General features: G+C 41.9%; 12 protein-coding genes and 2 long non-coding RNA genes across 33 annotated transcripts; 9 read left to right on the top strand and 5 right to left on the bottom strand.

Annotated features, from left to right (window-relative positions):
* Window positions 1-2486: 2486 nt before the first annotated feature.
* LOC121181295 (transcription elongation factor 1 homolog) lies at window positions 2487-4671 on the bottom strand. The gene is made up of 3 exons (XM_041037180.1): window positions 4539-4671; window positions 4364-4434; window positions 2487-3869 (listed from the first exon to the last, which is right to left on the bottom strand). The coding sequence occupies exons 1-3, from the start codon at window positions 4652-4654 to the stop codon at window positions 3805-3807; spliced, it is 252 nt and encodes an 83-aa protein (XP_040893114.1). The 5' UTR covers window positions 4655-4671; the 3' UTR covers window positions 2487-3804.
* On the top strand, window positions 4624-9609 carry pld6 (phospholipase D family, member 6). Its single transcript, XM_041037179.1, has 5 exons — window positions 4624-4758; window positions 5016-5191; window positions 5912-6083; window positions 6548-6777; window positions 8944-9609. Exons 2-5 carry the CDS (start codon window positions 5110-5112, stop codon window positions 9153-9155), a joined length of 696 nt encoding a protein of 231 aa, XP_040893113.1. The 5' UTR covers window positions 4624-4758; window positions 5016-5109; the 3' UTR covers window positions 9156-9609.
* Window positions 9610-11045: 1436 nt separating this feature from the next.
* rab3da (RAB3D, member RAS oncogene family, a) lies at window positions 11046-20187 on the top strand. Of its 3 annotated transcripts, none has more exons than XM_041037219.1 (6): window positions 11046-11197; window positions 14443-14676; window positions 17508-17626; window positions 18780-18904; window positions 19002-19200; window positions 19243-20187. In XM_041037219.1, exons 2-5 carry the CDS (start codon window positions 14443-14445, stop codon window positions 19187-19189), a joined length of 666 nt encoding a protein of 221 aa, XP_040893153.1. In that variant the 5' UTR covers window positions 11046-11197; the 3' UTR covers window positions 19190-19200; window positions 19243-20187. The 3 variants fall into 3 exon arrangements, with proteins under 3 accessions (XP_040893153.1, XP_040893154.1, XP_040893152.1); XM_041037220.1 differs by adding an exon at window positions 11448-11514 and having other exon boundaries at window positions 19002-20187; XM_041037218.1 differs by having other exon boundaries at window positions 19002-20187.
* A 307-nt stretch (window positions 20188-20494) lies between these two features.
* On the top strand, window positions 20495-25874 carry LOC121180740 (tetraspanin-1-like). The gene is made up of 8 exons (XM_041036366.1): window positions 20495-20575; window positions 22184-22278; window positions 23287-23502; window positions 23612-23686; window positions 23835-23942; window positions 24235-24378; window positions 24492-24584; window positions 24940-25874. The coding sequence occupies exons 2-8, from the start codon at window positions 22222-22224 to the stop codon at window positions 24994-24996; spliced, it is 750 nt and encodes a 249-aa protein (XP_040892300.1). The 5' UTR covers window positions 20495-20575; window positions 22184-22221; the 3' UTR covers window positions 24997-25874.
* A 2905-nt stretch (window positions 25875-28779) lies between these two features.
* dand5 (DAN domain family, member 5) lies at window positions 28780-30351 on the top strand. Its single transcript, XM_041036784.1, has 2 exons — window positions 28780-29598; window positions 29952-30351. Exons 1-2 carry the CDS (start codon window positions 29119-29121, stop codon window positions 30249-30251), a joined length of 780 nt encoding a protein of 259 aa, XP_040892718.1. The 5' UTR covers window positions 28780-29118; the 3' UTR covers window positions 30252-30351.
* Window positions 30352-52179: 21828 nt separating this feature from the next.
* Window positions 52180-59272, bottom strand: LOC121181045. 2 transcript variants are annotated; one of them, XR_005893985.1, is made up of 3 exons: window positions 59139-59272; window positions 55503-55747; window positions 52180-52896 (listed from the first exon to the last, which is right to left on the bottom strand). It is a non-coding gene; the product is annotated as an uncharacterized LOC121181045 (long non-coding RNA). The 2 variants fall into 2 exon arrangements; XR_005893986.1 differs by lacking the exon at window positions 52180-52896 and having other exon boundaries at window positions 54454-55747.
* Window positions 58601-168754, top strand: LOC121181044 (nuclear factor 1 X-type-like). Of its 10 annotated transcripts, XM_041036813.1 has the most exons (14): window positions 58601-59469; window positions 67022-67105; window positions 96520-97051; window positions 147157-147219; window positions 147528-147602; window positions 147753-147876; window positions 148395-148430; window positions 148860-148987; window positions 150309-150383; window positions 154657-154785; window positions 158108-158277; window positions 160010-160157; window positions 162479-162567; window positions 165749-168754. In XM_041036813.1, exons 1-14 carry the CDS (start codon window positions 59467-59469, stop codon window positions 165761-165763), a joined length of 1671 nt encoding a protein of 556 aa, XP_040892747.1. In that variant the 5' UTR covers window positions 58601-59466; the 3' UTR covers window positions 165764-168754. The 10 variants fall into 10 exon arrangements, with proteins under 10 accessions (XP_040892747.1, XP_040892751.1, XP_040892748.1 ...); XM_041036817.1 differs by lacking the exon at window positions 154657-154785; XM_041036814.1 differs by lacking the exon at window positions 148395-148430 and having other exon boundaries at window positions 59325-59469.
* A 2388-nt stretch (window positions 168755-171142) lies between these two features.
* Window positions 171143-173368, bottom strand: LOC121180141 (formin-like protein 3). Its single transcript, XM_041035307.1, has 4 exons — window positions 173231-173368; window positions 172329-172472; window positions 172097-172246; window positions 171143-172008 (listed from the first exon to the last, which is right to left on the bottom strand). Exons 1-4 carry the CDS (start codon window positions 173231-173233, stop codon window positions 171949-171951), a joined length of 357 nt encoding a protein of 118 aa, XP_040891241.1. The 5' UTR covers window positions 173234-173368; the 3' UTR covers window positions 171143-171948.
* A 110-nt stretch (window positions 173369-173478) lies between these two features.
* LOC121180142 lies at window positions 173479-174336 on the top strand. The gene is made up of 2 exons (XR_005893926.1): window positions 173479-173613; window positions 174076-174336. It is a non-coding gene; the product is annotated as an uncharacterized LOC121180142 (long non-coding RNA).
* A 17436-nt stretch (window positions 174337-191772) lies between these two features.
* Window positions 191773-196007, top strand: rnf11a (ring finger protein 11a). Of its 2 annotated transcripts, none has more exons than XM_041037072.1 (3): window positions 191773-192188; window positions 192954-193123; window positions 194146-196007. In XM_041037072.1, the coding sequence occupies exons 1-3, from the start codon at window positions 192090-192092 to the stop codon at window positions 194315-194317; spliced, it is 441 nt and encodes a 146-aa protein (XP_040893006.1). In that variant the 5' UTR covers window positions 191773-192089; the 3' UTR covers window positions 194318-196007. The 2 variants fall into 2 exon arrangements, with proteins under 2 accessions (XP_040893006.1, XP_040893005.1); XM_041037071.1 differs by having other exon boundaries at window positions 192951-193123.
* Window positions 196008-196509: 502 nt separating this feature from the next.
* Window positions 196510-198900, bottom strand: LOC121180031 (heme oxygenase-like). The gene is made up of 6 exons (XM_041035147.1): window positions 198784-198900; window positions 198584-198640; window positions 198007-198118; window positions 197658-197873; window positions 197257-197529; window positions 196510-197106 (listed from the first exon to the last, which is right to left on the bottom strand). Exons 2-6 carry the CDS (start codon window positions 198631-198633, stop codon window positions 196918-196920), a joined length of 840 nt encoding a protein of 279 aa, XP_040891081.1. The 5' UTR covers window positions 198634-198640; window positions 198784-198900; the 3' UTR covers window positions 196510-196917.
* On the top strand, window positions 197793-207511 carry LOC121180029. Of its 7 annotated transcripts, none has more exons than XM_041035142.1 (9): window positions 200856-200932; window positions 201372-201390; window positions 202562-202695; window positions 202991-203030; window positions 204753-204877; window positions 205132-205188; window positions 205276-205659; window positions 206629-206751; window positions 206907-207511. In XM_041035142.1, exons 3-9 carry the CDS (start codon window positions 202627-202629, stop codon window positions 206949-206951), a joined length of 843 nt encoding a protein of 280 aa, XP_040891076.1. In that variant the 5' UTR covers window positions 200856-200932; window positions 201372-201390; window positions 202562-202626; the 3' UTR covers window positions 206952-207511. The 7 variants fall into 7 exon arrangements, with proteins under 7 accessions (XP_040891077.1, XP_040891074.1, XP_040891076.1 ...); XM_041035146.1 differs by having other exon boundaries at window positions 200863-201315; window positions 201359-201390; window positions 204771-204877; XM_041035139.1 differs by having other exon boundaries at window positions 200863-201315; window positions 201359-201390.
* A 259-nt stretch (window positions 207512-207770) lies between these two features.
* On the top strand, window positions 207771-213868 carry LOC121180027. Its single transcript, XM_041035137.1, has 8 exons — window positions 207771-208137; window positions 209062-209396; window positions 209657-209767; window positions 210020-210142; window positions 210626-211001; window positions 211141-211200; window positions 211330-211661; window positions 211863-213868. The coding sequence occupies exons 2-8, from the start codon at window positions 209064-209066 to the stop codon at window positions 213441-213443; spliced, it is 2916 nt and encodes a 971-aa protein (XP_040891071.1). The 5' UTR covers window positions 207771-208137; window positions 209062-209063; the 3' UTR covers window positions 213444-213868.
* A 2921-nt stretch (window positions 213869-216789) lies between these two features.
* Window positions 216790-223505, bottom strand: lyl1 (LYL1 basic helix-loop-helix family member). The gene is made up of 4 exons (XM_041035138.1): window positions 222806-223505; window positions 220003-221564; window positions 218482-218579; window positions 216790-217830 (listed from the first exon to the last, which is right to left on the bottom strand). Exons 2-4 carry the CDS (start codon window positions 220752-220754, stop codon window positions 217310-217312), a joined length of 1371 nt encoding a protein of 456 aa, XP_040891072.1. The 5' UTR covers window positions 220755-221564; window positions 222806-223505; the 3' UTR covers window positions 216790-217309.
* Between the last annotated feature and the right edge of the window lie 9877 nt (window positions 223506-233382).

Raw genomic sequence — 233382 nt, 5'->3', positions numbered from 1 at the left:
TCAGACGTTAATTCCAAACCTTCTTGATTACATGGCCTTGTCAGTCAGTCGTGCGCACAAGTGAGCCTATAATCTTATCAGTTGATGAGTGTCTTTCACAGTCCTTCACACTCTGCACCCAACATTTTCCTCACACTGAGCAGAAATTTGGGGTTTGCAAAATTGGTGCAAATTGGTTTTTGTGGGTCCTGGTACGCAAAGGGCTACAATACCTTGGCAAGGTACATTGAAACCGTGCATAACCATCATCCCACTGCACTACAAACTACTCCTTGCACTCCTATTTTTGACTCCCAGACTCATGCTAAAAATGTGTAGCAGCAACAGGAGACAGTAACACATGAGGACACGTTAAGGCTTGCACCCGTGGCTGACATTTCAGCATTCGGCTCAGCTGACTGGCTGTCATGATGGAGACTCAGACACACACACATATACACACACACACACACACACACACACACACACACACACACACACACACACACACACACACACACATATACACACACATAAACTGCGTGAAGGTTCAAATGATCTGCATGCCAGTAGGGAAATAGGGGATTGATGTATTTTATGAAAACAAGCATACAGATAGATCCCATATGTATGAAAGCACACACATTTTAACTAGGTTCAGTGGGTCCATGTGCCAGTGGGGAAATAAGGGACTGATTGATTTTATGGGTAACTATTTTTAGTCAGAGTGATGGATGTTTATGTCTTTTATTGATCAAGTTGAGGTGCGGGTTTGAAGAATTCGTACACGTCAGGGCATGCTGATTAATCAGGTAGCAAAGGTGTTAGAATAAAACATCCTGAATTACATTTTTGGTACATTAGCGTTATTGCTAAGTCTTATAAATTAGAAAATCAACATTTCATTGCAAATTCAGCAATATATTAGCATCTGTTTGCAAATCTGCCCATGATAAATTACGCTCTTATCATTTATTATTCCATGATCTCCTACAACTGTGTAAGCAAATCTCTTATTTATTAGCATAGTGTATAATTATAATTTGTATGAATTTCACTCTGAGGCTGTGTAAACTTGTTGATTGGGCAAAGCCATTTCTTTGGTTTTGTGTGCATTTGTGTATGCATGTGTGTGTGCTTCTAAGCAACAAAATGACTATTGTGAGCACAGCTCCAGGTGCCTAGCAACCGAATCGCTCTGTTTCCTTGGCAACAGTTGCCTTGCACTCACTGTGTGGGTGATTGGCAGCCTTGACAACGGAGACGGAGTGACACTTGACCTCGCGTGCTGAATGGGAGAGGAGAAAGAAGGAGCAAGAAATAGAAGAGAGGGGGAGGGAGTGGGAGGGGACGTGCAGAGACAGAGGAGAGACTAAGTGATAATCATTCTCCATTGTAATCATCCTCCAGCATGTTTCATAAGGCGTCGTCAATACCTCTCCAGCTGGGGTCCATCATCAAACACAATACACAGTGCTTTGCGCGCATGCACGGACACACTCTTCCTGGGTGGAGAGCCCAGGCAGGCACTCCACATCTCATCTATTATCACTCAGCGCTGCCTGGTGCACAGCCTCGCTACACTGTGTCTTCTTTCATTTGTGATCTGCTACATCCTGTGCTCTGTGGGGATGAATGGATACTGGACTCCTAAGAATGTGTCACGGTCACAGATGCCACAGGAGAGTAGATCAGAAGCTGTGCCCAGAGACATTTTACTTTGAAACAGGCACTGCCAGTGTCTCTGACACCTTAGAATTTATGTGCTGTAATTATTAAAATGTATTTTTGCAGTTCTCTATAGATTTGCTACCTGAGGGTATCCCATTGTACAAGGATTTAATCAAAAAGCATGTTCATAGCCGACAATACCTCTGTATAGTGATAAATCAAAACTGGGACAGTGGAACAGTGCAAATAACAATAGCTATTATTGTTGATGTCATTAAGCTGGAGTCAAATAAAAGCCCACATTTGAAAATTGAGTCTGTTCTCTCACCTCATTCAACTTTTACTATTAAATCTATATTACACTCAACACAACTCATGAGCAGAATAATTTAAGCTTCTCGTTCCAGAACTGGAGACTTGTAAAAGTATCTGTAACTATGAATGTTCTACCTTTTTTCTTTATTAAATCTCATTTTCTTTGACAGGTCATCTAAATCCCCACTGTAATATCTTTACTCTAATGTTGCCCCCCCCCCCCCCCCCCTCCCATTTGTCACCACCTGGTGGTGCTCAGTGCTAAAAAGGATGTTAATGTCACATAAGATATAATCACTAGCTTTGGTTTCCCAGTCCCTCATTTAAAAAAAATAAAAATCTAGTACTATTACATTGAACTAAAGCAAATCAAGGACAGTCGACCACATCTTGTTCACAAAAAGAAAAGAATTCAAAAATACAAAGAGTGTGCGTCATCTTCTGCTCACTGCTGGAATTCTTTGTGTAACAAATTAAACATCTATTCTATAATACCAAAAAAACTGTACAGTACTGCTATCAAGTCTTATTGCTCCTTTATTTCCAAGATCACACTTTTCAAATTCATTACATTTAAACAAAAAAAACACCTTTCTTCTTCTTTTCTGCCATTGCATAGGAAAATAAACACTCAAAGTTACAGCTTGATTTCAGGATAAGATTACAGTATTTTGTACACATGCACTTAATAGCAAAGATAATTTGAACTCCTTGATTTTTTTTTTTTTTTTTTAAACCTGTAAGGTAAAGAGATACAATCACCTGAAAACACAGGGGATGAAGTACAATTCAAAACTTACGAAGTTAGCAGCTAAGCATAAATTTTACATATTTTCTTTCCTCTCTCCAGTGGAATGACCTAATGCTGTGACACAACTGTCTTCATGAGGATGAGGAGATCTGCGGATAGTTAAGACCGTGAACAGACCCCGTAACGTCAATGCTAACTGAGGGTGCTGAAAGGAAATACTTAGATCAAATATGCTGCATTCAAGTGAGATGCTAAAAAAAACAAACAAACAAAAAAAAACTAAGCGTGACATCACCCTGGTGTTGCTGTTTGCCTAAAATGTATTCAAATTAAAACTCCCACCTATACTTGTAAAGGCTGCAAGTGCAGCCTACCTGGAAATCTCCTCTTAAACTACATCCTGTTGCTAGTGTCAGAGATTGTATAAAAGAGAAAGTGTCTCGAACTTTCTGTCATGATCTATGTATTCACACACACCTCTTTCTCTTTCTCTAACAAAAAAAGATTTCACTTTTTATTGATTTTACATTAAAATGCCAAGACCACTCTCTTACGCTAAAGATTTCCTGTAGAAAATTTCCTTTGCTCAGTGAACAAAATCTACCAGTTTAAAACAAAATAAAAAAACAGGACACATTTTTTGCAATCTTTAACATCTATTATCATTTAAAGGCATGTCTTCACTGCATCTAAAGGGTCTATGTGACCCATCCTAAATAATCAATAACAAAAAACATTGTAAAACAGACAGCCCTGCTCAATGTGTGAGGATAAATCAGGGTGTATTGCAACTAATAAATGGTGTAATGTATCTAAGGAGCAAAGGCCACAGTTGTGGGCTGAAACTTTACTCACAAAGGGGAGAACTCAACAAGAACAGCTTGGAGCATGTTTGTGCTGAAGTCCTCATACTGTAAATGAGACTGCTGTTCACACAGCTGTATAATTTCATGTAACCGTACTGTGACCTGTGAATCCTAAAAGTTTCAGAAATATCCTCTGAGCAGCTTGATCCTAATGGACCCAGACCCACCAGCCACAGCCACATCCTCATCCGCACCCAGAGAGGTAACCAATTCCCATGAGGGCTACTGATTGGCTGCTTCACAGGCATCTATCCAATCGCTGTACACATCAACTGGCTCTGACAGATCTGAAGAGAAATGGATTAAGGATTTTAAAAAAAGATTCTGTTGATTAAGAATGAGAGTTTAGGTTACCGCAGGATGATATGAACTTTGAAAACCAATACAGAAGGAAAAAGTCACTGTTTCCCGGGAAAGCTGCTGATTATTACATGGACGGTGTAATCCCCAGTAGTAATCTCATTCTGATTCTGTATGTTATTTATCAGAAGTATGATGAAGTGATTACCATTTTTAGAGCCAAAGACCCACTCCCTTTTGAAGGTAGCTTCTGTTCCACTAGCCACTACATTACGTACTTCTTTAACATTTCTGAAAATACTAAAATTGATCAGACATTTGGTTTGATTTGAGGAGTTCACCAGTTTAAAAAATGATTATTTTGTTAGAATTACAGGGTAATATCTCTAACTTATTAGATTTTTTTTTCCTATTCTGTCACTGTTGTTCTATTGCTGTTTGAGAAAGACAGTGATGTAAATTCATGCATGAATGAGGATACAGGTAATGGGGGTCTGGAACTCCTCCAAGCAGACTGTGCACGATATTATCCCTGTATTTCTGCTTCTCTCCCTGTTGACAAAGAAAGCAAAAGGAAAAGTTGGTAACAATCAACTAAGAAACAAACATATGAAACTTAGCATTTATGCTGGGATAGGTATTAGCTGACTAATTACATTTTCACGTCACATGACTTCTCGTGGTTGCAGAACGGACAGGTGAACTGACTTTCCAGATCCCCTGTCATCTTCTTCTTGGGAGGAGGCTTTCTTTTGGACTTGCGGCGACCCATTGCACACAAACTGAGACACAAGTCTGTGTGAAAGAGACAAACAACCATGCAGCCTTATGAAGAAGAACATGAGCGATGGATCAATGCAACGAAAGAGAAAATATGTGAGAATACTTGACTAGAAAACAACTCCAAACTGCCTCAACATATTGTTGGTTAGTTAGCATGCTAACGTTAGCATGTTTGTTGTTGATCCCCAGTACAACATAAATCGCTTTACGGTGAAAACGGACTCCAGTAAGAAAACGTCTCTGATTATGCCTCGACCAACCTTAACTAGTACATATACTCGTAACTGTTATCTACTAAAAGTTTTTCTTGTTTACCTTTGGTTGTTGAAAATACACGTTGCTGTAATCAGGAAAACGGTTCCACAAGACCCGGCACCGGCAACTGTTTCCTTTAAATGATTGGAGAAGAGCGTGCGGTTCGCGACCAACCATTGGCTGCCTGACATGTCAGTTACGCTGATTGGCTGTGACGAAACAACCTCTGACACAGGCTATTCCCGCGTGGTGGCGACAGAAGCTAACACAGGTGAGGTGAGTTTTTTCCCCCAAAAAATACTTCACAGTTTGCTGTCTTAGACGTTTCTTCCACCCCGGGATTTAATAATTAATTTGTTACCTCGTCAAACATATCGGTAGGTTAGCTTATTAAAACAAGTATTTGTTTGGTAGTAGGTGCTCTTTCTTCAGTGTTTAGTGTTGATATTGTGAGGGTAACGTACAAATTTACAGCGTCCTAGAGCAAGAAACCATTAGCCCAACAATGTAAATGTAACTGAAATTTAGATTTAGTCATGTTAGAGTAGTTTGGTTAACTAATAAAATGAGTTATTCTGCTCAACAGTTAGAGCAATACCATGAATTCACTGAAAGAAGTAAATACCTCGTTAATTTGCAACTTTTTTGGATGTGCCTCTGGTGTGTTGAAGTCCTTTAGCTAATAAGGAAAGTCATGGTTAAATACACAATTTGTACATTTTGTTGGACAAACAGCATTTGTATAGATGGTCTATATTTGATACACACTTGGTGGCCATAAAACTGGGTACATACTGTTCTGCCATAAAGTCAACTTTTATGATGCCTATAATCTTCATAGAGGTGTTAAAAACTTATGTTTTAACATTGAGATTATATTCAGTGGTGGTGTTGTGCATGGACTGCACTTTTTAGAGTTCCTAATGTAAGAACATTTGCATTGTCCTACGTTTGGTTCTTCTGCTTTATTTTGTTGCATGGAACATATCAGTGATGTGGACAGTGAAGGTGGTCGGCCTCGGGGTGGTGGCTGTGTCTCTGAGTCTGGAGCTGCTTGTTTGGCTCCTCCGTCGCCTCAGGCCTGGAAAAACCCTCAATGAGGTCCTCTTCTTCCCCTCAGAAATGGCCTGTGTGGAGCACCTCTTCACTCCCTCTTCACCTTTGTGAGTGAAACATAACCGCTGTATTGAGTAAAAGGAGCCTATACAGTATTTACTCTTTATCACTGCACAGTTTGTTGTGATAATGGCCACTAATGTAAAAATTCCCAGCCCCTAGATACTTTCATTAAGTGGATTTAGTCAGTGTATTTACTGTTCTTAATCCCCACTGCTTCTCACTCAGCAGGACCAAAGTGTCACCTACTAAATAAATGAAATTAAACCTAAAACCCTTTTTTAAATTAAAGTATGGACAAGATCATTTGAACTACTTGCATTTGCAACGGACATCACAACATTTTTTTTTTCGAACTTATTTCCACCACGCAAGCAGTTTGCTCATTTTTTAGAGAAGCTTTGTGACCGATGTAATACATAAGAAGAAGGCAGCATGAAGGACATTAAGTATAGCTCATGATAAACCGTGCAGATAACACTTTTTTTTGTTTTGTTGTCTGCTCCTCCAGTTCCTGTTTCTGCTCATTGCCTCATGGTGTGGAGACCTCTTTCTCCTGTCTTCTCCGCCGCATCCTGTCTGCTACCTCCTCTCTGGACTTGTGTGTTTTTGCCTTTTCGAACATGGATCTGTGCAGGGCTATACTAGCACTGCATAGCCGGGGAATAACAATCCGAGTCCTCACCGACAAGGACTATTCCGCCATCACTGGTTCCCAGATAGGGGTCCTCCGGAAGGCCGGTAAGGGAAGTAGATCCATTATAATTTTTTTTCTTTAAATATTTTCCAATTACATATATGTCTTTATGCAATGTGACTCAAGTAGTCACTGGGACAAAGCATCCGTATGCCAAAAAATTTCACAAATACAGGCCCCAAGGAGTCATATTTAGCCGCTATAGAGATATTACTTGACATACGGGAAGGGTGACTCGTGTCTTACTCAACAAAAGGTGCTCACTCTGTGTTCTCGGACTACCAGTGTCACTGTCATTAAGTCCCACAGGGTTCCTTAGTGGTGAATAGAGCGATGATAGGAACTGTCTGGGTGAATGGAGGTTGCCACTACAAGCCCTCCTATGTGTCAGAGTAATCATGCTCTGAAAGCACTGAAAGATTTAGTGTCACATGTCTGACTCACACTGTCTCACTTTCTCTCTCAGCCCTCTGTGCATTTAACAAATTACTGTTAGTGTATATTGTTAAGTAAGAATTAAGTAAGTAAGAAATTGGCAACCAGACAACAAATGTCATTAGGCAAAGTGTTTCTTAGTTTGTGTGTGTTCTGGTACTTCTATCTTTGTGAGGACCAGTTTGAGTTATAGACCTTACGCAGTGAGGGCATTTTAGGAAAGTGAGGGCATTTTGGCCTGTCTTCACTTTCCGACACACCTTCCAAGGGCTGTTTGAGGGTTTAAGTTAGAGCTTTTTAGAGTCTTAAGTTAGAATCAGATTTAGGTTAGGGTTGGGGTTTGGCATTTAGTTGTTATAGGTAAGGTTAGGGTAACAGGCTGCGGAATGCATCATGTCAATGAATGTCCTCACAAAGAAGTACAAGGTTGTGTGTGTGTGTATGTTCAGTACAAGCCTCACTGACGCAAGGGGCAATCAAGTCCTCTTTTCATATCGTGTCTTTTGTATTTAGTCATTATTCTGCAGAAACATTTCATCACCAAATAACTGAGTGTGACTGGCACTAAAGCACAGTGCTTTGGCTTCATTTGCATTCACTGGTAGGAGGAATCTAGATTTTGTTTATGAAACATTTCCTTCAATTCACTTCACTTCACAGGCTGAGACAATGATCTTTAATGGTATTCTGGACTGTCCCTGTCCTGGGGTCAAAACTGAAAAAGACATTATCATTTTATTGCCATCTCTATTTAACTCTTTTCCATCGTTTCTGGCTCTATTCTCTTTGAGCTGTCTAATAAAATATATTTTAAAAAGCCAAAAAGGCATTTGCACAGAGCAATTACAGCTTTCTAGGGGTCATGTTCCTTGGAAAAGAAATATTCAGAAAATCTTCTCTTAAAAACACATTTCTGGTAATTGTTTTTCACTGTTTTTCTTAACCAGGCATGCACTTAACCTTTCAAGAGAGAACTTGCTTGTCCAGTCTCTGTCCTAGATTAGTCTGTGGTCCCAATTACAAAACTACCGGTCTATACAAACTGAAATCAGATTACAAAGTAGTCTGATTCAGTTTTTAAGATAGTTTCCTTTCTATACAATTGAACAGAAACAGTTTCTGTAAAAAAAAAAAAAAAAAATGGTATTCATATCATATATCAACATAAGTGCATAGAAATCATCAGAATAAATATACACCTTTGATAAATCAGGCAAATCAAATAAAGGACTACAATTTGTAAAATTGTTTGCTCAGAATGGACAAGACAAAGAAGTGTATTGAGAGTTTATGGAACATTCATGTGACCCTAAATGTCAAGCTCTGAGTGCTGTAAGCTTTTGATGCAGTGATGTTTCAGTGAGGTTGAGCAGTCTATTTAGAGAAAGTGCAGAAAATTTGTTCTACCAATATCACCCTTGTATTTTACACCTCCTCGGGTCACCAGTGCCAGTGCTGTCCATTTACAAATGCTGTTGCTCTAAATTTAAATAGCACCTAGGAGTTGAGTGCAGGACTATTCATTCATGATCCTTAAATAAACGTTTAACTCTGGTGTTTTCCCTCATGCATTGTAGTCCATTCAACACACAAATCACCCTACATAGTAGTTGACCTTTCATGTCTCATTGATATTGACTACCCACAATTTCACAGTAGCCAGTGGAAGGGATCAATATATATATATATGTTTACTGTATGAGGCATTGAAGAAGTTTAACTCATTCTTCACTCCCCTCCCTGTCTACCTTCTAACCCCCCCCCCCCCCCCCCAGGGATCTGTGTCCGGTGTGATGTGGGCTCTGTGTACATGCATCACAAGTTTGCAGTGGTGGACGAGCGGCTGCTCATCACCGGCTCCCTCAACTGGACGCTGACAGCAGTGCAGAGCAACATGGAAAACATCCTTATCACTGAGGAGCTAGAGCTGGTGCGACCCTTCATCAAGGAATTTAACAGGTTATGGGTGCACAATGATCCAGCTTGATGCCACCACTCAGTTGACCAAAAATCTGCTTTTGTTGTCACTAGAACCAACGACTAATTAGCCAGAACAGATTTTGAGTCAGACCTCATGAACCTTTGAAGTAGAATATATAAAAGTCTGTACAGTTAGCTTGGCCAGAAAGTGCCTCCAGGATTGATCTTTTCTTGTTATGGAGAGGCTCTGTTACATTAAGTTTTGGAAGACTCGTTAATGTTAAAGTGAAGATGTTACCGTACAAGACAATAGGAGTTTTAGGGCATGTTTTTTCAATATTTATAAGAAAACAGGTCTGATTTTGGAAGAGACTGACTTATCAGACCGAATCTGGTTTATGTGTTTAATTTCTGTATTTCTTTTATTTCACTGTGTACAGAAATGGCTGTTGCCATTGTTGCTGTAGTAGTCGTACTGCTTGGCACAGACTTAAGATGAGGATCATATCCACAACATAGAGTTGGGCAACTTTAAAAAAGAAATCCATTGTTTTTGTTTGGTGAGAAGAACATTTCTTCAGTTTTCATTTTTAAATCCAAGTTTATGTTTTTATATATTGTTGTTTTTTTTTTTTTGGAAGATTTCCACTGGTGACCACTGGTGATTTTTCCTCCTCAGAACTAAGGGTAATATGTAGGCTACTCAGGAGATTGAGTTTGTCTTTATCGAAATCAATCCACAGTTCACCTTATCTACAGTATAACTCAAAGATCCACTGGCTGTAGAAATCCAGTGTATTGTTTAGGGTGTTTTACTGCAGTCTGAGGGACTATGCTTTGTCAAGCACCAATAAAAACTCTTTCATGCTGCAGTTTTGGCAGGTCTGTTGCATCATAGGCCTACAGCTGCAGTTTTCTCCTGCTCCAACATGATTTACTCTGTTTCACAGGAAGGCCTCACAGCACAAATACATACCGCTATTCACATTGTTTAACAATACTGTTCTTTGCGGTTTTCAAACACAAGTAGAGTTGATCTGGTTGGGACATGAGTAATGTTCCTGGGTGCATGACTCGGCATTGCTCACAGTCAGGCCGATGCTTGTTGATAAAGGCCAGAGCTTGTTTGCCTGACTTATGGCTTGTAGTTTACATCTTGAAGTTAAGCGTACCAAATGGGAATTTTCGACTTTACGAATCAGCTGCTATGTTTTATCCACAGTATATAAGTGACCAATCTAACCGAGAGGTCATGAGTTTGGATATATAACTAGCGCGTTGTGCCTGTTCCATTCAGCACCACATTACAGCAGGGCCGGCTGAGGCTTACTACTGACACTGGGTCAAACAGCCAGCAAAATGTGTCAGGGCTGCCCCATATTACTTGTTTTGCATTGATTAGTGTGTAAATCAATTAGTCAAGCTAGAAAAAGTTTTTCAGCAACAGTTTTCACAAGTCATTCTTTAAAGTCTTTTCTGTTTTATATCACTTCAGGTTAAATATCTCTGTTTTTTTTTTTATTGTTAATAGGACAAAGCAAGCAATTTGAAAACATTACATTTACCCTGAGAAAAAATTGACAAATATTTTTCTATTTTCCATTATATTATTGATTAACCACCTAATCACATAAATGAAAATACATTCAGAAATTTAATGGATAATTAAAGTTATCACTTGTTGCAGCCCTGTTTATTACTATTAAACAAATATTCATTCTATAGTATGTACAGTACTGTAGTATACTACTGTAACAGCATTCTTGTATAACTAAAGAGAAATTGGATGAACAGCAACACAGAGTAAGACAACAATATTGTTCCATTTTTATACTTCCGCATGTGTTAAATATCGTCTTGACAGTCTTCGAGCGGTGGTGATTTTGTTTTGAAAGTCTGTACAGGAAGTGTACTATATATATGTTCTGGCTGACTTGACCGATTACACGGTGGAATATCCCAGTGACAGGCACATGAACGGTCTGGAGATCCGGGAGCGGAGCGCCTGAAGAGGAGCGCCCGACAGCAGCGCACACCCATCCCATCGGCTCTTAAGTAGAGGCGGTAGACCGCGGGAAGGACGTTCAGAGGAGCAAGACATCGACCAAGGTAAGAAACCTTCACACAACGTCCGGCAAAGGCACAGAGTATAAGTGTCACCAGGTTGTAGGTGAGTTACCGTATGGTGGGGCGGAGTAGGTAAATTAGGCTAACTGTTGATACAGTGTCAGCGTAGAGCTTAGAACATAAACTTTTATCTTTGTGTTTGTAGTATTATTAGACTAGTTTGCACATTTTTAATTATATTAATTCCGAGTGTCAACAAGTGTCATGAACCCATGTGTCCTCATTTGAACAGTGGCCTGGTATTGGGAAGTGCACGCTCCATTTCCACGAAGTTTAACTTCTCCTGTGCTTTAAACCAGGTACCCACATCTGTTGTTAAGTCTTATTATGTGCTATGAGGCGTTTGCTTTATGCTTAAGTCAATGCATTCAACGTTATGACCCTCTACATCTGTTTCTAGGTGTTTTCACGTTTGATTTGCGGGCGCATGCGTAGAAATTGGTGTTTTGCTGAGTGTGTATAGCAGCATGCCGGCCAGCTAGTCTTTATGGTCTTGGAAGTGGTAATGCTGAGCTGGTCTCCAGAGAGATCTCAGCAGTCAGGGAGTAGTAGGATGGAGGGGGGGGGGGGGGGGGGGGGGGGGGGGGGGGTGAATGAATGGATGGTTTAGTTTCCTTATGATGCAGAGAGATGGAGGAAGGAGAGAGTGTGGAGTGGTACAGGATGAGATATGGATGGATGACAGGAGGCATGCATAGATGGATGAATATGAGAGTGAGTAAAGGAAGATAAATGGGTGTGTGGGTGTGTTTGTGTGAGTGTTTAAGTGGAAGTGTCAGTGGGTGGATGAATGGTCAGACGCATGATGGATGAAATATACAGGGAGGGGAGGAGAATCTATTGCCCCTCGCCCACCGCTCAGTGTCCACTGATCCCATAAGTTTTATAACATGAGCCCATGTGAGAAATGGACAGACAGAGCAGCAGGTGACTGATAGAGGGAGAAACGGTGGAAGGAGCACGCCCTCACCGTGATTCATAGCACAGAGATGAGAGCTTAGAAGGTTAAGGCAGGAGGGAAGATTGGCCATTTTTAAAATAACGCTTCCATTTGCCAACATCAAAATTTGCTCGGCTAATAGCGTGGATTAATTTCGGACCTGTGAGTGTTAAATTGAATTCTCAAATAGTCGAGATTCCTCACCCTGAAATTCAGACACACAAGTACTGTCATCATATTTCTATCCCGGTCATTCAACCCAGTATCAACATTTTTTTCTCCCTTTTTTTTCCCCGAGTCATCACTCATTCTGTACTCAGTGTAACTTACAATACCGTTCACCAACACCAACTGCAGACCCCAAAATGACCATAAAGTTGAACCAACACCTCTCTAAAACAGTTTTAACACAAACTGAAAATTATAACCCTCATAAAGGGAGGATTTATGCTCACTGACCACTTTATTAGGAACACTGCACTAATGCTGACTCCTTCCTCCCTTTGCTTTCAAAACAGTCTCAGTCCTTTGTGGTATGGATTCTACAAGATGTTTTAAACTTCCCTTTGAGATTCTGGTCCATGTTGACATGATCCCATCGCATCATTTCTGCAGATTTGTCATCTGCACATTCATGCTGTCAGTCTCCTGTTCGACCACATTCCAAAGGGGTTTTCTTAGATTCAGATCTGGTGACTGGGGAGGTCACTGAAGTCCACTGAAACCAGTTTGTGACGACTTTTGCTCAATTTCATGGTGTATTACAGTGCTTGAAGAAGACATTATAAGATGGATAAATCGTAGCCATAAAGCTGATGCACATGGTCAGCAACAATACTCAGATAGACTGTGGCATTCACACCATGATTGATTGGTCTTAAGGGGCCCAAAGTGTTGCTGCTGATGCCAAATGGAGACCCTACCATCTGCCTGCCTCAGCAGAAATCCAGATTCATCAGACCAGGCTACATTTTTTTCTGTCTTCAGCTGTCCAGTTTTGGTGAGCCCGTGCCCACTGCAGCCTCAGATTTCTGTTCTCGGCTGACAGGAGTGGAACCCAACGTGGTCCTCTGCTATTGTACATCATCCTTCTCCAGGTTTGATGTGTTGTGCATTATGAGATGCTTTTCTGCTCACCGCAGTTGTAAAGAGTGGTTATCGGAGTTACCGAAGTCTTTCTGTCAGCCCCAACCTGTTTGGCCATTATTCTCTGACCTCTCTTTCATTAATCCTTCCACAGAACTGCTGCTCATAGGATGTTTTTTTTTTTCACACTCTTCTGTGAAAAAACTCTTGAGACTGTTGTGCGTAAAAATCCCAGAAGCTCAGCAGTTTCATAAATACGCAAACCAGCCTGTCTGGCACCAACAATCGTTCCACAGTCACGGTCAATGTCACCGAGATCACATTTCTTCCCTATTCTGATGTTTGATGTGAATATTAACTGAAGCTCCTGACCTGTGTCTGCAGGATTTTATATACTGTACTGCTGTCACATGATTGGCTGACTGGATAAATGTGTGAATAAACAGCTATACAGTTCTAATAAAGTTCAAAGTAAGTGCATATCAATGTGATTTCCCAGAAGGTTTTTAGAAGTAAATTTAAATGTTTAACTGTTGATAATCACTTTGTTTTAGTTAACAGGACTGCATTCCCTGCCTCCATTAACTTTGCCTTAATAAAGTTCAGTCACACTGTTGTTCTATTAAATTAAATTCACTGGCAAGTAGCGCAGTGCAGGGCTCACATTGTCTGACATCTGCACCAACGCTCCCCATCACAGCCACATATTTTTACTCTTTGCCTCCTGAGATGATTCAGTATTTAACAGTATAATGTCATCAGTGGCAAGGTAGGCCATGTAACATTTTGTTTTGATTGAACTGTTAAATCGTGCATGTGACAAAATGCAACCTAGCAGGTTGGCCCTGTGCAGCACACTATACCAGATATTCTGCCATTGTCATGAGGAAATCTTTTTTTTTTTTTTTTTTTTTAATTCAGAAACCAAAAAAGATTAAAGTTACACCACAGAATGTTTAACTTTTTTTTTTCTTTCAAGTTAAATTTAATAGTAAAACAGGAATTTAATCAAAAATCTTAATTTATGATTAATTTCAACAAACCCTTAAAAAATTAACTAATTGTTTCAACACTGGATTTTTGCACAGTTCTTTTTTGGTTACAGGCTTCTGTTAAAGATGTGCATTTTTATGAATGAGTTTCATCGTCTCTTCACAAAGTGTGAAAGCCCGCTCCTCTCCTCTTCTTCTTTATTTGATAGATGGCTCTAGCCAGAGATCCAGGTACAGGCCCGGAGCTGAAAGATGCAGCTGACCAAAACTTTGACTACATGTTCAAGCTGCTGATCATCGGCAACAGCAGCGTGGGAAAGACCTCCTTCCTGTTCCGCTATGCAGATGACTCCTTCACTTCAGCCTTTGTCAGCACTGTGGGCATTGATTTCAAAGTCAAAACCATCTACAGGAACGACAAGAGGGTCAAACTACAGATCTGGGTGAGATGGAAAATACATCAATGCAATGCAACATTTCTTTTTTATTATTTCATTTTATTTGGTTATTTTAACATTTTTTTAAATCAGTAAATGTGGAATATGAGGAACACATTTTGTTTCTTTTTTTTTTTTTTTTTTTTTTTTTTGTATCTTGGCAAATTTTTCTGACATGAACAAAAATGTCAGAACAGCCCTAAAGCAAAAGTCCTTTATTTTTCTTCATCTTCCTGCTTTGAAACTGTTTACCATTACACACACACACACACACACACACACACACACACACACACACACACACACACACACACACACCTTGTCTCGTTTCTCCTCTGCAGCAGGAAGAAAATGTGGCAGTCTGGCAGATAAGGAGCCAGAGCACACTGCGACTCTCGCTCGCTCAGGAAAAGATGTTTGATCAGTGCAGAAGTCGAGATATAAATGCTGGCACACCGTGTTACAGTTTGACCAGATTTAACTCTAATTAATCCGACTCACAAACGTTTAGAGCGCTAGAGTATAAAAACCTAATGTCTGTAGTTTGTTTTAACCATTCTGTGATATTTTTGATGTGCTGCTACTAGTGACAGTTTCTTTGTTTGTTAGCTGAAATCCCTAATTTGCAGACAGTCATGAAAAATTTGAAATAGTCATCTTGTTCAGCCCTTAGTTTATCCGTTCTTGATGCTAATTCTGCACCCTTAGCGTTTAGCTCAGGGCTAGTTCTCTTGGACCAGAGCCAAATATTTGCAAACAAGAGTGATGTAGGTCGTTGAAAGTGAATGACAACACCAATATATCTGCACCAAAGATATTGATAAAATCTTTACTGTGTATTTGACTGTGCTCATGTCCCTGAGCTGCAAGGCCTCAGACTTTCTCTGCTTTTCTAATGTTTGTAGAACTGAAAACAACATATAAACATATGGAAAAAAAAAAACTCACCACCTCTCCCACTGATTACAAGGGAGTTTTTGGGTGGTATATAATGGCCTTTAGCTCAACAGATGTCCAAAAAATATTGTTTAACAGTTAAAAAAAAAAAAAAATCTTATTTCAATGTAGATTTTTCACACATTTTTATATAACTGAGTTTAGGAAGGAACAAAATAACTCATTGATCAAATGGCTAAAACTGACCCACACTGATATTTGTATTATTTTTCAGTTTAGCAAGGATAAACAAAACAAACCAAAAACCCTGGTGCTGGCCATCTCTGGACTAAAAACGTGACTGAGAAGAACAAAAATCTGTCTACAGTAGTTAAGTTAGTTTCACAGCATTAAGAGTCTAGTTAGCCTACAGCAAAAGTGTCATATTAGAAAGAGCTGTGACATTCACATCTCTGAGGTCTGAAATGCTCCTAATAATTTCTGGTAGAAAGCTCAAGAGGCTATTTTCATTCCCTATTATAGATTTAAAAAAACAAAACAAAAAAAAACTATTCCTTTAATATACTGTAGAGAGCAAACAGGTCTGACAGATAGTACATCAGCAAAATTCAGTATAAAGTGCTGCATTTGCTTAAATGTCAGAGCTGTAATTTACTTGAGGTAATTAAAGGCATTTACCTGGGGTTGAGAGGTTCTAAAATACAGCTTCTACCAAAGGCAGAGTGAATGGTGCTTTTGAAAGCATTATTACACAACACAGGCTGTTTATCCTCACCCCATTCCCTAGATTGCCCTCTTACACGGTGCTGCCTGTCATGGATGTGGCATAAACTAATTTCTCACACTCTGGAGTTAATGACAGTTGATGTCTAACATCGTCCCCAGACGGCAGGGTTCATGAAAGATGCATGGGTTGGAGCTGCCAGAGCTGAATGTGCTTACTGCGCAGACTGACACCCAGGACAGATCTATTACTGAATGTTAGTGGAAGGCGAGGACTTACCCATAGTACTCCTGCTAGATGAAAGTAATACATCTTTCTTTTTTTTCTTCTTCTTTTTTTTTTTTTTTTTTTTGCTTAATGTATTCAGCATAGCATGGCTTCTCTGCTCAGCGTAACAATGATACAGTTGCACAATTTTACACAAGGAAGGTGCCAAGTCCTAGTAAAATGTTACTGGCTGCTGAGCAGCTCGAATGGGTTTCATGGGGCCGTTAAAACAAGCTCAACTCATTTTGTAACTCTCTGCATCAAAGTAGGGCATACGAAGGTTTGAGACAGTGGTAACTTCTCACTCTGCGACTCCCACAATATGGTTCCTTTGACATATACTGTAGTTAATTGACAAGCCCTAAATCTCCATCTTTAGTGTGCCTGAGCTTAATATTGTACATGACCGCTCCTGGTGTTATTTTTTACATCAGGGGACCCTGGAAGCCTGTTAAGATTAATCAGTCTTGTTTATAGATGTAATTTCAGTGTATCCACAACAACATTATCATTTAATGGTTGAACGGTTTTCCCATAATCAGAGAAGAGCATAAAGAAGAACAATAACACCTTCAGAAACTTATTTTTTGCCCCTCAAGGCATAGCCCAAAAAGCAGAGAGAGCACATCCTGGTGTATTTACAGGGTGTGGCAACATCAACACCTGACGGGAGGGATTAACTTATGTTAGGAGAGAGTTAATGATTCACCTCTCCTTCTCAGGAAAGCCAAGTTAACCATTTGTTTTCTTCTCTCAGTAGAGTTTTTGAATTTTCATATAAATAATTTGTTTGAGTTTGTCTTTAATATTAAATCGTATTTGTTGGAATTTAATTTCAGCTCCGTTGCCAGTAGTAATTTTTGTTTCCTTGTGACTAATGTGAATTCCCAGTAAAGGTAACTGATCTCAACAAGTCCCAGCATTTCTCAGATGAACCATGTGTTTACAGGACACAGCGGGGCAGGAACGCTACCGGACCATCACCACAGCTTACTACAGAGGAGCCATGGGATTCCTGCTCATGTATGATATCACAAGCCAGGAGTCGTTCTACGCTGTTCAGGACTGGTGGGTAGCACTATAGATATAATGGCATACTATTAAATCTGCCATGTATATCCACATGTGTGTGTTATCCAGGAAGTAAAAGCATTTGTAAACCGATGTGTTGTCCTATGAAACTGATAGTTTAGAGTTTTTATGTTTAGATATACTGTGACCTTTTGCTACGTTTTTAATACACAAAACGGAACTTGGGGAAATTGTTCTGTTGATGCAGTAACAGATTAAGGCAAAGAAAAACGGGGGAGCATATTCATAGACACAGTTTTCATATAAAAACACATCTAAGCATTTTCATAAAACCCACAAACCTAATTTCCCTACATGTTCATCATTAAACAGTGGTGGAAGAACTACTCATCTTAAAACACATTGCAAAAAGCGTTTCCAAAATTAAGGTATTATGTTATAAATTAAGGTAATTTCAGAGTGTTTTATTTTTCACTGCATGTGGATCAAATTATAGACAAACTTTATTTATCCCAGAGGGAAATTAGTTTGTCATGGCAGCACATAACATACAAAACAATACAATTATAAATAGACAAGTTAAGAACCTAAATAAAATTTGAATAAAATTCAGTGCACAGTTCTGGAGGCTACATGTGTCACTGTTTGTGTTTACATGTGTATATTGGAATATTATTACTGATGAGTAAGCAGCGTTTTAATGTCACAGCTGGTTGAGGTGTTAGTAAGTCTTAACTACTTCCTTACACTGTTGGAGAGTTTAATCTATAACAATGCATAATATTGTGTAAGTTGAAATGTTTTGTATGTAAAAATTTAATTTGCAAAGTGATGAGTAACTTAACCTTTCAGATAAATGTATAATAATAATAATAATAAATAAAAAGTTCAATATTTGCCCATGTAATACAGTTGAGTATAAAGTGGCATAAAATGAAAATACTCATGTAGAAGTATTTCAAAATTTGCTTAACTACAGCACTTGAGTAAATGTCCTTTGACTTTCCACCACTGTCTTTAAATGATGGTAAATTACTGATAATGCACCCTTCCAGTGTCAAGCATACATATATACAGGAATTTAAAAAAACAAAAACAAAACAAAAACAGTTTTTCCTCAGTGTTGTGAAGCGACAGATGAACCCTGTAGGACAGGTGGTTGTGAAAATGTTGTGTTGGTGTTTCCCAGGGCAACCCAGATCAAGACGTACTCGTGGGACAACGCTCAGGTAGTGCTGGTAGGCAATAAGCTGGACTTGGAAGAAGACAGGCAGGTTCCCACTGCGGATGCCCAGAGACTGGCTACAGAGCTCGGTCAGCACACACACACACACACACACACACATGCACTTCATCACATGCTCAGCAAGAACACAAAAGCCAAACATCGCTCTCTCAACTCCGTCTCCAGGCTTCCAGTTCTTCGAGGCCAGTGCCAAAGACAACATCAACGTGAAGCAGGTGTTTGACAAGCTGGTGGACGTCATCTGCGAGAAGATGAACGAGAGCGTCAACGGTGATGCCGGTCCGTCAGCCAATCACAAGGGAGATGGCCTGAAGGACACGCCCCGTAGCAGCCAGCGTGGCTGCGCATGCTGATAGACGAAAGTGGAAATTCATTGAGTGCGGGTTTCATAGTCACACACACGCACATGCACACACATACACAGATTAATTGAATTGCCAAAAATCTGTCATTGTGAATGTACTTTACCACGTTACTGCAATACTATCATGGATGCCTGCCTCCCTCCTTATTTTTTTTTTTTTCTTGGTATCTTTTCTCGATTTGGTGGTGTCTCCAGCTCTTCCTCACAATTTGAATGTGACTGTTACACTGAGATGCCAAAGAGCTGCAGTCGAGCAGCTGTGCCTTCTGCCTGATGCCTTTGCTTTATTATTTCTTGTTTAATGGGTGAGCAGCACCTGTTGCAGGTGAGGATGTGAACAATAGGCAAGAACCAAAATCAGCATGGCATGGCGGGGGCAGGGAATCACTGTGATTCAGTTATGTCATGCTACCCCCTTGTGGGTGTCTCATGAAAATGCATCACTGTGACTCCCTGCCCTTCGCTCTATGTCCTGTGAATTAGCCCCATGTATAATCCTGCTGAGGAAGAAGACCCCCTGTTTAATACAAAGTCAAATACACTTGAATGTTGCTGTGGTATTCCAGGTGTATCTAGACTTGTTATTACTATTTTAGAGGGATATTCTCATTTTCTTATAAGTTATTTTTTTCTGTCTTTTTTTTTTTTTGTACATTTAATGGTTAATGCTAGTCCAATATTTTATTTACCAGGTTTTTTGTGTCCCTCTAAAAGTTTAGATTAAAAGATGTGGATCAATACAAAATGTTTGTTGGTTTTCCTTTAGGTGAAGTAATTTCACGTTGTTTTTCTGGATTAAACAACACTTTAGAGTATCAGGAAAAGTCTGATAGTTTCCACTTGGTGTTGACATCAGTAATTGATCACTATAAAAATGGATTCAGTCGTGTCATAAATTTCATCACCAGTGTGATTTTCCACTTATTAGAAAATAAAACATTCATCAGGTTTGTGTTGATGCTCAACATTAAATTATTTAATTCCTTGGATTGTTCCCTTTTTGTGCTGTCTTTGAAATGGTGATGTGTTTTGGGCTTTATGTTAATGTAAGAAAACATTATTGAAGATTTATATTTTATTTTGACCTCGAGTTAGTTGTAAAGTTTCCAATCATAAAAGTTTCTATATTTGAAGGGACTTTGGACACCAGGAAATGTTGCATGATAGCAAAGTGAGTGACGTGTAGGTACTGCCTGTTTCCCTATCTGTGTGTGTGTGTGTGTGTGTGTGTGTGTGTGTGTGTGTGTGTGTGTGTGTCTATGTGAGAGAGTGAAACCTGTGAGAAGATAAAAGGGCATGTGAAAGCCTCGTTGAGCAGACACTCCTGATTGATCAGACCACAGCGGACGGACGGACGGACGTCACTTCAGTACAGGTAAGAAGCTTCATGGCTTTTCACACTTTTTAATTAAAATATCCAACTATTTACATAAACACCAAAAATCTTTTCTGTTCTAATCTAATCTAAACTAAACACACCCAAATGCAAATTATAGCAAATGAATAAATGACATGATCCAGCATCCAGGATGTTTTTGCCAGACAGGACTCCTCATCCATGTACAGTTTAAAACAAAGTCAAAGTCAGGAAAAGATGAATGATTTATGTGTGGTATTTTATAAATTGTGTTCCTGTGTTTATTTGTAATCAAAGATTTATCTTAAAAATTAAGATAATGGTTATCTGATTGTTATTTTGTAAGAGTGGTTGTCATAATTAACCACTCACTGGTATTACTGACAATATAGTATATATATATAGTGTCTTTCTCTCTCTCTCTCTCTCTCTCTCTCTCTCTCTCTCTCTCTCTCTCTCTCTCTCTCTCTCTCTCTCTCTCTCTCTCTCTCTCTCTCTCTCTCTGTGTGTGTGTGTGTGTGTGTGTGTGTGTGTGTGTGTGTGTGTGTGTGTGTGTGTGTGTGTGTGTGTGTGTGTGTGTAAACCAAAAAGCTGATGCTACTCAGAGTACAGAGTACAGATGATGTTGGATGTTAAGTGGCATTAACATTTGTTTGTCCTATTTTTCTGTGTCAAGGCTGTCATCAAACGTCTTCAGATAAACATGTGATTTTGCGGGTGATATAGGAACATTTTATTGCTTCTTGGAAAATTTGGCAACAGTTGCCAGTTGTCTATGACCGTCAAAGCTGCAATAAGGAAGAGAAAAACATCAATAGCTATAAAACTGAGCTCATTCCTCAGATACGGAGATTAGAGGGAAACAGAGTTGCGCCAGGCTGGGGACAAGGGTGTGTGTGTGTGTTTTATGGCTCCTCTGAGCTACTTGCAGTATTACAACCAGTAAGCTCATAAGATAACTTCCATTATACCTCTTCACCTACATTTTCCACACAGTGGGGCAAATTTATGAGCAAAGTGAACACATCAGTGTGGGAAAGACACTTCTATTCTCTGCTGACGCAGACATGGGCCATAATATTTAAGCTAAGGCTGATAAAGAGTACCACAGTATGATAAAACTTTGTATACACTTACACTATGAATAGTACAAAGGTTCAGAACTGGAGGAAGTGATTTTTTTTCCCCCTCTGTACCACAAGTAGTCTTATGTTTAAAAAGGAACCTGCAAACATACAGTAATTTGAATGCATCCTCTGTGATCTTATAAATAGCCTGCAGGCAAGCACATTTAAAATAAAGAGAGGATATGAGAGAGCAACTTCTTTCACACTTCAGGTGAAACCTTGAGTTTCATAGGTATGAGAAACATGCAAACTAGGAGATTAAGAGCCCCTCTCTCTCCCTGCTAGTTACTCTGGTTAATGTATAACCAAAGCAAATGCTATCTGACCCATGCTGGTGCTTGCTTGTGTTGTAAGTCAGCCACATACAATCGATTTTCCTATGAGAGATAAAATGCAATGTTGTCCATACAAATATCCAAAGAAATAAATGGGGAAGTGTGACAAATCATATACTTCATAAATTTGAAGCTGAACTAACACACTTTTTTCTTCTCTTTAGTTAACAGTGTGAAGAAGACGGAAAAAAAAAGAGCCAAGATGTGTTGCTCCGGGTTTCTCAAAATTATGATGTTTTTCTTCAATGGCGGCATCTTTGTAAGTTTAAAAAAAAAAAGAAAAGAAAAATTTCTTCTTCAGTTTTTAACTTCTGTTTCCACAAGAAAACAAACTGAGTGCAGGCTATGTCCTCGGGCTTTGTATAATATTCTTTAACAGCTAGATCTGGAAATAATAGCAGTGAAGGATACTTTCTAAATTCAGTGATTGCTTAAAGGAATAGTTTGACACTTTGTGAAAAGCTCTTGTATGTTTTTATGCTGAGAGCTTGATGAGAGGATTTATTACCACTCTCACACGTATACGTTAAAGATAAAAGTAGAGAAAGGAGATGCTTAGCTTAAGAAAGAGACTGGAAACAGAGGGAAACTGCCAGCCCAGTTCTGTCTGAGGGTAACAAAAACTCACCGTGACAACAAGACTCAGGACAGGAAGTCACTTCACCCAGCCCACGGACGTATCAAGATATATAAACCTTGACATGATGTCACGATTGTTTCACTAGCTTCTGTAATGTAATGCAATCTCTCATTCAGCATTTCTTTGTACATTTTGGACAAAGTTAAACAATTACTTTGTGAGCATGAAAAACAAAACATAACTTGGTTTCATCCCAATCCATAACACTGACAAACTCTCCTCTATACTTTCTTTCTCTGCTGTCTATGGTGTTCGACCCTCTCTGGAAGAAATAACTGTCATCATCTAAATATGGAGTTAACCATACTGTTGATGCTTTGTTCTAAGGCAAAGACAAAGGTTCTTCTTACAGATGTTGACCTTTTATTAAAAATTCTTAGGCTGAACTCATGCTCATCTGTGAATGACCTCACATTTTTCTTGTTCAAGCTCACGACAAGTATTTTTAGCAGAAGAATCTTAACTCATCTCTTTTGTTTCACTCAAACATCAGTGTCAGTAATGTCTCTCAGCCATTGAGAGACATTTCCTAATTGTTTAAAAAAATATGTAACTACATAAATTATATTGTATCTTCTTAATATTTTCCCATTATTTCTCTCCTTTCTTTACCCGTTCATCGTGCAGTTGGCAGGTGCAGCCATCCTTGGTGTGGGAATATGGGTGAAGGTGGACAGTGGTTCTCTGCTGGGTATGCTGGAGAATGTGGACAATGCATCGTCTGGGTTATCGCAGCTGGTCAACGTTAGCTACCTGCTCATAGCAGTGGGTGCAGTGCTGCTGATTATCGGCTTCCTGGGCTGCTGCGGAGCTGTCAGGGAGAGCAGGTGTATGCTGCTGACGGTGAGAGATGTTTGATAGGTCAAAGCTAAAGAGCATGGAATATAAACTGACAATATAAAGTGAAAAAAACAAAAACAAACAATTTTTAATCATTTTCCTTTCCCCTCAGTTCTTCATTATTGTGCTGATTATCTTCCTCGTCGAGGTTGCAGGAGCTGTGGTGCTGCTCGTCTTCCAGGGTTTGGTAAGAGGCTCTTGAAAGCTTCTTGGCAACAATTGCCAGTGATCAGGTTTAGAAACCTTTAAAAAAAAGCCAAGAGAATTCACTTAAAAAATAAATAAACAGAAAAATCTGAAATATGATGATGCTATTGTTTATTTGTCCTTCTCAGGCTGATGAGCTTCTCCAGAGTCTGGAGGACGAAGTCCGATCAAGCATTGAAAGAGACTATGGAGAAGATGAAGGCATGACCTCTCTCTGGAACGCCACCATGGATGAGGTACTGTATTTTTTTTACTTATTTCTTGAGTGAACTCTTTCATCCTTAAATAAACACATCTCTGTGGTCACAGAAAGTTATGTGATCCAACTTTTAAGATGAAAGTCCATAAGTGCACACCTCAGCCAACACTAACAATTCTTTGATTTCTTCAACATGTAGGTTCATTAGGATTTGCAGTCAAGTCACTCACTCTCTCTGTTTCATTGTTAGGCATCATGGTTGTGCTGATAAGACTACTGAGCTGTTTTTGTTAAGATTTGGGGGTTAACACTTTGTGGTTTCCTTCTAGTTTAAGTGCTGTGGATACAGGAACTACACGGACTTCGACAACTCCCCCTTTCAGAATCAGCAAGGAGGAAATGTTTATCCACCAACATGTTGCAATGCAACCATCAGCACGGGCACATGTGATCAAAACAAAGCAAATATTTCGGTATGAGACCAAGTTATTTTTGGTTCAACTTCATGCATGTCAGCGACAAAGCCTGTGATGAAGTGCAACAGTCCGCCCCCTACCCCTGCTGAAACCTATTGTTTCTCTTCCAGATGGTTGCTGGCTGCTTTGACAAGCTGCTGCAGCTGATAGAGGAGAACGCTGTGATCATTGCAGCTGTGGCTCTAGGAATTGCTGCTCTTGAGGTACAGAAAACAGGTTATTTACACTGGTCTAGAAGAGTTGTGTATTCTTTGGCCACAAATACTTTGAATGAAACAGCTTAAAACTTTCACTTGTTTTACGACATCTCTCATATTCCCTTCAAATCTAGGTCACTTTCCTTACCTTCATGTATAGCACACTACTACCATCAATTTGTTAATGTGTCAGAGTATCTGAAAAAAAGTCGACACAACTTCAGGTTTCATCAGACTCAAACTTGAGGTCTACTGAGGTTCTTCTCCTCATGATTTTGAAGTTATTTGTCCTTGAATCAGACTTTCACGGCTCTTTTACGCAGTTTTTAGATGAAATATTGACAAACTGTTGTCTTTACAGATTGCTGCCATGGTGGTTTCAATGGTTCTTTACAAGAGTGTTGGCAACAAGGCGTGATGCTTCCTGTTTGAGATAAGGTGACAACTGGTGGAGCACTTTTCCTTGTATATAATGGTTTTTTTTTTTTTTTTTGATTCAAAACTGACAGATAACCTAAGGTGTGCATGCAGAGCATTGAAACCAGCCCCTGTCAAGGCAGTCGGTTGACCTGCTGCGTTTCGTTTCAAAACTGAACACATTTATACTGTGATTTATTTATGTTTTTAAAAGGGCTGTTGTCAGCTGACAGCTGTGTGCTGAAACATATGGCTAATAATATGTAATGATGCACAGTGCAGAGGAGAATCTGCACAAGTTGTGTCAGTTGTTTCCGCCCCACACATTCACTGCAATAATATGATAAAGTTATTTTTGTATGTTTGATCAAATATAAATAATAAATATCAGAATCTTGACTTTTACAACTAATAATGAAATGATACAGGTTTTCTCTGTATGACAATAGGAAGTGGATTCTAGTCTGAGCAAAATAAGAAAAAATGACTAAAGCACCACATGTAAGAATTTAAACTGTCTGTGAGTAGATATACGACACCCCAATCCACCAGCGCTACTGGGTTTATCTGATCCCATGCAGAAGAAACAGTTAATTTACCATTATTACTGAAGATAAGGGCGCAACAATCAAAGGTTTTTACACCAGTGGAAAATTTATATCAGCTTCAACAATTAATGTCCTTTCACTGTCTCTGGCACTGATTATATTAGTGTTACATTAACTCCTGTACTTTACAGCTGTTTTATTAACTACAAATCAGAGTATCAACTACTAGTGTTGTTTGCAATAATCTATGGCATGCTTTGGAAAATACCCAACACTCAGTCAGTAAGAAGAAGTCCAAGTTCATTTGGAGTGGACTATGTTGGTGGTTCATCCTTAACATAGAGAGCAAGTTGTTACAGACATGGCAAGCATTGTGTTTTTTTTCTCAAGAGGTAGTGGAATCCAAAAACGGAGCTAAAATGAGAGTGAATTCTGGACCTATGTTCTTTAGGTGGCCAGAAACACGACGCCAGATGAAAGCTGATGATTGCTGAATGTGTCAACAGGAAATGGTTATGGGTGGTTTACAGCTTATGTCTGTTATGGCTGTTTAAAAGTGTCCAAAACATCACTTAATAGAGATTTAAAGGGGGTGAAAGAGGTGTGACTCTAGTTGAATGATTTTCAGAATCATGAGAATGGGCTGACTTTTAAAGTTTGGTTTACAGAACAGTCTTTCTGGGTTCTAGCTTCTCAGTTGTTGTTTATTTAAGGAACCGCAGGCATTTTATCTACTCTTGCTGGATATGCGTAGGCAAGTGATTTTATTACAAGGATAAAAACACATCTGTGGTTTTAAATGCCTCTCAGAGTTCATGAGTTTTTCATATCAACACTTTCAATCACAGACAGTTTCAGGGCTTTTTCTCATTTTTGCAGCTCATTTTACTTCCATCAAATCCTCCAACAGCCTCAGTGTATTGGGACACTTGGTGGATTGCCTCAAGGGTGTCAGTCGACAGCCCTCAATAATAAATACTATCAGTGAACAGCTATTTAATTGCTTAGGGGGTATGGAAAGGTGTAAGTGTTCCATATGGTTAAGCCTCGTGGTCTGAACAGCTTCACTTTGCTTTATCCAGTGTGAGTCAATGACATTTCAAAAGGTTAACAGCTGCTGAAACATTTCATGACAGTTTAGATTACACATGACTGATTATAGTGTGTGTGTGTGTGTGTGTGTGTGTGTGTGTGTGTGTGTGTGTGTGTGTGTGTGTGTGTGTGTGTGTGTGTGTGTGTGTGTGTGTGTGTGTGTGTGTGTGTGTGTGTGGCTTTAGTGGAGTTTAGTTAAGTTTAATGTGTGCTCAGCACTGACTGCTGTAGCAGCAGGTTCTACTGTCACATGTGGTTCCATCGCTACCTGACACATGGTGCTGACACTTCTTATTTAGTACAGTCGTCTATTGTTTGTTCTCCAATACAGTAGCATAATACATTGAAATCCGCCCTAATACAACATGTGTTTTGTATATTTACCATCATTTATGAATGAATGCATTTTTACTGTGCCATTCATACATCGTTGTATATTAATGACACAAAAAATACAAGTGTACAGTATTTTTCATTTTTATAAGAGAAAACAGCAGAACACAGCTGCTTCCCTGAGCTTTTTATGGGAACTATCCAGGATTGTATCCTACACAGTGGAGGAGACAATCCCACACTGGTTCAGCCTTTTGAAAGTATCACCTTCACAGGCTTCCTCCTTCAGAGGATCCAGCCCAAGAATCAGGACACAGTGCAGTGGTCCCCTGAGCAGTTACTCATCTACTATCATACATCCATTAATTTGGTTTTATTGACATTATTTCTCGTGGCTACGTCAGCAACAGAAGCAGGAAATTGTGCAAAATAAAGTAAATAATCCTGATAGGGAGAAGGTATTTGGCCTGTTTTAAGTCTGTCACAGAAGACATAACTGACTGAATTCCTAAATTGAGTTTCTCCTTTCTGCAGATGTGATTCATCCTAATTTTGAAGGCCTCGACAACTGCCACATTAAACTCTGTTTAACCCCAGTGAGAAGCAGTAGCAATATCATTAGTTTGATCTGTCACTGAGGCTTTGCAATGAATTATTTTAATGATGAGTCAATATTTCAATACAGTCTTTTGTTGAGAAGCATTAAACCCATTCTGTACAGTAAGTGTGTGAGAAACAAGGTGGTAATGCAACTGTTTTTATTCAACTATAGCTTGCCACTCTCATTGAAAAGAGGCTTTTCTACAGTGGAATAATGAGAGAGCAGGGGAGACAATCATTTGTAAACTGTGCCCTCTTGTGGAAAAAGCTTATTCTGCATCTTGAGAATTTGATTTCCCCACAATAATACTGAACACATCCTCACACCTTACCTACTAATACTGTAATTGCTCAGTAAAGTTGACACTGTACACCTCACAAACCAGTGCGTGAGTGTCCCAGGTTAGTGTAGGTGAGAAGGTCTTCAGATTAACACACTGTGTGTGTTAATCTGAAGTCCTGCATCTATCTGGACCATAATGCTAAGCGGCGGATGGGAAACAGACGTGGAAAGGAGGCAATAGAGGAAAAGTGCCTCTTAATACCCTTGTGTCTATGAGAAAGGCAAACACCCTTTCTATTACAACGCTGTCAGCAAGTCAGGCCATCAACAGCCAGCGTGTGATCAGGTCACGGGTGACAGAGCACACTGAAGTGTAATGGCATAATGATGGGACATCAAGGGAGAGGCTGAGAAGCTGCCTGTGGGAATAAATGGACACGAGACTGCTTGTTTATACAGAGGACATAAACTCATTATTGCTTTATAGCCAAAGGTTACAGACACACCTACTTAAAAAGAAGAGCTTTATTGTTGATAGGATTTCTAACTACAGCAGACTAAGTAAAACTGTGGACTGGAATCCAATGAGTGTTCGATGGTGCTTAAAACAAGTTTCAAATAATCCGCAAATCCTAGTATGCAAGATGCAAAATAATAATAACCAATAAAATAACATTTGCTTGTTGAGTATGGTTTTAATGAAATATAATGGAATGCTTTTGCTTTTGCTGTGAGATTTTGGACTGATGTGTTCGGTATCACAATCCAATACAGACAGCTAAACAACCGATTAGGGAATTAAAGGGAACTAAAAGTAATATAAATAAATGAAATTTACAGCAAAAATAAATGATAAAACCCATGGAATCAACCTTCAGATTGCATTATTTAGAAACTCAGAGATCAGAGAGACCCCTTCAGATTTTTTATGACCATGTTATGACCATGACCTGAAATCCTCTCTGGTCTGGCAACCATCCACGACCTGGAGTTTTAAGCTTGGTGTGATGTCTGGTCTGGTGTGGGAATTACAACACCTTCTTTGCATTGAAACACAGGTGAGAACTGGCAACTACCTATATATAAGACACCCTCCGTCACACTGGCAAATCACTGACAGCAAGGTTGCCATTTGGAACCTTGGACCATACCACCAGACAATTGCTGCTGTAACTTTTTTTGTATTTTTTTGTCAGTTTTTGAAATTAATTCGACAGTTTCTATTTCTCTGATCAACTTTAAGAAGCATCTATTTTTGCGTCAAAGCATGGCTTTCCTCAGCCTCATCTTTTTGTCAAGCTGGACAGCTGTAGCTTTTACATTTCCTCACAACCCTTTTGACAACACTTTGATAGGGTCAAGGGTTGAATTTGAATCCTCTGGCAGTGGACCAGATGAACCATTTCGAGGAATAGTCAAGGTTGTACAGCTGGACCCTCATTCCCTTGCCCAGTCAGGGTTCTTCAGAAGGGGATTGACCCCCAGAAGAGTCTCCTCCCTCAGCTCCAGATTGTCCTTTCCTGCTTTCTTGTCTCGAGGGCGTCCAGGTCCGGCCCCGGCCTCCAAGGCCCCTGTGAGTCCACTACACCTCCTGAACCCTAAAAGCCCTGCTGAAAGTGAACTAAAGAAGAGACAAGGCCTGCAGATGTGGCAGAGAGCCATAAATAAAGGAGACAAGATGACCATGTCCCTGCCGGTTAACCTGAAGGACACTAAACAGACTTGCTCTGCAGTACCGTTCACTCAGGTAAGAGGCAAAAATTTTTATATCATGTGTTATGTCTGGATTTAATTTCCTTTCTCTGCCAAATAGATTTCTGTGCACACATAAAAAAGTCCATGAACAAGCGCATTAAGATGACTGATTTTTTACACAGTAAAACAGAGAAATAGCCATGTTAGGAAGTGTTGATTTTTCAGTGGCAATTAGAGAGGTGTCTGTTCACTCATAAAGCTGATTATGGCTCTAGTGGTGGATTAGCTGTAATGGTGTGGATTTACAGAAACACATAGTGTGCTGTAAATTAGTGTTGTAAATTAACACTGACAATATTGATGTGATGTTTCGCCTAATCTTGCCCTTCTCTGTCATCGTCCCAGCATGTGACAGCAGATGGATGTGACATAGTGACAGTGCACAACAAGCTGTGTTTCGGTCAGTGCAGCTCCCTGTTTGTCCCATCTGAGGGGGAGTTTGCTGGGTTGGGTACTGGGACAGGGGCCCTTCACCGCCGGGCCCCCTGCTCACGCTGCGCCCCATCCAAAGTTCACACTGTGACCCTGCCCCTGCGCTGTGGAGCCGAGGTCCGGGAGAAGCGCATCATGGTGGTGGAAGAGTGCAAGTGTGAGACGGGCAGCGAGGAAAGGAGTGTCGAGGCTATGGCTCCCATGCAGCTGTAAGTGTTTTACAGTTGTTGTAACAAAACTACATGACGTGTTTGTTTTCTGAAAACCATGGTTATTCAGTTACAGTTGAAATAAGGGAAGTAGCTCTAGGCTAGTAAAGTTTTTTTTTTTTTTTTTTTTTTTTTTTGGACTGACACCTTTGTTCTCTGTTAAATCGCTGCCTAGACAGGGACATAGTTTTTAGTTCTAATCAATATGTTCATATGTAACTATGTGCATTTCTACTTTCTATATGAGTCTGAATGTTATTTTCAGAGTAAAATATTCTTGTGGCTTTTTCCACCAGCTATTGTTGACAAAATGACCTATGTTCTGGTCATGCATTTTTCTGTTCTGCAACAGATGAAGCTGTCCACACTGGACTTGTGCAAATGTTCAAAACTGTGTTTAGATTAATCTAAACTGAAATATGGTGTTGTAATATTGTCATTAAAATGTCCTATTTGTACACATTCCTTTTGCCCGGTATTGCTAATTAGTTTTCTGCCAACACTGTTAGATTTACAAGTGCAATTTAGTTTGCATGCAAAGCTCAAGTAAAAACATGAAGAGCATTTGTTGTTTTTTCCACCCACTCTCGTATTCAGGCGTTCAAGTGTCAGCTCCTATATTTTATTAAAAAGCTGTGTTCCTGCCGACTTTTAGCACATACCACTTACATCTGAAAGCACCAAACTAGAGAGCAAACGAGCTATTGAGCATGGGTACTTAGCAGTAAGCAAACATAATTGTTTCAGCATGGACCCCTGAATTATGTATAGGAACCACCTATTCTCATGCCCAATCTCTTTTCAGAGTAGTTGTGGGAATTTGAACATCATTCACTACAGATGCACTTGAGCGAGTGGGCATGTGTGATTATGTGTGCATGTACTTTTTTTTCGGTTAGGGCCCATAAAACCTATTATTCATTTATATCCTGGCACCTGGGCCTGGTAAAGTGAACTCATCCCACACATCCTTACATACGTTCCCAGAGGAGCATAAAGAAGGGGGCTCTTTACGTTGTCTTGGCATGCTGTCAAAATCACTGCTTAGATGGCCATTTGCATTCACTTGGGCTTTTGGAAAAAGTGAAAGCGTTCATTGCACTACGGGGGTGCATTGAGTCCCTTGGATTCCATTAGCATGTGATTAACATCTTGGTTTGATGGCTATATTTTCCTATATTGATGGGACAAATATTTGCCCAGGTCTTAACTATGAGGAATTACGGGCCACTTTTAATCTGGCACTTGTTTTTTGTTTTTTTTTCTCTCTCAATACGCCGAAGTTGGAGAGGGTGGGAGGCGCACAGACCCGTGCTAGCAGTGATCAAATTTGGCTTGTTCAACTGTCGTTCCACATTGCGAAGAAGGTTGTTTGTAAATTGGCAGCATCTGAGTAATTAAAAAAGTAAATCTGCACCTTGTTTAGTCACCCATTTCCGTCGTTATACAACGGTCCACTTGCTATCTATAAAAATCTGCCCACTGCTCCGTTGTGTGGTGACGATAGTGGAGAAGAGGGAGTCATGGTCTCACTATCTCACTGTCTATTCTTTCCAAACTCTGTACCACTCTTCTTCTTCCAGTCTTTTGTCTTTTTTCTGAAAAAAGAGAGATAAAAAAGAAAATGGGCATAGTGGAGGGAGAAGGGAGGAAGGGGAGGTGGAGGAGGGGGCGGTTGTTGATTGAACAAACAAGGTGCACAAGAGAGTGCACCACTTAGCAAGACAGATGTCAGCCCCCTTTGCATTGTGGGATCCGGCGGAGCACTCCTGCGTCATTAAGGATGGCCTGGTTCCCATGGCGAGGGGAAAGGAAAGAGCGAAAGGAGGAGGGCCCGCTGCCAAGTTCAGCGCCTCGGGGATCAGATCAGCGTCACGGGGTGCTAAGTGGCCTAGTTAGCGCTTTAAAACGCACAATGAGCTGCCTGCTCTTTCTCTGTGTGTGTAGGCCTTTTAACTGTCAGACATGGAAATGGTTGGGAGGTGTGCGTGATGGAGGGGGGACTCAAACGATATCAGTTCAATCAAGGTGTATCAAGGGGAAACTGAATTATACATGGAGAATTTGAGGCCTAGTTTTCGCCCTAAGTTTTACTTTGAAAAATGTTTTTCTAGACCAGTAGATACCGTTAATTAACCATGTGAGGTGCTTATTGTGGTTTTATGTGCCTTATGGTAACTGGCTGGAAAACAAATATTCCCCAGGGTTGGACCATTTTCATGCTTCTTACCCCTATTGTTTTTCTGTGCGTGTCTTGCTTTGGTTTGGTGGACCAAACACTGCTAGCTATCTAGCTAGCTGAACAGTGCTGAAAGGGGAAGGTCCACAGGATTTTCTTAAGCCACTTGGGGACCCTGCAGGAGCTAAACCATCACGGTTGATTGGACCAGGATTGGACTGCGAATCAGGTTCCTTGAGCTGGCATCAGCAAGTGAGAGTGAACGGTGGGCCATCATGCACTCTCTGGAAATAAATTGGGGTGGTGAAAGGGTACACCAGGAGGAATATTCTGAAATAATGTGATGACCTGTTAAGTCATAGGCCAGACAGAGTTTTCTCACCTAAATCCCACCAGTACAGGTTTACTGCTGTAGGTGTCAGGCTCTAGGTGTGAGGGTGTCTGGACCATGGCTAACATTTACCCCCCCACTGATAGGGTGGTACATGCTCCCTCTGTGGTGTTAGTCTGGACCAGCTGGTCAGAGCTGGCTCTGCTGGAGATGGTGCCCCGGGCTAAGCCTGCCAGCCTACTGCCACTATGCCTGGATGCCAGCCCGCCTGCCAGGCTGTCTGTTGGGTGCTGAGAAGGACAGAGAAAGGTGTAGCCTGCGGATCTGAACAACATCAAAGTTAGTTGCTGGATAAGATCCTACTGTGGTTTTAGTGTCTAGTACTCCTACCGCTGCTGCTAGCTGCTAAAAGTACCACAAGTAAAGTTTAGAATAAAATAGGTAAATGTGTGTTTCTATGTCAGCACCTGGATTTTGCTCAGTGTTTCAGAGCTGAGGTTCCAAGGCTAAAGGGCGTCGTACACCGTATAGATTGAAAAGCAGCAAACATTTACTTGAAATTTACTTGACTTGCATGTATACCTTTTTTTTTTTTTTAACCTTTGTGTGAGTTATATGTTTGTTGACTGGACATAATAGATCATAAAAAAAGCATAACAAACAGATGTAATTACTGTAGATCCATTTGTACACAGCAATTATCCAATATCCATTTGTGTCAGCCCCTTCTGCATGTCAGGTATATCAAGTGAGGGAGGATTTGTTTCATAACACAGTGAAAGAAATAACCACAGATTGAGCCTCAACTCATAGTCTGACTTGACAAGACTTGGCTTGTTGAGCAATAAAAGGAACACATGAGAGTAAGCACCATTAGTCGATTACAATTTTAGACTTCCTGGTTTCTAAGTGATGACATCCCTATCAGTTACCAGTTATCTGTGCTAGAAAGTGCTTTGCTTTAAAAAATAAAAAAAATCTGATCATGTTGTTATGACAAACTTTTTCTAGTATTACCCCCTTTGGAAGCCAAAAAAGTCAGATACCCGGCTCAGTGACCATTTGGATGCAGATTACAAATGTATACATGTTTGTGTGCTTGTGCGTTTGTTTGAGTAGAGTGTCGAGCTGTCAGAAAAGCCTCTGCTGGAGTGTGATGATGATAGCAATGTCGCTGTGGCAGGTGCGGTCCTGCATGCCATGCAGGTGATGTCTCTCATGCTCACTTAGCTAATGACTCCAATTAAAGTAATTAAGAGCTGGCACAGTGAAACCTGCTCTCCCTCCCACTGCCAACCCATCCATTCGCCTTCCTCTTCACCAGCACACATCAGCGCCCACCTCGCACCACTACATGCCATCATCCGTTGTGCTACTTCTGCTCCTCTACCTTCCCTTCATCCTTCTCTCATGGGCACCTCACCCCTCTTCTTTATGCCACAGCCACCCTGTGCCTCTGTGCCTGCTGAGGTCTTTAAAAGAAACATGAAGCCTAAAATCAGCTAAATGCTCCACTCCAGAACCACTTAAGAGACCCTCAGTCCAACTTATTGTCACAGAGACAGCTACAGAAGGAGAGAGCGAAGGCCAGGTCCGGCAGGAGAAAGAGGGGAGTTAGAGAGGGAGAGGGGATGCAAGCCAGGTCCTAACGAGGGAAGAGATAATTGTTTTGTTTTGTTAGGGGCCCTTCTTCAGCGTGGAGGGAGTTGAAATGACACGCCACACATGGTTTTTGGATGAAGTGGGCAAAGGGAGGGGTGGAGGGATGCAGACTTGATGCAAGTGTGGTGAAAGTGTAGAGGAGGGGGTTGCAGCACTGAAAAGGGCAGTCATACGTAGCACCGAAAAGGGCTCCAAAAACCTGCAGCCGCAACGCAACGCTGGAATCTTCTAGATGGTTTTATATGCTGACAGATTCATAAGCTCCGATGAAACTTTGATTATGCCCACGCACATTGTTGTCTACCACTCACATGACTTCTAGAAAATTTCAATGTCAAAATGCACATTAATCACAGAGTCGTTCAATATCACACTCCACAAATTCCAACAGTGGGAAAGACCACACTGGGCCAAGCTGGAGACACCGCTTTGGCTACCGGGCCTGGTCAGATTTATCAAAATTTATGAAACGGCAAACATATGAATCTCTGGTGTCTTGGTGTTCTTTCAACACTTGGAATCCCAGACTGACAGACGATGTGCCTGGATTTATAGCTGGCGTGGCAGAACAAACGCTTTTCCAGAATCTCCTCGTATTTTGTGTGAGAAAAAGACTTTGATGTGAACTCTGGGTTTTACCTTCCTTTGGTTTCCTCACATGTCCATCCCATCTGGCCCATTTCCATTTTATTTGTCTGTAACATTTGACCAGAAGCTAAAGTAAGAAATGTGGTTGAGGCACATTAAATACATGTAAAACTAGCTATCCTACTTTTCACACGATAAGCTGCAATAATTTTGTGTCCCCCCGCCACCCCCCCCCCCCCCCCCCCCCCACCCCTGCACAGTGACACTGTAAGACGAATCACTGGTGACATTCAAGACAGAATTTCATGGTGAGTTGAAAGCAGCATTCTTGTGAAAACCACCATCATCAAAATTACAGCTGAGCGCACTCTGGTAATCTGGCGACTAACAGCATCAAGCAAATTATCCTGGTGGACTGTCTCTTTGAGCCAGGCCGGCGAATCACCTCCAGAAGCCTGTCATCACTTCCATGAAGATAAATGGTATCATTACACAGTCTCCATCATGCATTAGCTGATCTGGAATCCACTTTTTGCTCAAAAGTGGAAATGGCTTTGCATTACACTCAGTCATCAGATAGTGCTGACAGAATGTGCGACAAACATTCGTTTTTGTTTCGCCCCTTGTTGGGATGCTGCAGTGGACAGTTCACAAAAAAAAAACAAAAAAAAAAACAGTTTGTTAATTTCCTCATCTTGAATCATGGTCATGAAACACTAATTTCTGTTCTGTCTGTTAATAGGATCAATACCAACACAGACACAATTTATCCAACTCATTCTGCCAGTGTGGTAGATATCTGTCCACAAACAGTCATCCTCACAGTGGGTAGAGGAGGAAGAGTAGCATGCCAGTGTGTGTGTGTGTGTGTGTGTGTGTGTGAGAGAGAGAGAGAGAGAGAGAAAGAGGAAGAGTGATTGAGAGAGAGACAGACATGCACATAGGAGGTGGGGGCAAAAAAAAAAAGGGAGGGGGGGCAGTGCGCCAGTGTTCAAGAGAGATAGGCCAAGTGAGAAAGCAAGGGAGTGTGTGTATGTTTGAGTTTGTGTGGAGGGGTACAGAGGAGGGGTGCAGGTGGCATGGAGCTGGCGCAGGCCTGGCCCACTGTCCCCTGGCAGTGCCAGGCTCCATCTGTCATCAGCAGGAACATCTGCAGCCCAAGGTGCCCTTGTCACCCAGCGTTAGAGTAACGAGTTTGGCGTTTCCATTAGTCCAGGGCCCTCGCCCGCCCGGCCGGCGCTAGCCAAAACCATGGCATTTTGGGTGTGAGCTTGTGTGTGTTTGCCTGTGAGTGAGTGTGTGTCTAGATATGAGACAGGCAGAGGGAGAATGAGGGAGCGAGCTGGGGGTAACTGGATTTGTTTGTTGGTTTGTGCGCTTGAGCATGTATGCGTGTGTGTTTGCAGGAGGGGTGAGCGCCAAGCCAAAACAACATGGCAGTGCAGAGCGTTGACCCAGCTGGGCTGAGCCGGCATGTCGAGTCATGTCCCCTCCTGATGTGAGCGTGCCCAGTGCGCTCACACCGCTGCCAGACCCAATCTCTGGTCCCCTCTCTTCCTCGCTCTCTCTCACTCTCTCTCCCTCTCTCATCTTCCTGTCTTCCATCTGTCCACCTCCCTCTTATCTGCCCTTTCTCCCTTACCTCTCCGTGCCCCTTAGTTTCCTCCCCTTGTACTCAGAGTCCTCTCACACCCTCAGTCTATACTAACATTCTGCCTCATTCTGACTGCTACTCACATTTTTATCTTCCCTGTCCCTAAAAAAACAGATGGTACTTCTTTCCCTGCTCCCTCTTTTCATCCCTCTCTCTGAGCTATCCCCCTCCCTCTCTCTTGTCCTGTGTTTCTTTCCACCCAGCCGGCGTATCACTGATCCTAACCGGCAGTCCACCTGTTTATTCTGTCTTTCTCTCTCCTCTCTAATTCAAAAACCTGAATAATTTTTCATTCACTCAAGGGCAGTAACATGCTTTTATTATTACTTATTGCAGTCATTACTTTTACATGACGTTTTGTTAAGACTAAACATGGCCTAAGCAGTTATCAAGTCCACTTGCAGGAAGGCGACTGCTGTTTGTGTTTGCACCACATGGTGGCTCTAACGAGCAGCAATCTGTCTTAACATTAATGAACCCGGCTTTGGCTGCAATTGTGTCAATTACCCACAGAATACTAATCAGACAAACATGAGCACATCAGAATGAGATAAGATTGATTACTTTTTCATTTTCTGTATTACATGTAGGCGTGCATCATAAATCAGTTTTGACGGCATCTATGAAGCCAGTGTTTTGCCTAAAGGTCTGAGGGAAATTAGACACCACTTAATAAAAGCCCCACATTCAGGCCTTGAGCTAGTTGGACTTTTCTGAGACTCTCTGACACCTGAACTTCATACGCTCCACACAAACCCACGCTCAGATGTAGGCTGTAACCGCTCTTCATGCAACATTCAAAAAGTCTTATTTAAAGCTGCAGCTTTGTTCTTTGACACTTCAAGTCCAGTCGCTTCCTGTGAGAGAGAGCAGAGGGTTTTAAGTTACAGTTAAGATTTATTTTTACTGTTTTTTTTTTTTCTTTTTAGTCTTGGCCTGTCCTACAAAGGTTTCTCATCCCCCTATCAACACTTGAAAAGTGAGTGGAGATAGAGTGAGAGAGGCAGCAAAGGAGAGCCATAGTGAGGTAAAGAAAAGGGAAGCGACAACTGCTAATCAATAAGATTTCTCCAACCTCGTTTTTTTTTTTTTTTCCTTCTCTCCCCCCCGAGGCCTGCGGCATTCAAGACGAGCCAAGATGAGCTTGGCATTGTCGAGCATGCCTTAAAAAGAAACACCTGCGAGGTGGAAGACTTAAAAAACCAGCAGAGAAAAAAAAAATCCTGCTTTTCGCAGCTCTTAAAAATGTTGGCAAATGTTCCATGGGTTTTCTGGGAACAAAACAGTAAAAAGAAAGAGCTCCCATGCAAGTGAAGACAAAAGGGGATGGTTTTCCATAGAGATGGAGGTGTCATTACACTTGAGACGGTTGCCAGATTTGGACTTATCTTACCCCCCCCCCCACTCCCCCCCTCCCACCCCACCCCCACACCCGTCCTTGTATCTATACCATCTTAGTTTATTATCAGTGCTCGAGCACTGTGGAAGACAAATAATGAATGGTAATATTTCACTGTTGTCAAAATATGTATGTGGCTTTAGAGGGACTTGGGAAAGGGGGAATGTGCAGGGAGACAAAGATGGAGAAAGCCGGGTAGGGATGGGAGAGGAGAGGAGAGAGAGGAAACTGGAAAGGGGGGTAACTAAAACAGATGGCACTCTTGGCATCCACCTCTCTCTTAAATCTGTTTCTGCTGTTTTTCTCATGTGCACGAGGCTTTAACCCTGTGGTAACCTGTGTCCCAGCCTGACCCCGAATCTAACTGCTGTATGTAACGAGCCTGTGGTGTGTGTGTGTTTGCGTGTACATGCGCATGTTCATCTCTGGTATGTCTCTGTCTACACACTTATTTAATCGGCACCCTATGGAAGTGAGCATAGGCACTGTCTGTGTTTAGAAGCCAAACTTCCAGTTGTACTGCAGCTATCCTGCACTTTACCTGACAGAAATGTTCTCACATTTGGACTGAGGGTGGTTTTTAATCACCTGACTCTTATCTGGAAGTCATAAATTAACTTGGCTTCACCAGAGGACCCAGAGATGCTCATATTTCTTTCCCTCAAATTTCTGAATTCTTTTTTATTTCTGCCCTTTTGCCCACATGTAGAATCGATGTTCAGTCACAGATATGAAAATAATTACTCGTAGAAGTACTGTTCTGCAGTGCCGTTTTGAGGTATTTACTTAGGTATTTGCATTTTACGCTGCTTCGCTGCTACTCCAATACATTTTTTTGAACAGCTGTAGTTTCTTTGCAGAGTTTTCATATGCCAAACCTATGAGTTCATCAAATACAATGAATTTCCAACAGGTCAGTCTGACCAATAGAATATAAATTCAGATTAGCTCTATCTATACAAGCTGAAACAAAGAATGCTGCACAAACAGTGATATATGTCGTTTATAATAATCCAGTGATTTACAGATATTCTGAGCCCTTTTTTCTGCCTAGTACATCACATTTTGAATATAGGAATTTTGCTTGTAAAGGAATATTTTTACTTTATTGTATTGCTACTTCTTATTTAAGTAAAGGATCTGAATACTTCCTCCACCACCAGTGGTGGGAAGTAACTAAGTACATTTCCGCAAGTACTGTACTTCAGTATAGTTTTGTACATCCACTTTATACTTCTACTACTCTACATTTCAGAGGGAAATACTGTCCTTTTTGCTCTACTACCTTTATTTCAGTCATGCATCCTGTACCATTTAGATTTTAAGTTCCATACAAAACTTGATGACTGCTGTAGAAAATATATAATGCATTTTAGATTCATATAGGTTACGATGGAAAGTAGCTGAATTGGCTCCACCATAACACTGATAGGGACTGTTTTACTCGTAATAGAGTATTATTATACTGTGGTTTTGCTACTTCTACTTGAGTGGACGATTCGTATACTTCTCCCACTACTGGGATTAATTGTCCTTCTGATATGGTGCACATTTCTGACTGTACTTGTTCAGTGAATTTGTTCCAAGCACCATATTGTAAGTGCTCTTCCATCAGTCCATTCACAGCTGCTACAGATCAGATAATCTTTTATTCTCTCAGCCGTGAGTCTAGAGATCCGCCTGCGAGCATTGGAAGTATTTTTGCTGGTGTAAGGAGAAATTTTCCAAACATATTTTAAGTAAAAAAAAAAATTTAGGCATAAAATAAATAAGAAAAGAAACAATAAGACACTGCAGCTTGTGACTGATAGGAGAAATATTCTAGCGTGGTTCCAACACCTGGGACATCTACTGTGAATTTAGGCCACATCCTTCTCTCAGTGAGTAGAAACATTCATGTGCTGACTCCCATATATGCTCCCATAGACAGGCTACAGATTTCACTGAATGCACATCACTTATATGTGGGGTGCCGCGGTGGTGTGAGCTCATTTGCATAATCTCCCATTTAAAGAGGGATGTGCTGGAAGCCGGTGGGGGGTTGATGGTAAGGGCTGGGGTGGGGAGGTGGGAGGGTGTACAAAGTGCCCATTGTGCAGTCCCAGGATAGGGAAAATGCCCTGTAGGGCTTGGTTTGTGTGTGTGTGTGTGTGTGTGTGTGTGTGTGTGTGTGTGTGTGTGTGTGTGTGTGTGTGTGTGTGTGTGTGTGTGTGTGTGTGTGTGTGTGTGTGTGTGCATGCATGTGAGAGAGTGTGTACGCGTTTGTGAATGTTTATCTATGTGTGTTTGTGTGTGTGGGAGCCACACCTGTCAAGAGAGCCTGAGGGAAGCAATGAGACCACTATAATGAGTGTGTACATGTCTTTATATGTGCGTGTGTGAGAGAGAGAAGGAGATATAGTCGAAGGGATTTCATTAAGACAGACAAGAGCATTAAAATCTGTGAGCCATATCAATCTTTTATGTCCTAATTGTTTCCCTTTATTAACTTGGCTTGTTATCCTGCCATTTTCTCTTTCTATTTCACTGTCAAACACACACACACTCATATACACATGGTCACACATACTCCCACTCACTTTCTCCCACACTCAGCAGTAACCACACTTAGCAGCAGCAGCATGATTTGATTACTTCTCCTCATCATGCCAAATCATAATCTACCCAAGACGCAGCAGGCCGATAGGATCAGACTGGAGAAATAATGGTAAAATCAGATTTTTGGGGGGCTTTCGAGGAAAAGAGCCCAGAAGTGCTGAAATAGCTGGTGGCTGCGTCTCTAATGGTAAAACGTAATGCTCAGCAATCTGCTTAATATCCCCGCCGCACTCATTAGATTAGTGAACATTAAGGAGATTGGAAGATTTGCACTCTATTGTTTTACTATGGCAACACAAGGGCACAGAGGCTATACTGCTAACAATGAGGAGCTAGATGTACAGGGAGGTTTGAAACAGACGAGGAGGTCACTGAATGCTATAGCTGGTTCCATTTCTGGTTTGGAGGCTGTGTGAGGAGTCAGATCACAGATGTATGAATGCAAAAATTCAGAAGCACGATCTCAAACCGCACAGAGATAAAGTTAAGAATTCAAAACCTATTCACCTACGGTTTAAACATTTCTGAACCCCCACAACATCACAAAGATCATTGTACAATTATATTCTTTCTTCATCAGTATGGGAAACAGTAGCAGCCTGAAGTTGTCCCCCTATTAGTGACTAATTCCTCGGCTGGTTTGGCTCAGGGCAAGACAGAAAGCAGTGTGTGACCACCACCAGTAAAAGCAGCACCGTGCTGGGATTCAGGAACGTTATCGGAGCTCAAAGTCCTAATTCCACACTGGGAATTCTGCCATCAGTAACATAATAAGTCCACTTTGGCTGTGAGGGAGAGAGAGAAAGGTTTTTTTGCTCTGGAGTCTTGGCTCCTTCGGCGGTAAAGTTCCTCAGGCGAGCGTAAACAGATCAACAGAAAAACAGCTATTTTATTTTGCGGGCTCCCAGCAGTTGTACGGGCTAATAAGAATAACTATTAAACTCGTGTTCTGGGGGCCTTGGGAGGGATTTTTTTGGGGGGAGAAGGCAAATTATATGACCTGAGCTTTGTAGGGTGTTTTACTGCACGTATCCACTGCAACTGCAGAACTTGTCAGAGACTTATTTCCAAAGCTTTTACAATCCTCTGTTTCCTCTTATTGGCCTGATTTATGCTCACATCTCACCCAGAAAACAAAAAAATTGTCTCATTTTTGGAAAGTTTGAAATTAAACCAACATTTTTGTTTATGGATAATTTGTCCTGTCTTACTCATGTTAAGCGGTGTTTTCTTATCTTTTAGGGGAGTGAGGCAAACTTTGGCAAAGCCCGAGATGATCCACATTCCTGGTAGCTTGGAAAAGGTCACACAAAGCTTTGCAAGAGCAGACAAGAGGGACAGTAAGCTCAATAGGACATAGGACAGATGGCACTAATTCTGAGGAAAACACAAGATTATATGAACATTTGCTAAAAATTTAATGAAGGTTCTTTGTTTTTATTTCCTTAATATTTCAAAAACTGATTTGGTAAATCCCCTGTAGGCTCTTTGGTGTTTATAAGGATCATGATTCTTTTCTCTGGTATAAGCAAAACAAACTCTTGCTGTAATACAGCATTTGGAGCTTTTGCTTTGAAATACATTATCAGAATTTTTGGGGGGGATTTAAGATATTCTGTTGATGTTTTTATTTTTTTAAAACCTAAATTATGAACATACTGTCTCATGAGAATCTTATATAAAGCAGAATTAACTGTAACCGGGAGTCAAACATTTCTCTTTGTGCACAGTTATGTGCAGGGACATCACCAGTGGCTACTACAACAAGCAGGTTTAGTGGTCTCCCTAGAGAGAGGGAAGGCTGTGGTTGTTAAGTGTTTTAAGTGAGACTGAAGATAAAGTCATTTTCATATCTTATTGCTCATTTATGATGTTTTAAGGGCTAGACTTTCTGATAAGTTTTTTGTTGGCGGAACATGTTGAGTCCATGTAATATGAGCACTTGTGCGTGGATTACACTATAAATAGCATGACAAAGTATTTGAATGGTGCAGGTCAGTGTGTATAGTCCTGTATCTGAAGGGTTATATGGTCGTGTTTGTAGTGTGTTCACACTGGAAAAAATGAATATTGATTGTGGATGGTGGTGAAACAGCCCCAGAAAGATCTTAAGTAGATCTCAAATAAATAAGTGTTAAACCTTAGGAAAAATATCTTGACATCTCTTATATTAACAGTATATTAAGATGATTAGTATGTCATCTCATGAGAATTAGTATGTGGCATGGATTTGGGATACACCTGTTTAAAGGGTCCAGAGAATCTACTAATGAAATGTAACTTCATAGTAACATATATAAACCACTAGAGGCCACTAGAGGCCCTGTCCATAGGATTGCATGGATGTAGTGTATGTATGAGGGTATGTGGAGCACAATTACTATTACACTGGGAGTTTTTTCTTGCCACTGTCACTTTAAGTGCTTGCTCTGGGGTCAGGCTCTGGGTCTCTGTAAAGCGCTTTGAGACAATTTTGTTTGTGGAAGGTGCTGTATAAATAAAACTGAATTGAATTGAATTATGCTGTCTTCACTCCTCTTGGTGAAGCTTTTCATTTTCTGAGGAGGTCTGCAATGACGATGTGGTGATTGTTTTTTTAGAGCTAACCGGATAAAACAGAAACAAAGAACTGACTACTATTGCACTATTTTTGTCACTTTCATTTTTATAAAAATAATAACATTATACAAGCAACGGTCAGTTGTTACACATTTTAGGAAAGGTTTATTTTTGATCAGCCTAAATTCAAATCTGTACTGTGTTCGGTGTGTGGAAAGATTTGGCCAAAATTAGGGATGTGCCGCACTTTTTCATGGCTCCCATTCATTTCACATTAGTGGAGGCTGAACTGGGCCGTAGTGTGCGGTGACTGTCGAAGCCAGACGCACAAAACTGTAGTTTCACTTTTAGCAAAATACAACTTTGAGGTCGATGATCCATTTGACAATCACAAAAAGAACAAGACTAATCCACGTCATATATTACTTGTACACAAAACACAAAAATACTCACAGGCTCAGATTATTATTAGCATAGTTACTGTGGCTCTGACCCTTTGTATTCCCCGCTGCTGAATTCATCACTGTCAGTTGCATATATTTCTGACTGAGAATTGCAGGTTACTTCGGCACTCACTGTTAATTGTTTTGGATGGGATTGCATGGACAGAAAAATGCACACACACACACACACACACACACACACACACACACACACACACACACAAGCACACACAAACATTAGCAGAATCATAGAGAGATGCCAGTGTGAAAACATTAACCATCAGTGAAAATCCAGAGCCAATTTTAAAGTTAGCTCTTGGATTTGAGACTCTCTGGGGTAAGTTTAACCAAAACAAACACAGAATGTACTTGCAGAAAATGCATGTATGCTGTTTACTCTTAGCCAGTTCTTTTGTTGTGGAGTTTATTAATGAATAATATGTCAAAGCCAAAAACATGTCATGCTGTATTTATATTTCATGTTCACATATATACAGTTTGAAAAGTGCTGAAACAGTAAGAGTACATGAAAACTTTCATGTCAATCATCCATAGAATAGAAGAGAACAGAAAAGAGTAGGATGAGAGAGTCCTTTGTAGTGTATGCATTTGTGTGTGTGTGTGTGTGTGTGTGTGTGTGTGTGTGTGTGTGTGTGTGTGTGTGTGTGTGTGTGTGTGTGTGTGTGTGTGTGTGTGTGTGTGTGTGTGTGTGTGTGTCAGCGGATACAGTTGTCTCTAAGCACGAGCTGACAGGCAAAGCTGAACTCTGCCGCTCGGGTTGCCGCTGTCCTGGGTTTCCTACCAGTGTCCAAGCATTTAGCTGAGATTGACACAAGATGTCCATCACACACACACACACACACACACATACACAATTGTATGCTTTATAAGGTGCCCACCGATGTCATGGCAACCCCATATCCTCAGCAAGAGGGAAGATGCTGTGTGCCAAAAAAATGCCATGGTAACTTTTTTTTTTTTTGAAAGCCACGTTGCCCAGAAACCTTTGAAGCTTATTAAGTGAAACCAGTAGGGAGACAAATGGACAGGGAGAGAGAGAGAGAGAGAGAGAGAGAGAGAGAGAGAGAGAGAGAGAGAGAGAGAGAGAGAGAGAGAGAGAGAGAGAGAGAGAGAGAGAGCAAGGAGGGAGAGAGGAACTGGGGAAAGAGAGAGGGATGGGAGTGCGTCCTGTTCCAGGGCCAAAGTGGGTCTTTGTTTTAGGAAAGGGAACATTGTGAACCTGCAGTGAGGAGGGGCAGCTAGCTCGCTAATAGTGCCTCCAATGAGTTTTGCTGTAGAGATAATGGTGGTGATACTATGATGATGCACCAAGTTCTGTTCATTAGAAAAGGTTAACTTCCATGTTTGAGCTCTTTTTTAAAAAAAAATCTACTTTAAAAGGTGGCATCAGTGTGCTAGCTGCCATTACATGTTGTTGGCAAGAAGTGGCTAATGGGCAATATTTGATGGAGTGTTGAGAGCTGTTTTTGTGTGTGTGTGCGTGCTTTCTAACTTTTGGCTTTTTAATGTGTGTATTTCTGATTGTGATTACATTTTTACTCATGATTATGTACCTGCATGCAAGGAGCGCCTGTGCGCATGCTTTGCGTATGTCCTTCTCTCTCTGTGCACGAGCGTGCAGGTGTGTTTACATGTGTGTGCGTGTGCTCGTGTGCCCTCGCTGTGTAATTAAATCAGTCCATTTCTCCTTGAGTTAGCTTGTGGCGCCAGCGGTGCTGCCCAGTGAGACAGTGTCAGGGTCTGCCAGTTTCATTAGCCCTGATGGATGACCTCATGACAAGCATTACACACACCTACACTTCAAAGAGAACACGCACCAACTTTGGATGAGTGGAAAAGTGAACGGGCATGTGTGTCTGTGTGTACATGCTGTCATGTGTGCCAACAGGGACAACAGCAGGAGTATTTCATTTCATGCCCCTGTGGCCCTCTGAAACACCTATGTGAGCCTTTGCTTGTGTGTATTTCAGTGGTGTAATTGTGTACACGTGAACAGCCTGCAATTACTTTTTCATGTTTTTAATCATATGTGTAAGTGTGTGTTCATGAGTACAAGAGTGCAAAGCACCATTGTGAGCAGGGTGTTGTCCCTCTTGTGCCATGTGTATGTGTGTGTGTGTGCGTGCTAGCATTGCTTTGCGCATGTCTGTGTGTACTGTGTACACTGTGCACCAGGGGCAGGGCTCGGCGCTTAGTTAGGATTTTTGGTGGCGATTTCCATATTGCCTGGGGTCATGTGGGCACGGTGCCCACTCCTGGTGCTCTGGGTGCCCGCTGAGGCGTGGGGAGATTAAAGCGGGCGCACGGTGCCACAAAGGGGCCTGTCTAGTGCTTTTTAATTCCCCTAAATTAGGGCACGGTGCCAAGGCAGCTCCCTGCTATGGCAAACACTCCATAACTGGCACCATAACTACTGCTCAGCAAGACACGGAGAGAGAGAGAGAGAGAGAGAGAGAGAGAGAGAGAGAGAGAGAGAGAGAGAGAGACGCTGAACACTGGAAGAAAACATTCACTCACTCTCTCTTTTTCACACACTTGGACACACATGCTTGCATACTTGTAATTAGCAGTCTGTAGCCTTTGCTAGTTTGCGGGGGACTGTCTTGGTAATTCGCTATCATTCACATCACTTTAGTCCTATTCACTGTGTTCAGTTGCAATGATGTCAGAATCACCAGTGGAATGTGTATGCTGGTGTGTGTTTGTGTGAATTTATTGTGTGTGTGTAGATCTGCATACCCTAAGGGCAGTGGCACGATACTAAAGAAACAGTAGGTGGACACTTGGTTGGTATTCGTGTGTGTCTTTGCATATTTGTGTGAGTGTGTGTGTGTGCATTCATGCCCTCAGGGTAGTGGCATGCTGCTAAAGGGCTAGTGTACGGACACTGGGGTGTGTGTGTATGTCAGGTCTCCGAGGTCCTTTTCTCTGTCTGCCTAATCCAAATCCACTCTCTGAGGTGCTGCGTTGGCATCAGTGCATCATCTCAGAGCACTGCCAGGGTCTGTTGGTTCGCCATAGGATCCCTGATACCTTTGTATCCCATCTCATACATTTCAGTGTGTGATCCAGCATTTTATTAATGTCATAAAAGAGGGTTTGTAGGTTTAAAAGGAAGCTGACACGGTGCTGCTTTAAAAGTGAATTTGTTTTCATAAATATTGAAGCAGGTACGTGGTCTCTTCTTTGTCTTTTTCGTACTTTGCTTTTAGGTCTAGACTCACTCAGGCTTTTGTCAAAACATGAAACCTCAAAGTATTGGAAGTATGATGCAATATATGGGCCGACAGACTATTTTGTGTGTCTGTTTGTGCGTGTGTGTCTGCATACAAACGCCTGTGTTAATCCGAGTCTCTCCCAGCATCTGGAGCCTTGACACAGTTTAAAGGGCTGGCTGTGTCCGCACAGAGCTGGGCCAGTGCTCACAAACACACACACACACACACACATGCACGCACACTCACGCAGCTATCTAGGGCACCAGAAGGCCCAGGCAACGCCAAGGCAGAGGCTGCCCACTTTGGCACCGCGAGGTGGGGCTGCGCTGGCGCTTTGGGGGAGAGAGAAATGGCAAGGGTGTGTGGTAGGTGCTGGGAGAGAGGAGGGGAGAGGAACGGGGGGAAAAGATGGGTGGGGGTGCGATGTATGTGTGTGTATATATATGAAGGACGGGATTGGGTGGCGGGGTGGGGGCACCTGGCATGTGATAATAACCCTGGGAAAATGCCCATTCCCTCTGAAGAGAAAGGTGCAGAGGGAGGGAGGGAGGTGGGGTGTAGTCTCTGTCTGTGAGAAAGACAGAATGAAATGCAGACAGGGAGAAGGGTGTGTGTGTGTGTGAGGGTTTGGATGTTGAAGGCGCTAACTCCATTCTTGGAGCGGTCCATCCTAGTGTCCTTATGCTAATGTCATTTCTGTCATAGCTTGGTGCACAGGTGCTACTTTTCATCCATGGCTTTATGTAGAAGTAGAAGAAGAAGTGATGCCTCCTATTTCTCCTTTCTCTCACTCTCTTGTTTCCCTTTCCCTAAAATGCCTCTCCACCTTTCCCCATAGCTCCAGTAATAATCCCTGAAACTTTAGGACACACTCGAACATAAGCACATTTGTACACAGGGCAGAGAAAGGATACTATCTCCATCTCTTGGTGCCGTCTGCACCTCCTAGAAACGCTCCCCACTCCCCCCATACTATCTCCTCTTCTCTACGTAGCACCACAGATGCCCATGTTGCCCTGCAACAGCTGTCTCACCATGTGCCCCACCAAGTGTTGCCACCCAATGGAGGGGAGAGGAAGTGAGGAGGAGGGAGGATTTGGGTGGTAAGGGAGGGAGGGAGGGTGCTGAATTTGGATGGGAAGGACAGGGTCATGAATATTCATTTTTTTCTTTCTTTTTTTCATCTTAAAATGGAGTTGCCGTGGTTTTACGTGGCCATCATGTTTCTTGCTTTGTCTTGATTATTAATGTATAATCATAATTCTTTATTGCATTCTCGCTCATTCGCTCAGTGTTTCTCTTTCTGTCTCCCTCTATCTATCTGTCTCTGTGAGTCTCCCTCCCTCATTTGGTTCTGGATTCGGTCGAGGTGATGGCCAGCGCCCATCTCCCCCCCCCCCCACCCCCCACCCCCACCCCCACCAGCCCCACCCGTTCACAGGAAGCCCCTGGAAGCAGAAAGGAGAAGGAGGGAATGTCAGTCAGAAGGCGGCCTCCGATTGGTGCAGCAGGGTAACGACACTCATGGTGACCAGTAACCAGAAGAGAGAAGCATAGTAACAGCGGGGCATGGAGAGAGGGTATTTTCAAATGCAAACACTGGTCCAACAAGTCAGGTGCGGGATCCAGACTCGATCCAGTGACAGAACAAAATGGAGGGCCGGGATGGTGTGCCGCCATTTTGGGGCAAAATATTTTGAGTATGCATGCCATGTCTCCTAATTAAGTAGAAATAAGCGGTTCAGAATGCAGTGCAAAGCCATGGCAGGAAAAATGACCTCCAGCATTTGTGTTTGCTAAAAATTTGCAGAAGCACTCAATTAATGAATTAATAATAAATTATATGTTTTGGCTTCTTAGAACACAATGTGATTTAAAGGTGCCAAAGTCACCAGGAAATGGCTTTAAATAGCCTGCAAATGACTAAAAATTCATTCAGACAGACATCTGTGCTTGCAGAGAAAGTCATACCTGTGACTTTCATTTTTTATTTTGAAACTGGTAAAGTAAAGCAATGAAGTATAATAGACGCCAGGACAGATAGATCCAAGTGTAGAGTACCATGCGAGAAACCAATGCCACATTATCTTCCCTTGCGGTCTTTACTGCATTATAATAAATGCAATTGAATACTTCAGAGGCCCAGTAAAACAAAACTAATGAAAAAAAAAAAGAATACAAAAAAGTACGAGAGGAGTTGTGAGTGAGTGTGGCACGGCACCCTACTTGTGTATTTGTTCATTTAATTTTGAAGGGATGAAAGCAGACAGGCATAAAGAGAGGCAGACGTAGAGAGATCACAGCATCGTGTACCGTATTGGTGGGTAGTATGCCACACAGTCTGCCTCCTAAAGCAATAAATCTGAAACAGCATAATAGATAAACGCAATTCAGAACACAAAATACCCTGCGAGGGAAAACTAATAAAAAACTGAGTGATTAAGTGGAATCAGAGCTCTTAGGCAGTATCTGGAGATGGGGGCTGTCGCCATACAAAGACCAGAGCGGGCCAACACAACAGATGAGAGAGCATAGGGACGGGGGGCCGAGAAAACGAGGGCTAAAAGCAGAGGGAACGAGAGACAGATGATGGAAGCGAGGAAAGGAGAGATGGAGGAGAGAGAGAGAAAGTGAGGGATGGATGGGGCAGCAGATCAGAGGGAGCCTCTAGTGTGTCTTGCTCTCCCTTTAAAGAAGAGCCAGGAAAACAGATTAGGAGTCCTCTTTTCTCCTGGGGGAGCACACACACACACACACACACACACACACACATGCTCACACAACCTCCATTCAACCGCCCTCCCCCTCCTCACACAAACATAAAACTAACTAACTTTTACACTGCACCCGCCGCTGACCTGCCCGGCCCAGAACAAATCCACTCAGCGCTGAAGCCGTCCCCCTCTCGCAGAATGGGTGGAGACATGGAGACACAATGACCGCCAGTGTGTGCTGCTGCAGTTTAGGTGACCTCACATCAGGTCACGTTTGCTAACTGTTTATGACACAAAGAGGAATGATGTGAGGGAGTATCTGTCTGCTACACACCACAGTGTGTGGGTCATTGTGTCCTTGAGAGCAGGTTGTGTTCCTATGGAGAACAATATTTTATTCTTCTTCTTATTATTATTATTATTACTATTATTATTATTATATGACAATAATATTATGGCTGCAAATAACAATTATGTTCACTGATGATTAATTTGACCATTATTTTTTCAATTAATCAATAATTTCTGTAGTCAAAGCCCAACACAATTTCTCTAAATCCAAAATGACATCAAATTACTTGTTTTTTCCCAACCCGCAGTCCAAGAACCACAGATATTCAGTTTACTGTCACATACATGACAAAAAAAAAAAAAACAGAAACACCTCCTCATGTTTCAGAATTTCAAAACCAATTAATACTCATTATTTCAGCTCTAGATAATATTAATAATAATATAATTGTTGTTGCGTGAGTAATCCACGTTTTTGCTGACAGAAAATATCTGATTCACAACTGAGCTTATGCTTTATCAGTTAAACTCTGTGTGTGTGGTGTGTGTTATCAAAGCTGAGCCCAGTGTCAGCCCCTGATAAACCACTGCAGACGCTAAAGCGCGAAGACACACGCGCACACGTTACACTCGCCACAGCAAAATACTTGGAAAGCTGAGCCCCCTCTTCAGAAAGACAAACGGCTCATCACGTACTTCACGTCTCCTGATCTCACTGGTTTGACTCTGGCTCATGACCTTTGTTGTAGACCTCTTACTGTCAAATGCACAGTTTGACAAAGAGGTGAAACCATGTAAGTGGGAGAAGTATTAAGATCCTCAACTTAAGTAAAAGTGGAAAAAAGACAATACAAAATAAGGTCTTGCATTCAAAATCTTACTTGTGTGACAGCAGAGATGTCCTGTTAGCAAAATGTACTGAACATGTCAAAAGTAAAATTACTCATCAAAGAGAAGAACAACCCATATCAGTATTGCATTGGTATATATTATATTACTGAATTATTATTACTGGTGTGTAAATCTTGCAGCTTGTGGGAGAGCAGCTAGTTTAAGCTACTGCAACAAAGCATCATATTTTATGAGCTCATCATAATGTAGTGGAGTACAAAATATAATATTTCCCTCTGAAATGTTGTGGAGTAGAAGTGTGAAGCAGCAGAAAAAGGAAATACTCACACATGATACAAGTACCTGAAAAATGTACTTATTATAAAATACCTGAGTAAAGGTGCTAAGTTACCTTACACATAATTTTCTCCAGCAGAAGAGGGGTGTGAGAAAATTAGTTATGAATAATCACTGTCAAACTAGAGGAAAGTGAAAAGATTTTAGGACACTGTCAGATCCCGTACTACTGAACAAATCCCCAAAAAGGCACATAATATTATCAATAGCTCCACACATGTCCCTTATTTGTACTTTAGATTCCTTTATAAGCCATCAGGAATCCGTTTTAGATCGCCTATGAATAGAAGGAAGTTTGGTTTTACTCCATAAGCCACAGGACTTGTGGAAAGTTGCAGTACAAAAGATGGTCAGTTTCCCTTGTGTATAAAATGACAAATGCACTTATACTTTTCATGCTTTTTGACACAATGGGACTTTTGCGGTGTTGTAGGTTTTCATAATATTGTCAGACTTCTCATATTATACATTTTTAGATTGTTTTCATCTGTGGGAATGGATTTTTTTTTTTTTTTAGTGTGTCGTCGCCTCAAAATGCCCCTTGGGGGACAAATTAACCGTTTTGAAGTAAAGTGAATTGAATAAATGATTTTAAAATATTAAGATAAACAATGTATTTGGCTAAAACCTAACTTTGTCTTAGTATTTTAATTTGCTTCGACTAAGAGTAGATGAATCTATATTTAGTAATCTCCCAAACATTTTTTTTGTGTTGTTGTTGCATAGTCTTCTCACTCATCAGGACGCGTATTTGTGTGTGTGTGTGTTTGTGTAATGGGAAGGAGGGGGGGGGGGGGGGGGGGGGGGGGGGGGGGGTCACCGTTCTAAAAGGTCAATGGTTAAGCTTATATTAAAAGCATATTGTTCAGAGCATCCCTGTGGCCCAGTGGTTTAAGGTACAAACCATAATCACAATGTTCCCTGTCTGAGCCCAGAGGCCCTTGTTTAATCCCCCCCCCCCCACACACACACACACACAAATTAAATTTTTGACAACTGTAGAATAGAAAAAAAATGCCCCTCCCCACAAAAAAAAAAAGAAAGAAGAAAACAAAAAAAACACTTAAAAAAGGCCTCAGCAGATTATTATTTCAGCATCACCTGAGGTAAATTTTAGAGACCTACATTATTGCACCCCTGTGGGAAAACTCTCCCAAAGGAAACTGCTGCTGCTTCGAAATCTGTAGGTTAAAAAGTCTCCATGACTCTGTAGAGGGAATGTGCTCGGCTGGCAGCAGCAATGTGAACATACTCCACCCTCCATCCCATTCTCCTGTGCCAGGGCCGGGCATTCCTCACCCCTCCAAAGGCCGGTTAGTACCCGCTCTTTTTCTCTCTCCTTCTTGCACGCAAACACACACAGACTTCCCTCTTTTTGTCCCTATGCAGCCACTTCAGACCAACTATTTCCTTCCTCCCTTACTTGCCACATACATTTCTTCATTTCCTCTTTGCAGCCATCCCATCCTTCATTCTTCCTTCACTTCCCTTCCTTCCTACCATCTTTTTCCCCTTTCAACAAACCCTCCATCTCCACTGCTCTCTCCCTCAGCTGCTCTCTCATTTGGGTTTATTTGCATGGCAGAGCGTAAAGGATGCAGGCAGAGCGAGCACGGCCAGCAGAGCCCTCCTGTGTCCATCCAGGCCAGGGCTGAGATTTGTAATGCTAGACAACACTCGGCAATGCAGGGATAAAACCTCGGCGGCCGCAGACAAAAAGAGCCTTGTTTTTTCCTTTCCTTTCCTTTCCACCGCTTATTGCACTTCTCGCATGGAGACGCAGAATTCTCCGGGTCATTTCTTTCTGCAGGGAGAGGAATGAAGATTGTAGAGAGGAAAAAAAATAGTTCCACTGAGTTTGATATATGGTCTTGGTATAGAGTATATTTTGTATAAGGCCAAGAGAGTATTTCATTCTCGTCTGACTTCACTGCAGCAGAAGGGCAGTGAGAGCAGGCTGGGAGTAGATGTCAGTATAGTGCTACAGCCAGGAGTCAGAGTGAAGAGCTTTAATAGGAAGAGAGGCAGCAGGACTGAGGCCTCTGAGTTTTATTTGTGTTGTCTGTTGTACTTTGTCGCTCTGCAGTCTAGTTTGTGAAATGAAGCTCAGCTACTTTTGCTTGCCTTTATATTTTTTTTTACATTTATTTCAGTGCTCCTTTATGGTTATTACATGTGACTTTTTCTCATTGTGTGTGCTCTTGTAGCTTGTGAGTATATTTGAAAACATGTAAACAGAGCAGGCCTATCTACATTTTGTAAATAACGCTGGAGTTGTAAGGGTGAGCTGCCATTTTCTTTTGCACTCTTTTCTTCTTCTGCTTTTCTCTTGTTGTGGGGGGAGTTACATTTAATGAGTGTCCTTTTAATAGTTTGACCAAGGTTATTTGGGGCCTAGCACGTCCGAGGATATGGATTCTTTTGTTTGTTATTTCGACCTTAGTTCACCCTGGGTTATATTGCTTTGTTTTATTGTCATTATCTGCTTTTGTAATAATAAATAAATGATCTCTTTAGACACAACTTAGAGCGTTGTGATTTAAGGAACTTTAAAGTTGTGCTACTACTCCTTATACGTGTGTAACACATCTGTATGATTGATTTTTAAATTGCTCACAGCCAGATTGTTCTCTGTAGCTATTTAAACTAATTTAAGCTATTTCCTTATATTGTTAAATACCTCAATATATATTTTCTTCTTTGATAAAAATGTGGACCTGTTGATTGAAGTTTAAATAACTGTGCACCTCATTTGCAGACTCTGTTCCTGGCTTGTACCTTTTTTCTTACATGCCACCAAACTTGTAAACACATGTTGGCACCAAGTCCATCTTTAATAAGTGAATATTTATCCGCAGTGGTTTACCTCATTGCCATTCAGTGACCAGCAATTTATAGCATGATCTCTTCTCTGATAATTAATTTCAACATGTCTGTCATGGTTTTCAGTTATATTCCAGCCCGTGATCTAAAACTTGTAATTTGGAGTAAAAAAAAAAAAAAAAAAAAAAAAATTCCCCTGATACATTTTGGGGTTTTACAGACAAGAATTTAGGACTCAGAAAACGTCCTGAACTTTGCCTGCCTGATCCCACAATGTGCCCTTCTCTTCTCACAGTGAGGTTGAGGGAACTTATTGCCCACATAATGCTGGGTCTTAAAACAGCGTGGTATCAGAGCCATTGTGGTCTGCAGTAATGGCTGGTTAAGGGGGCTGTGGTGAGACACACCGCTCAGGGCTTTCATTAACCCAAAGCTCAGCCTAATTGACGCTTTTAGGTTGCCTTACATGATTAGGGCCAGTGCGTGCCAGCAAATTTCCTACAGTTTGTTTTCTAACTTTTTGGAACATATCAACTGATTTTTTTTTTTTTTTTTTTAAGTTTAATGTTTTGTGTTTTCTTCCAAGGAACACTGAAAAGGAACAGAGCACATAAAGTTTTCTGCGGGTGGCTCCTTTTTTAAATTTTGTTTTAATAATAGAAGTCCAGGTTTTTATGACAAAATTCAACAAATGAATGGCCGTGATGGTTTTCATTTCATAAACACAATAGTTTTTTTTTCTGGTTGGGAGAATTGAGAGTCCACATTTTCATCAGCATTATTTTTAGAAAAACATGGGAATTGTTGCCTAATTTAAACGGGGTCAGCTGCTACAAGCATATGGTGCATCAGCATCAGGAGGAGGGAGTATGAATTATTATTTAAGCCACATTAATAGACAAATGCAAGTGGGTTCCTCTATGTAGCATCAATGTTTCAGTGCACAGATTTCTAATGAGCACATTTCAAAGAATTTGGCCGATTGTTGTCGCGACGGTGATCAGACTTCTGGAAGTTACTCTTGATTTATCAAACAACTTCACAGTTTTTATTCCATACTTTAATTATTAAGGCTTCTGTCACGCTTTTTTTGTGTGTATTAAACATTTTAATGCTCGCCAACATGAAGCCCGGGTGTAATTCTGTTATTATTATCTTTTTTTTTTTTTTAATTCTTCATGAAGATGGATTCAATCTATGAGTAAATTCTTGTGAAATTAGTGTTTATCTTTCAATTTTCATCACAGTTTCATTACAAAGGTGTTTAGCAGGTAAATGCACTCATAAGAGGAATGTCCTTTTTTTTAATGTAGTTTTTATATTTTAGAAAAGGCCTACGCTTGTAGGCCATTTTTTTGCACTGCACATTTGATCAGTGGCGAGTTGTTTGTCAAACAAACAACCTGGCTGCCTGATAAAACACCTGACTAACTGTTTAATTGTCATGCTAATGTTGTTTTTTTCCCCGATTGTAAACCGAACAACTTTAAAACCAAAGCTACAGTTTGTTTGTTTTGTTTTAAATTTCGTTCCAGGAACACATTTACTCGATTTTACTGACATTTTTTTCAGAGGCAGTTTTATTACCTGAGACCTGTAGAAAGTCTGTCTGGCCTCCTGCAGCTCTCGGGCTGTAGCTGGTCGTGCTGAGTGCACAGTGTGGTCTAACTGTACTAACTGTTATTTGTAAATTAATTAAGGGTTAAGAAAAAAAAAAATCTTGTCGTGGGATTATTTGGGGTTTAGAGCCAGTATTTTTGGGATTTTTCCAATCAACTGGTCATTCTCCAAACAGGCCGTCGGGCATGTGTGAGCTTCCCAGTCAGCAGCATCTGTAAAAAGACACCAGAATTAATATTCAAACAAAATGAAAAAGCAGATTTAAGAAGGTCATGGCATGAGCTGTGAAAATTATACAACCGCTTGAGGCAGATGTGTCATTCAGTCAATTCATCATCAAACCGTGTAGAATTATGAATTAGATTTTAGACTTTATTTTTTCGAGTTTATTATTATTTATTTATTTATTTATTTATTTATTATTATTATTATTATTATTATTATTATTATTATTATTATTATTATTATCTGTGCTCTTGATGATTATGTTGTTGTCTTGCTGTTGTTATTTTTTGTGTGAAGGTGCACTGATATTTATTTTCACTTTCATTTCTTTCAGCGTTACTTAGTAATTATTCCATCATTATTTTAACTGTCTTCTCAACTTGCCAATGCTGTTAACGTGCCACTGTAGACACTTGTAGTTTGTTCTGTGTCTCAACTTGTGACCTTTGTTCGTTAAAAAATGAGAAAAGCAAGAGTTTAAAAAAAAATGAGTAACTGTAAACTAATCACAATTAGAAGGATCTTTGCGATCAAGTCTCACAAATTAGACACTTAAGACTCATGGACATTTGTGTAGTCGCTTCTTTTTTTCTCCAATCAAATTAATGAAGATATAATTTTGAAAATAAGATCGAAATGTTGAAAAAAATCTCTCTTCAGTACAATTAAAAAAAAAAAAAGGCCTGTAGCTGTTAATGGGAAGGTAAAAGTCTGCAGGATCAAACTGCCTATAGTTAAACTACTGTACATCATCTGTATTTTTGCTTTAGTCCAATTAACAGAATCGGTTTTTAATTAAAGGGTCTTTGTTGACTTCCGTGTTAAACAAAGATAAAGCATGACATAAAAAATTTAATTTTATCTCACTGCAGTTGAATGAAGGGGGCCTCCCTCACAAGCTTTAAAACTCCCTCACACTGCCCTGTCCCATCAACACAAACACACTTTCTTGTTTAATTGAATCATCCAAATTAGGCTGAAGCAGAAAACTTAAATCACAAATTCAATTACAGATGAATTATTGATGTGGCCAAATGTGTGAGGAGGTCACCATTTAATTATTGATGAGCCGTCATGTTGGAGGAATGTCATTAGACGTCTGATTTTATTTATTTATTTATTTGTTTATTTATTTATTTAAATAAGACAGATAACGACACACGCACGACTGAAAACAAGCAGCTTTTTCACAGGCCGAAACAAACTCAGGGCTGATTTATCCGGACAATGAAGATCAGCAGTGACACGTTCATCTGCAGCAACAACGAGAATATTTCTGTTGCTGTCTTTATTGAAACCAACCGTTTGTGTTTGTTTAGCAAAGCCCGACATTTGAAACTTTGATTATGAAACAGGAAACATAAAGAGGTGGATTTTTCGTTATAGCCTGAAGGTGCAGTGCCAAGAGCTGCGCAAGCCTTTTCGATCGCTTTAGACTTCTCATTTCGACATGTTTTCTAAAAATTGTTGCTGTGTTATTCTTGGGTTCTGATAAAATCACTTTTTTTTAAAAAAATATATATGTTTAGACTGTTTTTTTGTTTGTGCCATACTCTCATATGGGGCAGCGTGGTGTCCCCTCAGGTCCTGTTGGCCACTGGTTAAACTCAACACTCTTCATTCCAGGGCAGGTTGTGCAGGTTCCCTAAATGACTCACTTTCTTAATTTGAAACACCACTGGCGTTCTGCACTTCCCTTTGGCCCGTTTCCTAAATAATCAGATCATGTCCACATGTGTTTTACTCCTGTCTTTCTGCTGTCTCGGGCGGATCTGTTGGTCCTGGCTGCTGCTGCTGCTGCTCTCCCCCCCCCCCCCCCCCCCCCCAAAAAAAACCAATGAGCACTTTCTTTAACAAACGTATTTTGTGTATATGTGTGTGTGTTTTGGAGTTATTTCCCCAAAGTCAAATCTTTTGTGGTTTCCAATATGTCGGTATAATGTAGTATCTCAGTCACATTTAATCCTGTTGCTTCACTGCGTCATTCTGTTGGGAGACACAGTGACTGTAAATCTGTGTTAGTGAAGTGTTTCATAGAGCCTTCTCGCAAAAGCCCTGCATTACCATTACAACATTACAACTGCCATTATTATGAACAGAATTATTAACAGAATACATTTAACCTCATATGTGTGTCACAACTCTACCACAAGGCCAAAATATGGCAAGTCCTGCCCTCATAAACCATCTGAAGCTGCTCATATAAACTAAAATGCCTTTGGATTCTATGACTGATTGAATCACAAGGTTTTTTAAAAAAAAAAAAATATATATATATATATATATTGTTACTGAAAGTGATCAACTATATTGAAGCAAACAGGTCACTTATTCTTAATGACTTTTCCCTTAAATGAACCTGTCGAACCTTTTTTTTTTTTTTTGTAACTTGATCTGTGATGCAGATTTCAACATTAAAAACTACGGAAAGCAAACTTCAGAGCAGTTCTAGCCGTGCCCAGCCGTGCCCACAGTGCCACACTCTCTCAAAACTCTTCAGTACATGCAGGCGGAAGGTAGGAGCCAGTGCAGCCCTAATCCCCGCCATCCGTGATTTAGCCCCTGGTCCTCCTAATGCTCCTAAAGCCCCAGCTGCTCTCCTGGCCGCTCCGCTCTCTCCGCGACAGACTGCACACCGCTCGCTTTATTAATAATTCACCTAATAATTCACCAGTTCGACGCTGCCGGCTGAAGCATCGCCCCCCACAACCTTCACTGTAAACAACTGCCCTAATTCCACGTCTATTATTTTGTGTATTTGTGTGTATGTGTGTGTGTGTGTGTAAACACACGCTGTTTGAGGTGAGCTATTTAGTGGCTGATATATTTGGGGAGGGAAGTGCAGGCTATCTGTCGTCGCTTGCCGGAGCGCACGGAGAGCTTCCATTTTACGCACCGAGGCATCCAGAGCCCCGCTGAAACCCGGACCGACGACGTGTCGCTGTGCAGGCATTCTGCTATCGGGGAGGCTGTAGCGATTTGAAGAAGCAAAACGCAAGCTGCTCTTTCATCTCGTCAGCTTTGAGGAGGAGGCGGCGGCGAGGGACCCGGGGTGTCCCCCCGTTTGTGTGTAACTCCGTGTGTGCGCGCGCGTGTGTTTGTGTGTGTTTGGAACAAGAGAGAGAGGAGAGAGAGAGAGAGATACGAGGGTAAAACAGATCGGACGCGCGGCGCAGGAGACAGCCGCTTTTGGACACGTTTTGGAGACAGAAGCTGGCCGACTGCAAAGGTTGCACACGGAAAAATAACATAAACAAAACTTACTTTGCATCACCCCTCCCGTCCATTCATTTTTATCGTGTCATTAATATTATTTCGGGGAGTTTTTTTTTAGCGTCTCCCAATCTGCTGGACAAGTTTGGCCGTTGAAGGACGCACCTCGGGACTTTGACGCAGACGTCTCTCTGACTTCTTGCCGCTGGACATGGGCGCATCTGAGGCCAAACTGCCGTAGACGGAGGGCTCTGAGCTGCTGTCCTCTTTTTCCTCCTATCTCTCGCAGAGTGGACCCACTTTTGAAAGAGCGTGTTTTTTTCTATCTGGGCCTAAGGCCGACTTGTTTAAAGGTCCTTTTTTTGCTTCCGGCAACAGCGAAGAGACCAAGTCTTCCTCCCTCAGCCCTCACTCCCTCTCTCACTTTTTTGGAAGCTGAACTTTTAAAGGAAAATGGGGCATTGAGAGGGTTGGCAGATCTCCCCACGCTATAATGGTACGTGCTGTGTAACTCAATAGTTCCCCTCTGTTGGGTCTATAGGGTAAAGTCTGAAAATAAACTAAGCACTGCATGTTGTTTAACCGCATCCCTGCAGTTATTTGCAGGTTTTTAATTTCTTTGTAAAAGATCACGAGTGTGTTGGATTCGCTGTGAGGTAGATTTTGGCTCTGGAGTGTGAGGCCATAGATGACGATACAACACACCTGTGTGTGTGTGTGTGTGTGTGTGTGTGTGTGTGTGTGTGTGTGTGTGTGTGTGTGTGTGTGTGTGTGTGTGTGTGTGAGAAAGAGAGAGAGGGGGGAGAGGGAGAATGTGTTTGTATTGTGTAAAAGTAAGCACCTTGCTTGCCTGCCAAATTAGATAATCATAAATAATGTAAACTTACTCTGATTAACCAAATTCTAAAAAAGAAAAACAAAAACATTTCACAGTTTGATTGTCCCATATCATGCTCCCCAACAATATATATTTAATGCAGCTTTATATTTGTTTAAGTCTAAAAATGCCTTGCTTTTATTTTTTAATGTGAACTGTGCTTTTCTTGCTCTCCCCTGCACGTAATGTCCTTAAACCCTCCTCAAAGACACACTAACGCCACAATAATTATGTTCCGGGTACAATGCGAACAAAAATCTGTCTCCTAATTTAAATCAATTTACCCTCTCTGATGGGTTGACAATGTGCAGGCTCAACTGTTTGCAGAGGCGTTTAAGTGGCCCTGTAGACACCGATTCACAGAGTGGAGGCTGATCTTCCTGCGCTGCTCTGATCAAACAGAATAAAACACACATGCGACCACAGACTGAGACCAGCACATAGAGATAGTATGTGGGCGTTATTCATTGTTGTCATGAATATGATGAATATGATGATGATGATGATGATGATGATGATATTCTGAAAGCATCTCATGAGTCCGTGTGGCGCAGGGTCTGCTGCTGCTGCTGCTGCACCGTGCACCCTCCACCTTGCACACTGTCTGTTCTGTCTTAGGCGGCTGCTGTTTCTTTTTTCTTTTCTTTTTTTTTTTTCCTTGTCAATGGGCACTTCATTTGCGTAGTTGATGACACTTTATAGCGACTACAAGGGGGTGGGGAGGTGAGGTGACACACAGACCGTCTTTGTGCCCCCCTGAACAAGTGCTGAGAGTTCTTATAGCGTACGCAGCATGAATGAGAGCGCCTCCGTAGCGTTTAATGCTGAGCTGCAAATCAGAGAGAAGAACCTGTGCTCGGAGGATGATGAACTAATGAGGTTTTTAATATTATAATTTACCATAAGCCTCTACTTAAAAACTCTTTATTACTGAAGTTTTGTTCTTTTTATTGCTTTTTGTCCCCCAGAGCATCAGATGATGATCTAGAAAATGACTCTTTCACTAAATGCTCCCTATTATCCTGCACTTCAAGGCTTTTTGAATTGTAGTGGCCTGAAATTAAAATCGTAATAAGCTAAAATTATAACCTACATTGTAATAGATCTTTTATTATCATCCCAAGAGATTACAGTAAAGGTACCATTATTTGGCGTGTACATCCTGTGTTTTGTAATTTGACACAGCTCACACAGTTGATTAGCTGAGCTTTTGGTTTGAGGGACAACTGTTAAAATATTTTCAGATGACACTGATGGACAGTTTTCTTGTAACAGAAACAGTAATACGGTACAGGCATGTATACTCAGAACATACAGTACACTCAGAAAATATTCAGAATTTCTGTTAACAAAACAATATTCTTATTGCACCAATAATAGAGCTCTTTCTGACCAAGCAGTTTCACTGTGTATAACAATGCTGTGATGCAAAAAGAAGCATTTCAACAACCCTCTGGCAAGTCTGAGATTCGCACTCCCAGAGACTCGCACCACATGTTGGACTCTGAAAATAACAGAAAATATTTCATATAGACTAAAACAGTACCTAGATGGGATTTTGACATGGCAATGTGTGGCACAGTGATGTGGCAATGGCATTGTCTTGCCAATAGAAACAACATGTGTTGCACAATAAAAAAAAAAAAGCAAGGCAATAAAGCAAAATATGTGCAATAGTTGATAAAAACTTACGTAACTGAAAAGGCTTGTCATTTGGGTATATTAGACCTGTTTAGTTATTGTAATGGTTGCACAAGATCCCCAAAGGTTATATATTTTCATGTGGTTTGCCAGAGGCCTTTCTCTAGTGTCATTCAAAAGGTTTTGTTCCAATTTCACAGTGGAGGGGAAGTTAAGTGTCACGATCGATAATCAAATGGGTTTTTTTTTTAAATATATATATAGCAATGTTATTCAGAGCATTAGTGACATGTTTTAATTTAGCCTGCCTGTCCTCTTTTATTGTCTTTTATTGTCAACAATTTGATTTCTGTCACACACACACACACACACGTGTCACATCAGCAGCACACATATTTTTCAAGTTTTATATAACTTTATTATGGGAACACCTGCCAAAAAAACTTTTGTTGGCTGCAGCAGATGCAACACCCAGTCGTACCAAATGCCAGTCCAAATGCCGAACTGCAGGTCACGTGTGGTTTATAATGTCAGCCATTCAATTACCTGCCTATATTTCTTAAGGTAAATGCAGTATTAGACAATGCTTCGTAATTGGCAGCAATATCACAATCCTCATTTTGTTTTGATTGTGGGCCTGTAATTTCACAGTTGGTTGCACTGTGGTTGTTGCAGAGCAAACCTGCCAACCACAGAACCTGTCAGTCACATAAAAGCCAAGGATGTTATTGGTGCCAAGCAGGGAGGTGGGTGTGAACCTTACCATATTATTAAATAAATTTTTAAGAGTATCATTTCAGATGAGTTGGAAGTGGGTGAGACACTTGAAATGAGCTCAACACGCTGCCTTATTGAGTCATTCTGAGTGTGTGTGTGTGTTTTGTAATGTAACTCTATGCTTCCTGGTCTTTGTGGTAAACTCTGCTGTATTAGAACTATAACCACAAGAAAATCTCCCCATGGATCAGTCCTTGTGTGACACAAAGGGCTGATTGTACCAGCCCAAACCTCATTGTTGAATGCACTTAGCCAGTGCGGCTGGGCCTTAACTGCGTGTGGTTTGGCCATTAAAGAAAAAAAAAAAAAAAAAGTTGGAGTAAGGATCCATGTAGGAAAAGGGGTGTCGGTGGCATTGGGTTACCTAGCGTACGGAGGCTTGCGTATGGTGCAAGCAGTGTGGCAGCAAAATGTTGCGGCCCGGGAAGTTCAGTGTTACAATTGGCATGGCATTATCTAAAGGCCACAGTCCATAGCCTAGCCTGTCGAGCAAGATCAGTAGTTGACAGGCGGGGTGCCAGGCCAAGTGAATCTTGGGGTGTGTCACAATGTGCGCTCTGTTCAAACTTGTTTCACCGTAACAGTTACAGTGAAAGGATGTTTTTTTTTTTTTTTTTTTAAACATGGAGTCAGTGCAGCTATTGTCAGGGCTGCTATAGTTTCACATGTATTACTCAGGCATCCAAAAGTTTCACCTCACCCAGCTGATTTGCATACACTGGAAGCACCTATGATTGGAACCACACACACACACACACACACACACACACACACACACACACACACACACACACACACACACACACACACACACGCACAGACACACACACACACACACAGTTCGTGTATGGTTGAATTTCGGGCAAAAGTCGAATGGGTTTTGCTTAAGTCATCTGAAATTATTTTATACTCCTGCCTCCTGCGGTCAGGCCTCCTTTACAGAAACCGTTCACACTGTGTGCTTCATGCCTTATCCAGAATCCCACCGTTTACTATTGTGTTAAACACAACTGCACAATTAAGCCAAATGCAATCTTCAGCACTGCATCTTGGCTGTACTTCTGACCCAACAAAACCTTCAGGACCCACAAGTGGAGTGAAATAATTAGCCCCACTCTGCTCAGCCATCCATCTATCCTTCTTTTTTTAATGCAGCCCCTCAGTTTCTCATCTTCTTTCTTATTCTCCCCGTTTTCCCTTCACCCCCTGAGATGGCTGTGTGAAAAATCATATTTTTCCAACATTTCTCCCCGAGGTAGCTTTGGCAGGGACTCACACGGCGGCCATTTCTGCCTTTCATACACCCCTCACACACCGTGGAACAGATCGCCGGTGCGGCCCGGCATCTTTGAAGTGGTTGCCATCTCACGCAGGTTGGCTGGACTCTCTCTCTCTCTCTCTCTCTCTCTCTCTCTCTCTCTCTCTCTCTCTCTCTCTCTCTCTCTCTCTCTCTCTCCCTCTCTCCCCATCCCCCCATTTTCATCCCGTGCCTTAAGCTTGGCAACGTTATTTTCAGCCACCAAATCATGATGATAAAAACAGGTTTAAGACACAATGGTGGTGATAATAATTATGGTTTTTAAAAGATAGACTGACAGCGGTGATGGTGGTTGCGGTTGATGATTGTGCAGCAGCCAGAATAAACGGTTTCTGGAAACAAGGAGAGCACTACACCAGGTGTGTGAGCAGTCAAAGTTTTTGTGTGTAGGTGGTGAATTAGTGTGCAAGCGTGTGCGCTTGTGTGCAACTGTTAATGTGAGATGCAGAGAGACAGAGAGATAGAGAGGAGGATCATTGATATGTTGCCATTCATGCTCTTTAAAATGGAGCCATCTGAGAACACATTCCACCATCAGGGCCTTTCATACACAAAGCTCTGTGGAGGTGTGTGTGTGTGTGTGTGTGTGTGCAAGTGTGCGAGCAGGTTTCGGAGATCTCACCTCCAAAGAATTTGGCCATATGGTCGTCAACACATATACCCAGAGAGAGAGAGAGAGAGAGAGAGAGACAGAGAGCGAGCCAAGGAAAGACTGTCTGAGATACTGAGGGAGAAAGTGAATGAGAAGTGTCTTCTTTTGTCAGTGGAGGAAACACAGTTTAAAACAGATCCTATACCCCTACCTTAGATCAGATGGCTCAGACAAAAAAAAAAAATCCTCCATCACATCCCCTATTCCACATATTTGTGGAGTGGGAAAATCTGTCTCAATTAACACATTTGCATTGGGCGATGATGGACTCCAAATAGGTCACTGACTCAATCTCCCGCCTCCGAATCTTCCCTCTAAAATGTTAATTAAGACGGGCTTTGAGATTTTTTCGCTCAGGGCTGGCCATATGGGCTGGGCATATGTTCTATATATATAGTACAATATATAATTCATACACTGCTGCAGGAGAGAGCGTTTGGGGGCCTGGAGTTTTTTTGGGGTTTACTACAAAGGGAGTCAGTATGTTCTGGCCTCCCCAGTGGCAGGTACAGAGCTTAGCCTATTCATTAGCTTCATGTTATTCGCTGTTGCACAATGGGATTGGGGTTCATCAACACCTGTTTCTGTGGCTGACAACATAAAGAGGACATTTAAATTCTTCTTTGTTGGCTGGTTAATATGAAATGAGAGCAAATCATCTATTGTTAGAGAGCAGTTGCTTTGTTTTTGTTTGGTTTTACATTGTTTAAAAGAGCTCCTCAGGTCAAGTTAGAGAGTGAGTAATATTGAGATTCTCTGTATATAAAGGGCTACATATGTACAAATGGTATTCTCAATAGTCAGTATGTTATCTCACACACGCTCAGTTGAACCAGTTGTCCCAGTGCCATCCACCCAGACACCCATTCACTAGCAGAATGAGGCAGTGGCAGCCAATGAAAACAGCTCTTTCCCACCCGCAGCTTTTTGGGTTCGGCTCAACCAATCAGAGGGGGCTTGCTTGTGCACCTGACCCTGTTTCTGGTTGGGCACAGCCAATCACAGAGGCTCCAGCACACCTGATGCATTGTGGTCTGTTTGCTGGTAGTCGGCAGGCTCACGCTGGTGCGGATCCCCACACAGGTGCCGTGGATCCTGGCCATTATTCTGACCGCTGGCCAATCAGATGCATCATCTCGTTATCAGACACATGTGGCCTGGCAGACTTTGAGTGTTTGCATTTTGTTTTGTGTGTGTGTGTGTGTGTGTGTGTGTGTGTGTGTGTGTGTGTGTGTGTGTGTGTGTGTGTGTGTGTGTGTGTGTCTATCAGAATGTAAATGTACATGTGCATCTGAGGAACTTGGCTACCCTGTTCCCATAATGCTTTGCTGTCTTATCAGCAGGCCTCTCTCACTCCGCTCCTGGCTTCATCCTCTTCTTCAGACACAACAATGGGCACTGTGTGCCCCCTTAAGGAGCCGAGGGCCTCAGCAATAAAAAGAGACTAAAAATTAAAAAAAACATGTTTATGGACTAATAAAGATGATTAGAAATCGCACAATTGCAGAAAAATGGAAGGTTTGCGAGTGCAGATTATCTGTAATAAAAAGCTGAGGGGAGAGACGGGGGAGAGAGGGAGAAAGAGAGTTAGCTGTACAGACCTCTCATTGCGAAGGATATGAATAGCCTTTGTTTTCACCACAACTCAGGGCTGTGTGGTCTGCCAACGTCTGGCTCTTATTATGGGGTTTGTGTCTGTGTGTCTGCGTAAGTGGCATGCACGTGTGCGTTGGTGTGTGCGTGTGCTTGTGTGTGTTGCTGTGTGTGTTTGTGTGCGAAGCAGAGAGCACATGGGCATGGAAAAAATGTATATACGTGCAGGTGATTATATTTTGAGGAGGGTGAGACTATATGTGTGTGCATTTAAACGTTTCCACACAACCAGATACACTGCTTTCTCTCTGCTCCTGTTCAGCTAAATAAATGTGGCATGGGGTCTTGGGCTGGCACAAGCGTGTGTGCACGCTTTTTTATCCGTTAAAGTTGTGAAATGAAATAGGATTTCACAGAACGGCACAGCGGCTGTGGGATTTGGGCTCCCTTCGGCTAAGTAGAGTGGGATAGGTTGATCCAATCAACGGCAGAACTGCAAGGAGAGCCCATTTCACAGCTACGGGCCCTGCCAGAACCCTGCCTGCCTGCCTGCTTGACTTAGAATACAAATGAAGCTCCCTGAATGCACACTTCCACACACATGCATGCATACACACTGGTACTTACAGACAGTTTGGCTGGAGATGTATAGTGCAAGAGTTGTTAGCAGGCACAGTGCTTTCTGTGGAGAAATGAAACAAGTAAGGGTTATAAGAATGTCTCACACAACATAGGTGCATTTTAGACTTGTCTCAAAGAGGAAGCAAGAAAAACTATGTTTGATCAGGGTGATTTCAGGTCATGGTTGTTCACAAATGTCTGTGGAGATTTTTAAAAATTCTTTTATTAAAGTCTATTATTATTCTTTAATTTTTACCGGCATTATTTTATAGGATTAGTGTAGTTGTGTAGTATTTAACATTTGTCAAAGAACAGCAAGTGTCACATATACCACTGTCTCTGGTAAACACTGAAAGTAATTCAAGGTTTAAAATGTTTTTAATTGTCAGTGTTCATTGCAAGTTTATTCTTCTGACTGGAACTGATTCAAACAGCCACTAAATTAGCAAATGCTAGAATTTCTGGTGACTTGAAGCCAAATGTGTTTGGAGTCACAAATGTTATGGCAAAATCACTGTGCTACTGAGTGAATGAAATTTTAACCAAATAACCATCTCTCTGTCTTTTAGGCTACTGACACCTACCTGGTAAACGACGATCCTGCTAGAGGCCCAGGGATGCCTGAATGTTTCCTCGTGTCTGATACATATAGGGTATATACAAACACACACACATACATACACATGCAAACTACAAGCTCTCTACATCTGTCTTTCTTATTGTAATGATGTCCCAAGATTTATTTCCTGGACACACAAACAAACCCGGTCCATTAAAAATAATCTCCTCTTTCCTCTGTAAAGATTTACCGCAGTTGAGAGGAGGAGGGGCATTCAGAATACAAAAGACTCAGCAGAGCATGCTGCAGAATCATTTTTACACGGTCACACTTCACCATGGGGATGTTAACCACTATATTATCATCATCCTTCAGATCTTTAAATTCGAGGTTCTGGGGTTAATGTGTCCAGGAAACGCATCCACATTTTTGAGTGCTGACACTCTGCCGTTAGCATGTTCTTATATCCATTTCCTGTAGAATCTCCCACATGTCATCATGAATGTCCTGAACTCATCTGTCGACCGTGTTGATGTGTGGCAGGGGTGCCCTGCAAAAACACTGTATTTCCTCAGAATGCCGACTTTTCTGTGACGTGTATTTTTACAAGGCAGTAATTATGCTTGTCAAAAGTTTGGCTTCGTTGAAGAGCTCGGACACATTTTCTTTCCACGGAGGACAAAGCTAGCAGACAGTTAAAACAAAATAAAATGCAACACGTTACCAAACAGAAGATTTCTTTTTTTTTTTTTTTTTTTTGCAGGACACTCTCTGTGTGTAACGTGTACTGCATGTGGTCATTTTTCATATCTTTGTAAATTCATTGTCTTTCAGATTGAGTTTATAGATGACTGCCAGTAAAATGGTTCCTTTGGCCTGCGCACTGTAAAATGACATGCTGTATTTACCACTTAAATTAAGGAACGATGACATCAGACTAGAAAAATAAATGTATACGTTTTCTTCCCGGTGAATTCAAACACAGTAGAAATGCAGTAATTCAAACCAGTCAGAGTAAAAACGTATGAGCAGCCATTGCACACAGTAAACACATAAAAAGCAGCAGGCGTAACACATTGCTCTGCACACACTCAGATTGCTAACAGATCCATAGAGTCTCTGGGATCCACACTGTGTATGATATGCTTGTTAGCCATAACGGCCAGTCAGCCATTTCTTTCTGACTGCATATGCCTGTATGCATTTGACTGGCGTGCTCCCTCCCAGAGCACACATAAACAGCTTACTCAAACAATATTTACACTGTACGGTGTAGTAAACGGCACAGTTACACACATTTTCCGTTCACATATCCAGCCTTTTGAAAGGCAGCCTCAACCACCTGTCTCACACATTTAGCATGCTAATGGCAGTATCAGTATGCTACATCACTTTCAATATTTAATGGCCTAGCCACAGGCGATGGTAAACAGCAAGTATATGGGTAGTGCAGTGTGTCAATGGAAGACCACAACATGCTAACTTTAGACACACCATATGGTTTTCTCATGTGCTTTTTAATGGCAAACATAGACTCAGAAACCACTAGAGCCCTGTGCGCTGGAGGGGCTTTCATAGGTGATGGTCAGACTGGACCGTTTGATCACGGGCAGAGAGAGAGAGAGGGAGAGAGAGAGAGAGAAAGAGAGAGAGTTTTGGAAAGAAAACCTGAGCGTCAGTGTTTTGTAACTCCTGTGGTTGCTATAGTTTGTTTGTTACAGCCAAGCGCCAGTGTTGAATACTGAGATGGACGTCTCAGGCCAGGCTGAAGCCAGAGACAAAGACAACCAGTGAAGACGAAAGGGACAGCATCTGTGATTAAGACAGCGGAAAGAGAGGAAGAACAGCGAAAGATTATAAGATAGAAAAGGAGGAAAAGGTCACCAAAAAAGAACCACCGAGAAAAAGAAAAAAGGGGTAGACAAAAAGAGAAAGAGGGAAAGCGAGGGAGCACACAAAGGCTTTGGGGTTTGGGCCTGTGCCGTGGTGGGGTGTGGTTTGGAAAGAGGAGAGATTTTGGGAAAGGAGCAGACTACACCTCAATATGCTTCACTTTCTTTCACTTTTATTTAGTGTGTTCCTTCTTTTTCTCAATCTAATTCTTTTTCTAGTTGCTTGTGCCAGCGTATCATTGACCACAAGACATTTGGGTTCCGTGTATGTATATGCATGTGTACGTGTATGTGTGTGTATATGCTGCACATTATATGCATGTGTGTCTGTGGTGTGAGTGTCTAAGTATCCTACATAGGCTGAGGTCTCGTAAAGCTGCGCAGCTTCATATCCCCCCCTGAAAAACTTGGCATTCGAGCACTGGGGTGACTTCAACCCCCCGAAACCGCACCCTTGCACACATACACACGTGCTCACACACGTTTTGTAAGACTCAAACACACACTCTCAGACATATGCACATACAGAGTTGTACACACACTTCCAAACCCTCTCACAAGGCTCTCGCACACTTTCTCACACACACATGCACAAGGCAGGGGCTTATGTATAATTGCAGGCACTCTGCCTGCATATATGAGTTTGATTAGGCTGAGGAGCAGGCAGCGGGCGAGGATAAAGCCAAGCCTGATTAGAAACAGAGTGTATTGCTTCCATACAATAGGAGTCACAATGAGACTGGTTTAGACCACTTTGCCCAAGTTCAGGTATCTTTTGTCTCCATGTACACATACAGTACACGAGAATATGACTTGGATTTGGTTAAAAAGGGGAGAAACAGGAATCCAAAAGGTATCACAGCTGAATAAATTACACTCTGTCACACAGTAAATTTACAACCCGCTGTAATGATTTTGGACTTGTTTAATTCCTTAAAGACATTCACAGAGGTCCCCAGAAATATTGAGAATATTTAAATGCTGCTTCTATAGTAAATATTTGTAAGGCTGGTTATAACTTTCAGATGAGGAGCTCCTTGTCCCAAAATGAACACCGCTGAGCGTCCCTCAGCCAAAGTGGAGCTGACAGAGTCGAGCTTCCAATCCGGCCGTGACACACTGTAAACTGAATTCAACACAAACTTTGGTGCATGTTCGAGCTGATGTTTCGGCTGCATCAAATATTTTGTCCACGGCACAACTTCTGAATTGCATTAACAGATGAGCCTCTTCCACTTAAGACACTTGAATTTACTGTACGCGTGTGGATAATTGTGTGTCACCATCCAGCTGATTTGCTGACAAAACACCACAGCAAAATCGGAGTTGTAAATATCAAATCCCTGTTTCTGTTTTTGGTCACGCTTCTGCATTTTTCTTCAGAGCAAGGGATGTGAAAGTTGAAAAAAGATCATTTTGAGGAAATCTGTCCCCTCAATCATTTATGTTTTTTATTTTTTCTGTATGCATTGGCAAAGCTTTTTAAAGGCTGATTTATAAAACAAAGTCAGAGACAGAAGATACTATATGCCTGATCTAGAAAGATTCATTAAACACCACAATGTAACGAGGACTCTTTGGAATATTAACGTGACACCATGAAAGATTAAAAAATGTTGTCAATGTCATAAAATAAGTCCCATAAAATCACAGTTAACTCACCACTGAGTTACTGTCAGCTGTGAGGGACAAACACTGACAATCTAATGTATTTCAGTTTCTCTAAACTGGAGCTGGTCTTCTTTTCTTGATTTCTAACCCACAAACAAAATTATTAGATAGATAGATAGATAGATAGATAGATAGATAGATAGATAGATAGATAGATAGAGAGAGAGAGAGAGAGAGAGAGAGAGAGAGAGAGAGAGAGAGAGAGAGAGAGAGAGAGAGAGCATAGAGCAATAATTTCCTCACGAAAAATATTAACCCCATATTTACACTGAACCAGAATAACTGATCCTACAAAACTGTAAGCGAAAATAGAAATGATAGGAATATAACAGATGTTCCATGGGAATTTAAAATATACTTTAAAAATACGATGGGGTGACTGAACTAACCACCGAGTATTACTACAAGCTACCACAGTACTGCAGGAATACTCTCTCCAGCGATTCCTTTTTGGGGTTTTAGCAAAGCACTGATTATTAAAGAAAAAAAAACTTTAAAACGTTAAAAATGATCATTTCAAATATGCAGTTTGGTTTGCGTCGATGTGAAAGAGAAGCGGGTAGGAAGAGAGAGAGAGAGGGAGAGTTAGAGAGAAAGAGGGAGGGAGGGAGGGAGGGAGGGAGAGCTGCAAAAACTTTCCCCTAAAGTTAGTGCGGAGCTTTCACTGTGAGTGAGGCGGGGTTACAGCCTGGACTGAGCCACAGCGGCTTTGCAATGCGGCACCGCAGCGAACCTCCATCCAACTTTATTATCAACAACTCCAATTTTCATCTCTAGACACAACCATGTACTCCCCTTACTGCTTGACACAGGTATGAAAAAAATCGCCGTTTTCGTGCTCCTCTTCGTTTGCCTTTTTTTTCCGGTGTAGTGCGCCTCCGGTTTGTTTCTACTGTATGTGGTTACAGTGTTGTGTTGTGTCTGTCGTGCTGCTGCTGCTTGTCATTTGTTGCGTTTTAAGGACCCTTTTTTCAGCTCTGCTCTCTTTCCCCCGATAGTGTTTAACCTCCCTCTCTCTCTCTCTCTCTCTCTCTCTCTCTCTCTGTCCCTCTCTTTCTCCCCCTCGCTCGCGCTCTCTCTCCCCCTTTCTTTTTAATGGCACTCCTCCAACGGGCTTTCTTGTGCGTCTCATTGCGCATGGTTTGGAGAGAAAATGGCGCTTCTCCCAAATCTATTTTATATAAAACGGAGGTTGGAGAAAGGGGAAGAAGGGCTCGGTTCCCTGACAGTTGGAGACTAATTAGAACCACCCCGAGGCAATAATCGGCAAATATAAATAACCACATACCGAGTTCTAAGACGGCTTCTTGAGTTGTAGGACCGTTTATGCTTTTCATGTGAAGGAGGGACTCTTGTGGCTGTTGCGGAGGTCTGCCGGTCTTCAGCCACGGTCCGTCCCGGGGGCCTTTAGGGTCACCGTGGACACATTCATAACTGTCCCTCGCTGACTTTATTCTCCTTCGGCAGTCTCTCAACAAAGTGTGTGGGTGTTTTTTTAAGACTTCCTAAAGGCGAAAGAGAGAAGGTGGGCGTGTGTCCGAGCTGCGTGTTTGCAGTTTCATTAATGACAAAATTCGGTTGACCTTTAAAGAGGCAACAGAGCTACTACATGTTATTTACATACTAATTACTTTAAAGAGCGCACAGGATGGAGCTTTTAAGGAGTTCACTCGGTTAATAGAAAAACTATATATCTCGCTTTATCCGGTGCGTAATTTCCAAGGCCTTTCTGGTGTAATGGTTCAGTTAGAGGTGAAGAAGTGTTAGTTTTTCTTTTCCTTGTCTTAAATCAATATAATAAATTATATTCCATACCTAAGATATGTATTTGAATATTCAGCTGGCGTTTTTTTGGTAATTAAAGGCAAATTCTTAGACTCAGTTTTGACCTTTCGGGCCGCAACCCCATACGCACCTCCGGCATGACAAGGAAAAAAGAAATATATTATTTTATCATCTCAATGACCGCGGTATAACCTTTATATATATTATGTTTCTGTTATTTAAAAAAATCTAGAAATATTTTTAGCTGGTTTATGCTCACACAAGGAAAATACTGAGCCAAGTTAACCTCTAGGCCGTTTTGACAGGAGTGAGCTACATACCCCAAGTCTGCTGTTTCTTTCCATCTTTTTTTCATCATACTCTTGAGTATATTTTCTTTCTGTCATGAACATGTATTGTTTCTATGTTGTTTCTATGCACGTAAATTTATCGGTAGATGAAACCAGATCACAGCTCACAACAGCAAAGGTCAAACTATAAGTGACCTTTTTTTTTAGTTTTTCTTTGCTGTTGCCTTTGATCATAATATATACACACACATTACACAAACCTATATCTAAGTTTGTGTAATGTTTTTCTTTTTATTATTTAATTAGAACGTACTTGACAGATTCAGATATTTTAGTGCAGCCACTGCAGAGTTAACAGTTGAGAGCTGCAGCTTCAGCTTTAGGCCGCGCCGCATGTCCGCTTCTCCCTCTGCCGCTCGGCTTCTCACATTAAACACCGGGGTAAAAGCCGTTTTTATGATTCACTGTTTTACCGCCAACCTCCACTTTAATGATCACTTTGAACATGACTTTTTAACATTAGTATTTGTTACTAAGCCGTGTGATATAATTTATTTTTCATCTGAGGTCGAGAGCTTCAGTTAGACTTAAGTCAGGAGTTATTCGGGGCAAGGAATGTAATTATCAGTTATCAGACGCTATGATTTTAACGCATTAATTTTCAGTGTGAAATAATTTTGCATTATAAACTCACAGCTGTTCAGCTTTAGTCCTGTAGGTTAAACGTTTGCAGTGAAGCAGAGGTCACGGCCTGCCGCCCTCCTTTCTGAGGTACACTGTTCAGCGTTGTAGTTTCACGGGATAATAACCTATTATACATTTCCCAAAATGTATTTGATTTCATAATAGGGTAAAACGCCATATGTGATGTAGCAGAGAAATTGTAATCATTCCTTTCCTTAAACAGAACGGTCTTCACTTGACGAGCTCCGTGGAAAAAAACATGCAGGGTTCCTTCTCGGCGTTATTTCAGGGCCTTCTGACCAGACCTCAGTATGTTTCCTCGGACTATGTTTAGTAGTCAGAAAGAAGAGTGATGAGTAAATTTCATCTCCTCTTTTATTTTCTCTATTATTTTATTTTATTTTTTTTATTATCACAGAATCAAAGCCAGAGGCCGAGGCTGCAAAATATGCTGCATCAGAATCTTACTTACCTTACTTACCTCACTCAAAATGTCTTTTGCATTTCTCTTCCTGCTTATTCTTTTTTTCTCGTGACCTCTCTGTCGTCTGCGAGTTTGACACAGCCATGGAGACACTTCCTAATCAATAGTCTATTTGATTTGCTCCGTAAAGTAAGTCCAACAGCCCTACTGCATATTTAGTACAGATAATTTTCCAAGCCTGGTGGTATGAGGCAGAGGTCCGCATCGAGTTTCCTCTTTCTTTCCATTAATTAAAATTAATTGGCAGCAGATCCTCTCGCACGAGCGCCGCATGGACGCGTGCTGCCCATATGCGCAATACATATTGATCTGCTTAGGCTGCTGATAGTGCGTCTCCCGGTCCCACTGACGGATATCAAGCATCAAACTGATGTGTTTGTATCCTCTCACATCTTCTTGAGAACGTGTGTTTTAGTGTTTAGAGGATATTAACATTGCACCGGTCATTTAAAAAAAAAAAAAAGAAGAAGAAAAAAAAAGAATTTGAAAAACGTCCCTGCGTCCTGCATGGACGTCAAGTGACACCTCTCTGTTTCACACCTGTAATTAAAGCTGGACTTGAACATCCGCCTTTAATTTGTTTTAATCGCTTGCTTTAACGATCTGTGGTTGGATGCTGGGAAAGGCGGGATTGTTTATTGTGTGTGTGTGTGTGTGTGTGTGTGTGTGTGTGTGTGTGTGTGTGTGTGTGTGTGTGTGTGTGTGTGTGTTTATTTAATACGTCCAGACCCATGCACACATGCATGAATTATACAGACGTGCATGGCGTCCATGTACCCATGCTTCTACTTGTCATCATGCGACTCCTTTAAAACTCTGTTCTTCGATCTTGGTCGTGTGAATAATTCACAAATCACAGAAAACACGCAAAACTGGTGTAAACAATCCGCAATGTATTATTAATGCTGATAAAAGCTTTGCTGGAATGGCCTGGTAGGTCACGGACCCGATCAGCCAAAAAGTGGTGCACATGCATTTGCCAAACAGCACCGGGAGGTTTTTTTTTTTTACGGGCTCCACGGCATTGTTTCACATCCCTGTGACGGAAATGCATTTGCATAAAGTTTTAATGTGCTTTGAAGGTCGTGGAGGCGTCGTTAATTAAAACTTTTATGTGCTGCGTTTTTGAAATCAATTATTTCAGACTCCAGTTAAATCCCTCTTATCCAAATGAGATGTGGGCTGCTAATATACAGCGCGTCTCACAAACACTGCCAACTTTTGAAGCTTTTGCTGCAAACTCGGAGATGTTTAACACCGTGCGGGAGATTGTTTAACCATTTTCCCGCACAGTTCACACGCAAAAACGTTTTGTTTGCTTTGCTTCGATTCTCGCTCATAAGCGCTTCATGCCCGCTTATTTGCAGTTCTAAAGTGTTTTTTTAGATTTGGAGATCAAATGAGTCCTTGAAATTCACTCAGCCATGCAGATTGGCAAAGCACTTGTAAGCATGCAGTGAAAGCTATACATACTGTAGCCATGCCATGCAGCCATAGAAATGGACAAAAAAAAAAAAAAAACATGGAGTTTTTGCAGTCAGTGTCTTTGGTGATGGAGATAAAGGCACTTATCATCTCAACGAAAACAGTGTTTGTGCATATGAAGAAGCACAAACCGTGGCAATGTGTGTGGAGCCCACACAATCAGTTTGCTTACAGTATATGTTCTTATATATCTTCTAGATTAAACACATTTTTCTTTAGGCCCAAATTTGTTTTATTTTGTCTTAGGCACCAGTATCAGTTCATTAAAAGTCAGACTTTCAAGACATTAAGTTAACACGGGGCTGTCATAGCTGTCTATGTGTGTGTGTGTGTGTGCGCATACAGTATATGTGTTTCTTAGTCCTTCCCCGTTTTGGGCCGATGGCTCTCCTGCGTCAGCCCTCGGTTCTGGTTTCACTGGGACCGGACGGTGAAGGCTGAGGTGCTGGTGTAAGCCGAGGTGGGCCTGCATGATCTGGTAACATACCAAGTCTTACTGGTGTCACTTTGTATCACACACACACACACACACACACACACACACACACACACACACACACACACACACACACTAATCCTGCTCACACTGAGTTTGTTGGTAGGCACAGCGCAGGCTGCGGAGAAAAGGTTTGCTGTAGTGGACAGGGTAGGCAGGGTAAAAGTGGCCTGCCAACTGTGCCAGGACGGCAGGCAGGCAGGCAGGCAGGCAGTGGGTTGCAGGCAGAACCCAGGGGTACATTGTGTTCCTTTTACTTATTCATCCTTTCTGCTGGAGGCAGACCAGGTCCACCTTACACTGTTTGGCCCAGAGTGAGAGCTGGTAGGCAGGGACGGAGAGATGGGACGGAGGAAAGAGTGCCGGGAAGTGGGAAATGGCACAGCATGTCCATGTCAGTTAAACAGTGTCTGAATAAATTTTGATTAGCTACATGGAAAGAAAAAACATGTACTCGATTTGTGTGAGAGATGTGTTGACTGGAAGTTTTTAAAATGCCTAAATAATCTTTTGTTCAAACATTTGAAATCACACATTGTGCTTCGTGTTTGTGAAGAATTAAATATGTGTACGTTATGGAAATATTAGTTTTTGTTTGCAGCGTTTTAAAGATTTAGTACGGAAGAGCCTGTAAGGCCCTGAGCAAAACCCTGAGGTAGCTTGTGAGCAGTCCTCCTGTGCATTTGTGTGTTTGTGTGAATGTGTGTGGATCTGTCTTGGAGGTGGGTTAAATCCAGCACTGCTCTGCTCATCCCTTATCTGTGCAGTCTTCCTGACCGCCCATAGAAAATGGATTTATCATGCTTAACTGAGGCAATTGGCACAACAGGGTAATAGGTGGCTGTTCCCTGGATGGATGGGCCTGTGTGTGTGTGCGTCCAATACGTGTGTGTCCAAGTGAATACATGTTGCCCCCCCCCCCCCCCCCCCCCCCCGTGTCCTCTTCTGCCTCCTAGTGTGGATTAGGTTTAGGCTGATCTGTGGCCAGTGGAATCAAGAAGCCCCTATAGCGGTCTCATGTTGGTCTGTGATATAGCTGTGTTTACCAAACCATATGGCGCACACATGAATATGTGCACACACACGGGCGCACACTCATCTGAAATCAGACTGAACACTCACGTATGTTGTGGACAGATAGACAGACGTGGCAGAGGAGCAGCACAGTCGAAATCACTTCAGTGTGCTGATACTGGGAACATCTCTCTCTGTTCGGCCTTTGCCAGCTTTTGTCATGAGAGTAGAAAGTACCCAGGAACGAAGTATACTCAATTATCCTGCAGAGCTCTTGTGGTTGCAGTGCTCACTACCCAATATAATTTTATTTTTCACATGCAGACATGCACATCCACATGCAACGCTGTTAGTTCTTCTCAGGTTTGGGAATCAAGGGTGCAACAGCTAGCAGTTTACCGTCATTTAAAGTGACTGTAGTTTCCCAGCAGGTGATGAAATGATCAGACTGTGGAAATGTGAGGAACCCAGAAGGAATCGAGAGATAAGAAGGTACCAGAGCCAATGTACTGCACTCTTCTCGCAGCTGCCTGGGACAAACTCCCCTTCACCTTCATACTGCTCCTCTTCCCCCACCCCCTCCGCCTACTCAATTAGCTCCCTTTAAAAGAGAAGTAACGGTTAGTGAGAGATCTGCATTGTTCGAGGATGAGCTTCAGTTGTTGTTGTTGTTGTTGTTGTTTGTCTCTCCCTCTCTCCCTTTCTCTCTGTCTTTCTCCAGCCCCCTCCTCCGTCGCCCGTTGGTGTGTTTTTCGTTCTTTTTGATTTTCTCAGAGGCTTTTTTGTGGGGGTAACCCCACTGAATGGGACAATGCAGCCTAGCGTGAAATTAAAGCTCTTAGTTAGTTTGGAGTTGCTCAAAAGAGGATTTTACACATGCATGCATTCATACACTCTCCCATACGCTATAGATATAGCTAATTAGAGGAAGTACACCCTATGTCGAGCATCAAGAGCCCAATTAAAAGAGTAGGTGAAACCTCGGTGCACAAGATCTAGGCCAAATCAGCTCTGTTGAATGCATTTCTCTGCCTTGTGTGTGAACAGTATGTCTGCCTTCTTAATCCAGGCGGGAGAATATGGACAAGACCGATATGAGAAACGCGCAAGTTTCATTAACATATGCATGTCACGTACTCGGTAAGTAAATCAAGAAAACAGTCGGATTGATCATCCTGACAGGCGAGCATCTGATTCAAAACAGATTGGACCGCTCTTGCTGACTCTTCCAAGTCTCATTTTGGAAGTAGTTTCCAATGAAATGTCTGTCATGCATGCACATTAGAGTTTTTGTTGTTCACGTCAAAGGCATTTATTTGTGCAATTTCACAGTACAACATTGGAGTCTGATGACTGTTTTGCTTTGTCAAATAAGTTTGCCTGCTCCTAGAACCATCAGCCATTTAAAAGCGTTAAAAAGTTAAGTATTGGCCATTTAGAATAAAAAAAAAAAAAAAAACAGCAGCATCAAAAACTAATCACAGAATGTAAAAGTCTTAACTTGTGTCAGTATGTTTACTGTACCTTTAAATTGCAGTTGATGGAAATACATAGGTCAGACTGTATAGCCGTGAAGCCCTGCTGTGTTGAATGACTACCTAAGGTCATTTATTTTTTGCCTGCTCTGTGTGTGTGTGTGTGTGTGTGTGTGTGTGTGGCAGAGACAGACCAATGTAGAGCAGCAGCAGCAGCAGCAGTCCACATCGCCCCAGGGAGCGATAGCTCAAATATCCACCAGACCTAACAAATATATCTGATACTTGACGCAAATGCAGTTACAATCTTCCAATCACCATTCACCAACAATTTTTACTCACAGTAGGATTAAGTAGCTTAGACTCACATGCTGACACACACACACACACACACACACACACACACACACACACACACACACACACACACACACACACAAGTCACAAGTCTTTGTTCAGCCCTATTTCCTCAGTGTATCTACTGGTCATAGAGGCCTACAGTCCCACCGAAGCAGCCAGTGAATCCAGTTAGTGAGTCAGACTTTGTGGAACAAAGTGTGCTGCTCTCTGATCCTCTCTCTCTCTCTCTCTCTCTCTCTCTCTCTCTCTCTCTCTCTCTCTCTCTCTCTCTCGCTCTCTCGCTCTTCCTCTCTCTCTCACTCACTCACTCTCCCATTGAGAGCGCTGGCGGCTCGCCAGGGGTGGAAAAATCTATAAGCCATTGCGTAATATACCATATCTTTACCTTGGTTGAACCCTGTGCAAGATCCACAGCTGTGTGAGCACACAAACAGAGAAATTAGTGTGTTCATGCCTCTGTGTGTGTGTGTGAGAGAGAGAAAGAGACAAACAGACAGAGGGGAGTGAGACACACAGAGTGGCTTCTTTGTGGCTAGTTTTCAGTGTGTACCCTCATATAAACAGTATCACACCATTTTGATCAAATGCTGCTGACAAAATATATTACTAAGTAGATCCAACATGGCGTTCTGATCGCTTGCTGGAGCGTTATGCCAAGGGGAAAGTAAGCTGAGGCCATATAAAATGTATCTGTTTTTGAGGCGGGTGATGTTAAAAATGGAAATCAAATTAACTTCATGTTTTGCTTTAATGACATATAAACTCCATGGCAACGCCACTGTACTTCCAAAGCCAGTGGCAAGTAATATTCTCTACTGGAGTTACTTGTTCTCCATGCATAACTTTAGAATTGAAATGAATGTAAAAGGCTGCAGGCTGAGCAGCTACCGGGCCTTTCGTGTTCAGCACTCTTGTTCTTATTCACAGACTCACAGGATTGGGTTTCGTTGTTTCGAGGTGTTTGGGGCTGTGTTAGTGCAAGTGCCGGCCTCTCTTGCCATGTCCGTCTGCACCTGAAGCTTCTTCGGGAGCTGTGAGTGTTTGAGCGCCCAAGGGAGGGAGTGTAATGTTTTTATTGGAGGCCTTTATAGCAGGCCTTAGTCACTGACTTTCAAACTTTTCTGTTGAGTGTTTTGATCCTGTAAGTTCAAGGGTGTCATGTCTGTTATGACTCTTATCTCACACACATTGACACACACACATACACACACACACACGTCGAGCAGCACTTTGCCCCACAAAAGTGCAGATAAAGACACTAATAAGCTGCTGCTCACAAAGTGTGTGGATCCCTCTGTGATAACTGAAATGAGATGACATGCCAAACACTGTCTAATCAGCTCTCATCTTCAGTAATATGATCCACTCAGCCCGTGATATTGGCCATCCGAATATCACATGCTTGGACTGATTCGTTTTTGATGGTGGTGATTATTATTAAATGGTCTGTAATGACTACTGATAATCCCCATATGCAGCTGAGAACCCTGGATTCGCTGGGAGGCAGTTGTTTGTTAATGCACCACTGCAACCTAAAACACATACAGATGTGTGTGTGGGACAAAACCACAAACCCAATTGAGATCCAGGCCATTGTTTTAGTTCATGCTCGTGCTTTAATTTTAACCGGCTTGCTTATGGAAATTCTTCAACAAACGTGTAACTTTTCAGCACAGAGCCGCCCATATTAAACTCATTTACTTTCCTCCCCCTTCAGCTACACAGTGTAAGGGGTCAAACTGTGTTAGTGTGGTGATGGTGGTTTGGGATGAGGGGGTGTGACAGCTGTATGAGGGAGGTAGCTTCAGTAGACCTCGGCAGGAGAGGAATACAGCATCATTTTTCACCTCATGTACTGCATATGTATTGGAGTGTGTGTATGCTGTGTGAACGTGTGTGAGGCTGACTGCTGATATGTTTGTGTTTATTGACTCAAAGAGACGGGCCGTGGCTGCGTACACAGTGTTGTACGGGTGGCAGGGGTCCAGGCTTGGGGAAAACGTGTGTGTTTAAAGTACACACAGGCCTAATTATGCTGATTTAAGCATTCTTGCGGTCCTCCCTCTGGCTTGTGGTGAGTTAACTGGCACAGGGGCGTCCAGCAGAGAGAGAGAGAGAGAGAGGGGGGGGGGGGGGGGAAGGAGAGAGAGCAAGGGTAAATATTAAGAGGAGAAGAATGAGACAGAAAGGAGAGGCTAATTAATAAAAAAAGAAGATTGCAAGACCGATGGAAAGAGAAAAGGTGGTAGTGAGCTGCAACATAGCGGGGTTGACTACACAGAAAAAAAAATGTTGTCCTAGACACTAGTGAAACAGAGGAAAAACATACACTGCCGTCAAACTTCCCGGCAGGTTTTTTCCCTCCTCACTTTGGGGTTAAGAGCGCGCCCGCTCTTCGTATTTATTTTTATATTCAGATGTTATGGATTGCTCCGGGAAAAGGCCGTCCCTTTTCCCAGCAAGAGGAATTAATACTGTTTGAATGTTCTCTCTGGGGTCTAAAAGGAGGAATTTTGCAACAGAGTTTGGGAGGTTTATGAGTGAAAACCTGACCACTGCTAAATAAACAAACTAGGGATGATTAAAAACTGACCCTTGTTTGTTGACTCTCTGCTTACTGGCCTGTATGTGTGTGTGCACCTGTCTCTTTTAATGCACATGCATGTACTATGCAGTCAGCGGTGTATCTGTGCAGACAGTGGGAAAAAAAAACATGTGAAAGAGCAAAATAATTTAAACTAAATTAGAGGTAGCTATGTAGGTTAGTCTGACAAAGGAGAGTACAACCTAGCAATACTGTGTGTGGCAGCAGTCATCTGACAGGTTTGAATATTTATCCACATGCACTGTTTGGTTCACGATACACATGCTTTAGCGTGCTTATGTGTGCGAGGGATTCTTGCACCTCTGCATTACAGCTTTGTTGCCTAAACAAAATCCAAAACATACATAAAACGCCTGCACAGATTCACTCTACGACAGAGCGGAGCACAGATTGATGACGTTGGCTTGTGTGTATTCAAGCCGCCTTTCACTCAGGTGATAAAATCCTGCTGGAGAGGCCGGCAGGGCTGTTCAGTGTCTCTGGGTTCATTTGCTTCACTGTATGAGACAGGATCAGCCAACACCAAAGCTCACATGTGCTCCCATCTGAAAGTATGCTCCCACTTTCCTTACACTTCATTTCTATCTTTTTTTTCTCTCCTTCTGTCTCTTCCTCAAAGCCTCCCTTTTTCTTTTGCTTTTAGCTTATCTTTCGCTGTTTTCTCTATCACCCTTCAGCTCACCGCACTCTCTCTCTCTCTCTCATTACATCTTTTACTTCCTCCATTTTACCTCATTCTTTCCAGCCCCCTCCGCTGCTCCTCTCTTTCGTTCCCTCAGGAAGAGCCACAGTCTTATCTGGGATATGTTGGATTTGGTGAGCTTAAAAGCCACTTTACTAACTCCCTGTGTGCCTCTCCTGAGAACTGCGCAGGCTATCTTAAACAGTTTCACCATTCGCCAGGCTTTGTCCCTCGGAATCCTGCTCATCAGGCAGCTTTTTACTCCCTATTGCCTCTTAATGCTAATCCTTTACCTGACTCTCCATCTTCTGGACTCCCCCCGCCCTTCCTTTCCCTTCCCTCCTTCTCTCTGCTTCTTTTCTGTTCCTCCACTGACTAAAATGCTTGATATACACATATTGGGTTTCTTTGGTGATGTGAAGGAATGCTAATGTATCATAACCATATTACAGTACTTAGAGGAGGCAAATGGTGCCAAGTGCTATCTGGAGAATCAAATCTCTACACAAGAGGCTTCTCTCCCCTTCAGATTGAAAAACAGTGTTCCCATTTTGATTTTCCTCTCTGGAAATATATAAAGCTGACAGCCCTTCTGAAATTTGCTGAAACAATGGCGTTGTTGTATTCAATAATGCAATTTCTCCAGGAATTGGAAAGCCAGCCTAAATAAAGATGAGGCCAAATCCTATTTTGCATCTGATTTTTTTATTGGGCTGCCTAAGAGAGCTTGAATATTTCCCACATTTCCCTATATGTAGTTCTCTGAAACAGGACTCGGAGGATACCGTGCGGTCTTCTTTGCTTGTGTGAATAAATGTTTGAATGTTTTGCATTTCGTGCTGTTACAATTTGGTTGTCACACCTTAAAGTAAAATATAAAGTGCATTCATTTTGAAGCGCATTAAACTACTGTAGTGAAATTTGGAAGACAAAGTATTTATTTCAATGCTTGAGTGTAACCAAATAACAAGTGTAAATCCAGAAGCAATCCTAACAGGATATGATCAGACCCAGGGCAGGCCTCTGGCGAGTGGTAGGCAAACTGGAGTGAAGGATTTGCTGGCTTTATTATCGGGGCCTGTGTGTGTGTGTGTGTGTGTGTGTGTGTGTGTGTGTGTGTGTGTGTGTGTGTGTGTGTGTGTGTGTGTGTGTGTGTGTGTGTGTGTGTGTGTGTGTTGTTGATGGAGCGGCTCGATCCATGTTGACTCACAGACAAACAGCAGTGATGGCTACACTGAGCATGGGTGTCAGGCTAGGCTGATGACTCCAACTCCCTAAACAGCACTGCAAAGGCAAACCCTCCTTTGCGTGTGCATGTGTGCACGTATATGAGCCAGTGTCTGTGCATTTGTGCGGATGTGTAGAGCTTTGCGTGTGCAGGCCATTCTGCATTTGCATGTGCGTGTGTGTCTACACTGTGTGTTTAAGTGTGTGTGTGTGTGTGTGTCTGTTTCAGTCCTGACAGCCAAGAAGCCTCAGCAGCATCTGACGTGGCAGCTCTTGCTGCTTTCAGTCCAGCTCTTTCCTTCTGGCTCACTTTTCTGTGATACTATCTTTTCATACAATCACATGTTTATAAATGGAGACTGGTATTTCATACCGGACCAGTTTCACTGAGAGTTGATAAACACTGCACTATTTGCTGCAAAATAACTTGGTGAATATTTATTTCAGTTTTAAAAAAAAGAAAATAAATATATATATATATAAATATTTATATATATATAAATATATTTACAACAGTAAATCTGAGCAGGATACCGAGAGAAGGAGTTAAAAAAAATTCAATCTGAGGCCAGCGAGGGCACATTTGGTTACACGTATGCAGTATTTCACTTACATGCTATTCCCTCTCTCAGCACAGTTGTGAGGGATTTCAAGGTAACTAAGGGCCCATGCCAAATACTACCTATAAACATACCAGATGCAAACTATTCAGTACTTCATCATATAGTATTGTAAATGTAGCCTATACTGTTATTTTGTTTAAATAATTTGAAAAAATATTTTATAGTTGCTGTTGTATCCAGCGTTGTGTGCAAATGAGAGTGGGGATGACTGCTTTTCACATATACTGTACATTTTCACATTCTGATCATATCTTAAATGAAAGATGTTTTCATAATTGGTATAAATCCAACACTAACCTAATTTGAAGCTTGGATTAGTGATAGAGGACTTTTCCTTGTTGTTGTATCCTCTCTTCTCCTCCCTTCCCTGTTTGTGAGGTGCCTTTTTATCGAGGTGGGTTTCCACCATTTTATGTCCCCTCTGAGGACATGTACTTATGGCTGTCTGCCTGTGGTGCTGTGGTGCTCCTGAGGTCTGTGCGAGGTGGTAGTTTAGGCTGGGGAAGTCAGCGAGCGTGGTCACAGAGGAGATAACTGCACACACACTCTCCCAGAGGCGCCCGTCTGCATCGTGTGTCTGTCTGTCTTCCCCTGGCTTTGTTTAAAGAATTCTTCTTTAAAAAAAGAAAGCACTGGTTTGAGAGGATAAAAGTTTCAAAATGATTTAGTTGTTGTGTGTGCGCACACGTGTCTTTGTGTGTTTATGTGTGTGTGCGTGTGGTTGTGAAGGCTCTTTGTTTCTCGCCTTGCATGTGTTTGTGTGTGTCCTCTGTTTCTTCCGGCCTGGCATGGTGTTTGCCCTACAGGGAATGCCACTCAAAATGGGCAGAGCGACCTTTAACCCTCACACTGCCAGCTCAGAGTCAGGCATAACTTGCTCCCGTATCAAAAGCCTGTTTCCCTTTAACCCAAGCTCTGTCAAGCATAGCAGAGATTAAGACCCGGCTCTCAGGAAGCCATTTGGAACAGACACCTTTTAACCCTACTGGGATCAGAATTACATAGGAAGCCACTTGAAGCAGCCACCCACTCTTAACCCCTAACACTACCAACTCAGCACAGACAAGGCAGAGTGCACAGGCAAATGCCCAGCTCATATCATGCCACAGGGAGCACCATTTAACCTTCGCAGCGCCAACCCAGCACAGGCAAAACTCCAGCTCACATGATAAGCAGAATTAAATCCGCAAGCTTCAGTGTTATAGGGAGCTCACTGATGCAGAAATAGGATAGTAATATAACAGGGCTGGTTTCCCATCTGCAAAGTAGCACGCCACAAACATTTGTAATGTTCTAATTGTAAATGACAAAGTATGATCACGAGACTAAGAGTTTTATTCTTTGCCTATTTTATATCCCTCAAATCACTTTTGAACTTTTGGATTTTTGTAGAAAGTCACAGACTCAGCACACTTGAATTAAATATTTAATAGAAAACTATAGAGATTGAATGACTTTTACAGAGATTTTAAAGAGGCAATGTGTAAGAGTTGGCCAACTGTCAAATTCATACTCAAAACAAAGAGGGAGCAGCACATGACAAGAAAGTTGGGGTATCCTTCCCCTACTGAAAGAAACAAGGAAATACCCTCTTTGCCCCCCACCCCCTTCCTCTGTGCCATAGTCAGCTGCTGCATCGGTGGGCTGGTGGACAGTCAAAAAATCCATAGTTTTTACCGGCCCACTCTGTGTGCCTGTCATTTGAAGTGTACACCCAGTCTGCCCAATCAGAGAGACAAGGACGACATAGTGTCGGCAGGAGTAAAGGATGAGAGAACAGCAACCAACAGCATCAATAGCTGAACTTGAGGGAAGAGTGGAGGGACATCGCTGAGAGAGGATGACAGCAACACAGGTTTATGGCCTAATCGCAGTTACTACTTCTTCATCCTCTCATGTAGGACTGAGGGCAGACTGGACGTTACAGTGACTCACTGTCTCCTCTTAAGGTACAAAGAGGTACTACAAGATGGGATGGGACGGATCCGGGCTAGTTGGTTAGCATGCTAACTTCAGTAGATCTCCGCAACACACTAAAGGGACGTCTTTGACGTAACGTCAAAACTGTTATTTCCTCACATTCTGTTGATAATTTTTTGATAATGTTTTAAACGTACTTAGAAGAATACTTACATAGTGCCCATTTACCCATGCCCATTGCCAACAAATGAAAACAACTTTACTTCCAGTGTGACAACCGATGAATTATGAATGGCACCAAAAGGTTTTGAAAAGGTTTCACAAAGCCACGCAGAGGCACCAGGCATCTCACAGTTAATAATTCTTCAGTCACCAAGATTGGAATCAGCAAGGTTTCACCCACTGATCATGAATATGGTGTTTGCTGCAGTGGTAACGGTACATATTTTACCATACGTTCCAAAATAAAATCTGCTCCTGTTAAAACATGTAAACATTAACTAACAGATGTTTAAACCAGTGCACTTCTAGTTCTTGTGTGAAGGGAGAGTGTTTGTGCGCTCCATTAGCGCCCTGTTCAACAATCGCGGAAGCAATCAATCACACAAAAGAAAGGAATAAATTCACCGGGAAGGTATGGTGAAACGTGCCAACTGGCCTCTTGCAAATTATACATTTAATACTAAATGCTGACAGATGATATAATGGTTTTACAAACTGCAGCAGACAAAGTATAATTTATAAAGTAGGATCTTTCCCTTTAAGGGATGTACCAGGGCATGGGTTGCGGCATGAGGGACTGTGTGTATGTGTGAGAGAGAGAGTGAAAGAGATAGAAAAAGAGGGAGAGAGGGTAAAGGGAGTTTCTGCACTTGCCTGTCTGGCACCGGCCGAGCAATGAGTGTACAAGTTTGAGTCTGGGTGAGTCAAGCTGTGTGAGAGAGAGGCAGCGAGAAAAGGAGGGGAGAGGGAGTTCCACAGTGAAAGGAGTGAGGGGGAGGTGAGTGAGAGATGCTAGAAGATGGATAGCAATTGAGATAGAAGGAGCACAGGCAATTGGTAGAAGTGAAGGGGTGAAGCAGCAAAAAGCAGAGGGAGGGATGGTTGAAGTGCAACAACAATACGGAGTACAGGAAAGGGAAAAAGTGTTTGAGAGGAGAGAAGGATTGCAGAGTAAGAGGTGAAAGAAATAAATGAAGGAATGGAGGAGAAGGTGATGGTGGGGGGCACAGAATGAATGTGTGAGTTGGGCTTGTGGTGAAGCATTTGCATAAAGGGTGAGGGCACTCTGCCCGGCTTTGGGGAGCGGTTGGCATCTCGCCTTGCCGACTGGCAGAACGAGGACCAGGGAGAAATAAAAGAATGAGGGGGGAGCGAAAGAGTGAGAGAGAAAGTCTCTCAATAGTGCATCTCTTGTGTGAGGAGTAGCAGGCCTTGGCTGCTGTTGGGAGCAGGGCATGGAGGGGAGGGGATATCGGGTTTCATTATCTGGTTGATTCCTGCTGTATTTGCTAACCATGAGGTTCAAAGCCCTCGCTGCAGCTGTAGGCAGGGCATCGTAGCCAGTGTGTGCCGCTGGCATGTGCCGACTGGAACACTGTAGGTGTGTGCAGCATGCGCTTCGGTTAAGAGTGAGACAGAAAAGTGTGAGACAGACGCTGTCCTTCTCTGTATAGTTGAATCAGAAAGCTGCACTCTGCCATCACCCCTCACACACACACACACACACACACACACACACACACACACACACACACACACACACACACTCCTCTAATAGCCCTCACACTCACTCCACGTATCACACTGCCTGCTTGACCTTATCAGGAATGGCCGCCCGGGTTGAGGGGAAATGCTGTACTCAGTTTTACTGCAACGTCCTGTTGGAAAATGCCACACTAACAGTGTGTGTGTGTGTGTTTGACTCGGTTTATGTCTGTGTGTGTGTGTTTGACTCGGTTTATGTCTGTGTGTGTGTGTACTTGCCATGGTGACGCTACAGAAACCGTTGTAATGTAAACACACATGTGCAGTAGTCTAAATGTATTCACTTAGCATATGCCTGCACGAAATCCTATACGGCCTCATCTAGCTGCAGCCGCATGTTGAAATGGTTTTATTAAATCATTGTTTGTAACATGCAGCGCCAGAATCTCCTAATTTAGTTTGAAATCTATAATTTTGACCAGTTTTATTTACACTGTGATAACATCATCCCTAAGAGGAACATTCTTTCTAATTGACAGCACTGTTATCAAGATTAACAGTCAGTTTTGCATTATGAAGAGTAAATGTATAATGTTTCACACAGCTCTCTTTGCAGTTCCCACAATACATTTTGCTGCATAAGTGTATAAGTTTTGAATTCAACCCACCAAATCAAAGCCAAAAAATCCCCAAATATATTTAACAAATGATCATCACAAAATGCATTTGCAGCAGTCCAAATTGAATTCAGTTCTCCAAACATTTCCGTAATATAAAATGGGAATATAACTCACTTGTGGGGTTACAGTTATGTTTATAATTAACTGTATAAGGTGAAATACATGCAGATGGACCAGAGTCATAGAAAAACCACACAAACCTCAAGAAAATCCTGGCTGAATAAATTTTGGACACTTAAAAAAAAAAAAATCATGAGGAGCCCTTGATCTTATCTTTGATGTGCTTACATTTGAGGCCGAAACAGTCTGCTCAGACAAATCCACTGCACAAACCTGAAAGCATATTTGAGTATAATATTACCCAGGTCTGCAGTCATGTCAGAAGCCCCGACTTTCTATCAGTCCTTGTGTCTCTGGAGCTGTTTAAAGCTCGCTCGCTCTGTCTCTCCCTCTTAGCCTCATGCCACAAATGGCTTCCAGACTTTCACACATAGTAATGCTTCAGTGTGTAAACAGGTGTAATTACAAACGATGCGCAGACACACTTTTAACATCAATCTGTGCCGATGGGAGAAAGAGAGCAGATAGAGGGAAAGTTAGTCCCTCTTCCAGGGAGCAGAATGGATGAAAAGGTTTTGAGCTGGATGGAAATGGAAGGACTGGCAGTGATGAGAAGTTAAGGAGGAAATTTTAAAGAGGAATAATGTGGGTCTGTGTGTGAATGCATGTGTGTGGGCTTGAATAAGTGAAGACGTGAATGAAAGAGGAAGAAAAAAAAAGAGAACACTTATTTTTTTCTATTTCATGAGTTTCCAAGGAAATTGTACTCTATGTCAACTTGTCTGTAATTATTTTATATCCCTGAGGCTTGTGAGGTTACTAACCCATCACCTCTTAATGGCAGGGTGTTACTCACCACTAGTCAGGCCTGTTCTCTGCGCACCTTACCTTTCTATTTTTCCTGTGCTTCGAATGGAAAGAAAACATGGAAACTTCGCTCAACCCGTAGAAACTTTTTTCTCCTCCACTTCCCTTTTTCTTTCGTAACAGAGTGGACAGAAATGGCATTATGACTGTGCTACATAGGAATTGTCCAAGGTCCCTGTTTTATGTAAAGTTTAGAGCAGTGTGGCAATCTTTGGAAAAATATTTGATTTATATACAGAGCACAAACAGCACAAGAAACTTTAACCCAAATTATTTCAGACCATCTCAAGTGGTCAGAGCACACACACACACACACACACACACACACACACACACACACACACACACACACACACACGCACATACAGAAGCTCAAAGGGAAAATTGTTCAGATCTCTCACAGTGTTTCCCTTACATCACCACAGTACTTGTCAATATGTGATTTTACACAGCAGATGTCAACGTTGAATTCCAGTCGTGACACGTCCTGACATGCGGTAACATTCATCAGCTTTCTGTTTGTGTGTGTGTGTCTGTTTGTGTGTGTGTTTCCTGCCCTCATCTCACAAGATCCCTCTTGATCAGACTTAACAAAAAAAAAAAAAATTGAAAATCAGACAAATATAATTTCTTAGGACACATCTGTCCCTCCACTGCACGCTTGTAGCAGTTTTTAAAATCAAATTAAGTTTGGCTTCTGTCTCTTAAATTAGATTTTAAGAATAAATGTTATTAAAATAAAACGTTTAAAGAACAAAAGGCTAATATGTGCGTGAGCTTTCTATTCTTCCATCAAATATATGGCAAAATGAAATTATTATTATTATTATTATTATTATACATTTGATTTATTTGTATAAATTGGATACATTTTTTATTTATAATTTAAAGAAATTTTAAAATTATTATTACTAAAATGTTTTGAATTTTCAAATGAAACTGCAAAAATGAAAAGTTTGCAAATTTATACCTGTGTCAGAATTATAATTAAACACTGAAATCTGTTTCAGAATGTATTTCAAATGTATAGATTTTCAGGATTTTACTGTTGATTAATTTAGTCAAGCAGTTGTTTATAGGTTTGGAAATGTGTTGAATTTTATGTAGTGAATTATTGTTTGCAGGAAATGACCATTTTTAAACCAACTAGTCACATCTTTAAGGATTTTTTTTATTATTTGGGTCATGTTGGTGGTAAATATACAATAACAAAATTTACTATAATATTAACATGAAATATGAACAAGGTACATTTATTAATACAATTTAAGGGAGACCTGTTTTAAAGCTGACTGATCTTTTTGATGGGGCTTAATTTTTTCTAAATGTGTTTAGAGTTTTTTTTCCCTCTTTTTACTTCTACTCTATTGCTTTTAAAATAACATTTGGTCTTTTGTTGGAACCAAAATTTAACAGTAAAAAAAAGAAAAGAAAACAAGTGACCTTCATGTTTTTAATATAAAGCCACATGCCTGAACTCCTCTTGCCTGCAGTCCAATGAGAACAAATTTAATGCCTGTTGATTCACAACTAAGGCGTCCTCACCATGCAGGATGTGGCATCAAATAAATGTATGACTTGATCTTTGTTCCCACATGTCCCATGCAGATGTCAGCCCTTTGGCACTTAAATGAATATGGAAGATTACTACCACAAATTCATCTCAGGTAAAGGCTTATTTATAGCTACACTGTGGGAAACAGGCCCAAGTTACCCTTTACACACAAATTAATTATGTGCTAATATAACCCACAGACAAGAACTGTTAGTCCTTTCTGAAATTTACATAAAGGTGTTAACAGTCCATTTAAAAATGTTCATGGGTTAAATAGGCCACAATCATAAATATGCATTAACTTTAGGAGGAAATCTCCATAAATGCTTTTGTTCAAATGTAGTGGATTTTGTTTGCTTTGTGAATGTTTGCCTTCATTGAACTCATTCTTTGCACCGCTTTTATTTATTACCTCCGCGTTTTCTTCACATCACCCTCCTTTTAATTCCACTTTGACTTTGAGGATTAATTTTGACCCTTCTTGTTTAACGTAGGCCGCTCCGGACAGACCGCAAAGCGAGTAGACGGGAGGGCAATTTGATTTGAACACACCTGGCATTCAGAGCTGTTTTTCTGTCGAGAAATTAAACATATTGTTTATTTTAACGAAAATACAAATACAAAGAGTTACTTACGGACAGACGGACGGAGGTTGTGAAAACAGTCCGTCAAGGTTAACAGCCAGAGAAAGGAGGCAGGTATTAGCCAAAACTAACTCTACATTGGTTTTGGGGAAATTATAATTTTCCGGTGAACACGGTGACTGAGGTAGGTGAATTTTTTATTTATTTTTTTTCTAGATGAGGATATTAATTTTACGTTGTTTTAGAGGTGTGGGCACGCAGGTCGGAGGCCGTTTCGAGCTGGAGGACAGGCAGCACAGAGGGCTTTTGCTGTGATCCTCTGTTACACGGATAACTCCTTTAGCCAAACCTTAATATAAATGATTTTATTGCTGTTTAAATAGCAGTTTAATAATAAGGATAGCTTATTTTCTAGGACAGGCTCTGCCCTGTGCTTAAAAAAACGTTTTTAGGCCAAATTTTACAGCTCTAAAGACACTATATTGTGTTTTGTAACAACAGGACGTTTGGGATATTCACTCAGTCAGCCTTGCACACATGACAAAATGGTATAATGGGTGAATTTGCACTAAGTCCTGTTTTTAGTCTCTGTTTTGTTGTTTAATACCACCAAAGTCTTGAATACAGCAGTTTTTTTATGGGTTTTCCTTTGTCCTGTGTTTTTGGCAGTTGCCTTTGTTCCAAGCTTGGCCTTGTTAATAAAACCTGAGGTGGTTTTCATTTCTCTCCTGCTCTCGGAGTTGTACCCTGTCAGGGCAGGAGGGGAGATTGTCTTGCCCAGGCTGGCGGACAAAGGTCGTCGTTTTCTGAAAGACTGAGCATGGCATGCAGAGATAAGATGAGCTCTCACTCAAATTATTGCAGAGCAGAGATACCTACAGAGTCCAGCGGCAGAGGCCCGAAAAACTGCCTCCCTCCGTTCTGCCCCGAAGAACTCTGGGCAAACAGGAGAAACCTTCTCTAATGAGCTGAAGGAAATGTGGGTTTAAAAATGTCAAAAAAGGACATTAAATCGGAGGGTGCCACACAGACTCGTTTCTTGTCCAAAATCGTAAAGGATCTTGCCTTAACTGCAAATTGTGCACAGACCTCAATGCCTGTGTTACGCTGTTGTATATAATTTTGTATTTGGTCCAGTTTATGATCATAATAGGCCTGGCAACAGATTTAACTGAGTTTAAAATTTATTTTATTTTTTTTTAATGGATTACATGTTTCATACAAATGGTATTTGCTTAATAATACGGATTAATTTGTTGTCTCATAATAAGGTTTCTTCCAGGTTTTCATCCTCTTTTTGTTATGTACAGAGTTAATAAGAATTATGTTACTGCATAAATGTTGCAGGGTTGGCACTACAAAAGCAAACATAGTTTGAATGGACAAAGGAGCGGTTTGGATTTCCCTGACACTACTCTTGGTTATTATCATTTTGCCTGTCAGTAATGGCATGATGATATTACAGGAAGTGACAATAGTACTTGGCATACATCACTCCTTTTCTTTGTCTGTGGCCCATTCATCAGAAAGTATAAATCCCTTCGGTCTTTTCAAATAAGTGACAAACACACCTCCATCGTTATTTTTCAAAAACAAACACACATGTTCTTTAATTCCATCTCCTCATGCTCCGTCTTCACTCATTCCCACATTTTTCACGTGTTCAATGTGGCTCTGTGAGGCGGGCGTATGTTAGCATGAACAATCGGCACCCGGCCCGGCTCGGCCTGGTCCAGATGGGGTCTAACCCCCCCCCCCCCACCCCCCCTCAGAGCAGTAGCAGTGACGAGCCAGTCAGCCAGCTAGCCAGCTAGCTACCCATCCGGGTAGCCAACCAGTCATTCACCCAGCCAGTCATGTAGCCTTTCAGCCAACCTAACAGCCAGCTCGCCAGCCAGTCAGTGGACCAGCCAGTCATCCAGGCTGCGGCTTCTCTGTCAGACACTGACAGAGGGAGCAGGCCAGGCTAAATCTGATGGTCCTGGGAGCCAACCAGAGGACTCTGGCCTTTGTAGAGCATTCACACAGACAGCCTGTCCCGTTGCACAGCATGGGGCTTCATCCCACAATCAAATGGCCGGGCCCTCAACTTTGCCACATGACAAGTTAGCTTTTTGTGGCTGCCCACTGCTGAGATTCCAGTTTTGACAATGTCTCTATAATTCCTGTGAGCCTCATGGACTAATTCATGTAAATTAGACAGCATAAATGAGCAAATGTGTTCTTTTTTTTGGTGATTTGGACGAATGACATTTAAATACGCTTCTAACGAGTACAGCGGGCCGTACGCATTTCATATTGAGCCATTACGGCGATATTATTTTTCTGACAAATGCATCAGATTATATTGAACTGATCCTTGGTGAGAGCCTTTGTCTCTCAAATATTTCTCCCATGGTGCACTGGGCACAGCTTGTCCCTCTGAGGTCATGTGGGTCAGCCAATGAGGACGAGACAACGTGCTTGCCAGGGCAGCTATACAGGCCTGTACTCCCTCACTTTCTGCTGCTGTTCAATCCCAATTATGTGTTATTGTGTCCTTCATAATGCAACGAGATGAAAATATGGGTAATTTACTGACTGCAGTTGCAAACTATAATTCTTTTCACTATTACAAAGACCAGCATATCTGAATGTGAAAGCATTAGACTAAGCTCTGTGAATTACAGGGAAGCGGAATAGTCTGTTTTAGACAGTTTTTATATCCGCTTGCCTTAGTAAACAGCTTAACACGTATAGGCTACTTACATGAAGCTGTCCACCACAGCATTTCCAGCCGTCATTGTCCACCGAATCCTGTCTCTCACTCACAAATGGGATTTCACTCTAATTTGGTAACAGAAACTTTTAATGTGTTTCTGTGTCTGTGCTGTTGGGGCTATTAAAGTGGAGGAAAAAAAAAAAAAAAAGAAAGAGACAGGGAAAGAAGGGGCCAGTTTGGATGTGAGAGTGCATTTTGAAACAGGAGAGCATGTTTTTGGATGGTATTTTTTTGTTGGGGGGTGGTGGTGGGGGTGACGGGCATTTTCTTCCCCCTCCTCTCTTTGTTTGTGTGGTAAATCCAGGAGCAGCTGCTGGTCTCAGGGTCTAGTGGGATTTTGGGCCTGTGTTTTCTCATGCCATCCCATGCCAAGGTGGTGTAACGCGAGCAGAGAGAGAGGGAGAGGGAGAGAAGAGGGGTGTTTCTGGAGGTGGGGAGGGGGGAGGGGGGTGGGGGGTGGGGGGCAGTTGGGAGTGTGAGCTGGTTTGTTGGGAGCGCTGTGACCACGCTGGTGACGAAGGCAATGAAGGGAGGGAGCGTAGGGGGGCTTTAGAAGGCGGGTGCTGTCTGGATTGGATGCATGTAAAATTAATATCCTCTGGACTTTGCCTTTGCACTAGATTGGAACTTGTCTATTTGGCTAATGACGTGCCTTCTGCCTGCACCACACACAATCCCCGTCTCTCCCCCTCCCTCCTCCTCCCTCTCTCTCTCTCTCTCTCTCTCTCCACTACCAGCCACCAACCATCCACCCCCCCCTCCCCCTCCCCCCCACCTCTTTGCTTCTCCCTCTGCCATCTCTCTCTTCCCTCCCTTTCAGCGCTGGGAGCGTGCGTATTGGCTGGGCTGTTTGAGACTCGGTGCCAAATAGGTGGGCCCTCTGCGTGTTGGCACAGACTCAGTCAATGGTTAGAGAAGGAAAGTGGAGAGGAAGAGAGAAAGAGAGAGACAGAGTTGGAGAGAAAGAGGGGGAAAAAAGAAGCTGCACTCGGGTTTGCCAGCGGTCGTGCACACTCTTCCAACATTGATTCGGTCCTCTTGTTTTTGTTTTTTTTTTTCTTCTTCTTCTCCTCTGTCTGCACCCCCCTTGTCCAGCTCTCTCTCTCCCTCTCCGTGAGTCTTATGCAGATCCTACAGAATTGAACCAATAGCACGCGCTGCTTTGCCAAGCTTTTTTTTTTTTTTTTGGCTTTTTTTTTTTTTTTTTTGGCTTTTTTTTTTTAACAGCAAGATATTTTTTTCTACATATTTTTTTGCAAACAAACAGAGAGGCTTGTTTAAGTTTTTGACAGTTTTATCTTTTTTTACTGCGACATTTGTTTTATTTTGTTCGTGCATGGCCAGCTCTTTTTTTTTTTTTAATCCTTTTAGCCAGAGAGATTGCTGAACTTCTCTACACTCTCCTTCTGTTGTGCTCTTGAACAGCACCTCTCCTGCAGCTCCTGCTACAGTACCTCCTGTGTTCCTGTGCTGGTATTACACTGCGCCCCCTTGGCCTGTCTCCTCTTTCTCAGCTTTTTTCCCCCCTGCTGCTTTTGTTGGACAGTTTCTCAGCTTCTCTTTTTGCTTAATTTTTTTCCTCAGTCTTTTGTTTTCTAATACACGCAGCATCACTTCAGCACCTTTTGACTCAGCAATCCACTTTCTAAACTGGTGGTGCATTTTAAGTTTCTTTGCAATCGGCGGGTGAATTTATGATGAGAGAGCAAAATGGTAACTACCATGTTATTCTTGTTTTATTCTCGTGTTTTGTGAGAATGGTGTTAGGAAGTCATTTTGAGTGCAAATGCGGTTATGTTATTTATGAACAAATGCTTTACGTGGTGTCTTTTTAATGTAGCTTTTAGCTTTCATTTTAACAATTGGAATTTGAAAATAAAATTATTTCATTGTAATTATTTTATATTATAGTCTATGTTGTCAGAGTGCATTTTGTTTTTATAAATGCTACAAGTTTTTACTTGTTTCTAAATGCAGATGTAAAATGTTTTTTTGAATTAATTTTTTTTTTCTTTCTGGAATTAATACTGTTACTCTGTTGGAGTTTTGTGAAGGGTAGAGGCAATATATTTTTATTCACCACTAACAAGTTTTTTTAAAAATATGTATTTATTTAGGCAGGCACATACATTTTTACACTAATATTGTTTGAAGAAAACCTTCACACTGGATACTTAATTTTTCCTCATATCTTTCCTTAGTCTTTCAGTACTGTGTTATTCAGTGTTTTGTGTCCTTCAGTGTGATGTGTCTGTTAGGTGGGGAGTGTAAAGCATCTTTCCCTCTCTCTCTTTCTCTCTCTCTCTCTCACTCTCTGTCTCTGTCTCTCTCTCTCTCTCTCTCTCTCTCTCTCTCTCTCTCTCTCTCTCTCTCTCGGCACCTCTCGCTCATTCTCTCCCTCCGCTCACACAGAGCAGGCGCCGCTCCTCCATGCTGCGCGCCGGTGCTAACTGCCTCTCTTCTCTCTTCCCTTCCTCACCCCCACTCCCTCTCTCCCCATCCTTCTCTCCCCCATTCTCCCCCTCTCTCTCCACTGCCTCCTCCTGCTTCCCCCCCTCCTCCCTCTCCTCCACCCTCCCCCCATCCTCCTCCCTCATCCAGGATGAATTCCACCCCTTCATCGAGGCCCTGCTGCCCCATGTCCGCGCCTTTGCCTACACCTGGTTCAACCTGCAGGCCCGCAAGCGCAAGTACTTCAAGAAGCATGAGAAGCGCATGTCCAAGGAGGAAGAACGCGCAGTGAAGGACGAGCTGCTGGGGGAGAAACCAGAGATCAAGCAGAAGTGGGCCTCGCGCCTGCTGGCCAAGCTCCGTAAGGACATCCGGCCTGAGTTCCGTGAGGACTTTGTGCTCACCATCACGGGGAAAAAGCCCCCCTGCTGCGTGCTGTCCAACCCCGACCAGAAGGGCAAGATCCGTCGCATCGACTGCCTGCGCCAGGCCGACAAGGTGTGGCGACTGGACCTGGTGATGGTCATCCTGTTCAAGGGCAGCCCCCTGGAGAGCACGGACGGGGAACGGCTGGTCAAGTCACCGCAGTGCACCAACCCTGGCTTGTGCGTCCAGCCGCACCACATCGGAGTGTCCGTCAAGGAGCTGGACCTCTACCTGGCCTACTTCGTCCACACGCCAGGTATGTGGCCAGCTGGATACTAGACACTAATAGGGAGCGATGCCAACACACTCCACACACACACTCCATATAGGTGCACATAGATGTACACACAGATTTGTATAATCATACACATGTACACACACACAGAAACACACCTAAACACTTGCTTGTGTGGCACATAATGGCTGAAAAAAAACAAACACAAACAAACCCACGTGTATTAAGTTTTAGAAACACACTAAAAAGGTGTTTAATATTTAGGAGAAAATTAAGATTATAACTAAGCTATCTGATAATGATATATATGAAATTGTGGATTCAGAAAAGCGTTAATTTAACAATATTAAGTTAAACAAATCAAGCAAACATTTACCTCTGAGAAACAAAACGAAAATCCCTTCTTGCTCTTGTTTTCTTGACAAACAGCAAATAGTTTTGCCGTTTTGTCTATTTCATATTTTTCCTTATTTTCTCATGTGACTTGGTGTTTGTTTACATGACAACACAGTATCAGCAGCAATAAATAAAAAGAATATGTCAGTGTCTGTCAGGGGCATTCGGCCAGCGTGCTCTGGCAAGTACATGTTCATTTTTTTGAGCGAGGCATTTGCGGCTTCATACGAGCTTGTATTTTGTGTTTTTTTTATAGGAAGGAATTTGCACGCCTGTGTGTGTGAGAGAGTGTTTTTATGAGATGATCACCACTGTCAAATTGTGTGTTTTTGTGTGATGAGTGAGAGTCACTGTTTATGAGATTGTACTCAGTATGTCGAAGTGTATATGTGCCACGATAAGGCCATTGTAGGCAGGGATCGTCATTTGGCCACTGCCCAGACTGTTTTGTGTGTGTGTGTGTGTGTGTGTGTATATGTGTGTGTGTGTGTATGAGAGAGAGAGAAGCAGAAGAGCCGCGAGTCTCCTGCTCTCAGGCCGCAGGCTGCTGCCGCCTTCACCGTCTGCCTGAACGCTAGCACCACGTTGGACCTGGCTGGCAAACACACACTCACGCACAAAACACCAGCGCTCATAGACAGCCAGTACTATTGCAGCCACCTTCACACCCATACACACATATACAAACACAGCTAAAAAAAGATACACACATTCTGTAAAAGAAAAAAAAAAAAAACAGAAAAACAACTCTGTCATCTTTGTAGCGCACTTTCACACGTAGAGCCAAACACGGTTTTAGTCACGACTGTGTACACACACCCACACAGCACACACACTCGGCCAAGGACTATCATAGATACAGTTTGATACAGCCAAACATTGTTGTATCTCAGCCACCATCATGGATACACACACTCACACCCGGCCAAACATCGCTCTAGCCTCCAGAGCGCATACTCTACACACACACACACTCACACATGGCCAAAACACTGGCTGTGTTGTAGTTTTTTTTTTTTCCCCACATTGCAAAAAAACACTGTCACAGCAACCACACACACACACACACACACACGAAAGACATTTCGCAGCCAAATCCTCCAAATACACACTACTTCACCATTTGCTGGCTACGTATACAAACACATGCTCATGACCTAATATTATCTCAGCTGGAATTTTCTGGAAATTTCAAACAGTGACTCAACCAGCTTCACACACACACACACACATGCACATATATATACACTATACCCCAGTCACTGCCCAAACACACATGCTCACTCTCTGTCTAGGCGGCACTCTTATGGTAGCCGCTAACATGAGTGTAGCCAAATGCTATCACAGCCACCCCTCAGACTCTCTCTCTCTCTCTCTCTGACACATACACACTCACAAAATCTCGGTCCAGGCCAAACACCTCACACGGCCTGAGCCAAACCCTGGCAGCAGCTCCAGCTTCTCTCTGTTGGTCTGTCTGTGACAGTGATAAACCGTAGGTAGCGGGCAGTCCTTTCGTTGACAGAGGAAATCTGTCTTACTGTTTTAGTGGTAATTTTTTCTGATAAATTTCTACTCAAATATAAATTAATTTATTATTATTTTTTCACTGACGTATTAGTAATTATTACAGAGACAGTGCCGCAGAAAAGAAAGTGTTTTTTCTTATTTTTTATAATGACTGATTGGAGATTCTGGTGAGTCGTGTTTTGTGATTTAATAACACTTAACATTTTACAGTGTTAAAAACATTTTTCTTGTAAATTGTACTCTTAGACGGTACAAAATTATAGTATTATGTTTGTTTAATCTTATCTAGCAGGTTATGTATTCAGGAAGAATTGTGTCTGTAAATTAAATATTACTCCTAGAAAGACATTGCCTTACCTCTGCATTTTTAGTTTTGTAATAAATTATTATGATAGCATTTGGTATTTTAATCTCTATAATTAAAGAAATTTTTACCAAAGTAGACCTATCACATTTTCAAAACATATTGAGAAGACGAAATGGTTTTCCTGTTAGGCTAGATTTAGGAACAAAACCCAGTCCTGCTTAAACACAATAAATATTTTGTGGTATTATACCTCATGTACTACAATAAGTGATTTAAAGGTTTTAAAAATAAAAATAGTGAGTGATGGTGGTTACAGAGCATTATGTTTGACAGTTGCTTTTATGCCATCAAGGGAAGACTGTATAGTAAAAAGTGAAAAAAAAATATTGTATTTTTCAGTCTTTACATTTACTCTGAATGACAAATTTTCTCTATCATTAGCTGTCCTGTTTTCAGTTTGTTGCTGTTCACTCGCCGCTACAGTACTTTGGTTTACAGCAGCAGAGTAAAACACATGGCTGCTTGGAGCTGCTTTGCCCAGTGCGCAGCCCATTCATAATGTGGACTTACTGTGTGCTCTCCCTTATCTTATCTGGCTAATACAGTGTGCCTCAGTACTTTTATCTGCCTCCAAAGAGCCCATGCTCAGTTTAAGTCCTGTTTGGAGAGACTCTTTGGGGTCTGCAGAAAGAGAGGGAATGACTAAGGGCAAACCACTGTCTGCAAACCTGTCAAAAGGTCGCCACTGTTACCATATTGGACTCTCATTTACGTTTAAGTTGTACATTCAAATTTGTGAGCAAACAGTCATGAAGTCCTGGCTTCATCTGATACAGTGATGTGCGGTTGTATTTTTTTGGGGCTGCTTTTTTTTTTTTTTTTTTGCCTCAGTCACACAATGAATGACAAGATGGGCTCATTGTTTGTTTTTGTTTGGTTTGCGTTTTGTCAGTCTTTAGCATCTGTCTTCCTCGCTCCTCTTTGATCCCGTGCACACTTTTGTTTTGTCTCCTTAAACATCGCCCTCATTGTTGCTCTCACAGAGGTAAAGCCTCCGCTGATCTCTTTTGTTTATATTGTAGGAGACACAGAGAGAGAGAGAGAGGGAGAGAGAGCACATTGGAAAGGAGAAGAGGCTGCGATAGTGATTGTTCTGTTTGGCAGCGCCCGAGCCCCGTTGGTGTGGGAAGAAGAGAAAGACGTCTTGTGTTTTGTTTATGACAGAGTGGCAAAAGCTGCCACGGGGAATCTCTGGGCTTGCCGTCAGGCTTTCTCAGGCTGTTCTGCAGCCAGCCAGCCTTTGAGATCCTCTCTGTTACGGAGCATAACACACCGCAGCCGTAACAGAACAAACCACGCTGCCACAATACTCAACCTTCTCCCCCTGTTTTTCATGCACCTCAGATAAAGAGCAGCAAAACAGACAGAGCAACACATCTTTGAACCTTGTAAGTGAAATACTGGCAGAGAATAGAGGAGAGGAGAAGAGTGGTTGTGGTGCAGTACACTGAGTAGTGCATTATTTTTAGTGTTTTATTAAGAGTGAATGGTTGGTATTATAATGGAGATAGTGATCTCTTGGCCCGGAAGTGCCAAAGGTCTGCCAGAGAACCACAAACTGGCAAAGTCCCTTTGACAACCCATGAATGGAGTGTGTTGGATAGGCTTATTTCACAGTACTAGTTTAGATCTAATTCTCACTTCTGTTTGTCTGACTACCGCAAATGTGAGTCCACTTGGGCTCCATCTGGGTAGGAATCATTTAGCTGCTTCTCATAGTGGTCAGCGGACTATTTGATTTATGATCTTTGTGCTGTTTTAGCTTAAACTCAGCACATTTCTGATTTATTCAAGGTTGGAAAAATAGAAGATTAAAAAAAAACACATTTGTCAGGTCCAAAGTTAGCTCAGTGCACTTAGTCATACTTTGGACCTCGTTCTTACTGCTTTTAATTTTTTTTCTTTTCTTTCTTTTGTACGCCGTAAGTGTGATCATGAAAAGATGTTTCAAATGTGTTTCCAATCAAAAGTGCAGTACAGGAAATTTACAGTCACTCCGAGGGAGGTGTGAAATGTGCTCGCCGTGCCATTTCTGCCATGACCGCTCCACACTCCACGCTCTGCGGTGCCAGATCCCGCCTCCCTCTCGCTATAGCAGTAGTCATGCCTTGGACGACGCTGTGAGAAAGCCCAGAGAAACCCTAGTGCTGTGGCCAGCCCCCCTCCCGGCCAACTCACTGACCACAGGAAGGATTCACAAATAAAAACCCCACTTGTGTTCATCACTGAGGAAAAGTCCCTGAGTATCATGGATTTATGGGGGGAAAAAAAGAGCAGAAATGTGAAAGAAAGATAGGGAGAAAGTAAGAATAGGAGAGGGAGCGTGCAACAGAGAAAAAGAGAAGCATCCCGATAGTCTTAGCTTGACATGATGAATGGCTCGAGACGTGTTAAAAGTTGACGGGGTACTCTGATGGATTCCACAGGTTCCCACTGCTCCGCGGCTCAGTATTTTTTTTTTTTTTCCTGTGAAAATAATCTGTTGTTAATTACTTCCTGGATCTCTTCTCCGGCTCCCATGACATCACAAGGGCTGGGTGGACCGTCCTTGTGTGTAAGTGTTATTGTTTGTGTCTGTGTGTGTGTGTGAGTGTGCGCACAGCTTAGGATGACCCTCAGCAGTGAAGTGAGCATTGAGTTTTGATTAAATGAAATCTCGACACCGAGGGAGTCGGGCAGGTCTGAGGCTTTTGTATTGTGTGTGGTGGGAACGGGGCCCACGACGGCTCAGAAAAGCTCTCCACATGCAGAGCGGCTTTGGCATCAGTAAATGTTCGCTGATGGCTCTCGTTTAGCTGGGTTCGCATCTTCTTCCGCGTGTCTCTGTCTTTCTGTCTGGCGTCAGGGGCACGTTGAGGTGGCTACATATCAAATCTGAAGGGTTAAGATAGAGGGAGAGCCCCGTCACATTAGAGAGACAGAGTGAGCGGGAGTCTTCTCACACTATTCTTGGCTTTGGAAAAAAGTCTGTGTATTTGGATAGCTAATGGTATTGGGCTAGCCAAAGCCCTGTTGTGTGCTCATTCGCTCCAAAAAATGCACACACACGTGCACACACACACACACAAACGCACACACACACACACACACAAAGACGCAAGGCTAACATTGGGGTGTCACAGACATACATAGATTGATCCAAAACCGCAGGGTCTGCATTTATCTCATGAGACCATGATGACACAAGCAGACTCCAGGGAAAATAAAAATAAAATAAAAAACATTAGAAAGGCAAGTCAAAGACAATGTTGTTATGTTTGGTCTCCCATTAAATTGACCAGTGAAAACTGGCATGCTCCGTGATACGGTGCCTTTGTCCTAGAAACAGCTCCCTGCTTTTGTGGTTTTTATATAGCGATCATAAGCCTCAGTTTCTTTGGCTGTGCCTGACTCGGGAGAAAGTAAAACCCCTGAACATTTCTGGTCTTCCCGCATTTGTTCCCTTTTGTGTGAAGAGTTTCAATGTCGGGAGATACGCGGTAAATAGATTATTCCAGTGAAATCGGGAGACCATCATTGTGGTGGAACAGACAAATGAGGCAGTTTGTGCTATTTGGCTTTTTTTTTGTATCAGTTTTCTTTGTCATTTTGAATGAAAGCTGTCAGGTTTTTTTTTTCTGTTTCTCTTGAGATGAAACTCTCCACTGTCAAGGAACACAGGTAGAAAAGCAGAGGAATTAATGTAGATACGTTTGAACTTTGCACTCTGCATTTTTTTTTTCCACAATGGAAGACAGAAATCTCACTGTCAAATCAACTATTACACATTTCCTTCATAACTAATGGTGGATACCTGTTTCCCTTTGTGGTTATCCACTTTAATACATCATTTATCATTTTGAATTACAGCTCACCTTGTTTGTGTGGTGATTCATATTTCCACAAAATGATGGTTAAATTAATCACTGTCGGATTTCCCAAGTTCCCAGATGCTTTTTTTTCCATGTATACGTAGGCCAAGCTATAATGTGCTAAAATTAATTTGCAGAATTATATCATGAGAATCAAAATACATTCATATTTTTTATTATAAAAAAAAATGTAAGAAGTGACAACAAATTTTTGTTTATGATATTCAGCTCTACTGAATGGTATTTCTGTAAATGCTTCGCAATTTTTCATTTTATCTGAAGGAAAAAAAAGGGTGTTTTCACACACTGCTGAACTCAGTATAATACCTACTGTTGAGATTTAATTACACATTAAAACACATTAACGATTGTCATATAAAAATGGGTGTAGGCTAAGCTAAGCACGCAGTGATAAAAACAGCATTCTTTACTTGAGCTGAGTGGGCTTTTTTACAATTTTTATTTGGAAAAAAAAAACCTTGAGAGAACAAGAAAAGGGGAGAAAGAAGGGGAGAGAAAAGAGAAGAAGAAAAGGAAAGAAAGAGGTTATTGAGAAAAGAGAGAGTCAGAAGCAGCGAGGGGGTGGTATTGTCTGTATTAATACTGTGTCTTCCCAGTGCCGGGTCTCTTTTCAGGCTTTTGTAGCGGCGCCAACCATGAAATGTGTCTGTCCCCAAAAACCATATACCCACTCAGGAGGGTTTCCCGACCTCAGAGAGACAGAGAGGAGGAGGAAGAGAAGGAGCAGGAGAAGGAGTGCAGTGGCCAATGCTCACTATCAGGCAGGCCAGCCAGAAAGGAGGCAGAGCCAGGGAACATGGCTTATTCACCGGGCTGCACTCACAGCGAGGCCCTGGCATCATCTGCTTAGTCTGGCTAACAACGCCATTCAGCACCACACAGCCATAGTCATGCTAGAATGAGAGTCACAATACTACTTTTTAAATCCAAAGCGGCATTTGTTTGTTTTTATTCAGTTGTTTCCCTCAGAGTTATTTTTCCTATAAGATGCGGCTTTGCTTTGAGTTTTTGTAGCTGATTAAAAAAGTTAGGTCAATTCTGATTTAGAAATAAATAAATAAAAATAACCTCCGTTTCATTTTATTTTGCACATGTGGGTTGAAGAATAAAGAAATTATTATGTGGGCGAGTTTAACCCAGCAAAGGAGTTTGATGTTCAGAAAGTGAGAGGAGTTGTGAGAGGAGTTGTGTCGGCGGCCGTTTTTGGCACGATGCTATCTCTCTGTATGGAAGACGCCAAATTTTCATACACAGTTCCTGCCAACCTCCTCCCTCTGATCCTTGCTTTCTTCTCCTTTCTTTTCTTCCTTTCACTTGTTCCCCTTTTCTTTTATTCCTCTTTAGGGTTCAAATGAATGCCCTCCCCTAGCCTCATTAGCACCCTGGACTCCTGTTTGCAGCTACAGAAAAATGTATAATAACTTGTAAGCACAAACATTTTAGCGCTCAATAGGACCATTATACTTGTTTTTCATAAAAGCGGGCCATCATGGGCTGTGAGCCTTGACTGTGAGGTTTTTCTTTCTTTTTTTTTTTTTTAATTCTCTGATGTTTCTTTCATTTAGTATGCAAAGATGTTTTGCCACCAGCCCTTCTGTTGATATGTCTGGCATTTTGCCTTTTTAATGCTATCTTTACATTTCATATTTGATCACTGAGTGTGTTTTAATTTTTTGAGATAAAATATTTTCAGTAGAAGCATTTTTCATTGGCTGTGAGGCCTGATTAGAAGTAAGTAGTTGTGAATTTATTGCTTTCACTTTATGAGATCTTCAGAACATTTCATTTGACCACTGATTAAATTTGGTCACTTAATTTTTTCTGGTTAAAATATTTCACACCATACATAGCAGATTATTATTATTAGTTTGTTTTTGTTTTTTTTTGCCAGATTGTGCAAATCCGTGTTTTTTCTGTTAAAAATGTCTTGGTGGTTTCACAGCAGGCCACTTGTCCTTTTTGAGAGACAACCTTCACGAGGGTCCCGTTTGGTGTTCGTTACACCATGAGAAGATGAGCAGTTTGGAGAATACAGAAAGTGGGGTGGGGGGGGGCGAATAAGCAAGCTAGCTGAGAAGCACAACAGAATGCAGAGAATCAAATTTGGCATGCGTCTGTGTAAGCGAGTAAGCTTCAAATCAGTTTGGACACAGATCTAGGACACTAGACGGAGAGAAGAAAGCAGGATGAAACGGGATAGGGAACGACATGGGATTGAGAGGGGGGATAGTGTGTATGTGTGTTTAGCGGATGGGGGGGGGGGGTGTAGTTAAGTAGAGGATGAGATGGAGGGGGTAGGTGGGTGAGGTTGAGGGGGTGATGAGGATGGCGGGGGGGGGGGGGGGGGGTGTTTGGTAGAGTGTCCCTCAATGACGACTTGAAAAACAGGCCGGTAAATAAATGGAGTGGCGGTAAACAAGGCTCGGCGCTTCATCAAAAGACTCCATTCATCTGTGAACAGGAGAGTCTCTCTTTTCTCTGAGGAGACAGAGAAAGGAACCCACTGACGCTGACGAGAGGACGGCGCTTGTTTAGATAACAGGATGAGTTTGGAGTGGAATGGTTTGGAAGGGGTGCAGAGCAGGTGGGAGGTGGACACAGTCTTAACGAGTGGGGTAAGGTGGGGGTAGAGATAGTATGGTTTTGTTTGTTCTTTATCACCGACGTGGATTCAGTGAAGGATTGTGTTTTTGGGGTTAGAATTGTGGGATAGGCCGATGACAGTATGTGCTTGTATGTCTAGTACAAAGCGGTGTAGGGGGTGGAGTGTTTTTGGCAAGGCTTATGTGCCTGTATGCGCAGGCGTGCATGTGCGTGAGAGTGCATATGTGCATATGTCTCTGTTTGCTCATTATACATGGTTATTTTTTCCAGACTGAGTGCTGTGCTCTATTTTGCATGATTTACAGTCCTATGAGCCAAGCAGCAGGTCTTTTTTTTTTACGCGACTAAGAGTTTGGAAGGAGCAGAGTCTTGGGGTCTCAGGGACACTGCGGTAAACTGGCCACAGCAAGGTGGCGCGCATTGCTCTCTGCTTCAGCTGTTCATAATTCAGCTCGTCAGCCTGTCGACCAAGGGAGCCAAGTGTAAACTAAGTGCTAAAAAGTCATTTTGCGCATTTCTGTCATGCAAACTTTTTAATTAAGAGGACATGAATTAATGAATACTGAGATCAGGGTTAAGTCACTTTCAACCACTTAGTGAATTATGACTGGCAGAGTGGCCATGTGCCACCTTTAAAAAGCTTTAATTCAGCTTATATTTAATTGCGCCACACTTTAGTGGGAATGTTAACAATTCCTACTCCTTTTTAACATGCCTCTAATAGTTTTAGAGCACATATTGTTTCTTGAAGTGGCCTTGCAGAGTGAGATATCAGAGGTGCATCTGTCACTTTAACTCGACTAATCTGACAGCTGAGCTTTATACTTTTCGGTTCTGGCTTCAGACAAGCAGAAGACATATAATACAATCATCTTTTCATTCATGTTGCCCAGAGTATCATTTAAAAGCCGTTTGTCTAGGTTATCAGAAGCATCCATCACGCACACGCTCTCAAGTCTTTTATAGGTTATCAATGATGGTATTTTAATGTTGTTCAATTAATATATCTCTGTCTAAACAGACCTTTTTTTTTTATTTGACTCCCTTAGAACCACAGGATTGATTTTTTTTTTTTAGGTTGCCATAGCACTCAGGAACCCCCCCCTTTCCTCCTCTCCAGCCTCTGTCTTGCCACCCCAAAGTCCCCCTCCTCAGCCCACCGCCTGTTCGCCTCACGTTTATTGGACCCAAATTCGGCTGGCACCATGGCAACCAAGGCTCCCAGGGAACCTTGCCTGGGTAGACTCCAAGGTGCCTCCAGGGTGGCACTGGCTGGTGTTGTCAGCGTCAACGGGCTGTCGCTGCGGCAGGTTGCTACGACAAGGCCAGCCTGGCTCTGGCGTGCCACAGCCGCGGTGGGAGTGCTAGCTTGCTAACCTCCGTTAACTAACTACCAGCTAACATGACCCGCTGTATCCGGTGACATTAGCCACCACTTCCACTGCTGCAGGCCTCGGCGAATGCAGAACGGGGGGAAGCAGGGGAAGCGTTTCACCAGTACGCATATTGATGTGGCATGGCTGGGTGCCCAGTGTTGCCTCCCACATGAGAGAGTGAGAGAGATGAGAGAATGAAAGGGAGAAAGACAGCATATAGATGTATTTTCAATGTATAATATATGAGCATATATGTTTTTTTGAACAATGCTTTCCTCGTGTGGTGTGTAAATATTCAGCCTCACATATTTGGCTCCGTGTGTCTTGCCGAATTCTGCATGATATTTAAATGCATGATTATGATGTGCACAGCACTGTGCATCTGTTGAGGCAATATGGTTTTATGACTGATGCTGAAAACCATCGGTGGACCAACAATGTGAACAAGAGATGAAATTCATTCACGAGGGGTTATTGTTTTACGGTATTTTTCAACAGATTGCTTTTTTTTTCCCTCCACAAAGTGTTTGTGTGCGAGTGCATGGCTTCCTGTGTGAAACTGAATGTATGGTCGGTGGCTTCGCCCTGTTTAATTGGAAACAAAACAAGCAGGTGACATAGACTCCTCATACTTAATGTGATGATTATGTTAGTGTGATCCAGATTGTATGCTAAATAGAAGGGACACTTGTGCGTGTTTGTATTTATTTGCACTTCCTCCGGATACTGTAGAAATCTTGTAGAAATCCTGCAACCCTTTGGGCGGGTTATCTCATTGCATGGATTGGCATCTGGTGCATCCATCCACCCTTAGTCACACAGACACACATACAGCACAAAGCTGAAACCTGGGTAGCCCCTGGGTAGACTGGTACAGTAGGTATCCATGTGGCGCTTATCCTTATCTCGGCTTTCTCCAGCTGGGCTTTCCTGCTGTGGCACAGCGAGCACAGAAGACTGGAGCTGCAGGGTCCTGCTGACTTAGAGCATCTTCACACTATGTCTTTTCAATTTCCCCTGGTCTGGCAATTGATAGTTTGCCAGAAATATCAGCACTTAGGAGAAAGCTGTACCTAGTGTCTATATTTAGGCAGAGCGGAGTGCTTTTGATACTCTTTAGCGCATATAATCTGTGGCCCAGCTCTTTTTGCATGAGACACCAGTAGAGAGTTGGCGTTATGGTAATAGGTAACTAGCAGACTGCTGTGGTTCAGCAAGCGCTATTTTCCAATGAGAACTAAATATAGGGAGTTATCAGATGCTAAAAGTGGTGCTTGAAATTGTGAGTGAAATTTTGAAAAAAGCATGTGACTCAGTTCTTCACATTATCAGCACAAAATGCAGTTTAGGCAGCACTCGTTCTCCAGCCGACAGAGACTCTGACTCTTTAGTGTAGCTTGACTAAAAGTCTGCGGCTCCTTGTACAGTACATTCCAGATCTTAACTGCACAGAGGGTGGGAAGGGCAACACATTGACTCTGCAGGGAAGGAATGGATATCTCATCACCCTGCTCTCTTAAACTGTGAGTCAGTATCCGTAACTGGTCACCGGCCAATCACTGCTACAGTATTTGCCTGAGCTTGGGTTCACATTGACCAGGAAGTTTGGAAGGGGATTTATGGGCAGTTTAGTCAGAAGTTGGTATTGTGAGTGTCCCATTGATAGTTTGGTCTCATCCATTTTTAACCACTCCTTTTCCTCTGTTTTTTTTTTCCCTCTTTGTGAGGACAAAGTCAGTATTTCTTCCTCACTCCTAAGTGAGTTCAGCCTGTGGCAGGGAAACAGTGGATTCGTCATGCGAGGTGTGTAAGGAGATATGGTGTGTGATCCATGACGGTGCTGGCGGCAGTGTGCATGCTCAGCGCTGCCAGCTAGTGTAAAGAGGCCAGAGGTAGAAAGTTGAACAGAGGGAGAAAAGTTTGGGACTACATCATTTGAGACTGCGTAAACAGGAGATGAAGTATTATTAAGTTGCTCCATCTTTGTTTGTTTCTCTTTTTTTTCTATAGTCTCTCTCTGTGTTCCTCCTGACCTGAAATTGGGGGTTAGATTGAGGATAGTGACGGACTAATGAGCCCCTTTTCCTGCAATTACCCTCCTTTCTCCTATTCTCTCTTGTCTCTCTCTGTTTCCCTCTCCCTCTCAAATTCTCTGTTTAGCTTTGTCTGTTCATTTTCTCTTTCAGCCTAATCATTCTGTTTCCTTCTCTCCCACTGTTTTCTCTTTTTTTTCCCCTGTCACCTTCTTAGAAAGTAGTGGTAAATCAAGGTGACACTTCATCTTTAAAAGCAACATGATGGTCAATTAAAGAAATCTGGTCCTAATTTGTGGTAGATTGCTATCTGAGATGTTGGATGGAAACGCTGCTTGTTAATAAAGAAAAAATGCAGAGTTGTGCTCCCTTTCTCTTTGTTCCCTCCTTTGTTTTCATCTGATTGAGGTTTTTATTTTGGCTTTCTCTTCACTTGGGTTTAAAATAGTTCTCTTTTTTCTCTGTTTTTTCCTCTTTTGAATCCTATCTGAATCTCAGTTTCTCAGAATCAAGAATACAGTTTTTTTTATTATATGTAATGAGGTTTGGAAAGAGTATTTTACTTTATACTGTACATGTATGAGTGTTGGTTATTGGCTTTTTGGCAGTGAATCCTGGTATACAGGCTAATTCTTTCTTTCCACTCACTTTGTGGTCTAAACTGCTTCTTGAACACAGGAGGACTTTTGTGTATGTGTATTAGAGTGTTTAACTGGAGGTGTGCATGAAAAAGAACATGATTTCTTTTCCATTCATGGTGTCTGGCTGCTGTTTATGTTTAGTTTGGTTGCTAGCCTGCTGTGTCTTCCTCCCCACTGTGTGCTGGACATGAAATGGAGCAGAATTGTCAGGGGTTTGGTTGCCCTTGATGCTTTTTATTTCTTTGGCTCGATGTATCCGTAAGACTGAACACCCCCCACCTCTCACTGTTACAGCCTCCTCAGGACAACAGGAGGATATAGATATCTCTTCAAGTGCAAGGAGCGTAAAGCTTATTGAATACTATTTTAGCAACACGATTTCTGTGTTTAAGATCATAGTAAAGTGTGAGGTTTTTCCCCATCAAAACCAAAAGACTTATGTTAATCAGCATTTCACTGTCAAGGCTTGCTCCCAGCTTTCAGCTTCTTTGGCACTATGGGTTTGAGTAACAGCAGGGTGGCTCAGTGATTCAGGTTAAAGCTCTGGTGGTCGGCAAGTACCCAACCTGCTTAAGTGGCCTTGAACAAGACACTGAATCCCTACCAGCCCCAGAGGTGCTATTCCATAACCAACGCTGACCTCTGACCTCTGACCTCCCCCGATCATGGCAACTAGAGTAAAGAATTTTTACAGGGGATCAATGAGGTATCACATTATTAGTAACCCCTAGCATAGCTCCATGCTCTCTGGATGGTAAATGCCTTGCACAGGCGCTAATGGGATGCTACCTCCTAGCCTAGCGCCAACTGCTTCACGTCCTACCTTTTAGTCTTGTGCCAAGTAAAAGTCACTCTGGATGCTAAATCCTTGCCTAGTGCACAGTGCTAACAAGTCCCAATCTGGGCTGATCCCTATTAGTACAGTGGGTCATGATCAGGCTAAAAATCATCATACCGCTGCCCTCCATGTGGCCTGTGTTATTGCAGGGTCAGCGTAGTGACAGCCTGAGAGAAAGTAGGATGAGGCAGAAGATGAATGAGTTGCTGAGTTCTGACTGTATGTGACACATGTGTGGCTGTTGCTGATTAAAAGTTGTTGTTGTAATTGCGGAGCTTAAAATGCCAGGTGGCGGATGTGTCCTGCTAATCCCCTATCTAATTTCGAGGTCCAGGGGTGAAGCTCTTAATCCGAAACACACACACACACACATGCTCACTCATAGTCTTGAAAACACACATACACATATGCACTTACACCCCCCAAACACACATAATGCCTGTACACATGTTCTCAGTCCTTTCTGTTAATCGTACACTCACAAAGTTCCCAGCAAACTGTTCACCTTATTTGGAAGTGCTTCAAACGATGTATTGAACATCATACAGTACGTAAAGGTATGGCAACACATGCTTTACAAACTCCTACATGACCATATGTAACTTCACAAGTCAGCCTGACCTCACCCCACAGATGCACTTTTATCTGTTTGTTTTTCTTGGTGGACTAAGCGCCTGTGTGTGGCCTTATGGCTATGTTGTTATGTAGGGTGGCTTTAATTGATGATGTGTGCTGTCCTCCCGTCTTGTACCTCTACACACGCAAACATGTCCCACGTATATAAGTCCATGTCATTCCTTCTCTCTCTTTTACTTTGTCTTTCTCTTTCTCTCTCCTGTGTTTATTTTTATGACTTCAGCGGTTTACAGGGGTTGTTGCTGCACACTCAGGCCATATACAGGTACACTTGAGATAGAGGAAAGTGTCACAGTGACAGGGAGATAAGAGGGCTGACTGGTTGCTCCACCCTTTACCTCAGTTCACCCCTGCTCTGCTCGACTCTACTGTATGTGGGTCAACCACACACTGCACACAGCAGATAGCTACAGTATAACATGGGGAGGCCTCGTTTGGGAGGGGGAAGGGGGTGTTACTGTCTGCAATTGTTATCTTTCTTTTCTACTCCTCTTGGATTTTAGCACGTTCTCTCTCAAGTGTCCTCTCGGCACAAAAAAAAAAAATCCCACTGTCTTTCACTGAGTTTTTAAATGACTGTTATTTCAGTTTAACTTTATAATAGCTTTCGTGTTTTACTTAGGGTATTGTCAGGGTATAACTTAGTCCTTTACTGGCTGAAGTTATGTACATTTACGGCCTAAAAAGAGTCTTTTCACCATGCAGTGGCAGGTTTGCCTGGGCCTCCAAAACCTGTTGATATCTTTGTGTTTCTTACTTTATACTTCATCAGCTCTTCTCCGCTGGTCTCCCTCTTTCTCTTTTCTTTGTATTTCTCTCAGCCTTCTGCCTCTCAGTGGCAGGTGTGGCGGCCATGTGTTTTAAGTATGTGTAGTAGTTTACAGCCCAAGCTAAGTGGGGGAGGAAAGAGGTAGGCAAGCAGCGAGGGAGGAAGGGAGGAGGAACCGCCTTGCCCCGGGCGCAGGGTCATCTCAGGTGAAATGTCTCTCTGGGCATGTGGGCATGGCCTCGAAGCAAAGAGGGAGGGATCAGAGGAGGAGTCTGTTGACACACAACAAGATAGACAGAAAGTTTGTTATAGGAGGAGATATCAAGAAGCCAGTCAATAACCAATACTCGTCCATTCTTTATCAAATGTAGTACAGATTAAACACTTTAATTCTTTAGCTGAAGATTGCAGGGGCAGTCATGAAAGTCTTGAGAAAGAGAGAAAGAAGGAAAAGGGGCTGGGAGACAGGGGAATTGCTCCTTCTGGCCTCTGGCTGCACAGTGGATGCAGAAGGAGCTCCTAATAAAGGAAAAATATGCATCTGAGTGATACATTGAGTGACCGGGACAGTGTGAAATGTTGTGAATTCTCAGTGACAGCAGCGAGATGTGTGTTCAAACATGGAGCACCGAGAGCGGTGCCTCGTCAGGGGACCTCTGTCAGGGAAAAAGGGGAGCGTTGAGGAGAAAATTTTAGAGAAGAGGAAGGAGGGAAAATAAACCAAAAGTAGAGGTGGGGGGGTTGGTGGTGGATGACAGATCATTTCCCAAGTTCAGATATGAAAAGAGGGCGGAGTGAAAGATAGAGAGGGAGGGAGGGAGGGAGGGAAAGAGAGAAACAGAGAGAGGGAAGTGGGGAGGTGGCAAAGAGAGAAAGAAAGAAAGAGTCTGCAGAGAGGAGGAACGTAAGAGAAAGAGAGCGAGAGCTTCTCTGCAGGGCGGGTTTCCTGAGGTCACAGTACTGAATATCACAGAGGAATGTGGAATGCTGAATTGCTGCCAAGGCAAACACACCGGCCGCACCACCGCCGCCCCCAATGGCTGTCAAGGGCTGCTTTATATACACACAAAGACACACAAGCATGCAGTTGCAGTCATATATGTGCATGAGCATATAATACAGTGCAGTCACACAGGGCGCCTAGTGCACACTGAGTGGATACACTGCACAGCCCACAGATAGACGCGCTGGTAGAAACATCTGTGCTGTCAGCACCTGCAGAAGATGTAATTTTTTGTAACTGTAGCTGACGGCGCAGAACTATGGTGATTAGAGACAAAGTTTAGGTATCATTTAACTGCCGTTCTCTGATTACTCGACTGGGATATTCTCGTTCTCAAATGAGTGTTACTCAGAAATGTTTTCATTAGTTTGTGTGTGTGTGCGCGCGCGTGTGTGTAGAAGGAACATTAAAATGGACCGTGACAGCATAGCTGAAATGCAGGGAGCTGTAAGTTATTACAGCTGTGACACTCACACACTCACGCACGCACACACACACAGTGAAAATACACACATGTATAGACATGCACATGTACATTTACGCACACAGTGAATGACTCATTTACTGCAGGTTGGACAAACATGTTAAAACACACTCAAACATACACTGATCCAGTGACTCATACGCCATGCACACACATGCTAAATCGGCGTTTGATGTTCTGTCAAGGACTTAGGTTATATCCGCCGTCGGCTAAAAATAAATGCAGCAAAGATGTAGAGGAGAGATCACATTTGAAGAATTCACTTCGAACAAATGATGAAAAGAGAGACAGATACAGCGCTCATCCAAGGGCCAAGAAACTCTTCCATTTGTCCTCAATTTTCATACCAAAGTCAAATGAGAATCATTCGGAACATTTGCAATTGATTGAGTCAAGGAGACGCTGCGACGCAGACGCTCAGACTCAGACAGGTTGGAGGATGGAGGACGTGCTGTGCCACAGAAGAAGACGCACAGAGAGCAGAGAGAGGAATGTCTGTGTGGCTGTTGTAGTGTGTGTGCATGTATGTGTCCTAATGATTTACTTGTGTGTGCCTCCTCACAGGTCCCTATAAAAGTTAACAAGACAAATTGCTACATCTCTATCCATGGTTGTTTTTCTAGCTGTTTTAAATTTAGAGCGTGTATCCCACCCTTTTCCTTGTGTATGTGTGTGGCTATGTTTGACCGTGTCATTTGCTCCTCCTCCGCCACCCTCCCTCTGTCTCGGAGCATGCCAGGGTCAGAGGTCATAACAACTGAGCCACTCCGTCGTTCTTTGATGTGGTTCACCACACAGATGCGTGCACACGCGCACACACGCATGCACGCGCACACGCCAAGGTCAAGTCAAGACAAACAGCACTCACACTTAGGGCCTTGTGCCTCCGTTTGCTCTCTCTCAAGGCGCTGACAGCCAAGGAGAGAAAACAAGGCCAGGGTTTTGCAGTGCTGGTCTTGGTACTTTGATGTGCTCTCGTGTTTGCCACATGCACATGAGCCCCTATTTTGACAACAGCCCCTTAGGCACAGGAAGAGGTACATCTGTGCTACATGGATGCACACCATGTGTACATGAAGATCTGTGGTATTTTGCATGTAAAGAAAGACAAAACATCATTTAGTGTGAGTAATAATCAGAGAGATCTTTATGAACAGCCCCTACCGCCTTGGCTTTCAGGAAGATCAGTTAATGTAGCCGTAACGTTTTTTGGCTTTGAAGCATAGTAAGCTCTAATATCTGAACATAACATTTCTAAATTTTTTTCCCTAAACTAAAAATCTCAAAACAGTAAATGTGTATAAACAGTTTGATTTGTGGAACAAGGCTGTCGCTTGTTCTGCCAGTACAATACAGGTGCATTTTTTACACAAAACTGGGAAGACTAGTGCAGCAAAAGGGGGACCTGTCACTCGAGGTCTGCAACAAGACTACAGTAAAAATGTTATCACACGTTCATCATTGTAAAAGTCTAAAATGATGAAGATCCCATTTGTAAATTGGCAACATTTTGCCCTTTGGGGAGCGTTCCCAACCGGAATTTATGGTTAGCGTTTGAGGCCATCAGTCATTTTCTAAAAGTAGGCAGGTTCTGTGTGGATTTGTGTGCTTTTGTTCACACCACAGGAGTTTAAATGAGCTCATTTAATTTGCGCAAGTGTTTGTATGCACACATATGTATTTGTTTATGCGGTTGCTCACACATGTACAGCCAGCAGGCATGTGTGTGTTTTTCATTCTGTCCACACCCTGTCATCTCCCTCCTTCTCTCCCTCTGTCCCTCTGTTCTTTCCCTCCCTCCGCTCTTAGCTGTGCAGTTGGGAGAGTCAGGCCCGGAGTCAAAAGTGCAAGTGTGCCGCTTGGCTGATGAGTCACAGAAAGGCAGCTTTCCCCCCACTGTTTGTAAATATGTGGTTACCCTAATTGAACGCAGCTCCAGTTCCCAACAACTTTCATTTCTCCTTTTTTGTGTGTGTGTGTGTTTGTGTGTGTGTGTGTGAGCATGGCCACAGCTGGAGCAGCAGGAGACACATGGCACTGATATACACTGCTTTACAAAAAAATCGCACATACACACAATTACACATAACAAAGGCACAGAGGTCCACTGGCACACGCACACACCTAGGATTCAATTGTGAAAGAAGGATGTAGTCTTATCTTCCTTCCTCTCTAATTCTCTGTCTTTCTCATACACACACAAACACACACACACACAGCGACTTTAACATCTCTCCATAATTACAGGCTGTGAGATCCCAGTCTAGAGGCTGTGGTTTGGCTGGCCCTCCTCTCCCTCCATTAAGACACTAAGCAGCGTGTGTCACTCAGCACTTGGACGGCTCCTCCCCAGAGGTGGCAGCAGGGGGCCAATAAATGTACACTCTCACTTTCACATACACACACACACACACACACACACGTTCCTTTCTCTGTCAGTCACACACATATACTAACACATGTAGAGGTGTTAGTAAGGGGCCAGTAAATGTTTTCTCTGAGGGCCCTGTCTTCTGGGTGGCACTGGCATCGCAACTGCCAACAACCACAACTCATCTCTGTCCATTTCATCTCATCTTTGATACATTTTATTCACATAAACTTCACTTGCATTCAGACGGCGTCAACTAAAATAAATGAATCTAATGTAAATTTATCCAAACTAACCTTGGTTTAACTTAAATAGTCTGCCAACCGCCCTAAGTTATGGATTCCATATCATCCTAATCCCATTTCCTTATCATAAATAGAAATTCATGTTGTTTTTTCATCTTCTGCCTGGCTCAAAAGTTGAAACAAACTTCTAAAACTTTTGTAGATGTCTAAATGTGACCTTTTTTTAAGTTGAATTTAGCTGACATATAGTACTAAGTGCAGTCATGTGCTATTTTGACCTTCTGACCCAAAACATACCCTTAACTAATCTGTGTTATCACTGCAGACCCAGAAGTACCCTTTGCTAAATTCATCTCAGATTTTTCTTTTCTTACCATCTAAACACACACCTAGTAATTTCACATTTAGGTCTTTAAATAGTTTTAATAGAACTAATTAGATTATGTCCGCCTTCACAAGCCCAGAAGCACCTTGTACAGAATTAGACTGTATTTTAACCTATTTTTACTCCTCTACCTGTTTTTTTTTCTCCTACATTCCTCTCTTGACTTTACTTAATGATCCATGAGCCTTTCAGTAAACAAACATGAGAAAAATTTCCCCAGATTTAAGCTCATCCCTTCATCCCGTGCAAATCTAGAGGGTGGTCTGTGGTCACAAATCCTATATAATTTCTCTCACATCACCTTGATCTTTAAACTTTAGCTTTGGTGGCAGCCGAGTGCTTATGGAAATATATAGTTTACCTTTCCTGAGTGAATTGCACCTTAGTTGTGCTTTTCCTTTTCCACACGTTGTTAAGTTAGATACATTTAAGCTTAAGCTAATGTTTTGACATCCTCACCCCTCATGTCTCCAGTACGTTAGCTTCAAGGGCTTAGATTGTCACCTGCACCTCCATCTGTACCCATCATTAAACTCAAATTCCTTTGTACCTAATTCGAATTTGATTTGATTTACCTAAGTTGACTCTTGCCTCAACCAAACATTTTCGGGTCATGGCACATTCAGCTCTAGCAGTGGTCTGATCTCCCTCTGACCCTGCACACCCTGCCTTACCAATGTGTTTGTGGCAGAGCCATATTAGCATTAGGCACTCTGGCCTGGCCTGGTGTTGGTAATGGCCGATTAATCGACCGGTGACAGTATCAGAGCTCCCCTCAGTCCCAAAGCAGCTTAGCCTCTCTGGGGGAAAACAGCCAGAACACCCTGTGATTGTGTGCGCGTTACACATGTGTGGATGTGTTTGTGTAACACTGTACTGTTATAGTAAATTTCCCCATCACAGAGCACAAGAAAGAAATATTTGTACTCACGGTATGTCACTCATAATTCCATTACATTTATAAGGAAAGCACTGTGCTTTAGTCTGCAATATGATTAGTGGCATATGATCGAAAAGCAGTATGGACAAAAGAGTTAGTGACTGGGGGAAACAGATGCAGCTGTGCAGAGACGCTCAAATAAGCATGCACGCACGCACACACTGCGGCCGTGACAGTAAACACAGTTTAAATCCACTCAGGGATTACAAATCCACTTATAGTGGGTCAACTTGACTATGTCAGCTGCAGATCCCACACTGATCCTGCTGCCCTTCCACACTGCTTCATTTTGCGTATTTGAAAGAACTAATGGGAACACGATGAATTCCCCAGTGGTTAGCTGCAATACATGAAAGCATGTGTACATGAGAGTTACATGCACGTACAGCGTTGACTGTAGTTCATTATGGCCGTCCTGCTTTCTGTTGGTGTCGCAGATGTTGAGTCCTTGCCGTCTGCTGAGCTTCAGAGCTGTTTAAAGAGTTTCAGTTTAATATCCTGAGGGTTAGATTGAACATAAATGGCAGTAAAAGACGACCAAATGAAAGGGTAGCAGCTGAGAGTAAAGAGCAGAGCTTTTGTGTCTGCCGGCTTTTGTGTAAGTGTGGACGAGTGAAGGAGTGCAGCGTCTGAATGAGTAATGACACATATGATATTGACTTTAATCACATCTGTTTATGTGATTTCATCTCCCTCCATTCCCATTGGACCTCCCCTAGTTCTTGGACGGGGCTGCGGCCTGGTCTGCCAAAAATAATCGCTTGTTTGCTGCTATTTACTTAAATCTGTCAAAGAGGCACTGTTGGAGCCCATGCTGTTATGGTTCTCTCTTTTGCTCCGTGTGTGTGTTTGTGCGTCTGCAAAGCACACAAGGACGTGCCAGTGTGTGTAATGTTCTATACCGTTCCCTCAGTTGTGTGTGAGAGTCGTATCCAGGCATCCCCAGCCAATGGATACACTCTCCCTCTTCCTCTCTTTCTCACTCTCTCTCTCTCTCTCACACACACACACGCACACACAGACACACACAACCGAAGCCAGCCAGCTAGAGTATGAGACGCCTCAATATCTCTCAGTGAGTAGAAACCTGGCAGAGGCATTGGGTTCATCTCAACGTCTCTCTGTGTGAGACCAGAGGCCTGTGAAAAAAATACACCCTCCGAATATAACACGCACACACACATATATATACACAGCGTCTCGGAGAAGTGAAGAAGTGTCAGACAGGGGTGTCGGGGGGGATTTGTGTGGTTTGGATGTTTGCCTTTGTCAGATGAGCGATGTCATTTTTCCTCCTACTTTATGAAAGACGAGGGAGGGGGAGAGTGAATGGTCAAAGAGCATGCAAGGTGAAAGGATGCCAGGCAGATGTCAACTCACACCTTCCCTCCCTTTTTCCTCATCTCGTGTGCTTTCTTCTGTCTCTGTCTCTGTCCCTCTTCATCATTTCTCCTAACCTCTACCTCTCTCTCATCTTTTCTCTTTCACTTTGGGGTCTGGAGGCATCACAGACTGCTCCCAGCTGGAACAGGGTCTGAAAGCATCCAGGGATATATCAGTTATTATTAAACCTGCTCTCCGATTGCCAAATACCTCATCACTCATGCGCACACACACACACACACACACACACACACACACTCACACACACATACACACACACACACACACACACACAAATGCGCACGTACACACACCACCTGGCAGAGTGAAGCAACCACTTTTCTCACAGAAGATAGACATTAAAAACGAAGAAGAACAAAAAATACCCTCCTGATTAGAAGTTGAGGGGATTGTCGTAAATCTTCCCCTGTGTGATGGCAAAATGGTAAACACATGTCAAAGCTGTCTTCTCAGAGTGCAGAGCTTGCAGAGCGTCTTTTTGGAAGTCTTCTGCGTTACAGTAATGATTCCACCACACCCAGCGGCCCGCAATCCTTATCCAAACTAGACATTTAGAATCAATCACAAGCTCATTAAATGCCAATACTGACTGTTCTTTGATGAAGACATTACTAGATGGAGTGTGACACAAACTTTTTATACTGGTTTAGTCAAAAATAGCATCTAAATTTCTGAAAGTGCATAATGAGCTCTTGATTTATAAAAATCTGCCAATCCGTTTTTCATTTTCTTTTTATGCTGTTGAGATAACTGACAAGCTGAATAAAACACTCTACAGATGTTCATATATGAAACAATAACTCAAATGCAATGTTTTGAAATATTTTAATTCAGTCCAGATCTGTCTGTCGTAAACCTTTTGGTGCAATAGTCATTGCATTGCTTCCACCTCATCCCTCCACCATTCACGGTCGTGTCTGCATACACTCAGTGAAGTTGGAGATAGCTCGGCTTGTTTTCCTCCCCTCAGGAGAAGCCATTCGCTACCATCCTTTCTTGAGCTGGATGGAAAAACAGCTTCCACAGAAGAAGATAATATATCTATCATGACGGACGTGATGCCAAAATGTCTGTTGTATTTTCTCAGTGCACCATTATGTGGTGGTGTTCTCCTGTCTGATTTTTCTCTACTAATTAGGCTGTCTTTGTTGGTCAGGTTAATGATTCATTTTAATGTAAGTTCTACGCCATAAAGTTTTGTATTTTAACCAAGATCAGAAAAAAATGTAAAGTAAATGTTTAAAATCTTATTTTGTGACCTCAAAGCTTCCCTCACGTATGGGGCAATCTTAACTACACACATTGAAAAGTAAATCCATTTATACCAAGATGAGATTAACTTTTTGAAAAAAGTCAGGTTTGAACTTATAAGAACTAAGCCATAAATCGCTCAAATGAATGTTGCCTAATCCTAAAACTGTGTAGGATTGACGTCGTTCCATTCATTGTGGTGGCTCACTTGAGTGACGAGCCAACAGGTGACTTCAGATTTGTTGTCATAGTAGCATTACAGTAAGGCAGTGGCATTTTAACAGCCTTACATTAATCCGGGATTTTTCTGTTCTTGGTGTTGAACCCACAATGCCTCCACACATTACTTCTCAGATGGTTTGGTGTTATGGAAATCTGCTCTGCAGAAACTGCTAGTTTTTTTTTCCATTTTTGCGTTAGTGAGGATAAAAAAAAACTCTACTTTTCTGCCCCCCCCCCTTTTTTTTTTTTACTGTGCTCATGGTTATATATTCAAATTATTAATGGTCGCTGGATTGGAGAAAACTAGGTCCTCCCAAGATAGTGATTTCAAATGAAAGTTCAAGTTCATGTTCTGAGATTGAACTTGAACTTGATCTTGACCCTGAACGAGTGTTTGGATGGGTCAGAGCCAGTTGGCAATTACCTCACCCCCTGTTGCTTGTTGCTCTCTCTCTCTCTTTCTGTCTCCCTGCCCCCACCCACCTCCCTCTTTCTCCCATTCCCTGCCTCGCTGTTGGGATTAAGGTGCGGTGGCGGCATCAAAGGCCTGTCACCACTGAAGTTAATGGAGCATCACACATGTGTTCTCACACACTCACAGACATGAGAGACAGGTCCTGCAACTTGAGATGGGGGCATTTGGAGATTTGGGATGGGGGTATTAACAGCATAGAAATGCAATAGAGGATGTTACACAAAGGGTTACAGGGCAGGGTAAGGAAAACATGTGTGAAAGTGAAATGTTACAGTGCGGTTTTGAATGAGTCCATGTGTGTGAGTGACAAAGCCGGAGCAAAGCGAGGTCATGTTTAGAGGTCAAATCCTTTAAGAGTACATGGTGGAAGTTTGTATTCATAAGCAGCAATGATGAGAGGCACTTGTTCAACATAAAGCCTAATGTCATGCTTGCTTACACTTCAAACAGAAAGCTCGCAGACTCACTGGAGAGAAATGTACGCTGTTATCAGACACACACATGCTGCAGGCAGCCATACATTTTATACATAACCACACACAATGAAGTGCACCTTCCTGATATATGCACTTGCACACACACATAGCGACGGAGCTGGGCTAACAGGGTACAGTTCCTGTTGCTTCCCCGATCAAACAATGGCAGCTCTATTACAGGCCTGACAAGCCAGACTGTGCCAAGGGAGAGAGAGAGAGAGAGGGAGACGAAAAGAGAGAGGGAGAAGAAATGGGAGCAGACAGAGAGATAGAAGGGGCAGCAGGCTAAAGAAAAGCAGTCAACAAAACAGGCTTGGCAGAAAAAAAAGAGGCAAAGGAGGAGAAAGAGAGAGATCCTCTTACATACAGGACAAACTGTAGAGTCCTCCAGGGTTTTGTCTCTATAGAAGTTGCAACACAGAAACTGTATTTCATTACCTGCCACCTGCAAGGAAGACTGAAGATGTGCGTGTAATTGCATGCCTGCATTTGCATGTGTTGTGTGCATAAATATGAGTACACATGGGTTTGGGCTTGTCTATGCACAAGTCCACGTGTGTGTGTCTGTGTGTGTGTGTATTTCTGTCAGTTCTCCAGAGTTTGTGTGTGTGTGTGCTCCTCTCCAGAGTGTCGTACATCAGGAAGTGGCCAGCCAGTGTTTTGTCCCCCTCTGTTTGACACTAGCGTGTACAGAGCCCCTGTAAGGACACAACCTCTGCTTGGAACAAGCCACCCCTGTGTTTCCCCTCCTCCTTCTCCTCCTCCTTCTCCTTCTGCATATCCTGCCTGCCCCGTCTCTCCAGGAAACGCTCCTCCTCCCTTCCTTCCTCCCTCCCTCCCTTCTCACCCCCCTTCACTGCTGTCTGGGCCTTTATCACTCCTCTGCCTCCTTCCTCTTTCTATCTATCTGCTAGGATGAAAGACTCAGTGAGGGACTACTTGTCAGAGACCATTCCCTATGTGTATAATTTTCTGTGTGTGTGTGTCTGTGTCTGTGTGTGTGCACCTATCTGTCTTTGTGTGTTCGTGTGTCTTTGTCTGTGCAAGTGTGTCTTTGTATATGTGATTAAAATTCTGTTGACTCTTGCGAGCTAGCTGTGTGAGGGCTTCTATTGAGTCAGAGCAGGTGGGCTCCTGCTACTACAGTCCTCCTAATCACTCCTTCCTCAGGGTGACTGACTGGGTCAGGCAGAGGGCAGCTGACACACAGACACCCCACTGTTAATGCCAGATAAAGTTGGGAGACGTCAGCGGCTTATGAGACACCTTGTGTGCTTGTTGTAATATATCAAAAGGCTTCATTTAGTGAACTTGTTCGGTGGTGTTGCTGTTGCCATAAAGCCCTCTTTCCTATTAAAATTCTTATTACAACTTAATATATTCTAATTAATATATACTTACTGTATATACTGATAGACCAGTGGCAACAAAGTTGCCAGTAGAAAGTGAGGCATAGTTTTGCGAAGCATGAAGCCCATTAAGGTTGGAAGACACACATTCTGAGTGACACTGACGTAATTGGTGTTGCAGCTACAATTAAGAAATGCTTAACCTTTAGTGCCCAGAGCAGCAATCAAACATGTACAGAATGTAAAAGATAGTTAGAACTTGCCAGCTTTGACAAAGCAGTTTTTAAATTGCTGTGCTAAAGCAAGAATCACAGCCTTTTTATTCAAGCACAACAGATACACTACACATAAAACTGTCTCAAACACACAGCTCTTGATGTCACTCTGTCATCTTGTACATAAATGAGTCAGTTAGTTTGTCAGTTAGCCAACGTGTCTGGTTTTCAGTTTTCAGACTTTATCAAAACTCAGTACCAACCTTGTGGTAGCCACAGGTCTTGATAAACTCTTAAAATTTCCACGCTGGGAATTCTGTGAACAGTATGACTGCTGTCCTGGCCAAGGGTCAGATAAGCTTCTGTCATGTAGTGATAGCCAGACAGTCAGACAGCTCATTAACCTTGCTAGTCGGCAGACTGACTACATCAGATAGCTAGTCACTCACTCAGGAGGGTTTTTTTTTTTTTTTTTTTTTGAATCTGTGGATTTCTCAGATATCATGATAGTATTTTAGCTCTCTGTGTTTTATTTATGCACTGTCACAGCCGGATAGAGATGGTTTATGTCTCATTAGCTGCCCCCAAAGAAGGTGGAGTGATATTCTGTTTGTTTGTATGTATCTAAGGAGCCAGGTTTTTATAGGGTTTCTTGATTTCTTCATGTACACAAGAAATTGGCTTCATTTATCGTGTTGAAGAACTCAACTAAAATCTCTGCTGGAGAAACTGACACAGCTAATTTACTGAACCTAAAAATGCCTAACTGGGATTCAGATGGCTTTTTACATGTGCTTGACAGAGACTTTAGTTTGGGAAAGCTTCACCATGACAGCAATGTGAAAGGATGAAAGGAGAGATAGTTACTCATAATGGTGTGTCCTTGTATCCAAATTAATACATTTTAAGTCTGAATACAACTGAAACTGACACTAAAATAAATAAAACTTACCTAAGTTAGCTTCCATAAATAAATTCATGAAACACATCTGTGCTATAAGGAAAAGCAGTTTGCTCTCTTACCACTGAACTTTGTTGTCTGCTTGCGCTGTATGTCCAAATTCTTTGAGGGGGGAAAAAAAAAAGTTGGCAGTAATCGGTAAAATGTGATTTTTGACTGGAAAAAGTGTAGCAACCAGGTGAATGAAAACTTGTTTTTTGATTTTGTGCCTTAACCTGACTTTTCTCAGTAACCTTGCGTGCGTGTAAATGCAGTGAATGGCAGATGCAGAGAGCAGGGAGATGAGTTCACCAGACATGACATCAAGGGATCCAACACAGCTGCAGACAGAAAGACCAAGACGTGCTGAGGGCCCACAGGCTCACGAAGGAGAGGGGGAGAATGAGTTCGAGAGACAGAGAGAGAGAGAAGCTGCTTTTACTTTTGTCCTTGATCAGTCAGAGGTCTGAACAAGTGTGTGGGAGCTCTGACCTGAGGGCTGCTGTATCAAGTGTGTGGTTGTTTGAAAGAGGGGGAGCTCTTATGTGGTTTTTGGGGGAATGTACTTTTTTTCTGTTGTCTCTCAACCCCTGAGTGACTGTAAGTCATTATTCAAGTGTACAAATGCATATTTTGTCTCATATCTGCTTAAGTGCTGAAGCTTTGCTTAAAATTCTAACAGTGTAGAAAATAAAATATGCTCAGTTCTTTTGATACAGGGGCCATATGCTTAGATAATGGAATTTTAAAACATTGGTCAAGTGGAGGCTTAAGTCAGATGTATGCGTATCTATGTCTGAAGTATCCAGCTATATATTTTCAACCTGGACTGTTGCCCAGTGCTGCCCATGGTTCCTTTGCTGGCTTGCATCCAGTCTAAACTACAGATACACCAATCAGACTGGTTGGAGCATTAACAGTGAAAGGAGATCACCTCTAATCTCTGATTAAAAAAAAAAAAAAGTTACATAAAGTATTGTGAGCTGTGGAGTATTATTTCAGATACCTTGGCTAGCAACCAAGACGTTCTTAAATCTGGCAGGGATTGCAGTGGTTTTTTTGTGCGTGTCCCCCCGGTGTAGAAAGTACAGAGGGTTCATTGTGTCTTTTTCTGTCTGGGTGAGGAGGGGGAGCACAAACCAGAGAGCGTGTACCTTCCCCAAAAAGCCCTGCCTAAGTATGTTGTAAAGCAAAGATGAAAGTCAGTGTGTTAAATAGAAATCCACCTCCTGTTTCTTCCCTCCTTCCCCTCCCTCTCTCCCTACTTTCCTCCATCCTTCTCCTCCTCCTTTTCTCCAGCATTGGTATTTTTTTTTTTCCTGTTCCCTTTCTCCCCGTCAGGCTTAATGCCTGCTTACAGCTCCATTTAGGCTGCATGCGTGGAAATTGGGTAGGGGATCTTGTGGGTTTTGTGTCCTTGGAGATAACCAGTGTGTGGGAGGTGACAAAGGTAGAGTAAGCCGTTTGAGTGTGTGTATAAGTATGTGCAGGGGTGTGTGTGTCTGTGTGCGTGTTAGGGAGAGAGTCTGCTTTAAGTGCAGGAATAGATCTCTGACAAACGGGAGTGCGGAGGGGTATGCATCTGTCAGTGTTGTTTGAAAAGCCAGAGGAGAGTTAATCTGAGCGAGTCACTCCACCTTGTGTTTGATCAGCTCGGCGTCTCGATTCGGCCTGCATCACGCTGCTGTGTGCTGCTTTGAGAAGTCAGTCAGCGCACTCTCTCTCACTGAGCATACGAGCTCTTTTGCCTTTCAGTTGTATACACTCAGCAATGTCCGCAAGTGAAATACAATCAAAGTTGCATACAGTAAAAAGTCTCGAATTTTATTGATGTAACACACATTCATGTTGCTCAGACTGAGATGCTTAATAACAAGTAAATAAAAACAATGTGTGGTTGGTAACTACACAGAGAATTTTACCATTTAATGAGTGTACTTTGTTTAGACATTGTGATGTGTTTTACACATCGAGGATTACAAAAGAGTTTTGTCTTTCCTATTTAACAAAATGAGCCAAACTCAAATACATGAGTGTTTAATTCTTCACCTGAAGCAGCTGCATAAAACTTGTTCTAAATAAAACACGGTCTAAAATTAGCAAAAGCATTATTTAAATCAGGAAGTGTCCAATCAAAGAATAAGCTAGAAGGGCACACAGAGACCGCACACCTCCGCCAAGTTTGGTGGAAATCAGTTCTGTACTTTTTGCATAATCCTTCCGACGAGTAAACAAACAAACCAGAAACCAGACGCGGGTGAAAACATAACCTCCTTGGTGTGGAAGTAATTAACAAGACAAAGAATCTGATGCTAACTTTCGGTAATTGATCATCTTTGATTCCTGGTGCTGTGGACACACTTTGATCTGGACCCAAAAAGTACTGAAGTTCAATATCCAGCTCTAAGTAAATCGCATATTCCCGAATTGCTTGTGTTACCACTGTTACCATTACTCGCAATGCCTTCATAGTATTGTCTTGTAGCTTACGCTGTGATCCCCAGCCCTAATAAGGAAGAAAACCAAATCCATTACACCTTATACAGAATCTCTTCCTTTCCTCCCTCCCTCCCTCTCTTCATTTCTCTCCATCCTGAAGTGTAAATCTATTGAAGCTCTCCTTTTTCTATCCCAGTGATGATCAGCTTGGCTCCAGCCGTGGTTATCAGCATCACCACTGCTGTCGTCATGGTCCCCTCTATCCGCACTAGTTCTGTCAGTAATCCTCTCTAAACAATCCCTCATAGCCCTGATTCACCATTAGCTTGTCAATAAGCCCAAATAATCACTATCATCTATTAAGGGGCCAAAGCAGGCAGATCTGCTGCTGTTAACCCAACTCAAGAGCTAATAATAAGGCCTTACGCCTTACGCCCCAGGCTGAGCTGTATGATTTCTGGCTGAGCATTGACCACCAGCCAGCCTGATCTAAAACAGTCTGACACAGGCTTATTGATCACGCACATTGATTAGAGCGAGTACGGGAATGAGTGCGAACGCTGTGTGCATGAACCCGATGTCAGAGTGAACTCCAGCGCAGTGTGTCAGAAACCTTTTATTTCACATTAACCATACCTCCTTCCTCTTCCTTGTCTCCTTTCCTTGCTGCCGTCTCCCATGAGAGAGACAATCAGTGAGGGCGTCAGTAGTTTCGCCACAAAGCCCCCGAGTGGATTACATCACCACCTCTGTTAACAGCGCTGTCTGTCACAAGCCATCAGCATGTTGTTGACTTCATACAGTCCTCCACTCAGCTTTATTGTAATATTGGAACCAGTTGTAACCAGTCATTGAAAACCACAGGCGTGACCTGTTATATCAAGACCTCCTTCTCATTGAGATACACTGGATTTAGATTATTTGCAGTGGTTTTGGAAAATCACTTAATTCTTTTTCTTTCTCTCATTTGTTCTTTATTTATTTCTTTAAAAAAAACAAAAAAAAAAAACGAGAAGTTATTCTGGAGGTAAGCACAGTCCCATGCAGCAGACATCTGCAGGATTGTGTAACAGGATGTGGAATTTAGTAACGTATCTATATAAACCATGGGACACACATACTGTATTCTTATTCCTTCAATCTGCCAGAGTTCCTCCTTTTGGCTGGGAAAGAAAGGGTGAGCAGGTTTGATCTATACACAGAAGAAAGCTTGAGTATTGATATCACAAATTAGGTGTAATCATAAATGTTTGCATATAGTTCGAAGAAGGAGTGGAAAGAAATAAGCCTGAATGCGTTTGAGATAGGGAGAGGTTAACATGTGAGACAAAAATAAACAGAGAAATTGAGTGAGAGGAAAAGAGGAGTAGACAAAGCTGAGTAGTGATTGAGGGGGAAAGAGAGGAATTAAAAGAGAGCGAGAGAATGATGGAGAGGGGGGAGGAGGATAATTGCAGGAAAGGGGGATTATTAGTTCGTCACTATCCCCAGTCTAGAGACTCTCAGACCAAGGCCGTGGATAAGTGAAATCATATGGCTGTCTCATCACAGAACGCAGAGAGAGAGTGTTGATGAGTGCAGACGGTTTCAGTGTAGCAGTAAACATTCATTCAACAGCGCTCATTAAAACAGCCAACTCATTTATGCTATGGCCCATATGGCTTTGTGAGTGTGTGCGAGTGTGTGTGTGCGTCTTTACTTCCCCCTGATGCATGTTCTTTATTTGCAGATTTTCCACACTTTTGTCCTGCACTTTTTAAAAAATAAATTAAAATCAAGTGCAATCAAGTGGTTAGTCGCACCATTCAGTAACATGTCCATGCAGTAAGTGCTATCAGGGTTCAATAATAACAGTTGCTCAGTGGCACAGTGCCAGAAGAAAGAAAGCCACATTGGTACAGTAAAGTTGTGCCAAGCGTGAGCTTTAAGATGTAATAAAAAGAAAGTATCACTGTTTTACGCTTTACACTTTCTACACTTTTCACCCCCAACACCTGATGCGTGTCTTCCCGCTGTGGTGAACTTTGAAATGTGCAAAAATACAAACCAGTCATGTAGAAAAATGGAAGTAGTACCAGTGAAAGAGATTAAAAGATGTCGGTATAAATTTGTTTTCTGTTCCCTTTCAGCCTAGGAGTTATAGTCAGAATTGAACCTGTAAGAAAAAACACGTACTCCTCAAACACAATACGATTTATTAGAGTAGCTGGTCTTTTTGGCTGATGGTGGGTGACAGTATACTACTGTAAATGTATCTGGCTTTGTGATAAGATACTGTATTAAGCAGAGATGCAGTATAAAAACTAACAACATGCCAAAAAAAAAAAAAAATTAAGTGAGCATGATGCAGGAGTAGGTCTATCTTAACTTTGAAGATTCACTTCCATCTGGTAGAGGAGGCACATGCGATCAAGATTAATTTAAGTAATGAAGCAAAACAGAAATTATCCTGCAGAAGAATAAATAGATCAGCCTTGTCTTGGAAAGGTTTCATCTTTGTCTTGACAAATGAATGAAATATATAGAAAATGTTAGCTAAGGTCTGTTCAGTCTCTAACCACCAGCTGTGGGCTCTTGTGAAGTCTTTTCTTTATTGCCGTCTGTAGTCGTCTCCTCTTTATTCACTGTGAAGGTCCTAGGCTATAAATCGCCAGGAGAGCTGCACAACCAAAGATAACACTAATGCACTTGTGAGCTCAAACCAGTCACTTAGCTGGGATATTTACAGTTTTCTAGAGAAAGCCTCGCCTGATGGAGACACTTCAAAAACAGAAAGAGCTGAATGGAGAAGAGTAATGATGTGTTTGTTAGAGATAGCATGAGCAGCCCCAGCCTTTGAGGTGATGCTGAATGCTAAATCTGTAGGGCTGTTATGTGGTTTTCTTTAACTCTTATTCAACCCGGCAGGTTGACTGATTATGTGTTTTCATTTAAGGCAGTGGCCAGGAGGAGTATGTACAAGTGGAGGGAGCATTTAGCACACCTGAGAGCTGTGCAGTACAACCACTGCCTTGTGCTGGTGATTGATGTGTGGGGCAGTGTGGCAATTGAGAGCCATGGTTAAAGCATAAAGCTGGTGACAGTCTGTATTTTTCTTACTGTCAGTGAATGCCATTAAAAGATCAAAACCAACAAGACAGTAGAAAACAGAAAACATCTAGAAAACAGTATTTTACAGGACAATCAAAGTTTGTGTTGTTTTTTTTTTTAAACTTCTGCATCGGAAAAGAGGCAAAATAGGGAAGTACACATCAAGGCATCATTTATTACAAAGTCTTTTCAGTAAATTTAGTGTAATCCTCATCTTAATTGGTGGATAAAGAACGTGATTAAGTATTATTTCCCAAATTAACTGCTGGTAAAAACTTTATACCAGCCCACCCTGTGTAAAACCACAGTAAAACTCTTCAAGCAGACAGAAAAAACAAAAAAAAAAAAACAGCTGGACCTGGCAACAATCTGGTAACTTTTCCACATTAATTTTCAGTCACAAGACTTTCAAGGCCTCTGGTCATCTCACACCTCCCCACAGCCATCTCTCTGTCTGTCTTTCTTTATGTCTGTCTGTCTAGCTCTCCCTGTCTCTCTCTTTGGTATGTCCTCAGCCAACCCTGGACAGCTTTATGCGAGGGTTTGGTGGTTTTGGGAGCTGCTTTGCTCAACATCAATCCAGGCTGGACAAGTGAAATGCCTTAAAATGTCTGAAATCCCCCCCAAAGCTGATAGTACAGGGATAGTACAGGCTTATGTGTTCCAGTGGGATCTAGAGGGAGTTAGATGGAGAGCGGCAGAGAGAGGGGAGTTGTTCCACTGTAGAATTCAATGGAAATTAACACATAAAAATCAATGTGTTTTAGTATGTAGCTTGTATCATCGACACGTATAATAAAAGAGAGTCGAGTCATACTGTTGTGGATGAAAGCAGGAGAGACAAGAAGGAGAACAAAGGGCAGGAAAGAGTAATATAGAGTTAGAGAGGGAGAGAGAGGGTGGTGGTGAGGTATCAAGAAATGAAAAGCACATTTTCATTATTTCATTCCGTCACACTGACGCACTATTCTTTCTCTCTCTCCTTCCCTCCATCTATCTCCACGCTCTAACTCCCCTGTATGTTTATTTTCTTCCCTTCCAACTTCCCTCACTCGTCCATCCATCTCTCATTCCTCTCCTCCCTCCCTTTCTGTGTCAATTAGCTCATGTAAACTTTGCTTTCCCTCATTGTTTTTCCAGGGGAAAGTGCCTCTGCTTTTGATTAAGCCAAGGGCCCCGCTTTAATACCACGACCCCCCCACCCCCCAGCACGCACACAGTACCAACATCATACATCATATCTCGCTTTGCTGTTGAGCAGCAGAGTGTTTTGGCTTAGAAGCTACCTTAGATGTGCAGTGACATGTTTGTGTCCATACTGTGTATAAATATATATATATACGCTCTGAGAGATGAAGGAATACCCAGTTATCAGTGTACAAGTATGCATCTACATACAAACACACACAGAGACGCACACCGGTGCTAGTTTTGGGAGGTGGACGGCAGCAGCACCTGTCTGCCAGCTGTTTGTTGTCCCTTGGGGGGTTTCAGCTGTCTGACTGACAGGTGAGGAGGCCCGGGGCTGAGAGCCACAACACAGCTGGCCTAGCCCAGATGCCGAGGAGGGACAAAAATCCACTGTGTGTGTGTGTGTGTTTTGTGGTTGCCTCATTACGCCCCCCCATCTACACTTTTTTGAGTTTTGAATAAGTAGAGGCTGTTGGGGTGGGCTCGAATAAGGATTGTGGACAGGTGAAACTGACAGATGAAAGCACGGCCCTCATTTCCTCTGTGCTTTGTTTCTGTGCGTGTTCTCCTTTTCGCTTTTTGTCGTTTTTTATTCTGAATATCTCACAAGTCACTGCACTTTGTCATCCATCGTCTTCCTCTTACTCAGACTCCACTCTTTATAATTTCATCTCTACTCCGTATGCCACTCCTTTCTTCTTCCCATTTTTCTCTCTTCTCCTTCTTCTTCCTCTCTATCCCTCTCCCATAATCCCTCCCTCCTTCCTCTCACTCCTGCTCTCCTTCCTTCCCTTGTTGCCTCTCTTTCTCCGGTTCCCTCCATCTCCCCTTTTCCACATAAAGCTGTTTTTCATAGAAGCCCATGCAGCCTGGAATAGCATTCCCCCGGGCGCTGCAGGGTGAAACACTAGACTTTTCTGAGCCCCAGCCAAACAGATGCTGGCTCTTGGAGTCCCACCAGAAACAAGCCATCATGCTTCTCTCTCTCCCTCTCTCTCTCCTACTTTCTCTGTGTCTTGTTTCTCTCTCTCTCTCTCTCTCTCTCTCTCTCTCTCACTTTCATGCTTTTTGTCTCTTCTCTTCCTTTTCTGTCCCTGGTTCCCCGTCTTTCTTCCTGGTCTCTCATTCTCCTGACACTTTCTCACACTCTCTTCTCTGTCTGAGTCTCTCCCCTCCTCTCTGTCAAGGGCAACATCTTAGTGTCCTAATCTCTTTGCGGAGTGTCGTCCAAACAGCCCGGTGTCTGGCCTCGAAAGTCTGTTCAGCCTCTGCTTCGTCAAACTTCCTCCATCAACATCCCTTTGTCAGGTGCCTGTTGCTTTGTGCCTCCACTTTTGAGCAGGAGCCCTGTGCTTGGAAACAAGTGAAGCAGTGGAAAAATGGGGGGGGGGGGTCCTTTCTCCTTTTTCTTCTCTCCTTTATCCACCCTGAAGTCTATACTCCTACATTTTCCTTCCTGCCTCTTTGCTGTCTTTCCTTACAATTCTCAACCCACCTCATCCCTACTTTTTTTTTTTTTTGGCAGAACTTGCTAGCTTGCCCCCCCTCTTTCACCCTCCCCATATAGCTCCTTCCTCCACTTCTTTCTTACTCTGCCTTTCTTGCTTGCTTGCTTGCTCAGTCTTTAAATTTGCTTGAACCCAGGGACCCTGTCTGTTACGTAAATGGGTTAAACACAGACACACATGTGCTCACATACAGTACGTACACACTCATGCCTGCACATACAAACCCTCTTTTCACCACACATACACACACACACACACACATATATATACATTCACACACGCACAGAGTGCTATAGGGCCAAACTTGGCTTTGCAGCTTTTGGCAGGCGTTCAACTCTCTCCCGCTCTCCACTATCGCTCACTAGCTGATGCAGTGTTTACATGAGCTGCCAGTCACAACTAAATCAAAAGCTTTTCCCTCTGAGCTAAGAACAGTTGGGGGCCGAGGAGGTATGCTGTGAGTGGGTATGTTAATACTGATTTGACTATAGCCATTTTGGGGGCTGAATGTAGCCATTTGTGTAAGTGCTACCGCTCTGCATCTGCTCGACCTGAGTTAAGCTAGGTCTTTAAAACAGGTCGCCTTCAGAGTGGAGCAGCATGATGACTCTTGTCACTTTTTGAAAATACTCTGGGCAGATTGCAGGCACTTGATTTTTACGTAATCAAAATATTCAGCGGTGCAGTGGGAATTTGTCGGTGGCCTCAGCAACTTAAAAAAAAAATACTCATGTCCTGTTGATTTGAGTAGCTCATTATTGATTATTGAATTATTTCATATCTTGATCATTATACGTCTGGTTATGACAAAACAGCCATTCATACTCAGAATGAACCCTGTGAACCCAAGGGTACGTAAGCCTGTTATAAGGTTATGTAACATATTATGGTGGCTGCACCAGGCATTACATCACTGGTTAGATTACGGGGGATCAGGTCTGCTCACACACAACCTCTGCCCCATACACACACACACACACACACACACACACACACACACACACACACACACACATCGCTTCCTATTTTATAGCTCTCTATAGTGTGGTTAAAAGCTCATATGCCCGTTTAATAAGTCTTCTCATTTGGTGAAGAGAATAATAAACAATGGCATTAGTGCTGTGTTTATGTTTATGTTCTGATGTCCTGTATCAGAAACCAAAATAAGTATAAGGCTTTACCTGTATGTTTCGGCCAGGTATGAATGTGGGATTACGCTAAATTTAATTGGTTTGGGTCACAGACTGAAGCTAAGCAACGCACTATTAATATGGATTATCTATACAGCGCAGTCAAATACCATGATCCAGTTGCCATGTGGTCAATCAGATATTGTGTGTGTGTGTATGTGTGTCCATGTATGTAGCTTAGCTGGGGCCGAGTACAGGGATGATGTGTGGGGTGATTGTAGTAAGGAGGTGAATTAGATTTAGAATTAGAATTAGTGAGGAGACGTTAAGCGGGATGGGCTTACAAGCTAAGCTCTGCGAGGTGGTGGGGGGATGTGATCCTTACATAAACGCACAAGCACATACACACAGCGAGATCAATCAATAGATGAATGCCCATTGGTCTGACTGAGGTGAAGCTAGACGACAAGAGAGAAAGAAATGGGTAAAGAGAGCAAACAAACAAGGACAGAGGCCCATACACACACATATACAAATGTTCAGTGTGTGGTGTTTTAGTGTCTTGTGCTCTGTGGGTACACACATGCTTTGTCTCAGATCCAAACTCTAAAAAGACTGTAGGTCTCTGTTGTCTGGTAGAAGCCTTGGAGTCGCCTTCTGTCCTCTGCCCAGGCTGAGTGCTCTTTTCTGGAGACAGTGAAGATGGCAAAAGGTTATGAGAAGAAAATACGTGTGTGTGTGTGTGTGTCTGTCTGTGTGTCTGTGTGTACATATACATAGACCAGTCATAAATACAAATCTCAGGTGTGTCTCATCTCCTTCTCTCTTACTTACTCTCTCTCTCTCTCTCTCTCTCTCTCTCTCTCTCTCTCTCTCTCTCTCTCTCTCTCTCTCTCTCTCTCAAACACACACACACAGAAACGCATACTCACTCACACACATTGACCCTATGTGGCAGCAATGGAGCTCCCCAGTGAGTTCCTATACCGCCAGACAGATGGTGGTCTGCTTTACCGTACATCTACATCCTGATTGATTTATCTGCTTGTCTGTGTTGGTGCCATCACTTGTTTGTTCGGACTCCAAGCTGTTCGTAGCTATCCTAGCTGTGAGGGTTACCGCCGTCACCATTTGTTGGATTAGCTTGTTGACATTGTTTGTGCATTGTTTTTTTTTATTCTGTGTCTTTACCGTAATTATTTGGTAAACCAATAAGTCAATTAGTAATCCTCTCTTTCATTTTATTACTTCTGATAAACATTAGCATGTGCTGCTATTTTTGTGCGTTGAACATTTCGGTACATGTGTGTAAGAGTTTCACCCACCCATCACCCATCTCTTTGAGTGATGTTGTTATTAAATATTTTATAGTTTTACCCTGTTTTTAATGGCATTTGCGGGGAACACCTGTGTTTGGGTGATGCAGTTAGGAGGAATTTCCTGGTTGAATGTTGTGCTGCGAATGCCTCAGCCAGCTGTTCATTCACAGACCTGTTTCATTCATTTTTTTTTTTACACCAATGCACACATGGAAATTCACCCATTTCATCTGTGCTTCTAGCCCTCAGCTGCATGAAAGATCACTTCCCAAAGACACACAAGTACGTCCTCGCAGGGTCACCCACTGGCAATACTGACTGCTGGGTTGACTTCAGGCTGTCCGTCGCGCCTGGCTCCAGCTCCCTCACATGACCTCACCCTTCGTCCTGCAGCACTCTCTCTATCTGCCCCTCACCAGGCCGCACAATGGACAAAGAGTGCCTCAAGAGCGTGTGTGTGCATGTGTATGTGCTTATGGGAAAGTGTGTGAACATTACCAAGCTACATGCCACTCTTTCATCTCTTACATATATTGTGTTTTTGTGTGGTTGAGCCAGACTTGATGAGATGGCCGCTCAGCCCCCTGAGACCTGACACTCAAGGTCACAAGTTCAGTCTTGTCTCCTCTACCATTTCCCTGCCAACCGCTCTCCTCTCCTCTCCTCTCCTCTTCTCTCCTCTTCTCACCTACATTCATCCTACGTAGTCTTTAATCCTAAGACACTTGAACACACTCAGACATATTAGCATACACACTGATACATTTGCACACAAACACCAACACAAATGCTTATTGACATAGCACAAATGAGCGAACATCAGCCCTTGTCAACCTTGTCAAACTTTTTTTCATTTGCTCATACGATCTGACTTCATGGCTATGATTGGCCAATGCATGTCCACACCCCTGTGTACACACAAGTACGCACACACACATACACACACACACACTCACCCACACACACATAAGGACGTTCAAGCACACTGTTTGCTCTACTTCCTGCGTTGAGCTGTCTGGCTGGCATCATCTTCAGCCACAGTGCCAAAGGGTCAAAGGTGACCACCGCTTGGCAGCACTAGCTCCGTGTCCTTCCGCTCTTCCGTGGGTATGTGTCTGTGTGTGTGTGCGTGTGTGTGTTTGTGTTGTCAACGTGACAGCATGACCTCTTTGATCAAGTTTGCTCTCCTGGAGTTTTCTTCCGTGTATATATACAATATAATATACACAGCTTTTATTTCCTGCCCTCTCCTCTGCTACTTGCCAACAGCTCCTTTCCTCTTCTCCTGCTAGCATCCCTGCTCCTCCTTTTCTTTTGAGTCCCTCCCACCCACCTCCCACAGCCCTCTTACTTTCTGCCTCCCACCCTCCCTCTGTCCTCTTGGCACGGATTGATAGGATTGAGTCACTTGGATTGTCCATATTTCCCAGTGAGACACATATTGTGTCAGTGTCCAGCCCACTGAGGACTGCACCGTATGTGTACAACCCAGCAGAGTGCAACGCTGTCCAATACCTACTGTATATACCTGCCTGTGTCCCTGTGGAACTCAATTACCCTAAAAGCCACAGACATAAACATTATGTTTATATGTTTGCACTTTATTGAAATTACACAGTTCCAAGTTGTTTTAATATATGACATAATTCATATTATATTGAAAAGTTTTCCAAGCTGAAAATAATTTTGATTATGACTTTTGTGCATTCCCAACAGAGCAATCATTATTTTCGAATGCATTCAAATGGATGGATTCTCTCTGTACTTCCATCATTGCATTTCTCTGGAGCGAAGAACTTAAGAGTTCCTCTGTAATTGGGTCTCTTGCTTTCCAGTGCAGCACATTCACCCAACTGACTTACTGACGTATTGTTATGTTCATAAAGTGGCACATTTGTTCTGAATTTTCATTGAAGTGTTCCTCGGGAGAAAAAGACTTGGCTGCAGGAAGAATGTTTGTTATCACTGTTATCTCAGTGGTGCTTTTGAAGGAGTTGGCAACCTTGCTCAGTATCACTTTGTGGGTGTGTGCGCATGTGTGTGTGTTTCTGAGTTGAGGATGTTTTTTCACTCTTATCGACGTGTCCTTGGCTGTGCAAGTGCGCTAGCCTTCTATTAGTGTAATTCACTTTCTTATGTATCTAGTAAAGAAATTCAAAAAACTCAGGAGATAAAAGTGAGCAAAAGAGTACCAGTGTAAGAGGCCAGTAAAAAAAAAAATAACACTCCAAACAAGTATTATGTTAAATAGGGAAGGATGTGAGCAGAAAGCAAAAGGTTTAAGTTGTTTAAAATTGAAATTAATGATGTGTTGGAACCAGACAGATGAATACAGATAAAGAGAAAACACAGGAAAAGAGAGGAATAGAGAGAATGACAGTTCCAGCGCTAGAACATGGGAGAGGCTTACCTTAAAGCACCCCTCTGCTGGCCAGACAGGAAGTGTATGTAACAGCCTCAGCACAAAGACCCACAGTGTGTATCTGGGCCAGCAGGAAGAGGGACCGAGGGAGGAGAAATCCAAGTCTCAACACAGGCCTTCCCTCGCTCCCCAGCTCTATACTCGACTCTGTACCGTACTTTGCAACACTCTGCAACATTTCCAACTTTCTTTTTTGCAAAGCTACACTCAGCCGCTCCATGCTATGCTACGGGATCACTTTACTCAAGCAATTTTCTGTCTTTAATCTTCTTCCTGCTGTACTCTCAATTACTGTCATGCATTCCTCTGAAGTTTATTTAACAGATTGTGCTAGATACTGCAAATCTGAACCTGAAACAATGCTGCAAAGTGTCACACTGTTGTACAGTTTTGTCATGGCTTATTCTCATGCTCTACTCTCCCCCATACATTGTCCCAGATTCCCCTTGTATTTCTTTTCTCTCTGCTTTCTTTTTGCAAAGTTCTCTCATTCTTTTATTGCTGTTTCCTTATGCCGCAAACACGCATTCTGTCACAGTGCTATGTATTTTTTTTTTCATTTTCCGACCGTGCTCTGTTCTCTTGCAAATCCACATTCCCTCGGCTCACATATCTTTGTGTCTCTGCACTTTCTGGTAGGTTTGCCCCTCTCTAACTGCTTCTTTGTCTAACAGCTCTCAGCTCCTGATGTTGTGGAGTGTAAGGCATTTTGATTTGAAACACTTTCTTTGAACACGATGGTGTGTACACTATGTGTTGGATCTTGCTATCTAAGGGCAAAATGCAGAAGGGATAAGCTCCTACTCACATCTCAATAATATTCACGGCTCCATATTTCACTTTGATTTTATTCACATCACATCTCTCTCCCTTTTCATCTCTTGTCTCCCTTTCTCTCTGCTCCTGGCCTGCTTCTCTCTACAGTCTAGAGAGTGAAGTCTGAGCTAGCTGAGACGCCTGGCCCAAGGCCTTGTTGCTTTATTTGCATTTCACCATGCTCTCCATGTGCCAGGAAAATGCCACCTGGTGGTGATAACCCTCTACTGCAGCCACCGCTTCAGCGTGTGTGTGTGTGTCTCTGACGTTTGGATCTTGTGAAAGCCGCGTAGGTAGTAGCGAGAGTAAGTGTACCCCCCTCCCGCCCCCCTTCTTCCTCCTTCCTCCTTCCTCCTCCCTCCCCTGTGTTCCCCTTCTCTTTCCCTTTCCGGCCTTTGTGCAGCTGTATTTATTTGGGCTGGAGCAGGGCTATGCAGAGACACTGGTCCTTAACACACTCGGGCCCCCGCCCCGGTTGACTCCTTTAAGCTGAGTAGAGATGGAGGTTGACAGGGTAATAATGCTGGTGTCAACACCACTTACAGGACAGTTATATCAGTATCAGCTCGGCAGGGGGACGTTCACACTCTGTTAGGCTGGGTCGTGAACCGTGCTGGGGGCCCCCAGTCTCAGCCACACACACACACGCACATGCAGTACGTGTGAGCCTGTGCTAATGAAGCAGCTTAGACGTACATGAATGCAAAATGCTCATACTCATATATACAGTGAAGACAAATTTACACACACCTGCACACAAGCTAAGCACATTAATTCAGCTCAGGTACACTTTTCCCTTATATATTCTTTTTAATTACATCATTATGTATAATGTGTGACTTTTTAAGCTAATTCTTCTGCTCATAATTCAAGAGTTTAATAAATTCACATTTGATCAGCTAAGTCAGTGACACTTCATAGCCTTCAGAGCCTTGTGTGTTTTCTCTCCCTGCCACGTGTCAACTCGGAGAGTACATTTGTAGAAGTGTGTGTTTCCATGTTTGTGTATTTGCGTCAAGCCATGTGTATGTGTGTTTATGTGCGAGGCTGTGTGTCTTGTGACTGATTAAGTAGGATTCTCGCTCCTTGAGCCCTAGCGGTCCTTCAGGACTTTGAGCGGCTGTCCAAAAGCAAGTCTTGTCAGCATGACTCCAAAGCACAGAATCCCATTTACACTCGACTATCCATATTAATTATGAATCAGAGTTCTGTTGGAAGCTTCTGTGACCGCATTGCATAGCAATGATCACAGTAACCAAATGGGACACTTAACGGGGTATGTTGTCTCACAAACTCTATTATTTCCCCAGTGTTTTTGGCTACCTAAATAAAATTACAGTATTTATGACATACTATAATCTCTTGTTTTGTTTTGCATAGGGCTCCTGAATGTATTTCATATTTATTTATATTTTATTCTCTGTCTTGGTTACTCTTACAACGTTAAATTGCCCGTTGACGTGCATTACCATAAAACAAGGTAAACTTAGAAAGTGGAGTGGTAACGTTAAACTATAGGGTTGCATATAGATTGTTTCCCCTTTAGTCGTAAACCAAGTATTTAGACAAATTCAGACTGGACCATAATTAAAAATCTAGGTACTGCAGCATGGTTCACATTTGTATGTAAAATTAAAAAAATTTACAATAAAATACATGAGTATGTTCACTTCAGCCGAGTGTTGTGAAGCGTTCAATGAGCTCAAGTTTGACTCAGTTCCAAATTTTTATCACGGCATACACGTTGCATGTGTTCTTTTTTATAACATTTCTGCTGTGTCAACATTCAGCACATTACTCAGTTATCTTGTCACTCTTGGCAATAACATAGTTATTCCTTACCTCAGCTTTTCCCCTCTGCCAGGGCAAAAATAATTATCCTGATGTTGTTTTATTCTTCGCTTCGCCTGCATTCATTTTTCTGTCAATATACGTAACCTAGAACAAGCTGACAAGCTCCCAATACTGGCAATGTTAACACAATGCATTGTTTCGCTTGCTCTGATTTAAAGAAACGAGCCGTGACATGTGTGTGGATACTAAGTCCATGACTCATTTTCAGCTCAATACAGTGAAGTGGTTGATGAAGGGTTAGGTTAGAAAAAAAAATATTTTAAGCCTTGATAAACACGTTTTTTTGGGACACCTAGTTAACGAAAAAGATTCAAATTAAACTTATCTAATGGTGGGAAGTGAGTATCAGACTTTTACTTTAGACTTGGCTTCACATGTTAAAAATGTTGATGTCTTGGAGACAGACACCCTGAGGCAGAAGAGGCCAACATATCGCAACAACGCAGTTTCATACTTCTGCACCAGACTTAATTCATAAGCACACAAAAGATTTACACATCCTGTACTGGAAGTGAGACTCATGGAAGTTATTTTAGATCCCTCTCAGTGAGCGTTTGGATTACTTTACTTTAAATGCCACAAGTGAATGAGTTCAACCTTGATATGCAGAATACATCCATTCACTTTGAGCCCTTTTAACAAAAATCTGAATTGCTTTTATTTGCCATTTCTACCATATACAGTAATGAATGACTTAACATCAATTATATTAATTATAATTGGTTTACCTTGGGTTTTCATGCTCTCTCTCTTGAAATTTCCCAAAAGTGACTGGATAGTCTAATGTAAAATGACCCCATTTATGGGATACCACCTCTGAGCCTACAGCCTAATATTTAGCTTAGCTTGTTTGGCAGCAGCTTGGGAATACCCTGGTGACTTTACAAAGCCAATATCTTTGGACAAAACGAGTCTCAGAGAAAGACTCAGAGACCGTGTTTAGGAGGCCCATGCAACCCACGGCTGAGGTCCCAACCCAGAAATGGAGAAACATTACAGAATACTGTGTAGCCGTGTCACACAGGTTCGCTGTAATCTGTGCTGATGGAGCCAAGAGGTGATGGTGGGGTGAGGATAAGAGGATGAATGGAGAGAGGGAGGGACAACGGGAAGGAGTGAAGGGGATAAAGAAGGAGGGGGGTATGTATGGGCATCCAGCCAGTCACATACCCCCCAAACCTCCACTCAGCACCCCACCCGCTCACTATCACCCACTCCACCCATTCCCTGCGAGTTCATGCATACCCTCTAGACCCATAACCCCCTCCCTTTCCCTCTCCCACTTTCTTTTGCTTCCTTTCCTGTCCTCCATGCTCCCAGCCTTGTAATCCCCCTCTCCCTCCTCTCTCTGCTCCTCCCTCCATCCTTCCCCCCTCGCTCCTCTCTTCCCCTCCTCCCCTCCATCTCTCCCGTTCTCGCTCTCTCTCCCTTTTTCTTTCCATTCCTCCCCTCGTCTCTCAGCATCCCTCTCTCCTGGGTCTTCTTGCTGTGGTGTGGTGCTGTTGGCAGAGCGTAGGCGCAGGCGGCACACAGACGGGAGCACAGATGGGCAGCAAGCTGCGCAGGGCGGCCGGGCACACCTGCTCCACACACACACACAAACACACACATACAGAGCCCTACTCTGCCACCTCGCCACACAGCCTGCTTGCCTGGCACAGTGGCACAGTGATACAGGGACACAAACACAAATACACACTGACACACATGCATCCATACGTATATACATTCATTTGTACATCCATACGTACATGTAAACTCTTGTCCGTACACAGATTTGTACATACATTCTATGCAAACAGTCTTTTTGATACACATGTAATACCTCATTTTAGTATTTTTCTTCACTTAGGCCTCTTCAAGGTTTCAAGTTTTACTTTGAAGTAACTTGTAAGTTTTTTTTTTTGTTCTAACAGAGTAAGCATTTGAAAAGGTCACATTCACATTTCTCAGTTCACTACTTGGGGATCTGGTTAACACTTTTAGGACAAAAGCATGACTGCACACATACACACACACATACATACTCTAAACAGTAGCAATGATAAAGACTTCTTAGCACCGAAACAGAAATATACCCTTGTATGACACAGACGTAAATAATTAAAAAATAAAACAGAAAAAATATACATAAATAAAGAGGAAAAAAATAATAAAATAACGTCCAATAAAAGAGCTGAGTGAACATCTGTGTGGGATAGCTGGGGGGATTAGGAGGGTTTGGAACATTTTAAGCGCATTAAGGATTAAAAAAAGGTCAGAATGTTTAGCAACATACCGATAAACCTCTTAAGCGAAACCCAATTGGGAGGCTGTACCGCGTTATCCTGTGTTTTGGGGAGGAGAAGAGAAGAGAGGGGGAAGAGGAGAAGGAGGGGGAGAGCAGAGTTGACATTTGTTCCAACAAGGAGGGGAATCTGTGTGAACCAACCGTCTGTGCACATACATGTAGTAGTTACACACATGCATGCACTCACATATGGACACACACTGGTTTGATATGGCTACAGAGTACATTAGCTCACTTGTTGGTTTGTATGTTGATGTTAGGGGTGTGCAAGCCTGTACTGCACAGGCTCATAAAAGACCAGCACTGTTTATGAATCTGTCAAACAGTGGTGTGCCACTGCGGAGCCCACTTGTCACTTCTTTCAGTTTTGACCTTGACTTTTACTCAACTTTTATCCCATGTTTACAATCGTCAGCTCGTATATTTCCACACTTGGAAAAGTGTTGTTTTTGCATATTCAGTTTTGGCTGTAACTGCAGGGTGCACGGGGCTTTTAGGTCTTGTTTGAATGTGTTTTAATCTGGGCTTTTCTCAGCAGAGCTTTAGTCCCCTGCTTTGCTCTGCTCCGCTGGCTGTCCCCTGGCCACGAAGAGTGACTGACTCGCAACTCTGTCTGACCCCCTATCACCAGTTGGTCAACGGCAGAATCCAACAAGTCGCTGAACCAAAATCTCATCCAAAACCAATGGGTGGTGGGTTGTTTTGACAGTTTAACAGACCAGTTTGTCTTTTCTGGAGCCTGGAAATCAATGGTGCAGCAGGTAATCACAGCTGTGGCTCAGGTGGTAGAGTGGGTTGTCCACTGATGGGGGGGTTGGCGGTTCAATCCCTGGCTTCTCCTGTCTGTGTGCCAAAGTGTACTTGGGCAAGACATTGAACCCGAAGTTGCCACACTTGTAAGTTGCTAACAAACAAATGTCTGCCAAATGAGTAGATTGAAATGGAAAAGAGTAGACTCGCACAAGGAATGGAAGAAGATGAAGTGGAGCTTGAAAGTGATTAGTAGGTTGAGAACTGAGACAGAGTTTCTTATAGAAGACCAGATGAGAACGGCACATAAGACAAAAAAATGATGATGAGCCGAATTCAGTACAGATGGAATTGATGCAGAGAAAAGCCACAGAAATATGTGCTGGATGTGATGAGAGATGGTAAGCGTTCAGCCACACACTGATAGATGGAAGGATTGTGAGAGGGAGAGAGCAACCGCAGTGGGGGGTATAGTACTGTATGTCAAGGTCATGACGACAGGGGTTATGTTGATTGTGATGGGGTTGTGAGATCTGCCCTGGATCCTGTTTGGAAATTCTGCAATCAGCAAACAATGATGGCAGCCGTCATTAAGCTGCAGCCACAAAGAGCCGCGGCAGTTAGAAAGCAGACTCTCAGCACAAACTTACCACAGAAAGCCTTGAGGTTTCAGCTTATCACGTGCTCAAGAACTGATGTGTTAGCAAGCATTTCGCTGTCTTTGTAGCTACATTCCAAATTTAGGTCCAATGTTAGCACAGGTTTGGTCCGTCAATCCCCACATAAATCATCCCAATCTTTCCATCTTACTGGAACTTCATCTTACTCTCTTCACCAGCCACTCATTTACTTTGGCTCTGCAATACAGAACAAGATTTAGTTGTGATCTGAGGGTGATCACTTTCTTGCTTTTGACCTCAAAATCCCCAACTTGCAGGATTTTTCAGGCTTTTTTCACATTAGTCAAATCAAGTGAATACACAAGTGAGAAACTGAGTACAAGGAAGATCTACTCAGTTTCTGCTCATGACTGCTGCACTCCAATGTCCCAATTGTTACATCAAGATTGGTTCATGCACAAGACCATGTGGAGTAAATCATGCCAGTCCAGTGTTTTACATGTGATGGTCTCAATGGTTATTCAGTTTTATTTGCAACGATTGTCAAACAGTTTTAACAGTCCTACATGTGCTTCTTGTTTTTATGTGTACATCATTAGGCCACACTGTGTATACTGTTTTTATCTGTGTTTAGTTTTTTAATTTACTGTCTTGAGGGGGCTGCAGTGTAGGCTGAAAGGTTTGAGGTTAGAGATGAGGTTACTGGCGGTGGAGGTGGAGGGGCATCGGGGGGGCTGCAGGACTATGATTGGGGTTGCTGAAGGGAGGGCTTTGGGGGGCTGCGGTGGGAAGATAAGGGGCTGGATGTGTGGTTAGGAGGCTGCGGGGGGGCTGCTGTTGTAGGCTGCAGCTGGCAGAGCGGCGATAATCAGCAACCAGACCTCCTCTGTCTTACCTCCTCTCCCCCTGTATGCCTCACTTCTCTACCAAGCTATACGATGCACTGTTGAACTCGACAGTGGCACTGATTTCCATTGAGCGATGTAGAGCTGCGTTGTAAGCACAGTATTAGTTGGCTAAGGAGCCTGAGCTTGTAAAACTAGAGCCAGAACTACTGAAAGCTTCAGTATCTAGCCAGGTCATCTCATTGTACATTCTCCGTAACAGCTCTTCAAGAGCTAAATAAACTCTTTCTTTGTAGGCAGCACAGAGCATATGATCAAAACTTTTTGTCTTAGAATTAAAAGGAATTTAAAAAGGCAATAGAAGTCATGGTATCAGCTAACCAGCGACATGTATTCTTCTGTCTTATGTGCTCTGAAAGCTGATGTGGTTTGGCCGCTCAGCTTCAGGGTGATGTTGAGGACAGCTATCAGTGTCCCTGCTACTGCACATATCTGCCTGAGAGTCTCTTATCTGCCCTGAGCCTCAGTTTTCACTTTTGGTCTTTCACACCTCTGCAACAGCAGAACGTGTTGGGGTCATGACAGGCCAACAAAAGGCAATTTAAGAAACAGCATGGGCAGGGTTTCCAAGTGCAGGGTTTTTCCAAAATGTGATATGTCCACATTGGAAAACAACTGTTCTCTGTTACTCTGGAATACACAGTACAACGTTCATAAGTACTGAATATTATATTAGGGTAAAGAAAGATCTCCAAGTAAAGATATCAGTGAGGTAGGAGTTTCATGGTGTCAATTACACAGTACTCCATGGAGTTAGATGGGTTTTGTAAGAAGTAAAAAAATTAAAGTTATTTTGTCAGCAGACGTAATCAAACACAATCAACATTTTATTTTTACAGAACACAGAGAGAACATGTGCCATTTTTTTATGTTGCATTGTGCTCCATATAGAGAGATAGATATGGTGATAAAATAACAACCTAACAGATTTTATCTTGAGTTAACAGATCTATTACTACATCAACAGAAATAGCAAAGAAACAGAATTTGCTCAATTCACTGTGGAAACTATTCCATTAGTACCTTGAACGTCCGTCTGTGATGGTACGTTCTCTTGGAGTCGTGTGAATCTTTGTGGCAGCAAATCACACTCTGTAACTTACACATTACGCTATGATATATCTCTCAAGCATACTGCACATACAGTAAGGTGGCTGTGTATTCAACCAGTGCATGTATGGTGTGAGAAATAGAGTGTTTACAATATTGTAGAGCCCTGTGGTGAAATACTACACGACGGTAAAAAGTCCATTGAAGTCAGGTTGTTTTCTCAACAGCTTTCATTGGCCATCATATATGTTTACTCTGAGTGTGTACCTCAGTGTTTGTCCACGTATGAGTGTGTGTGTTTGAAAGTGTCTGGGTGCGTGCGCGGCGGGGGCGCAGCCTCGTATGTTTGGAGTGAGTGCCGTCAGTTAGCTGGAATGTGGCGCTACCGCCAATGCTAAGATGGCTGCCAAGCTCTAAGATGGCTGCCAGGATTACACCCAGTCAGTGAGAGACAGAGGAGTGTGAGAGATTCTGCATTTGAAGAGAGAGGAAAAAGAAGCTCTCTTTCATTTCTGGTCTCTTTCTTTCATTCTCGCTCTCGTCTGTCTCGCCCCTCTCTCTGTGGATAAGCAGTGCTTCGTAGGCAGCGAGACAGGTCTGTTATTGTTTCTGCTCAGTAATCTGTGGCTTAGTGTGGCTGCAAGGCAAGTGCTGCTGGCAGGAGTCTGTGTGCTCTGTTATCACCTACAGCCTGCAGATAAACACCTCCTTTAGCTAGCTTGCTAGCTAACTACAGTCTAACTAGGCCTGAGTGGATGGCCAATAGCAGTAGCCCCCAGACCACACCAGCCCTGGAAAGCTCAGCCTCATTCACCAGCTCATACATGTGGTCGAGGAAGTATGTACAGCTGCTTAACATGTGTTATGTATTCATAAACATAAATGCATAGGCACATCTGACATCTTTTTTTCATGGCCTGGACAAGAATGCACCCTCTTTGGACCAACTCTTCTCAGGACTTGTGTTACAAAACCTCATCCTGCAGCCTCCTCGTCCTGCCTGTATCCCTTCCAGGTCTAATTGTGGCCCTTTGTTGCCAAGACTTGGCATGTTTGTGTCTGCTCTTGTGAGGGAAGCTCCACTGCTTTTGTAGACCAGTCATAACAGGTGTGTGCAAATGTGTATGTGTGCATGTGTTTGTGTTGCTCTGCTATCATTTCATCCCAAGAGGAAGAATTTTGCCTCCGATTTAAGATACTCTGCCTCAGATTCCTTGGGCCATTCAGACTGGCATGGTCAACCTTTTCACAGGGTCACTGTGTGTGTGTGTGCGTGTGTGTGTGTATGTGTATGTGTGTCCAAGCAAGGATTACGACATGTATTAAAGTATGAAACAAAAATTAAAGAAAGAAACAGACTGAGAGAGAGAGTGTGTGCCTAGTTGTGTGGGTGTGTGTTCATATTTGTGTGTGTGTGTGTGTATGTGTAAGGTGCTCTGTTTACGCAGACTAAATCCCTACCAGCAAGAAGGTATTAAATAGGATTAGGGCAAGGGATATGATTGCGTGGTGAGATACTAAATGGCATAGCAGCACACTGTAAATCATTGCACCTTAAGTCAGGAGGGACAGAGGGAGATGGGAGAGAACATTCTTAGATACAAGTCTGTCACACAAAATTGTGTGAATTCACACACACACACACACACACACACACACACACACACACACACACACACACACACACACACACACACACACACACTCACAAGATGTATACCATACCCCAGCACACACTGCAAGTCCCTCTTATTCCCTCTCACACCTCAGATATCACAGTCTTGGCAGCATGGATACATAGCTATGATTCATCGAGACATTGTACACTTACCAGTATGCTTTTCATTACTTTTTTTTAGCATATAAACCAGATCCTAACTATTTGTCTTTCTCTACTTCCCCCTCTCTGTTTCTGTGCAGAATCCGGACAATCAGACAGCTCCAGCCAACAGGGGGACACAGACATTAAACCACCGCCCAATGGTAGGTAGACACACACACACACGTCCGTGTCCAAACACTGTCAAATCAGCATACCAGAATTGATTCCATCATGCTTATCAGTCTTAACATATTCCAATTATGGATCCAATTAGCAAACACACTCACACAGATGTTGATCCACAAACATAGTTGCAGATGGTCGCCCTCTCGAAGGGATATGATTTTCAGGGTTTCTTCCAATGTTTTTTTTCTTCTAATTTTGTTTGTTTCAAACACAATTCCATGAATTTCTGATGTAGTGTTTTTTCCCCTCTAAAGCTTTTGTGTGTCTGTGTCTTTCTGTACAGGGCACCTGAGTTTCCAGGATTGTTTCGTCACCTCAGGGGTGTGGAACGTGGCAGAGCTGGTCAGAGTGTCACAGAGTAAGTAGTAAAAAAAAAAAAATGCACAGAGGTGTAGGATACCGGATTATTTTCAACCACTGACATTTTCTGGAATATTTCTGGAATTTGCAAAAAATCTCAACTCATTCCTTGCCTCTGCCCACTGTCTTTTATTTTTCTCCCTGTTAGCTCCTGTAGCCACAGCGTCAGGTCCAAACTTCTCACTGGCTGACCTGGACAGCAGTCCCAGCTACTACAACATCAACCAGGTGGCTCTGGGGCGACGCTCCCTCACCTCCCCTCCTTCCACCAGGTACACAGTCTGAGCTATAATTCCACACAGACAACAGTAGTGTACAGGTGTACAGAGGTGTATATTACTCAGGAAACACCAATGACCATTACACGAGCCCAGCTGTTTGCCATTAGTAGAGTCCCTTGTGGGTGAAGCCACCATGTGGCTTTAGCAGCGCTACCTTGGCGTGTGATTCGCTGTGATGCCAAAGGCAGACTGGAGGAAAGTGTGAAGTCACAGTAATATCTGCCAACGGTATATCGCTTCTTATCACAAGGATGACTTTACTGGCAAGTAAAGTAGGCCATTTCATTGAGGTTTCTTTCTGTGAATGACATTTGGTACCGCAGCCCATTCCCACTCTTGGAATCTGTCCTGAATCTCTTTACTGTATATATGTGTGTGTCTTTCTCTCTCTGTTAGTTCTTCTCCTCTTTATGTGATGTGTGATGGCTCTGTCTGCTTTTTCCTCTTTTGTGTCTTTCTTAACTTGTCTCTTTCTCTCCTCTTACCTCTGTCATCTGCTGTCACTTTAGGTCTGAGGTGGAGTTGTACGCAAACCTTCCACGGAGGTAGTTATAAACACCTACATAGACACAAACTAATGAGACACATGCACAGAGGAACACTCACACACACACATACACAGAGAGAGAGAGAGTCTTACTGTGTGGCTGTCTCTGCTTTCTGCCTTTTCTTTCTGTTTCTTCCTTTTTCATTGGTAGATTTGACATATTTTGTGTTTTATGTCTGTTCTGCTCCCAGACTTTGTGATAGTATTATTGTTTCCACTAAGATGCAAAACTTGACGCCTCTTCAAATGTTTAAATGCTTGTTTATATGGTTACTCTCAAGTTATCCACTTTGCAATTTATTTTATCCTTGATCCATGCATTCCTTGCCATTATATATAAAAAAAAAACAACTTATGACTCCCCTCCTCCTCTCTTTCTGCCTCCCTCCTCTCCTCCACCTTCCAAACATCCTCCCCATGCCCTCAGCTCCACCAAGAGGAAGTCATTAGACGACAGTGAGCTGGAGAGCCCCACAGATGATGTTTTCTACCCTGGACGCTCGCCTGCTGCCAGCTCCTCCCAGTCCAGCGCGTGGCCCAATGACATGGATGCAGGTACCCCACCTATCCCACCCCACACCTGTCACCCACTAAGCAAGCATCATGAAACTTTTTCACTCTCCTGCCTGACCCCCGCCCCACCACTACCACTACCACCACCACTACCACCACCACCACCACCACCACCCAAGTCCCAAATGATGCCTCCATCTGACTTTGTCTCTCCTTCACACCCTACCTCAATCACTTCACTGTGGTGATGTACACAGCCCTGAACACACCCCTCAGAACCTCCCACTCACCCACCAGCCACCTTTCCGAAGGCCCTGTGCCTCAGTCTGACCATTGTACACCTTAGACAAACAGCAGCACCTATGATTGCAGTTCATACTAACAAAATATCAGGAATGCTTAATTTATCTCTTATTGAAAACTATGACAATAATTGACCAGGATCTACTGGTCACAATGTCTAGCAATATAAAGAAAAAGCACTTAGGTAGTTTAAGTATGTAATATTCCAGATACCATATATTTAAGCATGTAAAAATATGTAGACTTATAGAACACAAATGTTTAAGGTCACATGATTTTCTCATATTTGTCTGAGTTTGTGACAAAGGAGGAAAAGGATACCTGCCAAAATAAAGGAGATATTAGATAAATAATGAAAAGCCAGGTTTAGGCCCAGGAAACAAAAAATACAATCGGCAATGAAAGCATTACACAGTCATCACTCTCACCTTATACTGAGGCTATTTTACACTAATTGGAATAGCCTCTTCCTTTATTGTCCAGTAAATGGGTTTAAAAGCATCAATGTGTTTTAAATTACAGTCTATGCCTTTTTTTTCTGGTCCGAATCTTTTCAACACCATCACTATAACCCCAGAAAATTGAATTTATCATGGATAAATTGTGCTAAATGCTATCCACCGAAAAGCTCCAGACATTGGGAATATAAATGCCAAGATGCATCAAGGATGAAATAACAGCTTACTGAAGCCTGTATTAAGGCTTTATGTTGGTGTTTCCATTGTTTTGGCAGTAACCACCACCTCTGCAATTCAGCTTTGGACATTACCCTCTTTATTCTACCTCATCCTTCCAAGAGCCCAGAAACTCCAAGAAAAAGCCTCTCTCGTTCACTTCACTTGAGTCCTTACTCACAAATCTCAAGGCTCCATATATTCCCATCCTCACCTTAAAGCCATGATCACACATTCAGTTAACCTGATTTTGTGTCAGTTGTCAGCCATTCACTACCTCCATGCACAAATGTTCACTCCCCTTTCCTTCTCTCTCTCTGTCTCTCTCTGTCTCTTTTTCACTCTTCCCCTATCTCATTGTTAACAATACCCTTCTCCACTTTCAGTGCAGCACCATTTGGCGAGTGTGCAGGAGAGGAAGATAAAACATGAAAACGATGGCGTGCAGTTTCCTTACCATGGTTAGAACAACATTGATTACACTCATATATATTTGCTCTTTACCAAACTTTATGTAGCTCAGTAATTCCTCTGTGTATGTGTGTATATGTGTGTGTGTGTGTGTGTGTATGTATATATATACATATATAATATATAATGTATGTGTGTGTTTCTGTGTGAACTGTATGATTGTCTGATAGCATACACAAAAATGGGACTATACTTGTGTATTATCCTCAGTAATGTTTAGTTGTTACCAGATTGATGTCACAGCTGCTGATCAAGGTTTCATTTATTGACATTACTTTTCCTGTGATGTAGAGCAGCAGGATTGTCAAGGATTATTCATATCAGGCTTTACTTTCTGTGTGAAACATGAGGCTACAAGTAGCTCACCTAAGATTCCTGGCTTTATTTCTCTGAAGTCAGTCCTCCCAGAGGCACTGTAACTGACAGATGTCACACATGCACATATACTGTACATACACAGATATCCCCCGTACACGCACAGTGACTCACACACTTCCAACCCCCTTCATATGCCGACGTTCACACATTGAAACACACATGCTTATCATGCTCCCCACCCCTGCAGGTGTTCAGGTGCCTGCCTTGCCTCCATCCCTCTGTCGCTCCATCCCTCCCTTGCTTCAAATCCCTCATTAAGACGCTTAGCGTCTGTGGATCAGAGGTGTAAAACCCTTCCTCCTGCTCCCTAGCTCTCCCTTCAACCCTCCATCCCTGTCTCCCTTCTGTCTAATTGAAAACGTGTACAGCAGGAAGGACTCTGGGGAGGGAGAAAACATGTCAGAGGAGAGAAGGAGGAGAGAGAGAAGCAGAACGCAGGCAAGTGGATGAGGAGGTGAGAGAGGGAAGAGAGGAGAGAAGAAGACTTAAATGGTGATAGCTAATGAGAGTGAAGGGTTGTCAGGATGTGAACAAAAGGAGCCAAGAGCCCTGGTTAGGTTTTGCCCCAGTCTACTCTCACTCGAGCCTCAGCGGCTGCTCTCCTGCTCCTGCTCCACTTAGCTGTAAATGTAATTAAGAGGCTGCTCATCAGAGCCACAACAGAGGCTGCTGCACGCCTTAGCGCACCAGAGCCTCACCTCCCATCTTTTTCCTATCTCTCTCACACTCTCTCGCTTCCTCTCTGTGTATGTGTACCATCCCCTTACTCTCCAAAGTGCTCCACACAGCCTTGTACACCTCCTAATGAGTTTGGCAAATAGAGGTGTAGAATAGCATGCAAATCTGGACCCTTTACCAATTAATTTACAGAATCCAAGTGAAAAATTAGGAAGCCAAAGCGTTTTGTAATTATCTGCCTTTTTTTTTAAATTTGTGTGGGCTTAGGAATAGTTTTAAACAGTAGCTAGCACAAAACATATTTCACACTTGAGAAACCAAGGCAAAAAGAAGAGACTGATAGGTACGAGAGAGCAAGGACCGAGCAAGTAGAGAAAGTGTGATTTTGGTACGGTGTGTATCCGATTTTCCAAAGGATCCCACCTGCCACAGGCAAAGCTCATCTGGGAATTCCTGTCCAGGTGGGGGCTATGTAAACAAGCGAGCACACACACACCACACCACACACACACACACTCATGAACAAAGCAAGGGGTTTCTAAAAAAAACAGAAAACACACACACACACACACAGGTGTGCCTCACCGTCTGTCCACAGTACCATCTACTCCCCCTTACTTCCTCCATCAGCAACAGAACACACACACACTCGTATGAAGATGTATTCATACATATAAATCAAACACAAACACGGGTTACATTCAGATACACACACATGATAGATTTCTGCACACGTATCACACAGCCCACACACACACGCACACGCACAGCTGAAGCATGGTCCCAGATGGTGTTTCCGTGTGTGTGTAGCCTTGGGATCCGTGAGGATGCTGGAGACATCTGCTCCACAGGGGCTAGAAGAGGGGCGGGGGAGGTTAGTGGACTCAAACGAAACAACCATGATTTCATATTAGTTCCAAATGATTGTGAAATTTTCCCGAGACACCAGAGACTAGTATGATGTGGGCCTCGCTTGGTGCTTTGAGTTAAATGTTACAGGCCCTTAGAGGGATACGGCTGGACTTACATATGCGCTTTAAATCACAGGAGAGAAGAGAATTCCCTGACTTTTCTTCACTTGTTTAAACCACTATCTCCTGTCTTTTCCAACTGTGTGTGTGCGTGTGTCTGTGTGTGTGCTCCAGAGGCGCATCTGGTGGCAGGCCTGTTAGTGCAAAGAGACAGAAGGGTCATCATGGGAGCGCTTGATTGGTTGCCAGTAAAATACTAAGGCTTGCCAGGAGAGGAAACAGTGCAGTTGTGGCACATACACATACACGCACACACACAGACACACACACAAACCAGATCAGACCATTGCACAGTCTCTGAAAAACTGAAATATTGTCTCTCACATTACCTCAGTGATAGTTGCAGTGCTGGAACTTGCTGTGTATACAGATGTCAGTCTTCATCTAACCTTTCCTGGCTCAGATTTTTATACTTAAGTTTTATATTATACTTCCAAAATAAAAGCACATAACTACCTCACTGAAGCCATAATTGTTTAATCTGTAAGGTTCTGCTTTTCACACTTTCCTCCAAATCTCACTCTTTCCCAGCTCTCCCCTCCCGGTGCCTTTCCTTGTTTAAGTGTCTGCAGACTGCTCTTATTTCCAGTTTGCTCCCACCAGTGTGACACTGTCATAGCAATCACTGCTAACTATTGGTGTCAGAAGTGGGATCGGGGTTGTCTTCATGCTTGGAATTTGTCTGACAGTACAATACGCCCCCAGACTCCCTCTATAGTGGGGGGAGAAAAAAAAAAAAGAAATATATGTCTGCTAAAGACATAAATGGTTCACACATATTCACTCCCACCTGCTTGAGACTTAACTCTTTCACACAGGGAGGGAAGGTTTTACACGCCCCCACACTCCCATAGACTTTCACACGTCTCCAGCTGGAGAACTGAGGAGGAATCGTATTTAATGCCTTTTTTGATGCGGAGGGGCCACAGAAATAGACTATAAAAACAACAGTCTAAAAAAAAAGTTTAAAAAGAGAACATTATCACATCACTCACTTGTTAGGAAGATTAGAAGAAAACTTACCGAAGAAGAAATTTGTCTGTTGTTTCATCAGTTAAATGTGGTGGTGTGATAAGGGTCTTTGTTTTTTTGTGATGGAACATGTGCTTTTGCTTTCGAGTGTGTTCAGACATCGAATGTGTGAGTGCGTGTGAGCGAGAGATAATAACCATATTTAACATCTTATGACATTTCAATTTCATACATGTCGTCAGAGCAACGCATTGAAAAACAAGACACTGCTGCATTTTTCACAGGTTCTGCTTTGCTCTCTCGCTCCCTTGCTCCCTTGCATATTTTCATGTCTCCCACGTTCTTCTCGCCTCTCTCTTTCTCTCTCTCTCTCTCCCTCTGTCTCCTCTCTCTGTCCGTCTGCTTGTCTTTCGCACTCAACAGCTGCCGTGTCCATACTGTACAGTGTGTGCTATTTCTGAATGAAGCCTTCTTCTCGTGCAGCCAGCCTGTGAGCTTCGCTGAAGCCAGACCACAACTAGCTGACTGTGGCTGTACGGTGGCCATGCTCATACACAGAGAAAGCCTGGAGTTGGCACCTGAAAGAGAGAGAGAAACGGAGAGAAAGAGATGAGAGAAAAACATACAGTGGCACAGAAGAGTTTATTATAGCTACAGATGTGCTTTGGCTCCGAAACAAAGACCAGATTCAGATTGGCTTTAGCTGTTTCCCCCCCCCCTTTTTTTTTTTTTACTTTGAGACATGCACTTAGGCTACGAAATATTGCTCAGTCCATATTATATGACTGTAAAGCCGGGAGTTGGGAATCTTATCGTATATCTCTGAATGAGTTATTACAGCCTAGGAGCAGCAAAATCCCATGATTAACAGTCAAGATATCTTGGGTCTTTTCAACATCTTTATGCTTTCTGACTGCATCATTTACAGAGTCCTCTGACTGACTCATTGAAACTGTCGGGAGTGAATGGCCAACAGCCAAAAAAGACAGGGAGCAATGCACTGCCATCAACCAGTGAAGAAATTAAACAATCTAATCAGAAAATCATGATTGTTCAAGTCCCCTTCAATAAGAATCAGACTGATTTTTTTTTTTTTTAGTGTAGCCAATTAAATAAGCAACATTTTGTTGATTAAAACCACCTCTCTCTTTTCCTCCCTCTTCCCCCCACTTTTTTTTGTTGATCCCATTTTTTTTTTCGCCAGGACTGTCCTCGCCTGGTTCACTTAAGAAGCCGGGGAAGTTTGATTTCAACGCCCTGACTTCCCAGACGAGGTCCCCCCGCATGGCGTTCACACACCACCCGCTGCCTGTGCTGGCAGGAGTGAGACCAGGTGAGAGCCCTGCCATAAACCCAACAACTTCAACCTCCCCCCTCCCCCACCTTTTATAATCTGAAAAGGAGAGAGAAGGAAAGGGAGTGTCAAACTTGATCCAAGATTGCCAAATTTACACCCCAAAACTCCACCTGGAAACAAACAGAATAAATTCTGCAATCGTGTGCCTGAAAATAAAAATGCTAAACGTACTTGCTGAGAAAGCAAAACAAAACTTTCCAATCCTACAGTTTCAACTGCTGAGAAGCAATATGCCCGCAGAGTTTCACCTGTTCAGTGTTACTGCTATCATCATGGCTTGGCATAAATTTCTCTCTCTCTCTTTCAGCATCTCTCCATCCATCCATTTTTACCACCATCTTTGTGCCTGTTTGTTTTAATATTGTCATTGCATGGTACCATTGCTGCATCCATGCCTTTGTGACTGATTTGCCTCACATCTTACTGCTTCATGCATTTGTTGTAATGTTTTTAAAAGTCAGTTCTTGCATTTGAACTGACAAAACTGTTTACTCTGATATAATGAACTTGACTGAGTGTGTTAACTTACCAAATGGAGCTGTCAGCACACTTAACAGTTTTATTCATGTTATAATAAATAAAGACCAAACACTTTTATGTCCAGTACATAAGAGCAAGATTCTACTACTAAATGTCAAAACAGCTGCCATACCAAGGAAGAAATCTCCATGAAACATGAAAGTGAAAATATCACAATTCTTTAGTATAAAGGCAAGAACAAGTCAACAAAGGACAAGTGCGTATCAACACAAGGTCTTCGCTGGGTTTGTTCCTTTGTGCATATTGCACCTGTTCTTTTTTTTTTTTTTTTTTTTTTTAGAGCCAACCAGTGCTTCTTTGGTTTGTTTTTCTTTCTTTTTTTTTTTTTTTTACATTGAGACACATCATTGCAGTTGTATTTTGTTCTTCAAAAGATGTGTGGGGAAGGTTTTTATAGAGAACATGCAGGTATGAAAAAGAGAGGGAAGAAGTAGCAGGGATTGATGCAGAATTTGAACCCATGCAGTAGCGCAGATGTACAATGTAGTGGATATAAAATTTTTAATGTAACCTCCAGTGTTTCCAAGCTCTTGTTGCAACAGAGTCTCTAAGGGCAAGTTGTCCCTATAAGAGCTTTTCGGTCCTATAGGATAACCGACATGGTTTCTCCATCTCCAATCAGAAAATTCCCAAAGTCTCCAGGACCTCAACTTTGCCAACAAGTCCCTGTAGGCTGGTCTCACTTTTCAAAGGAATAAATATGTCCTCCTCTCTCTATCTCTCCCTTTCATTCCATTTGTCTCTCAAAGGAATGGTTTGGTCCACAGCCAAACCAGACCAACCATGTAAAGGTCATTTGGGCTCGTTGCCGTACATGCAGAAACGTATTGAATTTAACTTGAGGAGCTCCCCACAGTATATTTAGAAAATGTAGTCCAGGCAGGATCCCACACCATAATGCCGTGGTGTTTATCTGCACAGAGCAGTCCTATACCCTCTCGAGAATTCAAAACACTAGATTGAATTTTGCGTTGAGTTGATTTCTAAAAATTTGTTTCTCTGTTTTATGTGCGAGTTGAAGAGGTGTGAGAGACTAGCTCAGGTTTCTTTGTTCCCCGGCTAACTTCTCACACTCTCCAAACTGTGTGTGTGGACTGTTGGCTAAGAGGTTTTCATGTAATAGACAGGCTGTAATGAGACAGTGTTTAGAGATTGTGCATGGGTATATTTGTGCACGTACACACGGATACACACACACATTCGTGCATGTGTAAATTTACACTCTCTGTGCTAAAATGGCTGCTGTCCAAATGGAATGTCCCTCGGAGGCCTTGATTCTATAAAGAGACTGGAGGATGATGGGCGGGAGGGAAGGAGAGAGGGATGAAAAGAGAAATGGGGGTAGACACAGACAGGGGAAAGACGCAGTTTGCAGTCATGGCTTGCCTTGGATGGACTGGCGCTGTTAGCTCTTGTTGTATGGATCTAGTGAGTGCTGGTGTTCATGGGTAAGGTCTGGATGGTTTATGTCCTGTTTTTGGCTCCGGACTGATGTGGAGAGCTGCCAGGTTGACTGTTGTCTGATTATAATAGTCTGGAGAGTCCACCATTGTGGTAGCGATTATACACACACATACACCCACATACACACACCGATATAGGTAGAAAGACACATGAAAACTGCAACAGACAACATAGTAACACATTTATACACAGAATAAAAAATACATACAAACCAAGAGACATGCAAAAACCACATGCACTCAAAACCAAAGACACAAAAATACGAGGACTCCAATACAGAAAAATACAAAAGTTTGAACGAACAGGCACTTTGTAACTGTACTTTACACAAGAGATAGTAGGTGACAGACATAATCACAGATGCTTGTTCGCCAGGCTCCCCTCACCTAGCAGCTTGCCTCTTTAGTTTGGTGTGCCAAATTGCCAAAGCCATAGAATCTCAGCAGACAAGACAGACAGTGGAGCCCAGTGTGCGTATGAGTGTGTGTGCGTGTGCGTGTGTGTGTGTGTGGTTGGCTGACTGGCTGACTAATGTCTCCGGGAGGCGTTTTGTGGTCGGTTGGGAGCGGAGGGGAGATTCTCTCTCAAGCTTCAAACTACTGGGCAGAACCGCACAGCAAGGATATGCTGCTGATTGATTACACATCACCGACAAGCAATAAAACAAAAGTGGAAAAATCCAGTGTGTGTGTGTGTGTGTGGCTCTGTCCGACCCCATTGGTCTGTGAATGTGTGTGTGTGATAGAGAAGTGGATAAGGAGCAGAAGGCAGAAAATACTGTAATACACTCTAGCTTGTATGGCACTGCGAAAGTGTGTGTGCATGTGTAGTGATGCCAGGCCAGAGGTAGAGAGAAATCTAGTGGGCTGATTTATAAAATGAATGGGACCAGATGTTGCCCACTAGCCGTGGATAATGCCAGTCATTTGTAAGCAGAAACAGCTTCAGTCAGTCAACCACAAGAGAATGTCACAGCTATTTTCTGTGTTATGATAATAATAGGCCTAAGCACAACCTGGTCTTTGATGCCAGCTGTGTTGTTTCTTAGTTAAAACATATGCATGTCTTATGTACTGTCCTAGGTGTGCATGTCAATGTACTGAATATCACAGTGTGTAGAGTTTTATGTATGCTTAACATGTGTTCTGTGTTTGAGTAGAAATAGAGTAGAATGATCTGAGCCTCATTTTATTTTTCCTACTTTTGGTCTTTCTTGTATCTTCTCCTCACGTTCCACTTCTCCTTTCCCTTTCCCGTTCCTGTGTCCTGTTCCCCTTTTCACTTTTCTCCCCAGGGAGTCCCCGTGCCTCAGCCTCAGCCCTGCACTTCCCCTCCTCCTCTATCATTCAGCAGTCCAGCCCGTACTTCACCCACCCCACCATACGCTACCATCACCACCAGGACCCGCTTAAGGAGTTTGTGCAGTTTGTGTGCACTGACGGCACAGGACAGCCCAGCGCACAGGTAAGTGATCTGTGCGGTTCAGCACAGAACGGTGATGTGATAGTGGAATGGTTTGCGTTGCAAACTGACATAAAGGAAAAAAAGTGGACACTTATTAGAAGTCAGTTTGTTTACCTGGAATTTACTGAAGAAGATACAGAATGAAAGAAAGCAAGACTACGTCACTACATATCTTATTTGTTAGATAAACAGGTGCAACAAGGTCAAGTGAACCTAGAACAAGGAATAGGGTTATCTTTATGAGGTGAAGCAACTTCACCAGAGAAGAGGAAAATGGCTTTAGGGCAAATGCATCAACAGGAGGAAACGACCAGATGTGCTTAAACAGAAGAAAAAAACTCAGCTGGAGAGAACGGTGGGGAAAGGAGCCAAACCACATTTGAGTCATCATAGGTTCAACATATAATATAACGCGTTCTCCCACAGTAAGGTAAGCTGGCAACTGGCAGAGGATTTACTGTAGGGAAGCAAGGCTGCAAACGTGGGAGAGGCCGGTCGAGGATTTGTAGACAGATAAAGATTATCAGTGTTTGGAGAGTTAGGTATTCATGGACATAACCTGAAGCAGATGTTTAAGACTCGTGATACAATAGTTGTTTGCCTGACCCGCTGCCATGTTTAGTGACGTTCCTTTAATCCCAACACTGATGTTCTCAAGGGGCGCATCTTACCCAGTGTCTAATCATATTCTTTGTACAATGCATTGTTGAAGATCAGATAATATGTAATATAATAACCAAAAATGGTTAATTATACAATTATATGAAAACAACACTCTATGACAGATTAGTTATTAAAGCACGCCATGTGTTACATGAAGCTGGCGAAGCTAGGGAGTGATTGTGGATGAGGAGGAAACTAACTGCGCAGGCTAATGAGACACAGAGGGGGGTGTTTCTGCAACACGGTGTTTGAGGTGTCGTGGGCCTAATTCAGTGGAACGTCAGTGCACGGAGGTGCCCCTTCGATAACCCCAGTAACGTGCCCACGCTCCACAATCCTGAACGCTAGAGTTTCCAAACATCAAAACATAGGCACATTATACAGCTGACTGTCAACTGGCGTTATGGGAAGATTTCAGAACTATTTGAGGCACACTTACTGAGGTGCAGGGTCCTGGTAGTGCTGTAAACCTCTACTGCAAACTTGGCCTTCTGCAAACTTGAGCAACTTTGAAACCACTTATCAAACTCTTTTTCATATCCTATTATCCTTTGTTCTCATTACTTCACCCACTAAAGATGTAGTAAAAAAAAAAAAAATGTAAATTTTTATGTACACATACACTGTGCACTTGCACACACATACACCCTTTTCACATTGCTGATTTTGCCTCCTTTTTTAAACTCTTACATTGCACTATAACTACTCCCCTTGTGACAGCTCCATTATTCTTTTCCCCTTCTGTGTGACAATGTTCATCACTTTTCCACTGTTTATTTACCTCGCTACTTTTGGCCAGACTGTCTGATATGTTTGTGTGTTTTATTTTAAAGTTTGGTGAGTCTGGTGACCTCTCATGTCCCTGTGTGCAAGTGTGTGCTTAAGACTACTTGCGTGGATGCTGTTGACTGTCTGTCTTTATATGAGTGTCTTATCCTTACATGGGACTCTGTGTGTGTGTGTGACTGTATTATGTGTGTGTGTGTGTGTGTGTGTGTGTCTGCCTCCCTGTGCACTGTATATTCTCGGGGTGTGTCCTGCTCACCCTGTCTGTATGGTCCGTCTGCAGCCTAATGGAGGTGGCCAGAGCAAAATGCCGGGCTCCTTCCTGCTGCCCCCGCCACCCCCAGTGGCGCGCCCTGTGCCCCTCCCCATGCCCGACTCTAAAACCATCAGCACGCCCACTGACGGCGGACTCAGCTCACCCGCATCTCCGTGTAAGTCACCCCCCCACTCCCACTCCCCTCCACAAACCCCCATTACTGCCCCAGTCTCCCCACAGACTTCTCACAGAGGCCAGTCCAAACCAGTTTTAGGCCCCCATAGCTTGATTAGCTCTTAGCTGGCAGCTAATTTGTCCTCTGTTCCAAGCAATACTACATCAAGTCTTTTGTGCTAGAACAGATGTAGTCATCCTAGCAGTCCCTGTGTTCATGTGCAGAGCAGCTACACTAAGTCTTTTTCTGTAATCTTGTTGTACTACTACTGAAAAAGCACAGATCTGGGACTTCTACAGTGACTACTGCTGTAATTTTTCACAGCTTAGTTGGCTGTCTGCTTCCAGTAAGGTTGCAGTCTGCTCAGTCAAACACTCAGCAGCCCCAGGAGCTTCACTCCTATTCCATCCATCACCTTATGGACTGTACACCACAGTACTGTACCGTACTGTACCAGGGAGATCCAATTCTGACAAGGCAGAAGCCACGCCTTTGCCAAACCAGAGATCCTCTTTCAAACTCTTCTGTATCTCTTGCTCTCACTTGCTCTGAAGTTCAGTCTCCTTTTCTCTCCTCTTGTCTTTGCAAGCCTCAGCCTCTTTCCTCAAAATCTTTTTATTATCTCTCTCTCTCTGTCTCTCTCTTTCTCTCTCTCTCTCTCTCTCGCTCTGGTGTTGGGTTTCCTGCTAGCACCACAAGAGGCAGTGTAGTTTCTCTCCCTTCTTTTTGATGTGTTTCGTAGTTTTGGGGGGGAGCAGAGCAGAGCAGGGCCCTGTGCACGTTGCCTCTGTAGCCGCAAGCCTTTGATCAGTGCAGACTTTGCATGTCTGTGACAGCGGCAATACAATCTACCCCCTTCTCTCATTTCTTTTTTGCTTTGTTCTTTTCTTTATTTGATATATTCTCATATCCTCCTTTCTCATATCCTCCTTTTTCCTTTATTTCTCTCTTTTTTTCTTTTTAAGGGAACAAAATTAGGGCAGTTGGCGTGGACTCCAAAAAAACATCATGCCCCACTTTACCCAATCCCCTCGCCACTTTCACACAAATCTCACAACAATTAAAAATTGAGAACAACAAAAAACATGGAAATCACAGTGTAACAAGAACAAGCCAGTCTTTCTAAACATGAATGATAAAATCTAATCAAACCTGTCTAATTAGTGCTATACTGGGGGAGCGGGAGAGAGGAGTGTCATCAGGGAGCGGTGAGGCTTTGGTTGGTTCCACCCAGACAGGTGCAGTGCGAGAGTCGGGCCATGGGAGAGGCACACCAAGAGGGGGCACTGGACGGAGCAACCGGGGCACCTTCTCCTCCTTTTGTTTTGACTTTTTCTCCTCTTCCTGTCCTATCAACCTTTCCTCCCCTCCCCCTTCCAGCTCTCTCCGATTAACGTGTCACTTTATTATTTATTTATATGAACATCTATATAAATAAATATCGTAATTTCCGTCTCTTTTCTCATTCCGGTGACTGTTATCACTGTATTTTTTTTCTTCCCTCTCTAATTTTGTCTCTGATTCTCAAGATATCGTAATTACAGTCATAAGAAAAACACACACACACACACAAACACACACGCACACACACCACACACAAACATGCATATGGTACACTCTCACCCTCACTCATGCATCAGTTTCCAGCCCTTTCACTGTCACCCCCACACATCCCCATCCCCTCAACCTCACTCAAGTCATGCACAGCAAAAGTTCTACTCAGCCGCCATGTTGGAGTCCAGTGAGCACAACTGCCCTAAATTTGATCCTGTGGCATCACTGAATGGTGTCACTTTGTAGGCAAGATGCTCCTCTTAGCCTGTTAAATTTAAATGGAGCATTGGTTACCACTTGTGATGAATAGAGTTCCTCCATCGGTCACCCTTTTATTAAGTCCACAGTGAGTCCTCAGTGGTTTTCTATGATTACGATGGCTTATTACTGAGGCCAGGGGTTGCTGAGGAGCGTCTGTGACTAACAGTTCAGCCATATTTGCGGGAAATAACTTCTTCATGTGAGCGCTAATCATTACAGACTGTACATCCCCTTGTTAACCACAGACTAAATGGTTAAGTGAAGGAAAATAACAGAACAACCTGCCCGCAACATGAACAAATCACCCATGTGACTAATAGGGCATCAGTATCCCTGACCCTTACTGTCTTTTCCCAATAATTCATTTGACAGTGATGCATAGTCCTGTAGTGAGCTAATATTATAGTAAAATACATAAATGATGATGAGAGCATCAAACTCTACCATAAGCTAAGTGTGTATGTGTGTGTGTAAAAGCATGTACACACTTGTCTCTCTCTTTATAGCATACTCCACGCCAGGCTCCACAGCTCCCAACCGGTTTGTCGGCATCGGAACACGGGACAACTTTCTGAATATCCCCCAGCAGACTCAGGTACCCCGCCAACCTCCCTCATTAAATTAACATCCACCCATCCACCGCCTCCTCCCCCTCTTCTGTTTTTGTGTCTTTTCTTCCTTTTCCCTCATTACTCGCTGCAAGCGTGACTTTACAGTGCTGTACGTGGATGTGACTTCCCTGCACACTTAATGCAGCCATCTTTGGGTTTAAAGGGACAAGCATGTCATTCAGAGCGAAGGCCGTGATACAGAGGCAATACTCAGACAATGGCCCCGCATTGGCAACGTGCTACAATCAGTGATTCAGCCCATGGCACCAGCGATGATCAACTGTGTGAATATTTTTCTACTCTAAAAGTTGAGATGACGTGCAGCCGTCCATAACTGTTACCTGCACCAGTTTTTTTTTCTGCATCAGAAAACATCTGATAAAAATCCTCTGATAAAAGCCTCATGATGCAGCTGAAATCTCTGGAAAATGCTACTCAGAATAGACTTTGAGTTGAGTTGTGTTTCTAAACTTCTATTTCAAAAGATGTTTATAATCTCATACAAATTTTAAAGCCTCTTACTGTATGCTAAAAAAACAAAAAAAAAAACAAGTGGTGCTTGTTTGAGTAAGAGTAAGAAATGCTTGCAGTGGGATATTATAATGGACAGGGGTTGAAAGTATGCAACATCCAGGTATTGTCAATCATTTGTTTGCAAACCTGCCCACCTACATTGACACAAAGTGTTGCCCATTTATCAAGGCCTTTAGTTTCAGTATTGGTTTACATTTTCTGCACCACAGTAGTTTCCCTACAGTGAATGTTAGCAGTGCCAGTTAGTTTCAGCTCCAGCAGTGTTGATTTATCTCTGCTAGGCCCCACAGTGTGTATTAGTGCAGCGTGTGAGGCCAGTAGTGCACTACATTGTGGTTTCAGCTTTGGCTGCGCTCTGCCACTGGGCTGCAGTGTCTTGGGCCTCCTCCATCACCAACACAACTTTTCTCATTAGGGGCTAACCGCACCTGCCTGCAGCCAACTCGGCTCTCCTGTCCTCCCCACACATGGAAACAATCTGCATTCCTCCTCGACACAGCTCTGCTCGGCTGCCCCCCCGCCCCCCCCACGTCTCCTCATGCATCAGCAGCCCACCCTCTCTCCCTTTCTCTCCCTCTCTCCTCCTGCTGCTCCCTCTAGTATTTTCAAGCTCCCCACCTGCACCACTCTCCCACAGATGTAGCCCTGGCACTGAGGGGACATCCACACATCATCCAAGTGTGTGTGAGCGCCTATGAGCGCACACACACACACACATACACTTCAACTCTGTGCCAGCACTCTTGCCCCTCATTTTCTCTCCTAAAAAACAACAGGGCTTTTACAACAGCTTACATCTGTTCAGATCGCTTATTATCTCCTGCTATTGCTTATCAAACATTATTGAAAAATATCCACTTTCAACATTTCTGCCGGCCTTGCGGCACGCATAGCGAGAACCTGGGCACTGGTATCAACTGCTCCCAGTTAGCTGAGCCTAGTAGGTCAGTAACAGCCTCAGCCAGGGTGAGTAACAGAGGTCTCTGCCTATCCTGCTGTTCTCTGGCATATGGAGAGGTTCAGAGGATGGCCCTGCCAGCCCGCCTTGCCGCCTGCTAGCCAACTAGCCAAGACAGAGGGAGAGAGTCTTCCTACTGCTGTCAGCGCAAGAAGCAGAGAAAAGCTGGACTGAGGAGCTCTCTGGTGGTGAGACCTCAGCTATGCAGGAGGAGCGAGGGAGATAGGGGAGCATGTATGAAAAAAGTAAGAGGGACTGAGAGAAAGGGAGGGAAAAAAGAGAGAGGGAGTTAGTTGAAGCTCGCTGCACTCCACAGTCACGTCCCGGCTGTCTGGTTGCCCGCAGCAACCAGACATGATGTCATAGGCAGTTGAACTTGGACTTGAAGGGGGGTTTGGGGGGTGGGGGGGTCACTTTCCACTGCCAAGGATTACATTGGGAGAGCTGGAGTAAGAGAGGGAGAGGAAAAGAGAAGGGGTTTAAGGGAAGTTGGAGCCAGGAGGAGGAGTTATCTACAAACACCAAAGAATCATGGGTAGGAAGGAGGGAGGCAGAGGTGGTGGAGGATAGACGGAGGCTGAGGGGGGTTAAAGCTTTCTTGTGAGTTTGCTAGAACGGGGGACAACAGAGAGTTTGCTGTTAAAGATGGGGTGATTCGCAGCTCTCACCAGGCGGAGGCCTGTGGAATGTCAGAGGCAGCCAGAACAGCTCAGCCGGTGCCAAAGCCTCCACTCTGCCCTCTTATCAAACTGAGAAACTGGATCCCTGGAGTAGCTGCCCTCAATAGCTTTACAGTGTAGTCTGAGACCACTCGGGCCCACAGAGCAGAGACATATTAGGGGGATCGCCTTACATGTAAACTGGTAGCGCATGACAGAGCCGTTATAGTCTTGTGTTTGCTCACTGGAAAGCCATTCAGTCGGATACAAAAACTGCTGCCCTAATGCTATTTGTAGCTCTGAAATAACACAAGTGTTTTTAATGAGTAAAAATCCAGAGTCAGCCCTCCTAAAACAGCGAGTGGTGAAGTTGAGGTAGTAACTTTCTCGACACTGTGTGGGACAGCTGAGCTCAGCAAGTACACAAATAAGAGAGAAAAGGAGTAGTAGGAGGCCACCTAGTGGATGAAGAATTATTTATACTAGTGGTTCCCCAACCGGTTTTGCCTGTGATCCATTTCAACAACAGAGTAATTTTCTTCTTACTTTTATTTTTAGAGGCCCGAAGAGGTGAAAATATCCTGTAGGTAGTTAAAAAAAAAGAGGCAAAGAATAGAGTAATGTCTTAAAAAAGAAAAAAGAAAACCATCATTTTCCTTTTTTCTGGTTTCTGTCATATTAATTACCATGTAACCTCGGATTTATCGTATGAACTCTGTTGGATGTCTTGACCCCAGAGTTAGGAGTCAACGATTTATGCCATGCTTTAAAGATAACTGTGTAAGATGCTGTTTTGTGTTTATACTTCATACCTTTTCATACTCTGTCAGGTCGCACTTCATTCAATAACGTGTGTGTGTGGGTGTGTGTGTCAGTAAGTTTTCTTTTCTGCATTTTTCACTTTGTTTTGTTTGCTCTGCACACTGCAGCTCAAGTCTGGTGAGAATTAAGGCTGAATCTAAATGTAAATCTGCTGATGTTGTTTAAAGAGTAATTTTCTTTTCTTCTCCACAGTCCTGGTTCCTCTGACAAGGCCTCTCTGAATCAACAGCTAAAATTGTGTCATGAAAATTGGAAATTTGGAAAACAAACACATCACTGCTGATTAAGAACAGACTGCTGACACTAAAAAGGTCTTTCTCTGTCGCCAACACTATTCAAAGTACTACTACAGAACCTGAAAAACCCCACCCTGCCCCAAGAGCACTCCCAATCCAACACAATTTGAACAGGAACGTTCATCCCCCTTTATCCAGGAGGCTTCAATGAGATTGAGTGGACAGACTCAGAATGCAAAGAGGAGGAGGAGGAAGATGAGGAACTGTCTCACACACACCACAAAATGTCACAAAGGAAACGCAATATGGTAACCTGACAAATGACCAATTATACATTTGTTGTTTCTTTTTTTTTATGGTTTTTTTTTTTTTCATTTTGTTGTCTCCACAATGAAACTCCATGCATTGGCTGGGAGATCCAAAAAGAACAAGTAGTGGTTAATGATGAAGTCGGATGTGCAAGTTGAAACAATTTCCACCCAAATCGCACGCCTCCATATCCATTATGTATTTCTCCAACCCGCCTCTCCTCCAGGTCCACGGTCCCCAACCCAACTCAACCCACATCCCCTCTCACCTCCCCTGGAGCTCAGTCCTGCTCAGGGTCCAGACCGAAAGTCACAGCCACATGCCCGCGTGTCGCCACACTCTGCCGCTTCATTCGCTCAGCCCTGAGCCTCTTTCATTTCTGATTGGCCAATCATGGTGACACCATCCAATGGTGTGACATATATGCACTAAGTGGCTGGTCTTTGTTTACCTGTCAAAGTATCAGGGCGTCCTGCTGTGGGAGAAGTGATAGCCATGAGGCGAGTGCGAGCGAGTGAACACACGACAGACGGTCATAACACTAACTCTACATGTGCTCTTTCGTCCCCTCACCTATGCACTATTAATCTTTAATAAGGGATGAACAGTATTGCACATCGATGGCCAGATGAGCGATTAGAGCAGTGAATCGAGGCTGGCTGCCACTGTGGGAATGTGGCTGTGGCGACGTTCAAGTCTAGGCCCTGAAACATGCGGCACGCATACGCACATGCTCACACACAAACACACACCCACGTACGCTTGCATGCAGTACTCACAGAACATCCTCTCCAGAATAGTCTGTCACGCAACCACTCACAATATCACCTTGTTATTATTCATAGACATGGGTTTAATTTACAGGAATGCACACGCAGCATCAGCTTCATATGATTAGCTTTCATTTTGTTTGTAGGTGTTTTCTTGCGATTTTTTTTTTTTCTTCATTTTTATTTTTTGCCGGATTTGGTTTTGGTTTTGTCTCACTTGGATTGTTTTAACCTTCTCTTGCATGTCATAACATTTTTTTCTTTAGTTTGCAGTAGTACTTTAAGTATCATGCTCCAATTTTCAGCGAAACAGATTTCAACGAAACAGTAACAGCAGTTTCTCAAATCTCTCTCACGTATGGACAGCACAGTAACGACAGCTCATCACATGCATCCCTTGCATTGCTTCACCCAGTATCCCTTAGTCCAGTCACAGGAAAACCCAGAGGAATACACACACAGACACACACACATAGACACACAAAAATGTACACTAACACCACCAACAACCTGACACAAACTAATAAAGGGAAGCCTTTATATTTGGTTCTCCAAATTGCCTTTGTTAATGGTTTTTCATTCACTTAAGATTTGTCTTTTTAATTTGAGATATTTTTTCTATGTAAATGTTCACATTGAAATTGCTATTGGTATTATTTTCATCATGACACAATCCAACAAAAGCCGACCTCACAAAATAACTGGACTGCCTAGCTGTTGGTTCTATTTTGCAGGGATAGTAAACAGGGCTGAGACCCTGTTCTCAGCCTCGCTAGTAACATTAGCTCTATGTACTAAAACCATATATCAAGACTATAACAATATATGAAAGTGCCTCTGTATTCCCTTCATGCAATTAGTAATAAACTTGACTTCAGGTTCTCTTCCCACATATAAGCTAAAGCTACAGGGAATGGTAGCGTTGGTGCATGTGGAAACCATTGGCCTAGGACAGATCTTTATAGAGGACTGCAAACTTTTTTTTGTAAAGACAGAGAGAGAGATCTTATACATATATATTTATGATATATGCTCCTTTTTAACTTTTACTACATGGGCTTGTTGGCAGTCTAGTTATTTTCTGAACTCTCACCTTCCCCCCGACCCACAACCCGTTTCAGTAACATCACCTTACTGTTACCAGTACGAATCAAACGACACACGCCATCGCCATCTGCAGCGCAGCATTATAATACCTAGATGAACATGTCAAAAATCGACAGTAGGTTTGAAGAAAAAAAAAGTGTTTGTTTTTTGATGGAAAGTATTATTATTGAAAAATATGTGTCGATTGAGCCACGTGCAATGCATTGGGTAGATCATTGTGTTTGTCTGTTAGAGATTTTTAAGAAAGCTAAGAGAAAAGAGAAAAAAAATGTATTTGTTTCAAGTCCGCAAGCTCCGGGACTCTAAACTAGAGGGCCATGAAAAATCCTAGTCTTTGTAAGTTGGGGGTATTTGTTTTTATTTCCTTTTGTCTCTTTTTTAATGTTTTATGTGTAATCATTTGTTTATAAAAATGTGGGAGGGCTGAAGAAAAAAAAATCTACACAACTTCAGAAAAAAATTCTCTATCATCAGATGAAAACTGGTGCTTTAACACTATAAAGTACATTCAGAACTATTATAAATGAATGGTAATGAACAAAAATAACAGACCATTTAGGAAACAGCATTATTCCTCTCTCTATTTGTATTCTTCTTCTATTTGTATTGAGTGGGGGAGAGGTTCCTATTCCTTAAGGTTGTGACACAAAAGGCATTTTGGTTCAACCTTTAGAAAAAAAAAAAAAAACTAAACTGTCAAGCTTTCGAAACTCTTCAGATAACTGACCCATACACTGCCTGAAACTCACCAGCAAAAACAAATAATAATGAATTTTTTTTAAAAAAAACCCTCCCAATTTAAATCATTTTTTTAATCACCCACATTGGCATAAATACATGACAAGTTCCTCCCTGTGCTGTGGGAGATGCTTCACATCCAGAAGTCTTTTTATTCCCATGATCATCTTAATAAGTTTCTGAATCTAGAGCTGGATAGAGCTCAGCAGGTTGTGTTGAGACACCTGAATTGAAGTGGAAAGAGTATTAAGTCAAGGCCCTCTGTCTCCTGTACAGTTAACAGAAACAACAGGAAAGGGGCAAAAATAAGAGGTCTGAACCATTTATGAAACAGGCAGCAAGGTGAGCCTCTCCCCTGTGCCACCCCCCCTCCTCTGTAAATGACTCTTGTAGTGCTTGTGCTGTAGTGTATAGTTTCCCAGCAGTTAAAGGTTGTCCCTTAAAAGTGCCTTTTGTTCACAGACTCCATTTTGTAATCCAGATCGCCCCTTTTTTTCGAAATGGCTCGAGGTAGCAGGTTGCTCCTGAGTGCTGCACGGAGGGAAAAGGTTCTCACCCATTCAGCGCTCAGGGACAACTTTTTCCTCCGGCTCGAAATGAATCCCCTCCATTGTACCTCCCCTATATCCTCTCTTCCTTTTCAAAAGCCGTATATATATATATATATAGTACAAAAGGAAACTGGTGTGAATTAGTTCTTTACTTTTTATTGATAAATGATGACAAAAAAATTTTTGAAAAGGCAAAAAAACTTGTTCTCGTTCAGCTCTTGCTTTTTTTCTTCCCCTCTGTCTCCACTGTCTGTTTTCTCTTAGACACTGGAGTAGTCTGTAACTGTGTGTCCGTCACTCTCCGTCTCTCTCTCTCTCTCTCTCTCTCTCTCTCTCTCTCTCTCTCTCTCTCTCTCCCTCTCTCCTGCCCTCTCCGCTGTTGGGAGGGTGAAAAAAAAATATTGCCGAAAAACTTTTGTCTGAGCAGAATGCAGTTAGCTCACATGTTATTCTTGTCTGTATGCTTCACATTGTATTACCATACCCATCTTCTTCAGCTTCTCCATTCAACAGCTAATGTAAGTGAACAAATTACGCTGACGGGCTTTTGGGGGTGTCCTTGGGTGGGTTAGGAAGGGACGACAGGGGTTCAGGGCTTTGGGTTGAAGAGGTTTACAGAAAAGATTTAATGGGGTCGAGAGGGCTGGATGACCTGCTTTGGGATGTTGGAAAGGGGCTGCTTGGGACTAGGATAAGAGTTTGCTCTTTTGTTTTAGCTATTTATTTTTCGGCTTTGTTTTAATTCCCCCCCTTTTTTGTTTCCTTTAAATTTGGATATCTTTTTAATATTTGCTATCAGGGTATGCTGTCGTTTAGGCTCTCATTGAGGATGCCTTGGACTGTAAATGAAAGCTACAAGCACCTTATAACCGGACTTGTCCTGCATGAGGCTGAAAGAGGGGGTGTTGCATTTCCAGGACATATCCCACATCCATTCAAACCAATCTTTTAAAGTGAAGTATTATTGTTCACGGCAGGTTTCACACAGTGAAACTCTCAGCAGTATTAGCCATCTACAACACACCAACCAGATAGTTCAACGGCCAGCATGAACCTGATCTCTCAGATTTTTGAGGATTCAGGGAAGTCCCTCCATTTTTCTCCTCTGACCACCTCATGCTGGACTGCTCCGTGTCTTTGTTCTGTTGTTTATTTTGTTCTCTATCTTCTTAAGCGTGTATGGTTATTGGTGTAATAGGCAGCACCCTAGGCCCCCTGACTCCCAGCTCTTCTATGCCTCTGTCTACACCCTCGGCGCAGCACCACTTCTTTGTGAGAACACCCCCAGAGCTCTAGGTGAAATGCATGTGTTAATTACAGTTTCTTTTCCATAAGAAGAAAAACACAGTTTGAGAAGAGCAGCACCTGATTGAATAAAAAGGATGTTCTTGACTGTACCATCTTGTTGTGCCATGTCTCTTTTTTTCTGTAGTTTGATGCCTAAGTAAAGAATCAACTCTGGTGATACCTACAGGACAAATTCAATCAGCTTTGGCAATTCAAACTGACTTTTCATCTATTTCAACTATTGCACAGGTAGAATTTGGGACACAGATTCCTGATCCCTACAGGATGAATTGTAACTGTGGTGATCCCCTGATTTTACATCTAGCATCAGGCTAAAATTTATATTTTCTGAGTACTTGGGTTTGTGACCAAATAGCTGCAAAAAACAAATTACATTCCCATCAGCCTCAGTTGCACTTAGTGTATTGGGATAACCAGTAAATGTTAGCATGCAAGCATACTAAACTAAGATGGAGAGCATGGTAAACAATTATACCAGCTAAGGATCAGCATGTTAGCACTTTAAAGCATTCCCACCAAAGTAGTTTCAAGTTTTCCTTCAAGCAGTAAAGCAAAGAAACTGAATGCTCAAAGCAGGTTTGAGTTTAATTTACGAAACATTTTGGACAATGGCAAAAACTGCTGTGCTATTAAGTAAACAAGAAAATGATATTTAAAAAATACATAAATCCAAAGCAATATAATTGCACATTCAATTTAAGTACTTTTAAGTACTAATAGTGAATACTTGAAGTACTTACCCCTATATACTGTAAATATAGGGGTACTCCCATAAAAATGGGAAACTCATGAGTGACAGATTACAACAGAATGGTTAAATTTGAAGCTGAGAAGTCCTAATTTTAGGTCACGCTCCAAGACCCTTGATCGTACAATTCCCTTAATTCAAACAGTCTCCCTGTCTGGTGCATGCGCATGTCCTCTACACAAACTGTGTGTGAAAAATTAGAAGTTTCCAAGCACAACATAACCAATAATAACAATAATAACCAACCAATAACTCTTGGTGACACCACCTGGGTAATTTTTTCAGTCTTGATAGAGCTTGAGTGCTTGACAGTGCTAACCACTGCACCACCGTGCCGACCCCTTACAGTACATTTAGATTTTTATTTTTATGCTACTAAAATGCTATTAAAATATCTATGTTAAAGTTAATTTCAGTTCAAAGTTTTTCAAAGGCACTATAAAGCATATGGCTGGAATTTGTGTAAGAAAAAAAAAAAAGCACAGCTCTAAATTATGAATTCAGCTGCAGGTACCAAGGATGGTGATGACTGAAAGATCATCAACATCTTAGGAACCTGCACTTGTGCCCATCTGTTTCAAGCGCAGGTTCAAGTACAGGCAAATGTACATCTGTGTTTTTAGGCCTATTGGCCCTCTCCAGCGGGGTCCATGTGAGTGGGTTGTCCATCTTGCTGCTCTGTCATCTTGAGATAGAAAGAACAATAACAGTTATTTCATATGTTTTATATGATAGGGAAAACAAAAAGAACACCTCCTTAAAAGATAATCTACCTGTAGGCTATTAAGTGCCTGTGGTGCAGGGTCAGTTTCCTGCACTGGATGGTATTTCTCTTCACTATCAGAGTGATTGTCCTCTTGTCCTTCTGATGATGGAGACGGGTGCGCATTTAGTCCTTGGAGAGGTGGTGGATCGTCTCCAGCCTGGATGTGGAGAGGTTTCACAATAAGATCTTTCGGGGGTGTCACACCAACATTAACTCCAGATGGTGAAGGAGATGCTTACCTGGGCATCATTTACAGACTCCGGTGAAAGACTAGTAAAAGGTACTGCAGCCGGCTGAGGGTGTGGTTTAGGACGGGGTATAGGAGCCAGGTTTTGTGATGGCGGCGGTGGTGGCGGTGGAGGTGGTGGCTGTGCAGCTGTGTCCTAAATGTATGAAAAAAAGAGAGAGCTTATGAGAGCTAAAGCCCCACCTTGTATCCAAGTTAGGCCTCTCTGGACTAACCTCTGACAGGACAGCAAATTTCCTGACTAGTCTTTCTGGAAAAGTAAAATATCATACCGTCCCCTCCCGCTGGGAAAATCCCTACTCCTTGCAGCACAAACTATAACGCAAGAGCGACGAGATCAGAGCTGTCAAACCTTAACTGTGCTGCTGTGCTGTAAATATACCTGTGCATGTGAGACGATTTACTGAAACCGGAATTACAGGCCGTCAATCAAACCTGTAGTGAGAAAAGAATCTGGAAGTCCTAATCAACCAATGACAGGAAGGAATCTGGTCATTTGACATGAAGCTTGTAGCGTAGGGTGGAGGCACAGCTGAGCAGAAAATAAAGACTTCCACATAAGACGTTAATGTTAACCCACTGTTCCTGTTTCCCTCGATGCGGTTTGACACAGGCGAGACAGACACGCTCAGGACCAACAGCTTAATTTTATGATTTTTTTACAGTAGGAAAGCTACATCAAAATTAATACTGTGCGCAGATAACTACAGATGTTTTTAGTCTGGTTACAGATTGTATTTTGTTGTCTGGTCCGCATAAGCAGCTCCAGGTTTACGTATTTCTCATCGATAAAGTATTTAAACTGTACCAAAAATCACCACTGTAAAAAAAAAAGTGTCGCTACATACAGTTATTAATTACAGTGAGATATATCAAAACTCTCGAAACTCTTACCATTTATCCGTCGTTCAAGTCTCTCTTCCAGGGATGTTAAGGGAAAAACGCCTGAGCGTTAGGCTGCCTTCCACTTGGTTTGTTCTTAGACTGTAGTAGATCTTCCACACTTATTCATCCGACAGCTGCAATAACATCCGGCTCAGGAGGAACGAAGTCCCGTCCCTGAACGCAGCACCACTTTCAGTCGGCACAGGCAGCGACAGCGGAGACTACACATTTCTGCTGTTGGTTATGACTCATATACACTTTCCCTCAATATTTTAGCATTTCCCATCTGGCAACGCGGTCCGTTAGACATTCTGAGGCTGGGACAAGAGCTACATGTTCCAAGCGACCTTCTCCTATTGAAGACGGGGAAGGAGCTGGCAGCAGCAGCGCAGGTAAAGTTAAGCTAACTGTTACAGTAACGTTACAAGTCCACAGTTTTAAAGTCACGTTTGCTGGTTAACTTATTTGTTGACTTATTTTAAATAGCTGAATCTGCTAAACTGTCTAATCTGCTAAATCAAGCAAGCACTAACACTAATCGGTTTTAGCTAGTTAGCTATCGGCTAGTCTAGCTAACTTTATCAACACATGTCGGTGTGGTTTGGATAGTTTTGCTAATCCCACATGGTGAATGCAGATTAATGCAAGGGGATAAGCTATGGTAACATGAAACATTGAAGAATTTGTGCTTGTGCTATTAAGCATAGTAGTAATTGTTTTTTGCTGGCGTGATAACTAGAGATGGGAATCAGTTCAGGTTGAGAATCGGTAGTAAACTTAGTTATAACACAATGTTATAGTAACAATCATTTTTGGTTAACTAGCTGCCACTGGTCCTTTCTGTGTGGCTTCAGGTAACCTAATGGCACCGTCCCCCACAGCTGTGCTGTCGGCCAAGAAATTGCGCACACAGGCCAAGGAAAAAGATGATGCACAATCCAAAAAAAGGAGTTGACCAAAGCAAAGGAGGCCCTGTGGGCAGAACAAACAATTTTTAATCAGTATTAACAGTATTTTGAATGTGAGGGCTGTTGAAAAGCACTTCAATGTTATTGCTTTATGTTGTTTCTCTTCACATTGGTTGCTTTGTTTTAATAAAATGTTTTATACTCTTATACTCTGTACTCCTAATTCTGTCACTGTTTGATGTCACAAAGAAGGATGGATCCCAAAGTTGTCTACAACATTTATAACATGTGATGAAAAAGTCTGCAAATCTTTAGAAAACATTATTAGATATTTGTTAATGATGAATATGGTTCACTTTAGATTAAGGGACATAAGAACAACTGCAAATGATTTATAGATGTTTTATGAATGTCTAACAAATCATTTGTTTCAACATGAAAGGACAAGTTAGTAATTGCTTCATATCTGTATTTATTAAAATTTGTAGATAATGAGTATTCTTCACTTTAGATTAAGGGACATCATAACATCTGCAAATAATTTATAGATTTTTTTTTTATGAATGTCTAACAAATCATTTGTTAAACATGAATAAACAAACCTTAATCTTTTACTCTCCTAAGTTTTTTCTTCTTTAAAATTCAAAGTGTTCGGGTCTTCTTCAGAGAAAATGCACAGAGTCAATCAAATACAGGAGATCAGAGAGGCTGAGTCTGGGCTAATGTCTGTATTTCCAGCCTTGTGAATATCACTTCAGCTCTGAACAAGACATCTATTGTGTGACAGGATGTGTTTGACTACCATCAAAGAGTAAGTATACTGCAGCAAATACCTCTATGGTATAAAACAAAACTATGTAAGTCAGCCAGTGGCCCACATACGTGCTAGACATTGAAAAATGATTAGAAATATTTCTGTAAGTGTGCATCACTGAGGGAGATTTTTAAGCTTTAATATATAAAACATATTTCATACATATTTCCAAACATCTTTGTTACTGATGACTCAAAGTTTTCCTGTAAGATTGACACACTGCAAAATGTGTTTTTTTGAAAACAGAGAAAAGAGAAAAATGCCCTTTTCTGTCCCTTAGTTTAACACAAGATAGTAATTTTCAGATTTCAACAGAAATAGCCAGTTATACCCAAAATAAATTATAATGAACAGGCATGCTGTCATCCACATACTCTGTCAAATATTTGTTGTTTTATAACAATATAATTTTAACCTCATCAGATTTAGTGGCTTGAAACAACAGTATATTGTCAGACAACACCAAGCTCGTGTATCACACAACCAGTTAATGTAAGTCTGACAGTCTATAACACTGTGTTGCAGCGCAGCTCTCTATCAGTGGTGGAGGTATGGAGAGATGGCTGTTACCTGTGTGAGGTACGCAGGGTGGCTAAAGCAGGAATCAAGGTGATTCTGGCCTCCCCGTGGTATCTGGACCAGCCAGGACCCACACACAACTGGGCCCGCTACTAAACTGTGTGGCCCCTCGCCATCAAGGGTCAGGTAAGAACCTGTGTGCTGTGGCTAGTTTAAGTAGTATTAACTACTGTGGTTTGTGTGTCTCATTAATTTACCAGTAAAACTTGCTTTCCTGTGAAATGCAGCATATACGTGGCAAAATGTTTGCCTGTTAATGCCACACAGTATGTTAAATTTGTAGCCACACCACTAGGTGGCAGCAAAGACTGGTGTTTATGCATTAATGTTGCAGATATATTCTGTTTCCCAGTTCCATATGATATACTTACAATGTACAGAATGTGCTGTACTCAGATTTTCAAGATGAAAAAATTTATGTCCTTTAGAATTTTGCACTAACAGGAAATGATGTAGTCCTTGTTCATGTCAATCAAACTTCTCTGTGTCACGTTTTCCATGTTTTTTTTTTTTCTTTTTCTTTTTCTTTTTTTTCCAGGAATCTAATCAGGATTATTGCAGAGTGAACAAATCACAAACAATACTCAACTTAGATTTAGTATGTAGTATGGAATTGGGATGCTGCTTTACAGAGAGGTGAGATTGCTGTGGTACATGCTCACAATGCTGATGTGGCTAGCGAGTACACTCTTTCCCCTAAACACATAAGAATTAAAATATTGGCAGCTGTTTTACAAAGCTCTTTGAAACACATATATACATATATATGGGGCATTTAAAGTGGTATAAAATCTTCTTCCAGTCTCCAGTATGTACACACTGAAATGCTTTCTCAGGGACTTACCTAATACCTATATTTTCTTTCTTTTTAAAATTTTGTAATAACTATTTGAGTCATGGTCTTTTTTATTTTAAATTATGAATATTTAGCAGTCAGAAAATAGAAATGTTAACAAAAATCAAAGTGCTGCACTGTAATGCCATGTTGAACCACACTTGCAGACTGCAAGATGACAGCAAAAGTACACAGTGTATTTTTATTTTAATATTAACATTTTCCAGTATACTGTAGCATGTGGTCTTTCACTGAAATGTAATTAAAGGATGTTGGTGTGCAGGCATCATCACTCTGATTTTTTTTTTCAATGTACTGAAGAATATTAGGTTGCCATCACAAAGCTAACAAAAACAGAAAAACAAATATATTGACAGCTCTCACCTCTCACATGTTGCCAGTTTAGACTTTCCAGGTTGTAAAACCTGCTTTTAGCACCCAGAAAACAAAAGCAGAAATGGCAAGAAAATGCAGCTACACAGAAATTTATGTCCAATTTATTTTATTTATATAGTACAGAACATGTTTGTCTCAGAGGACTCTATAAGTTTATCAACATCTCATCCTCAGAAATTTGATCCAAATAAGGAACTCCACATAAGAACCCTTTAACAGGAAAAATCGGAGAAACGTTAGGAAGTGCAGAGAAATCTTTTCTCAATATTTCAGGAATTTAAAAAAAAGTAATGATAGTAATAATAGTAATACTAATAATTACATGTCAAAGCACATTTCTGAAAACTGACATTAAAGTTTACAGATCCCTCTATTCAATTCTATTTATATAGTGCCGAATCATAACATAAGTTATCTCAAAGAACTTATGATTTAGAGCAGGTCTAAACCGTACTCTTTATAATACAAAGGCCCAACATTCCCCCCAGAGCAAGCACTTGGCAACGGTGGCAAGGAAAAACTCCCTTTTAACAGGAAGAAACCTTGAACAGATCCTGGCTCATGGTGGGAGGCCGTCTGCCTCGACCGGTTGGGTTGAGAGAGAGAAGGAGAGGAGGGGAGCGATAGATGAGGAAAGAAAACATAGGACAATGCAGGTTTCATGAGGGCCCCTCTTATGTAATATTAATATTTAAGCAATAAAAAAAGACCCAGAGCCTGACCCCAGAGCAAGCACTTAAGGCTTAAATACACAAGAGAAACCCTCTTCCAGGGCGTGAAGGTGTCTTGACAGTCAAAACAATGAACATGACAACTGATACTTAATTAACAGATTTGGAAAAAAGAAACAGTTTTGACACCTCCCTTTTGTGAACAAGAAAAATCTCCAGAAAACTGGAGAAATCTTGGGAAGAAATACACAAGAGAGACCCTCTTCCAGGGCGTGAAGGTGTCTTGACAGTCAAAACAATTAACATGACAACTGATACTTAACAAATATGGAAAAAGAAACTGTTTTGACACCTCCCTCTTGTGAACAAGAAAAATCTCCAGAAAACTGGAGAAATCTTGGGAAGAAATACACAAGAGGGGCCCTCTTCCAGGGCGTAAAGGTGTCTTGACAGAGCAATGAACATGATAACTGATAATTAACAGAAATGGAAATAAGAAACTGTTTTGACACCTCCCTCTTGTGAACAAGAAAAATCTCCAGAACACTGGAGAAATCTTGGGAAGAAATACACAAGAGGGGCCCTCTTCCAGGGTGTGAAGGTGTCTTGACAGTCAAAACAATTAACATGACATCTCATACTTAACAAATATGGAAAAAAGAAACTGTTTTGACACCTCCCTCTTGTAAGCAAGAAAAATCTCCAGAACACTGGAGAAATCTTGGGAAGAAATACACAAGAGAGACCCTCTTCCAGGGCGTGAAGGTGTCTTGACAGTCAAAACAATGAGCATGACATCTCATACTTAACAAATATGGAAAAAAGAAACTGTTTTGACACCTCCCTCTTGTAAACAAGAAATATCTCCAGAACACTGGAGAAATCTTGGGAAGAAATACACAAGAGAGACCCTCTTCCAGGGCGTGAAGGTGTCTTGACAATCAAAATAATGAACATGACAACTGATTTTTACTTAACAAATATGGAAAAAAGAAACTGTTTTGACACCTCCCTCTTGTAAGCAAGAAAAATCTCCAGAAAACTGGAGAAATCTTGGGAAGAAATACACAAGAGAGACCCTCTTCCAGGGCATGAAGGTGTCTTGATAGTCAAAACAATGAACATCACAGCTGATACTTAACAGATATGGAAAAAAGAAGCTGTTTTGGCACCTACCTCTTGTAAGCAAGAAAAATCTCCAGAACACTGGAGAAATCTTAGGAGGAAATACACAAGAGGGGCCCTCTTCCAGGGTGTGAAGGTGTCTTGACAGTCAAAACAATGAACATGACAGCTGATACTTAACAAATATGGAAAAAAGAAACTGTTTTGCCACCTACCTCTTGTAAGCAAGAAACATCTCCAGAAAACTGGAGAAATCTTGTGAAGAGATACACAAGAGAGACCCTCTTCCAGGGCGTGAAGGTGTCTTGGCAGTCGAAACAATTAAAATGACAACTCATACTTAATTAACAGATTTTGGAAATAAGAAACTGTTTTGACACCTCCCTCTTTTGAACAAGAAAAATCTCCAGAAAACTAGAGAAATCATGGGAAGAAATACACAAGAGGGGCCCTCTTCCAGGGTGTGAAGGTGTCTTGACAGTCAAAACAATGAACATGACAACTGATACTTAACAAATATGGAAAAAAGAAATTTTTTGGCACCTACCTATTGTAAACAAGAAAAATCCCCAGAACACTGGAGAAATCTTGGGAAGAAATACACAAGAGGGGCCCTCTTCCAAGGCGTGAAGGTGTCTTGACAGTCAAAACAATGAACATGACGACTGATACTTAACAAATATGGAACAAAGAAAATGTTTTGGCACCTCCCTCTTGTAAGCAAGAAAAATCTCCAGAACACTGGAGAAATCTTGGGACGAAATACACAAGAGAGACCCTCTTCCAGGGCATGAAGGTGTCTTGATAGTCAAAACAATGAACATGACAGCTGATACTTAACAGATATGGAAAAAAGAAGCTGTTTTGGCACCTACCTCTTGTAAGCAAGAAAAATCTCCAGAACACTGGAGAAATCTTGGGACGAAATACACAAGAGGGGCCCTCTTCCAGGGTGTGAAGGTGTCTTGACAGTCAAAACAATGAACATGACAGCTGATACTTAACAAATATGGAAAACAGAAACTGTTTTGGCACCTACCTCTTGTAAGCAAGAAAAATCTCCAGAACTCTGGAAAATCTTGGGACGAAATTCAATTCAATTCAATTTTATTTATATAGCGCCTTCAACAATCAAAATTGTCTCAAAGCGCTTTACAGAGACCCAGAGCCTGACCCCAGAGCAAGCACTTAAGGCATAAATACTTAATTAATAGAAATGAAAATAAGAAACTGTTTTGACACCTCCCTCTTGTAAGCAAGAAAAATCTCCAGAAAACTGGAGAAATCTTGGGAAGAAATACACAAGAGAGACCCTCTTCCAGGGCATGAAGGTGTCTTGACAGTCAAAACAATGAACATGACAACTCATACTTAATTAACAGATTTGGAAATAAGAAACTGTTTTGACACCTCCCTCTTGTAAGCAAGAAAAATCTCCAGAAAACTGGAGAAATCTTGGGAAGAAATACACAAGAGAGACCCTCTTCCAGGGCATGAAGGTGTCTTGACAGTCAAAACAATGAACATGACAACTGATAATTAACAGATTTGGAAAAAAGAAACTGTTTTGACACCTCCCTCTTGTGAACAAGAAAAATCTCCAGAAAACTGGAGAAATCTTGGGAAGAAATACACAAGAGGGGTCCTCTTCCAAGGCGTGAAGGTGTCTTGACAGTCAAAACATTGAGCATGACATCTCATACTTAACAAATACGGAAAAAAGAAACTGTTTTGACACCTGCCTCTTGTGAACAAGAAAAATCTCCAGAAAACTGGAGAAATCTTGGGAAGAAATACACAAGAGAGACCCTCTTCCAGGGCGTGAAGGTGTCTTGACAGTCAAAACAATGAACATGACAACTGATTCTTAATTAACAGAAATGAAAATAAGAAACTGTTTTGACACCTCCCTCTTGTAAGCAAGAAAAATCTCCAGAAAACTAGAGAAATCTTGGGAAGAAATACACAAGAGAGACCCTCTTCCAAGGCGTGAAGGTGTCTTGACAGTCAAAACAATGAACATGACAACTCATAATTAACAGATTTGGAAATAAGAAACTGTTTTGACACCTCCCTCTTGTAAGCAAGAAAAATCTCCAGAAAACTGGAGAAATCTTGGGAAGAAATACACAAGAGAGACCCTCTTCCAGGGCATGAAGGTGTCTTGACAGTCGAAACAATTAACATGACAACTGATACTTAACAAATATGGAAAAAGAAACTGTTTTGACACCTCCCTCTTGTAAACAAGAAAAATCTCCAGAACACTGGAGAAATCTTGGGAAGAAATACACAAGAGAGACCCTCTTCCAGGGCGTGAAGGTGTCTTGACAGTCAAAACAATGAACATGACAACTGATAATTAACAGAAATGAAAATAAGAAACTGTTTTGACACCTCCCTCTTGTAAGCAAGAAAAATCTCCAGAAAACTGGAGAAATCTTGGGAAGAAATACACAAGAGAGACCCTCTTCCAAGGCGTGAAGGTGTCTTGACAGTCAAAACAATGAGCATGACAACTGATACTTAATTAACAGATTTGGAAAAAAGAAACTGTTTTGACACCTCCCTCTTGTGAGCAAGACAAATCTCCAGAAAACTGGAGAAATCATGGGAAGAAATACACAAGAGGGGCCCTCTTCCAAGGCGTGAAGGTGTCTTGACAGTCAAAACATTTAGCATGACATCTCATACTTAACAAATATGGAAAAAAGACACTGTTTTGACACCTCCCTCTTGTAAACAAGAAAAATCTCCAGAACACTGGAGAAATCTTGGGAAGAAATACACAAGAGAGACCCTCTTCCAGGGCGTGAAGGTGTCTTGACAGTCAAAACAATGAACATGACAACTGATAATTAACAGAAATGAAAATAAGAAACTGTTTTGACACCTCCCTCTTGTAAGCAAGAAAAATCTCCAGAAAACTGGAGAAATCTTGGGAAGAAATACACAAGAGAGACCCTCTTCCAAGGCGTGAAGGTGTCTTGACAGTCAAAACAATGAGCATGACAACTGATACTTAATTAACAGATTTGGAAAAAAGAAACTTTTTTGACACCTCCCTCTTGTGAGCAAGACAAATCTCCAGAAAACTGGAGAAATCATGGGAAGAAATACACAAGAGGGGCCCTCTTCCAAGGCGTGAAGGTGTCTTGACAGTCAAAACATTTAGCATGACATCTCATACTTAACAAATATGGAAAAAAGACACTGTTTTGACACCTCCCTCTTGTGAACAAGAAAAATCTCCAGAAAACTGGAGAAATCTTGGGAAGAAATACACAAGAGGGGCCCTCTTCCAGAGTGTGAAGGTGTCTTGACAGTCAAAACAATGAACATGAACACTCATACTTAATTAACAGATTTGGAAATAAGAAACTGTTTTGACACCTCCCTCTTGTAAGCAAGAAAAATCTCCAGAACACTGGAGAAATCTTGGGAAGAAATACACAAGAGAGACCCTCTTCCAGGGCATGAAGGTGTCTTGACAGTCGAAACAATTAACATGACAACTGATACTTAACAAATATGGAACAAAGAAAATGTTTTGGCACCTCCCTCTTGTAAGCAAGAAAAATCTCCAGAACACTGGAGAAATCTTGGGACGAAATACACAAGAGAGACCCTCTTCCAGGGCATGAAGGTGTCTTGATAGTCAAAACAATGAACATGACAGCTGATACTTAACAGATATGGAAAAAAGAAGCTGTTTTGGCACCTACCTCTTGTAAGCAAGAAAAATCTCCAGAACACTGGAGAAATCTTGGGACGAAATACACAAGAGGGGCCCTCTTCCAGGGTGTGAAGGTGTCTTGACAGTCAAAACAATGAACATGACAGCTGATACTTAACAAATATGGAAAACAGAAACTGTTTTGGCACCTACCTCTTGTAAGCAAGAAAAATCTCCAGAACTCTGGAAAATCTTGGGACGAAATTCAATTCAATTCAATTTTATTTATATAGCGCCTTCAACAATCAAAATTGTCTCAAAGCGCTTTACAGAGACCCAGAGCCTGACCCCAGAGCAAGCACTTAAGGCATAAATACTTAATTAATAGAAATGAAAATAAGAAACTGTTTTGACACCTCCCTCTTGTAAGCAAGAAAAATCTCCAGAAAACTGGAGAAATCTTGGGAAGAAATACACAAGAGAGACCCTCTTCCAAGGCGTGAAGGTGTCTTGACAGTCAAAACAATGAACATGACAACTCATACTTAATTAACAGATTTGGAAATAAGAAACTGTTTTGACACCTCCCTCTTGTAAGCAAGAAAAATCTCCAGAAAACTGGAGAAATCTTGGGAAGAAATACACAAGAGAGACCCTCTTCCAGGGCATGAAGGTGTCTTGACAGTCGAAACAATTAACATGACAACTGATACTTAACAAATATGGAAAAAGAAACTGTTTTGACACCTCCCTCTTGTAAACAAGAAAAATCTCCAGAACACTGGAGAAATCTTGGGAAGAAATACACAAGAGAGACCCTCTTCCAGGGCGTGAAGGTGTCTTGACAGTCAAAACAATGAACATGACAACTGATAATTAACAGAAATGAAAATAAGAAACTGTTTTGACACCTCCCTCTTGTGAACAAGAAAAATCTCCAGAAAACTGGAGAAATCTTGGGAAGAAATACACAAGAGAGACCCTCTTCCAGGGCATGAAGGTGTCTTGACAGTCAAAACAATGAACATGACAACTGATACTTAATTAACAGATTTGGAAAAAAGAAACTGTTTTGACACCTCCCTCTTGTGAGCAAGAAAAATCTCCAGAAAACTGGAGAAATCTTGGGAAGAAATACACAAGAGGGGCCCTCTTCCAAGGCGTGAAGGTGTCTTGACAGTCAAAACATTGAGCATGACATCTCATACTTAACAAATATGGAAAAAAGACACTGTTTTGACACCTCCCTCTTGTGAACAAGAAAAATCTCCAGAAAACTGGAGAAATCTTGGGAAGAAATACACAAGAGAGACCCTCTTCCAGGGCATGAAGGTGTCTTGACAATCAAAACAATGAACATGACAACTGATACCTATTTAACAGATTTGGAAAAAAGAAACTGTTTTGACACCTCCCTCTTGTGAACAAGAAAAATCTCCAGAAAACTGGAGAAATCTTGGGAAGAAATACACAAGAGAGACCCTCTTCCAGGGCGTGAAGGTGTCTTGACAGTCAAAACAATGAACATGACAACTGATACTTAGTTAACAGAAATGAAAATAACAAACTGTTTTGACACCTCCCTCTTGTAAACAAGAAAAATCTCCAGAAAACTGGAGAAATCTTGGGAAGAAATACACAAGAGAGACCCTCTTCCAGGGCATGAAGGTGTCTCGACAGTCAAAACAATGAACATGACAACTGATACCTAATTAACAGATTTGGAAAAAAGAAACTGTTTTGACACCTCCCTCTTGTGAACAAGAAAAATCTCCAGAAAACTGGAGAAATCTTGGGAAGAAATACACAAGAGAGACCCTCTTCCAGGGCGTGAAGTTTTCTTGACAGTCAAAACAATTAACATGACAACTGATAATTAACAGAAATGAAAATAAGAAACTGTTTTGACACCTCCCTCTTGTGAACAAGAAAAATCTCCAGAAAACTGGAGAAATCTTGGGAAGAAATACACAAGAGAGACCCTCTTCCAGGGCATGAAGGTGTCTTGACAGTCAAAACAATGAACATGACAACTGATACCTAATTAACAGATTTGGAAAAAAGAAACTGTTTTGACACCTCCCTCTTGTGAACAAGAAAAATCTCCAGAAAACTGGAGAAATCTTGGGAAGAAATACACAAGAGAGACCCTCTTCCAGGGCGTGAAGGTGTCTTGACAGTCAAAACAATTAACATGACATCTCATACTTAACAAATATGGAAAAAAGACACTGTTTTGACACCTCCCTCTTGTGAACAAGAAAAATCTCCAGAAAACTGGAGAAATCTTGGGAAGAAATACACAAGAGGGGCCCTCTTCCAGAGTGTGAAGGTGTCTTGACAGTCAAAACAATGAACATGACAACTCATACTTAATTAACAGATTTGGAAATAAGAAACTGTTTTGACACCTCCCTCTTGTAAGCAAGAAAAATCTCCAGAACACTGGAGAAATCTTGGGAAGAAATACACAAGAGAGACCCTCTTCCAGGGCATGAAGGTGTCTTGACAGTCGAAACAATTAACATGACAACTGATACTTAACAAATATGGAACAAAGAAAATGTTTTGGCACCTCCCTCTTGTGAGCAAGAAAAATCTCCAGAAAACTTGAGAAATCATGGGAAGAAATACACAAGAGGGGCCCTCTTCCAAGGCGTGAAGGTGTCTTGACAGTCAAAACATTTAGCATGACATCTCATACTTAACAAATATGAAAAAAAGACACTGTTTTGACACCTCCCTCTTGTGAACAAGAAAAATCTCCAGAAAACTGGAGAAATCTTGGGAAGAAATACACAAGAGGGGCCCTCCTCCAGAGTGTGAAGGTGTCTTGACAGTCAAAACAATGAACATGACAGCTGATACTTAACAAATATGGAAAAAAGAAACTGTTTTGGCACCTACCTCTTGTAAGCCAGAAAAATCTCCAGAAAACTGGAGAAATCCTGGGAAGAAATACACAAGAGAGACCCTCTTCCAGGGCGTGAAGGTGTCTTGACAGTCAAAACAATGAACATGACAACTGATAATTAACAGAAATGAAAATAAGAAACTGTTTTGACACCTCCCTCTTGTAAACAAGAAAAATCTCCAGAAAACTGGAGAAATCTTGGGAAGAAATACACAAGAGAGACCCTCTTCCAGGGCATGAAGGTGTCTTGACAGTCAAAACAATGAACATGACAACTGATACCTAATTAACAGATTTGGAAAAAAGAAACTGTTTTGACACCTCCCTCTTGTGAACAAGAAAAATCTCCAGAAAACTGGAGAAATCTTGGGAAGAAATACACAAGAGAGACCCTCTTCCAGGGCGTGAAGGTGTCTTGACAGTCAAAACAATTAACATGACATCTCATACTTAACAAATATGGAAAAAAGAAACTGTTTTGACACCTCCCTCTTGTGAACAAGAAAAATCTCCAGAAAACTGGAGAAATCTTGGGAAGAAATACACAAGAGAGACCCTCTTCCAAGGCGTGAAGGTGTCTTGACAGTCAAAACAATGAACATGACAACTCATACTTAATTAACAGATTTGGAAATAAGAAACTGTTTTGACACCTCCCTCTTGTAAGCAAGAAAAATCTCCAGAAAACTGGAGAAATCTTGGGAAGAAATACACAAGAGAGACCCTCTTCCAGGGCATGAAGGTGTCTTGACAGTCGAAACAATTAACATGACAACTGATACTTAACAAATATGGAAAAAGAAACTGTTTTGACACCTCCCTCTTGTAAACAAGAAAAATCTCCAGAACACTGGAGAAATCTTGGGAAGAAATACACAAGAGAGACCCTCTTCCAGGGCGTGAAGGTGTCTTGACAGTCAAAACAATGAACATGACAACTGATAATTAACAGAAATGAAAATAAGAAACTGTTTTGACACCTCCCTCTTGTGAACAAGAAAAATCTCCAGAAAACTGGAGAAATCTTGGGAAGAAATACACAAGAGAGACCCTCTTCCAGGGCATGAAGGTGTCTTGACAGTCAAAACAATGAACATGACAACTGATACTTAATTAACAGATTTGGAAAAAAGAAACTGTTTTGACACCTCCCTCTTGTGAGCAAGAAAAATCTCCAGAAAACTGGAGAAATCTTGGGAAGAAATACACAAGAGGGGCCCTCTTCCAAGGCGTGAAGGTGTCTTGACAGTCAAAACATTGAGCATGACATCTCATACTTAACAAATATGGAAAAAAGACACTGTTTTGACACCTCCCTCTTGTGAACAAGAAAAATCTCCAGAAAACTGGAGAAATCTTGGGAAGAAATACACAAGAGAGACCCTCTTCCAGGGCATGAAGGTGTCTTGACAATCAAAACAATGAACATGACAACTGATACCTATTTAACAGATTTGGAAAAAAGAAACTGTTTTGACACCTCCCTCTTGTGAACAAGAAAAATCTCCAGAAAACTGGAGAAATCTTGGGAAGAAATACACAAGAGAGACCCTCTTCCAGGGCGTGAAGGTGTCTTGACAGTCAAAACAATGAACATGACAACTGATACTTAGTTAACAGAAATGAAAATAACAAACTGTTTTGACACCTCCCTCTTGTAAACAAGAAAAATCTCCAGAAAACTGGAGAAATCTTGGGAAGAAATACACAAGAGAGACCCTCTTCCAGGGCATGAAGGTGTCTCGACAGTCAAAACAATGAACATGACAACTGATACCTAATTAACAGATTTGGAAAAAAGAAACTGTTTTGACACCTCCCTCTTGTGAACAAGAAAAATCTCCAGAAAACTGGAGAAATCTTGGGAAGAAATACACAAGAGAGACCCTCTTCCAGGGCGTGAAGTTGTCTTGACAGTCAAAACAATTAACATGACAACTGATAATTAACAGAAATGAAAATAAGAAACTGTTTTGACACCTCCCTCTTGTGAACAAGAAAAATCTCCAGAAAACTGGAGAAATCTTGGGAAGAAATACACAAGAGAGACCCTCTTCCAGGGCATGAAGGTGTCTTGACAGTCAAAACAATGAACATGACAACTGATACTTAATTAACAGATTTGGAAAAAAGAAACTGTTTTGACACCTCCCTCTTGTGAACAAGAAAAATCTCCAGAAAACTGGAGAAATCTTGGGAAGAAATACACAAGAGGGGCCCTCTTCCAAGGCGTGAAGGTGTCTTGACAGTCAAAACAATGATCATGACATCTCATACTTAACAAATATGGAAAAAAGAAACTGTTTTGACACCTCCCTCTTGTAAGCAAGAAAAATCTCCAGAAAACTGGAGAAATCTTGGGAAGAAATACACAAGAGAGACCCTCTTCCAGGGCATGAAGGTGTCTTGACAATCAAAACAATGAACATGACAACTGATACCTAATTAACAGATTTGGAAAAAAGAAACTGTTTTGACACCTCCCTCTTGTGAACAAGAAAAATCTCCAGAAAACTGGAGAAATCTTGGGAAGAAATACACAAGAGAGACCCTCTTCCAGGGCGTGAAGGTGTCTTGACAGTCAAAACAATGAACATGACAACTGATACTTAGTTAACAGAAATGAAAATAACAAACTGTTTTGACACCTCCCTCTTGTAAACAAGAAAAATCTCCAGAAAACTGGAGAAATCTTGGGAAGAAATACACAAGAGAGACCCTCTTCCAGGGCATGAAGGTGTCTTGACAGTCAAAACAATGAACATGACAACTGATACCTAATTAACAGATTTGGAAAAAAGAAACTGTTTTGACACCTCCCTCTTGTGAACAAGAAAAATCTCCAGAAAACTGGAGAAATCTTGGGAAGAAATACACAAGAGAGACCCTCTTCCAGGGCGTGAAGTTGTCTTGACAGTCAAAACAATTAACATGACAACTGATAATTAACAGAAATGAAAATAAGAAACTGTTTTGACACCTCCCTCTTGTGAACAAGAAAAATCTCCAGAAAACTGGAGAAATCTTGGGAAGAAATACACAAGAGAGACCCTCTTCCAGGGCATGAAGGTGTCTTGACAGTCAAAACAATGAACATGACAACTGATACTTAATTAACAGATTTGGAAAAAAGAAACTGTTTTGACACCTCCCTCTTGTGAACAAGAAAAATCTCCAGAAAACTGGAGAAATCTTGGGAAGAAATACACAAGAGGGGCCCTCTTCCAAGGCGTGAAGGTGTCTTGACAGTCAAAACAATGATCATGACATCTCATACTTAACAAATATGGAAAAAAGAAACTGTTTTGACACCTCCCTCTTGTAAGCAAGAAAAATCTCCAGAAAACTGTCTTCTATCACAACTGAAATATAAAATGGTAAATCTCAACTACCCCATGTGGAAATGCTACTCAGAGACAATGGTTTCAGAAAAACTATGCCATGCAAATACAGTAAGTGGTCTCTGAGCACACAAAGAGAAGCTTATGCAGAGCAAATGGTGCACAGAACCAGCACCTGACATTATGAGATAATGACATGAAAAAATTAAATTTACATTTGAGTAAATGAACTCTCACTATGTTAAAGCTTGAAAAGAAAAAACATCTAAAGCTTCAGCTATGTTCACAGATTGTGTAGTAGTGATGGGAGACAGAAAAAAGCGTGGCTATGAAAACAGAGACCACTGCAGCAATATAAACCTCACAAACAAATCTCTTATTCAGCACGTCGATCCTTACCTGTTAGAGCCAGCATGTCCATACCTGCTGCAAGACCTCACCAGTCTGATTTGCAAAACGTGAACCAGTCAACAAAAGCTATTGTGACACTGAATGCCACTCACAATGTGGGAAAAAAATGCATATTCCTCCTCTCCCACAAATGGTGGAAATTTTCCATGTGTCTTGAGAATCCACAAGCATGGGAAAGTTAAGAAAAAACTTCAATAATGAGGAAAACTCCTATGTATCTCCAATCCAACCAGATCCAAAGTGTGTCTACCAGGTAGTCTGTGTAGACTCTGTAGGGACACATTCTAAAGTGACCGGCGTATGGTAATGAGTAGAACTTTGAATGATTTGTCATTATGAGGTCACAGGATTCTGGCACACGCCCACACACACGCCCACGCCCACACCTACACACACACACACACTTTTTTTTACCATATTTGTGGGGTCCTGTCATTGACATAATGCATTCCCCAGACCCTTACCCTAATTTTGACATCACAGCTGAATGCCTAACACCCGCAGCTGTTTGAAATTATTATCATTTCATTTAACTGTAAATATTCTGCATTTCAGTATGGGTACAGCAGAAATGCACAAAATTTGCTTTTATCTGTTTTGAATGTTTTTAACAGTTATAAAAACAATGTGTTAGTGTGCAAATGTACTGCAAATACAGTATTTAGTGTTTCAAGGGAATACTTACCTATTGCCACTGTACCTGTCATCAAACTTTTGTTTAATTAATATGTAAATAGATCTAGTGCACCTTAGATACACCATGGACAGTTTCAGTTGTTTCATAATCAAATAAATTCAATCTGCAGTGGTTTCATGGAACTATTTTCATTCCTTCAGACTTCAGATGTTGCTATACTGCAGTACACACAACTCGCGCAGTTAGCAATCATAGTTTTTGTTTTTTTTCCTTTGTCAAATAAAAGTACAGTTACAAATAATAGCGATAGGTAAAAGTCTTTTTGACATTTCACCAGATTACATTTTTACCTTATGTCATTGCCCACCTTTCCATCCTGTTCTTACTAGAAATCTCACCTTCAGTTTCATTGGTTTAAATGAGAAAAACAAAAAAATCTGTGCAAAATAATAATGCTGTGGTCACTACTTTTCATCATGGATGAACCAGATCCTGCATCATGAGTTTTCACATTGCTCAAAACTCCTTCAACTCTCAACTTTTCTTGGATACATAAAGAGACACACTGATATATTCTTCCCCTGACACTGTTTTGAGCAAATCTAAGGGAAACCAAACTGGGTTTAAATTAACACGGATGTGACTTAGAAGATCTTATTACTGTAACTGAATGGTAACATATAAGCCTATCAATGCTCCAGTTTCAAACAGCATCTCTGACTCATCAGCTGTGGGTTTACTCAGCTCTAATCAGCTCCACTGCCTGTGACCACACTTTTGAGAAACAGTCAGAGAGTGACTGTCTCCCTCTGGGATCCACAGTGTTGATGAAGACCGTGACAGCTGAAAGGACAAGCTTGTGGCCACTGATTGTCACAAAGGCCAGAAAGTTAATATTTTACTTTATCTTAATTTGTGACAGGCTACACAGAACCACCTGTAGACCACAGCAAAGTGTGGTCTACAGGTGGTATAAAGCCGTGAATTTATACGGCAACCAATTGTGAGGTGTAAATGCACTTTCTCGTGGGCCGCAGGGAAATCCCTGCTGAAAACCAGCAACGCCAAGACAATATATTTTCGTTGCCAGAATGTTTATTGTACAAGCTAGGTATGCAAATGGATCTAAGTGTCAAGTGACAGAGCAAGACACAAGACAGAGAAAGCAAAAGGCATTTATTGTTCAGCCTCACTCATCCATCACACTGGTCTGAACCTGTTTTCTGAAGACTTACTCAAGCACATAGTCTTCCCATGGTCCATCAAAGTCTGGCCTTGGCTAGTGCTGATAACATTAACAATTTTCTGCACAGATACTGTAACAAGTAATGAGTTAGGCAGGAAAATTCAAAGAAAGCTAATCTTTTCCACTTGCAGCATCAGCAGACTTAGATGCATGAAAGTCACACAGTGTGAAAGATCATTTTTAAGCATAACTCATTAATTTCTTCTTGAAATCACCCAGTAGATATGCTCTGTCATGGGTGAGGCTCACAACACGTGCTGTATTTCTGTGATATTCTCAGGTGATCCTCCTTGAAGAAGCTTGAAGTGAGATGTTCCTCCTCTGTGCCATCCAGTGGTCCCTGCCCATGGACAGCTGTCCCCTTCTGTCTCTGCCAGACCTTTTCCCCACAAAGCAGGCCAAGAGCAGCCTCCCCACAGCTGACCTGCACATCCTGGAAGAGGTCTTCAATCGCTTCTAGGCCCTGGCTCTTGACCCTACTGAGTTTGCTTGCCTGAAGGCCATTTTACTGTTCAAGCCAGGTAGGGAGTTATTTATCCAGCGACTGGTGCTCCTTTTTGAATGGACAATGTAACTAATGTCTGCTTTTTGACTTCTTGGAGCAGAGACGTGCAGCCTCAAAGACCCAGAGCAGGTGGAGAATCTGCAGGACCAATCGCAGGTGTTGCTGAGTCAGCATATCCATTCAATATACCCCAGCCAGAGTGCCAGCTGACCTACAGTGATCTAACAGCTGGTCGGTTAAGATGCTGAATCAACAGCATAACATTTTACAGAAAACTGTTTCATGTTTTATCTGATTTGAGATATTTTTAAAATTTATTACAGTTCGTGTTTTAACAATCAAAGAGGGATTTTTGCAGTGACCATACTGGCTATTTAGTATGTTCTTAGCCTCCACAGTTAAAACCATTTAAAACACATTTTTAAATTTCAAAAGTGTCCGCTTTTATTTTGAATGTCTGTAATATACATCCCGATGATGGTATATCCGGTCCGTGTCTTTTTTTTTCTTGTAAACACAACAGGCCAACACAAAACATCACCTCACTGTAACGGTAGAAATCTTTGTCACTGGTTGTTTTACCAGCCACCGTATAACTCAGTATTGGGCGAATGAGCGACGTCGCTTCTCCTGCTGATTCACCGTTCAGCTCTTCGCGGAATGATAACAAACTGTCAGCTAACAGCTAGCTAAGCTAACGCTAAGCCAAATCGTTCAGACGGCAGCTAGTTAGCTTAGCTCCAGTCGACACTTGCTAAGTGTCCCTCAGTCTAAGAGAGAATCGGACCCTCTCATGGTGGTCTCAGTTCAATGGGGAACTGTCTGTTTTCGCAAGGTGCGGATGACCTGTCGCTGTTGAACGAGTCTGAGGGGGGCAGTCTGCCCGGAGAGCCTCCGCCGCCATACCAAGTGAGCAGCCTGGGGGGTCAAATGAAATACACTCCGGGGATTTAAGGACATGTCGCATCATTAACGTTTAATAATCCATTACTATAAAGTCTACTAATCAGTGATACCTGTAGACTGTAGACCTGCATGGTGTAGACTGCTGAATCTCAGTATCTATAAAGCAACATAAGGTATCTAAGGTAATTATGACAACCAAAATTCCAGACAATACCAAGACTAAGAATAGTCCAAATTACCTTTAAAACTTACCACACTGACACTAACATTAACGTAAATCTGGAATTTGATAACCTCTAATGCAAAAATAATACTGGCATAGAGTAGTGTGCAAAAGTTGTAGGCATAAAAAGTAAAGTGAGGATGTTTTTTTTATTTTTTTAAATGCCAGGAATGGTTATTATTTATCAATTAACTTTACACAAAGTGCAATGAACAGAGAAAAACCAAAACGAAAGCAACTGGTGTTACCTCTAAAACAGCACCAGTTCTCCTCTACACAGTTTTTCAAAGTACTTGGTAGTTCCAAATATCTTGGAGAACTTCTCACAGTTCTGTGGATTTGGGTTGTCTGTGTTTTCATAATGAAGTGCGTCTTCTTCATTATGATCCCAGTCTGCCTCCATGATGTTGAGATCAGGGCTCTGTGGGGGTCATACCATTTGTCGTACGGCTCCATGTTCTTCTGTATATTTAAATTCCCCCTTCCAAGAGGACTTGCTTCATAGATGACTCTAGTTGTACGCTGTTCCTTTTTTTTTCCTGGAGCGCGCTCAACCGGTGCCAGTGTACCATCCCACACCAGGTGAGAGTCGTCTGGCCAGCCAGCTGACCGAGGAGGAGCAGGTCCGCATTGCGCAGCGCATTGGTCTCATCCAGCACCTACCCAAAGGCATCTTTGACCCAGGCTCTGACCCCTCTGACAAAAAAGTTAAAGAGTGAGTCTGAAATTGGAAAAAGCACATTGCACATTGTGTGTTAATGGAATATAATAGACAGGGTTCCATTATATTCCATTAACACACAATGTTAATGGAATATAATAGACGGTTCATTTTTAGTACCATTTTTTAAAATACAACTCTAGCCTAAAGCCTTTGGATAGATAAGTTGTGGTAGTGTGGTTCAGTCACTGAAGCACAGTCAAAGACTAGTGTGCTCTACAGACTCTAACAAGAACAGTTTGTTATACATTTTAACCAATCAGAAGACCTAGCTGACTGCAGTCATTATTGGTCCTAATTTAGCATTCTGCAATTAAATGATAAAAGTGAAAATGAAATGCTGCAAAATGCAAGATATTTACAAATATTTATCTATTATACAAATGACTCTTAACAGGTTAGAAAGTGATCCATGTCATATTGAGTGAGTAAAGGTGCCCACTGACTAAGATAATGTAGGATTTTGGTCAACACCATAGTGCTTATAAACAACATGTTGACAGGATGCACAGTTGTATTGCCCTACATTATTGTTTGGGTGATAAGCTATACATAGCCCTATGAGTTAGTTATTGAATGTGACATCAGGTGCCTAGCACATTAGTACATCCTCTCAAGGCAGCCTGAAAGAAAGCAAAAGTGTACCCCTTTTTTTTTAACACTATGAACACAATACCACAATAAAAATGGGTACCAAATTTTACATGAGTATGATGTGCTGTTTATTAAACATGTTTTAAAGCTGAAGAAAATTCTTTGGTTAATTCATTGTTAAAAATAGATTGAACAGTTTCTGATCTTTCCACAATGTACACATTGTAGTTATTCTTGCCGTTGGTTAAAATGGCCATTTAGGTCAGTGACAATAAGTTGGTTTTTAACAATACTTGTGGAAGGTTAATTGTATTCAGTTTTAAAATCTGTGAAACTGATTAAATGGGCCTAATTTTACAAGCAAGTTTTCTTCATTTTTGAAGATTAATAATATGGGAAATATGTGCTTCTCTCTCCTTCAGGTGTGTGATCTGCATGATGGATTTTGAGTATGGCGATCCCATTCGGTTCTTGCCCTGCCTTCACATCTACCACGTGGATTGCATTGACCCCTGGCTGATGCGCTCCTTCACCTGCCCATCCTGCATGGAGCCGGTAGATGCAGCCCTGCTGTCCACGTATGAAACCAACTGAGCAGCCCCAGGTGGCTGCTCCTGCCTAAAAGTAACTGCACCTTTTTTTAGCCAAAACTGTCCTAGCTGTTCAGACAGGAAGCCAAGGTGGTGTGGCATTATGCAGATGTTTGCAGGGTGTTTTAGGATGCAGTCAGATGTTGAAAACTGTGCCCTACAGTACATTGCTTAGGTCTGACTCTTTGCCTTTAATAGTAGGACAATGTGCCAAATCGATGAAGAATATGGAAAGCTGAACAAGTAGCAAAATATTACTGCAAAGTAATTTAACTTTTGTATGACTGACAGTCAATTTTAATTTGTGATTGTTATTGGTAATGCATGTCACCAATGTCATTTACTTCCCCTTTCAAGACATGATGTGCAATATGTTATATCAAAGGAGAAAATGCAGGAGATTCATCTTGGTCAAGTAGACAGCATTGTTTTTCAGAAATGCCAGTGAAAACATGAAGTGAAGTTACTGTGTTTTTCCAAATGATACCATGGCCTTGAATGTCACAAAAAAAAAAAAACATGCCTGTCTACTGAAATGCAATCATCAAAACAGAGAAAAATGATTTAGGTTTTTCTGAGCAAAGATATGCTAAGAGGTCCCATGATAATTCATGAGAATCATCATTTTAGCTTTTGAAGATTGATTCTTTTATATTTGACTTGGGTTCATTGTCTGTACTGTAGTTTTTTCCCTTTTAAGCTGCTTTTATTATGTGGATCTGTTTTTGTTTTTGTTTTTTGCCTTTCCACAAAACGGATCCTCTCCTTTGCTTTGCCTCGGGTTTGTGCTCTTTGTTTTGTTTTAAAAAATCAGTCCTTTGTGTGTACTTTCATTGTTTACTGTCAGTGACATTTACAAAGACAACATATGCTGTGCAGTCCCTCTTAAAGCACCTTGGGATACCCCTTATCTGGCACTCTGTAGCTTGTAGATTTCATAGATGATTGTGTGTTTTGATGTGCGTCCGTGTATGAGTGCGTGCGCGCGCGTGTGTGTTTTGAGGCAATGGTGGATAGAGATTGGCATGTTGAGGTAACTTTGTGAATTAACCCTGTCCGTTGTAAACCACGCTGTAGTTGTCTCTCTTTTTCTAGTATGAAGATTTTGGATCTTTGTTTTGTGCTGATGGCCTTCTTACAGCAAGTGATGCATTTCCAGAGCTCCTGGGGCTGGTCAAACAAAATGCTTTTACCCTTTGAGTGTTAGACGTGTACTCTCCGATGCTGACTGCATAATGTATAGCACAAACAAGATATTGAGAGAGAAGCTACAGCAGTAGAAAGGAAAGTACGTTGAATGTAAAGCATTATTTCAGCTTTCAAAGATTTGGACAGCATAAGTGACAATAAGAGGACATTTCTGATTTACTCATTTTGCTGTGCCTTTTAAGGTTGAGGTAAGCCAATTCCAGTGAAGTACAATCATTTCTCGACATGACTTTTGTTTTTTCTTTTAGTTGTCCTCAAGGGGGAGACAGATACCAGCACTGTACTGATTTGTGTCACTATCAAACAGGCCTAGGACGAAGCCAGAAGTTTGCCCTGGCTGCCGTTAACAATCATTTTCCATTTTAATTTATAATATGTGCCACCAGTGCACAGGTTTTAGGAAAATCTTGAAAACACAATAAAAGTGGATACCAAATTTTACACGAGTATGATGTGCTGCTTATTAAACACATTTTAGAGCTGAAGAGGTCACTGAGGTGAAAAAGTGTGGTTTCTTTTTTTTTCACTTAACCATAGTTCTTCTTTCTAATTTACATGAACGCTATCATAAACTGAATGTGACAGGATGTAATCGAACAGCTGAATGTTCAGTTTATAACAGCTTATTTGTAACAAACTTACTGTGAAGTGGGAAACATGCTAAATGGACAGAGATTATTTTATTTATAGAGTAGTCCTGGATATAGATTGTCTAATTTATCAAGCAAAAATGATTGATGTAAAAGATAATTAAGAAGTTAATTAGTAATGAAAATAACAATTAGTATCAGTGCTCATGTCATCAGGTGCTAGCCTGATGACATGAGGGCAAAAATAATTCTGCGAGCAGTAAATGATTTACCAGCAGTAACTGTGTTTGTTTAATTGTCCAATCTTGTGAACAGGGACTATTATAAGACCAAGGGCCAGATGAACAGCAGGCACATGGTCAAATGCCAAAACATTAGTGGAAATGTCAACCAGCTGGACCATGAACATCAGCAGTGTCATACCCATTACAAGAAAATAGCATGCATGAACAGTGCCAACCTGAGCTCAGTCAAATACTTCACAAAAAGTATTTTCTTACAACAAAAACATTTTATTAAAAAAAATAATGTATTTACATTACTATTAGTATACAAGTATCATATTTCAGTGCATGTTTTACATGCACTGTGTTACAGAGCAAGTTGTGGAACTAAAAAGTCAGAAATAATTACATTCAGTGCACATACAAATGTGGTTCTCTGTTAAATTATGAAAATACTATACAGTATATTGGTATTTATAGACAGTTAAAATCTTACAGAATTTTAATCAGGTAAGGGTTTTAATAGTCTTACAGTACAAAAGCAAAGATCTTAAAATCATATTAACTGTTGTGTATCGTCTCTAAAAGGCATAGATTCCCATGCTGACGGTAGCCAGAGCCACAAAGAGTCCGAGGACCATCCTCAGCAGGGGGGAAGTGTTGATAATGGCTCCAGGGATCTGGAGTGTCGTTACTGGTTTGGAGTGTGTTGAACCATTCTGCAGGTGGTTTTCAGTGACACTCAGCATCTTTTGTAAGTCGTCAAAGACCTGTAAAACAGAGGCAAGAACGTCCATCAGCTGCTTGTAACTTCATAAACAACTGCAAGGGGAAAGGTTGATTTGTAAGGTAAAGCTGTCCTCAAAGCAACATTTCTGCTTTCAGGTTTCTCGCGCTGCTTAACCATCATCGCTCCTCACCTGAATGTTAAACTCGAAGGCTCTGACGGCCTCCTCCAGCACGCCGTTCCTCTCCTCCTCCGTCAGCTCCACGCTGTTCATCCGGCTGCGGTAGAGCTGTTTGAACAGGTTGGGGCTGGAGACTCCAGGGAAGGCAAAGAATGACAGACCCTGGTTGCTCTTAAGGCCCATGGACTTCTGAGCGATGCGACCCAGGACCTGCCCTCCAGACAGGTCACCAAGGTACCGGGTGTAAGCGTGAGCAACCAGAAATTCAGGGTTTTCTTTACCAATCTGGAGAAAATCAGGGATGAAGAGTGTTATTTCACTATCACCTTAAGACAAACAGAGGTTCTTTTAAATACGAATGAAATGCGTGTTTAAATAAATGTGTGCGACGTCTATGATACAATGAAACATACCTGTCTGAGTCTGTGGCAGTATCTTTTAGTGGCTGCAGGGACAACGATCTTCTCTCTCCAGTCCTGGCCGTAGAAGTATTCCAGGTCTTTTTCGATGGACTCCAGCCTGGCCAGTTCAGCGGGGAAGTAAATGGGTGCAACACCAGGGTGGTTGGCGTTCCTGTCCAGCTCTTCTTCCAAGGCCTGGTAGATCTCATACAGTGAGCACAGGAGGAGCTGAAGAGGAGAGGGAGAGGAGGTTGGTGTCAGACCAAGAGCCACTGGACCTTAGTATCCACAAGACCACCATAGGTAAAAGTCTGAAAAAGTAAAATTATCTAAATATTTGAGTCGTACCACTGTGTATTACCTTATATTGTGGGAGGGTAACTTGTCCCCTCTGGAAGCTCAGCATCAGTGCTGTGTTTTCTGCCCTGACGTGACTCTCTTTCGTCACCTTTTTGATTTGTTCGGACAGATCCCTGCAAGAGGAAATGTACATTTTTAATGTACTGAAAACAGGCACTTCCTGACCACAGTGATGATTCACTATGGTTAAAATACTCACAACTGACAGAAAGCAGTGAAGTGTAAAAGAGGTAACACATGTAGGGCTAATATGGGGACTCAAAAGTACAGTAACATTATATGAATACATTGTAGGAGTCACAACATATAGATGTTTATCTGCTGTAGGCGATGTGCAGCTGTTAACCCTTCATGAGCACAAACAGAGCCTCTGTACATGCTGTCCTAGAGACCTACATTTGGATGTTGCAGCACTAATGCAAATACGATCAACAAAATCTAGTGTAAACAAAATGTTAAAGAAAAGAAACTGTGCTCAATAAAACTAAATCCAGTGTGAACACACAGATGGTGAAATGTGAATGAGTTAGGAAAGGTGATTTAGAGATACAAAAAAAATCACAGCTGCTCATTCCTACCTGTCTGTCATCTGCTCTGCTGCTGTCTGAGTCTTCTTCTCTGTCTCCATTATGGCCCTGAAAAACAATAAAAATGTCAGAAATACTTCTAGCATGAGCATCAACACTATATAGTGATTCAAGAGGTATAACATAAAACATGAGATTATGAATTTCAAAGTATGATATAAACAGCAATGTAAATATTGTGTTTTGCTCACCAGTTAGGATGAAGTCCTTTGGTTTGATAGTTGTCTACAGTGATTCACTGTTTCCTCTCTTGTGCTCTGAGTGTCTACAGTACAGTGTTCTCCCTCTTTTATACCGTCCTCCTCTGTCTCCTCCCTCCAGCAGCTGAATGAAAACAGGAACTCAGTGTCACAAAACCTCAGCTAAACATGATCTGGCAACTTCAGCAAAACTAGTAGGAGGGACTGAGAGTTAACATGATGCAGCAACTCTGAGCACAGCTTGGAAAAGCAGTGAGGGAGGGACTACAGGGACTTAGCATGAGTTAGGAAGTTTTACCAGTGCCCTGGAAAAGCAGAGGGGAGGGGGGCTAAACATGACAGTGCAGATTCGGAAATTCCAAAGTTGAACCAGGGGAGAGGAGGAGCTCAAACTCTAAACATGACGGTGTGAGTTTCTGAAGCCAGAGAGGGAGGAAGTGTTGAAACAGTGACTAATCATGGAGAACAATCACATGATTGTGTCAAAACAATACAGCAGCGCTTTCAGTTCATAAGAAACAAGTTTAAACACATTACTAGATTACTGATAAGGCTATCAACGCTCACATGAAAAGAAAGTTTCAGTGGAGTAAGAGGCAATACTGAGAAAGTATGTTGGTATGGTATGGTATGGGCAGGGCAACGTCAAGCAGAGGAAGGTACATGTATTTTGAAGGATGTGACCATTTTATGTTTAATTTGCTCAGAGATGAAAAATGCTCAATGACTGAACTCATACAATGACACCAAGAGCTCAGATTGTAAGAAAAACTATGCATTTTATACGTTATAAAATTAAAAAAAAGTTTATGTGGCATCTTTCAGATGTTACATAAACTTTTTTGGATGTCAGAAAAGCGCTTCACAATGGAAAAATGACTTAAGAGGAGTAAAAACAGCATAACTATATATAAATTAAAATAGAAATACATTTAAAAAATATTACAGACAGGCAAATCTAAAGAAGTAAATCTTGAGTTGTTTTTTTACAGCTGTCTGCAGTGTCCACAGATTTAAAATCCAAAGCGAGAGAGTTCCAAACAAGCTGAAAAGCACAGTCTCCGTCAGTTTTAAGCCTGGAGCGAACTTTGAGTTGAATTCTAAGAAATCTAAATCTTTCTGAAGACTCCTTCAGAAAGCAGCAGTATTTTGGACTGCTTTTATGCAACCTGGGATGTTTTACTAAGGAAGGTGAAGATGGAGTTATGAAACAGTCAAGACAGGACAAAATAAAAAGAGTGTTAATGGCCCTGAAATCCCATTCGGTACTTCACTGCCTGGTCGGATGCTTAATGTGACTCTTTTAAGTGACCGTGACATGCTATGTATGGCCGTGTAATGGCTTGTGCAAGTGATACAAACTACCTGCAATCCAGTTCTGCTAGGAGCACTTACACTACGAGCAAAAGCATGTGGGCAGCTGAACATGACACCTAAATGTGATTGTCTCATCCCTAAACCATGAGCATTACAATTCAACCACATGAGCATCAGTGAGGTCAGGCAGTGATGTTGGCGCTGGTCATTTCCTCGTGGATCTCCCTCTGAGCACAGGTGCATGTCAGGTTGAAACAGGAAAGGCAATAATATCTATGAGATGTCTAGGATAAATAAAAACTGATTTTACTGATGTCAAAGATCTTTCTTCACTGGAAATAAAGGGTCAAACTCAATCTACAATAGCTCCACATCAAAAGAACACAAACGAATAAGGACATGTAAAGACCTGCATACTTTGGTCATAGAGTGTAAATACTCCCATTTGAAATTATATTTTAAAATAGCATACATATCAATGCATAAGCACAATCTGCTAAAATCAGCCATTCAAAAGATATATTTATGAGTGTTGTGTCACCCTGAACTTCAGACCAGCTAACGTGCATCCGCTCAGCCAGCTGCACATACACATCACAATTGGTAACCTATTAACTCAGTTACCCCTCGCTCCAGGTTAACATGAGTCAGCAGAGAGGCAGACAGCCGTGGGAGGGGGGAAACCGGGTAAGTACTAAACGTGAATCAGCAGTTTCTCCTCCTCCCCCTCCTCCTCCTCTTCGCCGTTTAGCTCCGTGACCGACATGTGGCTGAGATTGTGAGTCTGGCCGAGGCTACCGGTGGAAAAAAAGTTGTGCTGGATGTGAGGCTTTTCTCTTTTAATCACAAGTTGTGTAGTTACACGCTCTTTCGCTGTTCAGTCGACTGATAAGCCCTTCACAAAAGTTTTCTGAAGTTAACGTTAGCTTTTAGGGAAGTTACGGTCAAAGTTTTAGCGGCGGCTTTGGCCCGAAAACGTCGACGACAAACTTTGAACGACACAACACGAACACAGCCTGTACAGCTCGTTTTCATTTGTTTTAATTTACAGGTGTTGTGAACACAGTTGAAAAGAATGAAGTTCTGGGTTTTAGTAACATTAAAGGCAGCAAGTTACCAAGCTCTTGGTCACCGTCGCCAGACATTTGACTGACAAAAAGTAGCTTAATCGGTGCCTATAAGCTCCCCAAGTCTTCTTATATTTTTTTCCCATTTTGGAAAATTAGTACGCCGAAGTAGCTATTAGCAGTTCCTGTTTGCAGCGTGCTCATGGATGTACAGGTAAATATCACTGGATTTCTTTAATACTGAAGAAAACTTAAAAACCTGATGATTCTCAGGCAAGTTCTGATTTGATTTGTAAGTGAATTTGTGGACTTTATGATAGATATCAAAGATAATGACACCATTGGAAAGTGTGCGTCATGTATGTGTTTGTTTGTGTGTGTGTAGATTTGACTGAGTTATGAGTCAATTTTTTTTGGACAGAAATTGTGGCTATGGGACGCTATGGGTTATGTTAGTGTGCCACAGTTGTATCCATGGACTGTTTCCCTGCTCATGCTGCAGCTGCAGTTGTTGATGGCGTTGATAAGCGAGCCAAACTACAATGACTGGTTAACTTAACTCTTTTTTTTTCCCTGCACCTGCATGCACCTGTACTTTCACCTCACACCTTATCTTTGCCACACGTCTCTCCCTATGCAACCCCCCCCCCCCTCCTCCTCCCAAGTGTCTCTCACAGACAAAACCTCTGGTGTAAGCTGACTTTTTCTAGGTGGAAACCGCCCTAATGCTACAAAAAGTCATCCAAATTATAGCATTTTTTCCTGCCCATTTAAAGAAAAAGGCTGGAGCACAAAACCATAATGCACCTAAAACTGTCTGTTTCCTCTAATTTCTGCTTACAATGCCATACCATAACCCTGTAAACTTAGCTGAAATTGATCAGGTAATGATTCATTCACTTATCCAGGTGCCAGTGCTGTACTTTCAGCAAACATGCTTGGTTAGACTCAGACACCTTTGAGCAAAATACCTTTTGTTAACACTAATTTTTTGGCCTAAATATTAACATGTATTCAAATGGAGTTACACATGCTTTAGCATCAAAATAATATTCATTTTTTTTCAGTCATAGTTTAACTGAATTATTTTTGAAGCAAACTTTTCTGACATTTCATAGAGTCTCATCTATGAAGTGTCAGAAAATAGTGAAAATGTCTGTTATAATTTCCCACAGCCCACAGCAACATCTTCAAGTATCGTGTTTTGTCCACTGTCTTTTTTTTTTAATTGTCCAGTCTAAAACCCAAAGATACTGAAAAATGAGTAAAGTGGTTAATCAGTCATAAGAATAGCTGACTATTAATTTTCTTTCATTTCTTACAGTATGCATTACGTAATGTTTCTAGTCTCTCAATCACTGTCCCTCTCATTACTGATTGTACAGATGAATGGTGAAACAGGCCCAGTGGAGTCGAGAGAGAGAACAAAAGGTCTCACAAATACTGTGTGATGGATGTGGATGTCCTGGAGGAACCAGAGTTAGATACTGAGGAACATGGCACCAAGAGGCCTCACAAGGTGAAGTTATGTTTCAGCTGCAACCGAATACAAGCCGTTTCATTTCAACTTTCTATAAAACTGTAAAACTCAAAGGTCATTGTAATGGTGTGAATAATTCAGTGCACCAGTTCCTGCTCTCTGAGAATTTGTTTCTGACAGTGTCGGGTTATGCATTCCAAGTTATTAGAAATGCATTTTTAAAGACTATTATCATTATGTTATCATGGTACTGTTGTTGATGTGGTCAAAATATTATGATTATGAGTTTCCTTGGTTACCTTCAATGTGATGAGTTATAATTCGACTTTTTCAGGAACCAGTAGGCTCCCTCAGCAAGACGAGACAACAGTCTGGTAAGGGGTAAATGTTTAGGTTTAGGGTAAAGGTGTGTGTGTTTGTGTGTGTGTTTACAGTGGGGCAAAAAACTATTTAGTCAGCCACCGATTGTGCAAGTTCTCCTGCTTAAAATGATGACAGAGGTCTATAATTTTCATTATAGGTACACTTCAACTATGAGAGACAGAATGTGGAAAAAAAATCCCACTGTAGGATTATATACTACTATTTATAAATTCCTGCGTAAAATAAGTATTTGGTCATCTACAAACAAGCAAGATTTCTGGCTCTCACAAACCTGTAACTTCTTCTTTAAGAATCTCTTCTGTCCTCCACTCATTACCCGTATTAATGGCACCTGTTTGAACTCATTATCTGTATAAAAGACACCTGACCACAGCCTCAACCAGTCAGACTCCAAGCTCCACCATGGCCAAGACCAAAGAGCTGTCGAAGGACACCAGGAACAAAATTGTAGAGCTGCACACGGCTGGGAAGAGTAAATCTACAATGGGCAAGCAGCTTGGTGTGAATAAATCAACTGTGGGAGCAATTATTAGAAAATGGAAGACATACATGGTCATTGATAATCTCCCTCGATCTGGGGCTCCACGCAAGATCTCATCCCTTGGGGTCAAACTGATCATGAGAAGGGTGAGCAAAAATCCCAGAACTACACGGGGGGACCTGGTGAATGACCTGCAGAGAGCTAGGATCAAAGCAACAAAGGTTACCATTAGTAACACACTATGCCGACAGGGAATCAAATCCTGCAGTGCCAGATGTGTCCCCCTGCTTAAGTCAGCACATGTCCAGGCCCATCTTTGCCCGTGACCATGTGGATGATCCAGAGGAGGACTGGGAGAATGTCATGAGATGAGATTTTGAGCAAAAACTTCCTTCCATCAGCGAGAGCATTGAAGATGAGACGTGGCTGGGTCTTCCAGAATGACAGTGATCCCAAACACACCGCCTGGGCAACAAAGGAGTGGCTCCGTAAGAAGCATTTCAAGGTCCTGGAGTGGCCTAGCCAGTCTCCAGACCTCAACCCAATAGCAAATCTGTGGAGGGAGTTGAAAGCCCATGTTGCCCAGCGACAGCCCCAAAACATCACTGCTCTAGAGGAGATCTGCATAGAAGAATGGGCCAAAATACCAGCTGCAGTGTGTGCAAACCTGGTGAAGACCTACAGGAAACGTTTGACCTCTGTCAACAAAGGTTATATTACAAGGTATTGAGTTGAACTTTTGTTATTGACCAAATACTTATTTTACGCAGGAATTTATAAATAAATTCTTTAAAAATCCTACAATGTGATTTCCTGGATTTTTTTTCCACATTCTGTCTCTCACAGTTGAAGTGTACCTATGATGAAAATTACAGACCTCTGTCATCATTTTAAGCAGGAGAACTTGCACAATCGGTGGCTGACTAAATACTTTTTTGCCCCATTGTATGTAGTGATTTTAGTAAAAACACCTAAGAGTAATCACGTGACCACAGTGTCTAGGGGCGAAGAAAGGGGATATTTCATCAGAGGAGGAAATGTAGAATGGGAAAAACGGTGCTCAATCAGATATGAATACAGACAGAAAATCTTCAGTCACAGTGTATGTAAACTTATAAATCTGTAGATAAAATAATTGTATTGAAATGTCAGGTTTTGACTTATCTTGAGAATTTAAAAAAAAAAAAAAAAGTAAGGTATTAGTTAAGGACAAATTTCTGTTGTCTCACAGTAATCTCCTTAAGCACAGGTAGTAGTGGAACTGAGCCTTATGGAGCATCGTACTCAGGCTTCCCGCCTGTCTATCCAGTCTTTATGTCACACAACAGATGGGGAGAGAGAGGAGGAGGAGAAGAGGTGAGAGAACAGATGAGATGTAAGAACATGGGATTAAATACATTTTTGTATTGTAAGGAGATCAATAAAAATTTGATCACCAAACAGGCCGAGCAAAATTTGTCTAGTATACTAAAACTTTACACAAAATAAACGATTGACCAGTACAAATCCTCATCTGTTAAAACTCTGCATGGCTCAGGATTGACACAAACCGCCTGTGATTTCACACCTTCCTTTCTAGCTGCGGGACTAATATCTAAACTCTCTCTCAGGATATCCAAGACAACCTGTTGCATTCGTCTTGCACAGCAGGGGGCAGCATTGATCAGGTAATTGTCCAAAAGCCTCTTTTGTCCCTGTATTTTCTACTTTCACTTCAGTTCATCATCATTTTTACGTCTTTGTGTTTCCCCCAGGCAAGTCCAACCTCTGTGATAGAGTACTCAGTATATCTACACGATCAGCACAAAATAGCAGACTGTACCAGGACCAGACCTGTCACCCCTCCTGTCAGTCCAGTAACCCACAGGCCTTGTCCATTCATACCTGTTCCTAATTCAGTGACAACCATTGGTACCACAGTTAGCCCCTTTGTTAATCCGGTGATATCTAGCACCATGACTGACACCTGTAGTCCCTTTAGTTCCATGAGCAGCACCACTGGTTTAGCCTGGGACACTCTCAGATCCACATCCAAGAGTCCTGGCTGCTCTGATAGGGATCCTGTCAGTGCTGCAGCTCACCTGCACCTCCTGGGGGAGTCTTTGTCCCTGATTGGACGCCATCTTCAGGAGACAGATGTAAGTAGATTCAGTCAATATATAACAAAATGTTGTTGTTTTTAAAACTGGTCTGTGATGCTTTCTTTAATACTGTGAGTGTATTGCGTAGATAATAAAGGGGTTGTGCCTTCATGAATTAACACTAGAAAGGCCTATGATTTTTGAGGAACAAAAATACAGTATGAGCAAAATAGGATTGAAACATTCAGTGTACTGTATTGTGGCACAATATATTTTGTGATTTAAAAAAATATGGCAGTTTTCATCCTGGAGCTGAAAAAGGAACCAAAACATCAAAGTAATTTTGATTAGTTTTGACTCCCACAAGGCACCTATTTTAATTTTTCTGCTCAAATTCAACTTATTTGCATTATGCTGTTTTCTTTTTCGCCTGTCTACAAGGTGTGCATCAGACACTTAATTTACATACAGTAGAAATAAAAGCAAAACCAAATTAAATTACATTAATAGTGACCAGTTTCTGCAGATGTCTATTTTGGGTTTTGTGGCTCACGTGATGTCAATGTTTCTCCCACTCCCAAGTGTAGAAAACTGCTTTTTATTCAGGCTTTTTTGTGTTCACATGGATCTGCTTGTTCAAGAAGATTTTCTTGTTGTCGTTTAAGAGAATGTATTATGAAGAAATAATTTATTTAAATTACAGTATCCATGTTACTGTGGGAGGTGAATGTATTTGTAGTTGTTTTTTTCTTAGAAGATTTTGAAAACAGACAACACCAACTGTACAAAAACTATTTTGGGAAAAGTCATGGAAAAACTTTTTTAAAGCTGTGAGACATCGCAGTCCTAAAATCTAAAACTTTTGACTGACAGTCTGCTCCAGTGTTGACACATGTCTTTGCTTCATTCCTCTGTCTAATGACTGAGTGCAGGGGTCAAGAGGGGGCACGTGTCATTTAGCTTCTGGCAAACATGCAGCGTATTCGCCGCATTAAGGACTCTCTGGCCGCTCTGTGTATTCTGCAGAAAATGGTGTGCATGTCCAGTGGCTTGTCTCTGCTCTTGGACTCTCTGCTGTGCGCCCTGGCTCCTTTAATCTGCCTCACCATGCAGATACCAGAGCTGAGAAGCTGCACACAACACACACTGGTGAGAGACACTGGCACTGCATGCAGACACTGCATATTGTCTGCAGGTTCTACATATGCACAAGTGACATGATTGTTCGACCAGTATTTTATGACTCAAGGAGGAAATACTTGCTTTTCATTGTTTCTTTCTTTCTTTTTTTTTTTTTTTTTAAGGCCTCCACTCTGGAAAACATTGCTTATGTGATGCCGGGGCTGTGAGTAATGATGAAGACCCCACTGGCCGTACATAGCCTCCTCTGATATGCTGAAACACACTTTAGGTTCGTTTACATATAGAAAGAATCCGTAGAATATAAGACTTCTTTTTTTGTTCAAAAAGAGCTTTTCTTCGCACTTTATTTTTGTGTTAATTTGAGGTATGGAAATTTACTTGAATGTGTCGGTTTGTGTTAATTAAAAGATGTATTTCAGCTCTGAAATATGCAACTTTTCTTCATTAGAACAGTGGCACAGACATCTTGTGTCTGTCATTGTCATTGACAAGATCTTCCAATAAGTCAGTCGTAATTTATACCAGTGAAAGTTTTTTTTTGTATGTGTTTGTGCACCTACAGCTTACCTACACCTACAGAGTGATTTCCTTTGATTTGTTATAAATTACTCATTGACCCCTGGTTCATACTGTAAATCATTACTTATGAAATGTAACCATAAGCCATATTTTAGTAATCATGTCTATTATCTGTCTGTAATTGCTTGAATTGTCACTAAATTCAGCTCATGTGATTTAAAGAGATTTTATAGATAATGCAAAAATCCCTGACGCAAAGCTTGAGCTTCTTTTTACACTATTTAAGATGAAACGGCGAATAACTGTTTTGTGAATTCACATCCAATGACACACAACACCAACAGAGAGAAGGGCCTATCTGCATTGTAAACTTAATCATGTCTGGGACCTGCCCTCAGTCCTCCCTCGGGATGACAGCTGCATCATATCTAAATATTTATGGGCGTATTTTACCAGTTACTAACCTTAACGACTATAAGCCCGGAAGGACGGCTTCTTTGACATTTGTAAGTTTTGACATGTCATGGGTGTGTGAGATAATACTAAAGTAGAATGATTCACATGTGGTCCAGGATACACCCCATCTTGGAATGCTTAGCAGCCTGCAGACAAAGAAACCTGTTGTGCACGGAAAAAAATATATACTTAGGAGTGTGTTCACCTGTGCATGTGTTCAAAGTTGGGAGTGGTGACACAGGTAGTTCCCTGAGACTGCGAGCCTCACCTGAGCAGGCAGCTTTTAGTAGTCGACTGGGAGCTGACATGTACTGAAATTCTGTGGATGAGGGACGTAATCCAGTGCCAAGTGAGAAAAAACAGAGCACTCTGAGAAGACAATACACGAACACAGCATCAAAGACCTCACACAGCTAAGTATGTTTCCTATAGTGTAATGTGTCTATTTACTAGTAAGTGGGAGTTAAACTGTAGCAACAAATTTTCAATTGTAATCCATCATAGAAGGTCTCTTGGCCATATTATTATTTGGTCACAAGAATTTACCCATGTACGTAATGTGCACTGTCGTGTATTAATACCAATGATGTGTAAGCCTGAGCAATTTTCAGCTTTGTAATACTAAAACACGAATACTCTTTACTTTCAGTGTTAGTTTAATGCCAAGTTTGAGTTTCACTTCAGTGCTAAATGCGTAAGGTTGATGAAATACTTCACCTTTTTGTGGTATCACATTGGACTCACAGTGCCATTTGTTTGGGCCTTACGTTTGTGTGTATTTGTAGGTGGATGTGTTTTGTACACGCATATCACTCCAAGTATAAAAGTCCAGGTAGAATGTAGTTGGACAGGACTGGCAAGGTGTGGTGTATCACACACACTGAGAAAACAGGGATGCTGTGAGATACGTAAGAAAGGCTCCAGCGAACTGAAAGCAGCGTGAGAGCGCAGCCACTACCAGGTAACCTAGTAGGTGAGAGGGTGGAGAGAATAAGTGGAAAAGTAAGTAAAGAAGTAAGTAGACTCATTTGTTAACTGTGGGACTGCACCACGTACTCGGGACAGAGCAGAAAGGCATCGTAGAACCACAGATGAAACAGCAAAGTCTTTGCAACATTCATTTGTTTACTCTTCAACCTTCCCAGATAACAGTTTTTATTTGCATGTGGTTTCAGCTTCTCAAAGTCTATATAAACAAGCCTTTGTTTTAAGCCACATGTAGGAACATGCATTCTCACAACATGCTCTTGGTTTTGGTTAGTTTAAGAGGCTTCCTACCAAATAAAGTTCGATACTGAAATGGTACATTTGACCTCTTCCTTGTCCTTTCTATCTTTTCAGCTATGAGTGAACACTTGCAAGGGAACCGCTACAGGTCCTCGCCCCCAGAGCTGAGGCTTATTCTCTTGGGGAACCTTGGATGTGGAAAGACGTCATCAGCAGACACTATCCTGGAGCAACTGTCCCCCATCTCTCCCGCTGCCTCCAGGAGCTGCCAGCTGCGACAGGGTGTCTCTGAGGGCAGGAATGTGACCCTGGTGGAGGCGCCGAGATGGTACTGGAACGGTGGGAAGATGGAGGACAGTGTCAGGAAGGAGACAGAGCGAGCAATGACTCTGGTAGCACCTGGTCCACATGGTATTTTGCTGCTGGTGCCAGTTAGCCAGTTCACAGAGGTTGGTTTTAGTCGCTGCTTCAGTTGTGTTGAATCTTTAATGACATGTTTTAGACATCATCCTGTGTAATTGTTGATCCCAATATATATTCATTCATGTTTGTTTCCTTTTGAAGATGAAATGGTTTGATCAATCGGACAAAGTTCAGCCAGTATACAGTGTGAATAATTTCTATCTCATTGTTAATAGTTGGCAGGGAATTTATCACTTGAATTCCCAACATTTGTCTTGTCCTCTCCCTCTTTTCCTGTTGATCCCAGATGGAGGGTTGTGTGCCTGCAGAGCTGGAGGAGGTGTTTGGGAAGGAGTCACTGGATCACACCCTGGTCCTGCTGACGTGCGGGGACTACTTGATGGGAAGAACAGTGGAGGTATTAGAGATTAGAGATTCATTGTTTTTTCACTGAAATTTACCTTTTGGTAAATCTTACTGCTGGGTCAGTACACTCTGAGTACAATACATTACTTGTCTTCACTGATTTTAACCACTGATTTTGATGGGATACAATTCAAACTGACTGCAGCTTCTCCTTCAGACATCCTTGCAGTATTTCCTCACCATTCATTGTGTCCAGTTTAGACTAATCAGTCTCTGTTCACACAAACCAAATTGTTTCCCACAGGAATACCTACAGAAGGAACACCCAGGCCTCAGGCAGGTCATTGGGCGGTGTGGGGGGAGGTACCATGTCATCAATAATCGCCAGCGACAGGACAGGGAGCAGGTCCAGGAGCTGTTGGAGAAGGTAAGATAGAACGAGAGCAATTAACAGAATAGTGTCAATGTAACGTTTGTGCACGCATTTTGGCACATTTCACAACGTGTAGTGTTGGCAACATCTCTGTTTTCATAATGAGGATCAACAGTCAACTCAGTCTTATTAGTTTGTGTTTACTTACAAACACTTGAAATGAGGTGCCGTGGATTTTGAAATTTTGTTGAATACTTTTCTGCTTGTGTTTTGTTTTGTTTTTGTCTGAGCATGCTAGTTTTCTGTCCTACTTTTTTTTTTTTTTTTTTTTTTTTTTTTTAAAGATTTTTCTCAGCAACACCCTGTGTCACACTCATCCAATCGCACCCTGCCATAGTCAAGGCCAGTTTGGTTATTTTAAAAAATTAGGTTAATAATTTTGTAGCTTTGGCTGACATGGGAATTCCACAATGCAGGAAGTATAAAATTAAAATGACATTTTAATTGCATATGCAAGTTTGTTTTTTTATGTAACAGGTGGAGAAGATGGTGCAACAAAATGGGGTATACCACATGAAAACAGTCCAGGAGAGAGAGCTGGAGAAACGAGTGAAGGAGAGAAAACGAGAACTTATGGAAAGTTACAGAGCTCAAAAGGAAGAAAGAAGAGAGGCGGTCTCATCAAAGTGCATCCCGAACACAGAAACACAGAGGAGTGTCGATAGAAGAGAGGAGTACAGCACCATGTTGGAGAATAGCAGACGACAAGAGAGGGATGAGATGGAAGGAAGAGTGGGTTTAAGTCAAGTGTCTAATGGGCTTCATTCAGCTCCAGCACCAGAGCCACAGTCAGATTCAGAGCTGCATGATGACAGGCTCATGAAGAGGACGCCCAGTTTCAGACTAAATGCAGGTGAATGCCCATGGATCCCATTTTTGCGTAACATGTTTGATCTGCATCACAATATCTTTTTTTTTTTTTAATGAATAAAAAGAAAAAAAAAATGAGCAGAAAATGTGTAGGACTCATATTTACTGTTTTTCCTCTGTAGATGGAGCTATACTCTCACAAATGTCTGAGGTTAAATCAACTCCGAAAAAGACTGCTACTTGTAAGTCACAGCACCTCAGGACCTCGCTGTCATATCACTTAACAGCTCATTTATATGATGATTGATTTTTAAAAATAAACATATTTTTATTTATATATTAAACTCTGGATTTCTCCTGATTGCTTTCAGTTCATCACAGAATCAACAGCTTTGAAGAGAGATCCCCTGTGCCGTCTCCTACTTCTGCTCCTCATTCGCCCGTCTTCTCGTCCTCCCCCTCCTCTCCAACCTCTGCTGTGTCTCCTTCCTCATTCCCCACATCATCCTCGCCCTCCTCACTCTCCTCACCCTCCTCGTCCTCTCCAGAGCTGCGTCTGGTGCTGCTCGGACGATCTGGAGCGGGGAAGAGTGCAGCTGGCAACATCATCCTGGGGCGGGAAGAGTTTGAGTCACACCCGGGCAGCCTCACAGCCATCACTCAGGAGTGTGAGAAAAAGAAAGCAGTGGTTGAAGGAAGAAGGGTTAGTGTTTTAAAAGTTATTGAGGTGTTTGCTCACATGTTTTCATTTTCCTTTCACTGATCCCACCATGTGCCAAAACCCCCAAAATCTAATCTTTGACACCCTCTTCTTGTTTTGTTTTATAAAACAATAGAATCTGGCAGGTTTCCCATGATTTGACGGTGTTTTTATGTTGCTGCACATGTCTCCTCTCACCTGCAGGTGGCGGTGGTGGATACCCCAGACTGGTTCAATTCAGAGCGTACTCCAGATGAGGTGCGAGCTCAGATCTCCTCCTGTGTTGCTTTGTCCAGTCCTGGTCCCCATGTCTTCCTCCTGTGCGTCCCCGTAGACCAGCCTGCAAAGGCTGAGCTTCAGGTGCTCAGGGCCCTCGAAAATGTTTTTGGCCTGGAGGCAGTCCAGAGACACACTCTGGTCCTCTTTACTTACTCAGATCGGCTGAGGGCGAGTGGAAAGGCGGGACACAACAGCGTGGAGGCCTACATTGCGAGTCAGCGGGGGGATTTATTAAACCTTGTGGAGAAATGCCAGGACAGGTTTCATGTGATGGAGAGTGGAGGAGTTGGGGAGGGAAGGAGTAATGTGGTGGAGCTATTAGAAAAGGTGGAGCAGACAGTGAAGGAGGCTGGAGGACAGAGTTATTCTTGTCCTGCTTTTCAGGAGGCGGAGAGCCGAGTGAGGCAGAGACAGGTAGAGATAGCAAGGGAGAAAAGAGGCAAGAAGCTAGAGCAAGAAAAACTAGGAGACGCTGGACGGCCCAGCTCTGAGAGGCGGGCACTCTATCCCTACATGCAGCCTGTGGCTGAGGCAGAAGAGGAAGTGAGAGAAGATGAGATTGAGAAAACAAGGGATGAGGCAGAGATGAGCGTAAGCACCATGAGTATCGAGAGCCTTCCTCCTATTACGTTGTCGAGCTTGTCCCCTTCACTCTTTCGTTCACTTATGGAGCAAATGGAGTCTAGTGCAAAAAGGTTACCCAGACTGTTGGCAGACAGCTCAGTGTGGGTCGGTGAGGGAGCAAAGAAGGTGAAAAGTAATCCAGTGTGGGGGACAATTGGCAGTGGAACACAAAATGTCCAGAAGATGGTGGTTGACAGTTCATTATGGGGGAAGGTGGGAGCTCGTGCTGCACATGTGTCCAAACTAGTGGGAAATAGAGTTCCCAAGGTGGTGGTGGATGGTTCTGCATGGGTGGGATCTGGAGCAAAAGCTGCAGCAGCAAGTCCCATGTGGGAAAAAGTTGGTTCAGGGGCCAAACTAGTGGCAGACGGATCCATGCGTGTCGGAGCCGGGATTGGAGCCGGGGCAAAGAATCTGGCACAGAGTCCTGTGTGGGGGCAAGTAGGATCTGGGGCCAAAACTGGAGCTAAACTGATGGCAGACGGTTCTATGCGAGTTGGAGCTGGAATTGGTGCTGGTGCAAAGAAGGTGGCACAGAGTCCAGTGTGGGAGAAGGTGGGCTCTGGGGCCAAAGCTGGGGCCAAAATGGTGGCTGAGAGCTCAGTATGGCAGAAAATTGGGACTACTGCTAAACAGGTGCCCAAGGTAGTCATCGGGGGTGCATTGTTGGGTCTGCTGCTTGGTGTATTTTTGGGGGGTGTCATCGGCGGAGCTGTCGGTGCAGCCGCTGGATCCGTGGCAACTGAAGTGGGCAGACGAAAACTCAACAACAAAAACACTTTACAAGAGACAGATGAAGCTGCTAAAAATGTGGAGAGAACAGTGAACGACAGCGTGGACTCGCTGGTAAATCAAAGAGAGAAATTACTGAAAACTGAGTGAACGACTTAATGGGGTTTGTGTATTAACTGTAAAACAAATGTAAAAACATCTATTTGTTGCAAATTACTAACATCAGAATGCATAATTCAAAAATAGTGGCAAATATTTTTTGCTTTCATTTTGACATCTCAGTGATCTTTAAAACAGACACTTTTCCTTTAGTCTTTTCTTTCTTTCTTCACCAAAATGTAAGTGAAAGAGTTCATTTAAAAACGCAAATCAGCTGCTTTATAAACAAACATCTTAAGATGATTCTTGACTTCATTTTTATTCCAATATTTGCAATTCAAGGTGAATTTAAACTTAATTTCTGTAAGTCTTTCAGCAGGTTATATTAGACATATACTGTACAGTTCAGTCACTCAGCACTTTCTCCTAATACTTTAATCTTCTTCAGTGCTTAATTAAAAAAAAAACATTCATGATAAAATTGCTGCTTTTATGTCTGTTTTGAGTGTTGTCTTCACAATTTAACACAAAGCATAAACACAGTTCTGTTGCGAATATGTTTTACAAATAAATAAAATAAAATAAAATATTATTAATATTATACATTTTAATATTTTCACTCTTCACTCCCCACTAAGCTTCGCAGCTTGCTAAACCCCAGCATTAATGCTGCATTAAGACCAAGAACCTTCTAGCTTTACCACTCCTCACAAGAAGTGGAGGTTCATTCTGTACGTGACCGGTGAAAAAGAGTGACTGGTATTTCTGTGTGTGCATGTGGGTGTAACTCTGATGGAAAGAGGGCACGGCAGAAGGTTGGAAGAGAAAGGGGTGGAGACAAGGCCATTATCTCTAAGTCCCAGCCTGGCCAGCATCACCCTGCTTGGCCTCCTGTATCAGAAAGAGAGAAGGTTAACACCCCAGCACTCTCACTCTTATGTTATGAGGTTTAATTTTGTAATATAAAAAACTGCAGATGTAAACAAAAAACAAACCTGCAGAGCAGATGAATTTAAATCTGATGAGATAACAATATGGCATGGATAGCTAAAAATTTATATCTGATCCAAAAATGGGTGATGTCACAGAAATAAAGATGTATATGGTAAGTTTGTAGATATAAGTGCACATATCGAGCAAACTTTTGAGGTGGGATTATTGCATATAAAGTTCACACAAAGATGCAAGTGGGCACAAACATGCTGTTCACTGTCGCATTGTCATTATATCCTCAGACACTTGAATAGAACACAACCATTTTTAGTGTCATTCACAACAACCAACCCCACTGACGTGGTATGTGACTGGATGCACTGTTAGCTAGAGCTAATTCCGATTCAGGTTGATATGATGAAAAAGCAAACAGTTTGTTTGTTTTCACTCTCTTTTAGCTGTTTTTGGTCTCTACCAAGTCCTGAGACAAATATTTGGCTCTTTAGCTGCTGAATTCTCTGCTATGTTTACCAGCTAGTCTCTGTCTGTTATTTGATATAGAGTAGGCAATGTACAGAGGGTTTCTAGAGCTTTTTTTTCTGAAAACATGTGCCTGCTGTGGCCAAAAAAAACAACTCGAGATCTAAACTGAGCTAAAACTCACTCTAAACCTCTGTGAACTGATTGGACTTCCAGATTCAGGTGATAATAATAAATATTATGATAAATAATTCTCTGTAGGTTGTTGTTATTTTCCATTGTTATTTGAAACATCAGTGGTTCTCAAACTGCGGGTCAGGTCCCCCTGGGGGGGGGCATGGATGACCAGGGGAAAAATATGGAGCTCAACAAAGTTTTTCAAATTTATCAATTTAATATGTAACACAGTGTAAAATTTTGGGGGTTCCAGAAAATATTTGAAAGCCACTGTTGTACACAGTTATTGTTAAAATGTAGATGAGAGCTGCTTAAGTGAAGGCTCAGGTCCAGGACTCTGGAGCTGGCTCAACTAAATGGAATGCGGCTGTTTTTAATATTATCAATTACACCAGTGCTTTTCCTGCTGTGATAAGCCAAAATGTCTGTTGTGAAAAAAAATCTGTTTATTGGTTTACCCTGTAATACATCACACCGTGACACTTCGAGGACTTCTGTGAGAGTTTTTTTTTTTCAATTGTGTTGCTACAAATAACTGGCAAAAACCTTAGTGTGTGCAGTTTCAGAACACTGCAGTACTTTAACTTGTGTGACACCTGCCTCTGTCTATAATCCTCTCTGTGGTTTCAGAGTGAAGAAGACCAGCCTGGCACAGCAGAGCGGGCAGAAGCAGCCGTAGCAGTGTTGTGAAAGCACTTCTTCCTGTTGTGTGTTCCCGAAACCGGGTGTGTAGGGGTTCCCAGACCATTCTGGTGGCTGTTTTCTCTTTCTCTTTTTCCCCACTCCCTTCTTCCATGCAGCAGTTGCTACCCCACATGTCCAAAAATCCATCAAATACACACATACACACACACACACACACACACACACACACACACATACCCACACATACACACACACACACACACCGCCACCACCCCTCCTCCAGGAAACTCGTTGGCCGTCAATGAGACAGCACTAACTGTAGGCGTTTCCTGGCCACTTGATAGACAAACACGCAGGCAAAGAGAAACCAGCACCATCGCACAGCTGCAATGCACCCCTCCAACTTTTCTCTTATACAATGCCCCACCATGCCGAACCCCATCTCTAACCGCATCCCACATCCACCCTGACCTTCCTCACACACAACCACACAGCTACAATTGTTGCTCTTACATCAGTCTTTTGCTAATTCTTGACTATTTCCACTTGATCCCTTCGCTTGCACATACACAGGATGCAAAAAAAAAAAAAAAAACCCATCAGAAATATGTACGGTACATGTGCAACATTCCTCTTCACATCTGCTGCTGGGGAAAACGCCAAAGGTTTATGGGATGACAATTAAGGCAGCATTTTTTTTTTCTTTTTTCCAGGGCTGAGATAGTCACAGTAATGTCAGCCAACAGTTTTATCCGGCTTGAGGGTGTCACATCACCCACTATTTTTATGTTTTTTTAAACTGGTGTTGTTCATGAGTCCTTTGTAAAAAGTACCATAATCAATCTGTCATCCTGGCGGACAGCAGAAACAAACAACATGGAGTCTGGCTTTGGCTATTCAGCCCATATAATATGTGGTGACAAATTTGTTGCATTGAGTTATGAACATATGGCGACATGACTTATGTGCCTCTTATTGTTGAACATGAACATCTAATTTACATCTCTATAATAATGTTAATCTAATAGCATTTCTTTACGTACTGAAGACTTTGAGGATAGAAGAATGTTTCCTAAACTGAAAGCTGCAAAACATTTGGAAGTGTTGAGAAATCGTGCTGACAAAGAGCAGTCTTTGGAGCGCAATAAGAGGATGTCAAATAAGGAACAGCAAACTAAAACACACTTTATTTCTGTCTGGTACAAGTGTGTCACAACGTCAGGGTGGGACCATTGGCCCTGCTTTTCTGACAATAAGACAGCAGGAACAGTTAAAACTAAAACTTTGATCCATCCTGTCCTCGGCATGTCCCGATTATGTACATGTAAACTTCTGAGGCTGCATTTAGATTGGAACAAAAAAATAGATCCTGAATTTCTTATTAAAACATACTAACACACAACTACCTAATTCCAGACAAAGGTGTAATGTTTAAAAGGAACACTGTGACCTTATTTAAAAAAAAAAAAAAAACATGCCTGAGGATGTTTCATATTTCAGTATTTTACTAAAACACAGAGCTTACACTCAGTGTTCACTCAAAGACATAGAGACAGTTAAAACTACAAATTATCACTAAAGTCCATCTCCTACTTGAGACCATTGTGTATCCCGTTTTGTCCATCAGTGTGACATTTAAACTCCCAGTGGATGCACACCTCTTTGTTTGCCTCTGTTTGGTGTCACCGCTCATCATTTGTGGCTGCCACCATCCTTATCTGACCCTTCACCTTCCCCAGAATGCCTTGGGTCACCAAAGAGGTCTTAGCCCCAAAGCTTTCCTCACTGTCTGTGTCACCATAGCAACTTGATGTTGCTGGGGAATTAGCCAGGGCAATGACTGAGTCAGTTGAGTCTCTGTCTCTGTGTGCTGTCGCCATGGCGGCTGAAGATGGAGGGGCAGCATGGGACTGATAAAGAGTGTTCAGTTTAGTACTGTCCGACCCTGCTGCAGTACCCTCATCCTCAGCCTCATCCTCAGCTGAGTCCCTGCTCTTGTCCTGGGCCTGGTCATTGAGCAGAGTGACCAAGAAGTTGATGTACTTCACAGCCAGACGAAGGATCTCATTCTTGCTTAGCTTCTTGTCAGGCGGGTGTGTGGGAATGAGTTTTCTGAGCTCAGAGAAAGCCCCGTTCACGTTCTGCTGTCGCCAGCGCTCACGGCTGTTGGTGAAGACACGGCGAGCGAGTTTCTGAGGGGGGCCTGTTGGGCACACATAAACACTGTGTATGTGTGCACGACCTTAGAGGATTAATTAATCTTCATTCTATATTTTTCCTCAATATATCAGTAAATTAATTAAAACACCAAAATCAACAATGGCTTAATCTGACAGTACTAGCAAATAGCCAAAGCCTGAAAAAACGATTTCTCAGTGCAAGAAAAATCTATCGACTATTGAAAACACATTAATGAGCCACACTGGTGCATCAGTTTCTGTTACTATACTCAGCAGGGTATCAAATCACCGCTGAAAATAGATCTGCCCAACACATGCACTGTTTACTCCCTTCTGAATAATGTTTGCTAAAAAACTACAGTGCCCAGCTGTTGTAAGGAATTATTTGCCCTCCTTTAAGTAGATAGATGCATTTTTTAAGATTCACATTTTCAGCAGAAACCAGAGAGATGACCATGACACATTGCTGGTGTTTTTGATGATAGTGAGAAATACACAGAATATCGCCAACCATATAATTTAAATACTATAAATATTAAACTTTGTTCTCCGTGCTGATAATGGCAAATCCACCAACACACTTTCAAATATTTTTTTTTTATTATATAATTACAGTAACTGTGGCTTTAATGATATCAATGTGTGATTCTGTATTTTGATGCAGGGGAACTCACATTCATTGATCTCCATCTCAAAGTGTGACGAGGGTCTTCTCTTGATCCGGCTGTTGTTGATGACACCGTAGCTTCCTCCTGACGGACCCAGGTAAGAACTAGAAATAAAAACACAAGGAAATGTGTGAAAATGTGATATTTTGGTCATTTCATGCTCAATGAACCTATAAACCTAAACCTAAAAATAAAATGCAGCTAAATATGAAAACAATATATAAAAATATTAGGTCGTTCCAGCATATCTTATTTTAAATAACGCCAAGCGGAGAGAAATCTTAGAGAGTGGAGAAAGCAAGTAGATGGTGGAAGCCATTAACTGAGGTGTGATTATATTGATGGCGTTGATTGAGTGTGCATGCAGATTTTTAGTCCAGTCTCATTAAGCCTGGTTACTGGCTGATTCTACTGCAGGGGGATGAAATAGATCAATGTTTCCTGCTACAAACAAACCAGAGAGAAGTGGGGAGGGAATCTTATTCCCAGACCTCCATGACAGATGGGGAAGCCATAGATGTAGCCACAGTGAATGAAGTCCTTTTTTAACGTACCTAATGCTTCTCTGTTACAGAAAGAAACTGTGTGGAATATCTTTCTTGGAGTAGAGAATAGATAAACAGTAGGAGGGCTTTGATAAAGTCTGGAAATGAATGCCTTTCTTCATGAGCGCAAGCTATGAGTTGCCAATTCCTCAAGCCCAAAACAAGCTTTAAGAGCTCTGGTCTGTTGCCTTTTGTTAGATCAGTGACTAAATTTAGCCACAATTAAAACTGGGTGTATAGTTTCAAAAGGTATATAGGCTAGTTTTTGATGCTAAATGGACACAAAAAAGCATTAAATAATGCAACTTCATGCTCAGTAACCAAATGTTCCAAAGAGTAAATTTATCGTGAGAAATGTGAGGCCCCTGTATAACAGCACACATCCTGCTGTCAATTTCACATAACCGTGCAGTGCAGCCGCTATTAATCACAATGGGAAGTCGTGAAATCCCAGCGGTTGGGGTTTCATATGAAACAGAAACTTGCCATTGTGACCAACGAAGGGGTATCATCACCACTAGTAACATCTCAGGAAGCCATATCGTAGTAAATTTTGTAGTTTAGTGTCACGCATCTGTTTGTATTCCTTTTAAAAAGGAGGTGAATGTGTATGTGGCCTTTATTTTGTTTGTGATCTGCATTCCATAGGGAGCTGAAGTTATATACATATTTTGCATAATTCAGACAATCGTTGACATGCACCATTATTGGACTGGTCATTAACAAGATTATTTGTCTGCCCATGACATCCAGATATTGGATAACACCATAAGTGCTGTCTGTTAATGTTGTGGCTCCCAACCTGCAAGAGGATTAACTGAATAAGAAAGTATTAAAAACAAAAACATTTATATTGAGTTTCCTGGCTTTTCACCAGTCATTTTTTTTCTTGTCAAATACATATCATATGTTTAGGCCTTCTGCAAAAGGTCTTGTGCTAAAAACGTCAGGAAACAGATGGTTGAATGCAAAAAAATCTCACCCGGTGAAGAAGGAGTGTGCAGGCAGGTACGGCTGAGGCAACAGGGGCCCCGTGGAGGGAGCTGAGGGGCCTCCAAGGCCTCCAGAAGTTCCAGGGCCACCAGGGCTTGCCACAGGCAAACAGGTCATCTGGCTGCGGCGAATGTCTCCATGAGGCCCATGTAGGAGGCTGGGAATTGGATGGAGGGCAGTCAAAGGGGTGTTGGGAAGTGGCAGGGGGGGCTTGCTGTGCCCGAGACTGATGACTGGAATGTGAGGAGGAAGAGGAGAGGATGATGACGATGTGGGGAAAGATGCTGTGGTGGTTGGAGGTGGGAAAGGACACGGGGAGGTCTTGGCTGGTGCCGGTAGGAGTGGAGGTGGAGATGAAAGAGTTGGGGACCTGTTGGGGGAAGCAGCAGGGTCCATGGTGGTGGTCATTGGTTCTCCTTGCTTCTCCTCCTGCTCTTGCTCAGTCTCCATGACGATGGGCTCAGGTGCAGCAGCTTTATCTGCGCTGTGACTGGTGGTGATGGAGGACTGAATTGAGTCAGCGGTGGGGACATCTGTGTGTCCCGTGTGCAGTGTTTTGTTAGCGGGATGGGGGCTGCTGGTAGAGTTCGAAGATGCTAAGGTCTGGTTCTGGGGGGGACTGTGCTGCTCCACGGACGCACAGGTTGGGGAGGAGGCAGAGGAAGAAGAGGAGGAGGAGGGGGGGCGAGGTAGGTCGGGGGGTGAGGCAGGTGGACCGGTGGGGTTTAGCTTTTCCATCATGGTGGTGAAGTCTCTGGGGGAATTCCAAGCTCTCGTTCTTCTCAGCTGCCCAGCGTGTGTGTCAGTGTGTCTCGTCCCTGTGGTGTCTTTATATGTGTATGAGAGTAACTGACATGTCCATGTGTACCACGTGCAGTTAGCCCTGCAGAGCCCTTTAAACCTCTACTAGCCAAGTCTGTGTGTCTTTTCCATGAAGGTGACTGATAACCCTTTATTTCCTCTTCCTTTGTTCCACTGTCCCGCAGATTTTGTAATATGTTTCTGCTCTACCTCACTAAAAGTGTAGATTTTCCTTCCCACCTGAAATCCATCAGTTGCTCATATGGTTGCCAGGGTCAGCATGTGCGTTTTCAGTCTGTCCTTGGATGGAGCTACAGCTACCTGCCGATCCAGCCTTGTTACCTGTCATTCCGACCTCTGCTGGCGGTTGTGTGATTGTAGCTGCATCTGGAGTGTGAGTAAACGTGAGTCTGTATTCATTCCCTCACTAGAACATAACCGAAGGTGCCACTGAACCAAAATGTGTTCATTTCTGTGTGTTGCAATCACGAATGAAGGGCTACTTCTGTGGTATTGTCTCTGGGTGCAGCCTGGAGCCGAGGAGGTTTTTGTGGTCTGATTTGAACTGGATGTCTGTACTTTTCTTACAGTACATGCTGAGCAGCAGATTCTGCGTTTTGAATCAGTCTCCAATTGTTGCTTTTCATGCATCCGTCTCTCTATATGTCTGCCTTGTGAATTTTGAGGATGAGTCAAAATCCTTTTAAGCATTCAAAACGTCCAGTGAACATTGGATTGATGTCAAAGAGTCTGTTGAACAAAAGAGAATAAAAATGCATATATATAATTTAGTAAAGGCAGTAAGATATGAAAATGTGCTCAGAGGTCGAAATGTGCTCAAAAGCACCACAAGAGCTTATATTAAAATGTAATGAGTAGTTGGGAATCCCCAGTGGAAGCTGGTCCACATTTTAAATCTGAATTCAACTGATGGAAATTCAGGTCATACTGCAACTGTGGTGGGAGGTTAAAATGCTGGTTATCAAATGGATTTGCTGTTGTATTCTACAACTACTACAAGTAGGGAGATATTTGTTTGTACTCTGTAAGACGTAAAACTCTTAGGATTTCTCATGTTTTGCAATCGCAGTTGTTCCTGTTTTGTCTTTTCTAGTGGTCATGACTTTATTTTTGGACAGTTCCGTTTTTCACAATGAAGGTTTTTTAAAATCTAAATTTGCAGCATTTTTATATTTACTCTCATATAAATGTCATGGTTAAAAGAGCCTTTAGAGAAGCTAACAGACAAATACTTAAAAGGAGTCAGTGTTTAATACTCATCACTAAAGGGTTAGGTGCTGTAGTAGCTAAGAAACAAAAGACTACCTAAATATTTTGTTGCAGTGTCCATGATATAGCATTTAATTCTTTGTCAAGTCAAGCCTGAATCGTCGCACAGCCTAACTTGCACTAGCTGTCTAATAGTTTCTATCAATTACCCAAATGAAATACTACATAAATGTGATAAACCTTCATGCTACCTATATTTCATTAAAAGTATGCTCCATTAATTTTTACAGATTAATTATTTCATTGCACTTAATTTTATTTTTGTCTACCATATGTCTTTTCTTTCTGTTGAGTAATTGTATTTGTTATTGCCTCATAATGCTCAACATATTTCATATTTACCATAACAAGTAGACTGTCTCAAAAAAATTACTCATCAAAATACTCAATCATTTTTTAGCAGAACAATTCTTGAGTTAACAAATGCTCATCTATTTAATCAGCCTACGTGATTTTTATCTTAAATTTCTATCTCCATCAAAGTGTTTTATTATCTATAGAATTATATACATCACGAGAATATTTCACTGAATGTGCAAACAAACTTCATACTGCATATGACATGTCACACATAACGGAAGCTTAAAATGTTTGCTATTATTATTACTGATTAAAATAATAGTTGAAACCTGCAAACCGCTCGTGCTAAAACGTGAGTTATGTAAAACAAAATAAAATGTTAAGTAATCGTGAATACTCACAGATACATTATGATATCCAGTGTGGCTCATCTGTTTGTCATGCAAAATCCGTCAGAGTTCAAATGATCTGTGAACGCACATGGTGTATCTCCTCAGTGTTTAACGTCCTCCTCCTCCTCCTCCTCGTCCTCCTCCTCCTCCTTCAGGTCGCTCACACTCCACTGCAGCCTGTCACTGTCTGTCTGTCAATCTCTGAGGTCAGAATTGAAGCCAGATAGTCTGACACCACTCAAAATAACTCCTCATACCCAGATGATTCCTTCTGAAAATTAATAATTCGAAAAAAAATCGTGATAATAAAAGTCCCCAACATTCACAAAGAAATGAAGGCAGAATGAGACGGAAAGACAGTCCCACCGTACATATTTGTTTTTTGTTGTGAAGTTGCTCCTTTGAACGAAGACACACTCAAAGCAGGGAAATGTATGGTGTGGGTCTCTTCCAACCCTCCTGTCCATATGTCATTCTCACCTCTGTCACTCTCTCTCTTTTTCACTGTCCTGTCTGTCTCTCACTCTCTTCGCCAAGAAGACACAATGCTCTAGTTGGTTGCCAGTCGGAGAGCTCTGGTACTGGCAAATTTGAGGTGGGAGGGGGAGAAAGAGAGGGAGAGAGAGGGAACCATGTTGCAAGGAGAGTTTTCCGCTCCCTGCTGGACAAGAGGATGTGCTAGTACAATATGGTGGCTGCTGATAAGAGCCTCAAAAGCTGCCTGTGGCCTGTAGATAAGGAACCTCAGCCACCCCTCCTCCCCCCCCTCCACCAATACCAACACACACACACACACACACACACACACACTTTTCATAACACATCACTAACTAACACACACAAGCAGGTTCATGCGTAAATTCATGTACGCACACACACACACACACACACACACACACTAGACTGGTCAGTCCCAGACTTTGAAGAGACCTGAACTGTTTCCAAGAAAATATCCGCAATTGCACTTATATCATAATATAATAAACAGACAATGAGGTTCTGTACACACATGCTGATGCTCATCCGTACACGCACGCATACGCATGTGTACAGTGAATCATACAAGTAATGTAGTTATTGTCTAGTGTAAGAATCACCTAGTGTTACACCAATGTCTCCTATTATAATTTAATATTATGCATTTGTAGCAACGTAAAGATTATTTTATTCACCAAAATTGAGACAAATTGATGTAATGAACACAAAGTGCCTGAACTGAGCTTTTCTTTTTTTTTAAAAAAACTGATTGTCTTACCCTGGTTATAAGGCCATTTAGTCAATTAATTGATTAGTTGGACACAAAATTAATTGGCAAACAGCTGATTTATCATTTAAGTCACTGTCCAAAGGTGCCAAACATTTCTCAAATGCTTCTCACATGTGAGGATTTTATGTTCGTCTTTATCATGTATAATAGTAAATTTAATATATATATTCGGGTTTTGTATTTTAGTAACAACATTACAAACATTTTTATTCACTGGAGGCAGATTTTGGGTCCCTGGTTGGTGCTTTTCTCTTATGACATCAGAGCACACCTGTGTCACTGATGACCAATACAAGTCGTCACTTTCCTCTCCAAGTGCTCCCAAACTTCCTTCCTAAATCTATCTCTCACCCCTTCTCCCCGGTTCTCACCCATCCCTATTCACTCATTCTCCCTCTCTCTGTCTGTCTCCCTCCCTGTGTCTCTCAACCTCAGGGTCAGTACCTCTTTTACATTCCCTCAGTCATTTCCTTCTTAGACAGACTGAAACACAAACATTATAAAGGCTTTACAGTAACGTGACCTTCAAGGTCCTGGGAAAGAAAGCAGTTTGCTGAGCAACTGCTCAACAAATCTGTCATCAGCTTCATCATTGCCATCATCATCATCATCATCATCACCACCATCATTATAAACAATAAACTGCCCTGGCGTCTGAGCCTGCTGAAATTAACAATAGTCTTTGTATAATCAAAGCGTAGACAGTGTCATCTATTGGCCTGTCACACTCTTTTGCGTCCGGCAGCTGTGGTTCCAGTTGATCACACTCTGTGTGCCAGAATAACGTTGTAATGGCACCGTTGCGCCTGCACATGCTGCATGAATTTGCCTGAAACATATAAAAAGCTACACAAGGGACAGAGAGAAATCCTTTGGGATTAGCTTTTCCTCTGCTTTATTTGGTCCTGATAAAAGTAAATTGATCCAAAACTGTCACATTGTCTCATCACTAACAGTTTTGATTATTTAAATGTGTTCGCTTTGTACCTGTTGCTTTGTGGGATTCATGCAAAAATATAAAACAGATTAAAATTGCCCCCTATGTAGCTAAGCTTCATTTACTGAACTGATTGTGTATAATTATTTTGTGGCTGTAAGAACTGCTATGAAATCCGATAAAGACAAATAAATACATTTGTCAAGACAGAATGATTGAAATGAGCGCTCAGCTGTTGTGGCTTCGAAGGATTTTTAATGGCATAGATGCTCGTCCAAAGAAAAAAAAGGGGAGAAACTCCTCACATGTAGATAAATGGTGTCATAGTTTAATTTCTGTTGATTGTATTGCATTGAAGTGAGTTGTTTTGTTTTATGTTGTTTACACCATTATTTTTATTCATTATTTTATGAATATTTTCAGTGATTTACAATGGAGGAGACATTGTGAGTTAAGATTAAAGCATTTAACATGCAAACAGACTATAGCATAGTTTTATTTTTAATGTTTTCTGGCTGCATTTTTGTTTGTATAAGTAGTGAAGGAGATTTTTTCAACCTTCTCCCATATTAATGTTTGGAGAGATTATCACTAAATATAAGGCTGCTGTACAGGAAGGTTTGTTGAACTGACAAAGTGATGATTCAGACTTGTAGCTGAGATTGTGATGACTGAAGGATTTGAGAATGCAGTTTAAGCTGCAAAAGGCTCTTAGTTGCTTTAACTTTGCAGTAAGCAGTCGCTCACAGTATGATAACATGGTTCTTCCTGCCCTGTAAGGTAAAGTCAGATGAAACTGTGTTAGCTTTGGGACAACAAATTAGAGCACTTCTTGGGTTTCCCCCCTCGTACTGTAAAACCCTTACTCCTCAGCTGTCGGTCACTGTTTTCTGGGTAGATCCCTGATAAGTGGAAAGACACACAAGACAAATCGCTTACCCTCTCATTTAAGGCCCCGTGTGAACACCCAAACTGCAAATGGTGAATAATAATAGAAACAAACGATAACAGACGGCTTCCGCTTCTCCCTTGAGTGAGGAAGAAATCAAGAGAGAATTGTTTTAATCTCAGAGCCGTGCTGTCACGCCCTCCTCCCGGCTACCTCAAAATACCCCACTCAATAAATGGAGTATCGTTGGGGGGGCCTTTATGTGTATGAGTAAACTCTGCGTGTTTGTGTGTGAGTGTTTGTGTATGTGTTTGTGTGTGTGTTTGTATGTATCATGTGTGAAAGCCAGGGACAGGCTATTTACTAAAATACTCTACAGACTTCAGCAAAAGTTGCGGTAAATGTAAAGCTTCTCTTTCTTAATGTCTTTGTGTGTGTGTGTCCACTGTTGGTCATGCCTGAAATCATGCTATAATTACTGCATGTCTGAAACCCTCTGCTGAAGCTGTTTTAATTTTAGCCAAGAGGAGACTTGCAGGTGTTTGAGTTTTAAAGTTCATTCTCAGTACTGCCTCTGCAGGCTGAAGCAAGGACTCTAACAACTCACCCACACAGTTTGTGTTTTATTTCATATTCCTTCACAGTGTGAGTGGCTTCTAGCACAGAGGCAGGCTTTCAGACTGCAGCAGGGCTATTTAACAGACTGAATACTTAAGCAACCAGTCTCATTAAACACCATTTTTTGTTTTCTTTCTTCTTGTACACTTCCATTAAAATGAAGTACTTCTTAAAATAATTAGGTATAAATGTAGATTAAATTGAATCTTGGTTTGATAACCAATCTATTTGCATTCCATTGTATAAAGAAAACTGATATTCATTCATTCATTCATTTTATTTACTTAAAGCCTCAGAGGATGCTTTGAGGGAGAATCCTCATTTTCAGTGGTCCTGAGGAGCAATGAATCCAGACCTTCAATTCAAAATCAATGAGTGTCTCTTTAGTGGAAACTGTTTTTAATTGAGAACTGAAGTGCTGGCCAGCCAAATAAAACAAAACCGTACCTGTAGATAGAGCTCTATATAGAAGAATGTGGGTGTGGATTTGTGGGCTGCAATACTTAGCTCCTCTCCCGCATCCACAGGATAAAGCAGCAGTCACCCTCCATCAAATGGTGTTGACTGATCAAATTGCATTTTATTGCTGGTGAATCAAGTTTTTTTTTATTGTAAAAAGAAGATTGCTTCATTTTACAAAAAAGTAAAATGAGGTTACAAAAGTTAGTCTCAAATTAACAATTAAGCATAACTAGAGAATAAAATGGCCGCAGTGGCCACCGAGAAAACACAATTTTTGAATTTTTTAAAGAAATATTGTTGTAGCACAGAAATATTTTTCACCCTGACCTAATACAATGTGACCTTAGAATCTTAAAAGTCATATGAACATACAGAGGGCCTAAGCACCTATGCACATGCCCAAGAAAACACATACACACTCCCCAAAGGGGGCTCCATGGCCACGTTTCCTCCACATCATGTAAACACTATTGTGTGTCCGGTGATAGGGATCACTGGAACCTAATTGTTTGAGGCACTATTCGCAGTGCATTTTCATGGAGAAAGTGACAAACAATGCTGCGAGCGCTGGCCGGGACAGACGCTCTCTCTTGTCCTCTGCTGCGACAGATGTCGACTCTGTTTATTTTTCCTGATTGTCCTGGAGACCAGCCATCCAGTTACAGTACAGACAACAGGAGGAGTTTCAGATTATGGTGAACATTGAAGGCAAAATGTGAGGATGGGCTTAGACTGCCAGCCTCGAATCTGATCTCAACCACCTACATTAACATGTCATGGACTGTGAGTATATTTCACCAGCAATCAGCAGGTGTCTCATTTAAATGTTTTGTAAGATATTAAAATAGCAGACCACAGTCTGGTAGATGGGGAAAAGACAAATACATGTTTGGACAGTAAATATTTTGTTCTGCCTGAAATGTGTAAGGAAGTTAAGAAAAATAACACCATCCGGGAATGACCCGATTGAATCTGTTCAAATAAATAAAGAAGGAGGAGATTATTTGTGTGAGCATGATTGCAGCTTTTAAAAATATTTAATCAGAAATTATAATGGAAGACCAGTGTCTAGAAGACCAGTAAAAAAAATTTGGACAGAAGCATCATTTCCACTAATTTCTAATGTACCAAACATTTCTTTTGAGGAACCATCTGCCTGCCTATGCATAGGTTCAAAGAGACAAACACAAAGTTTGAGCAGCAAATTTAGCATTGCACTCCTGTAACACTATGAAACTCATGAAAAGAAAAGAGATGTCATTTTTTTACTCCACATACTTTTCCTTTTTCGTGTTTGTAGTAGGACTGAATACGCTTTGACGTGTATAACTGGTGGAGTTCCCCTTTAAGTTGATGAGAAGCAATCATTCATGAGAAGTGTATCCGCTTCACCTCAAGCAGATCAAACATAAATTATTTATTTTATCCTAATTTCTGCCCTGTAGCATCCAGGCCCAAAAATTGTAGATTTAGTTAGATGTTTCTGACTAAAACTTCACAAATAGAATTTGAAACGGCCAAGTAGACAGCGAGGAGCTTTATTTTTATCTTCCTGCTGTATAAAGTTCACGGTGATCTAGATTACTGTAACGACACCTCATACAGTGTCAGCCACATGTCGACGGTCACACATCGCTCCGTTCCCAGGATGCACCTGGCGAGGGGCGAGCGGGCGGACGTGAGGGACAGCTGTTTCCTGTGCACACTTCCTGGTTTGGCAGAGTGGAGGGGGGAGGGTTGCGGGGAGTTTTAGTAGGGGGAGTGGGGTGGGGTAGAGGGGTGTGCAAATGGGTGGATTAGGGTGTTTGGAGAGGACTTTTCCAAACAGGATATGTCTGCCACAGCCACAGGTGTGAAGGTGCAGATGCTCCTCAAGCTCATATACACATACATTTCTAAATAAATTAATCAAAGAGCCTATTGATAGGAAGGGAGGGAACACGGAGGGAAGTAGAGGAAAAAGGAGAGACGGATGAGAAGGAAAGTATACAGAGAAAAAAAGAAAGTAAAGTGGAATGGACATGGGGAGGGGGTAGAAGGGCTCCTTTATTGTCTCCTGCTTCAGAATAAACTCACCCAGCCGGGAGGGAGAGAGAGCAGCAGGCAGGCTAATCAGAGCATAATGGGCTCAATCAATAGTTTCCTTGATTGCACACATACTGTACATTCCACGTCAACAGTTGAACAGGAGCCAGAAAAGTAGCACAGCAATGTGTTTTCAGAGCCGTGATAATGTTTCACTGCATGGCCTTTGTGGCGCTATGTTAGCATGTGTGCAAGAAGTGCTCTGTTAATGAGAATAACTAGATAAACACTGGCTGCTTTGACCAATGAGTACAGTCATTTAGCAACTGATTATGCTCAGTTGGCTGTCTGCAGAAGATGAGGAGACTTAATATTATTGCTGAATGCATAAATAGACAGTCGTGTTAACCTCAGGGAGAAGGCTTAGATGGAACTAGAGATGCTAAGTGGTGCATTTGATTTTTAATTTTGAGGATTCAGATGAACACATAGCACTAAGTCCTCTTTATTGGAACTATTTCTTACTCATCGTAGAAGATGGCAAATGCCATCAGACGTAAAATATGAAAGAAAAGGCAAAAAGTAAATCAGTAAGAGGTACATAAAATGTATACTGAATATATTTTTGCACCCTTATCCCCCTTTTTATATTTAATAAAAAAGGGGATGAATGTGTGGAGCCCCATAACTGACAAGAGAGAAAGCCTTTTTATTTTTTTATTTATATCCATTAAGTTCACACAAGAAATCGAAATTTTATTTACTCTCTTATTTTACTCTGTGAGACTTTTCAGGATCGTTTTAGTCCAAGTTGATTCTTCGTTAGAGTTTCATCAGCATAGAAAGTCAGTAAAGATGAGCGGGAGATAAGATGACACAGCTGACAGCCAGCCCAGTACCTCGCACTGGGCGGACTGGTCTGACTCATTTGACCTCGAGGCCACAGTCTGACCATTGACTCTGAAACGTCGTCACCTGCGCAGGATTACGTGCAGAGCTTTATGAGTGCACTGTTGCTTTTCAAACAGCCAACACGCATCCACTTCCACTTTTGGCAACACAAGTGCAAATATTTCCATATGAGATGTGCACTAACAATAGCTTGTGTGAGTGTGTATGTGTGGAAAAAGTGTGTGTTCTAATAGTGAGTTGATGTTGATGTGCTGGTGTTTGTGATTATCACCAAGCATACATACATAACGTGTGTGTGTGTGTGTGTGTGTGTGTGTGTACTTGTATGGCCAGACACTTGACATTGTGAGGACATTTTGGCAAGTCCTCACTTTCTGCCTGTTTGAGGGTTAAGACTTGGTTTTAGGGTTAGTCATTCAGTTTTGATGGTTAGAGTTAGGGTAAGGGAATGCATTATGTCAACGAGTGTCCTCACAAAGATAGAAGTACAAACGCGTGTGTGTTAGGGGACTGCCCTTGGGTCACGGTGACACTGCGTGGAACAACAGCGTATTGTGTCTTCCTCTCTCATATTTCTCATCATCAGCACTGCTGCCATCCAAATTCCACTGGTGTGTTCACAGCGTGGTGGAGGGACTCGGCCCTGTTGTCAACCCCCATCCTGCAATAATAGGAAACACAGCATCACTTTTCCACTTTCTCCCTCACTTTACACTGCTAATTCAAAATATATGACTTCCTGTTTGGAGCTCCCTCTCTCAGGACGTGTTTGTTTTGGATTAAGGCTTCATGCAGTTTGCTTTCTTATCTAAAATGCTTTTGTTTTACATAATGTGCCACTGTTTTACTGTTTATGAGTGAAAGCAGGGAACTATTCGTAACGCAGCAGCCACTTTTATTGCTTCCATACAACCTTCCCAGGTCTGACTCTGAAATGTAGCCGCTGCCTCCTACTCTACTGCTCTGCTTCTTAGAGACGCTTTGTTTACACTCAGTTACATTCACAGTCAGAGCCAAAACCATGATTTTAGAAATACTGACATCATAAATTCTGCATCCAGCTTTGATGGCTAAGAGGTATTTTTGTCTAGTGTTGGTAAAATAATGACTAACCAGCAAACTTATTCCATCATCACCAGACACATTGTTCTGTTTCCTTCTGTTGTCCACCACAGGATCTGAGTTGAGCTGATTCCCAAATTTCATAATGTAAACAGACATTGTCATCATTCATTACCTTGGAAGGTTATTTCGACACCTGATTTTCCAATCTCCATTCTGCTGACATACTACACACAAACACACCATGGGTTTTCATTATTTCAGTCACTAAAATATAGATGAAGATGCAGCTCTTGCCGTTCTCACTGTCGACTATTTGCAGACTTTGTTTCAGTGATTTTGTCGTGTCGCCACTAGATGGAGACAAAGGCCAATTATTAAACTTCTGCTGCCTCCAAGCAACTTGAAGGGATAGTTTGCCACATTTCAGCATTTTCTCAGTGTATTCTTCATAATGTAGTACTTTTAAATCTACATGGTGAAACTGAATTTTCCTCATTTTTGTTGCAAATGGAAAACTGTAGGATGACACTTTACTGCCAAAAAAAAAAAAGCCAGCACAAACGAGATCCACCCGGGCGGATTTAAAGGAATTGTGGGTCTGTGGTCAGACCCAGTCGCCATTTTATCCTTAAATATTTAATATATTTATTGGATACTATAGTAATACCTATCTTTAGTTTCCCTGTTTCATTCCTCCTGCCATGTGTTCTCCATTTCTGATTTGATTTTGGTTCTGACTTCAGCCTTACTATGATTTGCTGTCACATTGTTAGGCTGTTGCTTTCAGCACCATGTTAACAGTTACAGTTATAAACTGGTAAGAGTTTGATTATCATTTTTATGTGCTGTCGGAAACATATAAAAAGACTTAATTCTGTTTTGTGCATCAATAATTTGTACTTGTTTGTTCGTTTCCATTTTTCAGCATTTTATTAGTGCTTCTGTGTAAATGCAAGTACAGTTCTTTTTTTGTCTACATGACGTTGTGTAGTGCACACTGCCGCACACATACACACTGCCACATGCACATGTTCTCTGCTGGTGGGCTTCTGCTGCCTTCGCTCAGTGTGTGGGTGGTCTGGACCAGGTGGAGGAGAGAAGGATTAACACCAGGCCTGCCAAAAGGAAAAGGAAGGAGAGAGAGATAGAGAAAACAAGAGATAGACATCTGTCCGCCAGATGTGAGGTTTGGTGGTTTATGAAATCGAGAGAAAGGAATGAAAAGGCTTTTGGTCATGGGGTTCAGTGACAACTGGTCGCATTGTGACTGAAATAACGTTTAGCCACTCTCTCACCATCTTGATTGAGCAAGAAGGAGAGGGAGGAAGGTTCTGTGTGTGTGTGTTTTGTGTGTGTGTGAGTGTGAGTGTGTTTGCTCTGGTTGTCTGTCATTTGGTTTTATACATAACACAAACATATCCACACACACGAACACTCGCTCTCAGTCCGTCTCTTCTTCCGTTCCCAGAGGAACTTCTGTAGGCTGCTATTACACTGTATAAACCAGCGATGACCATCTGTCAAAACATGTCCAGTTACTGTGTGTGTGCTTTAGGAAGGTGTTGATGGGAGGGAATGAGACAGGTTGAACTTCCAGAGGAACAAAAGACTGATTTTAATACTGGTCATAGCACTACATAAAGTGATTGTGATGCTTTTTTAGTATTGAACATGATAAAAAAAAAAATGAAATTACTTATATAATTTTTATATTTATTAAGAAAATATAACTCTATATATGAATATATAGTTAAACATACTAAACTTCAATATTAAAAATGATATAATAAAGAAAACCAATCTCTTCCCATTTTTTCTCACTACCAGGTCTTAAAAAACTGAATAATTTGTTATTGTTAATTTGTTATGAAATCTACAATTCGACAACAGGACAAAAAGCATCAGCTGAGTAAGTGATATGAAATCAAGCTCCATAACAGCTGCTAAATGGACCTTTTGGTGAAATTTTGTCAGACAATGTTGAATTCTTGTGTTAAAACTGCTAAATAAGTTACAAATGATTCAAATTAAACTGTAGTGTTTTTCATTACTCTGATTATAACTTGCACGCCGTCTTCTGAAACAGTCTGTGGACATATGTCACATTTTCTACCCTCACTTCTGAATATCAGCAGTGTTCAATTTCCACATTTGGCCAGCACACAACATATTACATGATGCTTACACAGAGCCCCTTTGAGGTTCAGCTTTGGTTGAGCATCTTTTTTTCTCAATTCCTATGGATTCACTGTTTCTTTCCTCCGCAGCGTGTGTGTGTGTGTGTGTGTGTGTGTGTGTGTGTCTGTGTGTGTCTGTGTGTGTGTGGTTTACAGCTGTTTACATAGCTAACAGTGGGTGAGCCCTGTTCAACAAGCCCTACCTCTGGGATTCAGGCCTATAAACTCTGGATG

The sequence above is a fragment of the Toxotes jaculatrix genome, chromosome 4, assembly GCF_017976425.1.
Source record: "Toxotes jaculatrix isolate fToxJac2 chromosome 4, fToxJac2.pri, whole genome shotgun sequence".
NCBI lineage: Eukaryota > Metazoa > Chordata > Actinopteri > Toxotidae > Toxotes > Toxotes jaculatrix.
Note: the sequence above shows the minus strand (reverse complement) of the source record. Positions and strands in the feature narration are given on the sequence as shown.

Excerpts from the sequence above, each read along its gene's own strand:
- pld6 (XM_041037179.1), top strand. The coding sequence starts at position 5,110 with ATGTCAGTTACGCTGATTGGCTGTGACGAAACAACCTCTGACACAGGC. Across the intron at positions 6,084-6,547 it reads TTCACTCCCTCTTCACCTTT|TTCCTGTTTCTGCTCATTGC; the intron begins GTGAGTGAAACA and ends CTGCTCCTCCAG. Across the intron at positions 6,778-8,943 it reads AGGGGTCCTCCGGAAGGCCG|GGATCTGTGTCCGGTGTGAT; the intron begins GTAAGGGAAGTA and ends CCCCCCCCCCAG.
- LOC121181044 (XM_041036811.1), top strand. The coding sequence starts at position 96,349 with ATGCTGCGCGCCGGTGCTAACTGCCTCTCTTCTCTCTTCCCTTCCTCA. Across the intron at positions 147,220-147,527 it reads CATTAAACCACCGCCCAATG|GGCACCTGAGTTTCCAGGAT; the intron begins GTAGGTAGACAC and ends CTTTCTGTACAG. Across the intron at positions 160,158-162,478 it reads CAGCTCACCCGCATCTCCGT|CATACTCCACGCCAGGCTCC; the intron begins GTAAGTCACCCC and ends CTCTCTTTATAG.
- rab3da (XM_041037219.1), top strand. The coding sequence starts at position 14,443 with ATGGCTCTAGCCAGAGATCCAGGTACAGGCCCGGAGCTGAAAGATGCA. Across the intron at positions 14,677-17,507 it reads GGGTCAAACTACAGATCTGG|GACACAGCGGGGCAGGAACG; the intron begins GTGAGATGGAAA and ends ATGTGTTTACAG. Across the intron at positions 17,627-18,779 it reads TTCTACGCTGTTCAGGACTG|GGCAACCCAGATCAAGACGT; the intron begins GTGGGTAGCACT and ends GGTGTTTCCCAG.
- rnf11a (XM_041037071.1), top strand. The coding sequence starts at position 192,090 with ATGGGGAACTGTCTGTTTTCGCAAGGTGCGGATGACCTGTCGCTGTTG. Across the intron at positions 192,189-192,950 it reads AGCCTCCGCCGCCATACCAA|GAGCGCGCTCAACCGGTGCC; the intron begins GTGAGCAGCCTG and ends TTTTTTTTCCTG. Across the intron at positions 193,124-194,145 it reads TCTGACAAAAAAGTTAAAGA|GTGTGTGATCTGCATGATGG; the intron begins GTGAGTCTGAAA and ends TCTCTCCTTCAG.
- LOC121180141 (XM_041035307.1), bottom strand. Across the intron at positions 172,247-172,328 it reads AGTCTGTAAATGATGCCCAG|GCTGGAGACGATCCACCACC; the intron begins GTAAGCATCTCC and ends CTCCACATCCAG. Across the intron at positions 172,009-172,096 it reads AGGCACTTAATAGCCTACAG|ATGACAGAGCAGCAAGATGG; the intron begins GTAGATTATCTT and ends TTCTATCTCAAG.
- LOC121180740 (XM_041036366.1), top strand. The coding sequence starts at position 22,222 with ATGTGTTGCTCCGGGTTTCTCAAAATTATGATGTTTTTCTTCAATGGC. Across the intron at positions 22,279-23,286 it reads TCTTCAATGGCGGCATCTTT|TTGGCAGGTGCAGCCATCCT; the intron begins GTAAGTTTAAAA and ends TTCATCGTGCAG. Across the intron at positions 24,379-24,491 it reads AAAACAAAGCAAATATTTCG|ATGGTTGCTGGCTGCTTTGA; the intron begins GTATGAGACCAA and ends TTTCTCTTCCAG.
- LOC121181295 (XM_041037180.1), bottom strand. The coding sequence starts at position 4,654 with ATGGGTCGCCGCAAGTCCAAAAGAAAGCCTCCTCCCAAGAAGAAGATG. Across the intron at positions 4,435-4,538 it reads AAGTCATGTGACGTGAAAAT|GGAGAGAAGCAGAAATACAG; the intron begins GTAATTAGTCAG and ends CTTTGTCAACAG. Across the intron at positions 3,870-4,363 it reads GTTCCAGACCCCCATTACCT|ATCTGTCAGAGCCAGTTGAT; the intron begins GTATCCTCATTC and ends ATTTCTCTTCAG.
- LOC121180031 (XM_041035147.1), bottom strand. The coding sequence starts at position 198,633 with ATGGAGACAGAGAAGAAGACTCAGACAGCAGCAGAGCAGATGACAGAC. Across the intron at positions 197,530-197,657 it reads ACTGCCACAGACTCAGACAG|ATTGGTAAAGAAAACCCTGA; the intron begins GTATGTTTCATT and ends GATTTTCTCCAG. Across the intron at positions 197,107-197,256 it reads CCTTCGAGTTTAACATTCAG|GTCTTTGACGACTTACAAAA; the intron begins GTGAGGAGCGAT and ends TCTGTTTTACAG.
- lyl1 (XM_041035138.1), bottom strand. The coding sequence starts at position 220,754 with ATGATGGAAAAGCTAAACCCCACCGGTCCACCTGCCTCACCCCCCGAC. Across the intron at positions 218,580-220,002 it reads GCACACTCCTTCTTCACCGG|TTCTTACCTGGGTCCGTCAG; the intron begins GTGAGATTTTTT and ends TTTTATTTCTAG. Across the intron at positions 217,831-218,481 it reads TGAGATGGAGATCAATGAAT|GCCCCCCTCAGAAACTCGCT; the intron begins GTGAGTTCCCCT and ends TGTGCCCAACAG.
- LOC121180029 (XM_041035143.1), top strand. The coding sequence starts at position 202,627 with ATGGATGTGGATGTCCTGGAGGAACCAGAGTTAGATACTGAGGAACAT. Across the intron at positions 205,189-205,275 it reads CAGGGGGCAGCATTGATCAG|GCAAGTCCAACCTCTGTGAT; the intron begins GTAATTGTCCAA and ends TGTTTCCCCCAG. Across the intron at positions 205,660-206,628 it reads GCCATCTTCAGGAGACAGAT|AAAATGGTGTGCATGTCCAG; the intron begins GTAAGTAGATTC and ends TGTATTCTGCAG.
- dand5 (XM_041036784.1), top strand. The coding sequence starts at position 29,119 with ATGGCTTTCCTCAGCCTCATCTTTTTGTCAAGCTGGACAGCTGTAGCT. Across the intron at positions 29,599-29,951 it reads CTGCAGTACCGTTCACTCAG|CATGTGACAGCAGATGGATG; the intron begins GTAAGAGGCAAA and ends TCATCGTCCCAG.
- LOC121180027 (XM_041035137.1), top strand. The coding sequence starts at position 209,064 with ATGAGTGAACACTTGCAAGGGAACCGCTACAGGTCCTCGCCCCCAGAG. Across the intron at positions 211,002-211,140 it reads CAGTTTCAGACTAAATGCAG|ATGGAGCTATACTCTCACAA; the intron begins GTGAATGCCCAT and ends TTTCCTCTGTAG. Across the intron at positions 211,662-211,862 it reads CAGTGGTTGAAGGAAGAAGG|GTGGCGGTGGTGGATACCCC; the intron begins GTTAGTGTTTTA and ends TCTCACCTGCAG.